Source organism: Pararge aegeria, chromosome 26, assembly GCF_905163445.1.
Source record: "Pararge aegeria chromosome 26, ilParAegt1.1, whole genome shotgun sequence".
Lineage (NCBI taxonomy): Eukaryota > Metazoa > Arthropoda > Insecta > Lepidoptera > Nymphalidae > Pararge > Pararge aegeria.
Window position 1 is genome coordinate 8,516,055 of NC_053205.1, and position 270,201 is coordinate 8,786,255.

Consider the following 270,201-nt stretch of genomic DNA (forward strand, 5'->3'; position numbering starts at 1 on the left):
TCAAGACAGACCTTTAAACACAGAAGATATTATCTTTAACAGTCTCTGGTTGGTTTGAAAACTGTGATGATATTCAAAATGTTTGTTTTTTTGCATTAATTCAAACAACATTTTGTTTTGGAAATAAATTAAGACAGGTTAATATAATAATTATTTTTTAATAAGAAAGTCAATTTAAGCAATATCAAAACACTAATATTAGTCAAGTAAGCAAAAACAAAATGTCAATAGCTGTCAAGTGGCGTGCAAATCGCAAAATCAAATCAAAATGGCCGATGGTTCGAGAAAGGTGTGTCGTGAAATATAATAAGCGATTATCGTCTGCATTGAACTTCTGTGAAAGTTTTACGTGTTTTATACTGGTTCGTAACATTGTTTTGTGATTAATTAAGGTGGATTTAGTATATTTGATGTTCAGCTGGCAGACTGCAGAGGGATGGGAATTTGTCGACAAAGGAATCTGGATGTTGTAATGGAGGTGACTCGTCGTTTGGCCTGTATCGCGAGGCCGCCGCCGCGTTCGCCCGGAGGCTGCATGTTCGCCTGGCGTGGGCTGGTACCGCGCGACCGTCCTGTCGCGATCACGTCGCGTCGCGTTTACGTGATGTTAAGTATATCGGTTGGCTTACAGCGGCGTTACTGGACATCGAGTCCTGCCGCGTGGCACCGCAGCCCGCGCCGCCCCGGGGCTTCGCCCCTCGCGAGTCGCCGCGCGCGTTCGGAGCCCTCGCTCCAAAGTACCGTTCGAAGTAAACGAGGTAAGCTTTTCAAAATTCAGTCAGGCTGCCGAAAATCAATATTCGACGCCATTTTGTGAAAGTAAAAATAGTTTATGCTTCATCTTTATTTAGGCGTCAGCTGAAATTGACTATTACAATTGAAATCCCATGATATTCACTTATTTATCCTTTGTGTGTCTGTTCACAACCATCTTTATCTTTGGCTGGACATTGTCTATTCACCCATGGCTTTGAAAAGTTAATTTGTGTGTTCATTATTATTTGGTAATTGGGATGTGTTTACATGTTCAAAGCTATCAAACTGAAATCATCAATCAATTTATTGATTTATTGATATTGGAGACAACTCTGTTGCACACAAATTTCTAAAGTGTATTTATTATAGTTTGTCAACAACATACAGACAGATATGAAAATAGGGTTTAGAACATCCTTTTCTGCAGGGAGCATTGTGAGAGCACTAATAAAGGACCTGTCAACTTAGATTAAAGTCAAAGTCAAAAATATCTTTATATTCAAGTAGGCCCATACGTGGCACTTTTGATGCTTACATTGCTTGCTTATTTGAGCACCAATGGATACTTATAAGACTAAACAGTAAATAGAGTACTCAGTTAGGACACTAAATTAGTGAAGTGTAGTTACAGTTCACTTAGTTAATGTTCTAACTGATGTTAGATAGTTAGAAACCCTAATAAATAGGTATACCATTGTAGTAATTGGGGCCCTATTTTGTACCCTATCTATCAGTACCTGTATATGGATTGGTGCAGTGGGCAGCGCCCCGAAAAACATTCATATTACTCACAAAAAAATTTTGAGTTGTTGTAATCAAACCAACAGCATTTGACTCAGAAAAAAGGGTATCCGCACCAATCAACTGTAAATCCTAGCCCTTGGGTTACAACTACGCAATAAGCCTTATAAACTTTTATATTATACTTCCATCTATGTATTTCCATTCTTTTTTATTTCCCCATCTTTAAAATAATAAACGAATAACAAACAATATTATGAATGTGTTTGTTTGCTTGATTAGACAAAATTTATGCCTTAACTAAGCAACCAATCAAAAAATTGGCATGGAGTTAGTATAAATAAATAAGTAAAATACTACGACAATACACAAATCGCCATCTAGCCCCAAAGTAAGCGTAGCTTGTGTTATGGGTACTAAGATGACTGATGAATATTTTTATGAATAATATACATAAATACTTAGAATATACATATAAACACCCAGACACTGAAAAACATTCATGCTCATCACACAAACATTTTCCAGTAGTGGGAATTGAACCCACAGCCTTGTACTCAGAAAGCAGGGTCGCTACAAACTGCGCCGATCGGCCGTCAAATGCCATTGATGTGTGTATTGTAGAGATATAAAATAAGAATAAAACACAAAGATAGAAGTAGAATTCAATGGTAGCCTTATTGTTTTTTAGCAAATCAAGGACTAGTATTAAATAAGACAGTACTATTTAAAAGACCTCTCAATTAAGTAGTTTCAGTCTTTTGTGGTGCTAATACTTTTGCACTGAATACCTTAGGAATATAGCTATACTAACTCTATTTACCTTACTATTATATCTTTAACTGATATTATTCAGAACTCTATTTTTACTATACTTACCTGGGTAATTTGTGTTACTGCTATATAAGTTAAAACTCCTTGCTTAACTTATCTGGGTAATTTATGTTACTCCTACTATTAAGAACTCTTTTTTTTTTTTATACCTTAACTGGGTTATTTCTTCTACTGCTGTATTTATTTCAAATCCTTGTTTACCTTAATTAACTAGATAAATTTGGAACTATTTGTGTATTTATAACTGTTTAATTTCTGGTTTAAGTGGAAAAAGGATGGGCACTACTGTCAGACCTGTCAATTTTACAAGTTTTAAAAGTTATCACTTTCGGGAGGGAAACTTTGACACCCAGCACCTTTTACTTTTCCAAGTTATATGCATTTAAAGCAATTAAAATATCACTTGCTTCATCGGTGAAGGAAAACATAGTGAGGAAACCTGCGCCCCTGAAAGTTCTCCATAATGTTCTCAAAGGTGTGTGAAGTCCACCAATCTGCTGAGTCAGCGTGGTGCATTACAGCCTCATAGTGGGAGGAGATCCGTAACCTGTAGTGGTCTGGTAATGGTTTGGCATGATGATGATGATGTTCAGATTTCCAACAGAATTAGCTGACTTATCATCTTAGTCCCAATGCTGCTGAATATAGCTATGATGCCAAAACAGCTGTTTTTTTTAGAAAAACTGCCATAAGTTGTTTTTCTGTTAGCTTAATGTTTTAATTCCTTATTTTCTGTATTCACTAGAAACTGAAAAGTTGATAGTTCATAAATACCTTTAAGACGCTTATATTTGAAACTTTTCTAGTCACAATAAATGTAATTGTGCTGCGTATATAAAAATAAATTAGACAGTTTTTAACAACTGATAGCATGATATATAGGAGTAGTTTGCAGTTTCAATAATATAACGCTTTGATTTCAGAATGTCGTCCCGTAGAAATGGGTCAGTGTCGCGAGCAGCTGAAACTGCCTCCAAGAACCGGTTGCATATGGATCGCAACCCACAACACTCCCGGATAAATGGTACCACAGAAAATTATCTTAACTAAGTGTTATGTAACTGTAGAATTATGTTGAAAAAGAGCAATCTGCTGAGTTTCTTGTTGGCTCTGACTTGATGTTTCAGAAGTGCTTGTAGACTGGGTCTTTTTGAAATAAATGAATTTTGAATCTTTGAATTTAAATGAAAACCGAGATATAACTTCACATGCTTCACTGCATTATTCACTGTTTCTGAGACTATATCTGTAAACCGAAGTGTTTACATATTAAATACAGAATGTTTTGAATTTGTTTGTATGGAAAAATAAATACCCTTTTTTTGATTATTTTTACACGATGATTCTTTATGAAAATATACTTAATTCAGTTACACATTCAGTTACACAAGAAACTAGTGAAGGATCATTATTTGTCTCTTTCAGCCGAACATTGCTGAAGCGAATCATTTTAAGTGTGTAATTTGAATTATTTATGTATTTCATACTAATTGGGGATGTTATATGTTATATATTTATATAGATATTTATGTTATATATTTTATTTGTATTTATATGTAATATATTTATATATATATATATATATATATATATATATTAGTTATATTTATATATATTTTATTTATATTTATAAATTTGTATAATTTTTAAATCTTATTTATTGCACCACCTACCTCTTTTCTATGTTTTTTCCTTTTACGCCATTGGTTGCCTGGATGAAATCGCTATGTAGCGATAAGGCCACCAAATTGTACTCTCTTGATATGTATTTATATCTTTGTAACTACTTTTCGTTTCTTTGGTGTACAATAGAAGTGTATTCATTCATTCATTCATTTATTACTGTCCAACTTTGTTCTCATTCAGCATGCTGTGTCTACTGAACCATGAAAGTTTTTCTTACCTGGTTGCAAGTTATGATGCAGTATAAGAGATGGTAGCGGGCTGGCATAATAGACATTGCCGTTAAAAGCCATACCCCTAATTGGTTTCTACACAGCATCGTACCCGAAAGCACTTGGTGTCATGTATTTGTCTCTCCTTAGCGCCTCAGACATAATGACCTTGGTTTAGTTAAAGTCTCCCAAAGCTGAATGCTTCATAGACAACTTGCACATGTTTAGGTATTACATGAATAATGTAAATTTAAATTTGGCTTAAGTTACATGATCCTCATATATAATTACCTTGATAGATCCATCCAACCCTGCTGGCCGCAGGAAGGAGATAGACAATGTTATGAAGAGAGCCCGCCAGGCTTCCCCCGGCAGCTGGGATAGGAAGCTGTTGGAGGTGGAAGAGAAGGATCCTAACAGGTAATTTTTATTTTTTAAATTCCAATTAAACTAGTTACGCTAGAGATGAAAGCATGCAAACATACATACAGCTATGTATATATGTTTGTATTGATGACTAGCATCCTGTAGTGTCTAATAAAAATGGTATAACTAAAATCTATAACCGAAGGACGTAATTTGGAAATTTGATATTTCCGTATACAGTATGGAATCCACAGTACTTGATTGTTTTTTATTTATTTTCAGATATTTTTATTTCTTAATCCAAAATAAACCTGTCCTCCCCAAAAAATTCTGTTGTTTTTCTATAATTGCTTTTTAATCATTATTTATTTCAATTTTATTTCATAAACATTTAGCAGTGCTATGCGAAATGACATAATTATTTCAATCGAAAGTAAATCTATGGGCATAGGTTTTTTTGTTGAATGTGAATTCCACATATCACATATTGTGCTAATTGCGTCCAGCTGGCTTGATTACTATTCACATCCTGAGTCCTGCGTTTTCCAGTGGGGAAGCTACTAATTCTCCGTTTTCTACTGATATGGTTTTTCTAGGGTGTCTACTTGTACTGCGTTTTCCAGTTGGCTGTTTACTAATGCTATGTTTTCCAGTTGGGTGTCTTTTAATGCTACGTTTTCCAGTGGGGTGTCTTTTAATGCTGCATTTTCCATTGTGGTGTCTACTAATGCTACGTTTTCCAGTTGGTTGTCTTCTAATGCTGCGTTTTCCAGTGGGATGTTTACTAATACTGCGTTTTCCATTGGTTTGTCTTCTAATGCTGCATTTTCCGTTGTGGTGTCTACTAATGCTACGTTTACCAGTGAGGTGTCTTCTAATGCTGCATTTTCCATTGTGGTGTCTACTAATGCTACGTTTTCCAGTTGGGTGTCTTCTAATGCTGCGTTTTCCAGTGGGGTGTCTTTTAATGCTGTATTTTCCATTGTGGTGTCTACTAATGCTACGTTTTCCAGTTGGGTGTCTTCTAATGCTGCGTTTTCTAGTGGGGTGTCTTCTAATGCTGCATTTTCCATTGTGGTGTCTACTAATGCTACGTTTTCCAGTTGGGTGTCTTCTAATGCTGCGTTTTCTAGTGGGGTATCTTCTAATGCTGCATTTTCCATTGTGGTGTCTACTAATGCTACGTTTTCCAGTTGGGTGTCTTCTAATGCTCTGTTTTCCAGTGGGGGGTGTCTTGTAATGCTCTATTTTTCATTGTGGTGTCTACTAATGCTACGTTTTCCAGTTGGGTGTCTTCTAATGCTGTGTTTTCCAGTGGGGTGTTTCCTAATACAGAGATTTTCAGTGTGGTATTGTCACTCCAGCACATTGGGATCCCAGCATTTTTAAATATAAATTAGAATAGCAGAACGTCGATTGGTCTGCCAATACTGCGCTTTTCAGAATGGGGTTTCCACTCCAGCAGCTTGGGACCTCAGTGTCCATGTTTCAAGCTTTATAGCCCATCTCAACTTGAACTTTAACTCAACTCTTTGAGACTCGGTAACTGTATTCTACAATGAAACTATTTAACCAGGAAATCGAAAGTTCTACCAACGTTTTGCTTTCCGGTGTAGGGTTGGAACTCCAGCACCTTGGCACCAAAAAATTCGTCCTCAGCCATTGCTAGTTTTAATTTTTACAGCTCATTGTGCAAAAGTCAAAAACAAAGTCAAAAATATCTTTATTTAAGTAGGCCCCATAGGTGGCACTTTTGATGCGTTCATTACACGAGAAGTACACGATAGTGAGATGATGGCGATAACCATATTCGTAAACTTAAAACTAAAGCTACGAGGATTCCCAACGCGTCCTGGTCTATGAAGAAGCCCACAACAAACTTAGCCGGGCTTTTTTTTGTTATCACCATCTCACATTGGCATTTAAAATTATTAGAAGAGCAACCTGGTTAGAGCTGTTCCTTTGTCTTGGATCCTATGGAGTGTTCCTTGCACAATGTACTTTTAGCTTCCACCACTTGACACTGCACAAAGTACAGAACCAAAGCACTGGAAACCCTATGTTCATCGTCAGGGCTACATGCCTAATTGTCCCTTTTTAGCTTTACAGCCAATTGAGCCAGTGTCTTTGAGTCAGTGGACCGTTATTTAATCTAGCACCTTGGGACCCCCAACTTCCTTCTTCCAAGCTATGCGCCCATTTACCAGTTGAGCTTTTTGAGCCATCTCAGTTTGGTTGTGGATCGCTTGCCGTTCCCACTGCCCGGCTAGTCTGGCAGTGCGTCTGGCAAGTTCAACTAGGTTGACCAGCAAGTCCCTGTCCGTTGTAGGTGGCGTCACACGGGCTATAAGCAGATGTACCTGGATGGCTCCGGGTCGGTATCCCCCCCCGCGCGACGTTCCCGCTCCCCGCAAAGGCGATCCAGGTACCATCTGAATATCCGTTATACTCACCAGCTCGGTAGACATCGGAAGGAGGTTTTTTTTTTAAATATAAATAGGTTCGCTCGCACGGACGCCTCTTTAGACTCTAGTTTAACGATTGACGACACAGTGGTCGGAGCTTTAAAAAACACCTCATAACTGTTCCAACGTCATGCAGTATTTTGTCATATCCACTGACGGCGTCTTTCTTGACGTCAGAACCTTGAAAAAACACTGCATAACTGTTCCAACGTTATGCCGCGCGCTTATTAATGAGGCCGTCGCCACTTATTAATACACGTGGCATAACGTCGCAATAGCTGTGCAGAGTTTTGTCACTTTCACTGACGGCGCCTTCTAACGTCAGAACACTGTATAACTTTTCCAACGTTACGCTGCCTTTATTAATAAAGCCATCACCACTTTATTAATAAACGTAGCATAACGTCGCAATCGCTGTTTAGTGTTTTGTCGCACTTTCACGAACGGCTACTTTCAAACCGCAGGGCTTCAAAAATAAACGTTATGCCGGGCCTTTATTAATAAGGTCCTTAACTCTTATTTATAAACGTGGCATAACGTCGCAACAGGTGTGCAGTGTTTTGCCACACTTCAACCGACGGCACCTTTCGAATGCAAAAGTGTGAAAAACACTGCATAGCTGTTCCGATGTAATGCCGGCTTTATTAATAAGGCCATCACCACTTTATCAATAAACGTGGCATAACGTCGCAACAGGTTTGCAGTGTTTTGGCACACTTCTACCGACGGTGCCTATCGAATGCAAGAGTGTGAAATAGCACTGCATAACTGTTCCGATGTTATGCCACATTTATAAGGCCTATAGTTTTAGTGAGGCCTATAAAAAATATGAAAACAGTAGTCATACTAAACTGTATGAGTTTTTTTTTTTTTGGTTGATGTTATAGTTGGGGTTGCCTGCAGTTTTATTTAATTCTTACAACAATTTGGTTTGGAACATAATTTGTTTTTTTTTTTTTAATATATGTGTATATGATGACAATACTCACATCGCCATCTAGCCCCAAAGTAAGCTTAGCTTGTGTTATGAGTAATAAGATGACTCATGAATATTTTTATAAATAACTAGCGTACCGAGCCCGCTTCGCCGGGCTAGATTTTCCTTTATTTAATTTAAATAATAAACTTACATCATTACATTTTTAAATTGAGTCTCATAATATATTTAATCATTTATTTCTCTCCGTATTCATTCTCTTCTCGAGCGGGTGAAGATCATTTTCTACACCCATGTACACCCAATAATAGAATATCATCATAGTGAATAAAAGCTGTATTTGACAGTTTGACAGTTCAAAAATAGGAGTGCTCCGATCGTCACAAAACTTTACAGGATTACTCGCCAGGTCAATCTGGAGATTCCCTGAAAGTTTCATTGAAATCGGTCCAGCCGTTTCGGAGCCTATACGGAACATACCCACACACTTTCTCTTTTATATATATGTAGATATACATAAACACTTAGAATATACATATAGACACCCAGACACTGAAAAAACATTCATGCTCACCACACAAATATTTTCCAGGTGTGGGAATCGAACCCACGGCCATGAGCTCAGAAAGCAGGGTCGCTGCAAACTGAGCTAATCGGCCTTCTAATATAATATAATCAAAGCTTAAGTTACGGAGGTGGGCGTGGCGGCTGGAACGCATTTCTAAACTTTCCCTGACGCCATCGTGGTTATTGATCCAATACAATCTGATCATAAATAAATGAATGTTTAATTTTTTTTTAAAGTTTGAATGCATTTGTTCATTGTTTTGATAACGTCCCACGACGCATTGGTAAAGCGCTGTGGTCTTATGGTATAAACTGGGATGTCCAGGGTTCGACCTCCCACATGTAAGACCACTGCAGTGCTATCTGTGTACAGTAGTAAACCTTAGCATAATGACAAGGTTGCTTGGAAGCATCCGGCTTAGCTTTCATCTCTCACAAGATAGAAAAATGTAAAATGTAAATTGTTGATATTGGAAAAGAGCAACTGCTGAGTTTCTTGCCGGCTTCTTCTCGGTAGAATCTGCCTTCCGAACCGGTGTTAGAGTCACTACACACAGACAGACTTGACGTTTCAAAAGTGCTTATATTAGGCCTACTATGATAAATGAATTTTAAAATTTTGAATTTTTTGTATCGCCTAAATCAAATGCCTAAACATTTAGGCGATGTCTATAGATAAAAAAGGTTTCACCAACTCTTAGGTTATAACTATTGGTGAATAAAGAAGTTGGTAGCAAGTGAAAACTGGCATTAGGGTCCCACTGTTGGGCACAGGCCTCAGAGGAGGGATGGTTATAGAGCATAGACCCACTATGTTGCTTGTGTGAGGGTTGGTGGGCTGGAACGATTATTTTTATTGTCAGTCTAGTCGAGAAGTTAAAAATGTTACAAAATAGATAGCTTTTTAGGCATCATTCCGGATCCATTGAGCTATCGCACATGATTTTAAGAGCAGTATCTGTATTTTGTACCATTTTCAACTTGTCGACTAGACTTGTAATTTCAAGCTGGTATTGGGTTTTTATTGTATAGTTGGTAGAGTCACTAAAAACAGACAGACTTGACGTTTCAAAAGTGCTTATATTAGGCCTACTTGAAATAAATGAATTATGAATTTGAATTTGAATTTGTTGTAGGAGTAAATAGATCAATTTCCAACAAATATGCTGTCATTCTATAATAAATAAATAAATATATATATTACGCCAATACACACATGGCCATCTAGCCCTAAAGTAAGCGTAGCTTGTGTTATGGGTACTAAGATGTCTGACCAGTATTTTTTTATGAATAATATACGTAAATACTTATAATATACAAATAAACACCCAGACACTGCAAAACATCCATCCATGTTCATTGCACAAACATTTTCTGCTGCCCTCTGCGTCAATCGGCTGTCAATAACAATAACACTGTTTTAAGGATAGTAAGCCCCATGGCATTTATGTATAGAAAATAATTAAATCTAAAAAAGTATTCCTCTTGTCCACAGGTCCCCGCTGGGTCCGAACCAGTCCAGGTCACTCAGACGTTCCCGGTCCCCACTCGGCCGCAGAACCCGGTCTCCCCTGATTAGGCGATCCCGAAGCCCTGTCGGACGGCGTTCCCCACGCAAGTCGCGTTCCCGAAGCCTGAGGCGGAGCCCTAGACGTAGCCCTCGTAGGAGCCCTATCAGGTAAGCTTGAAAGATCTGCTGCTGAGTGCTGCTACATTAAGATAAATTCTTTCAGCCTCATTAGTTTGAAGGCATTATTTCGCTTATCAATTTACGCGTTACTAGTTTGTACTGATATTTCCTCTCAGTGAAAATAAAACTTGCAAATAATTTTATAATTGTTAATAATATTTTACAAGGCACAAGTCTCATCTCAGAACGAGTATTTTTTGGCCGTAGTCACGATTGTGAGTCAAATATTTCTTCATTCAAATAGGCACATATATGGCACTTTTGATGCGTACATTACATGTAAAATATGTATAACATAGAAGCGAGTTGATGGCGACAACTGAATTCGTCAACTTAACGATCTAAATATAAGGAATAACAAGTTTTTATTAAACAAATAGCTTAAGCTACATATATATATATATATATATAATCCCTAAAGTTACCTGGAATAGTAGCTAATAATTTGATTTTTAAAAATGTTACTATTACTTGATACTAAATCATTGATTGTAAAAGGGAAATTTTAAGCAATTTATTAATAACTTAAATTAAAATTCCAATTAAAATATTTCTTTATTCAAATAGGCACATAGATAGCAAATTTGATGCGTTGATTATATACACAATGTGTACATAGTAGTGATGGCGTAACTTAAAACTAAAGCTACAAGAGTTCCAAACGCGGCCTGGTCTAAGAAGAAGCCCACAACAAACTTAGCTGGGTGTTCTTTTTGTTATCACCATTTCACATTGTGATTTGAAAATATTAAGGAAGCAACCTGGTTAGAGCAACTGTTCACACCCAAGCTTTTTCATCGTTTATGTAATCCTTTATACTATAACAGGAATTTTCTATAAGCTTACGCTTAATACAAACTTACTTTTTTTGAAACATCCCCAAGGTATTAACCGGTAATTTATTGTAAAATTGTATACAATTGCCTTTAAACGAGTTGCTTATTTTCTGTAGTGCACTACAAGTTTAAACATGCTGGATTTAATAGAACAAAACGTTTCTAATATTTGTACAGTAGTTTTTTTTTTACCTGTATTTTCTATTCCAGACGCGCCATAAGCCCCCGTCGCAGGCGCAGCGTGAGCCCGAGACCCCGGCGTACCCGCCCGCCTCCCCCGCCAAGGGGGGTGAGGCCCCCTAGCCCGCCGGATCCCAGGAAGGTAATAAAAAAAAATATATAAATAAATATACTATGACAATACATACATGGCTATCTAGCCCCAAAGTAAGCATAGCTTGTGTTAAGGGTTCTGAGATGACTGATGAATATTTTTATGAATTATATACATAAATACTTCTAATATACAGATAAATACCCAGATACTGAAAAACACTTAATTTCATCACCCACACATCTTCCAGCTGTGGGAATCGAACCCACGGCCTTGGGCTCAGAAAGCAGGGTCGCTGCCCACTGCGCCAGTCGGCCGTCAAATAAAGAATTAGTATATAAATAAATATAAATATACTAAGCCAGTACACAAATTTATTTCAAGTAGGCATAATATAAGCACTTTTGAAACGTCAGGTCTGTCTGTGTGTAGTGACTCCCATATACATAAGTCGTGATAGCCTAGTGGGTAGGACTTGACTTCGCTTTTGAGGGCCCGAGTTCGAACCCCAGCACGCACCTCTAACTTTTCTGAGTTATGTGCGTTTTAAGCAATTAAAATATCACTTGGGTTTAACGGTGCAAGAAAACGTTGTGCATGCCTGAGCGTTCTGAACTACGGGAGGAGACCCGTGCCCTTTAGCTGGCCGATAATGGGTTCATATAAAAATGCATCACCATTTTGATATCCACTAATTATCGGCATGATACATACATACATATATACACCCAGACACTGAAAAACATTAATCGTCATCAAACAAATATTTTTCAGTTGTGGGAATCGAACCCACTTCCTTGGACTCTAAAAGCCGGGTCGCTGCCCACTGCGCCAATATAGTCATAATATAGTGTGACAAAGTTGTTAAACTTTAAAAGTTCTAAACAAAAGTCCGCGGCAGCATATATCTATCTTTGAATGTTGACTTATACGCGGAAGAAGTCTCCAGTAGTACTAGTATATAAAACATCAGAAGTGGGATCACTTAATCATTGCTCTAACAAAGCTCATTTTGTTTACAGTCTTCACCATCTGGCTCATCGGCAAGCACCTGCTCAGATGAATCTTGCTCGGTGTGCTCAGCTAAGAACAAGAAGGGGCCACCCAAACCTGGCGCGAAAGTTCCACCACCGCCACCGTAAGTTGTTTATACTATTTACTTGCTTGTCCGTCTGTTTGTCTTTCTTCAAATTGTCCAGGGTTATACATAGGTAGTACGTTAGGGTTCATACATAGTTGTAGATCTTAAAAAAAATTAAAGTATTCAGTATCGCTAAGCCTTACATGAGGAGTTTTCTGCTGTCCACTGAGGAGTTCTGTCCTCTAGCTCTCACCTCAGCTTGGGCAAAATTAATCACATTATAACCTCTTTAGTACAAAAATAATTATTTAAATCGGTTATAATTTTTCGGAGTTATGGTGTAAAATCTTCAAACACTCATCCCCTTTACCAATGGAACAGAGCTTAATGTCGGGATAAAAAGTATCCTATATTACTTCTAACAATTCCAAGAAGATGTCTACAAAGTTTCAGGAGGATCGGTTAAGTAGTTTTTGCTCGAAAGCGTAACAAACAAACTTAATTGACATTTATAATATTAGTAGGGATTTCATTTGTCAAAGTGAAATATTCATTCTCTGTATTTACCTTTTTTCTTACAGAAGTCAGGCACCTTCGGCGCCTGCAGTGAAACGTCCCCCGCCCCCCAACACTGGTAGGGCTGTGGTACAACCCACCCGGGAACTGCTCAAAGCTAGAGAGAACAGCAAAAGGTCCAGAGAAGAAAAGGTACGTATTTTAGTTGTAGAGCAGATATGTCTGCGAACGATATCGTAGTTCAAAAAAAAATCAGAATTCAAGTAGGCCCAGTTTTTATAAGCACTTTTGAAACGCCAAGTCAGTCTTTGTAGTTTTGTCTGTTCAGTTTGTAGTGACGTGAGTGTGTAATGTGAAACATCTATAGACGGTGGGTAAACATAATTGTTGGCGTGGCCTGAGATCTGTTTGGTGTGGAGTATAAGGATTGAATAATTTATAAATTACACCATACAGACTATCCTGCTTTTCGCGGAGTATAGCAAATTAATCTTAATTTTCATCATGGAATTCCGAAAAGTAACGCCTGCTTCCATCCATCCAATATTCCATTTTTGTTTTAAAGATTGCAATAGTTAGGAAACACAGAACTCGGGCGGGCGTTCCCGATCCCAGCCGTATAAGAAAAGAAGACTCAACAATAAGACGATTCTAACAGGTGCATAATTCAACAGGTGCTGGAATGGCAACGTTCCCAGCTGGCGGTGCGGCCAACGGCCCCCATACCGCCTGCGAACATAAAACGCGAGGGCGAACGTCGCCGCGACCGCCCGCCGCGTCCGGAACGCGCCGAGCGTCCCGAACGCGGCGTTTCACCCGCCGCCATCGCCGCGGCCCTGGCCGACAGCGACAGCGACTCTGAAACAGATGCGAGCTCCGAACCACCACCGCAGAGGTAACTGACACTAAACTACTTTTAGGAAATTTATTATGGCAAAATAAGTATTGTAAGCGTTAAAGTTTTTGTTTTTCATTTTTGTTTCAATTTGAAAAAAAAATCTGTTTTTTTTTGTATTATAATTGCTTGGTAGGTACTTATTCCTAAGCAATTGTGGTTAATGTTATCGTATTATATGGGGCCATCCATAAAGTACGTCACGCGTTAATGGGGAGGGAGGGTATCACCGAAGTGTGACATCGTGTGACAAGGGGCATGGGGGGGTCAATACTTTTGTGACGTCACATGTTAAAATTTAAAATACTAAAACGCAAAGTTTGGATGTGAATTAAAAATTTAGATTTTATTAGATTATTATTTAATAAAAATAAGTAAAAAATGAAAATAGCTGTTTTCTCTCGATTATTTTTAAATACATACATAAATTTAAAAAATGTGTGACGTCACATCAGGAGGGGGGGGTTATAAAAATTTGACAACCTGTGAAAAGGACGGGGGGAGGGGTTCAAAAGTCCTAAAATTCGTGTGACGTACTTTATGGATGGCCCCTATGTAATACCCAGGTCGTGGAAACTTCATTGTTTTATGTGATACAAAAATACGGCATTACTTTTATGTGTAATAGTACTGTTTGTTTCCCTTGAAACGCTAAATAAAAATTAAATAAACTTTACACAGCTTCCCCAACTTCTAACGACATCCGGACGTGGGCTCGCACCACGATCTCGGTAGCTTGCGGACTAATCACCGTCCGTAACCACTTTCACTCCGATCGTCCCCTGAGCCGAGGTTCGGCCTCACATGAGGCGCCCTAAGGCCGATGATCCCTTCGCTTCTTCGAGCCCTGGGGTGTTCAAACTCTTCCTGGCAGAGCCCCATTCCGAGGCTCGCCAACAAGCCCGCGTTACGCTGTTAAAATCATTAGGGTTAATCAGCTACACAACCCGAAAAAATAAAAATAAAAAACCCGACAGCTACAGCGACTGAGCTACGAACCGAATAGTAAAAAGAGGGTGTGCTTAAGACTTCACGGCAAAAGTCAAAACAATAACAATTACTGTGTTCTTTAAAATCTTTAGGATTTACAATGTTTTTTCATTATACAATATTATCACGATAAACGCCTAACTACACACACTAGCCTAACAATGTAAACCAAATAATTATAATTACCTACCAATAATAACTATTAAATTAACAAAGACTTATAAGGTATGAATTGAATATACTTAACACAGCGACATAACAGCGAAATGCAGCCGACTGTGTCTTTCACTGGTACACTCGGCGGTCCCGAGTTCACCCGACGGGGCGATCGATTCATCTCCGAACGTGACGGTTCAACCTAACTTGCAACCTAAATAAATATAATAACAGGAAATACTGTCGACAGCCGGTTGGCGCTGTGGGCACCGACCCTGCTTTTCACGGCCTTAGATGCAGGCCTTGGATTCGATTCCCAATGCGTTATAAAAAATTAAAAAAATGCTTTTTTAACTTGTTTTTAAATTATTTTAAACAATTTATTTATTTATTGAATTAAAAAAAAAACTGCGATGTGCCGAAAGAAGATTTCAAATACTTTACAATTTTTTAATATAGCTTAGAACAAAACTAATAATATATTTATATAGATCTACCTGTTTTATGTACCTAATAAACAATGAGCATTCTAATCGCTATTACCAACTAGAATATATGTAATAAAAATGTTTGCACTTCACAGATTAACCCTGTCAGAGCGTTTCGGCAAGATGGCGCAGTGGTCGGCCGCGAGGTGCGCTCGTCTTGAGAACATGCGTATCACGCGACGGGAGAGTCAGCTACACGTGCACATTGAGCGGGACGACCCCGCGGACCCCCGGGAACCCGTCGTGCACTCCCCCAATGGAGACTACCCGTGAGTACAACGTGAATCAATGAATGAATGAATATACTTTCATTGCACACCACAAAAAGTACAAAAAAAAAAAAAAGGAAAGTATAACAAAACAACGTATACAGTTTGGCCGCGCGCCGAATACTAGACAATATGAACGCATCGCATGATCGATGTTTAATAGGACATTCAGTAGATAGAACACAGTTTGTTTGAACGCTCGGACGCGCGATCATTTTGGTCGGAAGCACGCATCATCGCACGAGCGATTACAATTGGACGGCGCCTTAGGAATGCTTATCAAAATATCTACCCATTATTGCATGGCATTTAATAATGATTTCACGCAACATATTTACATACAATGTTCCTTTCAATCTTCTTGACGGCCAATTGGCGCAGTTTGCAGCAACCCTGCTCTCTGAGTCCAGGGCCGTGGGTTCGATTCCCACAACTGAAAAATGTTTGTGTGATGAGCATGAATGTTTGTCAGTGTCTGGGTGTTTATATGTATATTCTATGTATTTATGTATATTATTCATAAAAAAAATATTCATCAGTCGTCTTAGTACCCAAAACACAAGCTACGCTTACTTTGGGGCTAGATGGCGGTGTGTGTATTGTCGTAGTATATTTATTTATTTAAAAAGAAAAAAAAAAAAATTATTATTACTATAAATAAAATTGTTGTAACAGTGGCCTGGATCCCGCTCCGGTGGGAAGCTACCCTGAAGAGCTGCTAGCCGTCGCACCCGGTGGATTACCGTCTTGGGACGACGTCCGCGTGCGATATGAATACTACAAGAAACGTGGATATTTGAGAGGTGAGTCCGTCTTTACATATTAATGCTAAACTCAACCTTTTCATCATTTTCTCGCCTTATCTCATAGAAATATGACGAGGGAAACAAAGATATAGAGATAGAAGTGCCCATAACAAACCTAGCCAGGGTTTCTATTTTCTTTGTAATTTCTGAACAATCTTTATATTCAAATGTCTTCTCTAATTCTTATCTCCCAAAATTAACTCTCTATTTACGCACCGAACCTAACAAGAATAAGATACAAATCAGATATTGTAATGTTAACATCTCCGTCATAACTCATGAATACAACCGATTGACCCTGCTCTCTGAGTCCAAGGCCGACGGTTCAATTCCCACAATGGGAAAATGTTTGTGTGAGGAACATGAATGTTTTTCAGTGTCTGGGTGTTTATATGTATATTATGAGTATTTATGTATATTATTCATAAAAAATATTCATCGGTCATCTTAGTACCCATAACACAAGCTACGCTTACTTTGGGGCTAGATGGCGATGTGTGCATTGTCTGAGTATATTTATTTATTTATTAAAAAAAAAACTAAATACCTACTAGGATTAAATAACAAAATTTAATCCTGTTATCTGTCGTTCCAGGCTTGACTCTCGGAGATTACGTGAAGTGGGAGGAGTGGTGGTACAAGTACCAGGAGTGGCTGAAAAGGGAGCGCGCCTACGAGCGATGGGCTGATGGTGACCAGGGCACGGTAATACTAATAATATGCAAAATATATGCCACGAAAATAGGAAATAATGATGATACTTTCTTTATATAGTTGTAGCAGAAGTTTTTGTCGACCTGCTGACACTTGCTCACACGAGGGTTGCAGTACTATAAGACAGGAGGAAGAGGTCAGGAAAATCTGGGAATTTATAATTTCCAAGTTCTTGTTTGGTCTGGTGGAAAACTTGCTGCCTTTGCTAGAATGCACCATGATAACATACCCCAATCTCCAATTGGAAAGAACATTTATATGTCCTTCTACAGTTTTACCCACTCTCGAGTACACGGGTAGAAGTTATATCCAAGTGTACTTATATTATCAAAGGGGGTTTAACTTCTCTTTGGCCCTGTTGCAGTGTTTACCAATAAATTTTATCCATTGACAGTGGATATAATCGGGTAGGGATAAAATTATTGTCTCCTGCCTATGATGCACATTGCAGTACAGCCAATTAACCTTACAGTTAATTTGCTGTTATCCGCGAAACTATACAAATCTGCACAGTGCCATGAATAATTATCATTCGATCTTTATACGATTTAAACGCCACGTAGTTTTTGGTCCTTCGAGCCGGATTGAAGCCACGCTTATGTTGCAGACACGCCGCGAGCGCCGTCGTCGAGGGGGCCGCCACAGACGAAGCTGAGGGCGCGCCGCCCCCGCGGCGGTCCTCTGCGTGGACCTCGCCGCGGGGGCCGCACATCGCTAAGGTGTGCGACCGACGGCGCCTCGCTTCAACCCGCTCACTGGTGAGTTCACAGCCACTGAACCACTAGTGGAAGCATTGACAGCCTTAATATCATAATATAAACCCATTACCAACATTACAGGGTTATGGCTAAAGTCCACCAAACTAACCCTGTGCAGATTGGTGGACTCTAAACACCTTCGAGAACTCTTAGGTATTTAATTTCCTCACAATGTTACTTTAACTACATTAATACTTATAACATACAGATAAACACCCAGTCAATCGAAAACTTGACTAAGGAAAAAAGGCTTGGGCAGTGACCCTGCATTCTGTGTGTTCGATTCCCACGAAAATGTTTGTGTAATTTACAATTTAAACAACTGTAGTATTATTATATTTGAAACAACAGAAAATCTATAGTGCACGTGTCACACATATTAAAATCAAATATTAAAATAGTTGAGGACCCTATAAAATAATTAATTGTCTTTTTTTCTTTTCCAGGCACAAATATGTCGGCAAATTCCACAAGTAAATCAATTATTCATCATCTTTGAAATTAATGTTATTGAAAGTGTTATTTGTAAAAAGAAAACAGTGAAATGTGTCAGTGCGTGTTTCAAAATGCCTGAATGTCGAGGTGTTCTAGACTTTTCTAAGTGAGTGCTTATTAATATTTGATCAAATTACTTATATAAATTGTATATTATAATGAATATAAAATATATTTGTGTCACCGTTGCTTATACAGCGAATAGACCTTAGTGTTGGTTATAATTGTAATTTAAAAAGAAATTGATGAGTTTAATTTTTGTTTAAATGCAAGTGCAATAATTTAGTAAAGTGTAGTTCCCTTAAGTCACAAAGCGATGCCCTCTTTACTTCTGTGTAACCAAACACAGAAAATCTGTTAGCACAAGAGCTCTCAGTACCACATGTATAATGAGTATACTCCTGTTTAAAGTATAAACCTGTTTGTATACTCATTGAGAGTAAGGGCGCGCAAGTAACACATTAGCGTGTTTGTACACTTGGTTACCAAAAGTAAAGATATAATGCATAAGTATAGTTCTCTTAATACAATGCCCTCTTTATTTGTGTGTAAACAAACACTAAAATATGTTAGTACCGTGTGTATAATGGAAAAATACTGTATAGCTTGTAGTTGTTTATACACATAAGAACGAACAACTTTTGTTCTAAGACTTTTTAACTCAATAGTTTATTAAATAAAAAATATTTAATACCCATTTTTTCACGACAGTTTAGACTTTACAGTAATAACATGATTTATAATTTTTTTGTATGAAATAAATTAATACTGAATTTTGAAAAGTCGTAGAACCTAAGTAGTTAGTTTTAATGATGCGAACTACAAAGGCGAGAGCTTTCTGCTATTTTTTATTTAAACCTGTATAGTAAATAAAATGCGTTTTTGGTCTTGTGGTGAACAGTTTCGACTGCATATCGAAATTTATAAAATATCACTTGCTTCAGCGGTGAAGGAAAGAATAGTAAGAAAACCTGTATGTTATGAAAATTAAGCTTAATTTGCTATACTCAACGAGCAGCATTAGAATCTGTATGGTGTAATTTATAATTTCTTCAATCCTTATACTCCACACCAAACAGATCTTCGGCCATGTACCCTCTACGCACGTTTCGCTCCGAAACCGGAGCATTTTCAGACTTAACTATGAATAATTGTTAAAATTGATTGAAGGAATTAATAATTACACCATACAGATTCTCCTGCTGTTTGTGAAGTGTAGCAAATTAAGCTTAATTTTCATAATATATTATAGATTTCCGCATAGTAACGACTGCTTCTATCCAAATAAACCTGTATGTACATTAATATCCAAGAGATAGACACAGCATACTAACTTTTTTTTAAGACAGCTCTATATTAAGGTTAGATAGTGTGATAAAATTAATAGTAATTAAGTTATATTATTCACTAATGGCGTACGTAGGTTAACATTTTAATGTGATTTATAATTGCATGGATATGGAGTTTTTTATATACTGTCCGCATCCGCAATGCATGATTACACTTTTATTGTACACCACATAAAAATTATACAGGAAAAATTATAAAAAACTAGTTTATACGATATACAATTAGGCGGCCTTATCGCTACATAGCGATCTCTTTCAGGCAATCAATGGCGTAAAACACTGCTCAAGACGAGAGGTAGGTTGCGCAAATAAATATATTTATAATTATAGCCATATATACATAGTCATGCTTCTTTCAATGCGAAAGGATATACAATAACTTGTAATATGGAAATGCAATATTGTCCAAAAGTTTTACAACATTAATTTACAAAAGTTGAAATTTTTTTATCATTATCATCTAACAACACTGTAAAAACGGTTTCACTGCATTCAATTATAAATTATATTATGATGTATAAATAAATAATAAATTGTAATAAACATAAAAAGTACATATATAAAATATAATAATCTGTAAATATAATAACTTATATGCAATCTCGATTTATGTGTTAGTAATTTATGTTAGATATATAGTTTTTATATGTACTTAGCTTATAGAAAAAACATATTTCATAGAGTATAGTTAACTTTTATTTACTCGTAAACACAATTGTATATGCTGTTACATATGGTATATTATTTTTGTGTGAAATCTAGCGTCAAATTTGTAATAATAATCTTATAAACCTTCTGTCAATAATGTACAAGATTTATGAAAAAAGGTGTCCAAAATTTTTCTGTTATTTTTCTTACATTAAAGATTCTTATATAAAGCCGTGATAGCCTATTGCTGAGTTCCAATCTCAGCATGCACCTTCTATCTTTTAAAGTTATGTGCGTTCAAAGCAATTACAATATCACTTTCTTTAACTGTGAAGGAAAACCTTGTTAAGAAACCTGCGTGCCTGAGAGTTCTCCGCATGCAGTCAAAGGCGTGTGAAGTCCACTAATCCGCTTTGGGCCAGCGTGTTGGGCCTATAACCCTTCTCATTTTTGAAGGAGACGTGTGCCCTGTAGTTATGGCCGGTTATGGGTTGATATGATGATGACGATGATTGCTTCTCACTTAGAATAAGATATTCCACTAAGACAGGCAATGATCATAAAACATACAGCCATATTCAGTTGTATCTATGTTTTTTTAATAGACAATCTTTGTTGTTTATGGTTAAAACGGAGGTTGATATGGTTTAATTAATGCTTTAGTATATTTTATAATAGGCATGATGATATTACGCAAAGAATGGCTAAAATATTTATCTTTTGATATAATATTCATGCATTATGGAAAACGTCTATTTATTTATATTTCAGGTGAGATTGGTATTTATTTTAAATTAAAACATAATTTTGTACTACTACTATTGTAACTTCGAAATATATGAAGTATTCTGTGATTTCAAACTATCAGTTGCTAAGTTATTTGTTATCAAAATCAATAATCCTTAGCAATGGAACAAGAACTTACTAAAGCCCTTAATTTACTTGAAAAAAAATATAGTTCTTTATTTAAACTTTTACCTAGGCTTGAAACAGGAATCCAGAGCCTTAAAAGACTGTGTGTTTCCAGCTAGATAAAATAAACACTACCCGTTCAATAAAGACAACAAACGTTGATATACGACGGAATAGGCTGTATGGTCGATAATCTTTGCCCGTCCTGAAGAATGAAGGGGACAAGTTAAATAACTACAATTGTCGTATGAAGTATCGCAATGAAAAAAAAAAAGTGAAAATATCTTGTGTGAGTATGGGGCGTTTTCCATTTCGTTCAATAAACGCTAGATAATAGTAATTACACATTTTTTTGTGTAACGTAATTTAGTTCAATAATAGTATTATAAATTAAATGACTAATCGTGTAGATGTCCTATTTAAAATAAAGTTATTTATAAATGTATTTTCTGTTGTTTCATTTTTTTAGTGACTGAACTTTTTTTTTTTTAGCTATAATTGACGGATCAAGCCAAATGGCTTTCTGTCAGGTGGGCACCTGATGACTGGATAACCATCGCCTTTAAAAAACAGAGTAACACTTCGCATCAGGAACACGTTCTGCAACGTGCGGATCAGTGCCCATCATGCTACATAACGGAACACACCATCGCTTAGCGGCAGAAATAAGCATCAAGCTGGGCCCCAAGTCTGCTATTACAATTGTGTGTCAGTGATCGATCAGTGACTTCATAATTGTCAATTTTGGCATATTTGGTAGTCTGCTAACACAATGGTGTCATTATGGTGTCATGATTTTCCGATGGAAGACCACTGACACTTCAATGAACATTTGCTAGTCTGCTGCACAATGACAATTCAATGATCGCACGAATTGGTAGTCTGCTAATATTTTGACAGTTCTATTGATCATTGTAAGACCATTGAGACGCAATTCTGCAGTCATTGCCTTTTAGCAATATTATTGTTGATTACAATTAAATTGTGAAGTGTGAGATCATAACATTCAAATTAAGGTGGAATATTTTTAAGTTGGCTAAGACTGTTGATGTTCATCAAGACCATTTGACTGAGCGTGAGCGTAGCTGTAGCCCGCAGCTTGCTGAAGAACAATGTAGACTACTTTTAGGATACTCCCGATGCGGAATTTATAAAAAAAGCAGTTGCTTGGGAAGCAGACTGTAATTAGTCAAGTGTGGGAGCTCTTCACTTAGGCATTCCCAAACCACGTCGGAATGATAAAAAATTGGTGGAGGCAAAGGAAAGAAAACAACTCTCATTTTCGTTGCTTTTTATTTAAGTATAGTACCTATATCTCAGACAACTAACGGAGGTGCTTAACACCAAATTTAATAAAAAGTGTTAAATTGCCCACCCATGCCCAGCGTGATAAGGATGCCATTAAGGCTAAGTCAAGAAATTATATTTTGCCAGTTATATGTTCAGTACTTTACCGAAAAGAATGCTTTTTCAGCTTCTATGAAAAAATTTACTTCAGATATCATAGATGGGACACATGTGGCAATAATAAGGCCAAATGTTCATTGAAATGCAATATTATAACACTAAGGTATTCCATTCCCTAACTGTTATAATAGTAAGTTTAATATTGAACTTATATTTTGTGATATGTTCACTTTATTTAATAGATCTGTGACTCAGATTTAAATATATTGTGCATGGATGCCAGCAACCCAGGCTCTGCTCTCAACTCCAATGTGTGGCAGCGTCACCCACTCAGCCAACACTTAACTGCATTAAATGATAATGGGGCATGAGGTTTCTTTTAGGTTTTACTTATTTTAGGTTTTTTGAACAAATTCCAATATAGATTTTTAATCGTCAAGGTTAATATTGGTTGGATTTTCAGGTGAAAGTTGAAAAGTTTTTCCTCTGTGGAAAACTGATGACCACAACTTAAATACTATAGAGGGGACACCACACTACTCTATGCATGAAACTTGTGACTGTATGCAATACAGTAGAGAGCTGTAAAAGTATATTGGAAGAATGTTTCAGGTAAAGTAAATAAAATGCTGTCTTTAGATAGCATGTTAGGGTCTCCTAGATTGAAAACTGTAGTAAATCATGTACATAGTTTGTTGGTCAAGTGTTTTATTTTCAAATATCTTTTTCAGGTGACTGTTTAGAGCAAGTATGCATTATAATCCAATCACTGCTGGCAAGATTGCAGATGCATGTTGTGTTTGGCACAATATAAAAGCCACAACACAATTAAAGCAATTCTTCTGCAAGAGGCATTTAACTTTTGTGTGTTATTAAAATTATTTTTATAAATCTATGAGGAGACAAATAATACAAGTTAATAAAGATAAGACACTGAACGATGATTTTTATTTACAGTAATTTAGTTTACAAATGAATACATGTAAAAAATGAAGACTCTTCAGCTGGCTTCCAATAAAAGCAGGAGGATATAATTTTTTCTTTTTATATTCATTCCAAGAATTATTTATTTTATCTGATGAAGTTCCTTATAGATAGAGGACAGAATTCTTCAACAGATAACATAACAGCAAATCACTTTGTTCATGATTAGAGCCGAGTTGGACAGCTCTATCACACAAGGACTTGGTTCACAGAGACTTCAACGAGTAAACCAGGGTCTGCTTGAAGGTTGGGCACTGCAGCAGGCTCTTGTCAAAAGACTGTGGACAAAGGCATATATTATGAGTATATGTGTTCCAAGGGTTAAACATAGTGTTTTGTCCTATTAATCTATTGTTTTTAATTATTCTACAACAATTTTTTACTCTGTTACAGGGATGCTGGTCACAATTTGTGCAATACCTTAAATGGGTCCACAAGTTAATAAAAGATAATTTTTTTAAAAGAAAATAGAATGGAATGAAAACCTCCTAGCTTTAGATTAAGTTAAAAAATGTAGTTAGCACCACCATGATAAGTACAAGTTCATAAGCACCTGTGATATGCGTACATGAATAAAGAATTTAAGAATTTTATTGATTTTTTGATTACTCCCCATATTTGTGTTTTTTTTAATTAAATTACCAGAGATACTGTTGAAAAAACACACCAATTTGATACCTACTTAGACTTCATATCATGCTTAAACAGTACAAGATTTCATTACTTACTTTCGCTCTTCTGTGGGAATTTATTTATAAAATTTGAGCGTAGTTACGCAACCCAATGCCGCTTCGCCCGGCAACGTCCGTTATTGGTACAGCCGCAGTGTCCAGGCTGATTTGTCTAACTCTCCAAAAGCAGCGACGAAGTTTGCTTTGTTGAGCATTTTGTTTGTTTTGATTATAATTTTTTTTTTTTTTTTTTTTTTTTTTTTTATGGCTTGCGTTTGTACCAATTGGGTACGATTTACTTCGCCAATGTCACGTGGTATGGAGGAGACACGCTTTAGAGAATGATCGGTGAAATATGAGGAAGACCAAATATTAATCTTGACGCATTTAAATAAGTAGCAGATTTTTTGCTTCTCCTTTATGAGTTAATTTCCAACAGAAAAACAGATAATCAGAATGTTAGTTTGTTAGAGATAGGAAGGTTCTTACATATATATTTACAACTTAATATTATTACACTTAACATATTTACATAGGAATCTACAGAATGGGCTAAACACAGACATTAACAGACACTCAACATTTAGAGGACGAGGAACTTGGACTGGGAGAACATCATAGAGGGGATGAAGGAGTTTAGGGCAAGAGAAGAGGATATGGGAGACAGTGCCTTCTTCCAAGCCACATTCACATATGGAGTGATCCCTTATTCTAATCTTATTCAGGTGAACAGGTGTGCAGGCATGGCCAAGGCGTAAACGGCATATTGTAGATGTAACCCACCTATCAGCATATTTACAAGAGAAGAACCATGGACGTCTAGGGATATCAGTTTGGACAGAAGCGTAATATTTACCTTTAACTGATTTGGAATCATTCCAAAGTGACTTCCAGGATCTGATTAGATATGTTTTTGCCAGTGCGCTGAGATCCTGAGAACTGTTTTTGAAATGCTCCAGGGAGCCCAAATGAACAGCTGATTTAGCACATAAGTCAGCAGTTTCATTACCCGTGATGCCAGAGTGCCCTGGTATCCAGACCAATAATAGAGCTAATCCATTTTGATGGCAGGAGTACAGAGCCTCCCTGATCCTTAGAGCAATAGGGAATCTAGACTTACTCCGGAATGGGTTTTCCTTAATGGAGTATAAACAGCTAAGAGAGTCTGTAAAAATAACAGTTTGTTTTATGTTATGGGATCGGACAAATAAGATTGCCTCCAGCAAGGCAACAGCCTCCCCTGTAAATACCGAAGACTCTGGAGGACACTTAAATTGCAGAGCAATTCTAAACCTTGGAACCCAGCAGGCTGCACCAACAAAGCTTTCCGGGGAAAACTTTGATGCATCAGTGTAAATAAGGAGGTGGTTTGGCCAATTTTGACAAACTATGTTATTAAACTTTACATTAGTATCAAGGGCTCCTTTAACTAGCCCAAGATCTGTGACCACGGCAGGATCAAAGACTAGGGCTTTATAGGATGTAGAGTATAAAGGGTTTATTTGTGAAGTCACTAATGGATGAGGGAGATTGATAAATTTCTGATAGCTATCTAATAGATATGAAGAAGGATTGCGTGGTCTAAGAACTTGTGACAATTGAGTTAATCTAAACCACAAAGGGTGGGAGGACAGTTGTAACATTTTGCTAACATAACGATCACAGAGATATTGCCTACGCAGATGCAAAGGAGGATCAACACATTCAACCTGCAGAGCATTAGTAGGGGAGGACTTCATTGCCCCCAGAATGATCCTGAGGGATCTGTATTGAGTTCGGTTGAGCATTTCAGAGGTAGTTTTATTTAGAGGGTCTAAAACATATGAGCAGTAATCAACATGGCTACGGACTAAGGCATTATATAAAAGCTTAAGGGAATAGGCATGGGCCCCCCACCAAACTCCAGCCACTGCCCGCAGAACATTTATACCTTTCTCACACTTCTTAATTACATATTCAGTATGCGGTAATCCGTTCAGTCTGCTATCCAGTATAATACCTAGGAATTTTGCTTTGTCTACTAGATTGATGGGTTGATCCTCATAGCAAAAGTTAAATGTAGGGTGAGATCTTTTTCTTGTAAACACAACTGCTTGGCATTTAGCCACGGATAGAGATAAGCCGTGGTCAGACAGCCATTGTCCTAGGTAATACAAAGCCGAGTTTAGACATTGAGATATTTCCTCTACTGAGACCGAGCTGTGGTAGAGGACAATATCATCAGCATACTGTAGAATGTTACAAAAATTATTTACAGACAATTCTAGGTCATGAGTGTATATGCTGTAAAGCAGAGGACTGAGTACTGAGCCTTGGGGAAGTCCTTTCCAGACTAGTCTGGGGGGAAGATAGGATGACTGTTGTTTAACCACAACTGACCTGCCACAGAGCAGGTTACATATGAAATGTGTTATCCTTGGCGGTACACTCAGCTGATGCAATTTTTGCCTGAGTAACGGAAGAAGTACATTGTCATATGCAGAGGCAATATCTAGGAAAATACCCACAAGGTACTCTCCCCTACCAAAGGCAGTTCGAATGTCTGTGGTGAGTATGCTGAGACTGTCTGCAGTGCTAAATCCTTTACGGAACCCAAACTGAGAAGGAGAAAGTACTCCCCTACTTTCCATTACCCACTCTAGTCGATTTTTGAGGAGTATCTCGCTAACTTTTGCCAAAGTGGATGAAAGTGCAATAGGTCTGTATGAGTTTGGTTCAGATGGATTTTTGCCAGGTTTGAGTAGTGGAATCACTAGTTGTGTTTTCCAGGAATTAGGAACTATTCCACTCTCGAAAAAGCTATTAATTAAGTTGAGAAAATATAGTTTTGATTTATCTTTTAGTTTTGCTAAAAAAGAATAAGGTACACCATCTTCCCCAGGAGCCGAGTCTTTAAGGCCAGTTAGAGCAATTTCAAGCTCTGAAAAAGAAAATGGGGCATCCATTTCATCTGCAGTGGACACAGGTGTATAAATGGGGAAATCGTCCATATGAGGGACATAAGGCGGAGCGAGCTTGTCTGTAAAAAAGTTAAGCCATTCAGACGGGTTATTGGAACTTGGGTCAGTGTGGTTAAGAGATCGGCGGAATCTCCTCATGTTTGTCCACACGACAGTGGAGGGAGATCTAGGGCCGAGTGATTCACAGAATTTGGTCCAACCGAACCTTTTCTTTTTAGACACTAACCTTTTTATTTTAGCATCCAAATGTTGATACTTCATAAAGTTATCATTTGTCATGCTATCTGTATATTCTTCTTCTGCAGCCTTTCTTTGGTTAAATAAATCAGTGCATTCCCCATCCCACCAAGGGGGGGAAGATAAGTGATTTTTGGCATAAGACTTTTTACAAGGAATATTAGAGTCGGCTGAAGAAATAAGATATTTAACAAATTGCTCATAACAAGTTAATAAATTGTCACAATGCTCAAGATCAGGTAAAGAGTCTATCATGTTATCAACAGATTGAGCGTAACGTGACCAGTCAGCTTTATGCAGTTTATACTTCAATAATGGACTAGGGTTGGAAGGTGGTAATGATCTAGTATTCAGGGATAGGATGATAGGGAAGTGATCACTGCCAAAAGTACTTGGTAGGACTTTCCAGGATAGCTGAGATGCAAGAGAGGGAGAAGAAAGGGATAGATCAATAGCAGATTTTGGGTTCTGATAGGGATAGACTCTACGGGTAGGAGTGCCATCATTGAGGATACAGAGGTTAGTATCCTCAAAGATGTCTATCAATAACGGAGCAAACCCATCACAGTAGTAACACCCCCAAGAAGTATGGTGAGCATTAAAGTCACCCATAATCACAACTGGGGTAGGAAGGGAGGATAGGATAGACCGGATTTCTGGAATCAAGGATGGATTAGGATGTGGAATATACAGTGAAAGAAAGGAAATATTTAGACTCCTCACAGCAACAACATTAAGTTGATCACTGTGAGCGGGGAGGGGAATAGAAGAAAAGGGAAGATTGTGTCGAATAAAAATGGCACTGCCTGCATAACCATCACTCCTGTCATCCCGCACACAGCAGAAGCCAGGAACCCGAAAGCGAGAACCAGGCCTCAGCCATGTTTCGCAGATAGCAACAATGATAGGGTTATGCAGGTTAATTAAAGATAAAAGATCTTGTTTCTTTGGTTGGATGCTTTTACTGTTCCATTGTAGTAAGGTTGTTGGGGCCATTATTTAGGATATTAAACAGTTGGGATAAGTTATGTGCAACGTTGGGCGGTAGTGGAATTTCGCTGCATGGAGCAACAATACTCAGAAGGAATTCAGAGAGAACCTCTAGCATTTTACTTTGGGATGGGGGAGAGTCAGGTAGGCTGCTGCCAAGGGCGCAGCCATTAGGTAGGGAGGAAGAGGGACTGTTGGTAAAGGATCGGTGGGCGTATTTGTCATAACCCTTCGCTAAGGGAGCTCGGGTACGAGCCGGGCGGATAATTTTTTCCCGGTATGACCTACGGGGTGAATTGAAAGAATTCGGTTGGGGAGAGTTTGAAGGGTGATGGGGAGGATTTGAAGGAAGGGGAAAGTAGATTGGAGTAGGGAACAATTCTCTTGCTATCTCCGCATATGATTTGTGAACTGGAGGAAACCGCAATGAGGTTTCCATATAAGATACACTGTCCTGGGACATGGCTAGTTTAATATTCTGCTGGCGAGTAAATTCCGGACATTCCTTATCTGAAGCAAAATGACTACCTGAGCAATATATACACGTGGCCTTTTCTTTGATGACATCACATGATTCTCCAGTGTGCGGCTGTGCACACCTGTAACACCTAGGTTTAGATCTGCACTGGGCTTTGATATGGCCGAAACGGCAGCAGTTCAGACACTGGATTGTTGGGTATTTGTATGGTTCTACTGGGAGAGAGGTGTAAAATGAGAAAATTTTAGATGGAAGCATCTGACCCCTAAAAGTGACTACCACCGACTGGGTGGGAAGCCATTCTATTGTTCCTTCATTTGACGATTTTCTGTTCAAACGGCGGGCTTTCAGAACTGCACCACAACCAGCAGGTAGTTCTAACGACTCCACAAACTCCTCCATAGACCAGTCTACAGGGACACCTCGCACTAGACCCATCCTTGTTATATTGTAGGTTGGGATTTTAGCCTGATATTTCGTAAGGGGCAGAATTGGGCTAATTATAAATGTGTTAGCAGCTTGAGCAGAAGAAAATTCGACGCTAATCTTGTTACGGCCAACGTTTTTAACACCATCACTTACAATATTGGTGAACTTGTTTTTATGCATAAATTGACCGAATTTAAGTGCTCTGATAGACGTACCCGCAGATGGATCTGAGATTTCCCTTGAGACATGGACTATGAAGGGGCCTTTGTCATCCTTATCGTAACTTTCGGGGCCTTCTGCAAAGGAAGGATGCGTAAAAACAGTTTGGATCGACGGAACCGATTGTGATGACTCTTTTACAGTTTTTTTCTTGAATGTTACGCTAGCGGACTTTTCAGTGTCCACTGGGCGTTTTCTTGATGTTTGGCTAGACGCGCGAGGTGCATTCTCATTCGTGAAGATTCGAGACCCGTCAGGGTCTGGAGGCTCCGGAGGAGTATCTAGCTCCATCCCTATTAATATAAACACTCACCACCACCAAAACGGTTGTTAAAAAAAAACCACAAAAATCGGCTACTTTTCACTAAAAACAACACCGAAAATCACTACACGTGTGTCGACCAAGGCCAACGCTGCAAAGTCCCCAGTTTTACAATTCAATTCATAATTAAAAATTAAAATCTAAAAAAACCACGTCCGCCAAATTCGAAGTTTCCCGCCCATTAAATCAATTACTATAATAATTGGACAATGGAAATAAGTCACAGTGACAGAAATCGGTCACCACAGACATTATAATTTATATATTTTCACTAGCACGAAATAACGTCAATGAAATTTAATGTCAATTCGACAGTTACAGATTAAATATAATTATTTTTGACAAAATTTGGCACACAAAATATTTGTTTTTTGTGTTCCTTCGATTGTTTTACTAAATGTGATACAAAGTTCGTCTTTAGAACACAAATCAATAACATTTAAAAATATTTCTTATCAAAAATTCGCTTAATTGGACATTATTAATTAATGGTAGTTTTTTAAATTTTACTTCTCAAACACATTTTGAGCAAATGGCAACACTGATTCCCTTTCTACCACAATGCAATTATCATCCAATTACAATCCAATTGTAAGACCATTGTGAATTTAGTAGACTACGAACTTTTGGCACAATGATAATTGGATTGCAATGGAATGTTGTCATAATGACAAATCTTGTAAAATAGCAGACTTGGGGCCCAGGTTTAAAGCATCGAACACAAGTTAGTGATAATACCAAAGACATACTGCCTTACTTTCACTCGGACCTAAGAGGACGTGCCCGGGCAACACTAATTTCCGCACTACTAAGAGAGTACTGAAAAAATCCTGTGCAATTTATTTACACGGCGGAAGTGTAACTTCTGAAAAGTTCCCTACGAAAGATTGAGGCGGATGTAGAGTATGAAAACTATTAGGATAAATGTAAGGTTTATTACTTAGTTTCCATGGTAACTAGAATAGGTAAAAAAAATGTATAATGTTTTCTATCTCACTCTGTCCTATCATTTATGTTTGTTTCTTTATCCAGATATTATTCGGTTTCCTTGGTTAGGTACTTAAATAGGAAAAAAACATAAAATAGTAGGTATGTATATTTCAGTCTCATTCTTGCCGGCTTCATCCTACGCATTTTTATATTTGTGTCTCTTACCTGTCGTTTTTTCCGTTGCATCCAGTTTGAAATGAAAAAATGCTTTATTGTCATAAAGAAAAACAAAACAGAAACAAAAGTACTTAAACATAACACAAAATAAATACAAATTTTGTTTTATTTTGCACAGACAAAAAGTGTACCTACCTGTTCTCCGAACTAATAGTTGAGACTGTGTCTCGGAAAACGCTCGATGACAGCTTAATAATAATAAATTAAAATCACTGTATGCCCAAGTAAATACCATTCTAAAGAAGTTTAACTTCAAAATTGAAAAACTAAGAGGAATACCTCGCGTTCTGTAGTCGATCATGTCTACCAATATACTCGTAGTTAAAGAGTGCGTATTGCTTACAATTGTTTTTAACCTACACAATTTTTAAATCTTAGAATATTATTATTCAGTACAACGGTCGGCCGACTGGCGCAGTGGGCAGCGGCCCTGCTTTCTGAGTCCACGGCCGTGGGTTTGATTCCCCCAACTAGAAAATGCTTATGTGATGAACATGAATGTTTTTCTGTGTTGTGTGTTTATCTGTACATTATAGTTACGATTATTATATTCAAAAAAATATTCATTAGCTGTCTTAGCACCCATTACACAAGCTACGCTTACTTTGGGGCTCGATGGCGATGTGTGTATAGTTTGTAATATATATTTATTTATTAAAAAAAAAAATGTTATCCTTACTAGTATTATACATGGGAAAATGTATATTTGTCTGTTCTTCCTTCACGCACATACCAGGAAACCAATCATCTTATTTTTTTTTTATCTTGGAAAGGACGGAGTAACGTAGTCTACTTTTATCCCAGCAAAAGAAACGGTTCCAACTAATATCGTGGCCCAAAAATTGGTCCTTACGTCTGGTGACCCAAGAGCTGGCGCTTATTTAGCCCAACGGCTAAGTCCAGCAATTCAAAGGGCCAATAGCGCCAGCATTTTGGGTACCATGCCCATAGTGAACAGTTAGACGGCTTATGTTTAATGTAAATATTAATTTTAGTTTGTAATTATTATTTCCTTAAAAAAATATATTTTTCGTTGGTACATTAATAAATGTTTCTAGTCTCGTTCCGACTGGATTTGTAAAAACCGTAATAGTTTCAAAATTAATATTGTAATTACGAGTTAACGTAGTACCTTCATTACCTATTTACTTTAGTAATTGCTTATTGTAAAGTCAACATCTGAAGATGCTGCGGCTTCAGAGCGAAACGTGCGTAGAGGATACACCGTACAGATTCTCCTGCTCTTCGCAGAGTATCCTACTTTATATAATGAATGTGAAAGTGTGGATGTTTGTTACTCAATCACGCAAAAACGGCTGAACGGATTTGGGTGAAATTTCGCCTTTGACATGGAAAAGAACATAGGCTAACTTCTATCCCGATTCCTTTAGAAGTTCCCGAGGGAAAATTGAAAATTGTTTAGCAGCTAAGCCGCGGGCAGACAGCTTTGAAATTTGGTATGCATGTCACCTATGCTATGGAAAAGGACATGTACTTTATATACCGATCTCTCAAATAGTTACCGTGGTAGGATTAAAAATTGTAAACGAAGCTTTAGAAACAATTCTTAAGTCGCGGGCAGAAGCTAGCAGCAAATAAAGTTTAATGTCTTTTTAAAGTTTTTTTTCCGGTATATAACCGAGGGACCGGTATCCGATACGTAAATAACCATGGATGGAAACTAAAAGATAATACAATTTCTCTTACACCTTTTTTATTTTTGGAAATTGACTTATATTACATATGTATTTTATAAAATAAAAATTGGACTATATAAAAATTACAGAATGTATGATTAAAAACACTTATCATTTCTTAAACCTATTTCTCGTCAAAGCCAGGTCGTTTCACCCTTCTAGTACGAGAAACTGGAGTGTTTTCTTCAAGCACTTTGCCTGGACTGGTAACCCTTTTAATAGTCCTTTTATCATTAAGCCCTTTTACAGTTCCAGTCTCAACTTTGGACCTGGTTCTTCTCCCTAAGTCTTTCTCAACCTTCACACCTTCTTTACCAAGTTTCAAATCCGCTTTACCAGATCTTAAATCTTCTTTAACATGTCTCAAATCTTTGGAATTAATGAATTCTTCTGCAGCAGGTCGTAAATCTTCTTTAGCAGACCTTGAATCTTTTGTTGTTTTAAAAACTTCTCTGGCCAGTCTCAAATCTTTAGCAGGTCTGGAGTTCTCATTAACTGTTCTACAATTTTCCTTGATTTTGACTTTGCTCGATTCCTCTTTACCTTTGGGTGTTAGGAATTCAGTTTCCAAATTTTTCGCAACTATAGTACGCTTTTTTGTATACGTTCTTATCGTGGACATCGGTGTGAAAAATTCTGCAGGCGTAGTTGGGCACGGCGTGAAGAATTCCAAATTTGACGCATTTTGCGGTGTACTTATAGTTGTAGATATATCAGTATCTGTATTATCTGCTTGTGTAAATATTATTTTGGGTTTCGCCCGGCTTGGTCTCGGTGTGAAATTCTCTAGCATCGGCTTGGATGTCACCGGTTCCGGAACTTTGAACTTCGACTGTTTAGTTTTCGGTTTCTTTATCTCGGTATCATTTTCTTCAATTTTATCTTCCTTTTCGCCGATTTCATCAAAGTCCAAATTGACTTTGAGCAATTTGAACTTTTCTGGTAGTTCTTCAGTTTTGACAACTTTGATCGTGTTACATATCTTCGGCATTACTTTACTTTCCGGCGTTTTCAACTTGTCCGGACTCAATTTGAGCTCTTCCATATCAATTTCGAGACCAGTTTCTTTGACAATCCTAGTTTTCCTCAAATTAGCTGACGCTACCATCAAATTTGACACTTCATTTCTTAAATGTCTATCAACGTTTTTGAATTCAGCCAAAATCTCATGTATAGATACGACATGATCATCGGATTTTGCAAATTCGTTACGCGCCAACTCATAAAGTGATTGCTCAATTAGAAACTCCAATTGGATCGTTCTAAATTCATTTTCAACCATTCCCCTTGCAATGTCTACGGCAAGATTATTAAATTTCAGAATTTTGTAACCATTGAAGATATTTTTCAGTTTCTCTTCGGCGAGAACAAAAGTTTTGCGGGCACCTTCGAAATAGTTTTCGGCTATTTCCGTTTCCTTCGCTCGGAAATACGTGGACGCTTCCAAGTAGCCAACTTGGCATGCTAATATCGAGCATGCTGGCAACACGCATGCGTGGCATGAGCACGTTTTCGCATGTTGGAGGAAATCTGGTATTTGGAATGCTGGTACCGAGCAGAAACCAGACGATAAGGAAGGACTGCACTGAGTTTTCTTGAACATGCAGTCTAACATAATTTCTACACCGTCCTGCGCTGGAGTGAAATGCTCCAGTTTTTTTACTGTGGTCTCGGTTTGAAGGTCATTCGATTCGGACGGCTCGTTGGATTTCAGTATCGACTTCAGACGTAAAGATATTTTACCCTGTAACAGAAATAAATATAAACGGGCGAATCACTGGTATCTATACTAATATTATAAAGAAGTAAAGTTTGTGAGTTTTTGTGACACTGTCGAATCTCTGGATCTACTGAACCGATTTTGAAAATTCTTTCACTCGTTCTTCTTGCGTACTATGTTTGTTACTCAATCACGCAAAAACGGCTGCACGAATTTGGATGAAATTTGGCATGCGTGTAGCCTTTGACATGTTAACCTCTTCCGTATGATAATAATGACTCCCCCTCCATAGCCCCTACCAGTCTTTACAGAAGAAGGGGTATACCCCCTCGTGCCCCCCTCCTTCCCCTATTGTTACTAACATTTTAACCTGTTCTACAAACGATTAAGGATACCCCTTCGAACTCCCCTTCTCCCCCTACATTTACCAACACTTATTAACCCGTTCTATAGATCATGTAGGATTTCACTTTCAGATCCCTTTCTCCCCCTATTGACCAACACTTTTTAAACAGTTTTACATATAATTAAGCATACCCCCTTGAGCCCCCTTCTCCTCCTATACAAACAATTAACAGAATTACGGAATAATAATAAAGGACGCATTCCATATGGAATCAATATAAAGAATATTAAATCTAAAGAAGCATAATTATTTTTCCATACAAACGAATTCAAAACATTGAAATTGTTTACTTCTGGCAACCCTATTGAAGATAAAAGACCAACACGCGCATAGTACCTAAGCTACGCGACGGGTACCTAATAAAGCGACAGGAGACAAGATTTTTGGTTTCGCGTATTCTTTTGGTCGTATTCTGGTTTCTTTTAGTAAAAACTATGGCAGTGGTTTGCTCAAAAAACTATTAACGTTTCGGTTTCACAGATAAGTCTCAAAGACAGTACATAATGTACCTCTAAAGCCTGTGAAGTATTATTTCGGTTTTCATTTACACGTTGTATTTAAATTGATACCAAAACTTATTAGGCCGTTTCACGGTCATTTTTAGAGTGCTCCTCCCCCCCCCCTCCTCCACTCCCCCTACATTTTATTGCTCTACTAACCTGTGCGTCCACGTCGTGGGTGTTGATGATGTCGGCGTGCACCCGGGCGCGGGTGGTGGCGGACGCGGGTGGCAGGGTGGCGGCGGCCGCACAGTTCGCGCGCCGCCACAGCGCCAGTCGCCTCGCGGCGCGTGCGCACGCGCAGCCGTGCGTCGATATACCGTTCTTTATGTACAGCGAGGTGGTGCGGCGATGGGTCCAGTGTGCGGCTAGGAAAAATCAAATATATATATATAATATATATATATAGACAATACACACAGCGCCATCTAGACCTAAAGTAAGCGTAGCTTGTGTTATGGTTACTGAGATAGCTGATGAATATATTTATTAATAATGAATGAATGTATATACTTTTATTGCACACAACAAAAAGTACATAAAAAAAGAAAATTATAGCAAAACAACGTATACAATTTGGTGCTATATTCTAAGTATTTATGTATATTAATACTTAGAATATACATATAAACACACCCGGACTCTGAAAAATATTATGTCCATACAAACATATTCCAGTTGTGTGTGTGTGTGTGTGTGTTTCCAAATCATATCAAAAATACTTTATTGCACACAAAAAAAAACAGTAAAATAAAAAACGTGTGTGTACTTATGTACACTCGTTAGAAGTTATACTTCTTTGGCGTAACAAGATAAAAATCTTTTCAACATTTTTATCTTTCGTCCTATTCTAAGTTTGTAGGGCAAAACATATGGCTGTATGCAAAATTTATACTTTAATAGTAAGGAAGAATAATAGTCATTAGATTAAATAATCACTGCTTAGAAACTAGGTATTCAATAATATTGTTAATTAATGAAAGATCCATAATGCCATCCTTAACATTGTGGGTATTGAAGTAAATAAGTGAATACGTGGCCTCCCATCCTATATTTTTTTGCACACGCATCTATTCTTTAATGTCACGGATTATGAGTATGTATGAGAACCTCTCTGGCGCAGTGGTTAGGGCTGTGGTTTTAAGTGGGAGGTCCCGGGTTCGAATCCCGGCAGGACAATTTGGTAATTTATCATCATCAGCATCATTTTATCAAACCACGGCCTTAACCCCTCCTCCCACAAAGAGGAGGGGTTAAGGCCGTGGTCCACCACGCTGGCCCAGTGCGGATCGGTGGACTCCACACACTTCGAGAACATTATGTAGAACTCTCAGGCGTGCAGGTTTCCTCACGATGGTTTCCTTCACCGTTGGAGCAAGTGATATCTGAAATACTTAAAACGCACATAACTTAGAAAAGTTGGAGGTGAGTGGCGGGATTCGAACTCGGCACCCCGAAGGTGAAGTCGAGCTCCTACCCAAAAAAAACTAACCAGTGTTCCGCGCAGCTAGGAAGTGTCTGTGTACTCCGTTGACAGCGCTGAGCATGCTCAGGCCTGAGCCGGGGCAGAGCATCGCCTGAGCCTCGAGCAGGCGACCCAGGGACAGTTCCACTTGAAGCAGAAAAAAAAAAGTTAAGTTAAGTTAAAAATTGTTCACACATCCTTGACTAGAACCAACGTTTAACGACCTTGCTGGCGCAGCGGTAAGCGCTGTGAATTTAAGTAGCAGGTTCCGGGTTCGATTCCCGGCAAGATCAATTTGATAAATTTCTGAATTTTCTATGGTCTAGTGGGAGGCTCCGGCCGTGGCTAGCTACCATCCTACCAACAAAGACGTGCCGCTAAGCGATTTAGTGTTCCGGTGCGATGTCATACTCCCTAACAGGTTAGCCCGATACCATCTTGGACTGTCATAGCATCATCAATCTTGCCACCAGGTAAGATTTCAGTGAAGGGCTAACTTGTAATGGAATAAAAAAAAAACGTTGCTTGCCCAGTGAAATCGCCGACCATGTAATATATTAAAAATGGATTCACTAACACCTTTGCCCGTTTTCACTAGAAAAAAAAAATATTCCTAGAGAAAAAAACCTTTTCACGAACTTTAGATTGTGTCTAACAACGTTAGGCACCATCTAAATTTGCGACACCGAATTTATAAAAAAAAATATAGAAAAAAAAAAAAAAATAGCAGGTGAGATTGAACGGCTATCTAAAAAAATAAAAGTGGATATACTCACAATTGACGTCACATTGTTTCTCGTAATGGGAAAGCAGTTTGTGCTGCACTGTTTCTATTAACTTTCCCGCAATATAAAAACATTCACTCTTTATGTAGTATATCTGAAAACATTATTATTTTTCTATACAGTTTAAATACACAAAGAGCACATAGCCCTGTTTTTTTTTTTATATAGTTTTAATAGTAGACTAAGAAAATAACCCAAATGGTAAGTGAAAAATTGTCTATAAAAAAATCAACACTTCGCATAGCATGCAGCGAGGCAATCTACAGACTTAAACGTTAGTCACTAGACCTATGTGGTGTTTACTAGACTAATTAGGCACTGGTGACTGTCTTGTTGGACATTTGTCCAACAAGACAGTCACCAGTCCAACGAGGCAAACACAAGACCAACGAGGCAATCACTGGAGATATAAGTTGGTTAGTAGGTCCTACAAGGCAGTTATTTGACAAACAAGACAGTCACCAGTCAAACAAGGCAATCACAAGACCAACGCAACGCTCGATAGAGATATGAGGTAGTTAGTAGTTCCACGAGGCAGTTGCTTGACCAACGAGGCAATCACCAGTCCAACGAGGCAATCATCGGTCCAACGAGGCAATAACCAGTCTAACGAGGCAATCACCAGTCCAACTAGGCAATCACCAGTCTACCGAGGCCATCACCAGTCCGACGAGGTAATCACCAGCCAACGAGGCAATCACCAGTCCGACGAGATAATCACCAGTCTAACGAGGCCATCACCAGTCCGAAGATATAATAACCAGCCAACAAGGCAATCACCAGTCCGACGAGGCAATCACCAATCCAACGAGGCAATCACCAGTCCGACGAGGTAATCACCAGTCCAACGAGGCAGTCACCAGTCTGACGAGGTAATCACCAGCCAACGAGGCAATCACCAGTCCGACGAGGTAATCACCAGTCTAACGAGGCAATCACCAGTCCAACGAGGCAATCACCAGTCCAACGAGGCAATCGCCAGTCCAACGAGGCAGTTATATGACCAACGAGGCAATCTCCAGTCCAACGAGGCAGTTATTTGATCAACGCGGCATTAATCAGTCCAACGAGGCAATCACTAAAGCTATCGGGTAGTTATGAATCAGTAATTTGACATTCATTAGTTGACAATACAAGATAAACTCACCGCAACATCACAGAGTAAGCAAAGCGACGCCTCAACATTCTTCTCGCTTGTCATAAGCTCGTTCGCGAACCTCATTGCGCGCGTTATAATGGCATCGACTTGCTTGTTTTTTACACTGTGGTAGATCAATGTGCTCGCGTGGAGTATATAGGATTCTCTGAAAAAAAAAAAAAAATACTTTGATTCCTATCGGTAAAGAGGGGAAGCTGTGATAGCCCAATGGTAGTGCTTCGGTTTTCCTTGATACAGAGTTCGAGTTCGGCACGCATCGCACTCTTTCGGAGTTATGCGCGTTTTAATTGCTTTAACAGAAACCTGCATAATGTTCTCAAATTCAAGAATGTTATATTGACCTTACGTGAGATATTTAAGGGGGGGACGGGGGTCGAGTCAAATCTCAACTAATGTTACGTTGGAGGGGGGGATCTCGGCAAATATCACGCGATTTTTTTTCCTGATTAAAAAAAAAAAAAATATTTAACCTCTTTCGGTCCATTGGTCTTTTTACAATAACAAACCAACGCGTTATCGTAAAACCCAAATTTTGAAAAATCTCACGTGAGATTGGGGGATGGGGGAGAGGCTTGAATAAAATCTCACGACATCTCACCAGGGGGGAGGGGGGTGACAGAAAATTTAAAAATACACCTCACGTAATACGTACGTTCGTAGTATGGACCCTTATTACAGGCACTTATGAAGCGTTGAAACATTTAACATGTTACACTAATGTTAGTGATGGTGATAACTGCATTCGTTGACTTAAAACTAAAGCTACGAGGGTTCCAAACGCGCCCTGCTCTAAGAAGAGCCCGCAACAAACTTAGCCAAGTTTTTTTTTGTTATCACCATCGTGGTGCCAACGTGGTGGACTACGGCCTTAACCCCTTCTCATTGTGGGAGGAGATCCTGTAATGGGTTGATTGTGATGGTGATGAAGAAACAAAAAATCTTTTCTCTTTATAATATTAAGTACAAGTCGCCGCAAGTAAGTCTAGCGCTGAATGAAACGTGGAGGGGATAGCTGCGCATGAGTACTGTCGCGCGGGAAATACAATCATTACTTTAAATAATAAATAGTATTTAGCCATTAATTAATAAAGTAATGAATGAATGAATGAATGAATACACTTTTATTGTACACCAAAGAAAAAAAAAGTAGTTACAAAGATATAAATACATATCAAGAGAGTACAATTTGGTGGCCTTATCGCTACATAGCGATTTCTTCCAGGCAACCAATGGGAAAAAACATAGAAAAAAGGTAGGTGGTGCAATAAATAAGATTTAAAAACTACCTTTGATAATGATTATTATCAAATGAAAATAATATTATTTAATTGTAATTTGTGTGTTTGTGTGCAGTGTAAATGCATATTTGAGCGTGAGTATATGTGTTTGTAATTAATATAGTAGAGTTTCAAGTTCCAAAGATTTCTTGTTATCTAGGCTTTAATTTTTAACAAGTTTATAAAATAGATTTCAAGTTTATAATAGAAAAATGAAAACAATTATGAAAACAACAACATAAATTAACAGTAATAATAATACAATTCAGAACGCGACTGTACACTGGAGGTGCGCGGGGTGTCGTATCGGTACGGGAGACGAATACGACTGTAGAGCCAATAACTCCCTCTCTCCCTCTTACTACACATGATACCTTATTTTCGACTTGTGCGCAATAACGGTCACCGCTTTCGTGCCGCTACTTATAACGATGTAGATTCACTGGTATCGCCGTACTCCAGTAGCTAAGTACTCACTTATCCCCGGCGTGCTCGGCGAAACAGCATCCCACGTAAGCCAGTTGCAGAGCAAATGCGAACATGTGCAAGTGTAACAGCTGTTGCACAGACACACAGGCAATCTGTGTTATGCGCTGCAGAGTTGCGTTGGACAGGGCCCCTGAAACAAAACGCAAGATTTAATGAATTTAAATAGATTCTCGGATTCGATTCGCGGCTGGGGCATTCGGTAATGAATGAATGAATGAATGAATACACTTTTATTGTACACCAAAGAAACAAAAAGTAGTTACAAAGATAAAAAAACATATCAAGAGAGTACAATTTGGTGGCCTTATCGCTACATAGCGATTTCTTCCAGGCAACCAATGGCGTAAAAGGAAAAAACATAGAAAAGAGGTAGGTGGTGCAATAAATAAGATTTAAAAATTATACAAATATATAAATATAAATAAAAAAAATATATATATAAATATATTACATATAAATACAAATAAAATATATAACATATAACATCCCCAATTAGTATTAAATACATAAATAATTCAAATTACACACTTAAAATGATTCGCTTCAGCGACGTTCGGCTGAAAGAGACAAATGTTCAATCCTTAGATTGGACACACCATAGGGCCCGATAGGCAGACCCTAGTTCTTGATGCAGGTTTGAGTTAATAAAAAACGTGACCTCAGCGAAGGTTTTATTTGAAGAAGTGAATGATTTTTTTTTTTTTTTTTTTTTTTTTTTTTTTATGGCTTGCGTTTGTACCAATTGGGTACGATTTACTTCGCCAATGTCACGTGGGAAGTGAATGATATTGCATATTTTTGTGTGACAAGTTACATTGACAGATGACGCAAAGTTCACTGACATTGACATCAATTATATGCGTACTTGACGTTACACTATGGTTGTAAAGCGCGCCGACATGATTCCCCCTTCTGAAACACCGAAGGTGTTTAAGATGAAGTTTCCGAAAGAAGAGGGCAAATCCGAGTCAAAGCTCTTCTGACGACTCCTCTAGTGGTTTTTATTTCCGCCACTCTTGAAATGCCATCAGGGCCAGGAAATAATCCTACCACTCTGCCCATACGCCAGTGAAGTGGAGCGAGGTTGTCGTCTTGTAGAATGACGAGGTCTCCGACGTGTAGTTTGTCCTTATTAGTGCGCCATTTTGTGCGCTGCTGGAGCTCGCTAATATATTCCCTTTGCCACCGACGCCAAAACTGCTGCCTTATGCTCTCGATTCTCGCGTAGCGGTCAAGACTGCTGGTGCTGGTGCTGTCTTCGATCTGCGGCGACGGCAAACTTGTCAGCGGCCGGCCGATCAAGAAGTGCCCTGGGGATAGAGGGAGCATATCGTTAGGAGAGGAAGACATGGGATACAAGGGACGACTATTTAAGATAGCCTCCACTTGCGCAATGAGTGTACTCAGTTCTTCAAATGTTAATTTGTTATTTCCTATGTATCTCTTTATATGGTGCTTGGCAGATTTTATACCTGCTTCCCATAAGCCTGCGAAGTGAGGGGCGTACGCCGGTAAAAAAGAAAATTTAATTTGGTTGTCAGCTGCGAAGTCAGATATGACGGGATTTGTTTTCAAAAATTCTGTAATTTCCCTAGCTGCGGCAACCAGGTTTCGACCATTGTCACTGAAAATCTGAGCTGGTTTCCCGCGTCTGGATATCATGCGACGCATGGTTAAAATTAGTGCATCCTTGGAAAGGTCAGTTACGGCTTCTAAGTGGACGCATTTGTAACGGAAGCAAATAAACATACACAAATAGCATTTAATCGTTTTTGCACCTCGACCCTTTCTAGTCAGCATCTGAAACGGACCCGCGAAGTCGATACCGACAGTATGAAATGGAAAGGCAGGCATCACCCGCTGTGATGGTAAATTTCCCATCATGGGGTTCAAAGTTCGACCTTGATGTCGCCTGCATAGTACGCATTCGCGGACCGTGCGTCTTGCCAGGCATCTTCCCCCCAGTGGCCAGACTGTTTCTCTGACCGAATAAAGTAATGCCTGAGGTCCGGCATGCAATAGGCGCAAGTGCTCGCGGCGAAATAATAATTTGGTAAAGTGATGTTTCCCGTCTAATACAATCGGGTGTCTCTTTTCGTAGCTGTATGCAGATGAATCGAGCCGTCCACCTACACGCATGACTTTATTTTCGTCGAGAAATGGCGAAAGTGATAAGAGCTTGCTCTTTGTATTTATTGTTGATTTATTTGCCAGGCAAGTATATTCTCTTTGAAAGGAACACAGCTGACTAAATATAACAAGCCTTGTGAATGATTCATCTAATTCTATAGTAGTTAAATTACCAGTACGCCTTGAATTCGGATGTGTGCAGTTGTGTATGAATCTTAATACGTACGAAAAGCAACGACTTAATTTTGTAAAATTTGAATGATTTTCAAATATAATTAAATTCGGTTCAATAATGCTTGAGTGCACTTTTAATTCCGGTAGCTCTTGTACTATATTCGAATTTAAAGTAGGCCAATTATGTTGCTCCTGGAGTAGGAACTCAGGACCGTTGCTCCAAAGCGTGGAGTCTCGTAGACGATTGGCGTCTATGCCCCTAGATATAAGATCTGCCGGGTTTAAATTTGTAGGTACGTAACGCCAAGATGAACTCTGTGTGTTTTCACATATTTCTGCAACTCTGTTCGCGACAAACATTTTTAGTTTGGTCGGACTGGTTTTAATCCAGCCGAGTACAACGCTTGAATCGCACCAGTGTACGCAATTGGCTATACGTGCACGTATAGACGTAAGGCAGGACGCGCAGAGCTTAGCGGCGAGGAGCGCCGCCGATAATTCGAGGCGGGGAATCGTCATCGGCTTGCCGCTAGGCGCTACCCTCGACTTAGCGCACAATAATTGAACGCTCGACCTACCGTACGCGTCGATCGTTTTTACATAGATACATGTCCCGTATCCAAACATAGATGCGTCGCTGAACGAATGAAGTTCGATTTTAACATTATCTTTGCTGATTACATATCGCGGAATTTGCATTGAATATAATATGTCTGTATTTTCTTGTATGCGCTTCCACTCTTTAAGAATGTCAGTGGGTACGGGTTGATCCCATTCTACCTTGAGAATCCATAATTTTTGTATCAATATTTTGGCCTGAATAGTTGCGGGTAAAAGTAACCCTAATGGATCGAAAACCTTGAATGTACTGGAAATGATTTGCCGCTTAGTAATGATGTTAGTTTTATCGGATGGAACTTGACATGAAAAATGTAACATGTCAGTTTTAGGATTCCATCCTAACCCCAAAGCGCTAGTAGAATTGCTTAGACAAAGATTGTCTTCTAAGTTTAAATTTGTACTTTGAAAAATGCTAGGTAAGTTTGATCGGAATTTGCGTAAATTGAAGCACCCCGCTTGAAGAGTGGCTTGCACCGATTCTAAAATATGAACTATTTCCGCTTCTGTATCTGCGCCAGTTAAAAGATCATCGTAGTAGAAATCCCGTTGGATAATTGTTTTAATGATTTCATCCGGGCACTCTTCACCTAGCTGATACAGACATCTAGTACTTAAAAAACTAGCACTGGCGAACCCATATGTGACTGTATTTAGTCGTAGTGCACGTAATGGTTGGGATTCATCATCTCTCCACAAGATTAACTGAAGATTTCGATCGTGCTCATTAATTAAGATTTGCCTAAACATCTTTTCGATATCGCCAGTAAGAACGTATTTGTAAAATCGAAATCTTAATATGATTGCAAAAAGAGTATCTTGAATATTCGGCCCAATAAGCTGCAAACTATTGATGCTAATTCCGCTACTAGAGGGCGCTGTTCCATCAAAAACTACACGCAAACTGGTAGATTCACTAATTTTGAAAATAGGGTGATGACACAGGAAGTAGTCTGATCGTGGTGTGAAGCTAGAAAGTTCTGAGCAATGACCTAGGTCTATATATTCATTTATAAAGGCAGCGTAGGCCTGTTTTAAATGGGGTTGTTTGCGAAACCGCCTTTCAAGATTCAAGAATCTTTTCTTTGCCTGACTGAATGAGTCTCCTAAAACTGAGGGTGAATCCTTCAGAGGTAGCCTGACACAAAATCTACCTGACTCGAGGCGAGTGGTATGAGTCTGAAAATGCTGCTCACATGCCCTCTCGCTGTCACTCAATAGAGACCGCTTGGGCATCTCTTCTATTTCCCAAAATTTTGATATTTATTTATCATCTAATGAATTACTTGATACGAAATTGCAATGTGTATGTTTGATTTTATTATTTAATGAAATTGGACCTGAAATAACCCAACCGAATTTTGAATTATAAATGAATGGGCTATTTTTGCCTAAAGATTGAATATTGTTCCCTATGACCTCCCAAAATAGGTCAGCGCCGATAATAGCATCGACTGGTCCAGAGATATAAAAATTGGGATCAGCTAGCTGGATATGATTTGGTATATCTATTTGTTTACGATCTATGTAAGCCTTTGGTATGTTGCCGGTCAACTCGGGCATAATAAAACACGATAAATTTGTATTGTAGTCACTGTGTAATGAACTGACTTGAACAAAACATCTTTCAGTGACGTAATTATTTGTGTTATTACCTATACCTATAATATTGATATCTGTAGGTATCGCCTCTAAATTTAACCTCTCCTTAACTCGTTGTGTCAAGAAGCTGGACTGGCTTCCGCTGTCGAGAAGTGTTCGGATAATCTCAGATTTTGAGTTCTTAGGATTCGTAACCCGTATGCTAACTGTGGATAGTATAACGTGAGAAATTGGCTGTCTAGAAATATTCACGCTTATTTCCTCGACGGCGGTCTGAGCTGCGACTGTGTCGCTCGAACCCTGTGCAGGTGTAGCAGGTTCTTGATTTGTAGGCCTGTGAAGAATCGTGGCATGGAGTTTCCCGCACTCCCTGCAGGTTCCACCTAAGCAGTCCCGGGTTTTATGGGTTGATCGGAGACAGTTCATGCAAAGTTGAAGTCTTTGCGCTTCAGCTATCCTAAGTTCAGGGGATTTGGCCAAAAAGGAAGGGCAAGTGTAAATAAAATGATTACCCTTACAAACTATACAGCGAGTGCGATACCTATTAGTGTTGTTATTAGAGCTCGGTTGCGTAACATAGGAAAACACCTTGTTTTGCTTAGAATTCCTAGTGTAATTATTATTGCTACTGGGGCCAGATACTCCATGAGATGAAGTGATACGCTTGTTTTGAATTTTATGTTGATTAAATGATTCCAACACATCAGCGCGATCCTTTAAAAATTTATGAAATTGTTCTAAGGTAGGTATGTCATTTAAGGTGTTGCGATGCTCCTCCCATTTCATACTGGTTTGATTATCTAATTTTGAGCTAGCCATGTAAATAATTAACGTGTCCCACTGATCGGTGGGTTGCCCTAAATTGGACAATGCGCGTAAATTTTTGCTAACACCATCAATTAAAGAACGTAATGCTTGTTCTGATTCGCGAGTCAGTGGTTCGATGTTGAATAAGGCGTTGAGGTGGCTATTAATTAATTGCCTTTTGTTGTCATATCGCTCGCATAATAAACTCCAGGCCTTGTTATAATTTAAGGCGCAAACTTCAAGGTTGCTTACGACACGCGCGGCATCTCCCTCTAAATAAGAAACTAAATAATGAAACTTGTATATTGGTAATATGTTTGAATTTTCATTAATAAGAGAGGAAAACATTTCTTTGAATTGCATCCAACGGGATGCCGAACCATCAAAACGAGGAACCTGGATTAAAGGGAGTTTAAAACCTAATCCCTGAGAATTTCCGCCGCACCCTTGATGCGTGGAGCTGCTGTGAGCATCTTCAAAGTTAAAGTTTTTCGAGAACCGAGTTAGTATGTCTTGTGCGAGTGACATGGCAGAATCTATTTCATTCTCGAGCTCTTCCCGAATATCGAGTTCGTCTTCTAGCTCGTCAGCGTTTAACGTCTCGATCTGACCTTGCAACTCACTGAATTCGCTAGATAAACATTCGAATTTGTTTATTTTTATCTTTAATTCACCTATCTGTAAAGAGTCTAAACTGGATGATTTGCTGAATTTTGAGATGTAGTTTTTAAACTTAGTCACGCGCCCCTTCACGCTTCTACGTTTTATAATCAATTCTTTGAGGTTAGACATCTTAAATTGCAGGAATTACCAAAAACTAAAAATGTGACGGTGGTTGAGTAATTTTAAAACAAAGAATCGCGATAACAATTTTGCTTACGCCCGTGCAATGCAACGAACTAATGAGTCAACGATGCGCTCGCGTTGCATCGGCGAATCGGTCTCCAGTCACAAATTTACTGTCCTAAATTGCGCGCGTGTACTAATTATGTTGTATGAGCTATAAAATTATGGTAACGTAAGAGTGTGATTAATGTATAAATGTAATGAGTGATATGCAAATTTAAATGAGTGATGTGAAACATGCGTAGTGGAGTACTATAAAAATAGTGTATGATCCTTGGATGATTATGGATATAGATGGATGAATGAAATGGATGGATGATTGGATGAAGGTGAAAGTGATTGTGTTGTATGGGTGTGATGTACGGGCACTTATCTTGAATCGTCCGACACGTGGATGGCTGCCGCGATCTTGTATTGGCCGGGCGACGATAAGCGCTGTGTCTCTTCTTCGCTGATGGCACTCTCTCTTCTGTTGAAGAGTCCTGTCACGGTCGCCAAAATATGTTCAATCCTTAGATTGGACACACCATAGGGCCCGATAGGCAGACCCTAGTTCTTGATGCAGGTTTGAGTTAATAAAAAACGTGACCTCAGCGAAGGTTTTATTTGAAGAAGTGAATGATATTGCATATTTTTGTGTGACAAGTTACATTGACGCAAAGTTCACTGACATTGACATCAATTATATGCGTACTTGACGTTACACTATGGTTGTAAAGCGCGCCGACAATGATCCTTCACTAGTTTCTTGAAGGTCCCAATCGATTGTGCCTCACGGATATCTAACGGCAAGGCGTTCCATAATTTAATAGCCTGAACCGTAAATGATCCGTTGAAGACGGAGGATTTGTGACCAGGCACCTTCAAGATTAACTTCCTCGTAGAACGAAGTTTATCTGGGAGTCCTACAAATTGAAACCTCTCTTTCAGGTAAAGAGGAGTAGAAGGATGAAATAAAACACAGTACAGAATAGAAACAATGTGCAAATTCCGGCGAAGTCTGATAGGTAACCACTTGAGACGAGACCGAAATTGAGAAATATGATCATATTTGCGCAACCCAAATATGAAACGAATGCGGGAATTTATTATTTCTGAATTTTCTCCGGTCCGGTCTGGTCTGAGGTTTCGGTCGTGGCTGGCTACCACCCAACCAACAAAGATGTGCCGCTAAGCGATTTAGTGTTCCGGTGCGATGTCGCTAACAGGTTAGACCGCTACCATCTTAGACTGCATCATCACTTACAGGTGAGATTGCAGTCAAGGGCTAAATTGTAGTGGGATAAAAAAAATACTATGATTGACGCAATCGGCGGTATGAGAGTCGAGAGATAGAGAAAGTAGATTAGTGGAAGAACGCTCGGATCGTGATTGCCAGTCTCAGGTTCAAATTCGGTCGGTACCGAAATTTTCATATGCATTTAAAAACTCATAGTACTAGGAAAATCATCAAATTCAAAATTCATTTATTTCAAGTAGGCCTAATATAAGCACTTTCGAAACGTCAAGTGTGTCTGTTTGTAGTGACTCTACCACCGGTTCGGAATGCAGATTTATATTCTCATTGTGGGACCCGTGTTCTGTAGCGGCCCGGTAATGGATTTATATGATGACAGTGGCGTGCACTTCACATATGCACAAAAGCACTGCCTACCTTTTTTTTTTTGGCGTGGTGGAAAAGCTTTATTGCTACCTCCGACCCTGGGGCAGGACGGAGGTTATGTGGGGCTCCCCCCTCTAAAGGGGGGGAATACCCAAAGTAAAAACGGCATTTCCTTCTTGTTGGCTTTGTTAGACGCCCGGGGAACCCGTTGTATACCTCCCGGACGTATACAACGGGTTACCAACAAGCACTGCCTACCCTTTTTTTTTTTTTGCGTGGTGGAAAAGCTTTATTGCTACCTCCGACCCTGGGGCAGGACGAAGGTTATGTGGGACTCCCCCCTCTAAAGGGGGGGGAGGGGGAATACCCGAAGTAAAAACCACCACGGCGTGTCCCTCTTGTTGGCTTTGTCCGACGCCCGGGGAACCCGTTGCATACCTCCCAAGGATACACAAATGGAAGGATTTTTTCCATTTTATGGCATCTACCTTCTTTATGGTCCATACCCTGGTCAAAAACCCTGCGCACGCCACTGTATGATGATATGATGGTGATGAAATCCAAAAAAAAAAAAAAAACCCACCGGTTTCGAATCCCCGCACCACGTCGCTGTACAACTGAACCGCTTGTAGCGCTGAGCCTATGGCTTCGTATTCCTGCTGCATCGTCCGAACTGTTCGATCCTGGTCGGGATCTGTGGTCTGTACAAAAAATACACACAATATATAAGTTAATCTCCCTTAATATTCTCCCTTACCAAGAATATCCGACATTTATAACGATTACGTAAAAAAAACAAAAAGAGATAAGACTTATTTCATAATAAATACACTGACTTTAGGCGTAAAATTATTGACACTTTTAATTGTTCTATCTGACATTTCAAGATAAAAATAAACTAAATACTTGACTTCTTATGTTATCAAATATTCAAAATTTAATAAGCTTAAACCTGGACATTGATGTTATTTTTTTTTTTTTTAATTTTATTTGAATTTTAATTTTAATTCTATTTATATTTTTAACATTATAACCTTATTAATTAGTAAAATATTTTTAGACATGTATTTTGTAATGCAGTTATATATAAAATGTAATTAATTTTGAAATTATTCGTAAACGTTGTGAAAACCTGTAATAAGCTGAACATTCACTTAGCTCGCAACGTAAAAACTTGGACAAGAAGAAATGTATTAGCGGTTGGTTTTCCTAAATAAATAAATAATCCTACTATCCTACCAATATATTATATACTAGATGTTTCCCGCGACATCGCCTGCGTTTGATTTTGTTTTATGATGTTGAGGCATTAAATTTAGTTGTAGATCTAAAAAAATTAAAGTATTCAGTATCGCTAAGCCTTAAACGAGGGGTTAGTTGCTGTCCGCTGAGGATTTCTGTCCTCTATCTCCAACCACAGTTTGGGCAAAATTAAACACATATTATAACCTCTATAGTACAAAAATAATTATTTAAATCGGTTATAATTTACAGCTAAATAAATAAAATTTATTAATTAAATAAAAAAACTCTGTTATGAAGAACCCTTTTCAAGGTCAATGCCTCCTTCAGAGACAGCCTGTTTTTTGCTTTCAGCATCCAATATGGTTTATATATATATAAGTGAAATATACTTACATGCTCCGTGACCTTCCAGCCGCAATTCTGACTCGCTTCGGCCATATCATACTCGGATTTCAACAGCAATATTGTGGCATATATTATTTTTTCCTGGAGTGACATTTCCTATAAAATTTACATACAACAAAGTATAAGTTAGTGGTAATCGGTGATAGCGCATTCGGTAGGAGTACGACTTCGCCTTCGGGGGGCCGAGTTCGAGTCCCAGCTCCCAGCACCTATAACTTTTCTAAGTTATGTGCGTTTTAAAGTAATTAAAATATCACTTGCTACAAAGGTGATGGAAAACCTCGTGAGGAAACCTGCACGCCTGCAGTGGCGTGGAAAATTGCATAAAACGGCACAAATTCTCCTCCTATTCGAGTTATATATATCAATGTTAGGGTATGCAGTGCTTTTATGCATGTATGGAGTGCGAGCCACTGCATTCCTGAGAGTTCTACATAATGTTCTCAAAGGTGTGTTGAGTCCACCAATCCTCACTGGGCCAGCGTGGTGGACTGCGGCCTTAACCCCTTCTCATTGTGGGGGGGAGACCCGTGATCTGTAGTGGGTCGGTAATGAATCGATGTCGACGAAGTATAAGTTAAAGTTTAATAGTCAAAATGAAAGATGCGTTAAACAAAAAATGTAAATAAATAAATTGAAAATTAAAAAAAAAATGTTCATTTCGAGCAGTTACAATGACACTTAAAAATAACAAAACTAGAACAATACACACATCGCCATCTAAGCCCCAAAGTAAGCGTAGCTTGTGTTATGGGTACTAAGAAGACTGATGAACATATTTATGAATAACTAGCGTAGCCAGCCCGCTTTGCCGGGCTAGATTTTCCTTTATTTTATTTAAACTATAAACTTACATTAATTTAAGTCTCTTAATATATTAAATCATTTATTTCTCTCCGTATTCATTCTCTTCTATTCTCTTCTCGAGCGGGTGAAGATCATTATCTACACCCATGTACACCCAACAATAGAATATCATCATAGTAAATAAAAGCTGTATTTCACAGTTTGACAGTTCAATAGGAGTGCTCCGATCATCACCATACTTTACAGGATTACTCGCCAGGTCAATCCGGAGATTCCCTGAAAGTTTCATTGAAATCGGTCCAGCCGTTTCGGAGCCTATACGGAACATACCCACACACTTTCTCTTTTATATATATATAGATATACAGACATTGAAAAAACTTTCATGTTTACCACACAAATATTTTCCATTTGTGGGAATCGAACCCACGGCCTCGGACACAGAAAGCAGGGTCGCTGCGCCAACCAGCTGTCAAAATTAAAAAATATACACAAATAGTAATAACGCGGGAATAGAAGGGGTGGCGACAACTGTATTCGGATCTGCCGTCACAGCACAAACCAATAGTGTACATATGAAATATGGAGGGTAGAGGTAAGGAGAGTCATCTGTGTATATGAAAAAGTGTCGTCAAAATGTATTAAATTAGGATGGCGCCACATTTGCATCAGGGTAACTCTTAAAAGAAGCGCCAAATATAAATATTGTTAGAGTAGGCTTGAAAAATAAACAAGGTAGTATTGAGATAGAAGGAAGGAAGGTTATATTTACCACAATATTTTGTACAACGTAAGTTGTTGAAATTCTCAATAATTAACTACTCTAGTCGATAATGACATTTAATTTTTTAACTCGGCATACTTCAATTCATCTACGATTGCTACATTCATACCATACCCTGTGCATCCACCAGCGCCATTGTGGAGGATTTTTGAACTGTTATTTAGCGCAACAACTGGACACTTTTTCAACTTTTCTCCCATATAAGATGACTCTCCTTACCTCTACCCTCCATAATATGAAAAAAAAAAAACTCACAAGGGCATTCTGGAAATTTTTGACGAGTTCCAGGACAACTGCTTTGTATCGATCGTCATGTATGTTCCTCACGACGTTAGGTGTCTCCAGAACCACTCCGTATAACGTCCATAGTACAGTATTTTTGTCTTCGGCTACAGATAATAGAAAAAGGTTATTTTTTTTTTAATATATGTACAAATTACTCAAATCACACCTAGACCGTAGGATCTAGGGCGCTTGCCTAGAAGATGCCTATACACTCTTGATTTTAAGGTACCCATATTAAATAAAATATAAATAAATAAATAAATATACTACGACAATACACACATCGCCATCTAGCCCCAAAGTAAGCGTAGCTTGTGTTATGGGTACTGAGATAGCTGATGAATATTTTTTTATGAATATAATATACATAAATACTTATAATATACAGATAAACACCCAGACACTGAAAAACATTCGTGTTCATCACACAAACATTCTCCAGTTGTGGGAATCGAACCCACGGCCTTGGACTCAGAAAGCAGGGTCGCTGCCCACTGCGCCACTGGGCCGTCTAATATTATAGGTATCGAGGAAGACAGAGAGGGCATTCCAGGCAAAAGTAAAATCAAGTGACTGTGACTCCTGTCACTTGTAAGTACTATGCGCGTGTCGGTCTTTTATCTTAAATAGGGTTGTCATAAATAAAAACTTTTGTTTTGAATTACTTTGTATGGAAAAATAAATATGCTTCTTCTGATTTAATATTTTTACAGGGCGATTTCCTTGTGAAATATATTTATGCATCCTTCAACAGTATTTCGTAATTCGGTTACACGTTGTATTCGGGTACATATTTTACATGTAAATACATTTAAAAAATGTGTAAAAACGCATCTAGTACAGCGAGGTTACTATACATTTGATGAATTCCTCAATGACAAGGTAGAATGGAAGCAGCCAGCCTCGCTCTCATCTCCCGCAAGATAGCAAAATGATTGTAAATGTTGATGTTGGAAAAGAGCAACTACTGAGTTTCTTGCCGGCTCTTCTCGGTAGAATCTGCTTTCCGAACCGGTGGTAGAGTCACACAAACATGCATACTTGACGTTTCAAAAGTGCTTATAAAGTAGGCCTACTTGAAATAAATGAATTTGAATGGTAGTGCCATCTACGTGCCTATATAAAGAAATATTTCACTTTGACTGATAGTCAACTCCGTTTCGGTTTTATAAATGGGAAGCCCCAGGTTCAATCTTCGGCAACAGTTTAGGGTGTCTACCATCTTAGACTGGATTATCATAACTTGTAGTGGAATAAATAAACAAATAATAAGGTTTAAAATACAATAAACTACCAATTGACATCTTGGAGATGTCTCTTAAAAAGTTCAAAGTTTGTATTAAACGTAAGCTTATAGAAAAGTCCTATTATAGTATAAAGGACTACGTAAACGATAAAAAAGCTTGGGTGTAAATTATTGCTCTGACCAGGTTGCTCTTCTAATAATTTAAAATGGCATTGTGAGATGGTGATAACAAAAAAAAAAAAAACACCCGACTAAGTTTGTTGTGGGCTTCTTCTTAGACCGGGACGCGTTTGGAACCCTCGTAGCTTTAGTTTTAAGTTTACGAATGTGGTTATCGCCATCATCTCACTACCGTGTAATTCTTATGTACGCATCAAAAGTGCCACCTGTGGGCCTACTTGAATATGGATATTTTTGACTTTGACTTTGAATGCATATAAAGTTTTTCGGAACTTTCACATCAGTCTTATAGCGACTGTAGCGTCATCTAGTAGGAAACTTTGCAGTTTCGATCTACTTTTTCAAAGGTCCATATTACAATGAGACACGTTTGAAACAAGAGATGACACATTGCTTTTTTATATTTTTAATTAGTGTTTTGGAGGAATTATGAATTTTATAAAAATAAAATTACGAGATAGTCGCAGGTTCTAATCCTGGCGGTTCCGAAATTTTAAAATGCATATTAAATTTATAAAATTGATAATTCTTCTAAGTGTACGTAAAAACACTAATAAAAAATAAAAAAAATAAAAGGTTTAGTGCGAATAACGATATCACAGAAATTTGAATCTCTTACCTGCTACCCAACGAGGTTTATTCATCGTTAAGTCGACCAGGCTGCTCCATACACCAGCAATGGGAACTGTTGACGCCCATAACTTAATATACATGGAGTATTCGTGTTTTAACAGTGCACTGAAATATAAAGTATTTGAATGAAAATTCAAATTCAAATTCAAATTCATTTATCAAGTAGGGTACTTTATAAGCACTTTTGAAACGTCAAGTATGTATGTTTGTAGTGACTCTACCACCGGTTCGGAAAGCAGATTCTACCGAGAAGAGCCGGCAAGTAACTCAGTAGTTGCTCTTTCCCAACATCAACATTTACATTCATTTTTCTATCTTGCAGGAGATGAGAGCGAGACTGGCTGCTTCCAATCTACCTTGTCATTGAGGAATTCATCGAATGTATAGTAACCTCGCTGTACTAGAGAAAACGTGTACTAGAAAAAGAAACACTTAGCGTTACTTTGCGGAATCCCATGATATATTATAAAAATAAAGCTTAATTTGCTATACTCCGCGGAAAGCAGGAGAATCTGTATGGTGTGATTTATAAAATTACTTCAAACCTTATACTCCACACCGAACAGATCTTCGGCAATGTACCCTCTACGCACGTTTCGCTCAAACACATCCACAGGTAATGTTGACTTTACAATGAATAATTGTTAATAATTTATGTTTTAACAGGTTGCTCTTGTAATCATTTTAAATGAAAATGTGATATGGTGATAACAAAAAAAAAAGACACTTCTTAGTCCAGGACGCGTTTGGAACCCTCGTAGGTTTCGAGGAACGAATATGGTTACCACCATCATCTCACAACTGTGTACACATTTCTATCCATGTATATTTCTATGGGCCTACTTGAATAAAGATATTTTTGACTTTTGACTTTTGAATTTGACTGTCAGGCTTTGCACCTAGTGGGAGGTCTACCAACACCATGCTTTTTTTTTTGCTCACAATTTTATAAAAATACATGTACAAGTATATATGAAAGACATCAAAGGAAATGAAAAGCTATATCAACTTACCTGAATTTATGATTCTTCAAAAACAGCTTTAAATTCCCATACGTATTGTCGCTGTACAGCACATCACAAGCTTCTAAAATCGACATTGATTGTAATTCGTTAATTTCATCTGACACATCCTCCGTTACACTTTTCAGTGCCTTTGCTTTTACATCAATCACGAGACTCATATATTTCTCTGATTTCAATCCTTCTGGCAACGAAAATACCAGACTAAGATATGCATTTAGTAACGAGTCCTTATAGAGTTTAGCGTCCAACTCACATATACTTTTATTGTATAAAGCACGACTCACATTCTTTAGTTCTGCATCATTTTTTAAATGTTTCAATTCATATTTAAGGTAAATCTCGAACAGTTTGATAGAGTATTCATAGTATTTGTATTTGTTTAAAAGCACAGCTATATTGTGAACATCAATTTGTAGTTTTCTGAAACAACGCTCCTGGTTTGGACACCTCAATGTATTCAATTCTTCAAGTATCAAATACTGTTGTTCAACTATAGTGAAGTACACCAGTAAATTATTTTTTAACTCAATACCTTTATTTGTTGATACAGTTATTAAATGTTTAACGGTAAACGATAAACGAAGCGCATCATGTAAACCAGTTTTCACTGTGCAGTTATCACATTTAGTTAGCTGTTTAGTATTCTTTAACTTCTCTATTAAAAACTTTACTAGTTTAAGACAATTCTCCTGTATTGGTTCGTTAAGATAATCAGATCTGTCTATTTTATCAACAATATTCACATTATGTTCTATATAAAGTCGTAAAAGTTGACCTATAAATGGATATGTGGCATATATTATGGTTTTATAACCCAGTTTCTCTGTCATTTCACATGAAGTTTGTGCGTTCTTTAATAGATTATCTATTAGTATAGGATTGGTTCTATCATTAAAGATACAGCAGAAGGAGTTCAAGAAGATAGTTTGAAAACAGTGGAACATATCAGGTATATGACCCAGTAGAGAAACACACACTCTTGTCATTGAATCTAAAACTGAATTATGAAAGTTGATTTTTAAAGAATTTTCCGTGATCGTGATCAGGCATTCGTTAAGTTTGACATATAAATCAAATGCATCTTTCTCAGAAAGATTTTTGCATCCTTTCAAATCATTCTTTGATATACAGTCGAATATCTTTCCAAGTAATTCGTTTATTTCCTTGGGTGATTCGCTGTAAATATAACATAATTTTTTCACGACAAATGTTAACATATTAGTACAGAAATGTACAGTGTCATATATTTTAATGGTTTTTGTTATATCCTCTGCAAGTTTTGGCAGTAGCTTTAGTATTGGAAGTTTTGTAGGCTTCAGTTTTCCTATATATGTTATTCTATCTATAATGATATGTCCGTATGTCTTGTAATACTCTTGTAGCAGTGAAGCATCATCGTATTCAAATGCCATGAATGATAGTTTTAAGACTAATTCTGGTGGTGTTGAAGAGTTCTGGAAGAAAAATACAAGTTGTTTACTTTCTTAAATTGACACAATTTTTGCACCCTGATTTCTCTACGTTACTATGCCGATTTCAGTGTTAGTTATTTAATTTGGCAGAAGACATTTTTACCATGTTAAATTATGCCAGTGAAATCCCATTTGTATCCTGTCTACATCCTTCAAGGATTTAAGTAAGTTCTTGCATGCAAAATTATATCAAGATTGGCTTAGCTGTTAAGTCATGTACATTACCATATGTCATACCTGGACATTGTGACATGGTAGAACTATTTTAACTTATTTTTTAAAATCTTACTTTGTATTGTTTTTGTTATAATCCTACTACTATTATAAATGTGAAAGTGTGGATAATAATCAATCACGCAAAAACGGGCAAACGGATTCTAATGAAATTTGGGATCATGGCATCCTTTGATGTGGAAAAGAACTTTGCTACCTTTTATCCCTATTCCTTAAGTAGTTACCGAGGGCAAATTGAAAATGGGCAAATTGTTTACAAGCTAAGTACAAGCAGACAGCTTTGAAATTTGGCATTTCAGCTATGCTATCGAAAAGGCACTTTTACTTTCTATACCAATCTCTCAAATAGTTCCCATGGTAAGATTAAAAATTGTTAACAAGCGAAGATTTAGACCCAATTCTGAAATCCACGCAGAGGTGCAGCAGAAGCTAGTAAATAAATTCAATTATCGCTGATGACATAAAAGAATAAAGGAGATATTTATATTGCTTACCATCGTTATAGCGTGCTTATGTAAACGGAAGACGCAGCCAAGAGTTTTAACTTGCTCAGGCTTGTCTAGACTACGAGTTTGTCTCACACACTCTATACTCAGAGCTAGCAGCTCCTTTGTGCTGATTTTATGAGTCCATGAAGGGACAGTGTCTAAGTTTCTAAAACAAGACAAAACAATTTATTAATTATATGCTGTTTTGCAAAGTTTCACTTGTGTTTGCTCAACATCTCATCAAAATAAATATACTACGACAATACACCCATCGCCATCTAGCCCCAAAGTAAGCGTAGCTTGTGTTATGGTATATGGTATAATGTTATATGGATAGCTGTTGAATATTTTTATGAATATAATACATAAATACCTCTAATATACATATAAACACCCAGACACTGAAAAACATTCATGCTCATCACACAAACATTTTCCAGTTGTGGGAATCAAACCCACTCATTAAACATTAACGTTAATCCTTCCCCTACATTCTCATCATCATCTCAACCGAACTACTGCTGGGGATAGAATGTGTATGGAGTTCCAGAATCCACTGTACTGCATACCCTAACATTGATATATAACTCTAATAGGAGGAGAATTTGTGCCATTTTATGCAATTTTCGTGGTGTATGCATACCCTGGTAAGAAACCCAATGCACGCCACTGCTGATAGCCCAGTGGGTAGGATTTAGATGTCAGTTTTGGGGGGCAGAGTTTTATTCCCAGCGTGCACTTATATCTTTTCCAAGTTCTGTGCGTTTTATCAAATTAAAATATCACTTGTGTGAAAATATATTTGCTTCAAAACATTGTGAGTTGTGTTGGAAACCCGCATGTCTGATTTCTCCATAGCGTTCTCACATGTGTGTGGAGTCCACCAATCCGCACTGAGCCAATGTGGTGGCCTACAGTCTGAACCGAAAATTACTATAAAAATTCAGCCACATACAGGCTGCTGGTGCTTTCTAGTACGTAGTTCTAAGTCCTAATTTTGTTTTGTTTACAGTCAAATAAGAATCAATTAATGTAATGCATTCCTGTGGACAAAACACCCGAAATTACCTGATAAGTATACACAGCACGTTCAAAGAGAACAAGCCTTTGTCCTTAGCGCTTAAACTCTCGATAATTTCCTTGTAGCGGTCAATACAATTGGTCAAGTCGAACCAGTCTTTCTCCGAGCCATTGGCTTTCAATTTCGCGATAAACTCGTTCGTCTCCATCGTTTTTGAACAGGGACTATATTAACTTCGGCTCGAACAGAGCAGGTGCTATTGTTATTTTTCCTAAAAATAAAATGAAGTTTCTAAAATATTTTGAAACATTGAACGACCGTTACAAGGTGTCAATAATACATAAATAATACTCAATGTTGACAGTAACAGACAACAAATTAAATTCACAGACTAAAGAGAAAACTTGGTGTTAGGTGTATTATCAAAGCAGAAAACTGCTGCCAATATCAATGAGTGTATAAAAACTACGCGCTTGCACACTTACTAGGTCCGGGTTTTATAACAATTTGAGTTAGCACAGACAAAAGCCATAAACAAGAATTGAATTAAAACAATTTTCAAAAACAAAACGCATCACCATAGACAAATTAAATATCTATGAAGTATGAACTCTATGGATCTGCCATATTGATTTTTTGTTTCAGAAAATATGTCAAAAATGCCGCTCAAATTACAGTCGCACTAAAAATGCATTAAAATCGAAGTTATCGACAGAAACTCGAGAATTAAACGTAGACTAAGCGGAACTTAGTACCATCGACATAAAGGTGTGTTCCTTTTATTATTGTTTTTATATGCAACTACAAATACAGTGAATTATGATTGGTTACTGGATAGTCATTATTTTGTCCTTTAATATAAATAAGCATACATTATCTGCAAATTACACAGTTTTCAGCGTTTATGATACACCAGAATGTCTTTAGACAGGACAGGTTTTACATATTGTGCGTCATTTTAAATATTATATCAAAAATGAGAACCGCTGCGTAGATTTTAACCAAATTTGACACTAGCTCCTGAAGGATATTACTGTTTAAAACTTTGTTATCCTGTTAAGCCGTGCAGCTTACAAGGAAAGCCTTGACAAAATTTAGCTAATCTGGTATTCTGGATACATATTATATTATATATTATTTAGCCCATGTAAATCCTGCGGGATTTGGAAATTGCATAAACAATTGCACATCCAATCAAAGAACACAGCAGCTTATCCATTTTTTGTTTTTTTTTGTACCATTTTTATATGAGGAGGTTGGCAGGTTCTGTAAAAACAATGAGCCCTAGCAAAACACCCCAACCGTCTTGCCAGCTCACTATTAGTAGCTCCATGTATGAAACTCCTAAATCGAGCTGACATACTCAACAATTGGATGGTTGAGCAATGGCTCCCAATGGCTGTAACAGCCAATAACTCATCCAGCACATCTGATTATAGTCTTGCGACTGATTGCAGATGATAATAAAAAAAAAAGAATATCTCCGTATATTCCTATTGTGCCTACAATGTATGAACTAACTACTAAAGGAGCAGATGATATATAATTGGAAAAAAAGTCTGGTATGAGTTTAAAAAAAAACTATGTATGCATTATACTATGTATGTCTTCCATCGAAGTTTCTTTTTACAAAGACCTAGGAGTTCATCAGTTGGAAGTTTTAGTGCTCCAAATCCATCCTCTACTATAGACATACAATATGATCACCACCATGGTGTTCATGATTCATATATTACTCAACTATCAGATGACAATACAGAAAGTAATAAACACCCTTCTTGGCAAAGAGTGCCCAGTCTCAGATATCCAAAAAGAAAGAAAACATCGACCTCACCACCTCTAGAGGGTATTGATACTGCAAACAGATTTAGCCAGCTACCTGTAGACCAACCAGAACTTGAAAGTAAAACTAAGGAAAGAAAGACTCCAAAGCCACCACCAATAATACTATATGGCATAGAAGATGTCAATAAACTCACAGAATTATTAGAAACTGTTGCTGGAAAGTCTGCTTTTACATACAGAATTGTCAATAGAAACCAACTAAGGATAAACTGCAGCGTTACAGAGGTGTACAAAAAAATAATGTCCTTGGTTAGGGAGAATGGATTGATAGGACATACATTCAATAGAAAAGATGCGAGATGTTATCGAATAGTTATTAAAAATCTACACCACACAACTCCTCATGATGCCATAAAGGAATCAATAGAGAACACAGGCAACACTATTGCTGGCGAAATTATCAACGCTCGATATGGTCCAGAAAAAATACCAACCTCAACATTCTTTGTTAATCTCAACCCTGGACCTAACAACAAAATGGCCAAAGACATTAAATTTATTTATCACCAATCTGTTATTATCGAAGACCCCAAGAAAAGGACGACTGTGATACAGTGCCAAAGATGTCAACAATATGGACACTCAAAAAATTATTGCTTAAGACCATATAGATGTGTAAAGTGTGCACAAGGTCATAAAACGTCAGAATGTCCAAAAACTAACCGTAACACCCCAGCTACATGTGCCCTTTGCCTTGGTGCACATCCTGCAAACTATAAGGGGTGTCAAGTATATACAGAAATACTACAAAGGAAAAATAAAGTACAGTCTTACAAAATAACAAAATTTCAAGAAGATTCAGACCCTACCAAAGCAAACCATGAACAAAACAGGCCAGAAAATAAATCAGACAGGAGAACTTATGCAGAAACCTTAAAATCGCCCAAACCACATGTGAGCAGGGATAATGAGAAACCTATCAACTACTCAACACTAGAACAATTAATCTTAAAACAATCTGAAAAATTCGACTTAATCCTACAACAAATGAGCACATTGATGAGTCTCATTACCTCACTTGTAAGTAAAGTATCGCTTTTAGCTCCTTAAAAATTGCAACATGGAACATCAATGGACTAGCCCCAAATAAATACGAAGTGGAAACTCTACTTCAACTTCACAAACTCGACATACTGCTTGTATCTGAGACCCATTTCACTTCTCGTAGTAAAGTAAAAATTCAATACTATGACACGTATAACACTGATCATCCTGATGGTTCTGCACATGGTGGCACTGCAATTTTTATAAAATCTTCAATAAAACATTACGAACTCCCAAATTTCAAAACTGAACATTTTCAAGCTACCACTGTTTCAGTAGAGGACAAACATGGGAACTTCGCAATATCCGCTGTTTACTGCCCACCCAAACACAAAATAACCAGGGAGTTATTCTCGCAGTATCTTGTGAGCTTAGGCAATCGCTTTATAGTGGGTGGAGACTGGAATGCAAAACATGTCCACTGGGGATCTAGATTGGCGACCACTAGAGGTAGAGAACTAAAAAAAAACTATAGACTCTCTACACCTTGAAACCTTGTCCCCTTCTGAACCAACATATTGGCCAACAGACAACAATAGGCAACCAGATGTGTTGGATTTCTTCATAACCAAAGGCTTAGCACGATTTTTCTTTGGCGTAGAGACGTGTTTGGATGGTTCATCTGACCACGTTCCTGTCGTCCTTACTGCTAGTACTACGGTCCTCAATTATGAAAAACCCCTAATACTCCACAATTATCGAACAGACTGGGATGCTTTTCGAGAGATACTTGAGGATACATTGCAACTTCAAGTGACCTTGAAGTCAGAAGTAGATATTGAAAATGCAACTAAGGAAATCACTATGAGAATCCAAGAAGCTTGTTGGAAGTCCACTCCTGAAATAGTACGGTTACAACCTCGTCAAAAAACTGTTCCATGGCAGATAAAATCAAAAATTCAAGAGAAAAGACGCCTCCGTAGAATATGGCATGATACTCGACATCCCGATGATAAAACTGCATTTAATAGATCTATACGAGAATTAAAAGATATGATAATTGAAGCAAATGATGCAACAAATCAAACTCGTATTGAATCACTTTCTCCTAACAAAGCCTCAAATTATTCTCTATGGAAAGAATTTAAAAACATAAGCCGACCTGTTATTGCCAAACCACCTTTAAAAGCGCATCCTTGGGCGAGAAGCCCACAAGAGAAGGCCGATTTATTTGCAAATCATCTAGCAAATATATTCATGCCAAACGCTGCATCACCAAATGTGGATGAATCTAACATAGATGAGATATTGCGCCGGGACTTTCAACTAGATCTACCGCTTGAATGTGTCACACCCAAAGAGATTCGAAGAACGGTTTGTACTCTGAAAGATAAAAAAGCCCCCGGATTTGATCTAATAGACAAAAAAGTACTTATGGAACTCCCTAGAAAGGGCATTATGTTTCTCACTATACTTTTTAATAGTATTATTAGGATAGGATATTTCCCGCTATTGTGGAAGGTTTCACAGATAATAATGATCTGCAAACCTGGTAAACCTAATCATGATATTGTGTCTTACAGACCCATAAGTCTGCTGCCGTTACTGTCTAAGTTGTTTGAGATGATCTTATTGAAAAGGCTACTTGGCGCAATAGCTGAGAGGAAGATTCTACCAGATCATCAATTTGGCTTTAGGCGGGAACATGCGACTGTCGAACAAGTTCATCGTGTATGCCAAGTTATTAGAAAGTCCCTTGAACAGAAAGAATATTGTTCCTCCGCTTTCCTGGACATACAGCAGGCCTTTGATAAAGTTTGGCACAAAGGATTGCTATGTAAAATTAAAATGTTGCTACCACACTCTTTTTATACATTACTAAAATCTTATCTTACGTGTAGAATCTTTCAAGTTAGGGAAGGCGAATGTATGTCTGGATTCTATGATATCAATGCTGGAGTGCCTCAGGGTTCTGTATTGGGCCCAGTTCTCTACACATTATTTACTGTAGATTTACCTCAAAGTCCTGGAGTAACAGTGGCAACTTTTGCTGATGACACTGCAATACTTGCGTCTCACACAAATCCCGTTAAAGCATCTGAAATCCTACAAAAAAGCCTTCTAGAGACCCAGATGTGGATGGAGAAATGGAGAATAACAGCTAGCCCAGCAAAATCTCTGCACATAACTTTTACTCTGAGAACAGGTGATTGCCCTCCAGTTAAACTTGGTAACAACGAATTACCCCACACTCGGTGTGTAAGATACCTGGGTATGCACTTGGATCGTAAACTCACGTGGAAAAAACATATCCAAGCTAAGCGCGACGAATTAAACCTTAAATATAGAGGACTCTATTGGCTGCTTGCTAGAAACTCTAAGCTGTCTACAGACAACAAACTCCTGATATACAAAACAGTACTCAAACCCATATGGACATACGGATTACAGCTCTGGGGCTCCGCCTGCGATTCCAACATCAAAATAATCCAAAGAGCTGAAGACTCTATTCTCAAACAAATAACGAACTCCCCTTGGTTTATCAAGAACAATGAGATCCACGAGCATCTGAGGATCAGGAACGTAAAAGAAGAACTGCAACAGTGTAGTAACAACTACCAAATACGACTTAGGCACCATCCCAACCAGCTGGCAGTTCAACTCACCGTACCAGATTGTCTCAGCCGGCTAAAAAGAAAAAAAATTCTAGACCTAAATAAATGCTAAACCAGTCTTTCCTCAATATGACAATTTCCAATGGGAAATTATCATAAAATAATTAAAAATATCTATGAACACATCTGCTCATAGTCAAGGACTGATTGCAGGATAACAATAGGAAAAAAAAAAAAAAAAAAATGTATGCATTATACGAGCTATGCCTACAAGTTTTTTAACTTGTACTGGAGATTGTCTCCATTTTATATCATCTGCACACTTAGTTTATACCCTGTATTCACGCTACGCAGAAGTAAGTTTGCCAGTAGTACTTCCCTGGATAAGCTCTGTCATCTTGTAGTGAGGCCCGCTTCAGCGGATGCACTTCGACCCTCCAGGATCTTCAGCGGATGCACTTCGACCCTCCAGGATCTTTTGTGCTCAAGCTCTGTCATAAAACTACTACCATTTTTGTAGTAAGAGTTCTAATATTTTTGACGTGACAACGTCATATAATTCGATGGAGCCGGCTGCACGCACGAAAAAACATGACGTATGCGGCGTTACCTCTCTCTAAGGCGTTCCATTCAAGGCTTGAAGTGCAAGCGAGAGCGCGGAACGAGCGACAAAGAGGCACAGTCGGCCTCCGCGTTCGACATCTGTCTCTCTCGTACTTGAGTGAGCGATGCGTCCGCGTGGACAGCTTCTATACAATAATACATTTACATGTTTACGGCAAAGATGAAGTGCAGTGAAAAGTGAATGTGGTGTCAATTGTTTATAGCAACGATAATATCTATCAAACAAATAAAATTGAAATTTTCTTTTGAAAAATGCAACCATTCCATCAGTATTTTCTTACGACGTTGTCACGTTCAACTATCGTCAGTAAGCCGACTTTACAGACAACCAATTTTTTTTTATTGATTTCAGGTCATCATCATGAAATCATCAACAAAATATTATGTTCTCCTAATCGCGACTGTGGCAGTATATTTCACTGTCTCAAAATTAATTTTTGATAAAGTCAATGAAACATCAGACATAGTTGTTGATGAGTTGTTCCACATTCCCCAAGGAATATCATTCTGCGATGGCAACTTTAGTTACTGGGACCCAAAGATAACGACTTTACCTGGACTTCATATTACATCAGCGTTATTACTTGGTTATTACTTCCCTTGCAATACTTATTACTTACGTTTCGTTAACTTGATCGGATCATGTTTCAATCTGATTTTCTTTGCCTCAATATTAAAATTTATATACGGCGGTTACAATGAAAGTCAATTTAAAATTATCTTACAAGCATTGAGTCTAACTTTACTTCCACCTTTGTATTTTTTCTCCCATGTTTATTACACGGATACATTGTCTTTATTATTTTTATTAGTGTTTTCACGATTCTGTTTTGCGAATAGAGGTAAATGGTTAATATTGCTGTTTGGAGAGCTAAGTGTTGCTATGAGGCAAACAAATATTGTGTGGGTTGCAATGGTATTCGGCCATAAATTGTTGGATATTCTTATTCGAAGCTCACGGGTATATGGGAATCGTTACTTGTCAAAAACATTGTTAAGTACAAGATCCTTAATTGCGAACGATATAGATTCGTCTAAACTTAAAAGGTACTATTCTATAGCAGATGTCATTGCAGCCATAAAATTTCACTTGTCAACATATTTCAGAACAGCGTTTAAGTTCATACCATTATCAGATATATACGTAATCATACAACTGAAGAGTGTGCTACTAACGTTTGTTTTATTTTTGTATATTAATGGTTCAATTGTTATAGGTGACAAGAAAGCTCATATAGCAACGATTCATTTACCACAGTTACTGTATTTCTTATTATTCTATGGTGTATTTGGGTTACCGTATGTCCTTGCAAGGTTTGTATCAACGGTAAAACTGATTTTAAAAAACAAATTAAATGTTTTATTGCTCTGTATCATATTTGCTGTAATAGTTCACTTTAATACAATAGTTCACCCATATTTGCTTGCAGATAACCGTCATTACACATTTTATTTGTGGAATCGTTGGTTTAGGAAGTATGATTTCGCTATATATGCCACAATACCAGCATATGTCTTCCTACTGTTCAGTTTATATGATAATTTGAAAGACCAAAATTGTATATCTTTTCTTTTGCCGTACTGCGTTTGTATATTTTTCGCTTTGGCTTTACAGCAATTGGTTGAAATAAGATATTTTCTTGTGCCATATGTTATTTTAAGATTGAGGTTCGTAAGGCCAACATTTAATGTTGTTTTGATGGAATTCCTATGGTATGTAGCTATTAATGTAGTAACCTTCTATATCTTCTTCACTAAAGAAATTAGATGGATCGATTTTGATGATGTTCAGAGAATAATATGGTAACAAAATATTTACATGATCTTAATAGAGTAGGTGTGTTTAAAAGAAACATTATTTTCGTAGCAATTAATATAATAGATAACTTTCGATATTCTATTTTTCAAAAGTATGATGTGCTTCAACAAAGTAACTTCAAGGAATAAAATGGTAATATTTTTCGTGATTTTAGTAAGTAGAGTTTGAAAGAAAACTATTTTTATATTAAATTGCTTCAAAATGATATGTAGCAGTAAGTAGCAATAAATAAAATAATCTCTATATATAATTCAAAATACAATTTTGTAGGAATGCAAAATATTTGAAAGAAACCTATTTTTGTATTCAAATGCTTCCGAAAACTATCTATTTTATTAAAAAATATTAAAATAAAACTGAAATGACAATTGTAAAACTCATAATATTATTTTTACATATGAATAACTGCAGTTAGCACTAGCACTAGGTTTTACCTTGTCAATTTAGTGCATTTCACAGATTTATGTAAAACCAAAATTAGCAAAATAATTAAACATCCAGTCTAATAGATACATCTATACTTCTTTTTCCATTAAAAGTAATTTATGAAAGAATTGTATAGCGTTTCTCATTAAACACATAGTTTTTGTTAATTTTGTCTTAAACCAGGTTAGGTTTGCTTACTATACTAATAAATTTTGTGATAATAGTGTAGATTTGTGCAGTCGTTACAAAGCATTTAAAAGATATATTTGATGCATTTATAAATTAAGCTCTTAAAATATTATGTAATTATTTATAAGAAATTTATTTAGTACAGATTATGTTGTACATAAATCAAGACGTTGATGTCATTTTAGTTTGACTTGTCAATTTAGTTTGAAAACGAAACTGAATTGACAGGTCAAACAATTTTTTTGGAAAGATTAGTTACATATAACTTACTGACCCTGCTTTCTGAGTCCAAGGCCGTGGGTTCGATTCCCACAACTGGAGAGTGTTTGTGTGATGAACATGAATGTTTTTCAGTGTCTGGGTGTTTATCTGTCTATTATAAGTATTTATGTGTATTATATTCATAAAAAAATATTCATCAGCTATCTCAGTACCCATAACACAAGCTACGCTTACTTTAGGGCTAGATGGCAATGTGTGTATTGTCGTACTATATATATTTACTAACCTATTTTTTAGTTATTTACCGTTGTGTTGTATTCTATGGAGTTTCTTATCTGCAAAAAACTTCATCAAATACACTCACCATAAACCATACGATTTTTAAAAAGGGCCATCAAAATGTGTCACTTTTACACCAAGTTCTTAAATGATAACTTATCTTGCATAGTTATTAATAGTTATGTTAATTTTTCCATTTCAAATTTAAAGTGTCGTTACGATTTATGTACATATTATAATTATTATGTAAAGAATTTATTGTTTTTTTTTTTGCATTATATAAAATTATTTTGTTTAAATATGTAAGACTTTTATGATTTTCTTTTAATAATTGATTTGTCAAATTGTTGTTATTTTATGTACCTATGATTTAATTTATTTGTATTATTATTAAATGCAATTGTTTGTAATGAAGATATCGTTTTTGTTTAATTTGGTATATAAAGAATTCGTGATTATCTCGTTTTTGAACGTGGCTATTAGACGTAGAAAATTAAAAATAAAGTTTGTACATATCACAATTCAATAACGTATTTATTATCTGTTGAAATTTTAATAAAATATGTTAGTTTTTGATAATTGAATACCTTTTTTCATCACCCTAATAATTAGTTACCTTATTGACAGTTGGTAGGCGTATATATTTATATAATGAAAATAAAACTGCGTATTATTAAAAATAGTTTTTTTAATATTTATTAGTATACATTGAGGTTTGTAATTAAAAAACAATATTTAGAAAGTCGATAAAAAATATTACATAACGCTCAGTCTCCAGTTATTTAGAAATCAATATAGAGAGAAAAAAAAAATGTTGGACGCAAACAAAGAATGAATAACTTACAGAACCCTCATTCGGCCATTATTGCATGCAGTTCATTGTGTCCAAAAACAATGAAAACGCCCCGCGCATGTCTTACTTCACACCACTTAAGGTACTATGGACTTTTCTCCATTTTATGGTAAACTTTTAGAACATTTTTACTATTATAAATATTAGTAATAAAAGTAGTAAATTAATTACTTTCAACGGCTGAATGGAATGAAGAAACACTACTAAAGTGGAGTGGTTCTTCATCAGTGGCGCATAGTGTAGATGTCATAAATTGGGAAAAATCTACTCCAATAAGAATTATATAAAAAAATTGGCCATGGAGTGCTTTTGTGCATGTATGAAGTGCACGCCACTGTTCTTCAATATTACAAACAACAAGAATTAAAGATGAATAGATAAGAGAGGAGGCAAAAGGTTTCTTTTGTCCCATTAACGGAAAATGGCGACAAGAAAAATTATTTTTGTTTTATTAAGTAATTTAGTCGTTTCTGCCTCGATTCGAACGACCCGTAGATCCGGGGCTGGTCAAAAGAACGCGACGAGAGCGTCCAATATAACCAATTATTTCGTTTTACTACTAGAATTGGTTTTCACATAAGACATGTAAAAACAAATGCAGTGCAGTTAGGTACTTCTAGACTTGTAAATTTTGTGTTACCTATTTAGAGATTCGTATTCAACAGAATTAAAACCAGTGTGTAATTTAAGAAAACGATTCAATTTTTCCTTGATGTTAAAAAGTTACAAGCGAATATTCGACAGTTATTTTTTTTCTCAACTAAGTATTATATATATATACTTAAAGCAAAAAAAAAAACATTTATCACACACTGATTTAAACTATTTTTCGTACCTACGTTAGGTAAAGTGATAATAATTAAATAAAACTTAATATTTTTCATAAAGTTTATTTTTAAAATACAAAAATTATATTTCAACTAGAATAGATACGATTCTAAATGTAACATCTTATATTTATTATGACTAATAAAATATTTGATAAGATAACAATTGTAATGATTTAATTTGAATTTGGATAAAAAAAAAGTTAATAATATCAATATATAACAAAGTTTTAGTGAAAAAAGTTAAGTATCAATACAAAAGAAATGTTTTAGAAAACCAAACAGTTTTTTAAAAAAAATCGAAAAATATTTTTTTCTTTATTTTTTCTCGTATGGAAAAGGCAAAGGTATATCACCGTTAGCATGCCTTCATTAAAAAAAGAAATTAAATATAAACTAAGCGTAATAAAAATATAAAAAAGACTACAAACACAACCATAGTTAAGAAATAAAATAAACATCTAAACTTTTTTTTTACATTTTTTATTTTGTATTTAAAATCTATACTAATATTCTAGAAAGAGTGCCTGTTTGTTTGTTTGTTACCTATGTTCGACTCAACCGTTGAACCGATCCTGATGGAATTTGGCGCCAATGTAGCTCGCATCCTGGAGATGGGCAAAGTATCTACATATATATTATATATACTATGTTATATATATGTATATCCCGGAAAAGCTGCTGATAATAGTTACCCGTGTCGTGAGAATGGGATGATCTCAAAGTATGCCCTTTCAAATAGAAAAAGGATTTTCAAACTCTGTCAAAAACTCACGGAGAAATTAGTGAACAAACACAATTAAATATATAAAATAACGTATGTATCTAATGATATATGATGTATTATGAAAACGTATTCCTATAACGTATATTCGAAGTGAGATTGGTATTTATTTTCAATAAATAAAAATGCAGAATCCAGCTGTCCGCCATGACAGGTAAAACGCTGAATTGAAAAATATGACGTCACGTCTATATAAACATAATTTTGTACCGCTCAAACTTCGAAAATCTCTGCTCATATCAAGTATTTTGTGAATTCAAACTATCAGTTTCTAAGTTTATGTAACAATATAAGAATCAATAATCTTTAGGTAAAGAACAAGAACTTACTAAAGCTCCAATTTGCCTATGACGTCACGAGTACGGCCATGACACCTGGCGACCGTTTTCGCGGGAAATATTTTATTTTTCATATAATTAGCAATTATATCAATAAACCCTTTAATTTCTGAAAATATGAGACATTCTTTGGCTATAAGTATACTTCCGAACATAAAAAAGTAATTTTTAAATCATGCCTGTTACAACCAGTCAAATATAAGGAAGTCCGGCTTTTGTTGAAGGCGTTAAAAAAAGCCAAGTAAGAATAAAACCAGCAGTACAAAATTCATATTAATATTAAACGATAAAAAATACAAAAAAAAACATAAGATTTCTTTAAGATTATCTAATAACTATTTATAATAGTATACCTATGACTATGTATTAATGGTAACTAAATTATCACAATATAGTGGAATGCAACACAGTTACAATTTTTCTTGTGTGCGAACAGTTTTATTTTAACACGAAAATTTAATATAATTTAAAATTTCTCTCATTCAATAACGCACAATATTTTCGAATCATACAAATCCTTTATTAACAACCATTAAATGCAAAATGGCCACCACATACGGCTTTCAAGGCAACAGCATTCGTTAGATTTAAAACAAAAAAAAACGATAACATTTTGAGAACTGTGCCGCACATACACGCAGTAACCTTTTAAATAACCAACATTAAAGTACAAAATGGCGGCTACAACCGGCCTTCAAGGCGACATCCTTCCTTACATACAAAATGTTTGCCATTTTGTCGCACACATACTTATTAAACTGTTCAATTAAGTACAAAATGGCAGCCACATTCTTCCTTCGAAGAGTAATCGCTTGATACATACAAAAGTATGGAGAGTATACAAAAGATACATTTTGCCGCACACGTACGCAGTAAACTGATTCATTAAAAATAACATGGCGGCCACTGCCAGCCTTCATAACGTCATCGCTTGTTAGGTTGTTGTACACAAAAGATCGGCCATTTTGTCGAAACTGTAAAAAGACCACCATTAAATGAAAAATGGCGGCCACATCCGGCCTTCGGAGCGTCATCGTTTGTTACATACAAAAGTTCGGCCATTTTGTATTAATGGTGGTATTTTAACAGTTTAATCGCACAAATACGCAGTAAACTGTTAAAAGACCACCATTAATACAAAATGGCGGCCAAATCCGGCCTTCGAAGCGTCATCGCTTGTCACATTTTGTTGCAAACATACGCAGTAGCTGTCAAGTAATTAATACCAATGCAGTACAAAATAGCGAACTCATTTAGCGTTACATAAGTCTAAGTCGCCGAATTTCCATGCAGACAATTCCAATCCTATTTAAAAAAAATTACACACGTAAAAAAATACCTATAGCAAATTAAAGTCCATATTCTAAGCCTAATTTTAATAACTTGATCACATCCGCAGAAAAAAATGGTAACGCAAATTTCAATAACATTAAATTGATAATATTCTAATCGCAATTTTTATAACCGTCAATTTAAAACTAAATCACACCCTCAAAAAATTCAACTTTTTATCGCTAATTGAAATAACATTAAATTTTCGCATTTTTATAACATTGGATTCCTATAAAATCACATCTAGAAAAACAACATCTCAAATTAAAAAAAACATATTACCAATTTCTAAAACCGTCGATCATCACACCCTCAAACAAAAAATGTAACGCAAATAAAAATAATAAGAATTCTTTCCAATATTTAAAAATGTACACATCCCCGGAATAATAAACATATGGCAAATCAAAATAAGATGTTAATAAATATTAAACCTCTGATTTTATAAAAAAATACGAGAAAAAAAAGTATACTTAATTAAAATAAATTTGACTCCATATTCTATTGTCTATAAACGTCGATTTGAAGAAAATCACATCGCCAAAAAAAAATAGCTCATTTTAATAACATTAAATCCGTATTCCAATTTTAAAATACGTCGATTTTTAAAAATTACATCTCCAATTAGTGAATATAGTTTTGCTAATTAAAATAACATTGAATCGATATTATATTATTTATAAGTGTCGATTAAAAAAAATCACATGTTTAACAAAAAATGGTGTCGACAATTAAAATAACATTAAATCCACTTGTCGTCTTTCTTGACGCCATTGAGCAATGGCGTCGATTCCTCCTTCACATCTTTCACCGGGCTTATGTCAGGTTTCCCGTTGAAGTACTTGGCGAGGTTCGCCCGGGACACTATATACGGTATCCCGGACAGGTCCGACGTCAGGGCGTTGTAGTACTGCCGGTAGCAGAACAGGGACACTGACATACCCAAGATGGATCCCACTAGAACATCTGAGGAAGATTTACAAGTTCGGTTAGCAAAACTGCTTTTGACTGTATACGTTTTATGGAGGGTAGAGGTAAGGAGAGTCATCTTATATGGGAGAAAAGTTGAAAAAGTGTCCAGTTGTTGCGCTAAATAACAGTTCAAAAATCCTCCACAATGGCGCTGGTGGATGCACAGGGTATGGTATGAATGTAGCAATCGTAGATGAATTGAAGTATGCCGAGTTAAAAAATTTAATGTCATTATCGACTAAAGTAGTTAATTATTGAGAATTTCAACAACTTACGTTGTACAAAATATTGTGGTAAATATAACCTTACTTCCTTGTATCTCCATACTTCCTTGTTTATTTTTCAAGCCTACTCTAACAATATTTATATTTGGCGCTTCTTTTAAGAGTTGCAATGCAAATGTGGCGCCATCCTAATTTAATACATTTTGACGACACTTTTTCATATACACAGATGACTCTCCTTACCTCTACCCTCCATAATACGTTTATTTAAAAAAAAGAAAGTCAAGACGTTCAAACTGGCCAATGTTACGCATTATCTGTGGTCTGGTGTGAAATTCAAAAGATCAAAGAGGAAGGTTACATAAAAAAGGCAGGAAAAAAGGTATAACAGAGGAGTACTGACTGAAGTGTCAAGAGGATTCAACAAGAAACAATAATGTAAATTGAAAGTTCAAATGTTTTTTTTCATTGATTATAGTTATTAAATAAATGCTTTAAGGTAATATGAATAAGGGATTTCTTCGGATTAATCCGTACAATACAAGCGCGTCTGTATGTTTGTTACGTTGGTTCAACCGCTGCGCCTTATTACTGCTCTACTAAAATATCTTCAAATGACAATGTGAGATGGTGATAACAAAAATAATTAACGTCTCCACCTGCTAAAGCGCGAGAACATGGAATAGGAGAAGTTTACCCCCGTTTATGTTTACACACATTATTTGGATATTATTTCCACTTGTGCGCCAGCGCTTTGAGAGTTGACAAAGCTCTGAAAGTACATTTTTATTCTTTCCCCAGGGAGATAATTATCTCCTGCCCATGAGTCACATACCTTGCCAGTGGTGATGGTAGTCGCAGGTACGTGATAACGCGATACACGCAGCAACGACCAGCGGCGCCAGCGTTGTCAGCACCCTGGCACCGGAACCGCGTCTCCTGGATACCGTGCCCAACCGCCCGCATATCCACGCGGAGGCGATGCCCAGCGAACAAAACGATACTGTAAGGCAATAGTATACACACACACTCACATATTTGCATGCTTGCATGATTGATTTTGAAAAATTCTAAACATTAAACAAAAAAAAAAAGTATACAATTAATAAATTGGTTGTCACGTTATCAGTATATGTGTAAACTTTATATCGGAAAGAGCGAGACCTCACAGGTTATTTCCAACCTTAAATGGAGGTCTTTTGTTTTGAAATGCAGGTCTAAAAAATCAACCTACGCGTTTTTTTAAGCAAAATCTGGCGCATTGGCTGTGTACAAAATGTTTCTATACAACATCCGAGTATCTGACTTCGAATTAAAAATGATATTATTTTGACATTATTATGATAACATTGATATTACCTGTATAATTTAATAAATAACTTTTCAATGCTTGCTCAACAAGATTATGCAGACATGTGTAATGATTGTTCTTGTTTTGCATTTTACATTTCGCATGCTTAATAGTAGAATATGGAGGAATGTTATATTATAATAAGACCCTATGTAAGCTCATATTCAGCGAATAAATTTCATTTCATTGCATTTCAATGAAATTTAGATAACAAATTTTTCATTAAAAAAAAAATAGTATATATATATATTTTTATTTTTTAATAAATGAATAAATATACTACGAAAGTACAGACATCGCCATCTAGCCACAAAGTAAGCGTAGCTTGTGTTATGTGTACTTAAATGACAGATGAATATTTTCATGAATAATATACATAAATACTTATAAAGTACAGATAAACACCACTGACACTGAAAAACATTCACGGAAATATTTTCCAGCCGTGGGAATCGAACCCACGGCCTCTGACTCAGAAAGCAGGGTCGCTGCCCACTGCGCCAGTCGGCCGTCGTATTGGAGCAGCGTTTATTTATTTTATTCATTCACTTGTATCAAAGTTTGTATTAAACGTAAGCTTATAGAAAAGTCCCATTATAGTATAAAAGGACTACGTCATCGATAAAAAAACTTGGGTGTAAATTATTGCTCTAACCAGGTTGTTCTTCTAATAATTCAAAATGACATTGTGAGATGGTGATAACAAAAAAAAAACACCCGGCTAAGATTGTTGTGGGCTTCTTCTTAGACCAGGACGCGTTTGGAACCCTCGTAGCTTTAGTTTTAAGTTTACAAATGTGGTTATCGCCATCATCTCACTACCGTGTAATTCTTATGTACGCATCAAAAGTGCCACCTATGGGCCTACTTGAATAAAGATATTTTTGACTTTGACTTTGACTTTGACTTAAAAAAAAAAAGGGTTTGTGGGCTGGAGTGAAAATAGACTTACTGCTGCTATGCCCGCTCGGAAAGGACTTCCTTCCCTCTATGATATCAGCAGGATCCCCAGTGCACTGCAATTCGGGTGTCTCAATACCATCTGGGAAGCATCGGTAGAAGAAATCCGGCCTCGGTCTACCTACGATGAAAATGACTCATTAGAATATATTAAAAACACAAAGAATAGCCAAGTTCGTTGGCTGACTCTTTTGTATCTCGCATAATATATATTTATTTTCAAATTTCATGTTTATTCTTTAAAATAATTGTTTTATAAATATAACTTAAAATAAACTATTTAAAACTAAATAAAATCTAAAACGTCCTCGAAACCACCGCAGCGAGGCACAGTTCCTAAGATGCTGGCAGCATTGCCCCTTTGGATGGCCAAACTAATTCGTTGGCCAAGGTAACTGCCCGTTCTAGGATCACCGGTAGACTCGATAACCCTTTTCGATAATTCTTTGAAAAGGGCTCTTGCCTCCGGACCCCACGGTCCCAAAGTCTCTACTCCAAAAGGCACAAAAATGAAGCTGCTATCCAGGTTTTCATATTTACGCCTCTTGGCTTGCTCGGCACTGGTAGCAGTCGCACCTATCATTGACGAGGTGGTCTGGATGTGTGATGCAGCTAGGGTATCAACACAAGTTGCATCCCACAGAAGTGACCTTATATTTATTTATTTTGGTACTTAGTGCTATTGAAAATTAAAATTTACACGCTTACTCACTTCCTATCATTCTACAATGTAGCAGTGCGTTTTTCCCACAGTTGGTTTTTTTATTCTTCTAATTAACTCCTAAGGTAATCGTTGCGGATAGGCACCGAGGACAAATCTCTGCGGTTTTTTCCGTGCTTTTATACTAACAATTTTAATGTAATTGTTTTATTTGATAAAAAAAAAAAAACTATTTCTTTGCTACCACGAAATTTCCTTATAGCTTGATGTTAAACGGGATACCAACGCTTATTAGCTTGGCAAAATAGACTTTATAAACAAAAAGTGGACATAAACAGTCGACTTACAAGAAATGGTCATAAATTAGTTTCATCTGCATATCGTCTGCGATAGGTAATTTATATATATTAATATGATTCCTAAGGTGATTTTGGACCTGCCAATGCTTAAGTTTAAACAATATATTAAAACACATTTAGGCCATCGTTACTACACGATTGATGAATTTCTTAATGACAAGGTTGCTTGGAAACATCCGGCTCCGCTTTCATCTCTCACAGAACAGAAAAATGCTAAGGAAGAAGGCAGGAGAGCCTTAGCCTAATTGGAGAAAGCGCTCAGGCCGCGATTGCCAGAGTCGCAGGTTCAAATCCTGTCGGTTCCGAAATTTTTTATATGCATTTTAAATTTATAAAATTGATAATTCCTCCAAGTGTAGGTAAAAACACTAATAAAAATCATAAAAATTATAAAAAATACTGTGAGATGGTGATAACAAAAAAACCTTGCTATGTTTGTTGTGGGCTCTTCTTAGACAAGGACGCGTTTGGAACCCTCCTAGCTTTCGTTTTAAGTTAACGAATGCAGTTATCACCATCACTAACATAATGGTGTAACGTTTAAATGTATTACCTAACCTACCTTAGGTTAATATTCATTTTTATCCTATAACTTAACACACTAGTAGGTTACAGACAATTATGACGGCCGACTGGCGCAGTGGGCAGCGACCCTGCTTTCTGAGTCCATGGCCGTGGGTTCGATTCCCACAACTGGAACATGTTTGTGTGATGAACATGAACGTTTTTCAGTGTCTGGGTGTTCATCTGTATATTATAAGTATTTATGTACATCTATATATATATATAAAAGAGAAAGTGTGTGGGCATGTTCCGTATAGGCACCGAAACGGCTGGACCGATTTCAATGAAAATTTCAGGGAATCTCCGGATTGATTCTATTGTTGTGTGTACATGGGTGTAGATAATGATCTTCACCCGCTCGAGAAGAGAATAGAAGAGAATGAATACGGAGAGAAATAAATGATTTAATATATTATGAGACTTAAATTAAAAATTTAATGATGTAAGTTTATTGTTTAAATAAAATAAAGCAAAATCTAGCCCGGCGAAGCGGGCGGGGTACGCTAGTTATTCATAAAAATATTCATCAGTCATCTTGGTACACATAACACAAGCTACGCTTACTTTGGTACTACTACTAGATACCGATGTGTGTATTGTCGTAGTATATTTATTTATTTTAATTTACTTACCCACTATTAATTTGGCTGAGTCTGTCAATACTCCAGTAATGCCCAAGGACAGAGACCACGCCAGTAGGAACTGCAAAAGAAACATTATGTCTAGAACTACCTGTCTATTATAATCACTGGTATTATATATCTATGTAATTAGTTGAGAGACATCTATTTAATTAAGTATCAATAACACTTATAAAATTGTGCATGTAATGTAAGTCAGTCGCAATGTTATTCAGATAGAAAGATACGACCTACGTGGCACATTGGTGAGCCCTGTGATTATATAAGAGGTTTTGGGCCCTATCCGTGGCGGAGACTCATAAGAAGGTCTATATAATATATATAATACCCGAACGCCTTGATGACGACAGCGCCATCGAACGGGGGCGCCGGGCGCTGTCGGTCCGAGGCAATATGCTGGCTCGCAGATTTGCACGGTGTACCACGCAAGTAAAGCTTGCATTATTTAGAGCTTACTGCCAATCATTTTACACGTGCAGTCTGTGGACACACTGTACGCAGCGAACATACAGCGCCCTGCGAGTTCAGTACAACCATGTGCTGAGGGCGGTGTTGAAGAAGCCACGACGCTGCAGCGCGTCAGAGATGTTTGCGGATGCGCGGGTAGATGATTTCTACGCGAACATCCGCAAGCGTGCTGCTTCAATGATGAGCAGGCTCGTGAACAGCACCAACACCCTCCTCAGTACACTGGCATTCAGGCTGGACAGCTCTCTCGGGGGAAGCTGGGATGGTGTGCACACGCGCTATAGGGGTGTTAGTAGACTATAAGGAATTTTGTGTATAGAATAAGGTTGTTTTTTAGTTGTTAAGTACTAACATAGGTTTAAGTACATTGTTTTACTAACACGATATGGACAAATGTCCGAAATAAAGATTATTCGCTTGAGAAGAGTAGTCTTCTCAAGCGGTCTTCTACGGTCACATTGTCGTACTGGCGGTAGTAGAACAGGGACACTGATATACCCAAAGCCCGAACCCAGAGCCCTATGATTTTATTACAGGAGGCCTTGGGTTCTATCCGTGGCCGAGACTGGACAGACTGTGAACTTTTCCACAAACAATGATATGGGACATCTGCAATTGTTACTATACAAAGAAAACTGTGTCCCAATATATTAACAGCTCTCCCCGGGCTCTCTGAGCCCGGTTAAAGTCTAGTGATATGGGGACTTAGATACATTGTTGCAGTCGTTGCACACAGCCCGGGCTATAAAGTCAAAGCAATGTATAAGTCAGCAAAAAGGTTGGCTGTCTTCTCAAGCAATTCATTTTGTATGGCTATTACTTTGTAGAATAAACTTCCGGACTGTCAAAAAAATCTACCACTAGTAAAATTCAAGCGAGCAATTTTTGAAACTCTCAACGAAAAAAAACTATTATACTATAAAAGAATACCTTAGTGAGAGTAATATAGTTGCTTAGTTAACTTTTGTAACTGTACAACAACATTTGTAATTGTAATTTATATTTTATTTTTAAAAAACATTTGCACACTGTCTGTGACAGTCGATTGGGAAGGGTCTGTTTAATGAAATGTGTACTTCTGTACACCCACAATTTGGCAAATAATCGAATATTATTATTATTATTATATTAAAGTCAAAGTCAAAAATATCCTTATTCAAGTAGGCCCATAGAGAGATGATAGCGATGAACATATTCGTAAACGTAAAACTAAAGCTACGAGGGTTCCAAACGCGTCCTGGTCTAAGAAGAAGCCAATAACGAACTTAGCCAGGTTTTTTTTTGTTATTACCATCTCATATTGACATTCAATTCTTTCTAATATGACATGCAAAACTTAATTTAAACACATTCATTTATAAATTAACTATAAAAACATCAAAATAAACAAAATCAAAATAATCAAAATATGTCGGCTGAATATAATAAAAATATATGGAATAATAAATTTATAACCATGGAATGTGTCATTTAAAATTATTAGACGAGCAACCTATAAGATTGACCAGAAAAGTCGTCACGCGACATGGGTGCGACAGGTGGGCCATATGCTAAATCCGTTAACTATAATTATTAAAAAAAAAAAAAAAAGCTGCTTGCCTCCAATGCATCATTGCAGTCGTTACACACAGCCCAGGCTATCAGAGTAAGCACACAGGGCACGGACACCACTATCGACCAGAGCATGCTCCCGGGGACGTAGGACTCGTGGCGAGGGAACTTGCAGTCGTTCTCCAGCTCCGATGGCTGGATCACCCGGATGAAGGGGCTCATAGATTCCATATAGCTGAAAAGGTCAAAATTTTATTGATTTTGGTCATATCCATCACTCATGTGCACTAACTGTCCTCCTTACCTTAAATGGTCCCTACAAGTGATAAGGCGGTCTTTACACCGAAATTAGTTTGGTTTTCACGCATAATAATAGTACATAATGCAACAAGTATGGTCAATTGCCTTATATTGATGCAACATTACAAGCAAGTGTGGTGAAATGATTTATTTATTTATTTAAGAGCGCTTACAACATGCATGATACACGTTTTTTAAACATAGCACACACACAAACACATGGACTGATATGCACGTCAATGAAGTGCACATAGCATTGACAAAGCGTCATATAAACTTAATTTGCAAAAAAATAAAAAAAAATTAACACAAAATTTAACTCACCGATAAGTGTTTGGTGAGTTTTTTTCTAAAAGCTAAAAGTGAAATGAATTTTATGATTGGTTATGTTTTAAAACTATACAACGGGTTATCATTCGACATCATCATCTCATGGGGTACATTACCGGCCCATTAAAGGACACAGGTTTCCTCCGCAAGAGATATGTCAATTGCTTCGAATGCACATAACTGAGAAAAGTTAGAGGTGAATGCTGGGTTTCTAACTTTTTTTTCTAATCTTTTTTTAAGAGATTATTCGCTGGGCGAATATGCCTGTCTTTAATGTTACATGAATATCACTTACAACACACAGCATTTATCGTGCAGTAAAGCATTATAAGATGCGGAAAACCTATGAGAAGTTTGCCAACATTTATTACTACACATATCATCATTATATTTGGATATTATTTCCACTTCCATATTTTTCCAGGTTTAAAAGTAACCTCTGCTCAAAACTTCAGGTTTAAAGCAAGCTATGTGAAAAGAATTATCAAAATTGGTGCAGATGTTGAGGCAAAACATAAACAGATACACTGGTGCATTTCAAATATAAGTAGGTATAGTTGAAGTATTAGCATAAATGTATAACTTTTTGAATAAAACGTTAAGTGTGCTTATCTATATATATAAAAGGTGACTGATTGACTGACTAACCACTTGACGGATTGGGCTGAAATTTTGCACACAGATAGTTATTACAATGTAGGAATACGCTTAGAAAGGAGTTTTGAAAATTCGAACCCTAAGATAAGATACTAAGAGGGTTAAATGGTTGATAAATTTGTAAAAAATCCTTCATATATCAATTAGTTTTTGAAGTTAGAAGAATTCCATGAAACTTTGATTTTAGGTTTTGATTAAAAATAAAGAAATACGTGTTTCACGTATTTTAAAATTCAACTCAGAGGCATCAAATAGGGGATGAAAATGCATATGAAAGTTTCCGATTTTTCACGTAATTTAAGTTCATATTTTTCTAATAGCCGAAAGACAAAAATTGAACTTAACGTGAGCGTAGCCGCGGGCAAAAGCTACTTTATAATATATGCACTTAAGTTTAATTATGTACCTTCTATTTATCAGTCGTTAATGGTAATAAAAACCCATTCACAGATAGTGATAAGAAAAAATTTACCCACTCGTTATAACCAAAAATTTAATAGATAAGTGAACTCATTAATTACATAAATACGAAATATAAATATGTTAATAACTATCCTCGTTATTACGAAAAAGCTACAAGCCGTTTCATTCAAAAATTGCGAAATTATTGCTTAAGTTTACGTAAAATATTTTTTGAACATATGGTGAACAATTACCAGAAAACGGAGAGCAACATTATCCTAATGAGGATTTCGATGAACAAGTTAAAACTGGCAGAACGTATGAGAGGCATTTTTAACACTTTAGTAATTTAGTTTATTGAGAAATAAATGTTTTTGTTTTCATTAACTTCAAAACATTGTACGAATCGACAGGGCACATTTTTTGACAGTTTATAATGGTGTTGCAAGTATACAATGTAAAATTTCCCATTCGGTAGGTCAACATTGTTAAAATGAAAAAATGGTATCAGCGCAATGTGTTGCAAGTTTGTAATGTGAAATGCTTCCCAATTGTTCAAAATCTTCAAAAATGTTTCCCATGTTGCCGCATGTTCCCGCTATGAACAATGTAATAAAATTACACCGCAATTTGCAAACAGAAAATACACTTTTATATTATTTTTTAATAAACCACGCAATATAGTATTGTTTATAGGTGGTAGTCAGACATAATTTTAAAGTTAATTAATAAACCAATTGAGATTAAATAACCCGTCAGATTCATTTGAAAACTCGATAATTAAAATCCATAATTTTCGGGAATTCCTTCTTAACTAGCAATTTTGAATCGTGAACGGCAATGTACTGTTGGCAATTCTTGACATGACTTAGCGAAGCGTTTCGTTCTTGCTAACGTGTTTTGAATATTGTACCAAAGAGTAAATAAAGCTTCTTTTTAATATATGTGCACAGATATTTAACAAATTAAATCAATATAGAAGCATTTTCAGTGTTTTGTTTTATTTTATTAAACACATAATTATTATATAATATATTTGCACTCAATTTAATTTCCTCTTATTTAAGTTATAGAATCCAGAGGGTATGCATAAAATATGTAAAGTCTAAGGTCGTCTATCTTAATGGGTGTCCCACAAGTGTAAATTTTGGGTCCCTTTTTATTTTCGGTGTATATAAATCGTCTACCACACCATGTCAAAAGCACTTGTGACATTATATTGTTTGCAGATGATGTATCTCTGTTTGACAGTTGACACTACGAAAAGCATAAATCAAAAGAAGAAGATGTATCTCTGATTTTTAAGATTGTCAGAAATAAAGATAATTTAGACGATGTAAACCGTGCTTTGTCACGTGTGCCATACTGATTTACTGTTAATAACTTACTTTTAAATTTAAAAAAAAAAACATGTATGTGTTCAGAATTTATTTTTCCTAACATAAAAACAATTGATGAAAACATAACAAATGGGGAAACACCAGGAGTGACCTTAGATTGTAGCCTTCAGTGGGAACCCATATAGAAAACCTAGCAAGTAAACTCAGCTCAGCTGCCGAAGCAATTGTTGAAATAGATGGGCTTGGTAATTTTGCATAATTTCACAGTATAATGTCCTATGGAATATTTTTGAGGGGAAAAGCTGCAGATATTGAAAGTAACATAGTCTTGTTATACCACGACTGTTTATATCCACTTTTTGTTTATAAAGACCAATATGTTGTCTTACAAATACTATATTATTATAAATATATTGTGGAGCTACAGTAAGTTTACCTATTTCTTTAAACTTCTCACGGAGGGATTCGCGTGATTTAAGTTTATATATTGATCGTACAGCTCTTTTTTGCAATATTAAAATAAAAACACAATTATCTAACAAATAGTTTATTACTAACTTAACATACTTTAGTGCATTTGTTTTATAGTTTTTAACATTTCATTACTAACAAAACTAAATTTCCAAAAAAAAAACAAGTAATCACAGAAAAAGGCCGCGTGTAAACTGGTAGTTTTCAATTTTTGAATGGTTCAGACGATAGTATTAAATACTAAAGTGATGAGTAAGAAACATGAGATGTAGGTAAAATTGTGATTATAGTTAATTTTTGCCCTTTCTCATAATACTCTCATGCTTTTCAAGAATAAAAAGATAATTGTATTTAAAAAAAAAGATAAATGAATGAATGAATACACTTTTATTGTACACCAAACAAGCAAGAGAGTACAATTTGGTGGCCTTATCGCTACATAGCGATTGTGTTGTGGCGTAAGATTGTATGTATAATGTAAGTATCTTTTTTTATTAAACACAGTTTTGTTTTATTTTTATTTCTGAACCAACAAAAATTTATTTTTTTCTGCGGAAGTAATAATTACAAACTTAATTTTTTAAATATTTTTTCTAAAAAATTATGAACACATTACTTTATATTTTATACCCATATATCACATCTACCATATTAAACACGACCTACTTTTACGTAATGTATTTATGAGATAAATAAAAGAAATACTTTTTTGTGTCAAAGTATAATAAAATACTTATTGAAAAAAAAAAAAAAATAGGTCATATTGTAAAAAAATGCTTAAACAACATCCCAATAAGGTCGTGAGACTTAAAACTATCTCATTTCACACTTAAAACAAAATAAACTTAAATAAAGGATCACCAATCCCCTTTACACCTTATATTCTAGAATTAAGTACTTGATCGTAAAAAAAAAATGCCTTAAATTATAAATATATTTTATCTGCCAAGAATACAATTCAGTGATAAGGTAGTTTTAAGCCAGTATAATTTTGAGTGTTAAAACTGAGAATGAAAAAAAATTACTCAGCGCAAAGCGAATAATCCAATGCCATCATTTAATAATGATTGGATAATATTGTTATCAAGTATCATATAATTTGAATGTTATATGCTTAATTTAACCGGTTTTTTTACACAATAACGTCTGCAATCTTAACTTTTGGTATGCGATAATGCAGTCTAAGATGGTAGCGGACAAACCTGTCTTTGCACGACGTTGTTAAGGGACGGTTAATCGCTGGGCTCCAAGTCTATTTTGGTGAGTTGGTAATTTGTTTAATCTTAAAATAAATTGTTAATGTTGAATCCTTCTACCCCATTCTAAACAAGACCCCTTACTTTTTAAAGTTCAAAGTTTGTATTAAACGTAAGCGTATAGAAAAGTCCTATTATAGTATTAAGGACTACGTCAACGATAAAAATGCTTGGGTGTAAATTATTGCTTTAACCAGGTTGCTTCTTTAATAGTTGTAAATGACAATGTGAGATGGTGATAACAAAAAAAATAAGAACGGCTAAGTTTGTTGTGGGCTTCTTCTTAGACCGTTTGGAACCCTCGTAGCTTTAGTTTTAAGTTTACGAATTTAGTTATCGCCATCAACTCACTCCTATGTCATATTTGACATGTAATGTACGCATCAAAAGTGCCATCTATGTGCCAATTCGAATAAAGCAATATTTGACTTTGACTTTAAGACCACAGCACAATGCGCCAAGAAGGTCGCAAAAATCTTACAATTTATTTCCTGATAAAATGTTGTTAATAAAAATAAAGAAACCATAGCTAAATAAAACTTAACATTAGATCGCCTTCAAAGGTATTTTACGAAAAATAAACTACAAAATGCCGTGCGAAGTTATGAGTTCCTTTTAAAGTATAAAAAAAAATACTACATAAAAATCCATAACCTTTATTACTATGGGTGTTCATACAATTACTTTGTAAAAGTCTGTAAATAAAATATTATTTAGTTATTGATCAAATATGCCTTCATATTTGACTTAATATAACGCGACTTTATAAGCCGCGGAATAAAAGAATGGGACCTCGTTCTATCCCATTTGTTCAATACAATATTGAATACTGTGCAAATGAGACAGCATGACATCGATGACATTTATAAACCCTTTCTTTAATGGCGCGGCTGATACAGTTTTACACTTGAAAACAAACGCGATAGTTAGTCTTAAAACAAAACGCGACAATCGCAAAAGTAAGAAAAACGCAGAATAAAAGACTTAAGTATAGTCATATATTTCTGTGTTACGATATTGTTAATAGTATGTTATACTTATCATAGATATATATAGTTAAAACAAAATCGAAAATGCATTCCTTTCTATGTAATCGTTAAACGGAATGAATTTTTATTACTTATGTTAGGTTTTGTTTTGCGTAATATTAAAAGCAATGCAGCTTTGTTAGAGCTAGATTTGGGCTAGATTTTGCTTTATGTTATTTAAACAATAAACTTACATCATAAAATTTTTAATTTAAGTCTCATAATATGTTAAATCATTTATTTCTCTCCGTATTCATTCTCTTCTATTCTCTTCTCGAGCGGGTGAAGATCATTATCTACACCCATGTACACCCAACAATAGAATATCATCATAGTAAATAAAAGCTATATTTGACAGTTTGACAGTTCAAAAATAGGAGTGCTCCGATCGTCAACAAACTTTACGGGATTACTCGCCAGGTCAACCCGGAGATTCCCTGAAAGTTTCATTGAAATCGGTCTAGCCGTTTCGGAGCCTACACGGAGCATACCCACACACTTTCTCTTTTATATATATAGATAGATGAAAAGTGGGTAGTTGAGAAACAAAAGGGAGAAAGTGGGTCCGAGTCAGCGCGGGCATCAAGAACGGGTGTGTCGTGTTGACGGAAAAGAAAATATATTAAAAGATTAAATGGTGGATGCAAACAACGCAGTTTTATTGATCCAAAGGTTCTCCTTACACTTACATATATGAATATTAGCTTTATATTGTAAATATCGTAAAAGTTTCATATAAAATATAGCTATAAGTTTTGCAAATGCGCTAAGCTATATAGATATGCTTTTACCTAATATTAAGTAAGGAAGGATACAAAGTTGCCTTGTTATTCATTAAGCTACAATCAAAATCTTACACTACCCCATAACACAATCTTAACTGTAACGCATTAAAAAAAGTTTTGTTTATCGTAAAAGAACGGAATTATATGAACACGAGAAAGAAACAGCGATAGTTATTTTAAAATGGTCGATTTAGAAACCACCTTACATAGTTTTATTTACTTCCCAACGATTCCGTTGTAATTTTCGGTCTGTAACTACAAAATTAACACAAAAAATTGAATAACTCTAGCGAAATTCTTGTAACAGGTATTCAATCAATAATATCGATATCTACAGGTGGAAATATCTTTAAAAAATATCGATGATTTTTATACAACCAGATTAGTACTTACGGTAACGGAGTGTTTGTATTCTCTTTGAGTGCGGTGTGAACACTGACCTGTATTATTGTTATTTGTAACTTCCAGTATAAAATTGCTTACTTTGTACAGTAATTATTGGTATAATACACAATCAAGAGTCGCAAATTCCGTAATACAGAATTTTATTTTACTAACGTTCTGCCGGAAGCACTAACTGTACAATTGTGGACAAATTTGTGCTTTAACAGAGATAACATAAATTCCATTTTACTCTGGCGTAACAGAGTATAAAAAGTCGCAACCGACTTACGATCAGAAGCGATACTGACGGCATTAGTGGAGCACCAAAGTTAAATAAATTTATTTTAATTTTAAACCACAAAAAAATCACTGAGAAAGATATGTCTAAACGAGTTTTATACATTTCAACAAACGCGTTAATATGAGTAAACGACATCAATAAATTTAACACTAAACAAAAGCCAAAAAGAGATAAAATTTAAACAAAAAAAGTGAACAAACATTGCCACTATTGTGTACGAGAGAGTAAAGGACATTCCATGTTTTTTTTACCGTACGCAAATGACGCCACAATTTGTTATATAATATAATCTCTTTTGTTGGACATTTTTTTGTATGATTTCGTACCAAAAGTGCGGTATAAAACAAGCCTGACACCAGTTATAATATAAAGGTATATAATATACCTAAACTTATAAATAACCTTAGTGACATATGATCGAATCGTAAACTGACACTTGACACATGAAAAAAATGTTTTTTCATCTGTCAATTGTCAGTTTACGACTAAACGTTACGATCCGTCGAGGCGGTGTCGCGTAGTGTCGTAACTAAGATGACGCCTCACGTCTTTAGTCATCACATACGAGTTCGTGAAACGTTTTTTTAAATCACTGGGGATCCGATTAAGGCATTGGGTACTAGTTTATTTACCTAAAGGTAGTATCCCATGGTATGTGTTCGGGCGTTTTTGTAGTACTCGAAGTATTCGGCGGGCGAATTCGCATGTTTTTTGACTACCCTGTCAAGCTGCATCTGATCACCCCAGTCCGCCTGAAAAACAGTAAGTTTAAAAAAAAAAAATCATAATTCAAAATTCATTTATTTCAAGTAGGCCTAATTAAAAAGCACTAATAAAACGGCAAGTCTGTTTGTAGTGACTCTACCACCGGTTCGGGAGGCAGATTCCACTGAGAAGTGCCGGCAAGAAACTCAGCAGATTGCTCTTTTCCAACATCATTTTAAAGTTTAACAATCTTTAGAATTTTTCTGTTTTGTGAGAGATGGGAGCGTAGTGGCCTGCTTCCGAGCAGCCTTGTCGTTTAAATTAAGTTTAAATATAGTTAGTACAATAAAGTAAGGCCACTATTTGGCGTCCTTGTATCACGTGCTTGGGTTAATTAGGTATATGTTGCCCTTTAATTTTTATAATTTTTATTAGTGTTTTTAACTACACATGGAGAATTTTATTAATTTAAAATGCATATAAAAATTTTCGGAACCGACAGGATCTGAACCTGCGACTCTCTGGCAATCGCGGCCTGAGCGCTTTTTCCAATTAAGCTACGGCTACCGTCGATGCCGAAATTAGTATATGCCTTTCACATCAGTCTTATAGCGACTGTAGCGTCATCTAGGAGGAAACGTTGCAGTTTCAATCTACTTTTTCAAAGGTCCATATTACAATGAGACACGTTTGAAACAAGAGATGACACATTGCTTTTTTATAATTTTTCTATCATTTATTACTTTTCTTTTTTTTTAAAATTATTAACAATGCTTAAGAATAAATTAAAAAACACTATTAAAAATTTATAAAAAAAAAACTTCCACCCTCCGCTTGCGGGGCTTTTGAATGCCTTAGCAACCGGTGGTCAGGGCTCCAGAGTGAGAAACCTCCTCACAATACGCGCCGTTTCAAGGACTACTGTCTGTATCCGACCCTTGATCCAACAACCAAGCGAAAGCTTCTTGAGATGTTGGTCGAAGCTTTTCGCGAGAAGACCATTGACTGAAACGACGATCGGAACAACAACGGTCGACTCAACACTATAATTAATTATATTAACTTTTATAATTGTTATTAGTGTTTTGACCTACACTTGGAGGAATTATCAATTTTATAAATTTAAAGTGCATGTACATCGACATCGACACATCGACGGTAGGAGAGCCGTAGCTTAATTGGATGAAGCGCTCGGGCCGCGATTGCCAGAGAGTCGCAGGTTCAAATCCTGTCGGTTCCGAAAATTTTTATGTGCATTTTATGTTTATGAAAATGTTGCCCTTAAACTTTAGTAATTAACTTCAATTTAACTTCAGTTATTTAAGAACGGTTGTTTGACATTTTTATTGTAATGTTTTCATCTGTTTTTGTAACCATTGTAGTTTGTCCTAATAATAATTACAAAGTAACATTAATATTTACAAAGAATACTTATAAGCCGTCTAACTGTTCATTTGTGGGCATGGTATCCAAAAGCTGGCGCTATGCGCTATGGCGCGGCCCCCTTGAATTGCTAGACTTAGCCGTTGGGCTAAATAAGCGCCAGCTCTTGGGTCACCAGACGTCAAGACCCATTTTATGGGCAGTGGCGTGTACAGGGTATGCATAAACCAGGTACATGGCATAAAATGGAAAAATTCCCCTCCAATACGAGTTATATAAAATAATTTGGGTATGCAGTGCTTTTGTGCATGTATGAAGTGAATGCCACTGTTTATGGGACCCGATGTTAATACAAATATTATATCCCTTGTCAGGGCAGTGGCGTGCATAGGGTCTTCGGCCAGGGTATGCATAAACCAGATATATAGCGTAAAATAAAAATATTCCCCTCCAATACGAGCCATATAAAATAATTTGGGTATGCAGTGCTTTTGTGCACGTATGAAGTGCACGCCACTGTGTCAGGGTATATAATATTTTAGTCATCTTGTCAACCCATTACCGGCCCACTACACAGCACGGACCTCCTCTCACAACCAGAAGGGGTGAAGGCCGTAGTCCACCACGTTGGCCCAGTGCGGATTGGTGGAATCCACACACCCTTGAGAACATTATGTAGATCTCTCAGGCATGCAGGTTTCCCCACGATGATTTCCTTCACCGTTGAAGAAAGTGATATTTTAATTACTTAAAACGCACATAATTTAGAAAAGTAAGAGCTGCGCGCTGGGATTCGAACTTGGCGATCTCCTACAAAATGCGCAAAAAACACTATTAAATATTTGAATAATTTTTATCTTTAATATTTTAGTAATATATAATAACTAGCTGTTGGCCGCGACTTCGTCTGCGACTGATTTTGTTTTTGATGTGGCATTAAATTTATTTGTAGTTCTAAAAAAAATTAAAGTATTCGGTATCGCTAAGCCTTAAATGTGGGGATTGCTGCTGTCCGCTGAGGAGTTCTGTCCTCTATGTCTAAACACAGTGTGGGTAAAATTAAACACATAGTATAACCTCTGTAGTATAAAAATAATTATTTAAATCGGTTATAATATGTCGGAGTTATAGTGTAAAATCGTCAAACACTTCCATCCCCTCTCCCAAACGATAAGAGCTTAATGTCGGGATAAAAAGTATCCTATATCACTTCTAACACTTCCAAGAATATGTGTACAAAGTTTCATGGGGATCGGTTTAGTAGTTTTTGCGTGAAAGCGTAACAAACAAACGTACGTATTGACATTCATAATATTGGTAGGGATAGGGATTAGAAATTATCAGATACTTACAAAATTAGGGAATATCGTCCTCTTTTCGTCAAATTTCCTCTCATTGACGCATCTTAGCAGGTACAGTCGTTCCACCCACGGCCATATCATGTAGTCCAGCATCCCGGGGCGATCCCCGCCGAAGTAGTATGTTCCTAAATCAAAGTCAAATATTTCTTTATAAAAATAGGCTCATAGATTGAACTTTGATGCGTGAATAACATTAAAAAATATGTAAATAAATAAATAAATAAATAAATATATTACGATAATACACACAACGCCATCTAGCCGTAAAGTAAGCGTAGCTTGTGTTATGGTTACTAAGATGACTGTTGAATATTTTTATAAATAATATACATAAATGCTTAGAATACACATATAAACACCCAGACACTGAAAAACATTCATGCTCATCACACGAACATTTTCCAGTTGTGGGAATCGAACCCACGGCCTTGGACTCAGAAAGCAGGATCGCTGCAAACTGCGCCAATCGGCCGTCATATGTGAATATGAAATGTTGTTAACATTCGTAAACTTAGAACTAATGCTATGAGCCCACAACAAACTTAGCTAACTTTTTTTTTGTTATCACCATCTCACATTGTCATTTAAAATTATTAGAAGAGCTGGTTAGAGCAATAATTCACACCGGAGCTTTTTTATCGTTTACGTAGTCCTTTATACTATAATAGGACTTTTCTATAAGCTTACGTTTAATACAAACTTTGAACTTTTTAAGAGACATCTCCGCACATAATTTTTGACACTTGCCAACGGAGAGGTGACCTTTAACCGACACACAAAGGTTGTGATGAGTGTACAACTGCAGCTGTCAATTTATGCGTTTCTTATGACAACAAGGAGTTGGTAACTTGTGAGAAAAAACACTGGATACTGATTACTGGAGTTAGTGAACAGGCGGAACTGAATACTGTTGTAGTTTACCTCTCACAGCCAGTTCCCTTTCGAAAATGTCTAAAGTCTGAATAATTTGCTCGCTGCCGAACGCGAAGTTTGTGTCGAAGCACTCTAGACTTCCTTTTATTAACTGAAAGGAAAGAAAACTGTGTGTTAAAAAGTAGATCATTAATTATGTGAGCTCTAAACGCAGAGCAGTATCACGACACAATCAAAATAGGGGGAAGGTTGGTCGATTAAAGTCAGGAGTAGCGGAAATTAAGCTGAATTTTCATGAGAGATCATGGATTTCCGCAAAGTAACGCCAGCTTCTATCCAATATTTACGTATTTTTATCTCACTACTGACTTCAATTGGTAACGGATAATATTTTGTAAAAAATAACTTCTTTCCAGCTACATTCATGGTCTCTCTTCGTCATTGTACTGCTCTGTAATAGAATGGCTACGATCTTAACAGTTTTTCAGTTCCTGAGCACACATCAACTTGATATATACTCGTATATATATTTACCTAATTGACTCCTTAATTATGAAAATTAAGCTTAATTTCCTATAGCCCGCGAAAAGCAGGAGAATCTGTATGGTGTAATTTATAATTTCTTCAATTCTTATACTCCACATCACGCATGTACCCTCTACGCACGTTACGCTCCGAAACCGGAGCATTCTCTGGAGATGTTGACTTTACAATGAATAATTGTTGTCATTAAGTCAATTCATACGAGTATGTTTCGGTGTGAAGTATAAGGATTGAAGAAATTATAAATTACACACTAAAGATTCTCCTGCTTTTCGCGGAGTAAAGCAAATTAAGCTTAATTTTCATTATATATCATGGATTTCCGCAAAGCAACGCCTGCTTCTATCGAATACTGATTGACTCCGTCTATCAACAGACGGTATTGTGCCTTGTCGTACGGTTACCAGGAATGCAGGGGACACGCGGAGTAATTCTCATTAGATATTCGCATATAACCAAGATACAGTTACAGTTAGTTAGTTTAAATAGCTTACTACTGGTCGCTGTACGCCTAGCTGTTCTGTGGTGTAATGGTAACTGAGAAACCAGCTAATCAGTTTATGAGAATACTAGCCGAGGTATACCTATATAAAACTGGTGATCAGGCAACATTTGAACCTCTCTATCAGCACGCAGTCTTGGGCTTGACGAATGGGCACCAGGATTGCAAGGACCTGACAAGTACTTGTCGTCCAGATTTGCAAATCACCAAAACTCCAACTACAGCTCGGAGATAAACGATTTTGCAGTTCTTGATCATACTAAGCGAAGAATATCCTGTTGCAATTTAAAGTTCATACTAACTGAAGAATAGACTGTATTAACAGACAACTGATTCGTCTTACCTCGTTGAACCTCTCCATCAACAGGCGCTCCTTCACCTTGATTTAGAGGTACCATGAGTGCAGCGGGCTCGCGGAGTACTTCTCATCCAGGTCGTAATCGTATATCACCAAGCTATGGATACAGCTAGGAGATACATTATTGTGCAGTTCCCGAGCACACTAACCACAGAATATCCTGTAGAAAACTGGTAAACTGACAACGTTTAGGTCTTACCTCGTTGAACCTCTCTATCAGCAGGCGATCCTGCGCCTTGACGTAGGGGTCTCTCGAGTGCAGCGGATTCGCGGCGTACTTCTCATCCAGATAGTCGCAGATGACCACGCTCTCGAACAGATACTTATCGCCGTGCTCTGTAGGTATTTCTAGGACGGGAATTTTCACTGCAAGACCAAGAAAAACGGGAATTATAGTAACTCTTTGCAGTCTCCGAGCTACCGATGAACGTTAGGGCACTAAGGTAGCAAGGCGGACATACGACATTCAGCGAGTCTCTGGGAGCAGCTGGAAGTAAGCGGCCCAGGAAGTAACTCTTTGCAGTCTCCGAGCTACCGATGAACGCTGGGGCACTAAGGTAGCAAGGTGGACAGACGACATTCAGCGAGTCTCTGGGAGCAGCTGGAAGTAAACGGCCCAGAAAGTAACTCTTTGAAGTCTCCGAGCTACCGATGAACGTTGGGGCACTAAGGTAGCAAGGTGGACAGACGACATTCAGCGAGTCTCTGGGAGCAGCTGGAAGTAAGCGGCCCAGGAAGTAACTCTTTGCAGTCTCCGAGCTACCGATGAACGCTGGGGCGCTACGGTAGCAAGGCGGACATACGACATTCAGCGAGTCTCTGGAAGCAGCCGGAAGTAAGCGGCCCAGGAAGTAACTCTTTGCAGTCTCCGAGCTACCGATGAACGCTGGGGCACTAAGGTAGCAAGGTGGACAGACGACATTCAGCGAGTCTCTGGGAGCAGCTGGAAGTAAACGGCCCAGGAAGTAACTCTTTGCAGTGTCCGGCTACCGATGAACGTTGAGGCGCTAAGGTAGCAAGGTGGACGGACGAAATTCAGTGAGTCTCTGGGAGTAGCTGGAAGTAAGTGGCCCAGGAAGAACTCTTTGCATTCTCCGAGCTACCGATGAACGTTGGGGCGCTAAGGTAGCAAGGTGGACAGACGACATTCAGTGAGTCTCTGGGAGTAGCTGGAAGTAAGTGGCCCAGGAAGAACTCTTTGCAGTCTCCGAGCTGCCGATGAACGTTGGGGCGCTAAGGTAGCAAGGTGGATAGAGGGCATCGAGCGAGTCTCTTGGAGCCGCTGGAAATAAGCGGCCCAGGAGTCCCAGGACTATGGATTTTGGAACGCCCTACACAAGACCTATGTCCAGAAGTGGACGTCAATCTGTTGAAGTGATAATGATGATTTGCTGTCCAACAATGTGTTCAAGGTCAATATGAAATTGTACTAGCGATTTTGGAGTAAGATAGCACTATTACTTTGAATTTTCATTAGTGCTTATTGGGACAGAGCTCCTCCGGGGAAGTGATACCGTCATGCTTATTTCCGCCTATAAACGTTATTGCTGCAGTCTGAAGGGCGTGATTGCCGATGTAATTACTGGCTCACGAGACTCCGGTTGATGGATACTAGACGGCATGTTGTAGTTGCTCTGTTAATAGTCGATGGTTCATCAATTACTACAGAAAGTAAACCGCAGTTTCACGTGTATGTGAGTGCGTATGAACGTGTATGAATTATTGTTTTAATATTACCTAGGACCAAAACCTTTTGTTGTTGTCATAGCAATATGTGATCCCATTAAACCTTAAATACAGAATACTGTACTTGTTTAGCGGTTGTACTTGTTTAGCGGCTAGCATAAGAGGCATTGATGGACGGACGTAAACACACAACCTTAGCCACAACTAGGTTTTCTAGGACTTACTAGTTGTGGCTAAGGTTTGTATCGTAGTTTTCTCAAACTTGAACGCATTGTGTGAAATAAGTACAATTACTTTTCAAAATCAATAAGGAATAATAAAAAAACAATATTTTTTGCCCGCGTTAGTGTGTTCACTTGTTTTTTTTTTTTTATATATAAACTTTTCTAGTCGCAAACCGGTTCGAAATTTAAATAAAGTCTTTGATAAGTCACCTCCTCGGTTGCTCTATTTAGGAGCAAAAGATCGTTCCATTTTTAAATTACACGACAGAGAGTTTACTATATTCATTTCACCGCTGAATCACGGCTGCTGATCACATCCATTTCGCCAGAACAGCAATTTCGATTAATCTCGAAGAAGATTGTAAAAATAATGCTCAAGCTCAAATTACCAAGCATGTTTTTGAAGAAAAGTTATTTTTACTTACGCCTTGGGTTCTTGGCTTTGAACCACGTGGGTAGGTTTAACGGATCCAGGCGGTACACCTCGTATTTGGCCTTCTTCGCTTCCAGGATCAGCAGGACTCTGTGCCCGTAGGGGTTCATATCCACATGATACAGGCGGAGTTTGTCTGTCAGAGCTGGCGGAGGGGTAGGCCCTGGAACCAATAAATTTTCATTAAGTTAATGATTTTGAACTGGTGGAGGTGTCTTTTACAAAGTTCAAATTTTTTCAAACATTGAATATTCCTATTACGGTGCAGGATAAAATCGGTCAGGTAAACTGTTGTTTATCTTTTTTTTACTGTATTTCTGAACGAGAGAGTTGTATTATGTTAGCCTAGTTTCCTGCTCACGTAAGTTTTAAAAGAATGGGCAATGATGACCAAAAATTCACCAACGCGTAACGTAATGCGACCTCAATTAAAACAATTCTTGAGATTTCGTTTACCTTTAAGAAACGAGTGTTAGATCGGTATTTGTCTGAATCGGCCTGGCATTGATAGGAATAATGAATTATTCCAGAGATATGAATAAAAAGTGCGGTCTGTTCCCCTGCGCCCGATGATTTTACAACAAATTTTACCGAATGAAATCTTTGAGATGTCTCTCAATAAGTTCAAAGTACCTAGCTAAGCCTCGTAGCTTTAGGTTTAAGTTTGCAAACATAGTTATCACCATCACAATTAAGTAAACATATATGTTTGAACGCTTCATAAGTGCCTGTGATAGGACTACATGTTTTCTTTTTTTTTTTTTTTGATGACTGGTAGATGACAACGTTCAGAAAAGGCACGATGATTAATTTTATAAAACTGCCCTATCCGAAGTGTGTACAAAATTTCTCTTATTTTTGAAGAAATTAAAGGGTTTGTTGGTTGGTAAGGGTTTGGATAAATTGCAAATTATATTAAAAGAATTTTTTTCCCGCGAAAACGCTCGTCAAGTGTCATGGCCGCACTCGTGACGTCTTAGGCAAATTAGAGCATTGTTAAGTCTTTGTTCCATAGCTTAAGATTATTGATTTTGGTATTGATAACTAAAAAAGTTAGCAACTTATAAGTGATACTTGATATACGCTGAGATTTTCGAAGTTTAAGTGGTACAAAATTATGTTTATATAGAAGTGACGTCATAATTTTGAATTCAGCGTTTCACATGTCATGGCGGATTGCTAGGTTTCGCAGTTTTAAATATCGAAAATAAAAACAATCTCACTTCGAATATAAATAAAAAAAAAAATTTATTATACATCCCTACTAATATTATAAATGTCAATGTAAGTTTGTTTGTTACGGTTTCACGTAAAAACTATTTAACCGATCCTCATGAAACTTTTTACACCTATTCTTGGAAGTGTTAGAAGTAATATAGGATACTTTTTATCCCGGATTTAAAGCTCGGTTCCTTTGGGAGAGTGGATGAGTGTTTGACGATTTTACACCATAACTCCGACAAATTATAACCGATTTAAATAATTAATTTGCTACTATAGAGGTTAAAATATGTGTTTAATTTTGCACAAACTGTGATTGGAGATAAAGTACAGAACTCCTCAGCGGACAGCAGCAAAACCCTCATTTAAGGCTTAGAGATTATTATGTCCAACTAAATTTAATGCCACATCAAAAAACAAAATCAAACGCAGACGAAGTCGCGGGCAGCAGCTAGTGAATTATATATCATTACTCTTACTTTTTCGGAAGGACACTTGCCGATAACCACCTGAGGGGTTGCTACGTCGTCACCGGGGGAGTGGGGCGAGCGCGAGAACTCGCCATGAGAAGAGCCATTGCTCGACGACATCGAGGGGGGAGAGTGGGAGACGTCGACCCGAGGGTGCCTCCTGCGAGGACTCGGACCTCGGCTCGGTTCGACGTTAATCTGAGTGTTGGTGGACTTTTGGACTAATCATTGTTTAGTCCGAACGCCACCGTGACCGTGGTAAAGGTACATGTCCGGATGACGTCAGGAATCGGGGACCTCGTCTTAAATTATATATCATTAGATAAATACAAATTTTTAGCGATTCTTTGGTACTTTCACCATGACTATCGTAGGAGAGCGCATGAACGTCAACCTAGTTCCCCGCCTAATAAATGAATTACCCACTGATGTACGAGACGATATTAATCCTCGAAATATAAAGAGAAAACTGAAATCTTACTTTTTAAGTCACATAAAATAAAAGCTTATAAATAATACTGTTAAGTCTAAAATCAGTGTCGGTACACGGAGTGTCGGACGCCCCTCGACTAGATGGAGCGACGACCTCCGAAAAGCGGCAACATCGACTGGATGAGGAAAGCCGAAAATAGGAAAAGTTGGCTGATGATGATGAATTCTAAAATTACTATATAATAGATATAAAAATGATCTATGATCTATAAATAAATAAATAAATATACTACGACAATCGCCATCTAGCCCCAAAGTAAGCGTAGCTTGTGTTATGGGTACTAAGGTGACTGAGGAATATTTTTATGAATAACATACATAAATACTTATAATATACATATAAACACCCAGACACTGGAATACACTTATGTTCATCACACAAACATTTTCCAGTTGTGGGAATCGAACCCACGGCCTTGGACTCAGAAAGAAGGGTCGCTGCCCACTGCGCCAGTCGGCCGCCAATCAATCTATGATCATTTTTATACACAACATGTTAAACTAGCAACAATGTTCTGTATTTAACGTACCCAGTGGCGTGCACTTCATAAAATAAAAGCACAAAAGAACTACATACCCCAAAATTTATATATATCTCGTAGAGCGGGAGGATTTTTGCCATTTTATTTAATTTTCCTGCTGTATGCATACCCACTGAGCGTACCAAGACTTTTTAGCAAATATAACTTAACGTTAACGTTATTATATAACTTAATATAATAATTATCTTGTATAAGCAAACATATACACGAGTACAGTTACCTACGCGACGCAAACTCACACACGCACAATATTACACTCAATCATCGAAACAACAATTGAGGGAGAGCACTGTATCCTGTAATACAGGTTTTTACCTAAATCAGGGACAGTAGATTTTAAATGGCACCATTACATACATTTATTACATACACACCAATATAAGTTGTGAGGCACGCATTTGTTTGTATTAATATTATAATAACTACTTTACATTTTAAAAACTGTATGTACCTACATTCTTGTGAATAAAAAAAATTGGTTGCCTGTAAAGTCGGTATACGGGCGAAAGTTTTACGTGACAACGACTTTGAGTGGTAAAATAATTTTAATGTGAATATTCATTCGTATAGTAGGAAGAAGGATGAAATAATAGTAACAATTTAAAACATTTATTTATACAAAGAATTATATTTAAAACATTAATTTATACAAAGAATCTCGCACTGAATTTCATATTAACTAAATTTTATTTTTACCTTTACACATACATACGTATTTATATACATACAATAACTTGCAATACATTTGCGTACAATGAAACAGCGTTTACTACAAAGGGACGCGTGCCTTTCACTTTTTATGTCTGTCTCTCTCGCTCTTAGGCGGGCGCGTGCCTCTCACTCGCTCTCATTGTGAGCGCATAACGTGAGCGGAGCGTAACGCAGTTTCTTGAAGTGTCACCCGGCAAACCAATTTATAAGACGTTGTCACGTCAAAATTATTATTATTATTATTATTATTATTATTAAAATATTACAAACCTGGGTGGTTTTCTGCTGTAAGTATTTTTTATGTAAATAAATAAATAAATAATAATAATAATCAAATCATCCGCCCAACAGGTACGTACACCTATGAGCGCAGCTTGCTCGTGAATCGTGATAAGTGTTTACGTTTGGGAGCGTTACATAAGCGGCGCAATGCGGGTCAAGGAGAATGCGCGGGCGCAGCTAATAGGCCTACATGCACTGCATACGAACTATAAACATAATATATACTAGCTGTTACATACAAATGTATCCCCTATTTCCTTTCTGGATAATGCATCTAGACTAAATATTTCCCGGTGTTGCTTAGATGCCTAGATCACTAGATGAACTGTTAACATAGTAGGTATATAATCTATGTTAGTATACAGCAGCTGCTCCATACAAACAAATTGACTTATCTCCTCCTTTTGTAACGCCAATATTTTTTTTTCCTTAAACAGGGTTTATTTTTTTTTTTTAAATTTTTAAAAAACAAATCACAGAATTAGATACTATTATGGACGGCCGAATGGCGCAGTGGGCAGCGACCCTGCTTTCTGAGTCCAAGGCCGTGGGTTCGATTCCCACAACTGGAAAATGTTTGTGTGATGAAGATGAATGTTTTCCAGTGTCTGGGTGTTTATGTCTGTATTATAAGTATTTATGTATATTATTCATCAGTTACCTTAGTACCCATAACACAAGCTACGCTTACTTTGGGGACTAGATGGCGATGTGTGTATTGTCGTAGTATATTTATTATATTTATTTATTAAAGAGTAATATTGAAACATCAAAACAACTCCAGTTTAGTTGTCTCTCGAACAGACAGTTAGCCGCTTCATATGTAAAAACCACTATACTACTTAATAATGAGGAATTGGATCTGGTAGATACGGCAGTTTTTCTAGGAGCATTCAAATTCAAATTCAAAATTTATTTATTTCAAGTAGGCCTACTTTTTAACCTCTTTTGAAACGTCAAGTATTTATAATTGTAGTGACTCTACCACCGGTTTGGAAAGCAGATTCTACCGAGAAGTGCCGGGAAGATACTCAGTAGTTGCTCTTTTCAATCATGAAAGTAGATACGGCAGTTTTTCTAGGAGCATTCAAATTCAAATTCAAAATTTATTTATTTCAAGTAGGCCTACTTTTTAACCTCTTTTGAAACGTCAAGTATGTATGCTTGTAGTGACTCTACCACCGGTTTGGAAAGCAGATTCTACCGAGAAGTGCCGGCAAGATACTCACTAGTTGCCCTTTTCAATCATCAAAGTCAAAGTCAAAGTCAAAAATATCTTTATTCAAGTAGGCCCATAGGTGGCACTTTTGATGCGTACATAAGAATTACACGGTAGTAAGATGATGGCGATAACCACATTCGTAAACTTAAAACTAAAGCTACGAGGGTTCCAAACGTGTCCTGGTCTAAGAAGAAGCCCACAACAAACTTCAACGTTTACAAACATTTTTCTATCTTGCGGAAGATGAGAGCGAGGCTGGCTGCTTCCAAAATTCATCAAATGTATATAACCTGGCTGTGTTAGATTTACACATTTTTTAAATGTATCTATGTATTGGTAGGTCAAGAATTACCTTAGGGCGTTAGATGCTAAACTTCAATGGGGCCCTCATGTAAATAATTTATCGAATAGGCTTAGTTCTGCCGCCTGAAGAAGATACGCCACATGACGGACATAGAAACTGCTAGGCTAGTCTATTATAGTTACTTTCACAGCATTATGTCAGATGGAATTTTACTATGGGGTAATGCTGCTGATATTGTCACTTTTTTGTATTGCAGAAGAGGGCTGTTCGTGCGATATATAAAATGGGTCCGAGAGAGTAATTGAGAGATAAATTTAAAGATAATGACAGTTTTTAGCCAATACATATTTGAAAATTTAATGTATGTTCACAAAAATATATCTAAATTTAAGAGAAAATGTGACTGCAATAATTTTAACATTAGAAGCAACAAAAAACTTGCAGTGCAATATACTAGACTACATAAAATAAGTACTTCATTTAAGGGAGATTGTATACAATTTTACAATAAACTACCAGTTGATATTTTGGAGATGTCTTTTAAAAAGTTCAAAGTTTGTATTAAACGTAAATTTATAGTAAAGTCCTATTATAGTATTAAGGACTACGTCAAAGATAAAAATGCTTGGGTGTAAATTATTGCTCTAACCAAGCTTGTTCTTTAATAGTTTGAAATGACAATGTGACGTAAATCAACCGGCTAAGTTTGTTGTGAGCTTCTTCTTAGAATTTCTTCGCGTTCAGAACCTTCGTAGCTTTAGTTTTAAGTTGAGTTGTTATCGCCATCAAATCACTTCTTTGTCATATTTTACATGTTATGTAGGCATCAAAAGTGCCATCTATGTGCCTATTTGAATAAGAAATATTTGACTTTGACAGTAATTATATTACATCTAATGTTCTAAACGTTTACCATAAAATGGGAAAAAGTTCGTGTGCTAGCCACATTCAGCGGGTGTGAAGAAGGAAGTGCGCGGGGCATTTTCACAGTTTTTGTACACAATTCACCGCATACAATAAATACTGAATGAGGATTCTGTACGTTCTTAATTCTGTGACTAAAATGGCCAAAACTCAACTTTTTTACCGTCATTTTCAGAGGTTTCAAAGGCAAATAAGAAAACATTATGACATGAAGAAAAGTAAGAGCAGCCTAGACGCAAACATTTTTTTAAATTTCCATGGCAAAAATTTAAAAAAAATGCTTCAGTTTTGTAGTAGGTATGTGAAAACAGGGGAATGCGAAAAGTAGTACTTTTCAAATTTTCTGTCTTCTATATGAGTAGGTATACTGTGGTGAATGTACGATAAGAATTAGAAATAATATTATCATTGGTACACCTGCTTACGTACCTAGCTATCTGTTTTACAAGAGGAAACAATTAAAGGAGATAAGTTTAGCAAAAATAAGGAGAAGTCTAATCAAATGCAACAGCTAACTTCAGAAAATTATAATTCCATTCAATTTTAAACGAAAACGAAACGAGTTCTGAGTTGTAAGAGTTCGAAGACCTCCGTTGTGGGGGCGGGAGATCCTGGGTACAAAGTCAATAGTCAAAGTATAAAATATCGTTTGAGACCCGGAAGGAGCGATTTTGGCGCGTATTTATAATTTATGAAATTTCTCTAGTCTGGTTTCATTTCAGCTGAGATTGCAGTCAAGGGCTAATTATAGTGGAATACGAAAAAATAAAGATAATGACAATTCAAAAAAAAATAAAATTTTAAATAGTTAAAATATTACTAGGTATCAAAAAATTACTAGGTACAAAGAGGTATCAGATTATAAGTCACAAAATATACTTTTTTTTTCGTTTTCTACTTTCTCCGAGAGCATTTTATCGTAATCGATTGGCAAATGCAGTAACGAAACGTTGCGTGACGTCATCGAGAACAGCTGTTTTGTATTTGTATTTGTTCAAAGGAAATCTATCGATAAAACAGTAATATTGTTGCTTCATTATTATAACGATCGTCGCTCAATCGCAAACTTAATAGAATAGCATGAAATTAAGTATCAATAATTTAAACGTATTTTTAAATATTGGCATGTTAGGTTGGGAATGTATAGAAGTTTTTCCGGTTTTATAATTTAAAAAAAAGTAAGTGATAGAATTTCGAAATTGGTGTTCCAATTACGACCGTATTTTTAATAGTGATGTGAAATAGATTATACATACCGGCAACTTTGTAGTCGTAATAGGACATAATTACACTTTTATTTTAACTCCCAACTGCACGAATTCACAGAGAAAACTACACTATTTTCGCGTAGCGTACTTTCGCGTGCGGTATCCAATCCAATGTGGAAATAGGTACGTCACATTTAAAATAAGCTGCGATATGACATCATCTCGAGTCTCGACCCGATTATCAATAACCCTGACATGTTGCGTATACAAAAACATGGAATACAAGAATAGACTGCTGGAGAGATTTTCAATTTGGCCGGATTGCATCATAAGGTCGTGGATCGCGGGACTATGTAAACTTTAGTTGTATTATTTATTGATTTACCTACATTAGGTGAATTTTATTAATTTCGTAACTGAAGTTTAATGCATGAGTCATCGTTTAGTTAAGTAGGTATTATACCTATCGTTGACTGTGGAATTATACATTTTAACAGAATATTAGTAGAGTTAGTTATATATTCATGGATGACGGAATAGATTTTTTTTTATTTTCACGAAGTTGAATGAACTATAGGTAATTCTTTTAATCTTTTTTTTTGTTTCATAACGACCGGACATCTAAAAAAAGACATTTGATTTTTTTTGTATGGGTATATTTACTATTATAAGTATAGATTTTCTTTGGTTTAATGGTTGGAAAGTTCAACTACGGGTCACGTGGTCTGAGGGTCCCCGGCGCCACAGAACAATCTGGTGTTAGGTTTGTGTATTAAGAAAATATAGGTAGCCTGGATATTCGGGTATTACAGGGTGCAAAAATTTTCAGTAGTCATGCCTGTGTCTGAGAGAGTGCGTTAAGCCCTAATACCTAAGTGGAAAATGCCGGGCTAGATCCAATCTCTGAAATCAGATCTAGCAAAAAAATATAGGACCTTGACCTCATCTGTATTCGGATTTCATGATCTGGATTCCATCTGAATAAAATTTGATTGAAATAAGTTAGACAGCGCATTGAGAATAGCTGGACCGACACAGACTTAACAAAACTTTTGTCATCTCAAAACAGCTAGAATCCAGACTAAGCTAGAAAATTCACCTTAGTACAACATTGGCTACCTCGCAATCGAAGAGTCAATTTTGAGTACACTTACGTAAACTTTGAAATTAAAATGGCCCTAATTTTGAGTCGCAAATCCTGTACTCGAGCTGAAGAAGTTCCTTGCTCGAAAACGACTTCGATTGCGAGCGAGCAAATCTTTTCTGTTGCCATATTGGCTGGCTACAGAAAACTAAGAACAATGAATACCTATCATTGTTTTTAGCTTTTTTTCGTCAGTTTAAGGTTCAAAATTAAAAAATTTGGCTTCTTTATTTTTTTACATTTAAGTCACTTTTCAGGGAAATACGTATAAAAAATATCCAGACCACCTATTATGGTTCTATAAACGGTAATTGCTTTCTAAATAATTTATCTTTATGAAAGTGTAATTTATAGAAGCTGAAGTCTACAATCAATTACACATAAAATACTACCTCTACCCTCCATAATAAAATACATATAGAGTACATTGGTATAATAATGAAATATCTGTGGTTTTATTTGTTTTATTGGCTATTGCTCTGTGGTGATTGCTTGTATAATGTATTCGGTTTGGCTTGGCGGAAAAAAACTTTTCAATCTTCGTAACTTAACCTAAGTTGTTAAAGTCACAGATCACAATAACTAACGGGTTAAAGAAGTCTAGAACTATACGCTAGGCTAACACAGCTATGGAGGACATGGAATCGGTTACCAGTTATGATTCCATAAAAAATAATCCAAAATCGTTACATTTACTTATGAATCAATTTGTGCACATAGAACTGATTCAAAAACGTTCGATAAACGGTTATATACATGCTATTGATCCAGAAGGATACAGGTAAACACCCTCGACTTGTTCAAACTAGTTTTCTTACTGAACCAGAGTAGACTAGGGACCCTGAGTTACCCTAAAAGAACCTATGAAAAAAATCATTGTCATTCTAAGCTTATGAATCTTCCATAGTATCCAGTCCTTATCTCTTTTAAGAGACAGTGAGCTTGCACCTCTCCAACTCCAATGAGGGTAGGATAAACCAGTTTTCTTGGCTTTAACACTTAATCACAAGTTTTCCAGGTTGGGGCAAATTTCTTGGCAGTTATGTTCTGTGCTGTCATCATATCAACCCATTACCGGCCCACTACAGGGCACGGATCTCCTGCAATGAGAAGGGTTTAGGCTGTAGTCCACCATACTGGCCCAGTGCAGATTGGTAGACTCCACACACCTTTGAGAACATTATGGAGATCTCTCAGGCATGCAGGTTACTTCACGATGTTTTCCTTCACTGTTGAAGCAAGTGATATTTCCATTGCTTTAAGCTCACATTATTTAGAAATGTTAGAGGTGCATGCTGGGATTCAAACTCAGCCCCCAAAAGTGAAGCCAAAGTCCTCACCACTGAGCTATCAACACTGTGTCCATCAACGCTAGGCATAAGAGTGAAATTGGTGCCACTAATGATGTCCCAGTAGTTGTGTATGTTGTACAGTTTTTTACAATGTCCAATCTCTGAAAGGTTAGCACGCTATCAACTTAGATTGCATCATAACTAACTAATAGGTCAGTCTAAATCAGTAAGCATCTTCAAAAGTCATTTAAAAAAATATTATTTATCTACTGAGTCATAAACTTATATATTTGCTCTGTATGTATTTGTATAAACTATTTATGTATTATTGTTATATAAAGTTGATGTAGTTTATGTTGACATATTTTAAAAAAATTGCACTATTCCGTTTCCATAATCATTTCCTTCTTTCATTAAGGGTTGTCTGGAGGAGATCGCTTAAAGCGATAAGACCGCCTTTGCACATTTTTATTTTTCTTGTATTTATGTTTTCAATAATCTATATTATCTATATATATATTATCTATGTTTTCAATAATATATATTATCTTTATCCCTTAATTGTGTGCAATAAAGTAGTATAAAAATCTATCTATCATCAACAGCCTTCAATGCTCACTGCTGGCTGTCCACTAAAGGCAACGTAAATATATAAATTTACTATGCTAAGGGGGAGGTTGTGTAAATGTATTCCGACAACTATTCTTTGACATAAAACTTAATCAAGATTTCTTATATTACAGCATAATTCTCTTGGAGCCCAGAGGAGATAATTATCAAACAATCTTAATACCAGGTCACTCTATACTCAATCTTTCGGTTGTAGATTCAAAACCAATTATTAAACCTGAAGAGAAGGCTATACATAAATCTACTACTGATTTGGTAGAAAGAAGAAGGAAATTAATGTCATGGTTTAAGAAAAATCAACTGTCAGTTACAGAAAAAGATGACGAAATAGTGTTAGGTAGTGTTATAATTCTCCCGCCGTATGACATCACTAGTATATACTCTACAAATTTAATTGTAACTAAGCATGTAAGGGATATTGTGGAAAAAATGCCTGACAATTTTGTAGAGGATTAATAATGTTGTAAATCAAAAGTTGTCCTGAATTCACAGGTCTGAAAGAAGTGGCTGTGTTTGTATTATCATTGCTTTAAACAGTGATATCTTAAGATAAGTTTTTTTTATGCCTTGTCGTCCTATAAATAAGGATTATAATCCTGTAACAAAACATTAACATTACTATAAAAATACAGCTTTAAGTCATGGTAGTAGGCCTCATTAATTTTTATGATGCTCACACATAGCATATTAATATTAATAAAGTTATTATTTCATTCGGTGATCTGAAAATATGATGTAAATAAAGAATATAGTACTTTTAAAATGCCTTTTAAACACACTAGTTTTAAGAATGATTTAATATTTTCTTCAACATCTGAGGATGTTCCGGTTTCGGAACAAAACGTGAGTAGCGGGTACATTGCCGAAGAACTGTTTGGTGTGGAGTATTTAAGATTGACGAAATTTTAAATGACACCATAGAGATTTTCCTGCTAATTGAGCTTAATTTTCATAATATATCATGGAATTCCGCAAAGTAACGCCTGCTTCTATCCAATACTTTTAAATTTACTTCTACTCGTTTATGTATAAGATTGAGGGTAGAGGTAAGGAGAGTCATCTTATATGGGAGAAAAGTTGAAAAAGTGTCCAGTTGTTGCGCTAAATAACAGTTCAAAAATCCTCCACAATGGCGCTGGTGGATGCACAGGGTATGGTATGAATGTAGCAATCGTAGATGAATTGAAGTATGCCGAGTTAAAAAATTTAATGTCATTATCGACTAAAGTAGTTAATTATTGAGAATTTCAACAACTTACGTTGTACAAAATATTGTAAATATAACCTTACTTCCTTGTATCTCCATACTTCCTTGTTTATTTTTCAAGCCTACTCTAACAATATTTATATTTGGCGCTTCTTTTAAGAGTTACCCTGATGCAAATGTGGCGCCATCCTAATTTAATACATTTTGACGACACTTTTTCATATACACAGATGACTCTCCTTACCTCTACCCTCCATATGTATAAGGTATAAATGATACTACTTAGAATCTCAGCCTTAAATTGATCATGGCTTATAATTTACCAAATATGAGGATTAAAAAGATAAAAAATATGCAATCCACCTATTAACTGAAAAAGTAAACTTCAAGCAGTGTACGTAGTGTAATGCTTATATCCTCATTACAATCATCGTAATAAACTTCAAACTATTTCAGAAATAGGATTTAAATGCCTAGTACCCAAAACCGTGACGCGTAATGAAAAAAACTAGTGTCACTTTTGACTTTGACACATAAAAGAATCGAATTTTTCTTCCGCAAGGATGTAAACAATGCACAGTAGTTATTAACTTATTTCTAACAATTTAAACATTTGTTTACATTAAAATATATGTTAAACAGAATTCCCAACTGTTCAATTACTTTATTCCAGCTAAATATGGAGGATATGTGACGATTTTTTTATAATTATCGAGTTTTAAAGTTGTCAAACAAGTTTGGTGAGTGCAGGCGATTAATTATGAATTGGTAATCGTGTTTTTTCTTATGTTCAATGACTGTTATTATGCCGAACGTATTCCAATATATATTCGTCGGAAATTGTATGCCTAATATTCTCTTCTATAGTCTTCTAGTGATAAGGATTCATTTAACACTAATATCAGATGGGCCTATCTAAGTTCAAAGTACTATGAAACTACAAAACACATTTGTACCGAGGCTACAAGGTTACTAAACCTCGAAAATACATAAAATTAACTTTTTAGGGTTAACTTCTTATCTACAGTTTTTTTTTTAAATTTTTTAAAATTATTTTTAGAAAAATGTTTGTGTGATGAACATGAATGTTTTTCAGTGTCTGGGTGTTGATCTTTATATTATAAATATATTATTCATCAGAAAGGTAAAAAGAAAGAAAGAAAAATCGTCTTTATTGTCACACATTTGTGTATAATGTTACATTTGTATCATAAATTGTTAATAAAAAAAAATGTGTGACAAAGGAGCTGGCTCAGTATAACTGCATACTTAAGCGCGCAGCACTGCCTTTTCAGCCAGCCCCATTATCTTCGTAGTCACTGAATCCTCGCGACTAAACAATAACAAAATAATCATAAAAAAGGACAATAACATAGAATATAATATATAAACAAACAAAAGATATTTTTACATTAACACAAGCTTATTTACCCCTGTAGAACATCGTGAAATACAAAATCATCAGTCATCTTAGTGCCCATAACACAAGCTACACTTACTTTGGGGCTAGATGTGTGTATTGTTGTGGTAAAAAAAAATCTAATTGATCTTATCATTGTTTCTTGTATACAGTTGCTTGAGTGACCGTGTCTTTTTTTTTAGTAAGAGCTATGGAACCTGCCGTTGCCCTCGCATCACAGCCTGTAGAGGAGATAGTTATAAAGTGTGAGGTGATCGAGATTTCAGATGAGGAACCTGGCTTGGAGGAGCCAAAAAAGTGAGTTACATATATTATTCATATATTCCCCCACAGCTTTAACAACTCTCCGAGCATTGGCGCACAGGTGGAAATAATATCCAAATAATATATGTGTAATAAACGGGGCTAAAAAAAAAATATTTGTTTATTGTTCAAAAAAACATAGGTACAATTTACATTACATCTGCACAATAGGTATAACTGATATTAATGTTATTTCCTTACGATGTTTTCCTTCACCGCAAGTGAAGCGCACATAACATAGAGAAGTTAGAAGTGTGTGCTGGGATTCGAACTTGTCCCCCGGAAAAGTCAAAGTCCTTCCCACTGGGATATCACTGCTTCTCTACGTTTTTCCCACAGGAAAAGTATTTTTTTTATTCCGCTACAAGTTAGCCCTTCACTGCAATCTCACCCTGGCTAGCCTGTTTTATAGTTGTCATTACCCTAATCTTTTTCTACGCGACATCGCACCGGAACACTAAATCGCTTAATTATTTATTATTAACTAGCGTACTCAGCCCGCTTCGCCGGGCTAGATTTTGCTTTATTTTATAAGTTAAGCAAGCAGATAGTTAGGGTACATTGCTCATGATCTGTTTGGTGTGGAGTATACGGATTGAAGGAATTATAAATTACACCATACAGATTCTCCTGCTGTTCGCGGAGTATAGCAAATTAAGCTTAATTTTCATAATAGAGTGAACGTTGTTATTACTACAGAAAGCGTCGCAAACGTGTCACACCGAAATCTCCGCAGGCCTGCGAGGAGTGCGGGAAAACCTTCCAAACGGGCTACGAATTAAAAAAACATAAACGCACGCACACCGGAGAGCGTCCGTACATGTGTACAACGTGCGGCAAGACCTACACACAGCTGGGACATTTGAGTATACATAGTTTATCGCATAAGGGTACGTAGAATAAAATAGAATAGAAAAACTTTATTGCAACACAACACAATAGGCAAAACACTAGGAAAACAGCAACAGAACTTAGTGCTATGATAGATATGTATATGCTAGAATATATATAAATTTTTAATAGTGCTGTTTTTATGTATATAATTTATCATTTAAAAAAAGAAATGAAAATTAATAAATAAATAAATAAATATACAACGACAATACACACATCGCCATCTAGCCCCAAAGTAAGCGTAGCTTGTGTTATGGGTACTAAGATAACTGATGAATAATTTTTATGAATAATATACATAAATACTTATAATATATAGATAAACACCCAGACACTGAAAAACATTCATGTTCATCACACAAATATTGTCCAGTTGTGGGAATCGAACCCACGGCCTTGGACTCAGAAAGCAGGGTCGCTGCCCACAATCTAACGAACTAACGAACGAATTACAAACTATATTAATAAAAACTATTTATTATACCAAAAAATAATTCCATCTCGTCTTAACGACTCATTACCGGCCCACTAAAGGGCAGCGGTCTCCCCCCACAATGAGAAGGGGTTAAGGCCGTAGTCCACCACTCTGACCCAGTGCGGATTGGTGGACTTAACACTTTTGAGAACATTATGGAGAACGATGTTTTCCTTCACCGTTGAAGCAAGTGACATTTTAATTGCTAAAAACGCACATAACTTTGAAAAGTTAGAGGTGTGTGCTAAGATTAGAACTCGCCACCACCTAAAAGTTTTTATTATTATTAATGTTTTTACCTACACTTGGAGGAAATACATATAAAAACTTTCGGAAATGACAGAATTTGAACCTGCGACTCTGGCATTCGCGGCCTGAGCGCTTTAACAATTAAGCTACGGCTCTTTTACCGTCGATGCCGAAATTAGTATATGCCTTTTACATCAGTATTATAGCGACTGTAGCGTCATCTAGTAGGAAACGTTGCAGTTTCGATCTACTATTTCAAAGGTCCATATTACAATGAGACACGTTTGAAACAAGAGATGACACATTGATTTTTTTATTTTTTTATTAGTGTTTTTACCTACACTTGGACTGATTCGATCTACCTTTTTAAAGGTTATAATGAAACACTTTTGAAACAAGATGACACATGCTTTCTTTATAATTTTACTAGATGTGCCCTGCGGCTCGCCCGCGTAATTTTGGGAGGCAGCGTACTGCTACATAGTCTACACCTATAGTCATACAATATGAGATTTTGCGATTTTTTCACAAAAAATATTTTTCTTACGTATTTTTTTTTTTCCAATAAAAAGTATACTATATTATTTCTAATACCTCCAAGAATATGTATAAAAAGTTTCATGAAGATCGGTTCAGTAGTTTTTGCGTGAAAGCGTAACAAACAAACTTACGAACCGGTGGTAGAATCACTACAAACAGACAGACTTGACGTTTCAAAAGTGCTTATATTAGGCCTACTTGAAATATGTAAATGAATTTTGAATTTTGAATTTTACGTTCACATTTATAATATTAGTAAGGATAAGGATTATTTTTATTAGTGTTTTTACCTACACTTGGAGGAATTATCAATTTAATAAATTTAAAATACATATTAAAAGTCAGGTTCATATCCTGTCGGTTCCAAAAAAATTATAAAAAATTATATTTAGTTCTTTAGAATTTAATAAGTTTTACAAAGTACAAAGTTGACATGATGAATTGACGTTTGACAGCCGATCACAACACATAGATTCACACTAAGATTGACATTACACCATAGATTCTATATTTTTAAATCACTTCCTATTTGGTCTGACCACAGACATTAGACACATGAACTAAATTAATAATGCTATTTATTATTTAGTTCTTTAGAATTTAATAAGTTTTACAAAGTACAAAGTTCGTTATTACAGTGCAATTTTTGATTTTTGACATGATGAATTGACGTTTGACAGCCGATCACAACACATTTTCAATTCAATTCTTGTTTATGGCTTTTGTCTGTGCCAACTGGGCACAAGGTACTTCGCCAGTGTCTTGTAGATGAAGAAGGCACGAAGGAGATTGATCGGTGAAACTAATGAAAAGTTAATTTTGAATTTGTACCAAGAAATAGTTGTTATTAGCTAGTTAGCTCTTTAACCTAAGGCAGCACAGACAACACATGCATATATATCTAACACGGATATTTTTTGTACATTATACTTTAATTTTATTACTTACTATATATTTACATAAAAATCTACAATAAGGACTGAAAACAAACATTAAAAAACATTTAACACTCAAAGGACGGGGGACTTTGGGAGGAAGAACGTCATAGAGGGGATAGGTAAGTTTGGGACAGTTAAAAATAATATGAGTTATAGTGCCCTCATCCAAGCCACACTCACAGATGGAGTTGACCCTTATCCGGAGTTTGGCCAGATGTACAGGTGTGCTAGCATGACCAAGACGCAATCGGGAAATTGTGGATGAAGTCCAGCGATTTGTACTCCGAGAGTGACAAAACCAGGGTTGTCTTGGTATGTTTTGTTGGATGGTAGCGTAAAACTTACCCTTAACCAATTTGGAATCATTCCAAAAAATTTTCCAGGCTGTTTCCATATATGTTTTGGCAAGAGTACATAAGTCCTGCGATGAATTTTTAAAATGATCTAGAGAACCTGACTCAACAGCTGTTTTGGCACATGAGTCAGCAGTCTCGTTTCCTGGAATACCTGAGTGGCTTGGAATCCAAACCAGTAAGATGAATAGTCCTTTTTGATTGCAAGAGAGCAGAGCCTTCCGGATTTTTAAGATAATGGGAAATCGTGATTTGCTGCGAAAGGGGTTTTCTTTAATAGACATTAAACAGCTTAAAGAGTCAGTCAGAATAACCGTCTGTTGTACGTTATGGGACAGTGCAAACAGGATTGCTTCCAAAAGAGCAATGGCCTCTCCGGTAAACACAGAAGACTCGGGAGGGCATTTAAATTATCACAACACATAGATTCACACTAAGATTGACATTACACCACAGATTCTATATTTTTCCTATTTGGTCTGACCACAGACATTAGACACATGAACAAAATTAATAATGCTATTATCATTGCAGGTATAAAAAACTTCAACTGCAACGAATGCGGCGCCTCGTTCTACAGGAAGGCGGACCTGGACCGCCATGAGAAAATCCACACCGGAGAGAAGCCTTACCAATGCGAGATCTGCTCGAAGAGTTTCACCCAAAAGAACAATTTGGTGATGCACTTCAAAATGCACCTAGGCGACAAGCCGCATCAGTGCGAGGTCTGCCTCAAGAGATTCCTTACGAGGAGCAAGATGATGCTCCACTCCAAGAAGCACGAGAAGGAGAGAAAAAAGAAAGAGATTCTGGGACACATTTAGTTGAGTGACGGTGACTTTACAGTGTTAGTGTTAAAATAAATGTTCACAAGTGTTGAAATGTTTTTTTACTATACGGTATGGCAAGTTGATGTGTAATCCAAAATTCAAATTCATAAAATTCCTAATTAATGTAGGCCTAACACAGACAGTTATGAAGCATTCCTAGTCTCAGTCACAAAGATGACACATAGGTGGCACTTTTGATGTGTTGAAAACAAAATGTGTACATAGCAGTGAGTAGTGATGGCGATAATCTAAAACTAAAGCTACGAGGGTCCCAAACGCGACCTGATCTAAGAAGAGCCCACAAAAAAATTAAGCTGGTAATTTTTCACATACACAATACAAATATTTTACTATGAACTTAGACTCTGAGAGCAATTCATACTCATTGTCAGACCTAGTTTTAAAGCATTTTTGAAATTTCTTGTCTGTTAGTTTGCAGGCTTTGCCACTGGTTCGGAAAGCAGAGTCAGCCGGCAAGAAACTCAGCAGTTGCTCTTTTTTTATAACAATGTTACAAAGAAAAAGTTTTTGATATTTTTTACGTTATTATTTTATAGTAGTAAGAATAAAAATGGATATGATGAGTAACTTGACGTTTTGATAGTGCTTATAAAGTAGGCCTAATTGAATTAAATGAATTTTGAATTTTTTTGTATTTTTAAAAACTGCCCTTCGTTGTTCGAAAGTACTTCTACTATGTCCAGAAAGTACATTATTTTTGCATAAATTAAAGTTTTTGTTGATATAAATTTCATGTTATTTCCCGCGAAAACGCTCGCCGGGTGTCATGGCCGCCCTCGTGACGTCATAGGCAAATTAGTCCTTGTTCCATAGCTGAAGATTACTAATTTTGGTATTGATAACAAAATCACAAAATATTACGCAGAGATATTCGAAGTTCAAGCGGTACAAAATTATGTTTACGTAGACGTGACGTCATAATTTTGCATTCGGCGCTTCACCTGTCATGGCGGATCAGGTGTATGGACAGTTTTATTTTTTGAAAATAAATACCAATCTCACTTCGCAAATAAATAAAAATACGTTTTTCATGAATCATTAAATAATCACACATTAAATAAATACAATATTACATGAAATAAATACATCATTAAATAAATACAATATTATTCATGCTTAATAAAATATCACTTGCTTCAACGGTGAAGGAAAGCATCGTAAGGAACCTGCATGCCTGAGATGTCTACATAATTTTCTCAAAGGTGTGTGGAGTCCACCAATCCGCAACGGGTTAGCGTGGTGGATTACCGCCTTAACCCCTTGTCATTGTGGGGGGAGACCCGTGCCCTGTAGTGGGCCGGTAATAGGTTGATATGTGATGGTGATAATGACTAAAAATGACTTTATAGAAAAACCTAATAGTACATTCATTGGCCCGACCCGGGTATGGAACCCAGCATCTTGTGATCTGCAGCCGAACATGTTCACCAAAAGACCAACAAGATACTTTAAAACTAACTAAAATAATATAGTTTACAAAATAAGACAAGTTATAAATTAATCGTTCAAGAAAACTAAGAAACACGCGTGTTGTAAAAAACCAAACTTATCAAATCTCTACCTTTTAGTTTTAGTTCATTTATAAAAGCGTGATTTTTAGGTTTTCTCTAACTATTATTTTAATTGGAGCAAAATTAATAACCCATTCAATATCAAATTTGTTAATTGTAGAGAAATCGGCTAAAGATAATGGTTGGAAATTAATTAATTTCGACTATAGATGAAAATTATATAAATGATAAAAAATCTTATTTTGCAAATTGAAAAATGGAATAGGTTATCTTATTAAATTAGTGCATTGTCATCGGTCCTCGATATAACTACAAAGTTTGAACGAAATCAGATCTGTCTGTATGATCTGGTCTGTTACAAACAAACATGTAGGTGAAGCGTGTAAAAACAAAAACATTTATTTGTCTGCAACCTTTTGGGCACCTTTTAATTTAAGGCGAATTACTGTTAACGTTTTTATTATGTTTTTTTTTGTCTATTGCAGTAAGTCAATGAAATATGGGTCGATTAAAAAAAAGGAAAATATCAATAGTTTTATTTTATTTCCATCAATCAACAGTATAACGAAAAAAAGTCTATAAATGAAAACGAATGGATTAAGGTGACTTATAAAAACAAAATTAAAAATAGGTTCATAGGAAATAAGGGCAAGGGAATAACGGACTCAAAAGGAATTTTTAAGGCAGCATATATGAAAATACCTTGTTACATATACAATGTAGACAAAGGCGCCTCAGCCCTCAACAGAGGATATTTCGAAATATACCTTTGAAAAGACTAATGTAAGTGTTCAATTATCTGAGATAAGAATGAAAAAGGCAAAACGATATGAAGCTTATAAATTTGATATCCCTAATAGTAAGTTATCAGTGTTTATGGATGAAAATATGTGGCCAAAAGGAATAGCGTTTAGGCGATACATCTTTTTTAAGCACAAAGGCAACCACGCTCCGCAGACGGCTGAGACCGTGGCAACGGTGTGTGACTTTAACTTAATGGAAAAAAAATAATAAGAAAATCCCTTTATGGAGCACTGGTTTGGTACACACTCACACACCAAGTGCTCAAGGGGGTACTTAACTTGGGAGATGCCTAATTTTTTATTATTTATAGGTTTGACCGATTTTAGTTTAGAATATAGTAAATAAGATAATTGTTAATGTTGTAGCTATGGATTTATATTATTATTATTATAACTAAAGGCCTCTCCCAACATGATGTTTTGCCCTGATCAGAACGCTGGGCAGTGTTGGATCGCAGTAGATGCTAGTAGCACAGAGTACACTGCTGTCCGCTCTCAGTTGTATTCCTATAGTCGCCTCGTACGACACTCGCGGGAGGCTAGGTGGTCTCAACAGCTATGTGATCGAGGAGCTTAAAGCATTAATCGTTGCGTCAGTGGGGCTTATGCTGGATGCTAGATTTGCAGGAGGAAAGGCTTTTGCCTGAGATGGTCCTTCGCCAGGCTTTGGCATCGGACAACAGAAGGGTCATCAGCTGCCCGAACGACCGGTGCTCCGAAGAGAGCACAACATAACCAAACATACGTCGTAACATTCCAACATACGTCGGAAACAGTCAGAGCCGCAGGATCCTCGGCTTCACCTAGATAACCTGAAGTTGTTTCAGACCCTGGCCGCCCCATTGTGAGGGACACTTCTCAATACTGGTTCTCAGTCGTTAAAAGGATAATGAAGGGGAAAAAGACTAAGTTGATGCAACCCTGCGAGGGCCGCTCCTGTGACGGCAAACAAACCTAAGTCACGTCCTTCGTTTTATCCTCCCAAGACTTCCGCGGTAGCCATCACTCTCGAACCAGAAGCTTGCAGCTTCTGGTTCGAGGTAATCTACGTGGAGGGCAGAGCAAAAAGTCAATTCTTCAAAAGTAAAGTCTTGCAGGAGTTCAGCATTGGTGAGGGTATAAAAATTCGCCTGGCAGCCACTGGTGCTAGACTACTCTGGCGGATCAACTTGCGGACAAGCTTCGGGCAGCTCTTGCGGGCATAGCATGTCGTCCCTCCAGGACGGTCTCTCAGAATGACGGATTTGGACGACACTGTGACGCCGGGAAATGTGGCTGCTACACCTATAGCGGTTTGAGTGTTTTTAAAGTAACTTGAGCTTTTGATATTGAAAACCACCATCACAAGTGAAGTAAAACTGATGATGAAGACCACGGTTGGCCACCGGCACTACACAGTAATATAAGAAACTGTGTAAATTAGTTAAAATAAATAGCTTAATTATTCCCTAAATTATAACAATATTGTATTTACTTGAATTTCAATACAGGATATTGTTCCAAATACGTGTTCTATTTTTAAATATGATAGATATATTTTAATGGCTCTGTGAAAGTTATATTTAATTGATAAACTTAATAATATGATTAGTCAATATTATTTACACAATAACAACAAACTTTGATGATTTGTAATGAAATAGTAAGATTATTGACAGCTGCCAATAATCTTACTCATTCAACGATATTAAAAGGCGGAGCTCGAATGTAAGGCGATCATTTTGTGTTTCAAATTTGGAAGTGGAATAAACGTCTATTGCAAGCGTCGTTATTATCTTCTTCTACCGTTATTTTCTAATAGTAATAAGCATTACACAGGTTGCGTTTCGATTATTGTATATAGTAGGTAAGCAAGATATTCAAAAAAAAAATGTAACCGGCCAAGTTTGTTGTGGGCTCTTCTTAGACCAGGGCGCGTTTAGAACCCTCGCAGCTTTAGGTTTTTTTTTTAAATATATATACTACGACAATACACACATCGCCACCCAGCCCCAAAGTAAGCGTAGCTTGTGTTATGGGTACTAAGATGACTGATGAATATTTTTATGAATTATATATACCTACATAAATACTTAGAAAATACATATAAACACCCAGACAATGAAAAACACTTATTGCTCATCACACAAACATTTTCCAGTGGGAATCGAACCCACGGCCTTTGACTCAGAAAGCAGGGTCGCTGCCCACTGCGCCAGTCGGCCGTCAAAGTTGGCGAACGAAGTTATCACCACCCCCTTACAATTATGTAAACATATAAGTATGTATGAACGCTTCATAAGTGCCTGTGATAGGCCTACATAAATAAAGAAGTTTTGAATTTGAATTTAATAAAGGAGCTGATGGTAAAGTGCCGGGAGAACTCCTCAAGCATTAAGCTCGGTTTCGGAAAAAGCAATATTTTGTGTATTATATACTTATGATCAGTTGGCATTCGGCTTTTATAACTTAAACATGATTGCAGATTTTTTGGACAAAAAAGAACCCGGATTTTTAAGTCGGTGCCAAGTATAATATAGAAACTACTGGTACTTTCCTTGCTTCTATATAAAAAGGAATACGACGTTTATGATCTATACTTACATAGTAATATATTTTACTTGGCACTTAGAACATCTGACTTTTAGGATCCATTTTAACTGATCCGACGGTACTGGACTTTCGTTCTTTAGTGTATACTCTACTTTCTACGAGGATGGACGTAAATGGCGCATACACCACACCCCGGTGCCACAGCAAGCTTCGCGCGGTTTCGATCCAATAAAACGGATCAGTATTTCTGTTACTTAATCCGGAATTCTGTCATGTGTGTGAACTGGCTCATATAACTACATACGCTAGTAACATATACGTTTGAACGGACCTGTAAAACGGACGTTCTATGTGAACGCGTAACATAATTTAACTTACAAATGTAGAAAATCGAGCCAAGTCCAGCCAAGAATTAGGAATTGGCACAGCTACAAAAAATTATAAATATAAAGAATGTGTTAAAACACATTTATTACAGCGAGGTTATTATACTATTGATGAGTTTCTTAATGACAAGGTTGCTTGGAAGCATCCGGCTCCGCTTTCATCTCTCACAAGATAGAAAAATGAATGTTAAAATATAAAATGTAAATTTTTGATGTTGGAAAAGAGCAACTGCTGAGTTTCTTGCCGGCTTCTTCTCGGTAGAATCTGCCTTCCGAACCGGTGGTAGAGTCACTACACACGGACAGACTTGACGTTTCAAAAGTGCTTGTATTAGGCCTACTTGAAATAAATGAATTTTGAATTTATACGTAAACCAATTTACGCAAAACAGAATTACACTACGCAATAAAACATTAAATTCATTCAGTTTTTATTTTTAACACATTTCAAAAACACATAATCGCATTTCCAATATGGCATTTTAATATTAATACACTTATAATGTTTATTCAAGAAAATGGGTGCAGGATTCTTGATTTCATGTCTATCCAGCCTCTTAAAGACACAAAGTCAAGTTTACAAGATTACGAGTAGGTTGGAGAGAAAGTGTAATTTTCCGAAGAACTTCTTGTGTAGGTAAAACCTTGTGATGAAAAAAAACCGTGTAAAGGGACATCTCTTCTCCAGTGGCGAGGGACATCTCTTCTCCAGTGGCGTGCACAGGGTTCGTGACCAGGGTATGCATAAAGCAGGTACATGGCACAAAATGGAAAAAAATCCTCTCCAATACGAGTTATATAAACTAATTTGGGTATGCAGTGCTTTTGTGCATGTATGAAGTGCACGCCACTGCTCTTCTCTCCATGATAAGTATAAAACTATATAAGATAAAGTCAATAAAGTCGTAAAACAAGCAACAAATTTTGATGCAGTTTCCTTCGTTGTTAAGATATTTTTTCACAGATTGTCTTTATATATACGCTTAATAATTTTTGTAAAAAGAAAAAAACAACTAAGTCGCTTAAAATTAAATATGAACTGCAGTTCTTCTTCCAATTTGTACCTACCCGTGCGAAGTCGGGGTAGATTCTTGTTCATAATAAGATAATAAAAATGTTGGTACGATTTATACAATATCGATTGAAATAAATTATTAATTATAAATTACAAAAACAAAACACACTACGGCGGCTACGAAAATTCGATTCGCGCGTTTTAATAGCTCGGCTCTCATCTCCCGCAAGATAGAAAAATGATTGTAAATGTTGATGTCAGAGAAGAGCAACTACTGAGTTTCTTGCCGGTTCTGCTCGGTAGAATCTGCTTTCCGAACCGGTGGGCGAGTCACTACAAACAGACATACTTGACGTTTCAAAAGTTCTTATAAAGTAGGCCTACTTAAACTAAATGAATTTTGAATTTTTCAATTAACTCTATTCCAAAAATCTAGTCGATATTTTTAGCTTAGCTAGGGCGTAAGATCAAACAGACAAACACTGGATTCTTTTATCTATGGATTTACCGGATTTTAAAGTCCTCTGAAAAAAATTCAAGAAAACGAACCCTGAACTCTTAAACCTATCCACATTTTTCTTTTAGTTTTATGTTTTACATTCCTTTTTAAACTTATACGTAAGTCTATATACAGATTATATATAATATTGCAGCCTTTCATAATACATTATTTACGCGTCATACATTGCTTGCAGCCGGTTTTCGAGCGTATCTTCAAAGGGATAATACCTATAATCGCTTGGCATCACGTTGCCCCAAAAGTCGGAAATATCTTCACCGCCGAAAACCGGAACTTTAGACTTTGGCGGGCCTTCGGGTTTGAACTCGTGGAGATTTTGTGACAACTGTTAAAGAAGACAATCATAAAAATCACGGTTTGAAAATAGAACACCTAAATAAATATAATTTGGACATCTCACGTGCCGCTTACCAATTTAGCATTCCGGTTTAAGGATACTGTGTAAAATATTGTTAAGAATTTTCGCTTTATTTTAATTATTATTGTTATACTTTAAAATAAATCAGTTTGCAGATGATACATCTCTCATTTTTAAGACTGATAGAAACAAAGATAATTTTGACGACGTAAACCGTGCTTTGTCACATGTGTCAGACTGGTTTACTGTTAATAACTTACTTTTAGAGCATACAATCTGGAGGGTTTGTTGGAAACACGTGTTAGTGAGGTTGTTTATTAAATTCAACTGAGTTTTCTATACAATAGCTGGTGTCTGGGAGTGAGTACTTTGTTTTTGTGTTGGTGATAGGTGGTGAAGGGCTAATGGAGGTTCAACCCCCACCTAAACCCCCTGATCCGGGGGGAAATATGAATATTTCGGCAGAGCAGGTCGAGAGCCCACATTTTATACCTATGGACTCTGAATCTACCCACCGTGGCACTAAGCGAACTATTCCTTTAAATGACACTTATAAAACGGGTTCTCTCCCTAAAAAAACTATTACAGATCCTGGCTCAACAGCTCCCTCTATGCAATCTGTTTACCTGCATCCCTCTCTCTCTGATTGTCCAAAAAAATACTTTAATGATGATAAAGGCCCATATATAGTATACGTCTCGCGTGAAGTCGCTGACCCTTCAGCCGGCGCTTCTATGAGAGCAATTAAATTTGGTCAGTTTCTACACAAGAACAAAATCACGTCAGTACTCAATGATGGTGTGAAAAGTGTTGGAAGAAATAAAATATCAGTGGAGTTCTCATCTGGGCAGGCGGCCAATGAATTTATAGATAACCCTATACTTGATACTTCTAACTTTACAGCTTTTATCCCCACATTTAATATTACCCGTATGGGATTAGTAAGAGGAGTTCCCACTGATTGGCACCTGGATGAGTTTATTGACTCTCTAGAGCTCCCCGCAGGTTGTGGGGAGATTCTTAAAGCTCGTCGTCTTAATCGTAAGGTAACAACCGATAGCGTGGTGACCTGGATTCCAACACAGTCTGTCGTTCTGACTTTTAGAGGGCAAACCCTCCCACCCAAGATTTTTTCTTATCACACTTCTCTCCCTATCCATACTTACAGACTCCCTACTATCCAATGTTTAAATTGCTGTCGATTTGGGCACATCAAGGACCAATGTAGATCGAAACCGCGTTGTTTCAAATGCTCCCAACCCCACTCAGGTGAATCTTGTGAGATAGAAACTGAAAACTCGACTTGCCTTCTGTGCTCTGGCAAACATATGGCCACAAACAAAAGCTGCCCAGAACACTCCCGGCAGCAATCAATAAAAATGTTAATGTCAGAGGAAAACTTATCGTATCAGGATGCCTCTGCTAGATTCCCTCCAGTGCGACGCTCTTATGCTGACATGACAAAAGAGTTATTCACTAAACCCACTTACTCCCCAGTCTTTTCTATTCCCAATTCTAATAGGGTACACTATCCCCAAACGCCAAGAAATTCTTACAGGCAAACAATTTTCCGTACTCCTCGTCCCAGGCTTCAACCAACAAAGGGCTACGATCGTCAAGCACACCATGACATCATCCGGAACTGCCCCACATCTTTTCCCAATGGTAGTGCTTTAAATATTGAGCACGACTACGCTTTGCCACCCGATGATAGAAGTATACCTTCCCTCACCAATTCATTAAAGAACATTCTTGAAAATATAAATCAACATCCCCTACCGCCCAACGTTGCACAAATTATTATCAAAATCGCATCTCTTCTCAACAATGGCGTCCATGGAGATAATTCAATGGAATAGTCAAAGTATACGCCGCAAAAAACATGAGCTTTTTCATATTATCAATGAACATAAACCCGCTGTACTTGCAATCTCTGAGACATGGCTCTTGCCGGATTCTCGCTTCAGAGTTCCAGGTTATGCTTGCCTTAGGGATGACAGAGATGATGGATATGCAGGTAGTGCACTCTTTCTTAAGCGCTCTCTTGCATATACCTGTCTTACCTTACCGGCTCACTCACGTCAGTTTAACGCTGTGGCTGTGAGAGCACTTGAAGTATCTTTTCTATCAATTTATATCCCTCACCCTAATCATTCTATTATTTCTGAACTTAAATCAGTTATTTCTTCTCTTCCGCCTCCAATACTCGTGATGGGGGATTTCAACTCCCATCACACAATCTGGGGTTCCCACTTCTCAGATAACTTTTCGACTCTCTTGTTAGATATTCTGGATGAATTAAGTTTGTGTATACTCAATGACGGTTCTCCAACAAGGAGAGTATACCCTCACCAAAATCCTAAGTCTGCCGTCGATCTAACTCTCTGTTCTCCCTCTTTAGCATCTCTTACTTCCTGGAGAACTCTCCCAAGTTGCCATGGAAGTGATCATTTCCCAGTAACAATATCTATAGCCCAAAAAACTATTCCTCTGTTCAACCCCAATCCGCTCCTCAAACACAAACTTAACAGAGCGAACTGGTCTTCATTCGCAGCATCGGTTGATATTAAAATTGATAGTTTAACAGAATCTGTAGACGAAGAGAATATAGTGTTAAACTCAAATAATAATTCCCATAAGGAAACCCGGTAAAGACCCGTTAGATCCTAATTCGTATCGCCCCATCGCTCTTTCCTCCTCTTTGACTAAAATTATGGAGCATTTGATAAAAAACCGTCTTGAATGGATTTTGGAAAGCAAAGGGTTGCTTGCCAAATCCCAGTTTGGTTTTCGCAAGGGCCTTGGCACAACCGACAGCCTTGGTATCCTCTCTACAGATATTCAATTAGCCCTATCTAAGCGAGAGTACCTTGTGGGTGTATTCCTGGATATTTCAGCAGCTTATGATAACGTTCTTCTCCCGATACTCAGGCAAAAATTGCAACAGCTGAGCATCCCGCCGAGACTGACACAGATCATATTTAATCTGCTTTCATCCAGAACTATTCTGGTACGAACACATTCCCTAAATCTTTCCCCTAGAGTTGTTTGGAAAGGCTTACCTCAGGGTTCGGTTCTGAGCCCACTTCTCTACAATATCTATACCGTCGATCTCGAACTGTCAGTGGAGAGTTTTTGCAAAGTCTTGCAATATGCTGATGACATTGCTATTTACGCCAACGGCTCATCCGTGGATGAAATTTCTCCTCGCTTGAATTCGGCTTTGCATTATCTAAGTCAGTGGTTGTCAGATCATGGGCTTTCATTATCTATCGATAAGTGCAAGACCGTCATTTTTACTAGAAAAAGACAAATTCCAGTTCCAAATATCTTCTTTGATGATCATCGCATTGCACTTGCTCACAAAACCAAATTTCTCGGAGTAATTTTTGACTCTAGACTCAATGGCGTAGCTCACTCTGAACATATTATCCGTAAGTGTGAAAGCTCCCTAAACATCCTTAGAGCTCTATCAGGAGTCTGGTGGGGTGGTCATCCTTATACGCTAAAGCTCTTATATAATGCTATAGTCCGCAGCCATATGGACTACGGGCTGTTTATATTAGGTCCCTTAAATAAATCTGCCACAGAAAAACTCAACAAATTACAATTTAAATGCCTGAGGATTATCCTCGGTGCAATGAAATCTTCTCCCACCAATGTACTACAGGTTGAATGTGTTGACCCACCTATTCTTATACGTACGCAATATCTCAGTGATCGTTTTATTTGCAGGACTTTGCAACTCTCCTCCCATCCTCTCCTTGATTGCCTACAAAAACTGTCTTCTGTCCTAAGATCCGATCAAAATCTCCCCTGTCTTCTAATGAGTTACCGTAAGTTCACTCGTTTACCACATCCATTCCACTCTTCTCCTAAGCTTCCATTATACTCAACCCCCTTCCCAGGGCTGACCTACGTTCCACAGATTGAAAGTTTAGGATTAAGTAAAGATACGGTCGAAGCTGATGCTAAGTTTAACGAAATTTTCCAAAATAATTGGTCTGATTGTTTGGCGATATTCACAGATGCTTCAAAATTGTCTATTAACGGTTTTGTTGGTATAGCATGCTGGATCCCAAAGTATAAAATATGTCTACAATACAAGTGCCCCCCAGAAACATCGGTATTCACTGGAGAATCTATTGCTATTTTGGAAGCCATCCTTTTTATAGAGTCCCACAATATACAAAACTCCATTATATTGACTGACTCCTTAAGTTGCCTTCAAGCACTCAAAGGAAATCCTTTCCGTAGTAGAGCACTTGTTTCTTCAGTCTTCAAAATCCGGGAAACCTTATTCCTTTGCCATAAAAAAGGACTCTCTATCAAATTGGCTTGGATCCCCGGTCACACTGGAATTAAAGGAAATGAAAGAGCGGACGCTTTCGCAAAACTTGCTATTGAGTCAGGCTCCCTAACCCAATTTAAGAACCACACCCAAGATCTTTGCGCTCTTGCTAAAATTTATCTTTCAGCCTCTTGGAAATCAAGTTGGAACCTATCAAATTCGGTCAAAGGTAAATACTACGCTACGTTGCAACCGGAAATCCCCCGTCGACCCTGGTTTTTCTATCACCGAAATATGGTTCGGTGGGTTGCCTCAACTATAACTCGTCTGCGGATCGGACACGCTTGCACTCCAGTACACTTAGCTAAATTAAGAATTAGAGATCACTCAATGTGTGAATGCGGTCTGGATGAAGGTTCAACCTCTCATATACTCTTCTCTTGCCCTAAACTCCTACATACACTTTATGATGTTCTTCCCCCCAAGATCCCTCGTCCTATAAGTGTACAATGTCTATTAATCCTTGTGTTTAGTCCGCATGTTAAATTCTTATGCAGATACATTAAACGTAACAACATTAAACTGTAAATACACTAATCTATTACATTCAGTACATTTTATGCATAACAACACATATATTTTTTGTCTATAATTTAAAAAAAAAGAAAAAAAAAAAATATATATATATATATAAATATCTATAGTATATTGTAATGTTAGATATTAACAGTTACTAAAACGCTACCCTGCTATTGTTTTGCGAACTAAAATAGTCTCAAGACATTTTCACCATCCTCCTTTGTGTTTTCTTCAAGCTACCCACCCGTCATTGGCGAAGTAAACTGTGCCGTTCCGGCATGACAAAAAGCCATTAACTCAAAGAAGAAAAAGAAGAAGAAGAAGAACTTACTTTTAAATGCAAAAAAAACTAAGTGTTTGGAATTTGTTTTGCCTAACGTAAAAAAAATTGATAAAAACATCATAATAAATGGAGAAACACTTGAAATAGAAAACTCCACTGTTTTTCTAGGAGTGACCTTAGATTGTAAGCTACAGTGGGGTACCCATATAGAAAGCCTAGCGAGTAAACTCAGCTCGGCTGCATATGCAATCAGGAAAATTAGACAGCTTACCGATGTTGAAACAGCTAGGCTTGTTTATTTCGCATACTTTCACAGTATTATGTCCTATGGGATCTTGCTGTGGGGAAAAGCTGCAGATATTGAAAGTATATTTATACTACAGAAAAGAGCCGTACGATCAATATATAAACTTGGATCACGCGAATCGCTTCGTGAAAAATTTAAACAAATAGGTATTCTTACAGTAGCTTCGCAATACATTTATAGTAATATAGTCTTTGTGAGGCAAAATATTACTCTTTATAAATCAAAAGCTGAAATTAACAATCGACTTACCAGAAACGGTCATAAATTAGTGATATCTGCATATCGTCTGCGAAAGGTGCAGAACTCCTTTGTGGGGTTGAGTATACGCTTTTACAACATGATTCCTAAGGAAATTCTTGACCTACCAATGCATACATTTAAAAAATGTGTAAAAACGCATCTAGTACAGCGAGGTTACTATACATTTGATGAATTCCTCAATGACAAGGTAGAATGGAAGCAGCCAGCCTCGCTCTCATCTCCCGCAAGATAGCAAAATGATTGTAAATGTTGATGTTGGAAAAGAGCAACTACTGAGTTTCTTGCCGGCTCTTCTCGGTAGAATCTGCTTTCCGAACCGGTGGTAGAGTCACACAAACATGCATACTTGACGTTTCAAAAGTGCTTATAAAGTAGGCCTACTTGAAATAAATGAATTTGAATTTGAATTTGAATTATACATAAATACTTGTAAAATACAGATAAACACCCAGACACTGAAAAACATTCATGTTCACACAAACATTTTCCAGTTGTGGGAATTCAACCCACGCCCTTGGACTCATAAAGCAGGGTCGCTGCCCACTGCGCCACTCGGCCGTCAATTATTATATTACCTCTATCAGCAGGCACACAGGGTTTTTGACAAAATCCCCTCCAATACGAGTTATATAAACTAATTTGGGTATGCAGTGCTTTTATGCATGTATGAAGTGCACGCCACTGTCTATCAGGATACCATCTTGGATTGCATCATCATTTCCCATGACAAATTGCAGTCTACGGCTAATTTTTAGTAGAAAAAAAAATTTCATCCTCATAATATTCGCCTGTATAATGTGCGAAAGAGATAACGCTACATCGGCTGCCTTATATTAAGCTTTATAGCTTATATATATATATATATATAAAAGAGAAAGTGTGTGGGTATGTTCCGTATAGGCTCCGAAACGGCTAGACCGATTTCAATGAAACTTTCAGGGTATCTCCGGATTGACCTGGCGAGTAATCCCGTAAAGTTGGTTGACGATCGGAGCACTCCTATTTTTGAACTCTCAAACTGTCAAATACAGCTTTTATTTACTATGATGATATTCTATTGTTGAGTGTACATGGGTGTAAAATCTTCACCCGCTCGTGAAGAGAAAAGAAGAGAATAAAAAAGGGAGAGAAATAAATGATTCAATATTTACTAATGATTTTTTTAATGAGTTAAGTTTATTGTTTAAATAAAATAAAGCAAAATCTAGCCCGGCGAAGCGGGCTGGGTACGCTAGTAGCTTATATATATTTTTTTAAAGTTGCGTCCTTACGGTCCATAAGTCAGCTCCACACCATGGCAGTACGTACCTGTGAGAGGTTGGGACTTGTTTTAATCCGTGCAAGTCGGACATGTCCTGCTATCGAAGGGATCTTTGCCTACTCAAGCGAAAAAAAATAAAAAGTACGTACGTGCCAAAGAGTACTGCGTCGCTTATTTTCAGTAGGGACCTAACTACAATAGTGAGGTTCCTACTGAACCTGTTCTTTTTTTTCATCAATAGTGATGAGATAAATGAAGGTTACCTTCATGGAGTCAGGGCCTCGTTTCCTGCGCAAGTAGTTGAAGCAGCAGGAGCGGAAGTGACGGGTTCCGCACGCCGCGGCACACTCGCTTCCGCACGAGTCGCACGACAGGCTGGCCGCCCAGAGGGTGCTGCCTGCGCGAACAAATAAACCAGACGAGTTGGAATAGAACTTTTTGTGATGGATAAAAATAGGCAAATGAGGTTTAACACTTACGCCTCTGTTTCTTAGCACCTAGGTTGTTGGACACAGGAAGGAGGCTATAAGTCTAAAAGACTATTATTATTTATTAATCTACTCAAACTCCATGTATGTAGGACTGCGGTGTATCTTTTCTTTTTCGGACGGACACTTGCCGATAACCACCTGAGGGGCTGCTACGGCGTAACCGGGGGAGTGGGGAGAGTGCGAGAGTTCGCCATGAGAAGAGCCCTAGGGCTCGATCACATCGGGGCCGAAGGGCCGTATTTATATCAAAATACCCACCAACTCAATGTCATGAACATTGGTTGTTGATGAAATATAATTTTAATTGTTTCTTGGAAGAAAAAAAATTAACGTTTTTGTAAAAATCCTAATCAATTTATTAAATACTAGCTGCTGCTGCGACTTCGCCTGCGTTTGATTTTGTTTTTTTGACGTGGCATTCAATTTAGTTGTAGTTCTAAAAAAATTTGGTCAAAATTAAACACATATAATAACCTCTATATTACAACAATAATTATTTAAATCGGTTATAATTTGTCGGAGTTATGGTGTAAAATCGTCAAACACTTTCATCCCCTCTCCCAAAGGAACAAATCTTAATGTCGGGATAAAAAGTATCCTATATTACTTCTAACACTTCCAAAAATATGTGTACAAAGTTTCATGAGAATCGGTTCAGAAGTTTTTGCGTGAAAGCGTAACAAACAAACTTACATTGACATTTATAATATTATATGTTAAGTATAAGTAAGTAGGGATAGGGATAGGGATATGAATTTTTGGTTATCAAAAGTTAAATTATTTACCCACTTTATAAAATTACTGTAACATTATTCTGTGACATTTTATTCGTGCCTTTTTGACATTGTTTGTTACTTGATAAATGACGTGATTTCAAGCTAGTTAACATAGCAAAAACGCGTTTGTTTGATTGGAACCAACATTTAATTTTATATTTAGTTTATTTATTTTTGTTATTAATGCATCAAATTAGGCTGAATAGGTTTGCATATAACCTGAGATTACATCTAAGTTATATATTGGCGCAAAGTAAAAAAAATGTATAATGCAAAAAAAATGGTTCCTTGGGACATAGCAACGTTGGTAGTAACAATTATATAGCTTTCTTTGCTAAGAAACTGCGAATACTCCAAGTGCTAAGTATGCAAAAATACTGAGCACTAAATCCCGCCGGTCAGTCTCCAAAAGTCTGTGCAAAATTTGACAAAGATCGGTTTCAACCTAGGTTGCAACGGTTAAAATTAGCATATATATCAAATAAACAAACAAACAGACACTGTTCACATTTAATATTTTCTTATGAATAAACTAAATACTTTTTTACTTACCGATAAGCATTAGAGAAACTATGGCGGTAATTTTCAACATATTGCAAATACGGTGCAGTAACAAAACGCAAGACAAGATGGCCGCTCCACAGCCGATGTTAAAGTGAGTGGTATTCGGAAGAACGCGCTTTTATATAAAACTGAAGTTTGCTTTCCGTGGGAGGCGAACGCGTTTAAAATATTTATTTAGCGGGTGTAACTTTACCCCTTTTAGCTTTCTTGAAGGAAAAGAGTGTAGCATAATAAACTAGTAGTCCACTTGACTGGAAATTTGAAATTGAATCTTTCCCAGTAATGGTACATTTACTGCGCAAATAGAGAACATTTTTTAAGCAATTTTTCTTTAAAAAGTAGTAGGTTACGATTGGGATGTTTTTTTTTGTATGTTCCCGAACATACAAAATAATCTCCTACTTTTTGAAGAAAAATTCTCTACTTCTGTAACACTACTTTTTAAAAACCATTCCATAACACGGATTCGCAAAATTCTTTTTTCATTAATTCTTAAAGATAAAGAGTAGAGCATAATAAACAAGTAGTCCATTTGACTAGAAATTTAATATAATATCTTTTCCTGTTTTTTTGAAATGTATATTCGGGTCTAACACCGTTATTTGTAAGCAATCTTCGCAAAATTCTTTTTTTGCTATAAAGGGGCCAATTCCGATACGACGCAATTCAAAGAGATTCAGCGGTTATAGACCAGTGGGTAGGAGCTCGACTTGACATTCGGGGGGCCCGAGTTCGAATCCCAGCCTCCGCCTTTTCTAAGTTACGTGCGTTTAAGTAATTAAAATATCACACTTCAACGGCGAAGGAAAACTTCGTGAGGAAACCTGAATGCCTGAGAGTTCTACATAATGTTCTCAAAGGTGTGTGGAGTCCACAAATCCGCACTGGGCCTTAATAGGGCTCCTCCCCCTTTCCTCCCCCTTCTCATTGTGCCATTTTGGATTGACGTGTGATTTAATACCTGTGTCCGCCATTTAATTTTTATTCTAATTGTTGGTAAACGTAGCGTTGACGCGTAGCTGGGCACCGTAGCAAGACGGCGTAGCGGGGATGCGTAGAACAATCCAATCTAGATTTCAAAATAGTGAGTGATGGACTGAGTACTCGTTTATTACTCGGTACTCGACATACTCGGTAATTTTTGATCACTCGTACTCGGTCGAACAACTCTAGCAGAGTTATTCAGAAAGGTACGAATCAAAGAGAATGGTACTGAATAGTATTCCTACTTACAAAACGTACTAACTATTGTGCCGCGATTTATAAAAGCTTGCGTCACTTAGGACTTTAGCCATTGAAATAATATGGTGTATTGAAATTATCGGAAGTATCGGAAAGGTAGCTGAAATATATCTGTAATAGATTATATCCGTATCTATTAGTAAATCTGTTTAGTTGTATAATCGCTGTAACTTAAGATGGCTTTGCTTAGATAGATTGTTTGATTAAAGATGAAAGTTTGTCAGGTAATTTACATACCAAATATAAGCTTAATTTTCTATTATCCGCGTTAACCCGAAAAATCTGTAGGTACCGTGTGATGTCAATAATATAATTAAAAAAAAAACAATACAAATTTCAATGAATAATTGTTGTAAAAGATGCACCGGTGTCTACTACTACAGGTATATGGTTGTAAAATATTAGGTACGAGCTCATTACTGTGGCATTTATCGTAAAACTGTTCAGGAATTTATTAAAGGTTGCCACCCACTGACCTTGAGTTATCTCCGATCCTCGGTACATCCCTGCGCCAAGAGGATACCGATGAAACAAACGATAGCCCGCGCCTCAGGGTTGTTGCGACATAGCCAAATGCCAAAATAAGGTTAAAGGTAATAAATGTGGGGCCAAAGATTCCCGAACCGTGGATATACAACCATAGTAAAGTATAGCTTCTTGTTATTTTATATTTAGGCTGCATAATTTAGCAGATTATTAGTTTTTTCATTTATACAACTTTCATTTTAAAGTTTGAGAGTAAATGCTTTATTTAACTTAACTTGCATAGATGACACTTGCGACCAGTATACGAGAGGTACTAAACTTGCATAAACGACACTTGCAACCTGTATACGAGAGGTACTAAACTTGCATAAACGACACTTGCAACCTGTATACGAGAGGTACTAAACTTGCATGAACGACACTTGCGACCAGTATACGAGACGCACTTAACTTGCATAAACGACACTTGCATCCTATTTACGAGACGCACTTAACTTGCATAAACGACACTTGCGACCTGTATACGAGACGAAATTAACTTGCATAATCGACACTTGCGACCAGTATACGAGAGGTACTAAACTTGCATAAACGACACTTGCAACCTGTATACGAGAGGTACTAAACTTGCATAAACGACACTTGCAACCTGTATACGAGAGGTACTAAACTTGCATGAACGACACTTGCGACCAGTATACGAGACGCACTTAACTTGCATAAACGACACTTGCATCCTGTTTACGAGACGCACTTAACTTGCATAAACGACACTTGCGACCTGTATACGAGACGAAATTAACTTGCATAAACGACACTTGCGACCAGTATACGAGAGGTACTAAACTTGCATGAACGACACTTGCGACCAGTATACGAGAGGTACTAAACTTGCATAAACGACACTTGCATCCTGTTTACGAGACGCACTTAACTTGCATAAACGACACTTGCGACCTGTATACGAGACGAAATTAACTTGCATAAACGACACTTGCGACCAGTATACGAGAGGTACTAAACTGGCATAACGACACTTGCTTCCCATATTTGAGAGGTACTAAACTTGCATAAACAACACTTGCAACTTGTATACGAGAGGTACTAAACTTGCATAAACGACACTTGCATCCTGTATACGAGACGCACTTAACTTGCATAAACGACACTTGCATCCTGTATACGAGACGAACTTAACTTGCATAAACGACACTTGCAACCTGTATACGAGAGGTACTAAACTGGCATAACGACACTTGCTTCCCATATTTGAGAGGTACTAAACTTGCATAAACAACACTTGCAACTTGTATACGAGACGTACTAAACTTGCATAAACGACACTTGCGACCAGTATACGAGACACTAAACTTGCATAAACGACACTTGCGACCTGTATACGAGACGCACTTAACTTGCATAAACGACACTTGCGACCAGTATATGAGACGTACTAAACTTGCATAAACGACACTTGCATCCTGTATACGAGAGGCACTAAACTTGGATAAACGACACTTGCTTCCTATATTCGAGACGTACTAAACTTGCTTCAACGACAATTGCGACCAGTACACAAAACGTACTTAACTTGCATAAACGACACTTACTTCCCATATACGAGACGCACTTGACTTGCATAAACGACACTTGCAACCTGTATACGAGAGGTACTAAACTTGCATAAACGACACTTGCTTCCTATATTCGAGACGTACTAAACTTGCATATACGACACTTGCGACCAGTACACAAAACGTACTTAACTTGCATAAGCGACACTTGCTTCCCATATTTGAGGGGTACTAAACTTGCATAAACAACACTTGCGACTTTTATACGAGACGCACTTAACTTGCATAAACGACACTTGCGACCTGTATACGAGACGCACTTAACTTGACATTGCGTATACAGGATACGAGACGAACTTAACTTGCATAAACGACACTTGCAACCTGTATACGAGAGGTACTAAACTGGCATAACGACACTTGCTTCCCATATTTGAGAGGTACTAAACTTGCATAAACAACACTTGCAACTTGTATACGAGACGTACTAAACTTGCATAAACGACACTTGCGACCAGTATACGAGACACTAAACTTGCATAAACGACACTTGCGACCTGTATACGAGACGCACTTAACTTGCATAAACGACACTTGCGACCAGTATATGAGACGTACTAAACTTGCATAAACGACACTTGCATCCTGTATACGAGAGGCACTAAACTTGGATAAACGACACTTGCTTCCTATATTCGAGACGTACTAAACTTGCTTCAACGACAATTGCGACCAGTACACAAAACGTACTTAACTTGCATAAACGACACTTACTTCCCATATACGAGACGCACTTGACTTGCATAAACGACACTTGCAACCTGTATACGAGAGGTACTAAACTTGCATAAACGACACTTGCTTCCTATATTCGAGACGTACTAAACTTGCATATACGACACTTGCGACCAGTACACAAAACGTACTTAACTTGCATAAGCGACACTTGTTTCCCATATTTGAGAAGTACTAAACTTGCATAAACAACACTTGCGACTTTTATACGAGACGTACTAAACTTGCATAAATCACACTTGCGACTTGTATACGAGACGTACTAAACTTGCATACACGACTCTTGCGACCAGTATACGAGACGTACTAAACTTGCATAAACGACACTTGCATCCTGTATACGAGACGCACTTAACTTGCATAAACGACACTTGCGACCTGTATACGAGACGCACTTAACTTGCATAAACGACACTTGCGACCAGTATATGAGACGTACTAAACTTGCATAAACGACACTTGCATCCTGTATACGAGACGAACTTAACTTGCATAAACGACACTTGCAACCTGTATACGAGAGGTACTAAACTGGCATAACGACACTTGCTTCCCATATTTGAGAGGTACTAAACTTGCATAAACAACACTTGCAACTTGTATACGAGACGTACTAAACTTGCATAAACGACACTTGCGACCAGTATACGAGACACTAAACTTGCATGAACGACACTTGCGACCAGTATACGAGAGGTACTAAACTTGCATAAACCACACTTGCATCCTGTTTACGAGACGCACTTAACTTGCATAAACGACACTTGCGACCTGTATACGAGACGCACTTAACTTGCATAAACGACACTTGCTTCCCATATTTGAGAGGTACTAAACTTGCATAAACAACACTTGTGACTTGTATACGAGACGTACTAAACTTGCATAAACGACACTTGCGACCAGTATACGAGACACTAAACTTGCATAAACGACACTTGCGACCTGTATACGAGACGCACTTAACTTGCATAAACGACACTTGCGACCAGTATATGAGACGTACTAAACTTGCATAAACGACACTTGCATCCTGTATACGAGACGAACTTAACTTGCATAAACGACACTTGCAACCTGTATACGAGAGGTACTAAACTGGCATAACGACACTTGCTTCCCATATTTGAGAGGTACTAAACTTGCATAAACAACACTTGCAACTTGTATACGAGACGTACTAAACTTGCATAAACGACACTTGCGACCAGTATACGAGACACTAAACTTGCATGAACGACACTTGCGACCAGTATACGAGAGGTACTAAACTTGCATAAACCACACTTGCATACTGTTTACGAGACGTACTAAACTTGCATAAACGACACTTGCGACCTGTATACGAGACGCACTTAACTTGCATAAACGACACTTGCTTCCCATATTTGAGAGGTACTAAACTTGCATAAACAACACTTGTGACTTGTATACGAGACGTACTAAACTTGCATAAACGACACTTGCGACCAGTATACGAGACACTTAACTTGCACAAACGACACTTGCAACCTGTATACGAGAGGTACTAAACTTCCATAAACGACACTTGCTTCCCATATTCGAGAGGTACTAAACTTGCATATACAACACTTGCGACTTGTATTAAAAATTAAGTGATAAAAAATATCACTAATAAGGTGAAGGAAAACATCATGAGGAAACCTGCATGCCTGAAAGTTCTACATAATGTTCTCAAAGGTGTGTGGAGTCCACCAATCCGCACTGAGCCAGCGTGGTGGACTACGGCCTTAACCCCTTCTCATTGTGGGAGGAGTCCCGTGCCTTGAAGTGGGCCGCTAATGGGTCGAAATGATGATGAATAAATAATAAATAAATAAATAAAAGAGTTTTTTTATGCTTAACAGTAAAACCGATCCAAAATGTTATATAGATTGCATTTTGGATACAGACAAAGACGCCGCAAGTGCTAGTTTTCAATACACAAGCCATCAAAGGTTGCTGGTAATTTCAAAGTTTTAATATATCCAATAAAAATGCTAAAATGTTTATCAAAGATGGCCGTGTACTGACTTTGCAAAAACCCCTTGCATAGAGTAATTTCTGATACAGAGGGTCCAAATTGATTCGCGCTATAATCCCTATCCCTACTAATATTATAAATGTCAATGTTTGTTACGTTTTTACGCAAAAACTACTTAACCGATCCTAATGAAACTTTGTACACATAGTCTTGGAAGTGTTAGAAGTAATATAGGATACTTTTTATTCCGACATTTCATTCGGTTCCTTTGGGAGAGGGGATGAGTGTTTGACGATTTTACACCATAACTCCGACAAATTATAACCGATTTAAATAATTATTTTTTACTATATGTGTTTAATTTTGCCCAAACTGTGGTTGGAGATAGAGGACAGAACTCCTCAGTGGGCGAAAGCAAACCCCTCATTTAAGCCTTAGAGATACTGAATACTTCAATTTTTTTAGATCTACAACTAAATTTAATGCCTCGTCAAAAAACGAAATCAAACGCAGACGATGAGTGGGTTAATATGTAATCCACAACAATGTCCACATAATATTCAAAAAGTCAAAGTAAAAAATACCTTATTCAAGTAGGCCCATAGGTGGCACTTTTGATGCGTACATAAGAATTACACGGTAGTTAGATGATGGCGATAACTACATTCGTAAACTTAAAACTAAAGCTACGAGGGTTCCAAACGCGTCCTGGTCTAAGAAGAAGCCCACAACAAACTTAGCCGGGTGTTTTTTTGTTATCACCATCTCACAATGTCATTTTAAATTATTAGAAGAGCAACCTGGTTAGAGCAATAATTTACACCGAAGCTTTTTTATCGATTACGTAGTCCTTTATACTATAATAGGACTTTTCTATAAGCTTACGTTTAATACAAACTTTGAACTTTTTCAGAGACATCTCCAAGATGTCAACTGGTAGTTTATTGTAGAATTGTATGCAATTTTTTTGTATGCAATTGTATTGTAAGCAGTAGGGCGATACGATGTAGAACTAACTTTGCCATGCACAGGTATATGCATGACTAGATATATATACGGTATATATATCTAGTAAAAGTAGTGTAGTGTAGTATATATATCAGTCGACTTACAAGAAATGGTCATAAATTAGTGACATCTGCATATCGTCTGCGAAAGGTGCAGGAGTCATTTGTGGGATTGAGTATACGCTTTTATAATATGATTCCTAAGGTAATTTTGGACCTACCAATGCATAAGTTTAAAGAATGTGTTAAAACACATTTATTACAGCGAGGTTATTATACAATTGATGAGTTTCTTAATGACAAGGTTGCTTGGAAGCATCCGGCTCCGCTTTCATCTCTCACAAGATAGAAAAATGAATGTTAAAATATAAAATGTAAATTTTTGAAGTTGGAAAAGAGCAACTGCTGAGTTTCTTGCCGGCTTCTTCTCGGTAGAATCTGCCTTCCGAACCGGTGGTAGAGTCACTACACACGGACAGACTTGACGTTTCAAAAGTGCTTGTATTAGGCCTACTTGAAATAAATGAATTTTGAATTTTGAATTTTTTGACAAAATAATAATAATATCATTTATATCATATATAATTATAATAACAAAATTTATATCAGGACCCTTATGACTGTTACGTAGGCATACCCACGGAATACCCATCTTGTAGTGAGGCTCGCTTCACCGGATGCACTTCGACCCTCCAGGATCTTGTGTGCTCACGGAATACCCATAGTACGACTGCTAACCAAGAAACCGCCGTATCGCATCATGTTCAAGTTACGTCGGTGCAGCGAATTCCGGAGTCTAGCTTTGAATCGTGATGCGATACCTTTTTTACCACGATACCTATGGCAATTAATTGTTAGACCTAGGCTGGGGAGCTCGTGCCACAAATCGGTCTAGCATAGTTAATAAGTTTAGTTTTTATATTACAATAATAAATAACTCTTAGACTAATAAATTTATATTAGTCTTAACACCTTTTTATTCTGCACCCCGCTGCGACCTTAACTATAAGTTGACAAAAAATTAAACAAAAATACTGTAAACATAAACAAATAAAGATTACGATATGAATCAAATTATCCGGGTCACTCAACATTCACCTTTAAGTACTGTCTCCGTTTCGAGCGCCTCTAAACCCCTCGCTACACTCAGGATTCCTTTTTTTTTTTTTTTTTTTTTGTCGCTGGGAAATGCGTTTAGGCATCCCTCCTGGAGGCTGCGCAGCCATAACTGTGCAGCCTCCAGCAGGGTATGTGGGACTCGCTGGCCGATGATGTATCAGCCAGAATACCCACTAAAACCCAGCGGAGCCGCCCGCGCCCAAGTTGGAGCGTCAAAGGATCGCGGTCGCATGCAACTTTGACGCCCCGGCGCACTCGTCGGAGGCACGCAATGGTGTCTACGGAGGTGGCATTAGGTGCGCATATCTGCGCCTCCTGCCACCTGTTCTCCTTCTTCGGAGGGGAAGAGCATCAGCCGCCTGCTCTCTCTCCCTCTCCGAGGCCTCCTTCAAGCCCATTACGGCTTCGCAGAAGGAGGCGACAGTAGACCATCCCTCCTCGCTGCCGAGCATCAGATTGATAACACTTGGCAGCGAGAGGTCACCGTCCAGGAGTGACACCATTGCGTGTCTTTGCGGGGCCCATGACGCGCATACTGCCAAGGTGTGGAGCGCCGTGTCTTCAGGCGCGTCACACTCATGGCAGATCGGCGAGGCCTCCCTCCTCGCGATCCCGTGCAGGTATTTACCGAAGCAGCCGTGTCCGGTAAGCACCTGCACGAGGCGATACGTCAGCGCGCCATGGCGCCGCTTCAGCCACCGCTCTAGGTGGGGCCGGATGCCCTCCACCGTCCAGATGCCCGCCACCGGGGACTCGAGGTCTTCTCTCCATCTCTGGACCAGGACCTCCCTTCCGAGGGTACGGAGTCTCCCAATCTCCTCGGGTCCTGGTCTTTCCCCTCGAGTCCTCACACTTGACCGGTAGCGGTGCACCTGTGCAAGCACCTCAGCCTGCAGGTCCCACGGCGGATCGCCAGCAAGAAGTGTGGATGCCGTCCAAGACACCGTACGGTAGCCCCGGATCGCACGCACCGCGATTACGCGTTGGGGTCTCCGCAGGAGTGTGATATTCTGCGGAGACAATGCGTGCACCCATATTGGAGCCCCGTACAGCGCCATACTCCTGACGATACCCGCATACAGGCGCCTGCAGGCTGAGTCCGGCCCCCCGATGTTGGGCAAAAGCCTCCCCAGAGCGGCTGCCGCTCCGACGAGTCTGGGCGCAAGCAGCTCGAAGTGCCCTTTAAAACTCCACCGTCCGTCCAGGGTGAGGCCCAGGTACTTCATCTGGGCCTTTATTTCCACCTGAACACCCTGGACGGTGATTTGGGCACCTCGTGGTGGACCTCTGCGAGGGCCATGAAAGAGGAGGGCCTCGGTCTTAGGGACCGAAACCCTCAGACCCAAGGCCTGGACCCTCCTTGCCACTAGGGACGCGCTGACCGTGGCCAGGCGGGACGCCTCCGCAAAGGTGCTCCCGCGTGCCGTGACTAGGGTGTCATCCGCATAACATAACACCCTTGTCCCCGGCAGCATGGGGGCCCGCAGGAGCCAATCGAAGCCGATGTTCCACAACACCGGCCCGAGAACCGATCCCTGCGGGACCCCATTGAGCACCTTCCGCCGCTCTCGTTGCCCGCCACTCCCCGTCCAGGATATCCACCTATCCTGGAGGTATGACTCCAACAGCCTCCTGAGATACGGAGGCACTTCATGGTACCGAAGTGCCTCTAGAAGAGTCTCAAAGGGGAGGCTGTTGAAGGCATTCGTGACGTCCAAGGAGACGGCGAGAATGACGTCCCCCCCGGCAACTGCCTCATCCGTCAGGGCCTTCAACGACTCTAGGGCGTCAATGGTCGAGCGACCCGCCCTAAAGCCGTACTGCTCCGCCGATAGCCCTGGACCGACAGTTTCCAGATGCCCAACTAGTCGGTCTGCAAGGATCTTCTCAAAGACCTTCCCGACCTCGTTGAGCAAGACTATCGGTCTGTACGCCGACGGAGCGTCCAACGGTCGCCCTGCTTTGCGGATAAGGCACAGCAGTCCCTCCTTCCAAGACTTGGGGAACTGTCCAGCCAGTATACACTGGTTGAACAGCTCCCGGAGTCTTGCCTCAAAGTACTCCCTGGTCGTGAATATGACCCGACCCGGGATACCGTCCGGTCCAGGTGCCGTCTTCTTGGACCGGAGGCGGCCAAGGGCTACGTCCATCTCCTCCCCGGTGATCAGCGGAACAGAACCGCTATCAGCCAGGGGGGTGGAGCCCCTTCCGGCCTGGGGTACCGGGGAGGACATCGATGGAGGGACATGTCCCTGGGAGTCCGGGAAGAGTCCCTCGACGACGCTCCGCAAGAGCTCCGGCTGGAGGGTCTGGGTTACTGGGGGTCCCTGGTTACGGAGCTTCCTTCTCGCCGCGCGATAAGGGCGTCCCCAGGGGTCCCTACTCAGACCCTCCAGCAGTTCCTCCCGGGCACGCTCCTTGGCGCAGCTTATGGCCAGCTGAAGGGCCCTCTTGGCCTGGCCGTAAGCCTCCCGCAGTTGCTCATCCAGAACTACGTCCAGTCCGTTCCGCCTACGGCACCGGACATAGTCCCTGCGGGCTCGGTGACTGGCGGTACGTAGGACCGCGATCTCGTCCGACCACCAGTACACCCGTTTACGGCGGCGCCATCCACGCGCCCTCAGCATTGCAGAGTCGCAGACCTCAGTGAGGTCCGCGCGCAGCTGTTCCGCCCGTTCTCCCACGCCGGTGTCCCTCTCATCTCCGGAAGAGGCCCACCTTATAATAATGGAGGCCTCTTTGACCAGCTCCCGGTCCATTTGGGTGAGGCACCAGCGTGGGAGGCGATTTGGACCCTGGGGAGGTGCCATCGCAACCACCGAGGATGTAGAGACCTCAAATCGGACATAGTTGTGGTCCGATAGAGTCTCCACCCCGTCCTCTACCCTCCAGTTGGCGACTCTGTCGGCAACCGAGGGGGAGGCAAACGACAGGTCCACGATGGAACCACCCTGCGCGCGGACGCAGGTGTGGACTGTCCCCCTGTTGAGTAGGGAGAGCCCGAGGTGCACAGCCCACACCAGCACAGCCCTGCCTCTGCCGTCCGAGATGGGACTCCCCCACGCCTGGCTCTTGGCATTGAAGTCTCCAAGAACCAGGGTACGCCCTCCGTTGTGCCGGCGGACGGCTTCGCTGACAGAGTCGAGGAAATCCTCAAATTCTGCCAGCGTGCGGTTAGGGGAGAAGTACAGGCCGACAATGGTGTACTGTCCCCATCCCGCAACCACAAACCCGGGACCCTTCTCGAGAGGTGAGAGGGGAGGGCCCGCGCCGCCCGCCGAAACAACGACTACCGAGTCACACATGTCCCCAACCCAGCGTTCCTGGGTGGGGACATAATATGGCTCGCAAGCCACAACTATGTCGATAGACCACTCTGCGGCGGACTGCAGTAGGAGGTCCTGAGCCCCCGCAGAGTGGTTTAAGTTCGCCTGGAGTACACTGATATGCCGTCTATTCATTTGACGGCATATCAGTGTCTTCGGTCTGCGCTGGGCCACTTCGGTCGCTCTGAGAGGGGACAACTCGGGCTTTCCCTTGAGGGGGGTGGCAGCTCTTCCCCCCCATGATGTGCCCTGACGGCTGAGATGCGTCCGCGCAGACGGCGCAGCGCAGGGGCCTCTCGCATCCTACGTGCCTGTGGCCCTCCTCTCCACACCGGTAGCACATCTTGCTCCGGTCGGTTTTGGAGGGGCACAAAGACGCCGTGTGTCCCATACCCATGCACCTGAAGCAGCGCAGAGGGCGGTGCTCCAGTGCCTGGACTCCTGCTGAGCTCCAGCCCACCAGCAGGCGTCCGGCATCACAAACCTTTTTGGCCGCGTCCACTGGGCAGTAAACAGTGGACCAGCCAGTTCCCAAGGGGCCCGTCTGCACCTGAGTTGCCTTAACCGCGGTGAGCGAGCAGCCCCCTGCCCGAGCCACCGCCTCCGCAACCTTTACTGCCGTGGCAGAATCGTCCAGCCCGGTAACACGGAGTGTCACCGTTTTCGTAGGGCGGACGACCTCCGCCACTCCCTCCAATGCTATTCGGAGACGTTCCGCGAGCACCTCAGCCTGGTCCTGAGTTTGTTCTTTAGGCAACTCCAGTAGCCTGCCCCCGGTGGCAGAGCGGCGAATCCGCATCCCCGCGCCAATGCCAAGCTCCTCCAGATTTACCCTGCTCTCCGCCTGCTCCAAGACCTGAGCGTAGGTCACGCCTTTCCTGGCCGCCTCTGGAGCCAGGGTAATTACTACGGCTGCAGTCTTGGGCGGGGCCAGGTTGGGCTTTGGCTTGGGCTTAGCGGCCGCCGCGGAAGGGTTCTTCGGTGTTGCCGTCGGGAGATTGCTGGTGGGAGTCTTTTTGGCCCTGTTTTTACGGGTCACCACCTCCGACCAGGTTTCTTCCTGCGGCGCTGCTCGGCTGGGGCCCGCCGTCGCCGGGGGTGCCCCAGGTGACGCTGAGGCCGGGCTCGCTCCGAGGCCGCCCGAGGGGCCCCGACCTGCCTGTGGAGCTCCAGCCGTACGGGGAGGAGCCGGGCCCCTTCTGTCTGAGGACAACGGTGGGCGGACGACCCTTTCAGGAAGAAGGCGCTCCTCAATCCCTGCAAAACGGGCGTCCAACATCCTCCCAACTGCGGCCACTATGGAGGCTTTTAACTCCTCCAGGACATCCGCCTGCAGGGCCGAAGCAGGTGGCGCACCCGTTGCCGCTTTCTTCGCCGAAGCTCCCTCAGCTGCCATCTTCGAGGCCTCCCTCGCTGCCTCCTTGGCCATCGCGGTCTTCATTTCAGTGAAGTCCCGCCGATACGCCTTCTGCTCCGCCCTGATTATCTCCAATTCAGAGCGGAGGCGGTTGTTATCCGCCTGCAGACGGCGGGTTTCCTCGGCCTCGTTCCGCGTGGTGAGGGCTTCTACTATGGCCTGGAGTTCCGAGGCCGCCTCCTTGAACTTCTTCACGTACGTCCCTTTCAGATGGCTGGACTTGGTAGCCAACTGTATGATGGACGCCGTGCTCCTTCCCGCCCAAGCCCGCAGCTCTTGTGTGCCGAGCTTGGTGGGGTCCTCTCGGCAAGACTCCTCACTCGCCATCCCCTCCTCTGGGTCTAAGACCGTAGTATGGGCCGCCCGCCCCACCACGCGGTCCCGGAGGAACCGACTCAATCCGCTCTCCCTCGTCTCCTCCTCTGCCGCCCTAAGCTCAGCCGTCGCGCTCCCTAACCCATAGTTCCCCCTAGGAATCGGGGTCGTACTCCTTGAGACAGATGAGTTGCGAGAGCTGGGCGAGGCCGAATCCTCACGGCGCGAGTACCTCGCCACAATAGGGGTACGGGCAGAAGCTCCTCCCCTCACTGCGACCGCCCTGCGACGCGGGCGCGTTTCAGGACCAGGGGCACCATCCATTCCGGATGAGCCCAAGTCATCCGTCATCTCCAATGGTCCACCCGTCTGGAAAGCCAGGCGGGCCGACGATCAGGGACCGCACACTAAAGTGCCAGCCGACAACCTCTGTTAACACTTAAAAATAGGTAACAATAACAAAGAAAAACAACGCAAAGAAAGGAAAAAACAACGAGAAACGAAAAACAAACAATTAGCAAGTGGCCCTTAAAAGGGCCCTTAAACGATCCCCCCCAAGGGGTGGAACCCAGCACGGCACCGGCAACGAACCAGAGCCGTTTGGATTCACGACCGTTTAAAAACAAGCAATAACAACCATAAATAACAATAACATCAACAATAACAACAATAACAACAACGAAATAACAACAACCACTACTACTACTACTAGCCCTGAGAAGGTCTTTTGGAAAAAACAACGAAAACAACAACAAATCACCAAATCAAACCTCCGAAATCCAAAAGTTCCAAAATTTGACCACAGGATTCGAAACCAGTGCCGTGCCGTCACCGTACTCATAGATCTGGCGTTCACACCAATGTTCCAACGGTATACAACCTCAAAAAGCCAATAGCCGTGGTAGGTCACACTCAGGATTCCTAATGCAACACTGGCTAAATAAATAAATATACTAAGACAATACACATCGCCATCTAAGCCCAAAGTAAGCGTAGCTTGTATTATAGGTACTAAGATGACTGATGAATATTTTCATGAATACGATACATAAATACTTATAATATACAGATAAATACAGAAAAAAAAAAAAAAAAAACCAAGACACAGAAAAACATTGATGTTCATCACACAAACATTTTCCAGTTGTGGGAATCGAACCCACGGCCATGGACTCAGAAAGCAGCGTCGCTACCCACTGCGCCAATCGGCCGTTGGCTAAGCTTGGGAGTTACTCTAAAATCCCTTGTTACACTTGGGATCTATCCAGGCGCCCGTAACATAAGACGTCGCATTACACCCGTGTTAAATAAAAACAAATACAAACCAAATTAAAACTGCCATTAAATAAAAAATTTAAAAAAAAAAACGATTAAAATCCTTATTAATATATACATATGTGAAAGTGTATTATTGTGCTGAATAAATTGAAATTGAAAGGACGGAGAGTAACATACTTTGGTCCTGGAAATTATTTTAAATTCCTAAGGATTTACAGGAACATTCGTATTTTCACACAAAATATCACCCTTCCTTCACGTCCTAACCAAGCAACCAAAACATTTATTTACTGCGGGTAAAACCGCGGGGCGCTGCTATTGAATAATTATTTATTTATTATGCACCCAGAAAAAAAACCTAGAAACTAATTGCAGCGCTACCTACCAGGTGGACCTGTTTTATTTCCAAACTATGTTATTCGCGGCCGTACGTGTTATTCTATACCCGTCGCAACTTCTAAGCGATAGGTTTAATTTGAATATTTTAAAACTGAATTTGCAGGTATATAATCAAACTTAATATATTTCATATTACTTTATTTCTTTCGCATTATACGCATGCATTCGTTCGTTGTCCCATATGCCTCGCGACTGGCTGTTATCTGTGAAGAGTTATGTCCTTTATCTCCGATAATATTTATCAGATCTTCATTAAAATTAGACAGAACATGCTTGATAGTATACACTTTCAAATAAAAAAAGAATTATAAAAATTGGTCCAAATTTAACGGAGCTATGAAGTAAAATTGATAGAAAATTTCATCCCATTTCCCGGAGGAAACTTATTGTTTATCGGAATAAAAATTATCCTATATGTTGACCCGGTACATCAGCTACCACTATACCAAATTTTATTTAAATCAGTTCAGTAGTTTTCACGTGATGCCCGGACAGACAGACAGACAAAAATTAAATAAAAATCTGTTTTGGACTATATATTAAATGTACAGAAATCTTCCAGTTACAGTTTTATTTTAAGTATATATTTAGAAGCGGTGATAGCGCATTAGGTAGGTGCTTGACTTCATTTTCGGAAGGCGGTGTTCGAATCCACACCTCTAACTTTTCTAATTTATATGCGTTATAAGCAATTTTTTTATTTTTTTTAATATACTACGACAATACACACGCCGCCATCTAGTCCCAAAGTAAGCGTAGCTTGTTTTTTTATGGGTACTAAGATAACTGATGAATATTTTTATGAATAATATACATAAATACTTATAATATACATATAAACACCCAGACACTGAAAAACATTCATGTTCATCACACAAACATTTTTCCAGTTGTGGGAATCGAACCCACGGCCTTGGACTCAGAAAGCAGGGTCGCTACCCACTGCGCCAATCGGACGTCTAAATATCAATAATTAAAATATCACTCGCTTCAACGGTGAAGGGAAAACCTCGTGAGGAAACCTGCATGTCTGAGAGTTCTCCATCACGTTCTCAAAGGCATGTGGAGTCCACCAATCCGCACTGGGCCAGCGTGGTGGACTACGGCCTTAACCCCTTCTCATTGTGGGGGGAGACCCGTGCTTTGTAGTGGGCCGGTATTGGGTCCATGGTGATGAAATTATTAACATGATAATGTAAGGAAAGGTTATTTATTAAAGTAATCTTTTATTGTTTAAAAATATATATTTTATTTTTACTTACAATTCTTAAATATGTACATCAGAATAAAAAAGTTTGGGTGTAAATTTTATTTTTTACTAGCTGTTGCCCGCGACTTCGTCTGCGTTTGATTTTGTTTTTTGATGTGGTATTCAATTCAGTTGTAGTTCTACAAAATATTAAGTATTCAGTATAGCTAAGCCTTAAATGAGGGGTTTGCTGCTGTCCGCTGAGGAGTTCTGTCCTCTATCTCCAACCACATTCATCAGATCTACACAAAGTTTTGGCAAAATTAAACACATATTATAACCTCTATAGTACAAAAATAATTATTTAAATCGGTTATAATTTGTCGGAGTTATGGTGTATGATCGTCAAACACTTTCATTCCCTATTCCTATATTACTTCTAACACCTCCAAGAATATGTGTACAAAGTTTCATGAGGATCGGTTTAGTAGTTTTTGCGTGAAAGCGTAACAAACAAACTTACATTGACATTTATAATATTAGTAGGGATAGGGATTATAAATAAATACTATACTACGACAATACACACATCGCCATCTAGCTTCTGTTTGGGACAGCTGATGAATGTTTTAATGAATATAAAACACATAAATACTTATAATATACAGATATCCGGACACGGAAAAATATGCTTATCACACAAACATCTTCCAGTCGTGGCGATCGCACCCACGGCCTTGGGCTCAAAAAGCTTGCTTATACCCCTTTACTATTACTAAATAGTAATAATAAATCTTTATTTGGAACAGTTACAATGGCACTTAAAATACTAGCAAGGGTGGCACTGCAATAGTAAAAACTGTGCTGCATGTACCACCGCCCACCTCCGAGTTATAGTACAGTAATTATACAAATGTTCCACTAGATTTAGTGTGTGTGTGTGTGTGTGTGTGTGTGTGTGTGTGCGTTTATATTATAGATACTCGTACGTACTACAGGATGGCTAGGGATGTCATATATTTGATAGAATGAACTCTTCCGTTTGATCATAGCTCATTTGCAGTAGCCATGTAGTAATTTTCGTTTTAGATAGGTATTTAGTCATAGGAGTTACTTAAAGTGTTATAACGACTGCTCGATTAAGGGGTATAAGTCATTCAGCATTTGGATGTCCTGTTTCGCCCGCTCCCACTCTTCGGACCACACGGTCTGGACGATCCAGTCCAGGTAGTGGGACACCCGGGTGTACACACCCAGCGCCCCCTCCCCGCAGCGGGGACCGAACGACACCACCCCCTCCACGGCGTGAGAGCACGGAATGTTCTGTAGGTACGCCATCAGCGGCCCCCCACTGTCACCCTGAGGAAATAAGATTCATGAGGACATAAGATTTGGATATTGGATAGTAGGAGTTTGCGCTGCTTTGCGAAATTACATGATATATTATGAAAATTTAGCTTAACTTTCTTCAATACGTAAAAAGCAGGAGAATCTGTACGGATGACTTAACTTATTCATTGTTAAGTCAAAATCTCGTGGAGGTCTGTTCGGTGTGGAGTAAAAGGATTGGAGAAATTATAAATTACACCATACAGATTCTCTTGCTTTTCGCGGAGTATAGCAAATTAAGCTCAATTTTCATAATATGGAAATAATAATAATAATTATTATTATTATTATAAGTTTATTTCAATTAACAGTTACACAGTGAATTAAAAATAATACAAAATAAGACGAACATTAGCTAATGTGTATCATGAAACCCAAATTCGATAGTGCAAGACTGAGTCACTCCCCACTATTGCTCAATATTTCAAAAAACTCTCGAAAATCTACTTTGAGAAGTCTATCCGACATCCCAACCCTCTCGTAGTTGCGGCTTCTTTTTACTCACCCAACCTTAGCGCCACTATCAAGAGGAGGCCTAAACATATCCTTCACGACCCTGACGATCCGATTACTACTGACAATGCTCCCTATCAGAACACAGAATCAACCTATGCACAGCGTCTTCGCCGGCGAAGACGAGGTCCCCGACTTCTAACGTCAACCGGAAGTGGGCTCACCACGTTCTCGGAAGCGTGCGGATTAATCACCGTCCGTAACCCTTTCACTCCAATCGTCGCCTGAGCCGAGGTTCGGCCTCACATGAGGCGTCCTCAGGCCGACGATCCCTTCGCTTCTTCGAGCCCTAGGGTTCAAACTCTTCCTGGCAGAGCCCCATTCCGAGGCTCGCCAACAAGCCCGCGTTACGCTGTTAAAATCATTAGGGTTAATCAGCTACACACAGCTAATCCGAAAAAAAAAAAAGCAGTTATTATCGCCAATCTCTGGAGCGAGAACCATACACTTAAATCTAATGAGATGAATAAAAATAGAAACCTAAAAACCTTTTGAATTAAATTCAATTGAAAGCATTGATAAACTCAATTTTTTTTTCTACATTTACATAAATACATCCATAAGTTTTTTGTACTTAAAAAATTAAATATGAGTGTGAGCGTGCGCGTGTGTGTATGTGTATGTGTATGTGAGTGTGGGTGAGGGTGAGGGTGAGGGTGTGATTGTATGTATTATTGAATAAGGTTTTCAGTCTCATCTCACATAAGATTCTTGAGCATAAAAAAACGAGTACACACAAATCAAAGTCAAAGTGAAATATTTCTTTATTCAAATAGACACCTTGATGATTACATGTTAAATATGACATAGAAGTTATTCGATGGCGATAACCATATTCGTAAACTTAATACCAAAGCTAGGAGGGTTCAAAACGCGCCCTGGTCTAAGTAGCAGCCCGCAATAAATTTTGTAGTTTTTTTGTTATCACCATCTCACATTGTCCTTTAAAACTATATAAGAAGCAACCTGGATAGAGCAATAATTTACATCCGAGCTCTTTTATCGCTGACGTTTTCATAAGATTCGTGAGGGCATACAATTCTTTGAGGATATATAAGAATCTGAGTCCAAGGCCGTGGGTTCGATTCCCACAACTGGACAATATTTGTGTGATGAACATGAATGTTTTTCAGTGTCTGGGTGTTTATCTATATATTATAAGTATTTATGTATATTATTCATAAAAATTATTCATCAGTTATCTTAGTACCCATAACACAAGCTACGCTTACTTTGGGACTAGATGGCGATGTGTGTATTGTCGTAGTATATTTATTTATCTATTTTGAGTTATGTGCCATTAGAATATCACTTGCTTCTACGGCTAAGGGAAATAACGTGAGGAAACCTGCATGCCTGAGAGTTCACTATTAAGTTCTCAAAGGCGTGTGGAGTTCACCAATCCGCACTGAGTCAGAGTGGTGGACTGCGTCCTAGACCATCAGCCATTCTCATTCAGTGAGGAGACCCATGTCCTTGAGATGGGCAGGTAAAGGGTTTGTGTTGATGAGAATACTCTAGTAATAAAATGCTGTTAAGGCTCATTATCTCGCTCAGTAAAGACGACTATTATTATTTATTTTTCTACTCAAACTCATATTTAAGTATTTATGGTATATTAAGATATGTTATTAAGGCCCAAACAAAACAGTATACTTAATACTTAAAATTAGTACAAAGAAAATAACACATACACCAATTAAGTAGCCGCTAATAAATCTAACGAATACATTAAAATTGACAGCAAAGTTATAACTTAATTATGAAACTTTAGAATATGGGCTCGAGAGAAAAAAAAAAAATATTGACAGATAATATTAATAAGGGAAGACCCTTATTAACAATATCCATCAAAGTGGATATGTGAAAACATAAGTAGTACTTTTACGTAGAACAATTAGAAGTTAGAATTTAGAATAAAGATGTTTTTTTAACAGAGCAAGAGTAAGATTAAATAAATCTAAATCCGAGAAATTATTATTATAGTTTTGTGTAGCTCTATAAATATAACTGTATATTTATTTTTTATATTTATCAATAGTATTTTTTTATTTGTGTAGTCTGGTTTATGTATTAGTATGTAGGTATTCGTATGTATGTACTAAACAGTGTACCCCACCTATTTGTTTTCTTTTTAGTTTTCCTAATCCTAAGGTTGCCTGGCAGAGATCGCTACTTAGCGATAAGGCCGCCTTTTGTATCCTGCTTCATTCTTCATGTGTTTCTTCTTTTTTTGTCTCGTGTTTCTGAGTGGTGTACAAATAAAGAGTATAAAAAAAAAATACTCACGTGGCAAGTATCTGGGATCCCAGAATTCCTGATCTGTCCCATGGCACAGATCATAATAGAGGGGTCATAGTGCGCGGTGTCACACGCCTGAATTCTTACGTCGGTCTAAAAAAAAAGACGAAGAAGAAACACTTTATTGCACGTATAACATACAGGAAAAGAAACAGTAAGGAGTATACAGTACACAATGTAAACATGCAAAGGCGGCCTTATTGCTGCAAGCAATCTCTTACAGGCAACCTTTGTAGATAGGACTTACAGCAAGAGAACGGGATAGTGCCAAGAGTGTTGATAGATATACATAAATACCAAAAGTGTGTGCGTGTAACCTCTACACGCGATTGATGTAAAACTTCTATTATTATTTATTGATGAAAGAGTAAAATCTTCCTGGGACTCCGCCATTTCATTTATATTCACTATTTCATGTTATATTCTATTTAAAATTCATTAATATCGCTTTCACATTTTATAAATATTTTCATTTGTTAAATAGAATAATTGAAAGTAGAAAATTGAAGGTTAGATCAGCACATGTCAATATAACCTTGTCATTGAATATTATAGAATGTCGCAATCGTCAGAAAATATATTGACAATTTATTTATTACAAAACTAATCAATAAACAAATATATTTAGAGATTTTCAAAAAACTCTGCAATTTAAAATATTTTATTTAAAACTGTTGAATTTTTATTCACTTTGCTATTCACAATTGGTCCGTTTGAAAATATTAGAATTGATTATGACAATTGATTATGACATTTGCCACTAGCTGGCGTATAAGTCAAGAAGCGTGAAGTATATAACATATACTTACCACCACTTAACACCAAATTATTATTTTTTAATAGCGGAAACTACATAGACGTCTGACATAAGCGTTACTTCCGTCAGAAAAAAGTCTGAGTTACTCCCTTGTTTTACTTCAAGAAACAATTTAAATCAAATGTCTCCTTCACTGTGGATCTTCTTTATATTGTCCGCTCATCTCAGTCTTCTTCGTTTACTTCATTACTGAAGGTCGTGTCCGGATTCAAGTTACTTCGTAGCGATTTTTACTACAGCCTTCCATCCTATTCTATCCTCGGCCTTTTTGATAGCTTCTGTGATAAGGAGGCCTGTGAGCGACTTTACCTGGCCAGACCAGCGACGAGGTGTTCGGCCACGTGGCCTTTTACCCTCCACCTTACCTACAAGTATTAACTTCACCATTTTACTGGGCAAGCGTCTTGCAATGTGACCAAAGTAGCTAAGAATATTCTTATAGCACAATGTGGACAGCCTGGTGTTAAAACGTAGCTGCTCGAGGATCGATATATTAGTTCTCTTAGCGGTCCATGGTATACGTAGCATCCTTCTCCAACACCACCACTATTTTTTTCTTTGGGAAGTTCCAACTGTCCATGCCTTAGAACCATAGAGGAAGATTGAACCACAGAGCTCGTCCAGGCGAGTTCTACCGGCATGCTTATTTCTGCCGCTGAGCAGCATTGTTGCGATGCTGTGTTCCGGTGTGAAGGGCGTGGTTGCCGGTGTGATTACAGGCGCAAGTTCTCAAGTGCGAACAAGCATGGAGTACTATAGTCACCTGTGGGGCGGCTGTGCCAAGTACCAGCTTGGAGCTTTAGATTCGGTGGATCGTCGCGCCAGGAGAATTATAGGCGACAAATCGTTAACTACATTATCTCCAGCACCGACGCAATGTTGCCTGCTTATCGGTTTTGACGTGACAACGTCTTATAATTCGATGGAGCCGGCTGCACGCACGAAAAAACACGACGCATGCGGCGTTACCTCGCTCTGAGGCGTTCCATTCAAGGCTTGAAGTGCAAGCGAGAGCGCGGAACGAGCGACAAAGAGGCAGAGTCGGCCTCCGCGTTCGACATCTGTCTCTCTCCTACTTGAGTGAGCGATGCGTGTGCGTTGACAGCTTCTATACAATAATACATTTACATGTTTTCGGCGATTCCGACTCGCGCATCCGTCCCGTACGGATGTCTGTCTCGCAACCGATTGCTCGAGGTGAAAGTGTCAGTGGAAATCAGTGTCCGTTTCTGCGTTGTGGTAGTGCAGTGTACTTCTAGGGTCTAGGATTCCTGTAAGTACACGTGTTATTATTAGCGTAGTTTAACACCCTCGTCACCTAAAGGCGAGGCCCCATAGGGCCACACCCTTTTTTTAGGCACACACCTCCCTGCATGGCAGGGAGGTCAACCGCTACCCCGGGGGCCGCCATGGCCCTCGCCGACTCCGACCTTAATCTGGAGGCCCTCTTAAAGGACCTCCAGGAGAATAACGCGGGTTACCTAAACCGCTTTAGGACTGTTAGGCCTAGAGTGTTCACGGACAGCCCGCAATCCCCGGCTCCCGCAGAGCCGATAACCGAAGACCCGGTCGCTATCCCTGCGATAGCGATCGAAGAATCTACCTCCCCGGCATCATCCGAGACCGACGACGGCTTCACCGTCGTCGGTGCTAAAAAGCGGAAGCTTAAGGCTTCCAAATCCAAGGCGAACCCGCCAAAGAAAGTGGTAACGGACCGCCCAACTAAGACCCAGTCCCAAGCGCCCCGCGCAGCGCCTCGCGCAGCGTCCCAGGCTTCCCCTGCGGACGAAGACGAGCCCGAAGACTCCCCTATGGAGGAGCAACCCCAACCCAGGGATAGAATCCCACCTCTCTTCATCCGCGACAAGCTCGCATGGATGAAAATCATCCCGCTTCTTGAAGCGAACGGCATCGGCTTCACCGGTGCCCGATCCACCGCTATAGGCATTAGAGTACAGTGCCTATCCTCCGACGACCACCGTCGGCTAACTTCAATGCTCAGAGAGCATAATATAGGTTTTCATACCTACGCCCTAAGAGACGAACGCATTCTCCGCGTCGTCATTAAAGGATTACCGAAGGAGATTAGCTCCGAGGTAATAAAAGCCGACCTTTTGTCGCAAAATCTACCTGTCCTGGAGGTACATAGGATGTACAATACCAGGACGAAATATGTCTACGAGATGGTTCTCGTTTTATTAGAACTTTCCCCCGAAGGTAAAGAGATTTACAATCTCGAAAAAGTGTGCCACCTTTCAGGACTCACTATCGAGAAGCCCCATAACAGAGGCAAGGTCGGCCAGTGCCACCGATGCCAACTGTACGGCCATTCCGCAAGGAATTGTTTCGCCCGCCCTAGGTGCGTCAAGTGCCTGGGCGATCACGGCACCGCCGATTGCTCCCGACGGGACCCGACCGTCGACGAACCACCGAGCTGTGTACTCTGCTACACCCAAGGGCACCCCGCGAATTATCGCGGATGCCCTAAGGCGCCGCAGTTTACACGGCGCAGGGGTCCGCCGCCGGCTCGGAGACCCGCAGCACAGCCCGCCCAACGCTTCGTCCCAGCGCCGGTACCCGCTACCAGCGCATGGGCCAAGCCCCTTAACGGAGCGCCTAGCGCCTCCGCCCCCGCCCCCGCACCGGTGCCGGTAGCCCCTCAGGCCACCGCACCGGCAGCGGCCCACCCGGCCTCAGCGCCCTCGCCCATGCACCTATCTCCGGATATGGACCCCCTGGACTTCATCCAGTACCTCGTGTCTGCGGTTGACATGAACGAGGTAAAAGTATTCTTTGCAAAGGCAAAGGTCTCCCTCAACCAGGCTATGCGTGAGCACTCTAGCCTCCTAACAACCATCGGGACTATCCAAAAAGCAATCCGTTAATGGGTAGTACATATAAAGGTAGGGTAAAACCACACTCCCTGGCAGTCAGCTTCTTTAATGCAAACGGCATTATCGATCAAATGCATCAAATCCGTGAATTTATATGTGCACAACAAATCGATATCTTCCTAGTGCAAGAGACCTTCTTAAAACCTAGTAGAAGCGATCCCAAAGTTGGAAATTATAACTTAATTAGAAATGATCGGACCACCAACCGGTTGGGTGGTACCGCGATCTATTACAGAAGGGCTCTTCACTGCACTCCTCTCGATCCTCCACAGCTTACCAACATGGAAGCCTCCGTATGTCAGGTGGGTATGACCGGCCATCCGTCGATCATACTAGCATCCGTTTATCTCTCACCGAACAAAACCTTTTTAGAGAGTGACTTACTCGCTCTCCTCTCCTTAGGTGACTCTGTCATTTTGGCTGGCGACTTCAACGCTAAGCACACCGACTGGTCCCGCTCCACTAACGCGCACGGACGACAACTTAACATACTTGTCAGACGACCCGACCTCAACTTTATCGTAGTTGCCCCAGACTCGCCGACTCGCTTCCCGATGTCGGATAGTTCGATCGACCGACCGGACATACTCGACATAGCGCTCCTCAAGAATATCACCCTTCAGGTGAACTCTGTGGAAGTGCTATCCGAGCTATATTCGGATCACAGACCTGTCAAACTACAGCTAGGCCCCGTAGGCCCCGCGATCCTCCCGACCCGTAAAGTCATCGACTTCAAGAAGCTCTCCGGGCTACTCGAAGCGAAGGACTCTGTGCACCTCTCTAAAATTCCTGACGTCGTAGAGACATTAGAGCAAGCCCAGGCAGCCTCACTGCACCTGACCAACCACGTTTGTGACGCTACGAGCGAATGCTCCCGCGAGATGCCGTGCGGATTTTACCGCATGGTACTCACGGAGGACGCGCGAGAGCTAATCACAAACAAGAATAGGGCCCATAGGGAGCATGACAAATATCCGACACGACAGAATCGGTTAGAACTCTGGAGAGCCCAGAGGAAGGTAGTGTCTATCATTACCGCACTCCGACACGGACAATGGGACAGGTTCTTGGGGGAGCTCTCGCCATCGCGTAGTGCGTTCTACAAACTGGCGAAGGCTCTCAAAATGACCCGCGCTCCCGCCCTCCCACCGTTAGCACGCCCCGACCTTCCGCCCGCATTTGAAGATATCGATAAGGCTGAATGCATGGCTGACTGCCTCGAATCCCAATGCTCTCCGAGCACCGTATCCATTGATAGGCCCCACGTCTTGCGAGTCGAAAGCGAACTCGCAACAATCCTCTCGACCCCTCCCGATGGTGAACCTCTCGCCCCGACGACCTGCGATGAAGTTCATACTATTATCAAGGGTTTCCACTCTAAGAAAGCCCCAGGCCCCGACGGCATTACCAATAAAACCCTAAAGTTACTCCCAGGACAAATTATCAACCTACTTGTGGTAATTTTTAATGTATTCTTGGCAAACTGCTACTTCCCCAACCAGTGGAAGGAAGCAACAGTCATAGGTATCCACAAGTCGGGCAAACCCCGCGACCTTCCCTCCAGTTATCGCCCTATAAGCCTCCTCAACACCTTAGCAAAGGTGTATGAGAGGGTAATATTACATAGACTGAAGGCAGTCGTAGAGGAGAAAAACCTCCTTAACGACGAGCAATTCGGCATTCGAGCCAAGCACTCTTGCGTCCACCAAGCGCACCGCCTCACGGAGCACATACTGGCAGGATTCAATCGATACAGACACATGAGCCCCACTGGGGCCGTGTTCTTAGACATTGCCAAGGCCTTCGACAGGGTCTGGCACGCCGGCTTGTTGTACAAGCTGCACCATCTGGGCGTGCCAGCTAGTCTCGTTCGTTTGCTGCGAGCGTATCTCACCGATCGCACATTTCGCTATCGTCTAGACGGTACGCTCTCTTCCCCTAGACCCATACGAGCGGGAGTCCCTCAGGGCTCCGCGCTCTCCCCACTTCTATACGCGCTCTTCACGAGCGACATTCCCCGCGACCTACCGGCGACGGTCAAACTGGCCCAATTCGCCGACGATACCGCTCTCTTTGCGACCGATCCCAAAAAGAGCAACATTGCAAGTCGACTCCAAAAGGCGCTCCACCTGCTGGGCAAGTGGTTCCGCCTCTGGAGGATCGAGGTTAACCCCGAGAAGAGCGCAGCGGTGCTCTTCACGGGCAAACCGAGAGGCCGCTTCACGGTAAACCCCGCAGAGGTCACCCTCTACGGGCGTCCCATACCCTGGCAAGACAAGGCCAAATACCTGGGAGTAACGTTCGATCATAGAATGAGCTTCACCGCACACATTCGCAAGGCCCGCAACAAGGCTGCGTATGTGATGGGTCGTCTCTATCCGATGATTTGCCGCAAAAGCAAATTATCCCTCCGTCACAAGGTAACCTTGTATAAAACGTGCATACGTCCCATTATGACATACGCCAGCGTCGTATTCGCCCATCGCCCTCACAGCTCCTACAGGAGCTTTCAAGTCCTGCAGAACAAATTTATGCGTATGACCACGGACAGTCCGTGGTACATGCGCAACGTAGATCTCCACCGAGACCTCGATCTTCCCACCATAGCCCAGTACATGAAAACATTATCAAAGACCTACTTTGAAAATGCAGTCCGACACCCCAACCCCCTAGTGGTCGAGGCGTCCACTTATACCCCCGTCCCCGACGTCGAACCAAAGCGGCGACGTCCGAAGCATGTCCTTGACGACCCTGACGACAAAATAACTACCGACAACGTGTCCCAACAACACACACACACGCAACATTCACAGCGTCTTCGCCGGCGAAGACGAGGGCCCCGATTTCTGACGTCATCCGGACGTGGATCCTTACCACGGTCACGGGGGCGTTCGGACTAAACAATGATTAGTCCAAAAGTCCACCAACAGTCAGATTAACGTCGAACCGAGCCGAGGTCCGAGTCCTCGCAGGAGGCACCCTCGGGTCGACGTCTCCCATACTCCCCCCGATGTCGTCGAGCCCTGGGGCTCTTCTCATGGCGAGCTTTCGCGCTCGCCCCACTCCCCCGGTGACGCCGTAGCAACCCCTTAGGAGGTTATCGGCAAGTGTCCTTCCGAAAAAGCAAAAAGCACATGTTTTCGGCAAGGATGAAGTGCAGTGAAAAGTGAATGTGGTGTCAATTGTTTATAGCAACGATAATATCTATCAAACAAATAAAATTAATATTTTCTTTTGAAAACTGCAACTGACTTCTTACGACGTCGTCACGTTCAACTATCGTCAGTAAGCCGACTTTACAGACAACCAATTTTTTTATGACAGAGCTAGACCGGGAAAGTACCGCCATGCTTATTTCTGCCGCTGAGCAGCATTGTTGCGATGCTGTGTTCCGGTGTGAAGGGCGTGAATGCCGGTGTGATTACAGCTTCATGAGACTTAACACCAACGCCTCAAGTTGATGGACACAGGACCGCATGTTGCAGGTTGTGTTTCTTATATGCCATGCGAAGTAAAGCTCTGATGATAGGGTATGGTTTTCCACTCTTCAAATATTCATTGAACACTAAATTCTTTATTGCACACAATTAAGGGGTAAAGATAATATATATTGAAATAATAAATACAAAAAAAAAATTGCGCAAAGGTCGCTTTAAGCGATCTCCTCCAGACAGCCCATAATGAAAGAAGGAAATGATTATGGAAACGGGATAGTGCAATTTTTTAAAAATATGTCAACAAACTACTTCAACGATAAATTCAAAATTTCTTTATTCATCAGGCCTATCACAGGCACTTATGAAGCGTTCACACATATATGTTTACATAATTGTAAGGGGATAACTTCGTTCGCCAACTTACACCTAAAGCTACGAGGGTTCCAAACGAGCCCTAGTCGAAGAAGAGCCCACAACAAACTTAGCCGGGTATTTTTTTTTTGTTATATCCATCTGACAGTAAATATATTTAGCTACGAAGCTAGAGCAAAACACACCCAAGCTTTTTTTATCGTTTAAGTAATCCTTAATATTATAATAGGATTTTTCTGTAAGCTTACGTTTTATATAAACTTTGAACTTATTGAGAGACATCTCAAAGATTTCATTTGGTCATTTGTTATAAAATAATATACAATCGCCCTTGAATGCATTTGCAATTTTGTGTAGCCTAGTAAACTGCACAACGAATTTATTTTGCATCTAATATTTATATTGTTACAGTCCATTTTCTTTTTAAATTTTGTTATATTTTTATGGACATAAATTAAATTTTCATATATGTACTGACTATGCACCGTCATTATCTTAACTTCTTTAAATTTATCCCTTATATATAACAATAATACATAAATAGCTAATAGGTAGGTGCGGCTGCTTCCAGTGTCGAGCAGGCCAAGAGGCGTAAATATGAAAACCTGGATAGCAGCTTCATTTTTGTGCCTTTTGGAGTAGAGACTTTGGGACCGTGGGGTCCGGAGGCAAGAGCCCTTTTCAAAGAATTATCGAAAAGGGTTATCGAGTCTACCGGTGATCCTAGAGCGGGCAGTTACCTTGGCCAACGAATTAGTTTGGCCATCCAAAGGGGCAATGCTGCCAGCATCTTAGGAACTGTGCCTCGCTGCGGTGGTTTTAGATTTTATTTAGTTTTTAAATAGTTTATTTTAGGTTATAGTTATGTATTAATAAAAATAATAAACAAGTATAATAGCTAATACAAATACAAATAAATACATACAATATAAATATATACAAATACAAACAGAGCAAATATATAAGTTTATGACTCCGCAGATAAATAATATTCTTTTAAACGACTTTTGAAGATGCTTAATGATTTAGACTGTCTAATGTCTTGGCAATCCATCCCAGTGTATAACCAGCTTGACTGTAAAAGAATTTTACAAAAGAAAGACATCGATAAGCTGTCTAATTTTCCTGATCCCATTACTCACTGTAAGCAACACTTCTGAAGATTCGGAGTTCTCCTTGACCTCGCCCCAGCCCGCAATGTCCCGGATGCTGTCGTGTGTGTGGTAGCTGGACACCGGTAGGCAGATGGGACGGATGTGCACTGACAACTGAACTCTGAAAGGCACCGAGGTATTCCATTATCACCGCGCTATCCAGCATTTTGTTTCACCTATTTTTTATATTTCGCCTTATTCTACTTTTGTAGAAAAAGCGACATTAACAATAGAAAAAAGGTATTTAATACATTGAAAGTTTTTACGCATTATCTAGTTAAATAAATTTTATTTAAGTATCACAACAATATAATATATTTATATATATATTATAGTTATATTTATATATATATATATATATATATATATATTATTTATATTTATATATTTGTATAATTTTTAAATCTTATTTATTGCACCACCTACCTCTTTTCTACGTTTTTTCCTTTTACGCCATTGGTTGCCTGGAAGAAATCGCTATGTAGCGATAAGGCCACCAAATTGTACTCTCTTGATTGTATTTATATCTTTGTAACTACTTTTTGTTTCTTTGGTGTCCAATAAAAAGTGTATTCATTCATTCATTCATTCATTCATTCATTCACAAATATAAAGCTTGCAGCTCTTTATTCTTTACCTTCCAACGAAAAAAATATTTTTCTAGGGATATCCAGTTTTCCCTAGAAAAATATAATTTTCGTATTATAAATACATATAGTGAGTACAGTTCTCACACTTCAGGGTGTCGGTTTATTGTGACGCCAACCCTTTTCATTTTTCCCCAACGCGCCAAAAGAAGTATAACTTCAATAACCTCGTGGCTTTAGATTTAAGTTGGCGAACGAAGTTATCACCATCCCCTTACAATTATGTAAACAAATATGTAGGAACGCTTCATAAGGGCCTGTGATAGGTCTACATGAATAAAGAAATTTTGAATTGAATTTTGAATTTGAATAATAATTATAAAATGATTAAGAAGTTTGTGGAATACCACGTTTGTGATTTGATAATTTTTTAAAACGTTTTAGTTGAAATCATCATTTTCTAACGTATTTTTTTGATCATTCATCGATAAAGAATGTTGTGAAAACGACAAATAATACTCTTTCATGGAGAAATAAGGAAATTCCAATTCGAAGCTTGGATTAATTTTAACTACTTTCAATCTTAAGCGAAACAAACTCTTCATGCTTTCCGTAATTTAACCTCCTTAGTACTGACCTCGTGTGCAATTTGAGGAGTGCGATGTCGTGCTTCTGTGCCGAGTAGTCGTAAAGTGGGTGCTTGAAAGTGTGAACTATGGTATACAGCACCCCATCCCTCACGTCTGTCTTGTTCAGTCCACCCAGCTTTGCGTACCGCAGGGGCCGTCTGGAAGCAGACAAACCACTTTTTAAACAACCCCGTCGCAACACGACGGGTTGTTGTGAGTTTGACGCGTCTGTGGATGTGTCTGTCTGTGGCATCGTATTTTGATTTTGGATATTGGATATAAGCAGACGTTACTTTGCGGAAATCCATGATATATTATGGAAATTAAGCTTAATTTGCTATACTCCGCGAAAAGCAGGAGAATCTGTATGGTGCAATTTATAATTTCTTCATTACAAACAGATCTTCGGCAATGTACCCTCTACGCCGTTTTGCCCCGAAACCAGAGCATCCTCCGGAGATGTTGACTTTACATTGCTAAATAGCTTAATTTTCATAATAGATTTTGATTTTAGTTTTTTTGGTTGAAAGGTGAATTAGTCGGGAGTCTTTTAGTTATGTTTGTTGAAAATCGGTCCAAAATGTCCGCCGCCACATAATGTTTGTTTACTATTTATCACAACTCTCTCAGTATGGGTAATAAATCAAAGGGCTCGACTAGTAAAATACAATACGCTATGAAAAAAGTTAAATCAAGTTGAGCGATTTTTGACGGCACTTATGGTTTCTCGTCACCGATGACCTCGACATGCTCGTAACGTATCACGCCAGACCAGCGTGGCGCATTATAGCGGCCTGTGTACATGTGCACGCAGAGTATCGACTCTATAATGGAGAATGTTCTGAATAGTTGTTTGCGTTGATACCTCCTTCCCTGTTCTCTGACCGCACCTCACGCCGTAGAAATAAATTCCACCCTCATCATCTGGATGCCTGGTATTCTTCTACTGTTCGAAATACCAGACTGTACTACCGCGCACTTGCAAATTATGGAACAATCTCCCATCTGATGTGTTTCCTCAAAAATACAATCTAGGGTTATTCAAGGGGCGGATAAACAAATTCCTTAAAAGCCGGCAACGCATCGGTGGCTCCTCTGGTGCTGCAGATGTTTATGGGTGGCGGTGACCCACTTGCTTGTTTGCCCGCTATTAAAAAACAGTACAACTGTAGCCTATAACAGTCTACTGCTACTGGACTATAGACCTCCAAGGAGGATTTGCTTATAATCATCACGCTGGGCAAAAGGATTGGTGAGCACAGTAGATGGTATTCACAGCATAAAATACTGTACAATAAATTACCCACGGAAGTGAAAAATGCTAAAAAATCTACTATCTAGCTGCATCACACATCCAGGCCACCTCGTCAATGGCAGGTGCGGCTGCTACCAGTGCCGAGCAGGCCAAGAGGCGTAAATATGAAAACCTGGATAGCAGCTTCATTTTTGTGCCTTTTGGAGTAGAGACTTTGGGACCGTGGGGTCCGGAGGCAAGAGCCCTTTTCAAAGAATTATCGAAAAGGGTTATCGAGTCTACCGGTGATCCTAGAGCGGGCAGTTACCTTGGCCAACGAATCAGTTTGGCCATCCAAAGGGGCAATGCTGTCAGTATCTTAGGAACTGTGCCTCGCTGCGGGGGGGGGGGGGGGGGTTGACAACGACGGTGTTGTTTCCTGGTCACCAACAACTGTTTTGGCTGTAAAATCTTGAGATTGTGATTCTGTACTGTGTGATTGTCTACAACTGATTTAAATGTTTGCTATACCTGCACGGTAAGAATGGGCTGGAGACAATTATCTCCCCAGGGAAAGGTAAAAAATGTATCTACTCCCACCACAGCTTTATTAACTCTCAAACTCTCAGAGCATTGGCGCACAAGTGGAAATAATATCTGGATAATGATAAACGGGCGTTACTTCTCCTACTCCATGTTTCCGTGGTTCAGGAGGTGGACACATTAATTATATTCCTTGTCAGGGGATATAATCGGGGGATATTATTTTTGTCTCCTGAATGTGCTAGCCCTGCTGGACATCGTCGCTTACCCCTCCGTGTCTATGAGCACGTGCGCAGCTGTCAGGATGTACCGGTCACTGATGAGGGAACCCCCGCCTACCCAGCGGACATCATGGACAGAGCCCATCTCGATTGCTTCCGCCAATCCAAGAACAGCCTGTAACAGTGAACCCCCAACGGGGTGCTATAATTATCATGTGTCTGTGTGTGTGTGGCTGTGTGAGTGTGTGTATATAAGAAGCCGCTCTTATTTCTCGAACGGATGAACCGATTTTGATTTTGTTTTTTATTTGAAAGGTGTTCTATGTTTGATGAAAATCGGTGCAAAATGGCGGATCACATATTTTTTTACAACTCCCTCGATAGGTATTAGTATGAAAATAAACGGGCTTGACTAATAGAATTCTGTACACAATGTAAAAATATCCAATCCAAGATGGCCGTCACAAAAACATGGCGTACTACATTTTTTGGTGGCAACATGGGAATAAAATGTACACTATATTGAAAGTCGTGGTTTGTGTTAATTTTCAATTCATTTATTATTCACAGTAAAAATAAATATATACGGCACTACACAAATCGCCAAAGTAAACGTAGCTTGCGTTATGGGTGCTAAGATGACTGATGAATATTTTTATGAATTATATACATAAATACTTATAATATACAAATATAAACACCCAGGCCCTGAAAAACTTTCCTGTTCATCACACAAACATTTTTCAGTTGTGGGATTCAAACCCACGGCCTTGGGCTCAGAAAGCAGGGTCCCTGCCTATTATATATATATATACATATATATATATATATTATTGCGTTTGTGTGTTTGTGTATTTGACTTTTGCATGTTACTTCGATCCTAAGACTTCCAGCAGTTTTTTCAGTTGCGATGACTTTTTATTTAGACTTTAGAGGTTATATATTTATATCTTTATTGATTTTATTGTTAACTCTAGAGCTAATGAAGTAGTACTGCCTCCCATCAAGTCTAGTTTGTGCCTCTCTGTTTGAAAGATTATATCCCCTCTTCTCTTATGTTGGTTTTAACATTAGTAGTAAAATACTCTCACCATGAATGGAAACTCGTTTTCTTTCGCCGGTTCGCCGCCCGAGATTCTGTACTTCTCTTTGGGAATGAAACACACATTCTCCCTTTTGAGCCGGTCTTTATCCCCAGTTTCCGCTACACATACTTGGACGAATCTCTGGTTGTCCATACATTCTGTAAAGATACATCGTCATCATCCGCAGCAAGATGCAGCGCAATTATGGATATTACTTGTTCAATCTATCACAAATAGCGAGCTTTTAGGGTTATGCTAGAACGCTTAAACCCAATATCGGTTTCGACGCGACATCTTAATGAAAAGCTAACTCGCTTGGCGGCACGTCTAAGTAGGTAACTAGCCGCGGCCGATGCCTCTGTACGGTCTGATATCAAGATATAAACAAAATACTTATATTTAATAATAGTTAACCTAGATACTTTACATGCATATAAAACTTAACACCTTATTCTAATTTACTAATAACAATTTGCACATACAAACATTCACACAAACATACATATCAACATTCACAAACTTACATTTACGATCGTACCTACCGGTGGAATTCAACTATAGTTCATACCGATCTCGCAGTTGAACCGCACAAACTGCCGACTGGTTTTATGACGTCGTCGTTCGCTTGTAGGTAGTCCGTACACGCACCGCCTGCCGGCAGTTCGCTATTGGATTCGTGCATCAGTCGTGTCGCTCAATGTACAACGAATGTTAAGGTATTTCTCATCGGCTCTAAACAATATTGTAAATATCGTAGTAAAGTGATTCCGAACTACAAGTGTGTTTAACATTTAAAGCAAACCTAAATAAACATCATCGGAAGATCATAACTCGCCAACTCATTGCCCCCCTAAACTTCAAACTAGATAAGACAAAAATGCAGCAATTTTACGTTACTCCTACGAACCCGGGACCTTCTACTTAAACGACCACAGCGCGCTTGATGTATTTCATCATCAGCATCACCATATCAACCGATAGACGTCCACTGCTGGACCTAGTCTTTTGTAGGGAGTTCCAAATTCCACGGTTCTGTGCCGCTTGGATCCAGCGGCTACCTGCGACGCGCTTAATGTCGTCTGTCCACCTCGTTGGGGGTCGACCAACGCGGCGCTTACCAGTGCGGGGCTGCCATTCCAGCACCTTGGGACCCCAACGTCCATCCTTTCTCCGAACTATGTGTCCGGCCGATTGCTACTTTAGCTTAGCGACTTGTTGAGCTATGTCGGTAACTCTGGTTCTTCTACGAATCTCCACATTTCTGATTCGATCGCGTAGAGATACTCCGAGCATAGCTCTCTCCATTGCCCGCTGAGTGACTCTGAGCCTTGTTATGAGGCCCATAGTTAACGACCATTTTCGTCATCAGAACCATATTTCAGAACCATAGGTCATTACTGGCTTTCGTCTTCAGGCACTGAGGGATTTTAAATAAATATGTCACTGAGGGGAATCCCTATTATTATGGGTATTTATTTAAATATATATATATATATATATAGATAACATTTGACCCAGCACTCAGGGCTACTGGAGACAGGCTAGTGAAGTTAAAAAGCAATTCAAAAAAGGAATTGTATGGTTTTAATGGAACCATGGTACAAGTGAAACTTTTTTCACATTATAACAAATAATTGTTAAGTCAACATCTCACTACTACTTAACAATTATTCATTGTAAAGTCAACATCTCCTGAGGATGCTCCGGTTTCGGAGCGAAAAGTGCGTAGAGGGTACATTGCCGAGGATCTGTTTGGTGTGGAGTTTACGTATTGAAGTAATTATAAATTACACCATACAGATTCTCCTGCTGTTCGCGGAGTATAGCAAATTAAGCTTTATTTTCATTATTTTATACTTGAAAATTTACGATTATTTACTAACTTTGCCAAGCAATCTCTTCCGCAATGCTCAGATTGGGTGGCTGGTCTGGTATGTCCAGCGCTGGGCAGCCTTTCTCCTCCGGCAGTGGCCTGTCGGGCTTGTTTGGGCAGCATACTTGCAGGATCCCGTCGTAGTAGCAGGTCTACGAACATTAGAGTCTATGTTTTATTTCAACGCAACGTGCCGACCCGTGTCTATCAACAATTTTAATAAATTCACCGTTAACACGAAGAATATGTGTTATAGTGACATGATAACATTGAGTAGTAATTCACGAAAAGTTTAATAACGAAATCGGTGCTTTTTGGATAAACTTAAACACAATAATAGATTAAAAAAGTAACAGGAGACAATTTATTGTAATTTTGCATATGACGTTGGGGCTGTTTCTGATTTCTTTCAGTAAAAACAATGGCAGTGGTTTACTATATTTGTTGTTGTGTGTGTGTATGTGAGTGTGTGCGTGTGTGTGTGTGTGTGTGAGTGTGTTTACCTGAAATGCGTTTAAGTAATTACTCTGCTTTAACATACTGTGTGTATCATAATTACATTTAGTAGTAAATCACAACCAATAAAATAATAAAATCATTGATTTCTAGATAAGCTTCTTCACTTTACTTGTGTGTGTGTGTAGGTATTAGCCTTTATATCTAACAATATAATTAAGTCAATAGGTTTCAGTAAGTTCTCTGTTTCAACATAGTGTGCGTGTGTGAATGCTTGTGCGTGTATGTTTGTGTGTGCGTGTGAGTGTGTGTGTGTATTTGCCTTTATACGAATCCAACAACATAATTCAGTGAATTTCTATCCTATTCTACTTCTTTGAAGTGGATGGAGCGTCAGCCCGAGTGTGACCACTTGCAACTGCTCACCGTCAAGCGAATGCGTGACCTGGCTGCCCGAAAACGGTTGAAGACTGCAAAACAGCTTACATTGACGGAGATGTTTAAAAAACAATGATTTTTATTTCTAAACTTGTACATAAGTACATTTTATTTATATTTAAAACATGTGAAAATTTCATGTTTCTTTCATTTAATTCAATAAAAAAATAGTGCAATATCAAAACGTAGCTTTTATTCTCTCCAATGGCAATTTTTTTTTAAAAAATCCGATTATCCGAATATTTGATTATCCGAATGGATCCCGGTCCCCATTAATTCGGATAATTGGAGTTCTACTGTATGTTTCAAGTTTCATCATAGTTCAAAGGTCTTCTACTGTGAAAACTTTTGAAAAACTGACCTGGTTCAACCTTACCACTTAATGCATATGTTCCTTACCGCATCATTAGACAGTTTGATGCCATGCTGGCTCGGTTCGTACAGTTTGCCAAATGGGCCCGTTCTGTGCCCCATATCTATTGTGGGGCAGCATACAACTCTCAGGTCACCCTTCCACCAGCACATCTGAAAGCAAGGTTTTGTTCAATCACCCAATCAGTTTTTGAAGTTATACTTCTTTTGGCGCGTGCGTGACTATTTATTATATTTTCAAAAATACGACGACCATATGAGGAGGGTTGTTGACAACTGTATTTTGATCTGAACTCATAAAATTGTTAATATAAGAACTTTTATACTGTCGCATTATTTGCATGATGCTTAAATTTTGCACGCCATTTATGGCAATACAGTGTAACCTAAAACTTTTTTTAAATATGTAACAGCTTTAAAACGTGTATTTTGCAAATAAAGATGTTCCAAAGCACTATGAATGATGAATATAATATAAATGAGTATACAAACTATGGTCGGCTGATATGTTTACTATAAAAGTGCTGTTATTACCTAATTCCTAACACAACGCACACCGTCACAAAAAACCGACACTGAAGCTAGCTATAAGATTTGACAGTGTACACTTTCAATTGTCTAAGTCTGCGAGCAAAAATCTCAAATAATAATGTTGAGTGAAACTTGGTCATCCGATAATGATTTTATTAGTATTCCAAATTTAACTACGTTTATTATGTCAATTTCTTTAATCATGTAGAAATATTTTATTGTGATATTTATATAAACTTTATTTAACTTAATAATGCGTTATAATAAAACTTTAATGTACTAAATACTCTTTTCCTATTGTTAGTGTTATTTTTTCTTCAAACGCGCGCGAAAGATAAATATTTTGAAAGGACTCTCTTGTTACGTCAAAGAAGTATAGCTTCTAACGCGTGTACATAAGTACACAGACATATTTTTTTGTTGGAAACCTGTATTAGTCGGCAATCGGTACAGACTGGCAATTTAAATTGTGTACTGTCAAACCTTATAGCTAACTTCATGGTGTTGGTTTTTTGAGACCGTGTGCGCGCGCATCGTAAAAATTTAGTCTCATGTTTTTTTTCTAACGCGTAGAAGAAGTATAACTTCAAAAAACAAAATCTAAACCTGTTCATCAGTTCGGAAGATCTGATGCCATAGACATTCCCACACAACACAGACCCGTCAAATAGATAAAACCCCCCTTGCTACCGATTGGGGGTTAAGAATTAGAAAAATAGACAATAGTTAAAAACCAATACACAGGCATCGCTAAACGCCCTACGAGTTCAGAATAATGATGGTTTCAGAATGCTGTTGGGCTTACACCGTTATTGTAGGGCATCAGAAATGTTCGCGAGGGCTCATACTGATGGCTTTTTTGGCATCAGAAGAAAACGGATAGCATCCTTGATGAAAAGAACGTGGTTAAGCAGTAGCGGCATTCTGAAAGCACTAATAAATCGATACGACTCTCCAATTTACAAGTTGTATATTATACTCCGCGTAGGGCTGCCTGGACGCAGAAATTTTAATTTGTAACTTTTTTTAATATTGCATATTAATATTTAATGTAAGTTTTTTTTTTTTTGAATTAGTTTAGTTTTTAATTATTCTTTTTATGTTATAGTGTAGTGCGTAGTGATGGGTCATAGATACCAAATAAATAAATTGTTACCGGCGGTTTCTTCTCATCTTCGTAAAGTACTTTCCAAGCATAGGCACAGTTGTACAGCGACTGACATGTCCCCGGAACATGAGTTGCAGGCTTTGTGTCTTTTATGGTTATTGTGCACGGATCACCTGAAATCATATTTAACATCATCATCCGTGTTAAGCTTAATTTTCTATACTCCGCAGGAGAATCTGTGTGGTGTAATTTATAATTTCTTCAATCGTAATACTCCACACCAAACAGATCTTCGGCAATGTACCTTCTACGCACGTTTCGCTCCGAAACCGAAGCATCCTCAGGAGATAGGTAGATAGATAGATAAATTCTTTATTGCACACAATTAAGGGATAAAGATAATATAAATTAAAAACATAAATATAAGAAGAATAAAAATGCGCAAAGGCGGTCTTATCGCTCTAAGCGATCTCCTCCAGACAACCCTTAATGAAAGAAGAAAATGAGTATGGAAACGGGATAGTGCAGTTTAAAAATATGCTATTACATAAACCAAATCTACTATATATAACTAATACATAACCAGCTTAATTATAAGATGATTTAATGATCTTAATTATTTATTGTAAAGTCAACATCTCTATAAGGATATAATTTTTGTCTGCTGAGGACTTTTTTTTCACTTTCGTTTAACGGGCGTTAGAATGCGAAGCAAAACTTTAAAAAGTAAACGAACGTATATATTCACTGTGACGTGGTATGTTATTATTGAATGCGCTTATCTTGGGAAATACCGGTAGTCAGTTTTGGTAGAATTTTTTTGTTTATCTATTGTTATGAAAGATCGTAGCATTAAAAGTCAAAAACTGACTCTTTAAGCACGATAAGGAAATATAATGGATATAATAGAAATCTTATATCTTTAAACGAGCAATTCTTGTATATATATATAATTGTAATCTCGGAATAAGCTCCAACGATTTTCATGAAACTTAGTATACAGGGGGTTTCGGGGGCGATAAATAGATCAGGCTAGGATTCATTTATATTGGACATACAACTATTTTTTTAAGTCGACTCATTCGTGCATATTATATAATATACTAGCTGTTGCCCGCGACTTCGTCTGCGTTTGATTTTGTTTTTAAAGTATTCAGTATCACTAAGGCTTTAAATAACATGTGACTGTCAATTAATTATAGACAAATAATTTGCAATAAAATAAAATTGCGTCTACAATTAAAGATTTAAGCTATCCTATCTGTTAAGTTGGACCAGACTGCTCACGGTGTGTCAATTTTATTTAAAATCGGTTAAGTAGTTTAGGAGTCCATCGCGGACAAACATCGTGACAGGAGATTTATATATATACAGATAAACGACAAAATATGCGTGAAACACAAAATGGTAACATCTATCCCTATCCCTACTAATATTATAAATGTCAATGTAAGTTTGTTTGTTACGCTTTCACGCAAAAACTACTTAACCCATCCTCATGAAACTTTGTACACATATTTTGGTAGTGTTAGAAGTAATATAGGATACTTTTTGTCCCGACATTAAGCTCGGTTCCTTTGGGAGAGGGGATGAAAGTGTTTGGCGATTTATTTACATAGTTCCGACAAATTATAACCGATTTAAATAATTAATTTTGTACCATAGAGGTTATAATATGTGTTTAATTTTGCACAAACTTTGTGTGGATCTGATAAATGTGGTTGGAGAGAGAGGACAGAACTCCTCAGCGGACAGCAGCAAACCCCTCGTTTAAGGCTACTGCGATACTGAATACTTTAAATCTTTTTAGAACTACATATAACTAAATTGAATGCCACATCAAAAATCAATCGCATACGAAGTCGCGGGCAACAGCTAGTATTATATAAGACTTTGTATTTGAATTTACGCACTAGGCTATCACCACTTCCTATTTCCTTAAAAAAAATTTTTTTTTTTCTATTTTTTTAAGGGACTTTTATAGGTTACCTATATGTCAGCCCCATCGTTACACACAATATGAATCCTAAATAAACATAAATCTTAAACTACAACAATTTGAGAGAATCAATAAAGTTTCAGTGCCGAAGTGCTCAACGGTTCGCTTATAATAGAGTTAAAAATGCCAATGTTCATAAAATTAATATTCAGTTCGTAGGTTATTGTTTCTCGCAAGCTGTGATTCCGAACACACGCCATTAGTAGGTGCAAAACCTCATCTACCTCACCTCATAAATCACAATTGGGAGAATCAACTTTCCTCATTAGATGTACAAATTCTTACAATTATTAATTACATAAGTTATAAACATACCTTCTGCTCGACCCAAACAAAAAGGCAAGCACATTAAACACAAGAAAAAACAAGAAAAAGATATCATTTTCAAAAACGAATCGAACACTTAAGTTTTTAATAAGTATCTTTTTGTATTTAACTCTATTATGTAGTTAATATGACAACAGTTGCAGAAATAAAACACAACCTCTCCGTCATAATACGTGGTGACTTATGAACTTGCGATTATATTATCGCGTTTATTAAGTACTATTAGCTGACGCTCGGGCTTTTCCCCCGCGTTTATTACGGTTTGCCACAAATCCCGTGGGAATGGTTAGGTTGGAGACAAAAATTATATCCCCCGATTATATCCTCTGACAAGGGATATGACACGTGACATCCCGCTAAAGCACGGGAAAACGTAATAGGCGAAGTTTACCCCAGTTTAATATTACATATATATTGGATACTACTAGCTGTTGCCCGCGACTTCGTCTGCGTTTGTTTTTCGAAAGACATGTCGAATTCGATTTAGGTAGGTGTAATTCTACGCACTTTATGTATTTAGGATAGCTAAGCCTTAAACGACGGGTTGGCTGCCGTCCGCTGAGGAGTTGTGTCCTCTATCTCCAATCACATTCATCAGATCTACACGAAAAATGGGCAAAATTAAACAGACATTATAACCTCTAAAGTACTAAAGTAATTATTTAAATCGGTTATGATTTGACGGCGTTATGGTGTAAAATCTTCAAACACCTTCTACCCCTCTCTCAAAAGAACTGAGCTTAATTTCGGGATAAAAAACATCTTGTATGAATTCTAATAACTTCAGAAATATGTGTACAAAGTTTTATGATGATCGGTATAGTATTTTTTGCGTGAAAGCTTAACAAACAAACTTACATTCACATTTATAATATTAGTAGGATTATTTCCACTTGTGCGCCAGTGCTCTGACAGTTTTTAAAGCTGTGGGAGACGATAAACTTTTATCCTTTCCCCGGGGGTATAATTGTCCATGCTACGGCTAGCATAGGTACGGATAGCAGGATAAAAAAATAGCTTATGTTAGTCTCCTCTTTGGGACTACCTGGACAAGGCTGTCGAGATAAATGAGAGAGGATTCCTATGCCACAAAATGAGTACGTTCACAAAAGCACTGCCTACCCTAAAATTGATATATAACTTGTATAGCAGGAAGAGTTTTATTTATGGAAATTAAACTTAATTCGATATACTCCGCGTAAAGCAGGAGAATCTGTATGTTGTAATTTATAATTACTTCCAGCCTTATACTCCACACTTTCACCTTATACCCAGTACACTGGGTACTGATAAGGGATGATGCGATATAAAACAGTAACCCGTGTGAACGGCAAATCGCTTGGCGAACTAGCCACATCCGAAACACACCAGACAGAAATTAAGATTAAGGATTAAGGTACATTAAAACATTTCACATTAATAATAATCATAATCATTTATTTGCAGAAAACATGTCAAATTATAGATGTTACAAAAAATTATACAGACTAATGTTTAGCCCGTTTAAAGGCATGCAATAATATTCATCTTAACCTTAAAATAATTAATAATATTCAGAATTAGATTATTTATTTATTTCAAACAAACACATAAAAAGTAAGCCAAAGAATACAGATAAAGTCTGTGATATCCACACTAGGATTACCTGTTTTTTTTTTTTTTTTTGTCGTGGTGGAAAAGCTTTATGGCTACCTCTGTCCTTTTGGGCAGGACAGAGGTTATGTGGGACTCGTTTACCCGAACTAAAAACCACCACGGCATGTCCCTCTCGTTGGATTTATTGGACGTACGGGGAACCCGTTGTACTCTTCCCAGACGAAAAATTTCCCGTACCGGGAATCGAACCCGAGCCTCCTGGGTGAAAGCCAGGTATCCTAGCCACTAGACCATACGGGATGGCAGGATTACCTGTGTCGTGGAAATCACAATTAATTTCATTAAGGCTATATAATTACAATTAATATTTAATTAGTTATGTTTTAATTTATTTAGCTTAGTTTATTTTTTTTATGAACTGTAGCAAAATATGACATTTTTTCATATGATAACAAATTCATCATTAAATAAATTAATAATAAAAATTCAACACAAATCATAAACAAATATATAAAATGCATTTTTAATGTTATTTATTCGATATTAATATGACAGTAAAATTTTATGTTTTTAATTAAAAATATTTCAAATCAACTGGAATGAGACGGCAGTCTTCTTTTCTCTAGACTGAAGAGAAACAGATTGAATAAGTTGATTTAAGATAACCTTTAAAATGTGGTATATTTTGTTTCAATAAATAAATAATAGATTGAGAGTAGCCGAAGCCCTCATTGCGCCACCCAATGCTTTGCTACCTGCAGCCAAAGTGGTTCTGGAGATTGTGGAATCGGAGTTCCCAAATTTTTATATGACCAAAGATCTTAAATCTTCTAGAACGAAACCCTACTGACTAGTGTTACTTAGTGTTGTAATCGGCATCACATACTGATGGGGTTTTATACTTTTTCTACGTCTGTTTCTCTATTCCCGCATTGTCACAAAATAAACAATGTAATCTCGAAAAAAAAAAAAAAAAAAAACAGAGCTACTAGGGTAAATTCATCAATGGATGAAAGAAAAAGAAAACCAATAAGAAAAATAAAAAGTTACCTTAACCCACAAATGTCTCAAAACAGATTGCCGAGTTACAGCTATAAAACAAAGGAGAAAAAAAAAGAAAATAGTAAAAAAATATTAGATGTATTGATCCCAAGCAGCCCATGACTTATTTCTAAACAGGCCATTTATAAGTTTGTACTCAGCTATTATTGTAACAAATCGTACGTACGAATTTAACGTACGTCTACCGTTGCGGTTTTCCCGTTATTATATTTTATTCGTGTTAGTAGATTATGCATCAAGTATTGTTATAATGCATTTTACAGTCGAGGCGGTACTAGGCGCGTAAGCAAGAAGCGAACGCGCTAAGTAAGCCGAGGGTGTAATAAGTAGAGTACCATACGTGTTTTGAAAAAAAAGGATATACTTTTAAAAACGTTCTGAGAAAATAACTGATCCTTTTTTGCTGTTTTTCCACTGTATGAGAGTTTCGTTGGCCGCTCTCTTGATTTCGGCTTGGTTTGGTTGGATTTACTCGCGATTCGAGTGTCAAAATCTCATATTGCTGTAATTTCCAATTTAAACTCTACATTTTAATTAATTAATAATATACCAAAAAGCGAAAATATTAACAAAATGTTAATTACGGAAAATGGCGCGACGGTTTTGCTTCGCGCGCCAAAGTAAACATATAAGCCAACATCGTTGGTGCATACAGCCTATATTAATAATATAACATTTTAATAATTATTGTGGATAATAGGAATATTAAACGTTCATTTAGAAGTAAGTAGGTAAAAATATTTGTTCATTAAAGGAAATGCTTACTATTTTTAGCGGCATAAAACCTCTTTGTAAGTTAAAACAAAATCTGGATTACCCGGCTAAATTAAAAGGCTAAAATAAAAAAATCTTCATACACATAACTTGCAGTGTGGTACAACTAAAGTAAATCGGGCCATCATAAATAAAGGACAAGTACGGTAATTTTCAAATAAAACACGCGTGTCTTGGATAATGAGCCTTATATCGATGGAATAAGGTTCTCTTTACGCGCAAGTGTGATGAAAAAGTTATTTAAACTGTAGAATGCTCAGATCAATGAATAATAAAGTAGAATGTCATATATTATATCAACCATAGTTGAAGAATCTATATATTAATACGTGAAGCTGAAACTTTGTAGAGAAGTATGAAATTGTGTGCAGAATACTAATATTTATGAAGTTATACTTCTTTAGCGGCGTTAGGAAAACATCATGGGAGTGAAATTATGCGATGTAACGAGATTCGCGCGCACATGGTTGCACGATTTTAACAGGAAGATGCGAAACTGAGTGAGAGGGGAATACATCGTCCGCCAGCTCACTTTTTATGATGCGTCACAAAGAACCGACACCCTGAAGTTAGCTATAGTCAACATTTAAGTTTTTGAAAAAAAGGTTTGACAGTGTACACTTTCAATTGTCAAAGTCGACGGGCTCATACAGAGTGATTAAAATGATTCAAAAAGTATAGTGCTATAGTTATATAATGTTTACCTTTTGACAATCACCTTTGTGGATCTTCCTAGTATACGTGACATTGGCGAAGTACTACGTGCCGATTTGGCACACCTAAAAGACAAAAAAGCAAAAGAAGAAGAAGAAGTAAATGATTCAATTGTACAAAGTTCTCAAATTTTAATGTTCAGCTGAACTTAGTGGTCCTTTAATGAGATAACTAGATAATGCGTTATAATATCACTTTCGATGTATTAAATACCTTTTATCTATTCTTAGTGTCTTTTTCTCTAATAACGTAGAATAATGCGTAAGATAGAATTTTTGAAAATATTTTTATCTTATTACGCTAAAGAAGTAAAACTTCTAACACGTGTACATGCACACGTGTACACACACGTTTTTATTTCAAATTATGCATAATAAATACATTAAATCATTGATTCAATATGTTACTATCTGAATTCAATAAATATTAATTAAATAGTTCAAACAACTTAAAAAAACACGCTTGGTATAAAAAACTAAACTAATTTCTTTCTTTTAGTTTATTCATAATAGCGATTTTTTTTAGTTTTTCTTGATCTATTATTTTTATTAGAGCAAAATTAATCGGTAACCCATCCACCATTAAAGAGATGAAATATTTTTTTTTTAATCAGTGTGCCCGTCTCTCGAAATGCAAGTTCTAATTATTATTTAAAACAGGCCATTAAAAAGTAATAGCTAACGACCTCTACCATCTAGTAGCTTAATGTTTTCTGTGGAATTTGTTAGGTACGCGAACGCCATAGGTTTTTTACATTTGGGTCTAGATGGCGTTGTAGTAATTAGTAAAAAATCTTATTTTTTATTGTGAAAATTGGAATAATCTTTTCAGATTAGTGTATTGTCATCGGTCCTCGATATGTCTACAAAGTTTGAAAGAAATCTGACCGTTTAAAGTGGGTCAAAATCGCGCCCAAAGAAGTCGGTTACAAACAAACATACAAGTGAAGCTAATATAAAGCGTGTAAAAAAAGTATTTGACGCACACACGCATGTATACTCTTTTTAATATTTTTTTAATGTCATCAGTGTCATTGCCAGTGCTCCGGCAAAATCTGTGATTGTAGAACCATGACGAATTTTGACTACCTCTTGTTATAAATAAATAAACAAATAAATATACTACGACAATACATACATCGCCATCATTCCCCAAAGTAAGCGTAGCTTGTGTTATAGGTACTTAGATGACTGATGAATATTTATGAATAATATTCACAAACAAATATAATATACAGATAAACACCCAGACACTGAAAAACATTAATGTTGAACACACAAACATTTTTCAGTTGTGGGAATCGAACCCACGATCTTGGACTCAGAAAGCAGGGTCGCTGCCCACTGCGCCAGTCGGCCGTCTAAAATATATAGTTCTATTAAATTAAAAAAACAACATCAAATAAAAACATTTATTTTATTTCATAGTGCATTAAACTAAAACAGACATTTAAATTACATACTTATTCATCGATATTTTACTAGGCATTTATACAGATTACGTAATAGAAAGCTATATAAAAATATTACATCACAGATTATGCGTCGTACGTTTGCAGTCCATTTTCGATCGTATCTTCAACGTAGCTAGGTGTATTTGGCACACCCCAAAAGTCTAGATCTTCTAACAGGAAACCTGGTACTCTCTGTTGTATTTCTCGGTCTGGCCCAGAGCCTTGAAGATGATGTGCTGAGAACTGAAAAAGATAAGTAATGTATGTTCATTAAATTGTTTATTGCATATTCATCGACACATTTGTTTTGCATTATTTAACCACAGAATAAAGAACATACAGAATCCGTGTACACGACTAATATTGAAGCATGAAAATGGTCGCGATTCAGAATTATTATAGTAATACGCATATATAGAATAAAAAAACATTCGGGGAAGTCTTTGGAGACTTGAAAAATGCTAAATCTGTGTACATATACACACAGTAAACATATAACTCATGGGAAGCGTGCGGTAACGATGATGGTCACGCTTTTTGTTGACCCAAACCGTTCTTAACGTAACTAAGCAAGTGTTCATTTGAAAAATAAATGACAAAATAACAATGAAAAAGAAAAAAAAGGTGAAAAAATACTTTATACTAGCGGACCCCAGCGCTCTCTGTCGGGCTGATTTGTGAATCTAAACCATCTGGGGTGCCACCCAGACGCATACCAAAAATTCAGTCAAATCGGTCCAGCCGTTTTGGAAGAGTTCAGTGACATATACACGCACACAAGAAATATATATAAGACTAGCGGACCCCAGCGCCATCTATCGGGCTGATTTGTGAATCTAAACCATCCAGGATGCCATCCAAACGCATACTAAATAATTCATTTAATCGGTCCAGCCGTTTAGGAGGAGTTCAGTGACATACACACGCACACAAGAAATATATATATAAAGATGTGGTAAGAAGTATATACTAAAAGTAGGAGTTACATGTAGAGTCAAGGATGGGACAAAGATGCTACATAATAAATTTTAGCTGTATCACGGATAGAGGAAATAAATACACGTCTGCAGATAACATTTTTTTATAGTTACAATTCACAGACCAAGGAGATGTCCCACCTGAAAGTAATGCAAAAACCATCGCATATAAACGTGATTACCTTAACAGCTTCGGGCCCCCGCTTCCTCCTCAGATAGTTGAAGCAGCACGTCCTGAAGCGGCGAGTCCCGCAAGCGGTCACGCACTCGGTCCCGCAAGATTGACATGACATACTCGAAGCGAATGTGACACTCGCTGGAATCAAATGATTATTGAGAGTTTATTATTTAAATTAAAAATTTGAAAACCCCTGACACAAATATTTCTCATTCCTCATTCTCTTTCAAAATATATAGCGTTCCTTATTCTACTAGTCAAGAACTCAAATGGGCATTAAATGAAAGCGTCATTTGATACCAATATTGAGGGAGTTGAGATAAAAAAATGTATTCGCCATTTTGTGATGGCAGCCATTTTGGATTTGAAATTTGTCATATAGTATTCCACTAGTCAACCCCTTTAATATCTATATTTTAGGAGCTGTGGAAATATATGAAATCCGCGCAGCACATACACACACACACAATTTAAAAAAATCATTTCACTATAGGCATTTTTGAAACGGAAAGTCTGACAGTCTGTTTGTAGTGACTCTACCACCAGTTACGAAGCCAGACTCTACAGAGAAGAAACCGGCAAGGAACTCTGCGTAAAAGTTTCACCACCCTGTCGTTCTTGCGTCACAGGGCTAGCATGGGCAGGAGATAAAATATATATCCCCCGATTTTATCCCCTGACAGGGAATATAATTGACGTGTCCGCCTGCTAAAGCGCGGGAATATGTAATAGGAGAAGTTTACCCCCGTTTATTACAGCACATATATTATTTCGATTTGTGCGACAGTTCTCTGATAATAAAGCTGTGGCAGAAGATAGTTTTTTATCCTTTCCCAGGGTATATAATTGTCTCCTGCCGATGCTAGTAGTTCAGGGGTTTAATATAAGCAGTGAGCTATCACTGCTTATATTAAACCCCTGGGAAAGGATAAAAAAACTATCTTCTGCCACAGCTTTATTATCAGAGAACTGTCGCACAAATCTAGTATTCATGCTTGAAGATTTCCGAGCTATGAAACGCATTCGCTTACTATGGGTCTCATAAGAAGGCTTCGAATCACTTAGCAGGCGATGGAGAGAGTGATCAAATCAGGAATGAGGAGATCCGTGGAAGAATCCACCTCTTAGTCGTTCACTCTTGGCAGAATGGTCGCGCTTGACGATGATATATTTTCTTCAGCTACAGTAGCCCCCGCGATGCGCCTTCACTAAAAACGGTGTTCAGCGTTTCTGGGATATCGGACTCAGGAGGTTATGTCTGTCCAACGTGCGGGTGATCGACCGCGTGACCGTTTGGCTTCCACTTTCCCCTGGACAGCGAGTCGTTCCATGGAGTGTTTATTCCTAGCAATATGTCCAAAGAACTCGAAGATTCGTATCTGCACAGTCGATGATAATCTCTCTTTGACTTTTAGTTCCTCCAGGGTCGACACATTGGTCCGAAAAGCAAAAAAAGGAAGGGATGGAAAGCTGTCCAAGGGATCCGTAACAGTCACCGCCAGCACCACATTTCGAGTGCATCGATTTTGCGACAGTCTTTAAAACAGACTGTCCATGTTTCTGCGCCATTCAGAAATATTGGGAAGACCAAACTTCTCATTAGGCGGTCTAAGTAATATTGCGGTTGCACTACAGTTTTGTTTCAGTGGAAGAATCAGAGTTACCGAAATAGCTCAACAAGTCGTGAAGCTGAAGTGGCAATGCACAGGGCACATAGCTCGGAGAACTGATGGACGTTTGGGTCCCATGGTGCTGGAATAGCGACCCAGTCTTGGTAAACGCAGCGTTGGTACATCAACGAGTCGCAGGGAACCGCTGGACCCAAGCAGCACAAGACCGTGGTATTCCGAACTCCCAACAAAAGGCATTTGTCCAGCAGTGGACGTCCATTGCCAAGCATGATGACGATGATGATGATGCGAGCGTTTAAAACTTACCAATGATAACTAAAGTGAAGAAAATGGTTATTTTCAACATAGTAAACAGGGCGACTAGAACGTAGCTGAAAAAACAAGATGGCGGACTGGAAGCTGTCACGTAGTCGAAGATCGTATGACATCTCCCATTTTAACATCCCCTTTTATATCAAACCAAAGTGCCTGTGTGTGTGTCGACAGCGTAAAATGTTTGTTTTGTCACTTCACCCCTTTGCAGCTTTCACACAAATAAAATAGTATTTACTTATCCACATTTTATGTAGACTTGATAAAAAAGTCCACAGAATTAGTAACATACAAAAACCGGGTGCACGACTAATATAAAAACCTCAAAAACCACTCTACACCAATCAATTCTCGACAAATAACTTTTTATATCGTGCGTGCAATATTTTTAACAGCAAATAGCGTGAGACGGACATTTTTACGTCAAAATTGGCACTTTTGGGAGGATAATTATGGCAAAATATGTATTAAAGTTTTTGTTTTTTTTTATTCTTTTGTATAATTTTCGCTTGTTACTTAATTCCTAAGCAATTGTGGTTAATGTTATCGTATATGTATCACTAAGTTGTGGAAACTGCATTGGTTTATGTGATATAAAAATACGACATTACTTTATGTGTAATAGTACTGTTTGTTTCCCTTGTAAAGCTAATAAATAAAAAAATTAAAAAAAGGTGGTAAGTCTTAAGTCTTAAGACTTCAATCCATTTATCACTTGACAGTGATTAATTTACCTCTAATGTTCTAAACGTTTACCATAAAATGGGGATAGTGGGAAAAGTTTGCTAGCTAGCATCATTCCGCGGGTGTGAAGTTAGATGTGCGCGGGACGTTTTCGCTGTTATTGGACACAATAATGGCTGAATGAGGGTTCTGTATGTTCTTAACTCTGTGTAAAAGGTTTTATTTTGCTCGACATTTTTTCGATCCACATTCACTGCAATGGCATTTTGTAGGGATTTCCATAAGACCTGATGGGTTCTAAGTGGGCTTATAATTGGGAGGTCCCGGGTTTGATCCCCGACAAAGGCAGTTAGGGGATTTATAACTCCCATAAAAAATAGGAATTATAAATTCCCTATCCTGGTCTAGTCTAGTGGGCGGCTTCGGCAGTGGCTAGTTGCCATCCTAACCACAAAGACGTGCTGCCAAGTGACTTAACGTTCCGGTACGATGCGGCGCGGTATAAACCGATTAGGAGTCTTTTTCTTCTTCTCATACGCGGCTTTTCTCCGTACTTATTTTGCCAGAAACTTCCATGGTACGTAGTACCACTCGTCACTACAGCCAGCCCAGCTCACTCCAGAAACTTAAAAGCCAGCTTAGGTCGCCAAGTGTCCGATTAGGGGTAAAGGTTTAACGATAAATAGGAATAAATAAATAAATACACTGCGACTTTGCCATCTAGCCCCAAAGTAAGCGTAGCTTGTGTTATGGGCACTAAGACGACTGATGAATATTTTTATGAATAATACACATAAATACTTATAATATACAGATAAATACCCAGACACTGAAAAACATTTATGTTCATCACACAAACATTTTCCAGTTGTGGGAATCGAGCCCACGGCTCTGAAAGTAGGGTCGCTGCCCACTGCGCCAGTCGACCGTCAATGAATAAAGAAAATTTGAATTTTTTAAATTTGAAATTAAAGCATACTTGAAATAAATGAATTTTGAATTTATTGAATTTATAGGGAAAAATCGGCAATGAGGTAACCGGGATGCCTGAAAGTTCTCCAATACTTTCTCATGAGTGCGTGAAGTCTAAACCCTTCTCAATGTAAAGGAAACTAGTATTGGATCGATGATGATGACGTACGGGAAATAAACCCTTTTTGTTAACATCATCCTTAAGTTTTTTTTTTTTTTTTTTTTTTTAATTTATTGTTCAAAATAAACGTAACAAATATTTTCAAACATAATTATCCATCCCCTTAGAAACTATGCGTAAGTATTAGAATCCTTCGTTTTTTTTATAATTTTTTTTTGATGGACCAAGATAGCCCACCTGATGATAGCAACATCATCCAGGTCATGCATGGAACATATCCTGTAGCCCTGTGTCTATCAACCTGCTTAAAAAAAAGTTTATCGCTTACCTATCGGTGAGCCCTCCCTTAAGATAGATATATATTTTTTATATATTACGACAATACACAGATCGCCACCTAGCCCCAAAGTAAGCGTAGCTTGTGTTATGGGTACCAAGTGCGACTGATGAATATTTTTATGAATAACATACATCAATGACAAGGTTGCTTGGAAGCAGCCAGCCTCGCTCTCATCTCCCGCAAGATAGAAAAATGAAAGTTAAAATGTAAATTGTTGATGTTGGAAAAAAGCAACTGCTGAGTTCTTCTCGGAAAAGTGCTTATATTAGGCCTACTTGAAATAAATGAATTTTGAAATGGGAGACCTATTATATATATATATCTTAAAGCCTATTTTTCAGTTAGTCTGAAGGAAGCATTAATAAGACACGGAGGTCCCGGTTATTTACGTTCTAATAGTTATTTTCTTTGTTTAACTCCTTTTTGATTTCATTTTATTAGTAGCAACTATAAATCTTTTTTTAAAAAGACCTCAGCTACGCATCCTATAACAGCTCGTTAACAATTTTTAATCCTACCACGGGAACTATTTCACAGATCTTCCATAGCAAAGTTGACATGCATACCAAATTTCTAAGCGGGCTGCCTGCGGCTTAGCTCATGAACAATTTTAATTTTCCCTTGGGAACTACTTAAGGAATCGGGATAAAAGGTAGCCTATGTTATTTTCCATGTCGGAGGACATGCAAGCAAAATTTCATCCTAATCAATTCAGTTGTTTTTGCGTGACTGAGTAACATACTTTTACATTTATAATATTAGTGGGATATATAATATATATATAGTAGGATGGTGTTCTCATAGTATTTTTATGGTGTACAATCAAGTGTATTTTAATATAATTTAATGATTTTAATCCTCTCAAATTAATAAGCATTTACGATGTCAAACTTGGCCTCGGCTCGGTGAAGGTCAAAACTTAGCAACCGTGAATATTAACTTACTCGAGTGGACATGTTCTCTGAGTGCACACTTCTTGACGGTCTATTCCATAAAAATTATAGCGCCAACAAACAAATATAACTATTAAATTCAAACGCATACATAACTTCAATTATTTCATAAGAATAATTCCAAAAAATTCATCATTTTCTGATCAATAAATTTAATGAGATTAATAATTGTGTGGAAATTCTAAAAGTTTTCATAAAAAAAATTATAATTTATTTTATTGAATTGCATTTCTTTTTTTTAATTGAATATTAATGTGTAGAGTGTGATTTGTGTTGAAGAATGGATTTGAGATGTGTTTTTGTGTTGTTTTCTCTAGTATGCTGCGCGAGCTGCCTGGAAAGAGGTACGCAATAACTGGTTATACTTGTCGGATATGTTATATGTTTTCCTTAAACGCATACGGTGTCATTGATGCTAAGATAATAATATTATTACATGTACATCTCTATAGTAGTACAGAAATCCTTTGTGGGGATGGGTATATTATAACATGATACCAAAGGTAATGTTAGATCTACATTTACCTAAGTTTAAACAATTTATATTAAAACACATTTAACCAATCGTGATTACTACACGATAGATGAATTCTTTAACGACAAGGCTGCTTAGAAGCAGGCCACTCCGCTCTCATCTAACACAAAACAGAAAAAATTTAAAGATTCTTAAACTATAAAATGATGTTGGAAAAGAGCCGTTTTTCCATTCGTGGAATCTGCTTTCCGAACCGGTGGTAGAGTCACTACAAACAGACTGACTTAACATTTCAAAAGTGCTTATAAACTACGCCTACTTGAAATAAATGAATTTTGAGTTGAACTTGTATATGTATCTTGTATATATATCTGGTAAAAAACCTATTATAATATTAACGATAAGTATGATAAAAAAACTTGGGTATGAATTGCTCTAGCTTCTTAACTCAACATTAACTCGACTGTGAGATGGTGATAACAAAAAAAACCTAGCTAAGTTTGTTGTGGGCTCTTCTTAGACCAGGGCGCGTTTGGAACCCTCCTAGCTTTCGTTTTAAGTTAACGAATGCAGTCATCACCATCACTAACATTACTGCAACATGTTAAATGATGAACGTTTCATAAGTGCCTGTGATAAGGTGATGAATAAAACATTTTTGAATTATCAATTTATACTCGTATCTTAATAAATAAAAGAGAAACCCACTCACTCACTGACTAATCCTAACCTTCTAGGACTTTAGCTAAGGATTTTAGCTAAGAAACGGTTTTGAGTGTTTATCGTAAAGCAGAATGAGGGATACAAAGATTCTTTGTAACTTCCATTTAAAGTACCGTATAGTTATCTAACGTATAATCTATTGAAGTGATCTTAAGGAAATCGATATATGTCGGTAGCTAAAAGTGTGTATCAATGCATTCAATTGAATTGAATTTAATTTAATTCAATTTAATTATCGAAAAGGGTTACAGAGTCTACCGGTGATCCTAGAGCGGGCAGTTACCTTGGCCAACGAATTAGTTTGGCCATCCAAAGTGGCAATGCTGCCAGCATCTTAGGAACTGTGCCTCGCTGCGGTGGTTTCGGAAGACGTTTTAGATTTTATTAGGTTTTAAACAGTTTATTTTAGGTTATATGTATAAAAAAATTATATATTATAAACAATATTTGTGTGAGTTTATATATAAAAAAAAAAATCAAAAAGGTTTTAGGTTTTTAATATTATATTATTTATTTTAAACACATGCAAGTAGTAGTACAAGGTAGGTTTTTGGTTTTTGTTTTTATTCATCTCACGAGATTTAATTTAAATGTATGGTTCACGCTCCAGCACGGCTAGCATGGGCAGGGTACAATTATATCCCCGGGGAAAGTATAAAAATTTATCTTCTCCCACAGCTTTTATCAACTCTCAGAGCACTGGCGCACAAGTGGAAATAATATCCAAATAATATATCTAAAATAATAAACAGGGGTAAACTTCTCTTATTCCGTATTTCCGTGATTTAGCAGGGTAACACGTTAATTATATCCTCAGTCCGGGGATATAATCGGGGGATATAATTTTTGTCTCCGAGGCGATGACAACTGCGACTCAGTCAGACTTGCATTATAGCAGTATTATCGAATTTGGGTTTCATTATACACATTACCTTATTTTGCCTTATTTTGTACTATTTTTAATTTACTGTATAACTGTTAAATGAAATAAACTTATTATAATTAAAAAATATATCTAAAACCCAAAAAAAAGTTCTAAAATCTTATACTTACAATAAAACTGTAACCGTACCCGTCTGTACCGTCTGTACCGGGGGATGCTTTATAATCGATACTGTGTCCAAAAGAGATTTTTATTTAAATTTTGTCTGTCTGACTGTCTGTCCGGGCATCACGTGAAAACTGAACGGATTTAAATAAAATTTGGCATAGTGGTAGCTGATATTTCGGGTCAATATATAGCCTACTTTTTATCCCGATAAACAGTAAGCTTCTCCCGGGAAATGAGATGAAATTTTTCATCAATTTACTTCATAGCTCCGTTAAATTTGAACCGATTTAATTAATTATTTTTTTATTTTAAAGTGTATTCTATAAAACATGTTGTGTCTAATTTTAATGAAGATCTGATAAATATTGTCGGACATAACTCTTCACAAATAACAGCAAGTAGCAAGGCATATGGGACAACGATCGAATACATTCGTACCATACTACTTAATATTATAAATGCGAAAGTTTGTTTAGGTGGATGTGTGGATATATGTACTAATGACAACTTACTAACTCAGTATACCACGTAAAATAATAGTTGGTATATAGCTAGCCACGAGTTTCTTGTTTGACTCATTCATACGCGGACGAAGTTGCGAGGGTCCGCGAGTACAAATATATAAGTGTCTTTGTGTAGTATGTATGCCAAAACAGTCGTGGACAATCTGGCCTGAAAAGAGCATTTGTACCCCGTAGGTCAGAAGCTGGGTACGCCCATGCCCGCGTAGTTACAAAAATCTCTCTAAAGTATGGAGGGTAGAGGTAAGGAGGATCATCTGTGTATATGAAAAAGTGTCGTCAAAATGTATTAAATTAGGATGGCGCCACATTTGCATCAAGGTAACTCTTAAAAGAAGCGCCAAATATAAATATTGTTAGAGTAGGCTTGAAAAATAAACAAGGAAGTAAGGTTATATTTACCACAATATTTTGTACAACGTAAGTTGTTGAAATTCTCAATAATTAACTACTTTAGTCGATAATGACATTAAATTTTTTAACTCGGCATACTTCAATTCATCTACGATTGCTACATTCATACCATACCCTGTGCATCCACCAGCGCCATTGTGGAGGATTTTTGAACTGTTATTTAGCGCATACAACTGGACACTTTTTCAACTTTTCTCCCATATAAGATGACTCTCCTTACCTCTACCCTCCATACTCTAAAGATAGACCACAGACGTCGAATCGGTTATGGTAACTGAACTTGTTACAGGGAATCCGTGCCAGTTCAACCAAACAGCTGGTGTGTGCAAGTCCATCGACGAATGCCCGTTCGCGATGACACTTCTCTACGTTGACGAGAAAAAACCTCCAGTAAGTACCACCACTTTCACGATCTCTCGGATTCTGTTCTTTGGTTACCTGGAAAGAGGTGGAATTAATATCATCTAATAATCAAATTTCATGGAAAAGAAAAAATAAACCATTTTTAACTGATATACATGATAAGTGTTCACAAATACACCGAAGTGTTCATTTAAAGGCAGCTGTTAAAGTATATATCAGTAGTATTCGACGGCCGATTGGCGCAGTGAGCAGCGACCCTGCTTTCTGAGTCCTAGGCCGTGTGTTCGTTTCCCACAACTGGAAAATATTTGTGTGATGAGCATGAATGTTTTTCAGTGTCTGGGTATTTATATGTATATTCTAAGTATTTATATTCTAAGTATATATGTATGTTATTCATAAAATTATTCATCAGTTATCTTAGTACCCATAACACAAGCTACGCTTAGTTTGGGGCTAGATGGCGGTGTGTATATTGTCGTAATATATTTATTTATTTATTAATAAAGACAAAAAAAAAATTACGGACGGTGCTAAAAAGGAGAAGCTACGCTTACTTTGGGATTAAAAGGCGGTGTGTGTATTGTCGTAGTCTATTTATTTATGTATTATTTATCTATTTGTACTCCACACCAAAATGATCTTCGGCAGTGTACGCACGTTTCGCTCCGACACCGGAGCATCCTCAGGATATAATATATTTAAGAGGGTACATTGCCGAAAATCTGTTTTGTGTGGAGTACAACGATTGAAGGAATTATAAATTACACCATACAGATTCTCCTGCTTTTCGCGGAGTATAGCAAATTAAGCTTCATTTTTTATGAGAAAATATATTGTTTTTTATTTTCCCAGATGTGCAAATGGGAGGGAGACCTGAGGATAGTTTGCTGCCCCACCACGGAAGTTTTCCAACGAACGGGTCTCTTCAAGGATCTCTTCTCTTACACCGACCTTGGCATCAAACAGTCTAAGGATATGGTAATTATTCTATACTAGCTTTGCCTCTTGTAGTATACATTTTTTTACCTGGAGGTGATAAGATTTTAGGGCTTTGGCACCCTACCGACAAAGACGCTAAGCGATTTAGCGTTCCGGTGCGATGTCCCGTAGAAACCGATTTGTGATATGACTACCATACTTCCTAACAGGTTAGCTAACTGCCATATTATACTGCATCATCACTAACCACCAGGCGAGATTGCAGTCAAGAAGCCTGTTGTGGAAAACAAAAGAAAAAACGTTGTAAGATATGAATATGGGGTTTCTTTTACTTTTTAGTAGAAGTCGATTTTTTTGTCTCTGACATGTGTTAGCCCTCCTGGCTGATACCTACGCTACGCCATAAACATGTTGTGACGTCACTACAAGATTCATTGATATAAAATTGCTTAAATAGTACTACAGTGCAACCTTAATATAACGTACCTCAATATAACGACTTCCTCGATTTAACAAATTCTTCGTAATCCCCTTGCATTGTCCATAAGAGTCAATATAAAATAAACCTTTACATTGCGAACATTCTTTGCGTACAACCTCTTTATATCGAATTTCCAACTACCAAGAAAAAGTATTCATACCTCTAATTAACGAATTTTGCCAACCCAAAACCTGTATATAAAGTTTCCACCAATAATATATCTCTTAATCTTAAAATGTGATTCATGTCTCGACATGTTTCGACACGCTTTTGTTTGTACAGTAATCATTGTTGTTTTGATGGAAAGTAATGTAAACACCTCTGCTCGTCACTATTGTTAAAGATTTAAGTTAAAATGGCTCAGAATTATTCTTTTTATTAATTTTTATTCTTTTACCTCTTTGTAACGAATTTTAGACCAATCTAACCTCAACATAACAAACCTCAGTTCAACGAATTACTTGATATTACGAATATTTTCTTGTTCCCCTCCGATTTGTTATATCGAGGTTGCACTGTATTTTGCTTTATATAATTTATAATAATACTTATCTTAATATTTAATGTTTTTCCAAATAGAATAATAACATTATATTGTGTGAAAATATCGTAAAATATTATTATTCGTTCGTTTTGTTGTCAACATTGTAAACGGTACCTGAGCCGTATAAAAGTACAAGCATTACCTTCTCAACCATTCATTCTGTATTAAGTTATTGTAGGGGGAAACTCTGCTCGATTATATTTCAATGTAATAAGTGAAAACTAGTATTATTCAAAGTCCTATCCCAACGCTGATGAAGTCTTATTTTGAAAAACTCTTTTGTCACAGACGTGTCGCTACAGCGGCACCCAACCTCTGCTCTGTTGTCCGAAACTTATAGAACGGGAAACACCGCCAGAGCCGAGCTCCTGTCCTAAGCTTAGCAGACCCCGCCTGAAGGTGGATGTACAGCATTTCGCTTGGAATAGTAAGTGTTCAAAATCTCTGTAAGCTTCATATTATACTAGCATCTGCCCGCGACTTCGTCCGCGTGGACTTCAGAATTGGGTCTAAAGCTTCGCGCGTTAACAACTTTTAATCCTACCACGGAATCTATTTGAGAGATCGGTATAGAAAGTGCATGCCTTTTTCCATAGCATAGGTGTCATGAATGAACTTCAAAGCTGTCTGCCCGTGGCTCGTAAATAATTTCAGTATTTCCTCGGGAACTCAAATTCAAATTCAAATTCAAAATTTCTTTATTCATGTAGGCCTATCACAGGCACTTATGAAGCGTTCATACATATTTGTTTTCATAATTGTAACGGGATGGTGATAACTTCGTTCGCCAACTTAAATCTAAAGCTACGAGGGTTCCAAACGCGCCCTGGTCTAAGAAGAGCCCACAACAAACTTAGCCGGGTAAATTTATTTTTTTGTTATCACCATCTTCCAGTAAATTTAAATTAAGCTATGAAGCTAGAGCAATTCACACCCAAGCTTTTTTATCGTTTAAATAATCCTTAATGTTATAATAGGATTTTTCTGTAAGCTTACGTTTTATATAAACTTTGAACTTATTGAGAGACAACTCAAATATTGACTACTTAAGTAATCCGGATAAAAGGTAGCCTATGTTCTTTCCCATGTCAAAGACTACATGTCATAGTGGCATAGTGTTTTTAGCTAAACAAGAAGAGATGTCCCTTTCCCCGGATTTGAACCTAGGGTACTGGCAATCGCGGCCATGCTTTACCACCAAGCTGCGACGCTCATTCCACCAAAGCCGAAATGAATACAAGATGTAAATGAAAACCGAAATAATATTTCACAGGCTTTAGAGGTGCATTATTTACTGTTTTTGAGACTTATCTGTGAAACTGACAAGCTAATCGTTTTTGAGTAAACCACTGCCATAGTTTTTACTGAAATAAATCAGCTACAGCCCTAATTGTAAAATTAAAATTAAGTAACCACTGTTACTTATATAATCCATACTAGTATTATAATAAATAATAGTAATAATAAATATACTACGACAATACACACATCGCCACCTAGCCCCAAAGTAAGCGTAGCTTGTGTTATGGGTACTAAGATGACTGATGAATATTTTTATAAATAATATACATAAAATACTTATCACACAACAAACATTTTCCAGTCGTGGGAATCGAAACCACGGCCTTTGACTCAGAAAGCAGGGTCGCTGCAAACTGCGCCAATGGGCCGTCAAATGAGAAAGTGCGTTTGTTTGTGTTTTTTTTTATTTTTTTATTCCTCTACTTGTTAGCCCTTGATTGCATTTTCAACTGGTGGTAAGTGATGATGCAGTCTAAGATGGTAGCGGGCTAACCTGTTAGGGAGGATGGTAGTCATACCTCTAATCAGTTTCAACGAGACATCGCACCGGAACACTAAATCGCTTAGCGGGACGTCTTTGTCGGTAGGGTAATAACTAGCCACGGCCAAAGACAACCAGATGAAAAATCTAATTCTAAAAGTTCGCGTCGCTGATATTAAGACAACACATACTATATAAACGAAAAGTGGACATAAACAGTCGACTTACAAGAAATGGTCATAAATTAGTGTCATCTGCATATCGTGTGCGAAAGGTACAGAAGTCATTTGTGGGATTGAGTATACGCTTTTATAATATGATTCCTAATTCGATTTTGGACCTACCAATGCATAAGTTTAAAGAATATGTTAAAACACATTTATTACAGCGAAGTTACTATACATTTGATGAATTTCTTAATGACAAGGTTGCTTGGAAGCATTCGGCTCCGCTTTCATCTCTCACAAGATAGAAAAATGAATGTTAAAATGTAAAATGTGTCGTAATGTTGGAAAAGAGCAACTGCTGAGTTTCTTGCCGGCTTCTTCTCGGTAGAATCTGCCTTCCGAACCGGCGGTAGAGTCACTACAAACAGACAGACTTGACGTTTCAAAAGTGCTTATATTAGGCCTACTTGAAATAAATTAATTTTGAATTTTGATTTTGAATTATTTCAGAATGTCTTGACTACCAGAGGTATTTCTATAAATGCGTGTCGAAGGCATCCAATCCAAATGAACATATACGTGTGGATACCTGTGGCAGCAGCACTTTGAGGGTGTCCGGAGGATCGGAGGCCAACCCAAAGGAATTCCCGCACATGGTAAGCCTTCATTAAGTAAACCTCTGTTTTTAAATTAATGTCCAAGTCAAATATTACCTTATTCAAATAGATGGCACTTTTGATGCGTTGATTACATATAAAATGTGTACAAAGCAGTGAGTGATGGCGATAACTACATTCTTAAACTCAAAACTAAAGCTACGGGGGTTCCAAACGCGCCCTGGTCTAAGAAGAAGCCCGCAACAAAGTTAGCCGGGTGTTCTTTTTGTTATTACCATCTCACGCTGTCCTTGAAAATATTTAAGAAGCAACCTGGTTACAGCAATTGTTCACACCCAAGCTTTTTTATCGTTGTATAAGCTATAAGTGAGATTTTATTCACCCCAGCTCCCATTCCCCAATCTCAGGTGTTTTTTTTTTAAATGTGGGTTTCTTACGTAAACGCGTTGGATTTTTATTGTAAAAAGACCAATGGACCTAAATAGTATAATTTTTTTTCAAGCAGAAAAAAAAAGCGTGATATTTGTCGAGACCCCCTGTGTCTAAAGTGAGATTAGATGAGATTTGACTCGAACCCCTCCCCCCTTTAAACATCTCACGTTTTATGAACGCCATCATCTCACTACCGTGTACTGCTCATTTTTTTTTATTTATTTTTTATTTTTTTTTATATTAACGATAGGCCAGCGTTTGACGACAATCATGCCCGTTAGAAAGCAATGATGAGGTCTAGGTTGGAGCACGCTTGCCTAGAAAAAGTGAATAGTCACTCTAGCCTGGAAGGTACTTAAATTATACGTGGCAGGAAACACAGTTACCGGGAGGGCGTTCCACATCTTAGCGGCACGTATCAGAAACGTGGATAAAAAACGTTTCGTGCGTGTTGATGGGATATCAACCACATAAGGGTGCCACCGCTCTCGGTGTCTCGCTGTTCTGTGGTAGAACGGGGAAGGGGGAACAAGATTGTTAAGTTCCTGAGCACACTCACCGAAGTATATCCGGTAAAAAACCGATAAACAGGCAACATTGCGTCGGTGCTGGAGACTATGTAGTTTCGCCTGCGTTAACGAATTGTCGCCTATAATTCTCCTGGCGCGACGATCCACCGAATCCAAAGCTTCAAGTTGGTACTTGGCAGAGTCATGTAATGTAGGCATCGAAAGTGCCACCTATGGGCCTACTTGAATAAAGATATTTTTGACTTTGACTTTGACTTTAAAGCTTATTAATTAACAGGCCGCACTTGGTTGCCGGAACGCAGTCCCAAATACGGAGGACGTGGTTTGGATCGGAGGAGGTTCTCTTATCAGCGAGAAATATATACTGACTGCGGGTCACGTGCTGATGTCTCCTACACAGTAAGTACGCTTCGCCTCTTGGTGCAGGGGTAAGCACTGTGGGAGGTTCCGGATTCGATCTCCGGCAGTCGCAATTTGATAATTTAGGTAGAATTTTGAAATTTTCTTTTGAAGCCTATTACTTTTTACGGTATAATTAGAAAATTTACAGAGATACAAATACAACAGCACAATAAGGTAGAACGTACAATTTGGCGGCCTTATCGCTAAATAGCGATCTCTTCCAGGCAACCAAAAGCATACAAGAAAATGCTATAAGAAATTAGTAGGTGGTACAACAAACATTAGTGAAATATTAGGATATTAAACTAAATAAAAGAACCCTCAAAAATACGTAGAATACGAAATAAACAAAATATAATACAGTGATCATTCCCATCAATGCCCGGCCGATACAGACAAGTAGTGCTCCTTCACTTGTTTCTTAAAGATGCCGATCGTTTGCGCCTCACGAAGCTCTAACGGCAGGGCGTTCCAAAGTGTAATGGCCTGAACCGTAAAGTATTTGTGAAAAAAAGAGAGACTTATGACCAGGCACCTTCAGGATAAAACTCCTCGTAGAGCGAGCATCCTCGTAGATTGCTCTTTTGCAACATCATTTCATAGTATAACATAAACTAAATATATATATATATATACACATATAAATATATTTAGTTTTTTTTCTGTTTTGTGAGAGATAAGAGCGGAGTGGTCTGCTTTCAAGCAGCCTTGTCGTTAACATAGTACCTATAAAACAAGCTACGTTTACTTTGGGGCTAGATGGCGATGTTTGTATTGTCATAGTATATTTATATTTATATTAAGGATTGGATAGAAGTATTGGATAGAAGCAGGCGTTACTTTGCGGAAATCCATGATATATTATCAAAATTAAGCTTAATTTGCTATACTCCGCGAAAAGCAGGAGAATCTGTGTGGTGTAATTTATAATTTCTTCAATCCTTATACTCCACACCAAACAGATCTTCGGCAATATACCCTCTACGCACGTTTCGCTCCGAAACCGGAGCATCATCAGGAGATGTTGACTTTACGATGAATAATTGTTAAGTCAATTTTGATAATTTATATTAAGGCTTTCATTTCAGTGGACCGATTAGGTTCGCGTTGCTGGGAACTGTAAACAGGACCGACCACCTCTCTGGAGTTCTTTATAACATCGTGAGAAGGATCCCGTACCCCACCTACCAGGCTAGCTCTTTGAACTACGATATCGCATTGGTTGAATTGGAGAGACGGTGAGTTATTGAGTCATACAGTAAACGGTCGACGGCCGATTGGCGTAGTAGCGACCCAGCTTTCCGAGTCCGAGGCCGTGGGTTCGATTCCCACAACTGTAAAATGCTTGTGTGATAAGCAGTAATGTTTTTCAGTGTCTGGGTGTTTTATGTATATTCTAAGTATTTATGTATATTTTTCATAAAATTATTCATCAGTCATCCTAGTACCCATAACACAAGCTACGCTTACTTTGGGACTAGATGGCAATGTATATTGTCGTATATTGTAGTATATATATTTATTTAAAAACTAAACATAAGTCAAATTCAAAGTCAAAAATATCTTTATTGAATAATGCTCATAGGTGGCACTTTTGATGCGCACATTAAATGAGTATTACACGGTGGATGATGGCGATAACTATATTCGTAAACTCAAAACTAAGGCTACGAGGGCTCCAAACGCGTCCTGGTCTAAGAAGAAGCCCACAACAAACTTAGGCGGATGTTTTTTTTTCGAAGTTTATGATGAAGTTCTATAACTATGTGTGTACCTCTAAGTTTTCAGTGTTAAGGTCACGAGGATTTACCTATTTCAGGGTGTTTTTCTCTGAATTTATCCGCCCAGCGTGCCTGCCAGTTCCGGGGAGGGAAATAGAATACGACCTGATCATAGCTGGCTGGGGTGAGACGGGCTCCCGTGCACGAACTGATGTATTATTAACTGTAAGTCTTTAGAACTGAATAGTAGTTTTTTTTTATTTCACTACAAGTTAGTCTAAGTCAGTGACGGTACTACCATACAAGCCGAACAGCCGGGCTTGCGTTAAAATAAATATCTCTTTTAAATTTTTCTCGACTATTTCGAAATGAAATTAACAAAATAATTAAAACTTGATAGCAATGAGGATATAAATACATTGTTTTAACTTTTGCTTAATAATGCATATACTCTTTGTCTTCTTTACTGCAAGCACTACGTTACTCTGGCAGGTAGACTCTGTGGTAGCAACCAGCCGAACGGCGCGGCGCCGCGCCGAACTATCACTAACGCGCTCTTCGCGCGTCTTCGTACGCGATCAGAGGCCCCGCTTTGTCTCGCTCACACTCATTTGCTTATATGAGGCTTTTATTTTACTGCTCTCTCTCATAGAAATTTCAATGTATTTAGCAGAGACAATCTAGATTATTTAATAATTTAGTATGGAGATCAAATGCCAGATTGCGAGTTTAAGTTAGTGAAGATGACCTGCGAGCGAATTAAAACAACTTCACGCGTGTGTCAACTAGTTTTAACGCAAATATTATTTGCGTTAAAACTAGTTGACACTTGGCAGATTCATTATTATTGATTAGTAACTAGTTAGGAGTTTATTATTGTTTTTTTTACTGGTTTGTTTTCTTACAAATTATATTAAATATTGTTAAATATGAAAAAAATAATTGGCGAACAACAGGTAAATTTTTTTAATTTAAAAATTGTTTGTTGGCGTTGCATATTTTTTTCTAATGAAAAGAATGGTTGGAACGCGGCTGGTTACGACATAAATTACCAGGCATCATAAGAATTAAAGAGAGCAGAACTTAAAGAAACACTTTGGATTACTATGATTACTTTTTAATTTTGGCAAACATTGCATAGAAACTTGTTTATCATAATTCGCGTGCTGACCTTAATCGTAGCGTTTTTGAAAGATTTGTTGATATTGTTTGTCATTTAGCACAACAAGGATGGTGACTTAGAGATCATGACGAGTTAAATTTGTCCTTTAGGTAACTGGGCTTGCTCAAATTCAAAACCCTAGGCACGCCACTGGTCTAAGTCACCTGCAAGATGATGCAGTCTAAGATGGTAGCGGGCTTACCTGTTAAGGAGTATCTTTTTTTTTTTTATTTGCATAAAACATGTGAAATTATAGATGTTACAAAAATTATACAGAACAATGTTTAGCCTATTTAAAGGCATGCAAATCTTAACTTAAAAATAAGTGGCTTTGGCCGTGGCTAGTTACCAACCTACCGACAAAGACGCCCGCTAAGTGATTTAGTGTTCCGGTGCGATGTCGCGTAGAAACCAATTAGCGGTATGACTACCATACTCCCTAACAGGTTAGCCCGCTACCATCTTACACTGCATCATCTCTTACCACCAGGTGAGATTGCAGTCAAGTCAAAGTTAACTTGGAATTTAAAAAAAAGACTCGCATTTATAGTATGGTGGGAAGGGTTCGAGGAATAAGTTGACGTTTGTATTGGATAGAAGCAGGCGTTACCAAAGTAACGCCTGCTTCTATCCATTACCGCAAACGGTAATCCATAATATATTATGAAAATTAAGCTTATTAACCAAACAGACCGATACTGACTTTACAATGAATAATTTTTAAGTTAACAATTATTCATTGTAAAGTCAACATCTCCTGAGGATGCTCCGGTTTCCGAGCGAAACGTGGGTAGACAGACAGACAGATCGAGGATCTGTTTGGTGTAGAGTATACGGATTGAAGTAATTATAAATTACACCATACAGATTCTTCTGCTTTTCGGGGACTATAGCAAATTAAGCTTAATTTTCATAATATTGACGTTCGTAGAAATTCGCACACTTGGCACTTAAGGCTATAAGTACTACATGCGCATGAGCTTAACACGAAGTAATTAACAAGACATCATAGACAAACATAGTGCACCTCATACATTCACAAAAGCACTGCCTACCCAAAAACCTGCGCATGCCATTGAAAATACATATTACTACATCTCTTTCACATCTATCAGCGCCATCTTGTATCGAAAAGTATCACAGTTTTTTTTAAATACCATCACCGTCACCATTATCCGATGTCATGTGGAAAGTCTCACACTTGGCGCTCAGGGAATAGTCCACCACGCCGGCCAAGTGCGGAATGGTGGTCTAAGAAACACACTAAGTTTGTTAACGTTTCAGGCAGAATTGTTGGAAAATAAGACAATGTGCAGTGGAAAGTTTGAAGGGAAAAACTTCGTGTGGATGGACAAAGCCATGATCTGTGCGGTTGGCAAGAAAGCTCATAATAAAAAGCACCACGCCGACTCTTGTAAGGTAAAGCTTTTTTTTTTGTTAAAGCTAAGGAGCTTGGTATTTCTAATATAAGTATATTTATTATTTTTGCATTAAAACATGGGTTATATTTGTTGGATAGAAGCAGGCGTTACTTTGCGGAATTCGTATGGTGTAATTTATAATTTCTTCAATCCTTATACTCCACACCAAACAGATCTTCCGCAGTGTCACATGAACATGTCATTGTAAAGTCAAGATCACCTGAGGATGCTCCGGTTTCGGAGCGAAACGTACGTAGAGGTGATAGCGCATTGGGTAGGAGCTCGACTTCACTTTCGGGGGGGGGCGAGTTCGAATCCCAGTACGCACCTCTAACTTTTCTGAGTTATGTGCGTTTTAAGTAATTAAAATATCGCTTGCTTGAATGGTGAAGAAAAACATCGCGAGGAAACCTGCACGCCTGAGAGCTCTACATAATGTTCTCAATTGTGTGTAGAGTCCACCAATACGCACTGGGCTGGCGTGGTGGACTACGGCCTTAACCCCTTCTAATAGTGGGGGGACACCTGTGCTCTGTAGTACAGCAAATTAAGATTAATGTACGGGAGCTATGGTGATACGCTCGACCGTAACAATAGGAAGATCTTCCTTCGAGCGGGTGATCGTGCTCGGGGACCGAGGTCCGAACATTCGATTCGATTTTCGGATGGACACTTGCCGCTAACCACCTGAGGGGTTGCTACGGCGTCAGCGGGGGAGTGGGGAGAGCGCGCAAGCTCGCCACGAGAAGAGCCCCAGGGCTCGACGACATCGGGGGGAGCGGTCCGAACATTCATTTTTAGAAGTTGTATACTTGATTCCTCGTGAACACTTGCAGGATTTTTGTAGCGCCATCTAGTTCTGTAATGTGGAGTCCGCTACAATTAATTTTCATAATATGTTATATATTATAATACGGAATAGCCCCAGCGCTGGACAGACCTATAACAGGGCGTCCACTACCTCGAGAGCTCCTCCAATCACCCCCGCCAGCGCGACAACGCGGAGGCACAAATGGTTACATCGATGACTCAAGGCCCATCGGAATTAATAACATCCCCGCGCGCGCCGACGACGACTACGCTGACAGTGACGCCGACATTTCACGGACAAGACAAACCAACAGACCCAAAGTCAATGATGGCGGGCCCTAGCCCCTAGACAGGGGCTAAAACAACAATTACCAGGGCAGCTTAGCTGCCCTGCGAATATGACCCGGGTAAGGAGGCGTTGCCTCGAGGCCCGTACCCCCGACCGGCCTATTGGCCGCTTGGAGATGACCCACACGCATAATATGTTATTAGGTTACATTATTTATTATTATTATATCAACGCATTACTGGCCAACTACAGGGTATGAGTCTCCTCCCAGAAAGAGAAGGGATTAAACTTAAGAGTTTGGAACATCGTCGCAAGGTTGCCTGCCTTTCGATAGGATATATTTCGGAGAGTGTGCGCAAGAACTATTCGATCTAGTTCCCCCCTCGCCTTTTTACCATCGAACCGCGAGGCACCGTAAGGATCTGCATCCCTACGCGGTCGATATACCGCGGACGCGTCCGAAGCCCTTCGCATCTTCTGGAATGCTGTTCCAGCTTCCATTTTCCCCAGTTCTTACAACATGAGTACCTTCAAATCAAGCGTGAATAGGCATCTTCTAGCGCGCTCCACCTTAGGCTGCATCACTGCTTACCATCAGGTGTGATTGCAGTCAAGCGCTCGTCTATAAACATATAAAAAAAAGGATCATCAGGGCCGAGTTTATATCCCAGCACACACCTCTAGCTTTTCTCGTTACATGCGTTTTAAGCTACACCAGAATATCTCTTGCTTTTTCTATTTTTTCTTTAGTTTTCCTAATCACTAAGGTTGCCTGGCAGAGATCGTTAGCGATGAGGCCGCCTTTTGTATCCTGCTTCATACTTCATTTGTTAGTTTTTTTTTTGGTCTCGTTTTTCTGAGTGGTGTACAAAGAAAGAGTATAAATAAATAAATAAGTTACGTGCGTTTAAAGCTACTAGACAGTAGACACCAGAATATCACTCGCTTCAACGGTGAAGGGAAATATCGTGAGGAAACCGGCATGGCTGAGAGTTCTTCATAATGTTCTCAAAGGTGCGTGGAGTCCAACAAACCTTTCTAGGCCATTGTGGTGGATTACCGCCTTAACCCCTTCTCATTGTGGGATGTGATGATGTGATAAATTATATTTGATTTACAACCAATGTTTATGATTTGAGTTGGTGGGTATTTCGATATAAATTCGGGAGCATTTACTATACACTTCAGTCTTGTTGGGACTCTAACGATGCTTAGATACCTCACGGCGTCTTAGTCAGTTCATTTTATCAGTTGTTTCTGTTTTCTTTTCTTTAAGCGTCTCGAATTATTTTTGAAGTTATACTTCTTTTGGCGCGTTAGGGAAAAATGATGAGAGCAAATTTTTATGATGCGCACCGTCAGAAAAAACCGACACCCTGAAGTTAGCTATAGACATTTTAGAGTTTCAAAAAAAGGTTTGACAGTTTCAATTGTCAAAGCCTGCGGGCTCATTCCGGTGATTTATTTGCTCCAATTGTACAAAAATCTCAAATTTTAATGAGTGAAACTGAGTCCGAGTAATGAGATAATTGGATAATCCGTTTATAATCAAACTTTCGAAGTATTAAACACCTTTTTTCCGTTGTCGTATTTTCTACAAGTACATAGAATAAGGCGAAAGATACAATATTTGTAAACATTTTTATCTTGTTACGCCAAAGAAGTATAACTTCTTACGTAAGTAAACACACTTTTTTTTTAAATTTCAGGGCGACAGCGGAGGGCCTTTAATGGCTCTGATGAGTAAAATAAAATGCAGCTATTCAATCGAAGGTATCGTGTCCAGGGGGCCGAGTAATTGCGGTCAGGGTCATCCCGGTATATACACCCGGGTGACACATTACCTACCCTGGATCTTGGAAAACGTCTGGCCGGACACAAAACAACAAGATCCTGCTGATATATTCTTCTGAATTGGGAAATAGTTTTTCTGAACTTTTCCAACTTAGATATAAAACTGAATTTACGGAAATATATCTTTTTTATGAATTTGGTTATTCGTGTGCTTGTTTACTCTTTGGTTATACACCACAAAAAGTTACAAATAAAAACAGTACCATAAAGAAGAAGAACACAAAAAGCGCCTCAAAGGCGTCGAAGGGCGTTTGAAGCCAGATGATCGCATACAGTGGCGCGTATAGAGGGTATGCAAGAAAATCTCCAGTACGAGCTATAAATACTTAAGGGTAGTTTTTAGTCATTCGTATTGGGGATTTTCTTCATTTTATATCATCTGCATAGCCTGTGCGTCCCTCTTTGCACGCCACTGATCACATAGGTTGTCTGACTGAATTGTCAAAATCCCTATAAAAGCTTTGCCTGAGCGAACACTGCTTGCCTGCTAGAGCCTGCTAGAAAACCTTTAGGATTAGGGAAAGTTTAGATTGTGTATGATTATTACAAACGTACAGAAATACCCAAAGGGCCTCCTCTCACAATGGAGTTTGGCCGTAGTCCACCAACCTGGCCAAGTGTAGTGGACGAATATAATAGGATATTTTTAAAGTATGTTTCTGTGTTTTCTAAATTTAAAATGCATATAAAAATTTTCGGAACCGACAGGAGTTGAACCTGTGACTCTCTGGCAATCGCGGCCTGAGCGCTTTAACCAACTAAGCTACGGTTCTCCAACCGTCGATGCCAAAATTAGTATATGCTTTTAACCAGTCATTTTTTTATCAGTCTTATAGCGACAGTAGTTATAAAATTCTGTTTCTGTGTTTGGAAAAATATGGAAAATATTTTTTCTGAATTTGGAAATTATCAGAACTCGATTATCTGGATTGGGAAATAATAAACAAATACATTTGAAGTCCTCTTTTAATATCTTCCCATGAATTGCACATCGATATATCTTACTGACTAAAATAGCTCCCGAACTAAGGGAGTGTAATATAACTTAAAATCTATCTAAAACTCACTAACATATATTACGTATTCATTTTACAAGGTGAATGGGTCTTTTCTGGTTCTACGTACGTACTTCCATTATAAGTTACACTAATAACTAACACGTAAATAGAGTTTTGTGACGTCAAAATTGATACCACTTCAATTTTAATGTCATAAATCACAGTTAGAAGTGATGTCATTTTAAGTAAAGTCTCCAGAAATGCAGGCTAATAATGTCGTTTGCATAATATATTCAACGAATTTAATATTCGTATTTAGAAATAAAAAAAATAATTTTAAAAAGTACTACTTAATTGCAGCTTGAAAATACAGGTAGCTAAATATCGAGAAAAGTATTTTTAATCTATATATATCTAAAAAAATAAAATAAGATTCGACACTCGAAATAACATTGAGCTGCTTTTTAGATAATATTATTTAATTTATCTTTATAATTTTCTTCTGCTTTCCGAAATCATTTTTTTTTAAAACAATAAAAGTACTAAAAAACTAACTTACTATTAAAATATGTATATTTATATACATTTTCAAAAACATAAATATGTCACCTCCTAGGTAATCATTTTTCATTAAATATATATATTTTGTATGTTAAAATAATAGCGTATAATTTCCATAATTTTTAATAATCTTTTAACTTATTTCATCAAATATAACCAATATTTGATTTGATTTCTCATATTTAAATAGACCGCTTGCTTTGGTTTTGCAACGACGAAAAATAATCAAGCTAAACTTAAATATTTTAAATGTTTGTTTGTTTATTATATGTTTATTCGGGTTACCTATTTTCTACGAGTGTAGCGTTCTTACATGCTGAATTTTATAATCAGTTAATTAATACTAAGCGTCTTGATCAGTTTTATTCATTTCTATAATGAATATTTTCTTTAGATTTATATAATTCCGTTACGTTATTAACGCTACGCGGTTCGATCAGTTGCATCTATTTCTATAATAAATATTATTTTAATATTTTCTCAAAGTGTAGTTTTAATTAATAATGAATACAAACTATTTATTAACGCTACTATGTTCGATCGGTTTCATTCAATTCTATAATAAATATTATTTTGATATTTTCTCAAAGTGTAGTTTTAATTCATAATGAATACAAACTGTTTATTAACGCTACTATGTTCGATCGGTTTCATTCAATTCTATAATAAATATTATTTTGATATTTTCTCAAAGTGTACGCTTAATAAATAATGGATATACACAGTTTATTAACGCTATGCGGTTCGATTAATTTAATTCATTTCTATAATAAATATATGATATTTTTCCTTCAAGTTTAGGTTTATAAAATGAATATACACAGGTAAGTTATTAAGGATACGCGATTCGATCAGTTTCCCCGATACATTTACTTTTGGTACACTTCCTTTTGTTTTCGCCTGGCGATCTCAGCGCTCGCCTCTTGGATTGCCTCCCACAGCTTCGCTTCAGAGAGGATCTGGCGGGAGAGTTCTTCGATTGCATTGTCTGACTCCATGAGCGGAGCGAAGGCATCTTCATCAACGTACTGAGGAATAAAATTGTCTATGGTGTAAATCTAGTTTGTTACTTTTGAAGTAGAACTTCTTTAGGCGCGACTAGGGAGTAACTCAGATTTTTTTGACGTCTGAATAGTTTCCGCTATTTAAAAATAATAATTTGGATCGGTCGTAAGTATATGACATATACTCCACGCTTCTTGACTTATACCGCATTCGTTAACTTAAAACGAAAGCTAGGAGGGTTCCAAACGCGCCCTGGTCTAAGAAGAGCCCACAAAAAACTTAGTCAGGTTTTTTTGTTATCACCATCTCACAGTCTAGTTAATGTTGAGCTAGGAAGTTAGAGCAATTCGTACCCAAGATTTATTATCATACATGTTATCCTTAATATTATAATAGGATTTCTCTATACCTTACGTTTTATATAAACTTTGAACTTATTGAGAGACATCTCAAGGATTTCATCTGGTAACTTGTTATAAAAAGATATACTATTACCCTTAAATGAATTACTAATTTTATACAGCGTAGTAAACTGCACTACAAGTTTATTTTTACTTCTAATATTAATACTGTTAAAGTCCAGTTTCTCTTTAAAATTTGTTATATTTTTATGTAGGTACTTCCACAGTTGGGTAAGAGTGCTTGCATATACGGCAGCATTTAGCAGATTGCTGATTATCTGGCCGATTGGAATTCTAAACGTTTGTACAAGCGATTTTTTGTATAACTTTTGCGTTTACCGTATGAAATTATTTACGACAAGGTCAATAGTCGGGTACCGAGTGTCTGACGTGGATTGTCTTAGTAAGAAAAGTCGTAGTTTCACGTTTTTATAACATCAAAGAAATTCAACACATCACATCTTGATAAGTTTCACTCGAAAAATTAAGCTCAGCAGGGCGAGAGATAAAAATTATATCCCCCGATTATGTCCCCTGACAGAGGATATAATTAACCCACCTGCTAAATCACTGGAACATGGAATAGGAGAAGTTCACCCCCGTTTATTAAAACAGATTTGGATATTGGATAGAAGCAGGCGTTACTTTGCGGAAATCCATGCTATATTATCAAAATTAAGCTTAATTTGCTATACTCCGCGAAAAGCAGGAGAATCTGTGTGGTGTAATTTATAATTTCTTCAATCCTTATACTCCACACCAAACAGATCTTCTCCTAAGGATGCTCCGGTTTCGGAGCGAAACGTGCGTAGAGGGTATATTGCCGAAGATCTGTTTGGTGTGGAGTATAAGGATTGAAGAAATTATAAATTACACCACACAGATTCTCCTGCTTTTGATAATAATACAGATTTATTATTTGTATATCATTTCCACTTTCACGCCAGTGCTCTGAGAGTTGATAAAGCTGTGAGAAGATAAATTTATATGCTTTCCCCGGAGAAATAATTGTCTCCTGCCCATGCTAGCTGTGCAGGCAGAGATGAGTGGCTTTAAATATGCGGGGCCCACTGTCGCGCGGAGCTCGTAGCAATGGCTACTCTTGCTACGTGATTTAGCCGGCACTGATTGATCATCAATGTGTCATTCAAAGCCACAGAAGACAGTCCTAAAGAGCATTTTTCTCTGTATAGCAAAGTTGGGGAGTTACATTAAATGCAATAATTGCTGAATGAGGGTTCTGTATGTTCTCAGTTCTATGCCTGTAATAGGGTTTTAATAAAAGCAGTATATTTTGAATTTGGATTTGATGTAAACAACGCCCACCTGTCTTTGGCGTACCAGTTCTGGCATCTGCCGATTCGGCGATGATCGCTTCCGACCGCATCCTGAAACATAAGTGGTACTAAGTCACTTAAAAAAGTTAGATCTGAAAGCGGCATCTCGTCAATTGTTTTTTTTTAATTAATTAATGATCGCTATTTAGCGATAAGGCCGCCAAATTGTTCGTTCTACCTTATTGTGCTGTTGTATTTGTATCTCTGTAAATTCTCTCTGTGATTTACAATAAAAGTGTATTCATTCATTCATTCATTAATACATTCATACATTCATACTTTCATTCATTCATTCATTCGACTGGCCACAGCCGACTGGCGCAGTGGGCAGCGACCCTGCTTTCTGAGCCCCAGGCCGTGGGTTCGATTCTCACAACTGGAAAATCTTTGTGTGATGAACATGATTGTTTTTCAGTGTCTGGGTGTTTATCTGTATATTCTAAGTTTTTATGTATATTATTTATATAAAATATTCATCAGTCATCTTAGTACCAATAACAGAAGCGACGCTTACTTTGGGGCTAGATGGCGATGTGTGTATTGTCGTAGTGTATTTATTTATTCATTACACCGAGAGGAGACCTGAGCCCATTTTCCTTGCATGCCCTACGAAGTGTTGGCGACTCCAAAAGTTCATTTTATAGACGACTGTTTTCAATTAAAAAAAATATAGATAACTAGATGTGCCCTGCGGCTTCGCCCGCATAATTTTTGGAGGCAGCGTACTTCTACAAAGTCTACACCTAATTCCGTCTACCCGCAATTTTTTTTTTTAGTGAAAAGTATACTATATTATTTCTAATACTCTCTAAGAATGTTTATAAAAAGTTTCATGATGATCGGTTTAGTAGATTTCGCGTGAAAGCGTAACAAACAAACTTACATTCTCATTTATAATATTAGTAGGGATTATAGGGATTAAAAAACAATAAAACATACAGAAACCGTGAAACCGACTAATATTGAAGCATCAAAAGTCAGAACCACTCCAATTCAGTATAGTTTCTCGAACAAACAGTTAGTCAGTTGATAACATTTAGCAGTTGACAGTAATTATTTTACCTCTAACGTTCTAAACATTCACAGTAAAATGGGAAAATGGGAAAATGGGAATAAGTTTGTGAGCTAGCAACATTCCGCCGTTGTAAAATGAGACGTACGCGTTTTCACTGTTTTTGGAGTGCATTGTGCACTGCATACAATAATGGCTGACTGAGGATTCTGTATGTTCTTAGTTCTATGTATAAAACTTATTGGATATGTATATTTTTTTTTTATATACTTAACAATTATTCATTGTAAAGTTAACATCTCCTGAGGATGCTCCGGTTTCGGAGCGAAATGTGCGTAGAGGGTACATTGCCGAGGATCTGTTTGGTGTGGAGTATACGGATTGAAGTAATTATAAATTACACCATACAGATTCTCCTGCTGTACTCCGCGAGTATAGAAAATTAAGCTTAATTTTAATAATATATGGAAGCCTTGGAAGGTCATTGTAGAAGTAGCTGAATTTGAAAGAGTTTCTCGAAAAGCCTTACCTGTGAAAGCATTGCAAAATGGTCTTTTCTTTGGAGTCATTATAACATCGTCGCTCAGCCTTTGATCATAACCTCGTAACTGGAAATAAAACTAAATAAGACTCCAGGCTCTCGACAACGTATGCAAAGCCCGACTAGGAAAAGGAGATGTTTCAAATCTGGCTAAGTCCTCTACGGTACCTTAAAAAATTGAGAAAAAATCTGTTGTTCTCGGGAAAAATAAAAATATTGAGTTAAAAGAAATACTTTAGGAGAACAAAAATATTTTTTATTCATTAGTATTATGGATTTTCAATATCGCGTATCTGGCGTCGTATGGTTTGACGTAAACTTCAATTCAATTCAATTCTTGGATTCCTGATTCGCGTGATACATTCACGTTTTAAACGAAACACGTTTTAAAGCTTTTTTCAACTCTAACGAGATAAATACATCATTAGAGAAGAGAGTGTTCTGTGTAATAATTAAAAGTAATAAATAAAAATAAGCAGGTTTTGTACAAACTACACCCACTTCTTCAATAGTATGGAGGGTAGAGGTAAGGAGAGTCATCTTATATGGGAAAAAAGTTGAAAAAGTGTCCAGTGTATGCGCTTAATAACAGTTCAAAAATCCTCTACAATGGCGCTAGTGGATGCACAATGTATGGTATGAATGTAGCAATCGTAGATGAATTGAAGTATGCCGAGTTAAAAAATTTAATGTCATTATCGACTAAAGTAGTTAATTATTGAGAATTTCAACAACTTACGTTGTACAAAATATTGTGGTAAATATAACCTTACTTCCTTGTATCTCCATACTTCCTTGTTTATTTTTCAAGCCTACTCTAACAATATTTATATTTGGCGCTTTTTTTAAGAGTTACCCTGATGCAAATGTGGCGCCATCCTAATTTAATACATTTTAACGACACTTTTTCATATACACAGATGACTCTCCTTACCTCTACCCTCCATATTCAATAGTTTACATTTCTGTCAAAGTCAAATCGGAATGGAAGACATTTTACCGCCATGATGAATTTTTGTTAAGTGTTGCAATTCTAAGCTGAAATACTTGTTTTGCACTATTAAACAAAGCCATTTTACAGGAAATATATAGTTAAAAACGGTTCAGTGTTTTCTGGACTATATCCAAGTATACCGTACAAAGACCTATACTGTGATTAAACATCTCGTTGAAATCCTTATCCGGGATGCCACTTTTGCATGGCATAACATTCGTTAGAGTCATTGTATAGAAAAAATAATTCCATTATTATCCGCAATTAAATGATTAAATTAAAAAAAAACTAACCGAAGCAGAGTAACAAAAGTCCACAGTTAAAACAGCGAAGAGTAGCAGCAACGAAACACGGCGTGCGGCTGACATGGCGGGAACTTTGACAGGCGAAAGTAAGATGGCGGACCTGAAATTTAACGTTTAAAAACTTAAAATAAAGGTTATACTTAATTTATTACCAGATATTGTATAAATATATTCATTATCACCCTTTTAATTTTACTATCGGCATTATATTAAAGCGGCAACGCTGTATATACATATACTAGCCGTTTCCCACCCGCTTCGCTAGGCGAATTGAAAAAGGAAATAAATTACATTTTATTTTTTATTTTTATTTATTTTTTTCATATTTTTATTATTTTTATTTTTGTATGAACATAAATAGGCCCCGCGGATAGAACTGTAAGCATCGATATTGTTTAGACTTACTCAAATTCCAAATTCCATCGATTTAGCCTGTATTTTTCATCCAGGTGATTTTTCTCACTAATATTCATTGTAACTTTCAATGTGCAATCATTATAACATTTCCGTGCCTTTCTTCCAAAAATTAATAATAATTGACATGAAGAAAAAAATTTGAAATGAGCATTGAAAGTTTAAGTTAAAGTCATTGCAAGTCTCATATGTGAAGTTGAAATCTGTCTAGGTTCAAGTGCGCCGAATTTTCTGTTAACTAAAATTTTCTCCGTGACATCAATTTTTTATAGAAAATTAATTGTGCATGTTTTTTATGAATTCTATTGGAATAAGTAACTAAATTTCTTTTCCACATCTCATGTGCTTGGAAAATGCATTCATTTTAATCTGTTACATTTCCGCGATCCCGCAATAAAAGGATTCTTCGGTTATGTAGTCTGCAAAAGTAAAATGAATGTAAAATTCGTAGTCCGTTGATTGGATAGCTACATGTAAAGTTAAGTTTTTGAAACCTCTTAATGACTTTTTCTCCGCTGCCAAAAAGACGATTGTTGTAAGGAAATACACGAATATCCCTACATACACGAAGATCCCCACCAAATTTGGAGTCTGTAGAAGTTACAGGTTAGAAATAAAAATTTTAGATTTTAACACCCACCCCCGCAATTCCTGTCGGAAGTAGACTTTATTGAAATCCATTTTGAGATGTTCTTTATGTGAATAATAAAAGATTCCTACCATATTTAGAATTTTTAGAAGCTATATTTCGAAATTGAAATTTTTTATTGTTAACACCCACCCCCGCGAACCTTATTGGAGGTGATTCATTGTAAAATCCGCTCGAAGATAATTTTTAAATTACATATAGAACACTCTCACTAAATTTGGAGTCTATAGGAGCTATCGCTTGGAAATTGAAAATTTTCATTGTTAACGCTCCGCAATCTTCTTTGGGGTGGGATATCGTAAAATTTGTTCATAGATCATTTTTTACATCATTTATAGAAAATTCCTACAAAATTTGGAGCTTGTAGGAGCTTTAGCTGGAAAATTAAAAATATTAATTGTTAATACCCACCCCCGCAACCCCCTGTGGGCTGAGCTATCTTAAAATTCGTTCATAGCCTATTTCTACACCTCTTACAGAAGATTCCTACCAAATTTGAAGTCTATAGAAGCTATAGTTTAAAAACGGGAATTGTTCATTGTTAACGCCCCCGCAATCCCCTTTGGGGAATGAATTTCTTAAAATCTATTCATAGCTGACCTCTACATAGCAAAAGTAATATTCCTACCAAGGTTCACGTTTCTAAGTCTTATGGTTCCCGAGATTTCGTGGTGAGTGACTATATAGATGGGAATTCTTCGATTATCATCGAAATTTTTAACTTTTTAACGGGCTTTTTTAAAATTTTCTTACATACAAAACTTTCTCCTGACAATTCTGAAGATAAAAAAAGCCCAATTGGTCCAGCCGTTCTCCACTACCGTGAGAAGATTCTTAGCTGAATGTAAAAAACCATAATCCGTTTAATACACTCTGTTGAAATCCATGAAAACAAAAGAATCAAGAGAAAATGCTTATCTTTTATTTTTATTAGCGGGATAAATGTTCATAAAAGTAAAACAGCAATAAAAAAATGAAGGAATGTTGGAATTCAAAAAATAGATAGCCATAAACCATCTAGGAAAAATTTCGCATCGAATGGTAGTAGTTTCATGTCGATACGATCAGTGGTTTAGGCGTGATTGAGCCTCAAACGAAGACCATTTTCATTATATATATATAAGAAGATAAGATATATATTTATGCATCGGTATTATACATTTATTATTTGATTAGAAGCGGTGATAGCGCATTGGGTATTGGGTGCGGGGGGAGGGGGGGGGGGAGTTCGAATCCTTGCAAGCACCTATAACTTTCCTAAGTTACCTAATGAACCTTTGAGCAAGTAATGGAGAACAGGTTTCCTCGCGATGTTTTCCTTCACAGTTAAAGCAACCTATATTTAAATTAAAGGTAATTTGAAACGCACATAACTCCGCAAATTTAGTGGTGCAAGTTTAGTCGAACTCTTCAAACTGAGGCACATCTTGTCACTCTACGTCTATGTAATATCCACTTCATGACGTAGCGATAGAGGGATTTTGTTACAATGGTACCATACTACCCTCATATTTTTGTATACTTTTAACGGATAGCTGCATGTGAATTAATTATTTTGGCATATTTAATTAAGTCTTTTCTTTTGTGTAGCACGCTCTGACTTGCAATGTCAGCAAACCTAATAATGTAATAGCTTAAGTTTTCATGTAAGCGAATACTGTTCATATGAAAACAATACATTTCTTAAACGGCAACTCGGTGGTCCCGAAAGAAAAGCCGAAGCCTTAATCACTAGACTATTAACACTTCAAAAATATACAGCGCCAAAAACACTTTAACCTACCAAAAGGGTTTATTTACATAAACTCTATATTTGTGCACAGTAAGGAAAATAAAGGAAGGTTAAAGCAAAAGGCGGCCTTATCGCTTAGAAGCGATGTCTACAAGACAACTGTAGGATTAGGACAACATAACTTGTGGCGCAGTGGGCATCGACTATGCTTTCTGAGTTCAAGGCCGTGGGTTCGATTCCCACAACTGGAAAGTGGTTGTGTGATGGACATAAGTGTTTTCAGTGTCTGGGTGTTTATCTGTATTATAAGTATTTATGTATATTATTCATAAAAAACATTCATCAGTCATCTTAGTACCCATAACACAAGCTACGCTTACTTTGGGGCTAGATGGCGATGTGTGTATTGTCGTAGTACATTTATTTTATTTATTTATAGTTATCAAAAGTTTAAATATTAACCCACTATAAAATTACTGTAACATAAGTTAATTTATGCCTAATTTATATTATTAATTCCTTTATTTCTTTCAAGTTATAGCGATTTACGGTATAAAAGCAAAAATGGATATCCTACCACGCAAAGTACTTGTATCAATTAGTGACAAAGACAAACTGAATTGGCATCAAAATTTGTAGTCCAAATATTATTTGTACTGAGCCCTTCTGAAGCAGGGACTCTTAACTTGCCCACTAACTAAGTCGACTTGTTGATTCTTGCTCGATAGTTTTTACAATTAAACCCCGAGTTTTGCAATCGTTGTTTATGTTGAGACGTCCTCATTATTATTTTAAAAGGTTATATATACTTGGAAAGTTAAGTTCGCAGTAATTAGAGGCTATGGCAACGTGTATTTTTAATTATTTTTTTCACTACAAGTTAGCCGTTTACTGCAATATCAGCTACTGTACTGTTTGAGGATACAGGTTAAGATGGGCTATGGCAGTTCAAACTTCAAAATTCGTTTATTTCAAGTAGGCCTAATATAAGCACTTTTGAAACGTCAAGTCTGTCTGTATGTAGTGACTCTACCACTGGTTCGGAAGGCAGATTCTACTGAGAAGAAGCCGGCAAGAAACTCAGCAGTTGCTCTTTTCCAATATCAACAATTTACATTTTACATTTTAAAATTCATTTTTCTGTTGCAGTTAAATGAAACCTATACCCGAAGCGCGTCTTTGTCGGTAGGGTGATAACTAGCTCTGACCGAAGCATCCCACCAGACCAGACCAGACAGGAAAAAATTATAAATTCCCTAACTGCCTGCGCCGGGATCAAACCCGTGACCTCTCACTTAAATCCACAATGCTCACCGCTGGAGGGTCGTCAAAAATCCAAATCCAAATTTCCAAATTTCATTTATTCAGAATATTGGTAAGGGTACAGAATTGACACAATAAACATGGTGCCACGATAACTGTTGCAGTAGTATAAACTGTGTTGCAACAATTAACGCCCACCTCCAACAATAAATGTATAGCACCAATAAGACAAAAGTAGAACACAGTAAATGCCAATAAAAAAAAAAAAAAAAAAAAAATGGTGTATATTTTGGCAAGCATAGCTAGGCAAAAATCTATGTATGCAAAAAGTTTTGCTTACTCTATATTTACGAGTACGTGATTCTATATCAACACATACGTCATGGGATGTAATATAAAACATTGTACTATACAACGTGTAACCGAATTGCGAAATAATGTTGCAGGATGCATAACTATATTTCATAAGGTATCACCCTGTAAAAAATTAAATTAAAAGAAGCATATTTTTTTCCATACAATCGAATTCAAATGACTATAAGTGTTTACTTGTGACAAGTGACAACCCTATTGAAGATAAAACACCGACACGCGCATAGTACCTACGCTACGCGACGCGTACCTAATAAAGTGTCACATGATTTTAATTTTGGCTGTATCTGATTACTTTCAGTAAAAACTATCGCAGTGGTTTACTGAAAAACTATTAGGTTTTCAGTTTCACAGATAAGTCCCAGAGACAGTACCTTAAAGACCTATATACCTGTGAAGTATTATTTAGGTTTTCATTCACACGTTGTTGTAAGGCTAACTTAAATCTCTGTTATTATATCTTAAATAAATAAATATACTACGACAATACACACATCGCCATCTAGCCCCGAAGTAAGCGTACCTGGTGTTATGGGTACTAAGATGACTGATCAATATTTTTTAAGAATAATATACATAAATACTTATAGTATACTTCAAACCCCCCAGACACTAAAAAAAACAGGTTTATCACACAAACGCATGTGGAATCGAACGCACGGCCTTGGACTCAGAAAGCAGGGTCGCTGCCCACTGCGCCAATCGGCCGTCGATATTATTATATTGTGAAACCTTCATGGCTGAGAGTACTCCAAAATGTTCTCGAAGGCCTGTGAAGTCTACCAATGTACAAGTGGCCAGAGTTGTGGACTGCAGTGCAGTCGAATAAAAAAAAAGTATCTTTCTGGCGGTAGCAGAAGGTTAAATGAAACTACGCAATTCATACAATTTCATCAAACGAGCAAGCCTCTCCCAAAATTATATTGCCATAACATATTGTATCTTTATGACAGTTATGCTGTTTGGAAGTATTCTATGATGGTTATATGATGCTGACGCCGAATCATATTGTTTTTATTATAACTTCTTGGTATTATTACGTATAGGCGTGTATGCAAACGGACATTATGACTATAAACCATCCGTGGCAGTTCTTTATAAAGTCCTCAAAGAAGTGTGAAGTCAAGCGGCAACGTCTAAACCGTTCTTATTCTAGGCGAAGACCCGAGTGCTGTAGTGGATCAGTAATGGTTTGATATTAATGATTTGCTAATAAGAAAGATATAGAGCTTTTGCCCGCCATTCTACTTAAATATGGGTGGGCGGGCTTTGTGGTAATAGTTTATACGCCAACATACGTGTAAACATAAAATTGACAATAAAATATAATGACTCTGCGCCCATGGTCTTCGGACACGAAAAGTTTTATTAACATCGTGTCCCGTAAAATTGGTCTTGACGTCTAGTGACCCAAGAACTCGCGCTTATTTAGCCCAACGGTCAAGTCTAGCAATTCTGGGGCAATAGTGCGAGCATTTTGGGTACCATGCCCCACAGTTCACGCAGTAACGTAGCAAGATCAGTCTGTTAAATAGCTTAATTCATATTTATATTATTATTTTTAATAATCTATAGTTATAAATTATTTAAGTTTTCAATTTTTTTTTTTAATTTTGACCGGAGATTACAACGATATTGCTTTATACACCTATAATAGATTATTGTAATGGTACTAGACAGAATTTGTAATTCTAACACTGTAGTTAACACAATGTAGTTACAATTAATTGCAGGTGTGTCTTATGAATAAATCAAATAAAATAAGATACCGATGTAAATTTTTTCACAGTGATAGTTAAAAATAGGTTAAATGAAGTCGTTGAGAAAAAAGCTGAATGAGTGCCAATCAGAAAAATGCTTAGGTATTAGATGCAGGGAGAAAACTTGAAGTGTTCGTAAGTGTGTGACGTCACAAAATGGCACCTTCCTATAACTCTCGATTCCGTTTGAAGTGCAAGACTCAATTGGCTCTCTGTACCGATTACCATTTTTGAATTTTCATTCATTTCATTTTCCTGCCGCAGTGGTAATCGCAGCGGTCTTACACTTGCACTTAGCAAGGTCCCGGGTTTGAATCCCAACATGGGGAAATTGGTAATTTACAACCTTTCCTCGCATTTATTGGATGGACCGTCCAACCCGTCGTCGTTTATCGAAAGATAAATGACTTAGACCCAGCACGCGGCTCCAGGCGGGATGGTGGGCTTCCCTCCCATAAATAGAATGAATACTTCAACCTTTTTTTTTTAAACACGACAATACACAAATCGCCATCTAGCCCCAAAGTAGGCATAGCTTGTGTTATGGGTACTAAGTGAAACAGTGTGGGTGACAGTGACAGTCAAGCTGTACTAAAAACCTTAACCAAACACACAACAACATCAAAACTCATACTGGACTGTCACAAGGCCCTACAAGCCCTATCAAGATCCAACAGAGTAACCCTAAAATGGATACGAGGTCACTACGGAAACAGAGGAAACGACGCAGCCGACGAATTAGCGCGTCAGGCAGCATCACTAAGGGTAGCTGGACCGGAACCCATCATACCCATACCCTTCACTGAATACAAAACATGGCTCCACAACCAGACGCAAACATCACACTCGGTGCTATGGTCTAAAACAAAAGAGTGCAAACACACGAAGGAGGCCATACCAGTTCTCAACCCACGACTAACAACAAAATTACTGCAACTGAATCGACCTAAACTAAGGACAGTTGTAGGTATGATAACAGGGCACTGCCCACTAAACAAACACCTTTCCATTTTAGGTATAACTGACAGCCCTCTCTGCAGAGCATGCATGGAGGCGGAGGAAACACCGATACACGTAATGCTCCAATGCAACGGAGTAGCAGAACAACGCGCAGCACACCTTGGCTCCTCAGCAACACTCCATGAAGCACTCGGCGACCTGGGCGGCCTGCTAAGCTTCTGGAGTGAGCTCGGCTGGCTGGAGTGGTCCGGCGGGGAGCCGCATCAGTGGCCATACGTACAACGGACGGTCCCAGAACAACCAAGTGCGGAAAAGGCCCAGGAACAGAAGAAGAAGAAGAAGAAGATGGGTACTAAGATAGCTGATGGATATCTTTATACACGTTAATACTTATAATATACTGATAAACACCCAGACACTGGAAAACATTAATGTTCATCACACAAATATTTTCCAGTTGTGGGAATCGAACCCACGGCCTTGGACTCAGAAAGCAAGGTCGCTGCCCACTGCGCCACTCGGCCGTCATGCATACCTTTAAGCATGTCATAAAAATATGACATTTGTACACGCCCGAGGCACTTGGCACATTATTCTAAAACAATGTTTCATACGCAATTAAGGGCCTACCTTAATGAGTTAGGTTTTGACGGCCGAGTGGCGCAGTGGGCAGCGACCCTGCTTTCTGAGTCCAAGTCCGTGGGTTCGATTCCCACAACTGGAAAATGTTTGTGTGATGAACATGAATGCTTTTCAGTGTTTGGGTGTATATCTGTATATTATTAGTATTTATGTGTATTATATTCATAAAAAATATTCAGCAGCTATCTTAGTACCCATAACACAAGCTACGCTTAGTTTGGGGCTAGATGGCGATGTGTGTATTGTCGTAGTATATTTATTTATTATTTATATTTATTTATCTATTTTTGAACCGTTTTATAAAAACTATGTTGTTCGTGTTATTTTAGCATTTTTACCAATAAATAGACGATAGATGTAGATAAAGACGAATAAATAGCAATTTGAGTTTATAAGAAGTAAAGCTTCTTATGACAAGATGGTCCAAAGAACTTCTACACCATGTTTATTTCTGACACCAGGCAGCATTGTTGTGTTCCGGTCTGGACAGCTTGGTTGCCCTTGTAGTTGCCGTCTGTTTTATCCGTCAATTACTATAAATTTAAACTTAAAATTTCTTTATTCATGTAGGCCTATCACGGGCACTTATGAAGCGTTCATACATATTTGTTTACATAAGTGTAAGTGGATGGTGATAACTTCGTACGCCAACTTAAACTTAAAGCTACGAGGGTCCCAAACGCGCCCGGTTCTAAGAAGAGTCCACAACAAACTTAGCCGGGTAATTTTATTTTGTTATCACCATCTCACAGTTTATTTATATTAAGTTATGAAGCTAGAGAAATTCACAACCAAGCTTTTTTATCGTTCCAGTAATCCTTAATATTATAATAGGATTGTTCTATTATAATATTAAGGATTACTTATATGTTGCCGGCGGCTTCGTCCGCATTTTTTTGCTTAGTCATAAATCTCTCGTGAACTTTCAGGAATAAAAAGCAGCCTATTTGTTTCATGGTAAAATCCATCACCATTTTGAAACTTAAATTCAGTAATTTTTGCAGTAATATTAATAATAATATTCTTTATAGTAGCAAAAATACATCCATCCTTACAACCTTTCGTATCTGGAATATTAGTAGCGTTTAAAAATAAAAAAGGCTGGCCCTTAATAGCACAAACAAAGATAAATTATAAAGCTATGTCAGAATGTCCCATACATTCAGCTCAGCACAAAACTTAAAAGTTAAAACTGTTTGAACCCTAATCAACTTGTCAGAACTGTTTTGTTTACTCCATCCACAAACTTACGCATTTATAATATTAGTAGGTTGATATACATGCATTCGTTCGTTGTACCATATGCCTTGCGACTTGCTTATATTTATGAAGAGTTATGTCCTATATCTCGGACAGTATTTATCAGGTCCTTATTAAAATAAGACTATACATGCTTTTATAGTACATGCTTTAAAATACATGCTTTAAAATTAAAAAAAAATAATTATTAAAATCGGTTAAAATTTAACGGAGCTGTGAAGTAAAATTGATAAAAATTTCTATCCCATTTCCCGGAGGAAACTTATTGTTTATCGGGATAAAAAGTATCCTATATGTTGACCTGGAATATCAGCTACCACTATATCAAATTTTATTTAAATCCGTTCAGTAGTTTTCACGTGATGCCAGGACAGACAGACAGACAAACAAAACATAAATAAAAATCTGTTTTGGACTCAGTATCGATTATAAAGCATCCCCCGATCAAAATTTTCAAAATATATTAAATGTACAGAAATCTTTAAGTTACAGTTTTATTATAAGTATAGATTTTATTTTTGGAGGCTTTGGAAGGAGGCTTTGGCCGTGGCTGGTTACCACCCTACCGACAAAGACGTGCCGCTAAGCGATTTAATGTTTCGGTGCGAGATATGACTACCATACTACACAGGTTAGCCCGCTACCATCTTAGACTGCATCATCTCGTACCACCAGGTGAGATTGCAGACAAGGGCTAACTTGTAGTGGAATAATAAAAAAAATATATATATAGTAATACAATCCTACAGTTAGTTATACCTAACGATGCATTTTCAGGCCGTTTTAGATACTTGTATTAGAAGATACCTACGTTTTCTTACTAATGAATCGCATTTAAATTGATATAACCTTAAGACATAATAAGTCGAATTGAAATTCTAAAAAGATGACAATGGTTGGAGATTAAAAAATGATTAGAGATGTCAAAGCGAGAAACTGTAATTAGGGATGGGTTTAAAGCATATTCTTTATGTAAATTATATTATGGTTTTAGTAATTAAATTGTACTTTGAATAATAATGAACTGGTTTGCACGATTCGAATAATGACACTGTGAATATATAAAGTGTACAACATAATGTACGTTATTTCTATCATTTATTATTTTTCTTTTTTTTTTAAATTATTAACAATGCTTAAGAATAAATTAAAAAACACTATTAAAAATTTATAAAAAAAAAACTTCCACTCTCCGCTTGCGGGGCTTTTGAATGCCCAAGCAACCGGTGGTCAGGGCTCCAGAGTGAGAAACCTCCTCACAATACGCGCCGTTTCAAGGACTACTGCCTTCTGTATCCGACCCTTGATCCGACAACCAAGCGAAAGCTTCTTGAGATGTTGGTCGAAGCTTTTCGCAAGAAGACCATTGACTGAAACGACTATCGGAACAACAACGGTCGACTCAACATTCCACATGGCGGTAATCTCGTGAGCAAGGTCCAAGTATTTATGTACGTTTATTAATACATTTCTTAATTAAAGAAAACAATGTGACCGCAATAATTTGAGCATTCGAAGTAAGAATAACCTTACAGTGCAATATACTAGGTTACATAAAATTCATTATTCGTTTAAAGGAAATTGCATACAATTCTACAATAAACTACCCATTGACATCGTACGTACTACTACGTAATCGATAAAAAAGCTTAGGTGTGAATTATTTCTCTAACCAGGTTGCTCTTCTAGTAATTTTAAATGATAATATGAGATGGTGATAACAAAATAAAAACACGCGGCTAAGTTTGTTGTGGGCTTCTGCTTAGACCAGGACGCGTTTGGAACCCTCGTAGCTTTAGTTTTATGTTTACGAATATCGCCATCATCTCACTACCGTGTATTTCTCATGTAATGTACGCATCAAAAGTGCCACCTATACTTGTATAAACATATTTTTGACTTTGACTTTGACATTTTTGTTAAATACTGGCGATTTTGGATTAATGATATACTTTTAATGCACTCCACAAAAAGTCAATAAAAAAGAAAAGTATAACAAAACAACGTACACAATTTTGCGGCCCTATAATCGCGTCATAGCGATTTCTTCCAGGCAACCAATAGCGAAGAAAACAAATACTGAAGAATAGTTAGGTGGTGCATATAAACATGGGACATCAGGGTCGCGAACGGTCTGACGGAGACTAGTAGTCACGTCATCTACTTACGACCCTGGGAAGACAATAAGAGACAAGGTGTTGCCTTACCTCAAAGTGACGTACCTACAGGAAATCGGAAATCATAAATCTTACCGGGACGAGCTATAAGCGTTGTGCAAGGGAGGCACCCGTGCGTTCCGAGGAGATCCCGGAGCCTCCCATTACGTACTGAGGCTGGCAACAGAGTGGGTTTTAGTGGGTAGAAATCCCACATAACACAAATTCTCCCACAGAGAATTGGGTATCTTTTAAGAAGATTTCCTAGCAAGAAAACCGAAATAATACTTAACAGGCTTCAGAGGTACATTATGTACTGTCTCTGAGACTTATCTGTGAAACTGAATACCCAATAATTTATGAGTAAACCACTGCCATAGTTTTTACTGTAAGAAATCAGATACAGCCCTAACATCACATGCAAAATTACTACGTAATATTATAGGGAATATATAATATTATACTATGTAGTATATTGCTTAAATATGTATATACTTATATATATTATGTATAATATGTATGTAGTATTAGAATTTATGAGTAAGTAGTTTATTAAAATTATTTTGTATATATCACACACACACACACATCAACCGATAGACGTCCACTGCTGGACATAGGTCTTTTGTAGGGAGTTCCAAGTTCCACGATTCTGAACCGCTTGGTTCCAGCGGCTACCTGCGACGCGCTTAATGTCGTCTGTCCACCTCGTTGGGGGTCGACCAACGCTGCGCTTACCGGTACGGGGCTGCCATTCCAGCACCTTGGGACCCCAACGTCCATCCTTTCTCCAAACTATGTGCCCGGCCCATTGCCACTTAAGCTTCGCGACTCGTTGAGCTATGTCGGTAACTTTGGTTCTTCTACGAATCTCCACATTTCTGATTCGATCGCGTAGAGATACTCCGAGCATAGCTCTCTCCATCGCCCGCTGAGTGACTCTAAGCCTTCTTATGAGGCCCATAGTTAACGACCATGTTTCAGAGCCATAGGTCATCACTGGCAACACGCACTGTTCAAAGACTTTCGTCTTCTTCTTTATTTTGTATATATATAAATATATATTTTTTTATACTTAAATTGCTGCACCAACCCATTCCTTCGTTTTTTTTTCCTAACGTCAAAGGTTATCGCTTTAGTGATAAGACCGCCTTTGCACGCTCTATTTTATTTTTATTATTTTAAGTTTCTTCTGTATTTGTGTTTGAGTTATATAAAATGTGTGTTTGCAATAAAGACTTAAAACAAACAAACAAAATTACAATCATGTTACTCCTGTCAATTTATAAGGTACTATGCGCGTGTCTGTATTTTATGTTCAATAGGGTTGTCATAATTAAACATTTTGAATTAGTTTGTATGGAAAAATTAATATGATTCTTTTGATTTAATATTTTCACAGGGTGATTCCTTATCTAGCTACCCGTCCCTATACGAGTCTCCCTGCTGTCTGAGGGGGGGTCAAGCTCTCCTGATCACCTCCTCCTTAGCTTAGTAGCCCTGGCAATCAGTTGGGGTTGTTGGTAGACGTCTGGGAAGTGTACAACGGGTTCCCCGGACGTCCAATAAATCCAACGAGAGGGACATGCCGTGGTGGTTTTTAGTTCGGGTAAACGAGTCCCACATAACCTCTGTCCTGCCCAAAAGGACAGAGGTAGCCATAAAGCTTTTCCACCACGACAAGAAAAATAAAAAAAAAGGGTGATTCCTTATGAAATATACTTATGCACCCTTCAATATTATTTCGTTATTCTGTTACACGTTGTATATACCCGGTGAAAAATATCTTTAGTAAATATATGTTTAATATATATTGTACTTGTAACTAAATACAAATAATAAATATGTAACTACCAAAATAAATAACATATATACCCATTTTTAACCTTTGTCATTGTTTGATTATAAATTTATCTAAAAATTAATATAATAAATCAAATTAAAGTATAAATTTAGCTTTAAGTCCCCGACACCAGTCTCTCTCGGCTTAGGCCGGAGGCCACCTAGCTGGCCAAGTGTGGATTGGTGGACTTCACACTCATTATCTGATATCTGATGAAGGCACCAGCAACCAAATCTTATGTTTTAAGAAGTATTGTTTCTTTATAAATCATAAACGCAATGTTTTTTTTTTTTATATACTTAATCTAGAACTCTGCGTACAAACTATTTTTGGCCTAAATAAAGTTTATTATTATTATTATTATGGAGAACTCACAGGCATGCAGGTTGCATAACGATGTTTTCGTTCACCGTTAAAGCAAGCGATTTTTAATTGCTTAAAACACACATAACTTCGAAAAGTTAGAGGTGCGTACCGGGGTGTCGATCTTTGTTAACCGACAAGTCCTAACCACTGATCCATCACGGTTAGGGCCTGGAATGCACTCTCATCTTCAGTCTTCCCCGATACCTATAATTTGGTTACCTTCAAATCAAGAGTGAATAGGCATCTTCTAGGCAAGCGCGCTTCATCTTAGGCTACATCATCACTTACAATCAGGTGTGATTGCAGTCAAGCACTTGTCTATATACTTAAAAAAAAAAGGAAAAAAAAAATATTTTTGGCGTCTCTATAAACTTTGTAAGTTTAACATACCCACGTGTTTAGACAGTTTTCTTAAACCACGTTATTCAAATAAATTAATCTGAAGCTTGGTATTTGATATACACTTCAAAAAGAATACTTATTAAAAGTTCAAATGGAAAATGGATATAATTAAAAATCTTTTTGCAACTTTCTGATGCCTGCATTCTTAAAAGACTTGTGGCTGTGTTTTCAACGAAGGTAAACTCATGTGACTATATCTTATATACTAATATATAAAGTTGAAGTGTTTGTTTGTTCACTTGAACGCGATGATCGCAGGAACTACTGGTCCGATTTTAAAAATTCTTTCATTGTTGGATAGCCCATTTATTGAGGCTATACAACACTGAAATACTAATACAATAGCAATTTAGGAACTGTTTGGTTATATCTTATGAAGAAGATCGTTGGGATTTTCGCTTCATTTTTGAAGTAAAACTTCTTTAGACGCGACTAGGGAGTAACTCAGACTTTTTTCTGACGGAAGTAACGCTTACGGCAGAGTTTTGTGTAGTTTTCGTTATTTAAAAATTATAATATGGTTTGTCGTACGTATGTGACATATACTCCACGCTTCTTGACTTATACGCCATCTAGTGGCAAATATAATAATCAATTAAGATTATTCATTTCCAATATTTTCAAACGGATCAATTGTAAATAGCAAAGTGAATATAAATACTACATTAAAAAAAAAAAATTATATCGCAAAGTTTTTTTTTTTTTTTTTTTCTATACTTGTTTATTTAATACTTCTGCAATAAATAAATTATTAATAAATTTTCTGACGATAGCGACATTCTATAATATTCAATGACAAGGTTATGTTGACATGTGCTGATCTAACCTTCAATTTTCTACTCTCAATTTTACTATTTAACAAATGAAAATATTAATAAAATGTAAATAAATATACTGGTAAAAACATAAACATCTAAAACGGAAACTGTAAGCTATATTATAACTTACCGGGATTCGAACTCGGAATGCACTTGTGAAGATCGAGACACGTGTATGAGAAGTTGTTACAAAGCAGCCAGAGAACAGGTTTGGATCACGGGTGAAAATTGTTGCTAGAAACAAAGTTCCCATTAAAAATCCCTTAGTATAAGTAACATTAATACGAACAGAATTAAAAAAAAAAAATTAATATACAACGACAATACACATATTGCTACCTAGCCCCAAAGTAAGCGTAGCTTGTGTTGTGGGAACTAAGATGACTGGAGAATATTTTTATGAATAATATACACAAATACTTAAAATATACAGATAAACACCAAGGCACTGATAAACATTAATATTCATCACACAAACATTTTCCAGTTGTGGGAATCAACAATTTTGTTTTTCAATAAAAGGTTTGACACTGTACACTTTGAATTGACAAAGTCTTGGCCTCATTCCGGTGATCTACCTAATTGATTCAATTCTACAAACAAAAATCTCAGATTTTAATGATGAAAATTGGTTTTCCGATAATGTGTTATAATAAATCTTTCAATGTATTAAATACCTTTTTCTATTGTTAGTGTAGTTTTTTCTACAAACGCAGAATAAGGCGAAAGATAAAATTTATTAAAACATTTTTATCCTGTTACGCCAAAGAAGTATAACGTCTATCGCGTGACGGTACATAAGTACACACACCTTTTTTTTATTATTATTATTATTTATTTAAATATTATTTGTTTATAATGAAATTAATCATTGTTCAACAAAGAAATTAATAAAAAAAACATTTACTTTATAAATTAGTTTAAACGATTCTTTATTTAGATTGACGTTCGATTTTTAATGCCTAATAATGCCTTATCACAAATTAATTTGCCGTTAGTACTCTGATAAGTTTACAAGGATTCGGGGTGCGAAGAAACTTTAAAATTCGTTATATTTTGTTTCAATAAATAAAGAAATAATTAACAAAATAAAATAAGATTTATTTTTTATGTTTTAATAGAATAAGAACATATGGGATAACTCGTTGTTGAGTAGAACAAATATTTAACATTTCACTGCACTGCTTAGAATACAGCGCCTTACACACTTTTAAAATTTATTCACAATACACAAATTGCTATTCTTTTTTTTCAGGCGTTATTCTTTCGCTACATTGCAATGTAATATAGCAATATGATTAAAACAACTGCATTATTGTAATATTGTTTTCCAATAAAAGAGGTGAAATAAAAGAGGTGAATTTTCACTCCATACTTTAAAACCTCCTCGGTCTTTAAAGCAAAAAGGGAGAATAATTTTTAAAACCCAAAGTAACACTTTGTGAAGAAACATCCCGTTACAAATTAACTAGAAAAAATATAATGAAAATTTTCTTATGGAAAGTGGAACACTTACCTCGGCTGGGAGTCAAACACGGAATGCACTGGTGGTGGTCGGGACTCCCTTATATATAGAGGTTACGGAGCAGCCGAACAATAAGCCAGGGGCATGCGTGGAGAGGATTATCGCTTCAAAGTTTTAATAATATACGCCCACACTCAACTGCTTCTTTGCTTAAGGATAAGTAAATAGATTTAGTTATAATTTTATTAAATGTTGTAATGAAGTAGATTTATGGCCTTACAAATAACCGTAGCATTACGTTGGAATAGATTGGAATGGTAGAGTTATCAACTTGACGTTTCATTAAAGTGTGTACAGTGGCTATAAAGGAGGCCCACTTCAAATAAATGAATTTGAATTTTGAGATTCAAGATTGATAGACATTTGAAATAAATGTCACATTGATTGGATAGTAATTATTAAATCCGCAAACCTATATTTTTGCAGTGTTGGCGTGATGTGGTGGGTATAAGATATTACTGGGAGGCTTGTGCCGAGTTGTATATTAATGCTGTGAATCTAATCATACGGACAAATGTAAACAAATGCACACGTTCTCTTAAACCTTAAATGGATATATATTCGCCTTTCTACGCACAAACGTTTTTTTAGGTAATTTTTGTTTATCAAGTTTGTTTTTGTAGATGTACAGCTTGGGAGCGCGCGGGAAAGCACTACTGCGATCCTTATTATTATTACGGTTATTAATATACTTGCTTATAAATTGCTACGGTAAATAATTACTATAAAAATATGCATTATTAAGTTTTAATATATCTTATGAGGAACGCCTCAGGTTAGTAGACACAGGGCGGAGGGTTGCAGGACGAGTTATTTGCGTACGCTGTGAAATTAAATAAAAATGAAATGTTTTTCTGCTAAATGCGACGATTTTCCACTTATCAGGTGGACAATCTGCTCGGTCCGTCAATTGTTTGACCAAAGATGCATTATAAGGTTGCATTTGTAGACAATATGAAGAGAACTATTCATATTAAAAATATTTAGAGTTTTGCGACCACTCCACCTCACCTCTGTTCCTAAGCCCACGCCCCGCTGTTCGAAGTACCCAGTTCTCTGGCGGGCCTATACTACGCCTACGTATATGTATGTTCGTTTTATACCTTATTAACTGCAATAACCCATAAACAATAATAGTTCCCAAAAATATTCCAAGGAAAATCGCCATATCATTAAACACTAGCCTTATCCCGCCATTTCGCTTATATAAAAGGCTTCCCTGACTGACTAAATGACTAGTTCACCACGCTGGCCCAGTGCGGATTGGTGGACTTGACACGCCTTTGAGAACATTATCTACGACTTGGAGAACTCTGGGGCATAGCAAGTGATATTTTAATTACTTTATTCTATTAACTCTTAACTCGATAGAAAAGACTTAGACCAGGGCGCGGTTGGAGCCCTCGTAGCTTTAGTTTTAAGCTGGCCAACGAAGATATCACCATCCCCTTACAATTATGTAACATATATGTTAAAACGCTTCATAAGTGCCTTTGATAGGCCTACATATATAAAGAAATTATGAATTTCTTTAAATGATTGAGATGAAAAGACGAAAAGACTTTCCATCAATCATCAAGATAAAAATATTTACACAAACAATAAAATAATCCCACTCATTTATTATTAATCTGTAATTACACACTCGTACCGAATTCTTCAAAGTTTAAAAAGTATATATTTGTGGGATTTCTTCATCGTATTACTTTTGTATTATATTTCCTTTTTTTTAAATTATAAAATATGGAATTACGTTTCTGTTTTGATGACGTAGTTTGATGACATGTGTTTCTTCTCCGAAAGGGTCCGGAATTGCTTGGACAGACTCCCCCGGGGCCGGGGCTCACCCTGCCCCAGATCCGCGGCTGGTGAGATTTGGACGAAAACGTCAATCCTCCTCCGTCCTCAACATCTCCTGAGGATGCTCCGGTTTCGGAACGAAACGTGTGTAGAGGGTACATTGCCGAAAATCTGTATGGTGTGGAGTAGGTATAAGGATTAAAAAATTATAAATGACACCATACAGATTCTCCTGCTTTTAGCGGAGTTTAGCAAATTAAGCTTAACTAAAATGCAACAAGTACTATGTTCAGATCATACACTCAATTCTGTTTTTTTTTTAAATCTTTGTAAGCTCAGAGCTCTGTCATTTATAAAACGATTTGAAAAATAATTGTCTGTGGTCTCACCAGGTCGAGATCTGTTGTCCTGGAGTAGCACATAGTAAAGGTATGCGGTCTCTAAAGCAAATTATCTATAACTGGACTCTAGTAACCACTTATCAACGATTATTTATTTGTTATTGCGAGTAATAACTATTTTGTTACTTTTTCTCCTGACATAGGTCCCTGGGGAACGATACAGATCACTTTCGCCATCTCTACTGTAGTTAAAACTTATCAATCAAATCCACTATTTTGGTATGTTATTATGTATCTTGAATGTACCAATAAGTATACTTGATTTTTCTAAGATGCAACGATGTTGAAAAAGAGCAATCTGCTGAGTTTCTTGTTGGCTCTTCTCAGAAGAATCTGCCTTCGGAACCGGTGGTAGAGTCACTTACACGACATACTTGACGTTTCAAAAGTGCTTATATTATCTTTATATATATATATAAAAGAGAAAGTGTGTGGGTATGTTCCGGCTGGACCGATTTCAATGAAACTTTCAGGGAATCTCCGGATTGACCTGGCGAGTAATCCTGTAAAGTTTGGTGACAATCGGAGCACTCCTATTTTTGAACTGTCAAATACAGCTTTTATTTACTATGATGATATTCTATTGTTGGGTGTACATGGGTGTAGATAATGATTTTCACCCGCTCGAGAAGAGAATGAATACGGAGAGAAAAAAAATATTTAATATATTGTGAGACTTAAATTAAAAATTTAATGATTTAAGTTTATTGTTTAAATAAAATGAAGCAAAATCTAGCCCGGCGAAGCGGGCTGGGTACGCTAGTTATTCATAAATATGTTCATCAGTCTTCTTAGTACCCATAACACAAGCTACGCTTACTACGGGGCTAGATGGCGATGTGTATTGTCGTAGTATATTTATTTATATATTTAATCATAGCAACCCATTAACAGCCCACTATAGGTCACGGATGAACTTAATAAAATGAGAATTAGTTGAGGCCGTTGTTCACTGCGCTGACCCAGAGCGGATTGTTCGACTCGGGACTCCACACACCTTTATTTTTATTATGGAGAACTCTAAGGCTTGCAGGTTTGCTCACGTACGTAACTTTTAAAAAGTTAGTGGTGTGCTGGGATTCAAAATTTTCAAAATTCATTTATTTCACGTTTCCCAGTTTATAAGCACTTTTGAAACGTCAAGTCAGTCTGTTTGTAGTGACTTTACCACCGGTTCGGTAGGCAGATTCTACCGAGAAGAGCAGGCAAGAAACTCAGCAGATTGCTCTTCTGATGACAAGGGTTAAGGCTGTAGTCCAACACGCTGACCCAGTGCGGATTGGTGGACTCTACATACCTTTGACAACATTATGTAGAACTCTCAGGCATGCAGGATTCCTCACGATGTGTTACTTCACCGTTGTAGCAAGTGATGTTTTTATTAATTAAAACGCACATAACTCAGAAAAGTTAGAGGTGCGTGCTGGGATTCAAACTCTGTCCCCGAAAGTCAAAAGTCAAAAGTCAAAAATTTATCCAAGTAGGCCCATAGGTAGCACTTTTGATGCGTACATAAGAAATACACGGTAGTAAGGATGATGGCGATAACCACATTCTTAAACTTAAAACTAAAGCTACGAGGGTTCCAAACGCGTCCTGGTCTAAGAAGAAGCCCACAGCAAACTTAGCCAGGTGTTTTTTTTGTTATCACCATCTCACAATGTCATTTAAAATTATTAGAAGAGCAACCTGGTTAGAGCAGTGATTCACACCCTAGCTTTTTTATCGATTACGTAGTCCTTTATACTATAATAGGACTTTTCTATAAGCTTACGTTTAATACAAACTTTGAACTTTTAAGTGAAGTCGAAGTCCTACCCACTGGGGTTTTATATATTTAAAAAAACACTAGGTTAATAAAGCCTATTTTCTCGCCAATTACTACAAATACTTAATATAAACACTATATATACTTGAAATAATTGAATTTTGATTTTGAAGTTATACTACTGAAACGATTTTCATAATCTTCACCAATGAGCGAAATCATCTCAAATCTAAAGGTAACCGTGCTTGCGGAACGGTAGTAGAGTCACTACAAACATCATCTAGTTATGTAATGTGGAGACCGCCACAACATTATTTAATTAAGTACAATTTTTATTTTATATTAAGTATATTATGTACTTAAGTGCATTATATACTTAAGTACATTATATACTAAAGTACTTTATATACTTAAGTGCATTATATACTTAGATACATTATATACTTAAGTACATTATTTACTTCTTAGTTAATCTATTCTTAGTTTTAGTTAAGGGTACGTGCAGAATCTTTTTATGCCTAGGTAATCGCGAGGGTACAAATAAATCTAACTTAGTAAGTAATTCCGGACTATCTATTGACCCTCTAACAATGTTAAGTAGGAGACAAACGTCGGCAATGTTTCTACGTGTATGAAGGGGTACAAGGTGTAAATCCGAACATGATATTTCGTAGGAAGTTTTAGGAAGGTGAAATTTGTGCTTAAGGAATCTAATAAATTTCTTTTGAATACTTTCTAATTTATTGATATAAATGTGATACGCAGGATTCCATATTTGGCAAGCATACTCTAGTTGACTACGGACCAGTGAACAGTAGAGGATTTTGATGGTTTTCATTTATTTTTAATTTGATATACTTAAGTGCATTATATACTTAAGTACATTATTTACTTAAGTACATTATATACTTTAGTACATTATTTACTTAAGTACATTATATACTTAAGTACATTATATACTTTAAGTACATTATATACTTAAGTGCATTATATACTTAAGTACATTATAATAAAGTACATTATATACTTTAGTACATTATTTACTTAAGTACATTATAATTAAGTACATTATATACTGAAGTACATTATATACTTAGATATATTATATACTAAAGTACATTATATACTTAAGTGCATTATATACTTAAGTGCTTAATATACTTAAGTGCATTATATACTTAAGTACTTTATTTACTTAAGTATGTTATATACTTAAGTACATTATATACTTAAGTACAAAATATACTTAAGTGCATTAAATACTCAAGTACATTATATACTTAAGAACATTATATACTTAAGTACATTATTTATTTAAGTATATTATAAACTTATGTGCATTATATACTTAGATACATTATATACTAAAGTACATTATATACTTAAGTGCATTATATACTTAAGTACATTATTTACTTAAGTACTTTATAATTAAGTCCTTATATACTTAGATATATTATACTCTAAAGTACATTATATACTTAAGTGCATTATATACTTAAGTACATTATTTTTTTAAGTATGTTATATACTTAAGTAAATTACATACTTAAGTACATAATATACTTAAGTGCATTAAATATTTAAGTACATTATATACTTAAGTACATAATATACTTAAGACCATTATATACTTAAGTACATTATATACTTAAGTACATTATTTACTTGAGTTCTTTATATACTTAAGTACATAATATACTTAAGTACATTATTTACTTGAGTACATTATATACTTAAGTACATTATATACTAAAGTACATAATTTACTTAAGTATATTATATACTTTAGTACATTATTTACTTAAGTACATTGTATACTTAAGTACATTATATACTTAGATACATTATATACTTAAGTACATTATATACTTAAGTACATAAAATACTTAAGTGCATTAAATACTTAAGTACATTATATACTTAAGTACATAATATACTTAAGAACATTATATACTTAAGAACATTATATACTTAAGTACATTATTTATTTAAGTATATTATAAACTTATGTGCATTATATACTTAAGTGCATTATATACTTAAGTGCATTATATACTTAAGTGCATTATATACTTAAGTGCATTATATACTTTAGTACATTATTTACTTAAGTACATTATATACTTAAGTACATTATATACTTAAGTACATTATATACTTAAGTACATTAATTACTTACATTATATATTTAAGTACATTATATACTTAAGTAAATTATATACTTAAGTACATTATTTACTTGAGTACATTATATACTTAAGTACGTAATATACTTTATTACAGTATATACTTAAGTACATTATATACTTAAGTACATTATATACTTAAGTAAATTATATACTTAAGTACATTATTTACTTGAGTACATTATATACTTAAGTACATTATATACTTAGATACATTATATACTAAGTAAATTATATACTTAAGTACATTATTAACTTAAGTACATTATATACTTAAGTGCATTATTTACTTAAGTACATTATATACTTAAGTGCATTATTTACTTAAGTACATTATTTACGGAAGTATATTATATACTTTAGTACATTATTTACTTAAGTACATTATATACTTAAGTGCATTATTTACTTAAGTACATTATATACTTAAGTACATTATATACTTAGATACATTATATACTAAAGTACATTATATACTTAAGTACATTATTTACTTAAGTTTATTATATACTTTAGTACATTATTTACTTAAGTACATTATATACTGAGTACATTATTTACTTGAGTACATTTTATACTTTAGTACATTATTTACTTAAGTACATTATAATTAAGTACATTATATACTTAGATATATTATATACTAAAGTACATTATATACTTAAGTGCATTATATACTTAAGTACATTATTTACTTAAGTATATTATATACTTAAGTACATTATATACTTAAGTACATAATAAACTTAAGTGCAATAAATACTTAAGTACATTATATACTTAAGTACATAATATACTTAAGAACATAATATACTTAAGTACATTATTTATTTAAGTATATTATAAACTTATGTGCATTATATACTTAGATACATTTTATACTAAAGTACATTATATACTTAAGTGCATTATATACTTAAGTACATTATTTACTTAAGTACATTATAATTAAGTACATTATATACTTTAGTACATTATTTACTTAAGTACATTATATACTTAAGTACATTATATACTTAAGTACATTATATACTTTAAGTACATTATATACTTAAGTGCATTATATACTTAAGTGCATTATATACTTAAGTGCATTATATACTTAAGTACATTATTTACTTAAGTACATTATATACTTAAGTGCATTATTTACTTAAGTACATTATTTACTTAAGTACATTATATACTTAAGTGCATTATTTACTTAAGTACATTATATACTTAAGTACATTATATACTTAGATACATTATATACTAAAGTACATTATATACTTAAGTACATTATTTACTTAAGTACATTATATACTGAGTACATTATTTACTTGAGTACATTTTATACTTTAGTACATTATTTACTTAAGTACATTATAATTAAGTACATTATATACTTAGATATATTATATACTAAAGTACATTATATACTTAAGTGCATTATATACTTAAGTACATTATTTACTTAAGTATATTATATACTTAAGTACATTATATACTTAAGTACATAATAAACTTAAGTGCAATAAATACTTAAGTACATAATATACTTAAGAACATAATATACTTAAGTACATTATTTATTTAAGTATATTATAAACTTATGTGCATTATATACTTAGATACATTTTATACTAAAGTACATTATATACTTAAGTGCATTATATACTTAAGTACATTATTTACTTAAGTACATTATAATTAAGTACATTATATACTTAAGTACATTATTTACTTAAGTACATTATATACTTAAGTACATTATATACTTAAGTACATTATATCCTTTAAGTACATTATATACTTAAGTGCATTATGTACTTAAGTGCATTATATACTTAAGTGCATTATATACTTAAGTACATTATTTACTTTAGTACATTATATACTTAAGTACATTATATACTTTAGTACATTATTTACTTAAGTACATTATTTACTTAAGTACATTATATACTTAAGTACATTATTTACTTAAGTACATTATATACTTAAGTACATTATATACTTAAGTACATTATATACTTAATTGCATTATATACTTAAGTACATTATATACTTAGATACATTATATACTAAAGTACATTATATACCTAAGTACATTATATACTTAAGTATATTATATACTTTAGTACATTATTTACTTAAGTACATTATATACTTAAGTACATTATTTACTTGAGTACATTATATACTTAAGTACATAATATACTTTAGTACATAATATACTTAAGTACATTATTTACTTAAGTAGATTATATACTTTAGTACATTATTTACTTGAGTACATTATATACTTGAGTACATTATATACTTAAGTACATTATATACTTAAGTACATTATTTACTTGAGAACATTATATACTTAAGTACATAATATACTTAAGTACATTATAATTAAGTTCATTATTTACTTTAGTACATTGTTTACTTAAGTACATTATATACTTAAGTGCATTATATACTTAAGTGCATTATATACTTAAGTGCATTATATACTTAAGTACATAATATACTTTAGTACATAATACACTTAAGTACATTATATACTTAAGTACATTATATACTTCAGTACATTATTTACTTAAGTATATTATATACTTTAGTACATTATTTACTTAAGTTTATTATATACTTAAGTACATAATATACTTAAGAACATAATATACTTAAGTACATTATTTATTTAAGTATATTATAAACTTATGTGCATTATATACTTAGATACATTATATACTAAAGTACATTATATACTTAAGTGCATTATATACTTAAGTACATTATTTACTTAAGTACATTATAATTAAGTACATTATATACTTTAGTACATTATTTACTTAAGTACATAATATACTTAAGTACATTATATACTTAAGTACATTATATACTTTGAGTACATTATATACTTAAGTGCATTATATACTTAATTGCATTATATACTTAAGTACATTATTTACTTGAGTACATTATATACTTAAGTACGTAATATACTTTTTTACAGTATATACTTAAGTACATTATATACTTTAGTACATTATATACTTAAGTACATTATTTACTTATGTGCATTATTTACTTAAGTACATTATATACTTAAGTACATTATATACTTAGATACATTATATACTAAGTACATTATATACTTAAGTACATTATTTACTTAAGTACCTTATATACTTAAGTGCATTATTTACTTAAGTACATTATATACTTAAGTGCATTATTTGCTTAAGTACATTATTTACTTAAGTATATTATATACTTTAGTACATTATTTACTTAAGTGCATTATATACTTAAGTGCATTATATACTTAAGTACATTATTTACTTAAGTACATTATATACTTAAGTACATTATATACTTTAGTACATTATTTACTTAAGTACATTATATACTTAATTGCATTATATACTTAAGTACATTATATACTTAGATACATTATATACTTAATTGCATTATATACTTAAGTACATTATATACTTAGATACATTATATACTAAAGTACATTATATACCTAAGTACATTATATACTTAAGTATATTATATACTTTTTATATACTTTGGGGGGTAAGGGGAGAACGGTGACTAACATCTTTACCGGCCCAATTGTCAACCTCACCTGCACGCGTCAGTGGTACGAATGAATAGCTGATGGCGATGCGCAGCATCGTGGTGCCCCCTGCTGGATAACGGACGAGGCTCTGGCGACCGAACAACGGCGGTATAACTGTAAGCCCAGCTGGGAAACCAGATGGAAGAGGCTTCAGAGGCCTTGGGTTTCAAATACACCCTAAAAGACTGGTGCAGAAGGCAATGGGAAACCACTGCACTATTTTCCCAAGAAAATCACCAATGAATACAACAATAGCGAGTAAAGTTTTGTCATGCGATCCGGCTAACGCCCGGCGCCACTATACCGGGAATGGTGGTGTGAAATGTGCTACCGGCCTTGCCATCGCGAGGGACCAGGCGACACCGCAAGGAATCAATAATTCTGGTACGTTTGTAGCTACAGCATCTACTGCAAAACATGGGTACTCTATTGGAACGTGGAATGTCCGCGGTCTAATCCAAGATGGAAAACTCAGTGTTGTAGAAGCAGAGATGCAAAGAAAGCAAATTAACATTCTGGGTTTAAGTGAGACCCATTGGAGAGGCTCAGGGCATTTTACATCTGAATTGGGTAACACAATATATTTTTCTGGACCGCAGCATGAAAGTAACAGAGGGGTTGCATTCATTATATCAGCACAACTCAATAAATGTGTACTTGGATATAAACCTATTAGCGAAAGAATACTCACTGTAAAATTGAATGCTAGACCTTGTAAACTTAATATAATCCAAGTCTATGCCCCTACGGCCCAATGCACGGATGAAAAAATTGAAGAATTCTATGGTATTTTATCTGAGACCATTAAAGAAATACCCAAACGAGAAGTTACTATGGTTATTGGAGACCTCAATGCAAAAGTTGGCAAAACGGCTAATGATCATCATTTAAGGCGCCATGTTGGCCTATTTGGTATTGGAGAACGCAATGAACGAGGAGAAAGACTATTACAGTTTTGCGGGGAAGAAAACCTAACGCTCATGAATACCTGTTTTCAACACCACCACAGGCGTCTTTACACCTGGATATCTCCTGGCGATCGTTTTAGAAACCAGATCGATTATATTATGATCCAATCGCGTTGGAGGTCTTCTGTACTTAATGCCAAAACATATCCAGGAGCAGATTGCGGAAGCGACCACCAGCTTCTCATGTGTACTTATAAACTTAGGGTAAAGAAAATTCTAAAACAGAAGCTTAAGCAGAATTTAAAAAATGTACACATAAGAAATTTCAAAGATGGATTAGAGAAAGATCTTTCTGCAATGTCACTAATAAATACGGAAAGCTCGCAATTATGGCCGACTTTGAGAGATGTGATCATTGCGCAGGCGTCAAAAAATAGAGTCACAACTACGGCAGCAACCATGAAAAAGCACTTCTCGTTGGAAACAACTAAAATAATAATGGAACGACGCAAATTGAAAGAAAAAGGCCTGGTGACGGTACAAGACCAAGAGCGTTATTCAGATATGAGCCGGGAGGTGCAAAGACAATGCCGCAAAGACACAAATGATCATATTAACAACATCTGCTGTGATCTTGAAAGACATGCGGTGAAAAACGAGACTCGTGACCTTTTTCAAAAACTGCGTGAACTAACAAAATCTAAGATCGTAAAAACATGGGCCATAGAAGATATAGACGGACACCTACTTAGCGATATAGACACAGTATTGGGCCGTTGGAGAGAATATTGCTCCGTACTTTATAATGTACAGAGTTCTGACCTCCCCTTTAAGTGGAACTCCATTGTAGATCAAGAACCCAATATTCTTATCGCCGAAGTTGAACAGGCAATAAAGGCATTAAAAACCAACAAGTCACCTGGTGCTGACAATATTCCAGCAGAACTTTTAAAAGCTATGGGTCCTATTGGAGTCCAAACCTTAACACACATATGTGACACCATTTGGAGAACTGGGGTTTGGCCTGAAGATTGGACCGATTCTGTCTTTGTTCCATTACACAAAAAAGGATCCAAAAATAAATGCTCTAACTACAGAACAATTTCGTTGATATCTCATGCAAGCAAAATTATGTTGTACATTTTACATAATCGCCTAAAAAATTTCTTAGATAGGCAAATCCCAGAAGAACAGGCTGGGTTCGTGAAAGGCAAAGGTACAAGAGAGCAGATACTGAATATAAGACAAATCATTGAAAAGAGTCGTGAGTTTACCTGTCCTGTATTACTGTGTTTTATTGACTATACTAAAGCATTTGACTGTGTGCGATGGGAAAAGCTCTGGTCAATACTACTAGAAATGGGAGTACCTCAACACCTGGTCAGTCTAATTGCCAATCTTTATAACAATAATCATTTCTATGTGAGACTTGATGGCAGTTTATCTAAAGTGTTTAAGACCAAGAAAGGCGTGCGCCAAGGTTGCATATTATCACCCATGCTGTTCAACATTTACGGGGAGCATATTATGAGAAAATGCATGGAAAACTGGGATAAAGGGTTTCAAATTGGAGGGAAAAGAGTGGCAAACTTAAGGTATGCTGACGATACTGTACTTCTCGCAACTTCCTATGAAGATATGAGTATATTGCTCAAAAAATTGGAATCTGAAAGCGAAGATCTAGGACTTTCTATAAATCGAAGCAAAACCAAGCTCATGGTGGTAGATCTTAATTACATAATATAATTAAGTACATTATAATTAAAATCATTATTTACTTTAGTACATTGTTTACTTAAGTACATTATATACTTAAGTGCATTATATACTTAAGTGCTTTATATACTTAAGTGCATTATATACTTAAGTACATTATTTACTTAAGTATATTATATACTTAGATACATTATATACTAAAGAACATTATTACCTTAAATACATTATATACTTAAGTACATTATATACTTAAGTACATTATATACTTTAGTACATTGTATACTTAAGTACATTATTTACTTATGTGCATTATTTACTTAAGTACATTATATACTTAAGTACATTATATACTAAGATACATTATATACTAAGTACATTATATACTTAAGTACATTATTTACTAAAGTACATTATATACTTAAGTGCATTATTTACTTAAGTACATTATATACTTAAGTGCATTATTTACTTAAGTACATTATTTACTTAAGTATATTATATACTTTAGTACATTATTTACTTAAGTACATTATATACTTAAGTGCATTATTTACTTAAGTACATTATATACTTAAGTACATTATATACTTAGATACATTATATACTAAAGTACATTATATACTTAAGTACATTATTTACTTAAGTATATTATATACTTTAGTACATTATTTACTTAAGTACATTATATACTGAGTACATTATTTACTTGAGTACATTTTATACTTTAGTACATTATTTACTTAAGTACATTATATACTTAAGTACATTATATACTTAGATATATTATATACTAAAGTACATTATATACTTAAGTGCATTATATACTTAAGTACATTATTTACTTAAGTACATTATATACTTAAGTACATTATATACTTTAGTACATTATTTACTTAAGTACATTATATACTTAATTGCATTATATACTTAAGTACATTATAAACTTAGATACATTATATACTAAAGTACATTATATACCTAAGTACATTATATACTTAAGTATATTATATACTTTAGTACATTATTTACTTAAGTACATTATATACTTAAGTACATTATATACTTAAGTACATTATATACTTTAAGTACATTATATACTTAATTGCATTATATACTTAAGTACATTATATACTAAGATACATTATATACTAAAGTACATTATATACCTAAGTACATTATATACTTAAGTATATTATATACTTTAGTACATTATTTACTTAAGTACATTATATACTTAAGTACATTATTTACTTGAGTACATTATATACTTAAGTACATAATATACTTAAGTACATTATAATTAAGTTCATTATTTACTTTAGTACATTGTTTACTTAAGTACATTATATACTTAAGTATATTATATACTTTAGTACATTATTTACTTGAGTACATTATAAACTTAAGTACATTATATACTTAAGTACATAATATACTTAAGAACATAATATACTTAAGTACATTATTTATTTAAGTATATTATAAACTTATGTGCATTATATACTTAGATACATTTTATACTAAAGTACATTATATACTTAAGTGCATTATATACTTAAGTACATTATAATTAAGTACATTATATACTTTAGTACATTATTTACTTAAGTACATTATATACTTAAGTACATTATATACTTTAAGTACATTATATACTTAAGTGCATTATATACTTAAGTGCATTATATACTTAAGTGCATTATATACTTAAGTACATTATTTACTTAAGTACATTATATACTTAAGTACATTATATACTTTAGTACATTATTTACTTAAGTACATTATATACTTAATTGCATTATATACTTAAGTACATTATAAACTTAGATACATTATATACTAAAGTACATTATATACCTAAGTACATTATATACTTAAGTATATTATATACTTTAGTACATTATTTACTTAAGTACATTATATACTTAAGTACATTATATACTTAAGTACATTATATACTTTAAGTACATTATATACTTAATTGCATTATATACTTAAGTACATTATATACTAAGATACATTATATACTAAAGTACATTATATACCTAAGTACATTATATACTTAAGTATATTATATACTTTAGTACATTATTAACTTAAGTACATTATATACTTAAGTACATTATTTACTTGAGTACATTATATACTTAAGTACATAATATACCTAAGTACATTATCATTAAGTTCATTATTTACTTTAGTACATTGTTTACTTAAGTACATTATATACTTAAGTACATTATATACTTAGATACATTATATACTAAGTACATTATATACTTAAGTACATTATTTACTAAAGTACATTATATACTTAAGTGCATTATTTACTTAAGTACATTATATACTTAAGTGCATTATTTACTTAAGTACATTATTTACTTAAGTATATTATATACTTTAGTACATTATTTACTTAAGTACATTATATACTTAAGTGCATTATTTACTTAAGTACATTATATACTTAAGTACATTATATACTTAGATACATTATATACTAAAGTACATTATATACTTAAGTACATTATTTACTTAAGTATATTATATACTTTAGTACATTATTTACTTGAGTACATTATATACTTAAGTACATAATATACCTAAGTACATTATAATTAAGTTCATTATTTACTTTAGTACATTATTTACTTAAGTACATTATATACTTAAGTACATTATATACTTAGATACATTATATACTAAGTACATTATATACTAAAGTACATTATATACTTAAGTACATTATTTACTTAAGTATATTATATACTTTAGTACATTATTTACTTGAGTACATTATATACTTAAGTACATAATATACCTAAGTACATTATAATTAAGTTCATTATTTACTTTAGTACATTATTTACTTAAGTACATTATATACTTAAGTACATTATATACTTAGATACATTATATACTAAGATACATTATATACTAAAGTACATTATATACCTAAGTACATTATATACTTAAGTATATTATATACTTTAGTACATTATTTACTTAAGTACATTATATACTTAAGTACATTATTTACTTGAGTACATTATATACTTAAGTACATAATATACCTAAGTACATTATAATTAAGTTCATTATTTACTTTAGTACATTATTTACTTAAGTACATTATATACTTAAGTACATTATATACTTAGATACATTATATACTAAGTACATTATATACTTAAGTACATTATTTACTAAAGTACATTATATACTTAAGTGCATTATTTACTTAAGTACATTATATACTTAAGTGCATTATTTACTTAAGTACATTATTTACTTAAGTATATTATATACTTTAGTACATTATTTACTTAAGTACATTATATACTTAAGTGCATTATTTACTTAAGTACATTATATACTTAAGTACATTATATACTTAGATACATTATATACTAAAGTACATTATATACTTAAGTACATTATTTACTTAAGTATATTATATACTTTAGTACATTATTTACTTGTACATTATATACCTAAGTACATTATATACTTAAGTATATTATATACTTAAGTACATTATTTACTTAAGTACATTATATAATTAAGTACATTATTTACTTGAGTACATTATATACTTAAGTACATAATATACTTTAGTACATAATATACTTAATTACATTATATACTTAAGTATATTATATACTTCAGTACATTATTTACTTAAGTAGATTATATACTTTAGTACATTATTTACTTAAGTACATTATATACTTAAGTACATTATATACTTAAGTACATTATTTACTTGAGAACATTATATACTTAAGTACATAATATACTTAAGTACATTATAATTAAGTTCATTATTTACTTTAGTACATTGTTTACTTAAGCACATTATATACTTAGATACATTATATACTAAAGAACATTATTTCCTTAAATACATTATATACTTAAGTAAATTATATACTTAAGTACATTATTTACTTAAGTACATTATATACTTAAGTACATTATATACTTTAGTATTTACTATTATATACTTAAGTACATTATATACTTAAGTACATTATATACTTAAGTACATTATATACTTTAAGTACATTATATACTTAAGTGCATTATATACTTAAGTGCATTATATACTTAAGTGCATTATATACTTAAGTACATTATTTACTTAAGTACATTATATACTTAAGTACATTATATACTTAGATACATTATATACTAAAGTACATTATATACTTAAGTACATTATTTACTAAAGTACATTATATACTTAAGTACATTATTTACTTAAGTATATTATATACTTAAGTACATTATTTACTTAAGTACATTTTATACTTTAGTACATTATTTACTTAAGTACATTATAATTAAGAACATTATATACTTAAGTACATTATATACTTAGATATATTATATACTAAAGTACATTTTATACTAAAGTACATTATATACTTAAGTGCATTATATACTTTAGTACATTATTTACTTAAGTACATTATATACTTAAGTACATTATATACTTAAGTACATTATATACCTTAAGTACATTATATACTTAAGTGCATTATATACTTAAGTGCATTATATACTTAAGTGCATTATATACTTAAGTACATTATTTACTTAAGTACATTATATACTTAAGTACATTATATACTTTAGTATTTACTATTATATACTTAAGTACATTATATACTTAAGTACATTATATACTTAAGTACATTATATACTTTAAGTACATTATATACTTAAGTGCATTATATACTTAAGTGCATTATATACTTAAGTGCATTATATACTTAAGTACATTATTTACTTAAGTACATTATATACTTAAGTACATAATAAACTTAAGTGCAATAAATACTTAAGTACATTATATACTTAAGTACATAATATACTTAAGTACATTATTTATTTAAGTATATTATAAACTTATGTGCATTATATACTTAGGTACATTTTATACTAAAGTACATTATATACTTAAGTGCATTATATACTTAAGTACATTATTTACTTAAGTACATTATAATTAAGTACATTATATACTTTAGTACATTATTTACTTAAGTACATTATATACTTAAGTACATTATATACTTAAGTACATTATATACTTTAAGTACATTATATACTTAAGTGCATTATATACTTAAGTGCATTATATACTTAAGTGCATTATATACTTAAGTACATTATATACTTAAGTACATTATATACTTTAGTACATTATTTACTTAAGTACATTATATACTTAAGTACATTATATACTTAAGTACATTATATACTTAAGTACATTATATACTTAAGTACATTATATACTTTAAGTACATTATATACTTAAGTGCATTATATACTTAAGTGCATTATATACTTAAGTACATTATATACTTAAGTACATTATATACTTTAGTACATTATTTACTTAAGTACATTATATACTTAAGTACATTATATACTTAAGTACATTATATACTTTAAGTACATTATATACTTAATCTCATTATATACTTAAGTTCATTATATACTTAGATACATTATATACTAAAGTACATTATATACCTAAGTACATTATATACTTAAGTATATTATATACTTTAGTACATTATTTACTTAAGTACATTATATACTTAAGTACATTATATACTTTAAGTACATTATATACTTGAGTACATTATATACTTAAGTACATTATATACTTTAAGTACATTATATACTTAAGTACATTATATACTTAAGTACATTATATACTTTAAGTACATTATATACTTAATTGCATTATATACTTAAGTACATTATATACTTAAGTACATTATATACTTTAGTACATTATTTACTTAAGTACATTATATACTTAAGTACATTATATACTTAAGTACATTATATACTTTAAGTACATTATATACTTAATTGCATTATATACTTAAGTACATTATATACTTAAATATATTATATACTTTAGTACATTATTTACTTAAGTACATTATATACTTAAGTACATTATATACTTTAAGTACATTATATACTTGAGTACATTATATACTTAAGTACATAATATACTTTAGTACATAATATACTTAAGTACATTATATACTTAAGTACATTATATACTTAATTGCATTATATACTTAAGTACATTATATACTTAAGTACATTATATACTTTAGTACATTATTTACTTAAGTACATTATATACTTAAGTACATTATATACTTAAGTACATTATATACTTTAAGTACATTATATACTTAAGTACATTATATACTTAAGTACATTATATACTTTAAGTACATTATATACTTAATTGCATTATATACTTAAGTACATTATATACTTAAGTATATTATATACTTTAGTACATTATTTACTTAAGTACATTATATACTTAAGTACATTATATACTTTAAGTACATTATATACTTGAGTACATTATATACTTAAGTACATAATATACTTTAGTACATAATATACTTTAGTACAAAATATACTTAAGTACATTATATACTTAAGTACATTATTTACTTAAGTAGATTATATACTTAAGTACATTATATACTTAAGTGCATTATATACTTAAGTGCATTATATACTTAAGTACATTATATACTTAAGTACATTATATACTTTAGTACATTATTTACTTAAGTACATTATATACTTAAGTACATTATATACTTAAGTACATTATATACTTTAAGTACATTATATACTTAATCTCATTATATACTTAAGTTCATTATATACTTAGATACATTATATACTAAAGTACATTATATACCTAAGTACATTATATACTTAAGTATATTATATACTTTAGTACATTATTTACTTAAGTACATTATATACTTAAGTACATTATATACTTTAAGTACATTATATACTTGAGTACATTATATACTTAAGTACATTATATACTTTAAGTACATTATATACTTAAGTACATTATATACTTAAGTACATTATATACTTTAAGTACATTATATACTTAATTGCATTATATACTTAAGTACATTATATACTTAAGTACATTATATACTTTAGTACATTATTTACTTAAGTACATTATATACTTAAGTACATTATATACTTAAGTACATTATATACTTTAAGTACATTATATACTTAATTGCATTATATACTTAAGTACATTATATACTTAAATATATTATATACTTTAGTACATTATTTACTTAAGTACATTATATACTTAAGTACATTATATACTTTAAGTACATTATATACTTGAGTACATTATATACTTAAGTACATAATATACTTTAGTACATAATATACTTAAGTACATTATATACTTAAGTACATTATATACTTAATTGCATTATATACTTAAGTACATTATATACTTAAGTACATTATATACTTTAGTACATTATTTACTTAAGTACATTATATACTTAAGTACATTATATACTTAAGTACATTATATACTTTAAGTACATTATATACTTAAGTACATTATATACTTAAGTACATTATATACTTTAAGTACATTATATACTTAATTGCATTATATACTTAAGTACATTATATACTTAAGTATATTATATACTTTAGTACATTATTTACTTAAGTACATTATATACTTAAGTACATTATATACTTTAAGTACATTATATACTTGAGTACATTATATACTTAAGTACATAATATACTTTAGTACATAATATACTTTAGTACATAATATACTTAAGTACATTATATACTTAAGTACATTATTTACTTAAGTAGATTATATACTTTAGTACATTATTTACTTAAGTACATTATATACTTAAGTACATTATATACTTAAGTACATTATTTACTTGAGAACATTATATACTTAAGTACATAATATACTTAAGTACATTATAATTAAGTTCATTATTTACTTTAGTACATTGTTTACTTAAGCACATTATATACTTAGATACATTATATACTTAAGTGCATTATATACTTAAGTGCTTTATATACTTAAGTGCATTATATACTTAAGTACATTATATACTTTAAGTACATTATATACTTAATTGCATTATATACTTAAGAAAATTATATACTTAAGTACATTATATACTTTAGTACATTATTTACTTAAGTACATTATATACTTAAGTACATTATATACTTAAGTACATTATATACTTTAAGTACATTATATACTTAAGTACATTATATACTTAAGTACATTATATACTTTAAGTACATTATATACTTAATTGCATTATATACTTAAGTACATTATATACTTAAGTATATTATATACTTTAGTACATTATTTACTTAAGTACATTATATACTTAAGTACATTATATACTTTAAGTACATTATATACTTGAGTACATTATATACTTAAGTACATTATATACTTTAGTACATAATATACTTAAGTACATTATATACTTAAGTACATTATATACTTCAGTACATTATTTACTTAAGTAGATTATATACTTTAGTACATTATTTACTTAAGTACATTATATACTTAAGTACATTATATACTTAAGTACATTATTTACTTGAGAACATTATATACTTAAGTACATAATATACTTAAGTACATTATAATTAAGTTCATTATTTACTTTAGTACATTGTTTACTTAAGCACATTATATACTTAGATACATTATACTTTAGTACATTATTTACTTAAGTACATTATATACTTAAGTACATTATATACTTAAGTACATTATATACTTTAAGTACATTATATACTTAAGTACATTATATACTTAAGTACATTATATACTTTAAGTACATTATATACTTAATTGCATTATATACTTAAGTACATTATATACTTAAGTATATTATATACTTTAGTACATTATTTACTTAAGTACATTATATACTTAAGTACATTATATACTTTAAGTACATTATATACTTGAGTACATTATATACTTAAGTACATAATATACTTTAGTACATAATATACTTTAGTACATAATATACTTAAGTACATTATATACTTAAGTACATTATTTACTTAAGTAGATTATATACTTTAGTACATTATTTACTTAAGTACATTATATACTTAAGTACATTATATACTTAAGTACATTATTTACTTGAGAACATTATATACTTAAGTACATAATATACTTAAGTACATTATAATTAAGTTCATTATTTACTTTAGTACATTGTTTACTTAAGCACATTATATACTTAGATACATTATATACTTAAGTGCATTATATACTTAAGTGCTTTATATACTTAAGTGCATTATATACTTAAGTACATTATATACTTTAAGTACATTATATACTTAATTGCATTATATACTTAAGAAAATTATATACTTAAGTACATTATATACTTTAGTACATTATTTACTTAAGTACATTATATACTTAAGTACATTATATACTTAAGTACATTATATACTTTAAGTACATTATATACTTAAGTACATTATATACTTAAGTACATTATATACTTTAAGTACATTATATACTTAATTGCATTATATACTTAAGTACATTATATACTTAAGTATATTATATACTTTAGTACATTATTTACTTAAGTACATTATATACTTAAGTACATTATATACTTTAAGTACATTATATACTTGAGTACATTATATACTTAAGTACATTATATACTTTAGTACATAATATACTTAAGTACATTATATACTTAAGTACATTATATACTTCAGTACATTATTTACTTAAGTAGATTATATACTTTAGTACATTATTTACTTAAGTACATTATATACTTAAGTACATTATATACTTAAGTACATTATTTACTTGAGAACATTATATACTTAAGTACATAATATACTTAAGTACATTATAATTAAGTTCATTATTTACTTTAGTACATTGTTTACTTAAGCACATTATATACTTAGATACATTATATACTTAAGTGCATTATATACTTAAGTGCTTTATATACTTAAGTGCATTATATACTTAATTGCATTATATACTTAAGTACATTATATACTTAGATACATTATATACTAAAGTACATTATATACCTAAGTACATTATATACTTAAGTATATTATATACTTAAGTGCATTATTTACTTAAGTACATTATATACTTAAGTACATTATATACTTAAGTACATTATATACTTTAAGTACATTATATACTTAATTGCATTATATACTTAAGTACATTATATACTTAGATACATTATATACTAAAGTACATTATATACCTAAGTACATTATATACTTAAGTATATTATATACTTTAGTACATTATTTACTTAAGTACATTATATACTTAAGTACATTATTTACTTGAGTACATTATATACTTAAGTACATAATATACTTTAGTACATAATATACTTAATTACATTATATACTTAAGTACATTATATACTTCAGTACATTATTTACTTAAGTAGATTATATACTTTAGTACATTATTTACTTAAGTACATTATATACTTAAGTACATTATATACTTAAGTACATTATAATTAAGTTCATTATTTACTTTAGTACATTGTTTACTTAAGCACATTATATACTTAGATACATTATATACTTAAGTAAATTATATACTTAAGTAAATTATATACTTAAGTACATTATTTACTTGAGTACATTATATACTTAAGTACGTAATATACTTTATTACAGTATATACTTAAGTACATTATATACTTTAGTACATTATATACTTAAGTACATTATTTACTTAAGTATATTATATACTTAAGGACATAATATAATTAAGTACATTATATACTTAAGTACATTATTTACTTAAGTACATTATATACTTAAGTGCATTATATACTTAAGTACATTATATACTTAAGTGCATTATATACTTAAGTACATTATTTACTTAAATATATTATATACTTAAGTACATTATTTACTTAAGTACATTATATCCTTAAGTAAATTATATACTTTAGTACATTATATACTTAAGTACATGATATACTTTAGTACATTATATACTTAGGTACATTATTTACTTATTTACTTACTTTTTATCTACTTAAGACTAATTATTTATTTATGTAATGTACCTACATTATAGACTTATTTATTTACTTACGTACATTATCAAGTTACATTCATTACATACTTAAGTGATTGCAATTGTGATTGACATTGTGATTGTGATGATAGTGATAGTGATAGTGCTAATTTCGTAAAATCCGTTCTTAGTTGACCTTTTCGCGGTGAAAGGAATATTTCTACCAAATTTCAAGTCTCTACGCCTTATGGTTCCAGATATATCGTATTGAGTCAATATATAGGTGGAAATTTTTTATATACGCTTTTATAATATGATTCCTAAGGTGATTTTGGACCTACCAATGCATAAGTTTAAAGAATGTGTTAAAACCCATTTATTACATCGAGGTTATTATACAATTGATGAATTTCTTAATGACAAGGTTGCTTGGGAGCATTCGGCTCCGCTTTCATCTCTCACAAGATAGAAAAATGAATTTTGAAATGTAAAATGTAAATTGTTAATGTTGGAAAAGAGCAATCTGCTGAGTTTCTTGCCGGCTTTTCTCAGTGGAATATGCCTTCCGAACCGGTGGTAGAGTCACTGCAAACAGACTTGACGTTTCAAAAGTGCTTACATTAGGCTTACTTGAAATTAATGAATTTTGAATTTGAATTTGAATTTTTGAATTTGAATATATAAGATGTATATATACATCCCTAGCAATATTATAAATGTGAATGTAAGTTTGTTTGTTACGCTTTCACGCAAAAACTACTGAACCGATCTTCATGAAACTTTTTATACATATCCTTGGAGGTATTAGAATTAATATAGTATACTTTTCATTGAAAAAAAAAAATACGTAAGAAAAAAAATGTTTGTGAATAAATCTAAAAATCTCATGTATGACTATAGGTGTAGACTATGTATCAGTACGCTGCCTCCCAAAATTACGCGGGTGGAGCCGCAGGGCACATCTAGTCTTATATTTATATATATATATACCCGTATATTGCTTGGCTTGTTTTATAGGTATTAGGATGACTGTTGAATATTTTATATAAATATATATAATGTACATATAAGCACCCAGACACTGAAAAACAAACAAGTTCATCACACAAACAATTACCAGGTGGGATTTGAAGAACCCACGGTCTTGGACTCAGAAAGCCGGGTCGCTGCCCACTGCGCCAATCGACCGTCAATCTGACTGTAAAAAAAGACAGGCTGTTTGAAGACTGAAGTGTTTTGTGATGAAATCCATCCATCTCACCAAAGTATGTGACTTTTTCATTTATTATTGTGATCGACAATTTTTCGCATAATTTCGTGCATATCGAATATCCGGGGCCCGTTATTCTAATGCATTTAACACAAATATGGCGTCACAATCCCGGCCTCATCAATTTATCGGCTTACATTGTATGTATGTTTTTTTTAAATAAATTTTAACAAATAGCAACTGCTGAGTTTCTTGCTGCCTTCGTCTCGGTAGCATCTGCCTTCCGAACCGGTGGTAGAGTCACTACAAACAAACAAACTTCACGTAAATCATAGTGATAGTCATAGTGCTAATTTCGTAAAATCCGTTCTTAGTTGACCTCTACGCGGTGAAAGGAATATTTCTACCAAATTTCAAGTCTAATAGTCTATTCATTTTATATATTCTGTTATAAATGTTGCTCGGTTTTTACTCGGTCCTAAGATAAATATAGCCATTGAATAGATATAGATAGCAGGCGTTCCCTTGCAGGAATTCCTTGATATATTATGAAAACTAAGCTTAATTTGCTTACTCCGCGAAGCAGGAAAATCTGTTTGGTTCAATTTATAATTTCTTCAATCCTTATACTCCACACCAAACAGATCTTCGGCAATGTGTGTGACACCGGAGCATACGCTTACTTTGGGGCTTGATGGCGATGTGTGTATTGTCGTAGTATATTTATTTATATATTATTTATTTGAAGGTTTTATACAAATCCAAGGTAAGCGTAGCTTGTGTTATGGGCACTAGGATGACTGATGAATAATTTTATGAATAAAATACATAAATACTTATAAAATACAGATAAATACCCAGACACTGAAAAACATTCATGTTCATCACAGAAACATTTTCTTTTCCAGTTGTGGGGATCGAACCCACGGCCTAAGTCTCAGAAAGCAGGGTCGCTGCCCACTGCGCGCCTAGTTACCCTCCGTCCTTAAATACCAAAAATGAAGTCGATTGTTTCTTAGTTAGAGCACGAAGAAAGGACAAACAAACAATTTTTTCATTTATAATATTACTAGTTGTTCGCCGAGTTGTTTTTCTAAGTTAAGATAGATAAATGTAAACGGAGAAGAGCGGGGACCCTGAGACACAGGTTTTACTTTAAAACTTACTTCAGGATTCCCAACACTATTGTAAAATGACTAATATTGTAACAATAAATTTCATTTTCATTTCATTTCACCGCGACTTCGTTCGCGTTTGTTTTTGCTTTTAAAGCATCCCGTACTAACAGTTCAATTGGGAGATGTGTGGCATTCAAAAGAGGTAGTACCATAGGTTACAAAGCTCTTATTTTAAAGTCGGATGTAGGTTTTAAAAATAACTTTTTCAATGAAATTAATTTCTAAAAATAACTCAAAATTCAAAATTCATTTATTTCAAGTAGGCCTAATATAAGCACTTTTGAAACGTCAAGTTTGTTTGTTTGTAGTCACTCTACCACCGGTTCGGAAGGCAGATGCTATCGAGACGAAGGCGGCAAAGACACAGCAGTTGCTATTTGTTAAAATTTATTTAGGAGAGATTCGTGTGATCTATGTTTGTATATCGATCTGACAGATCGTTTTGGTATTTAAATACGAGTAAATTATCTATATCAGCTGCTTTGCCCCATAGCAAGATCCCGTAAGACATAATACTATGAAAGTACGCAAAATAGACAAGCCTAGCAGTTTCAATGTCTGTAAACTGTCTATTTTTTTTTTAGGTGCAGTCCTTACCATTTTGCACGCCTCATAAGCGAAGCGTTGAGGTGGGTATTACTGTCAGTTTACGCACACCGAGTGATTCTCCGACTTAAAATGTCACTTTTTTATTCTTTATTGCTTTTATAAGTGAATATAAATAGACAAATGTTGAGAAAAACACTATTTTTAACACTCATGATATTTTTAAATCTATTTTTATTATTTAAACTATTTAAGAAAGTGTTTAAAAAAAGTTCTATCTTGGACGTCCGTGTGTCTGTATGTGCGGATCCCGTATCTTAACGAATGAAATACTCCACTTATCGAGTTGTTTTTTTTTTATAGGCTTCAGTATTTTGAGGAATAGAAGCCTATTACTTTTCACGATACAATTAGATGTAGTTTAATTATTATTTACAAATAATCTCAATTTTATTGTAATGAATAGGATTATGAGGCGTGCACTTTTGGATTTTCCAACTATTTAAACTTGCGATAACTTCTAAATGTCCAAAAAATACACTGGATGATAAAACTATTTATGCGATACTAATGTAATCCACTTTTGTTTCTACCGTCGTTCTATAAAAGTTAACTATGATAGTAAGATAATTATATTTCTAAGCTGTCTTTTGTAGTTGATAATGAGTGCTAGTTTTTATGTATCATCAATTGTTTTCTCCGCGAACAAGTAATAATATTTTATGAATTTAAAATGCATATAAAAATTTTCGGAACCGACAGGATTTGAACCTGCGACTCTTGGGCAATCGCGGCCTGGGCGCTTTCACCAGCTAAGCTACGGCTCTCCAGCCGCCGATGCCGAAATTAGTATATGCCTTTCACATCAGTCTTATAGCGACTGTAGGTTCAAATCCTGTCGGTTCTGAAATTTTTTTATAAATAAATAAATAAAATAAAAATAAAATAAAATAAAAATAAAAAGCCTTTTATTTCTTGCATTCCACAGTAGGTACAATTTAATTTACAGTGTGCATGTAGAATAGATTAGAAATACATAAATTAAAATTAATGTGATTATGATTATAGCAAATAATTAGAATCTAATAATAATATTATATTCAAATCCATTTCATTTTTGTAGTTTCATTTAAAAATGTATAAGTAAATTCATTAGTTGTTGATTTAATTTTTAAGTTAGTGTTATAATTTGCATAACATCTTCAGTTATTAATTTAATGCTTTTTAGCAAGAACCCTCTCCATGAAAGGTAAATGCCTCCTCCAGAGAAGACCAATACTCGCTATTCTCTGCCGCTCGTAACCCATGAGTACGAGTACCTGCTACTTTTATGATATCGTCTACCCAGCGTGCATTTGGTCTTCCTCTCTTTCTCTGTCCTAGTGGGCCTGTCCATTGTGTGGTCTTTCTTGTCCATCTTTTATCGCTTAGCCTCGCTACGTGAACCAGCCCATCGCCATTTGAACTTTTGTGAGTAATTGAGAGCGTCAATGGCTTGAGTTTTCTGTCTTATATGAGTGTGGCGGATCTTTTGGATTTTCCTTATTTTAATAATGCTCCATACTCCTTTGGCTGGATATAATTTTGTTTTTTACTTTTCTGGTAAATTTCCAAGTTTGGCAGGCGTATGTTAATGAGGGCAGTAGGCAGCAGGTCATTTTACTTTTGAGTATTTCTTTGAAACTCCAGAACTTTTTCCTTGTGATGTTGACTCTTCTCTCTACTTCTTGTTCGTTATATTCTTGGCTAAATGAAATTTGCTTTACATATGTTAGGGGTGATTTTTCCAGGTATATTGGTCTGAAAGACCAATATACGTGGAATGGACGTGTGGACGTGGAACCAACGTATGGTTCGTCATGACATTTTTTTTTAGGTTGATTTCCAAGCCCACTTTACGACTTTCTTGGTATATATAGATCGTTTATCATTTCTTGTAGTTGGTTTGTATTTTCTGAGAGCAGGACTATGTCGTCAGCAAATCTCAAATGACTCAAGTAACGCCTTTTTATATTTATGCCAACTTTTTGCCAATAATGGCCTGTAGCACCAAAGTCAAAGTCAAAGTCAAAGTCAAATATTTCATTATTCAAATAGGCACATTGATGGCACTTTTGATGCATACATAAGAATTACACGGTAGTGAGATGATGGCGATAACCACATTCGTAAACTTAAAACTAAAGCTACGAGGGTTCCAAACGCGTCCCGGTCTAAGAAGAAGCCCACAACAAACTTAGCCGGGTGTTTTTTTTTTTGTTATCACCATCTCACAATGTCATTTTAAATTATTAGAAGAGCAACCTGGTTAGAGCAATAATTTACACCCAAGCTTTTTTATCGTTTACGTAGTCCTTTATACTATAATAGGACTTTTCTATAAGCTTACGTTTAATACAAACCGCACCGCTATGAAGATAGTTGGAGAGAGTGGGTCTCCCTGCCGTACACCTCTGCCCATTTGTATGGGTGGTCCTGTAGTCTCTAGATTCACTCTACTAGTACTGTTATCATAGATACGGTTTTTATGTAGTCTAGTGGTACTTCTTGAGAGATAAATTTTTTTATATGCATTTTAAATTTATAAAATTGATAATTCCTCCAAGGTAAAACACCAATAAAAATTATAAAAGTAATAATATATTCATAAAAAAATTAAAATAATTTTATTTCAGGTCGGGGACCCATAAACAAAATTGAGATATTAAAATAAAATGAATATAAAAGACACTCAGATTTAAAAAAATAATAAAATAAAAAAAGCAATAATTAATTAAGTACAAAAATTTAAATTACAATAACTTAAATTATTTACTTTTAATGTTTAAAAAATGCGTTGTCAGGGGATGCCTGACCGATGATGTTTTTTTTTTTTTTTTTAAATAATAAATATACCACGACAATACACACATAGGCCATCTAGCCCCAAAGTAAGCGTAGCTTGTGTCATGGGTACTAAGATGACTGATGAATATTTTTATGAGTAATATACATAAAGAATTAGAATATACATATAAACACCCAGACACTGAAAAATATTCACGCTCATCACACAAACATTTTCCAGTAGTGGGAATCGAACCCACGGCCTTGGACTCAGAAAGCAGGGTCGCTGCAAACTGCGCCAATCGGCCGTCTTAAAAAGCATATTATTCGAATTATGAACGGTTTCCCGGAAACTAGCAATTCTTTTACGAAGCGTAGGAGTCGGGGACTCCTGCATCGGCAAACATGTCCGACGTGCTACAATACCTCGCGTTTTTTAACAAAATTCGGAATTTTAATAAATACATACGCAAAAGTTTGCTAATTTGGTCACCACAATTTTCATTTATATCCATCTCCAATGTTTTTGAAAATAAATTATAGCCTTCGTTACATCTTGATAGTCAAGCTTCTCTTTTGGCGAAGAAATAATTAAAATCGGTCAAATACTTTCGGAGCCTATTATAAAAAAAATATTAGTTCAATAGAATGTTAGTCAAAGTCAAAGTCAAATTTGTCTCTATTCAAATAGGCACATAGATGGCACTTTTATGCGTACATTACATGTAAAATGTGACATAGGAGTGAGTTGATGGCGATAAATAAATTCGTCAACTTAAAACTAAGCTACGAGGGTCCCAAACGCGCCCTGGTCTAAGAAGAAGCCCACAACAAACTTAGCCGGTTTTTATTTACTTTTTCGTTATCACCATCTCACATTGTCATTTAAAAACTATTTAAGAAGCAACCTGGTTAGAGGAATAATTTACACCCAAGCATTTTTATCGTAGACGTAGTCCTTAATACTATAATAGGACTTTTCTATAAACTTACGTTTAATACAAACTTTGAACTTTTTCAGAGACATCTCCAAGATATCAACTGGTAATTTATTGTAAAATTGTATACAATTTCCTTTAAATGAATTACTTATTTTATGTAGTCTAGTATTGCTAATGCTCAAATTATTGCAGTCACATTTTCATTTAGGATATATTTTTGTGAACATACATTAAATTTTCAAATATGTATTGGCTAAAAACTGTTATTATCTTAACATCTTTAAATTTATCTCTCAATGATTCTCTCGGACCCATTTTATAGATCGCACGAACAGCCCTCTTCTGCAGCACGAAAATAGTGCCAATATCAGCAGCATTACCCCATAGTAAAATTCCATATGACATAAAGCTGCGAAAGTAGCTACTCGTAAAAAAGACTAGCCTAGCACTTTCTATGTCCGTTATGTGGCGTATCTTCTTCACTGCATAGGCGGCAGAACTAAGCCTGTTCGATAAATTATTAACATGAGGGCCCCATTGAAGTTTGGCATCTAACGTTATTCCTAGAAAAACTGCCATATCCACCACATTCAATTCCTCATTATTAAGTAGTAAAGTGGTTTTTACATGTTTTACATTTGGTAATTGAATTTTATGCATTTGGTTTTTTTTCCATTTAGAACCAAATTATTGGCTTCAAACCACTGTACTACTTTGGCGAGTTTGGATATAGATTAAAGATTTATTAAGCTAGGACTTTCAAAGCGCTGCGGTAGACATTGTTTACTTTCAACTTTCAACTAAGTATTCTCATAAAAATACTATAAAAAAGACGTGGAGAACGCATTCACTGAACTTGAATCTCAACAAACAAGATCGTTAAAGTTAAACTTGCTGTTGACATTAAACCCTTATCTCTGCAACGTAGGTGCAACTAATTTTGCTTCGATTCGAGATTCGAGACGCACTCCCTGGCGCAGTGATCAGGGCTGCGGTCTAATAAATTTAGGTCTCGTGCTCGATTCCCGGGAGAAGAAATTAAGAAATTCGTATATTTTTGACAGCCGATTGGCGCGGAGGGCAGCGACTCTGCTTTCTGAGTGCCGTGGGCTCGATTCCCACAACTGGAAAATGTTTGTGTGATGAACATGAATGTTTTTCAGTGTCTGGGCGTTCATCTGTATATTATAAGTATTTAATGTATATTATTCATCAAAAAATTCATCAGTCATCTTAGCTCAGGGCTAGATGGCTATGTGTGTATTGTCATAGTTTATTTATTTATTATTTTATTTATTTAAATTATCTATGTAATTGTATCTGTATATTTGACAACACTCTTGGCACTATCCCGTTCTCTTGCTGTAAGTCCTATCTACAAAGGTTGCCTGTAAGAGATTGCTTGCAGCAATAAGGCCGCCTTTGCATGTCTACATTGTTTACGATATTTTCTTGTCTTTCTTCTTCCGCTCCTTCTTAAAATATTGCTGTCAAATATTATAGGCAGTGACCGCAGGTTGGCGCAGTGGGCAGCGACCCTGCTTTCTGAGTCCAAGGCCGTGGGTTCGATTCCCACAACTAGAAAATGTTTGTGTTATGAACATGAATGTTTTTCAGTGTCTGAGTGTTTATATATTGTTCCGTTATACTAGCTACGCTTACTTTGGGGCTAGGTGCCGATGTGTGTATTGTCGTAGTATATTTATTAATTTATTTACCAAGGTACTTTTATCCTACACCTTAATACCTACTAGAGTTGCTGAACACAGCATAGCACAAAAACTTGGCGGTCCTTATGAAGTCTGGTCAAAATAGCCCGAAAAATAGGCATACTAATCCACGTTAAAAAAGTTAGTATATATTCTCCGAACTAATGATTGTTAGGGAAAAAGTATTTAAACAATTTTTGACGGCCGATTGACGCGGTGGGCAGCGACCCTGCTTTCTGAATCCAAGGCCGTGGGTTCGATTCTCACAACTGGAAAATGTTTGTGTGATGAACATGCATGTTTTTCAGTGTATTTTATGTATGTTTTTCATATAAATATTCATCTGACATTTTAGTATCCATAACACAAGCTACGCTTACTTTGGGGCTAGATAGCGATTGTAATAGTATATTTAAGTATTTATTTATTAATTTTTATAATAACTTTATGATCTACAATAATTATTGTCTGAGCTAGTTTTATAATAAAACTAAACATTGACAAAAAAAACACAACAATCCGATTTTTGTGTTTTACTTGAATACATTTTTATGCACACGTGGAATCTATGGGAACTTTTTACAAGTTCATTATATTATAACGCTTATATAAATTTTCAGTTCCTCGGAAATTTGTGAAAGGGCAAATATTATCTTAGTTTTTAAAATCAACTTTATTGTTAGTATAGAAAATATTTCTTATAATTCGCGGTCAGTGAAGTCGACAGTTGCGAATAGATTTTTTACTAAAGTTAACTACTTTTTAAACCGCAAGCCTCCGTCACGCAGCTTTTTTCTACCTAACTGGCGCAGTGGTGAGCATAAGGGAATAATGGGAGGTCCCGGTGTCGTCACTCGGCATTGGCGCTTAGAAAATTTCAATTTATGAATTGTAAAAAACTTATTAAAAATACTTCCGTAATTTTTTCTAACCCCAAATTCAAAGGTACAACTTAAAAAATGTCTCTCACCCCCTATCATATTCAACATCTTGATTAAGGTATAGGGTAGAATCAAAGTAAGGCGCTCGGACATCATCCCAAGAGTCATTAAAGGACTTGAATCCACGGCCGCAAAATAAACGGAGAGCCGCAATGTCAGATTACGCAAAAATAAAGAAACTAGACGAGAAATCACTACAGAAGCTCAAAGAAGGTACCGGACCAGCAGATGAGTGGCTTTGCCCCATTCTTAGCCCTCCAGAAGTCAAAAAAGGGTTTGCGGCTTCCGTCAAGATGGTTTTCAGATCAAGGAGTAGGGGAAAAAGGGTAACGGGTGGCCAGTTGGTGGGCTCAAAATATCGGTGAGATGTCATTGGCTGTCAACAAGAATGAAGCAGGTGAGTTACTCGTATTATCATAGAGTACACTAATGTCCCACTGAGGTCTTGTAGACCCGCCATTCTGCTTTAATGCTGTTTTGCGGGTTTTTTTTTAACGATTATTATTATAATACTGGCTTCTGCCCGTGTGGTCTTCAGAATTGGTTCTAAAACTTCTTTCGTGCTTATAGAATTTTCACTTCAGAAATGACAAAACATTAAAGAAGCAATCTTTTTTTTTTCAATGATAATAATTACATACGGACTTTGATTGGGCAAGAAAAACGTATATTTAATTTGAATAGTAATACTATATCAATGTATACGAGAAAGTGATAACTTATATTTAGACGGCCGATTGGCGCAGTGGGCAGCGACCCTGCATCCTGAGTCCAAGGCCGTGGGTTCGATTCCCACAACTGGACAATATTTGTGTGATGAACATGAATGTTTTTCGGTGACTGGGTGTTAATCTATATACTATAAGTATTTATGTATATTATTCATATAAATTATTCATCAGTTATCTTAGTACCCATAACACAAGCTACGCTTACTTTGTTACAAATATCTACGCAACGGATGAAAGTCAAAGTCAAAAGTCAACCTTGCAAAGTGAAAAATAGAACCCTGCCCGTCGGATTGCTTTCCAAGTTAACTTAAAGTTAAAGTCAAAAGTTAATAATTAAAGTCATAGTAAAAAATCACATCTAGAGTCAAAGTTTTTTTTTTATTCAAACGGCCTATAGATTTTGAGTTTGTTTTGCGAACTGGTTACAAATATCTAAGCCATTTGTGAACGAACAATCATCAAGTGTCATCAAGGCTGGATAATCACGTTTGCGACGCATATTTTTTAAATACGAATGGAAAAAAATTAGATCAATTTTTGTATTGTACTCTACCCATTTCCAATAATTCTTAAAGTCCATATAATAACATCACACCTTTCTCTCAATAATTTAAATTTAATTTCATCTAGTGGATTACGATATTTGTTGTACAATCCCTATCCCTTTCCTTACAAATATTATAAATGTCAATGTAAGTTTGTTTGTTACGCTTTCACGCAAAAACTACTTAACCCATCCTCATGAAACTTTGTACACATATTCTTGGAAATGTTAGAAGTAATATAGGATACTTTTTATCCCGACATTAAGCTCGGTTTCTTTGGGAGAGGGGATGAAAGTGTTTGACGATTTTACACCATACTCCGACAATTTATAACCGATTTAAATAATTATTTTTGTACTATAGAGGTTATAATATGTGTTTAATTTTGCCCAAACTTTGTGTAGATCTGAATGTGTTTGATTATTGCAGAGGACAGAACTCCTCAGCGGACATCAGCAAACCCCTCATTTAAGGTTTAGCGATACTGAATACTTACATTTTTTTTAGAATTACAACTAAATTGAATGCATCAAATCAAAAAAACAAAATCAAACGCACACGAAGTCGCGGCCAACAGCTAGTAAGCTATATTTGTTTTTCTCAGCTAATCTTTCAATTTAGTTTTTTGAATACCATACTGGAAATTGTTTAATTTTTTCTTTGGAATACCTTTTTCCAAATTCATTTCGTTTACATTCTCACAAAATTCAAAATTCAAAATTCAAAGTTCATTTATTTCAAGTAGGCCTAATATAAGCACTTTTGAAACGTCAAGTCTGTCTGTTTGTAGTGATTCTACCACCAGTTAAGACATAGTTAAGACGTCTCCCAGTTCATTAAAGCAAGATTTTTGTTAATAATTTCATAGTCAGCGTTTTTAAACTGCTATTTTATTACTGTATCAGACGAACTTTCGTCTGATACAGTAATAAAATATATATCTATACTCGTAGATAGATAACCGTATACTTCGTTTTATCTTTTACGTGTTTGTTCGCAAATAAGGTTAATTAAATTTAAACACACGGTTAAATGTACGGTTAAAATAAACCACGCAATTCCTTAATCACATTGTATTTAGTATTTACAAAGTCACTGTAGAATCGTGCTCGGGAATAATGGCCGACCTCTCAGATTCAGTGGTTTGTAGTGTTAAAACATGTGATAACTGTGCTGCTTCTGAGAACGTAAACTAGCGCTCCCCGCGACTTCTCGTCCTCTGTGTATGAGTCAAGTGTCAACCCTTAAAAGATAGGCACCGAGGACAAACCTCTGTGATTTTTTCCGTGCTTTTATACTAACCATTTTAATGTAATTGTTATATTTAATAAATACATATATATATACCAGGTTGCTTCTTAAATATTGTCTAATGACAATGTGAGATGGTGATAACAACTTTTTGCCCACAACACCCGGCTAAGTTTGTTGTGGGCTTCTTCTTAGACCAGGGCGCGATTGGAACCCTCGTAGCTTTAGTTTTAAGTTTACGATTGTAGTTATCGCCATCACTACTCACTGCTATGTACACATTTTGTATATAATAACGCATCAAAAGTGCCATCTATGTGCCTATTTGAATAAAGAAATATTTGACTTTGACTTTGACTATATATACTTTTTCTTGCTAAAAAGCTATTTTCTACTAGTTTTATCATCATATCAAACCATTGCACGGATGAAAATGATAAATAAATATACTACGACAATACACACATCGCCATCTAGCCCTAAAGTAAGCGTAGCTTGTGTTATGGGTACTAAGATGACTGATGAATATTTTTATGAATAATATACATAAATACTTATAATATACAGATAAACACCACACTGAAAAACATTCGTGTTCATCACACAAACATTTTCCGGCTGTGGGAATCGAAGGCCGTTCGACTCAGAAAGCTGGGTCGCTGCCCACTTCGCCAATCGACCGTCAATCGAATTAAGCATGGCATACTTCGCCGGACGAGCTCCGTCACAAAAAGCTTTAGTAGAACTAATATATGTCTATGAATTCAGACACATTATGGCTGTGTGAGGCCAGCCTTAGACCATCATTAGGGGCATATCGTTTTCTAAATTGAGTTAACTATAAGAACACATATAAGCGGCCGGCTAAATAGTTTTTCTTAATGCATTTATGTTGTACTCACACAGGTTATTAGTTTGAAAGGCTTCGACCATTCCGCCAGACGTTAACGATCCACTTGCTATTCGTTTTAGGCTATGTTCTTTAACCGACATAAATAACTGTAAATATATATACTACGACAATACACACATCGCCATCTAGCCCCACAGTAAGCGTAGCTTGTGTTATGGGTACTAAGATAGCTGATCATGCCTTTACGGACCACGCGATCCACGCGACTTCGTCCGCAAATGTGTCGACTTAAAAAAATAGTCTTATGTCCAATATGATTTCGAGATTCCAATATAAATGAATCCTAGCTAGAAATTTCATGAAAATCGTTGGAGCCGTTTCCGAGATACCAATTATATACATAAAAGAATTGTTCGTTTAAAGATATAACATTTAACAAATCGTGGTTACTACCCGATTGATGAATTCCTTAACGACAAGGCTGCTTGGAAGCAGGCCACTCCGCTCACAAAACAGAAAAAATCTAAAGATTGTTAAACTACGAAATGATGTTGGAAAATAGCAATCTGCTGTTTCTTGCCGGCTTTTCTCAGTGGAATCTGCCTTCCGAACCGGTGGTAGAGTCACTACAAACAGTCTGACTAGACGTTTCAAAAGTGCTTATAAACTGGGCCTACTTGAAATAAATGAATTTTGAATTTGTTTTTTTTTTTTTGAATTTAATACACATAAATACTTATAATATATAGATAAACACCCAGACACTGAAAAACATTCATGTTCATCACACAAACATTTTTTCCACTTGTGGGAATGGAACCCACGGCCTTGGACGCAGAAAGCAGGGTCATTGCCAATCGGCTGTTTAAATTTTTTTGTTTGTGCGTTGAACATGAATATTTCTCAGTGTTTGGGTGTTCATCTGTATATTATAAGTATTTATGTATATAATTCATAAAAATATTCATCAGTCATCTTAGTACCCATAACACAAGCTACGCTTACTTTGGGGCTAGATGGCGATGTGTGTATTGTCGTAGTATATTTGTTATTTACGGTGCAAGATAATATATCATGATACTGACTTTTAAAATAAATCGACGTGAACTAGCTTTTGACGACGTAAACAACTATCTCGCTAAAGTGGTACTGTGGTTTGAAGCTAATAATTTGGTTCTTAACGGAAAAAAAACCAAGTGTATAAAATTCACTTTACCTAATGTTAAACACGTGAAAACCACTGTACTACTTAATAATGAGGAACTGAAACTGGAGGATACGACAGTTTTTCTAGGAATAACGTTAGATTCTAAACTTAAATGGGGCCCTCATGTAAATAATTTATCGAACAGGCTTAGTTCTGCTGCCCATGCGGTAAAGAAGATACGCTATATGACCGACGTAGAAACTGCTAGACTGGTATATTTTAGTTACTTTCACAGCATTATGTCATATGGAATTTTACTTTGGGGTAATGCTGCTGATATTAGCACTATTTTCGTGCTGCAGAAGAGGGCTGTTCGTTCTATCTACAAAATGGGTCCGAGAGAGTCATTGAGAGATAAATTTAAAGATTTTAAAATAATGACAGTGTATAGTCAGTACATAGTTGAAAATTTTATGTACGTTAATAAAAACTAATTTCTAAATTTAAGAAAAAATGTGACTGCAATAATTTAAACATTAGAAGTAAGAATAAACTTACAGTGCAATATACTAGGTTACATAAAATTCATAATTCGTTTAAAGGAAATTGCATACAATTCTACAATAAACTACCAATTGACATCTTGGAGATGTCTCTTAAAAAGTTCAAAGTTTGTATTAAACGTAAGCTTATAGAAAAGTCCTATTATAGTATAAAGGACTACGTAAACGATAAAAAAGCTTGGGTGTAAATTATTGCACTTAACCAGGTTGCTCTTCTAATAATTTAAAATGACATTGTGAGATGGTGATAACAAAAAAAAAAAACACCCGGTTAAGTTTGTTGTGGGCTTCTTCTTAGACCGGGACGCGTTTGGAACCCTCGTAGCTTTAGTTGTAAGTTTACGAATATGGTTATCGCCGTCATCTCACTACCGTGTACTTCTCATGTACGCATCAAAAGTGCCACCTGTGGGCCTACTTGAATAAAGATATTTTTGACTTTGACTTTGACTTTATAATACAGGTATTTTCTCCAAAAGCGTGTAAAAACACTTTAATACTGATTATAAGACAACAAAAATCTTCATCAGCTATCTTAGTACCCATAACACAATAGTATATACTACGGCATAAACCCGTCTCACTCTGAGATGAGACCCGTGACCTGTATTTGGCCGGAAATGGGTAGATGATGTTGATAATATCAACCCATTGCAGACCCTCCCAGAATGATTAGGGTTCTAGCCCGTATTCCACAAAGCTGACCAAGAGGAAATTTGTATACCTCGCAAGCCTTTGACAACATCGTGAAGAACCCTAAGAGAATTGGTAGGTATTCATTTCAATTACTTTCAGTAATTAAAAAATATTGTTAAAATCCATTACACTTTTCTTAAAATGGCGGCGTAAACATCGCTATTGCAAGAAAAGTGTTACCACAGCTGGTAAATCGCAAATCAGGTAGTGAGTAGACTATAAACATAGATTAGGCATAAACAATAGAATTAAAAGAAACTATTCGGACTATAATTACAATGAGTATATAAACACTTCATTTACTTTCAGTAAATAAAAAAATATTGTTAAAATCCATTGCACTTTTCTTAAAATGGCGGCGTAAACATCGCTATTGCAAGAAAAGTGTTACCACAGCTGGTAAATCGCAAATCAGGTAGTGAGTAGATTATAAACATAGATTAGGCATAAACAATAGAATTAAAAGAAACTATTCGGACTATAATTCCAATGAGTATATAAACACTTCCACACTTACTGATAAACGTATTAATTTAATACGTAAATATAATAAACGTTGCTTATCTTTTGTTTTATTCTTTCGAATTTATAGCAACTAATAAAAGAAAAATAAAAATAAATAAATAAATATACTACGACAATACACACATCGTAATATATAGCCCCAAAGTAAGCTTAGCTTGTGTTATGGGTACTAAGATAGCTGTTGAATATTTTAAAGAATATAATACACATAAGTACTTAAGTAAACGCTTAGCACGCGATAAACACCCAGACACTGAAAAACAATCATGTTTATCACACAACCTTTTTTCAGTTGTGGGAATCGAACCCACGGCCTTTGACTCAGAAAGCAGGGTCGCTGCCCACTGCACCAGTCGGCCGTCAAAAATATTTGTATAGATATATATAAAAAGATAAATATATCTTAACACCAGCTATACAATGTTTAATAGTGTTTAATGCATTAATTGAGGCTGATATTCGTACTCTTTAATTCAAAAATAAGATTTCAGTAGTAGTAGTATAGATTTATGTGGCAGATCTCGTCCGGGGACCTTGCTTATTTCTGCCGCTAAGCAGCATAAACAGTAGAATTAAAAGAAACCATTCGGACTATAATTCCAATGAGTATATAAACACTTCCACACTAATAAACGCATTAATTCAATACGTAAGTATAATAAACGTTGTTAATCTTTTGTTTTCTTATTTTGAATTTCTAACAACTCATAAAAGAAAAAGTTACAATGTTTAATAGTGTTTAATGCATTAATTGAGGATGGTATTCGTACTCTTTAATTCATCAACAAATTATAAAAGTAACGCTAACAATAAAAAATAAAGATATAAACATAAGATTACAGTAGTAGTAGAGACTTATGTGACAGAGCTCGTCCGGAGAAGAAATACCACCATGCTTTCTGCCGCTAATGAGCATTCTTGCAATTCTTTGTTCCGATCCAAAAGGCTTAGGTGCCGATGTACAGACACGTATGTATGTGTACGTATGTAGTAGGTATATGTACACACTTGACATCAAACGGACAGACGAACTTAATACCTACACTTTAAATTGATGGCCTCAGTAAGACGTGATCCTTGCATGCAATGCGAAGTGCTGTTTATGATCGACGGTATCCACTGACAGGTGAACTATCTGCTTGGTCCGTGTTGCTTTTTTTTTTGCTTTTTCGGAAGGACACTTGCCGATAACCTCCTAAGGGGTTGCTACGGCGTCACCGGGGGAGTGGGGCGAGCGCGAAAGCTCGCCATGAGAAGAGCCCCAGGGCTCGACGACATCGGGGGGAGTATGGGAGACGTCGACCCGAGGGTGCCTCCTGCGAGGACTCGGACCTCGGCTCGGTTCGACGTTAATCTGACTGTTGGTGGACTTTTGGACTAATCATTGTTTAGTCCGAACGCCCCCGTGACCGTGGTAAGGATCCACGTCCGGATGACGTCAGAAATCGGGGCCCTCGTCTTCGCCGGCGAAGACGCTGTGAATGTTGCGTGTGTGTGTGTTGTTGGGACACGTTGTCGGTAGTTATTTTGTCGTCAGGGTCGTCAAGGACATGCTTCGGACGTCGCCGCTTTGGTTCGACGTCGGGGACGGGGGTATAAGTGGACGCCTCGACCACTAGGGGGTTGGGGTGTCGGACTGCATTTTCAAAGTAGGTCTTTGATAATGTTTTCATGTACTGGGCTATGGTGGGAAGATCGAGGTCTCGGTGGAGATCTACGTTGCGCATGTACCACGGACTGTCCGTGGTCATACGCATAAATTTGTTCTGCAGGACTTGAAAGCTCCTGTAAGAGCTGTGAGGGCGATGGGCGAATACGACGCTGGCGTATGTCATAATGGGACGTATGCACGTTTTATACAAGGTTACCTTGTGACGGAGGGATAATTTGCTTTTGCGGCAAATCATCGGATAGAGACGACCCATCACATACGCAGCCTTGTTGCGGGCCTTGCGAATGTGTGCGGTGAAGCTCATTCTATGATCGAACGTTACTCCCAGGTATTTGGCCTTGTCTTGCCAGGGTATGGGACGCCCGTAGAGGGTGACCTCTGCGGGGTTTACCGTGAAGCGGCCTCTCGGTTTGCCCGTGAAGAGCACCGCTGCGCTCTTCTCGGGGTTAACCTCGATCCTCCAGAGGCGAAACCACTTGCCCAGCAGGTGGAGCGCCTTTTGGATTCGACTTGCAATGTTGCTCTTTTTGGGGTCGGTCGCAAAGAGAGCGGTATCGTCGGCGAATTGGGCCAGTTTGACCGTCGCCGGTAGGTCGCGGGGAATGTCGCTCGTGAAGAGCGCGTATAGAAGTGGGGAGAGCGCGGAGCCCTGAGGGACTCCCGCTCGTATGGGTCTAGGGGAAGAGAGCGTACCGTCTAGACGATAGCGAAATGTGCGATCGGTGAGATACGCTCGCAGCAAACGAACGAGACTAGCTGGCACGCCCAGATGGTGCAGCTTGTACAACAAGCCGGCGTGCCAGACCCTGTCGAAGGCCTTGTCAATGTCTAAGAACACGGCCCCAGTGGGGCTCATGTGTCTGTATCGATTGAATCCTGCCAGTATGTGCTCCGTGAGGCGGTGCGCTTGGTGGACGCAAGAGTGCTTGGCTCGAAAGCCGAATTGCTCGTCGTTAAGGAGGTTTTTCTCCTCTACGACTGCCTTCAGTCTGTGTAATATTACCCTCTCATACACCTTTGCTAAGGTGTTGAGGAGGCTTATAGGGCGATAACTGGAGGGAAGGTCGCGGGGTTTGCCCGACTTGTGGATACCTATGACTGTTGCTTCCTTCCACTGGTTGGGGAAGTAGCAGTTTGCCAAGAATACATTAAAAATTACCACAAGTAGGTTGATAATTTGTCCTGGGAGTAACTTTAGGGTTTTATTGGTAATGCCGTCGGGGCCTGGGGCTTTCTTAGAGTGGAAACCCTTGATAATAGTATGAACTTCATCGCAGGTCGTCGGGGCGAGAGGTTCACCATCGGGAGGGGTCGAGAGGATTGTTGCGAGTTCGCTTTCGACTCGCAAGACGTGGGGCCTATCAATGGATACGGTGCTCGGAGAGCATTGGGATTCGAGGCAGTCAGCCATGCATTCAGCCTTATCGATATCTTCAAAGGCGGGCGGAAGGTCGGGGCGTGCTAACGGTGGGAGGGCGGGAGCGCGGGTCATTTTGAGAGCCTTCGCCAGTTTGTAGAACGCACTACGCGATGGCGAGAGCTCCCCCAAGAACCTGTCCCATTGTCCGTGTCGGAGTGCGGTAATGATAGACACTACCTTCCTCTGGGCTCTCCAGAGTTCTAACCGATTCTGTCGTGTCGGATATTTGTCATGCTCCCTATGGGCCCTATTCTTGTTTGTGATTAGCTCTCGCGCGTCCTCCGTGAGTACCATGCGGTAAAATCCGCACGGCATCTCGCGGGAGCATTCGCTCGTAGCGTCACAAACGTGGTTGGTCAGGTGCAGTGAGGCTGCCTGGGCTTGCTCTAATGTCTCTACGACGTCAGGAATTTTAGAGAGGTGCACAGAGTCCTTCGCTTCGAGTAGCCCGGAGAGCTTCTTGAAGTCGATGACTTTACGGGTCGGGAGGATCGCGGGGCCTACGGGGCCTAGCTGTAGTTTGACAGGTCTGTGATCCGAATATAGCTCGGATAGCACTTCCACAGAGTTCACCTGAAGGGTGATATTCTTGAGGAGCGCTATGTCGAGTATGTCCGGTCGGTCGATCGAACTATCCGACATCGGGAAGCGAGTCGGCGAGTCTGGGGCAACTACGATAAAGTTGAGGTCGGGTCGTCTGACAAGTATGTTAAGTTGTCGTCCGTGCGCGTTAGTGGAGCGGGACCAGTCGGTGTGCTTAGCGTTGAAGTCGCCAGCCAAAATGACAGAGTCACCTAAGGAGAGGAGAGCGAGTAAGTCACTCTCTAAAAAGGTTTTGTTCGGTGAGAGATAAACGGATGCTAGTATGATCGACGGATGGCCGGTCATACCCACCTGACATACGGAGGCTTCCATGTTGGTAAGCTGTGGAGGATCGAGAGGAGTGCAGTGAAGAGCCCTTCTGTAATAGATCGCGGTACCACCCAACCGGTTGGTGGTCCGATCATTTCTAATTAAGTTATAATTTCCAACTTTGGGATCGCTTCTACTAGGTTTTAAGAAGGTCTCTTGCACTAGGAAGATATCGATTTGTTGTGCACATATAAATTCACGGATTTGATGCATTTGATCGATAATGCCGTTTGCATTAAAGAAGCTGACTGCCAGGGAGTGTGGTTTTACCCTACCTTTATATGTACTACCCATTAACGGATTGCTTTTTGGATAGTCCCGATGGTTGTTAGGAGGCTAGAGTGCTCACGCATAGCCTGGTTGAGGGAGACCTTTGCCTTTGCAAAGAATACTTTTACCTCGTTCATGTCAACCGCAGACACGAGGTACTGGATGAAGTCCAGGGGGTCCATATCCGGAGATAGGTGCATGGGCGAGGGCGCTGAGGCCGGGTGGGCCGCTGCCGGTGCGGTGGCCTGAGGGGCTACCGGCACCGGTGCGGGGGCGGGGGCGGAGGCGCTAGGCGCTCCGTTAAGGGGCTTGGCCCATGCGCTGGTAGCGGGTACCGGCGCTGGGACGAAGCGTTGGGCGGGCTGTGCTGCGGGTCTCCGAGCCGGCGGCGGACCCCTGCGCCGTGTAAACTGCGGCGCCTTTGGGCATCCGCGATAATTCGCGGGGTGCCCTTGGGTGTAGCAGAGTACACAGCTCGGTGGTTCGTCGACGGTCGGGTCCCGTCGGGAGCAATCGGCGGTGCCGTGGTCGCCCAGGCACTTGACGCACCTAGGGCGGGCGAAACAATTCCTTGCGGAATGGCCGTACAGTTGGCATCGGTGGCACTGGCCGACCTTGCCTCTGTTATGGGGCTTCTCGATAGTGAGTCCTGAAAGGTGGCACACTTTTTCGAGATTGTAAATCTCTTTACCTTCGGGGGAAAGTTCTAATAAAACGAGAACCATCTCGTAGACATATTTCGTCCTGGTATTGTACATCCTATGTACCTCCAGGACAGGTAGATTTTGCGACAAAAGGTCGGCTTTTATTACCTCGGAGCTAATCTCCTTCGGTAATCCTTTAATGACGACGCGGAGAATGCGTTCGTCTCTTAGGGCGTAGGTATGAAAACCTATATTATGCTCTCTGAGCATTGAAGTTAGCCGACGGTGGTCGTCGGAGGATAGGCACTGTACTCTAATGCCTATAGCGGTGGATCGGGCACCGGTGAAGCCGATGCCGTTCGCTTCAAGAAGCGGGATGATTTTCATCCATGCGAGCTTGTCGCGGATGAAGAGAGGTGGGATTCTATCCCTGGGTTGGGGTTGCTCCTCCATAGGGGAGTCTTCGGGCTCGTCTTCGTCCGCAGGGGAAGCCTGGGACGCTGCGCGAGGCGCTGCGCGGGGCGCTTGGGACTGGGTCTTAGTTGGGCGGTCCGTTACCACTTTCTTTGGCGGGTTCGCCTTGGATTTGGAAGCTTTAAGCTTCCGCTTTTTAGCACCGACGACGGTGAAGCCGTCGTCGGTCTCGGATGATGCCGGGGAGGTAGATTCTTCGATCGCTATCGCAGGGATAGCGACCGGGTCGTCGGTAATCGGCTCTGCGGGAGCCGGGGATTGCGGGCTGTCCGTGAACACTCTAGGCCTAACAGTCCTAAAGCGGTTTAGGTAACCCGCGTTATTCTCCTGGAGGTCCTTTAAGAGGGCCTCCAGATTAAGGTCGGAGTCGGCGAGGGCCATGGCGGCCCCCGGGGTAGCGGTTGACCTCCCTGCCATGCAGGGAGGTGTGTGCCTAAAAAAAGGGTGTGGCCCTATGGGGCCTCGCCTTTAGGTGACGAGGGTGTTAAACTACGCTAATAATAACACGTGTACTTACAGGAATCCTAGACCCTAGAACTACACTGCACTACCACAACGCAGAAACGGACACTGATTTCCACTGACACTTTCACCTCGAGCAATCGGTTGCGAGACAGACATCCGTACGGGACGGATGCGCGAGTCGGAATGTTGGTCCGTGCTTTTTTTTTGCTTTTTCGGAAGGACACTTGCCGATAACCTCCTAAGGGGTTGCTACGGCGTCACCGGGGGAGTGGGGCGAGCGCGAAAGCTCGCCATGAGAAGAGCCCCAGGGCTCGACGACATCGGGGGGAGTATGGGAGACGTCGACCCGAGGGTGCCTCCTGCGAGGACTCGGACCTCGGCTCGGTTCGACGTTAATCTGACTGTTGGTGGACTTTTGGACTAATCATTGTTTAGTCCGAACGCCCCCGTGACCGTGGTAAGGATCCACGTCCGGATGACGTCAGAAATCGGGGCCCTCGTCTTCGCCGGCGAAGACGCTGTGAATGTTGCGTGTGTGTGTGTTGTTGGGACACGTTGTCGGTAGTTATTTTGTCGTCAGGGTCGTCAAGGACATGCTTCGGACGTCGCCGCTTTGGTTCGACGTCGGGGACGGGGGTATAAGTGGACGCCTCGACCACTAGGGGGTTGGGGTGTCGGACTGCATTTTCAAAGTAGGTCTTTGATAATGTTTTCATGTACTGGGCTATGGTGGGAAGATCGAGGTCTCGGTGGAGATCTACGTTGCGCATGTACCACGGACTGTCCGTGGTCATACGCATAAATTTGTTCTGCAGGACTTGAAAGCTCCTGTAGGAGCTGTGAGGGCGATGGGCGAATACGACGCTGGCGTATGTCATAATGGGACGTATGCACGTTTTATACAAGGTTACCTTGTGACGGAGGGATAATTTGCTTTTGCGGCAAATCATCGGATAGAGACGACCCATCACATACGCAGCCTTGTTGCGGGCCTTGCGAATGTGTGCGGTGAAGCTCATTCTATGATCGAACGTTACTCCCAGGTATTTGGCCTTGTCTTGCCAGGGTATGGGACGCCCGTAGAGGGTGACCTCTGCGGGGTTTACCGTGAAGCGGCCTCTCGGTTTGCCCGTGAAGAGCACCGCTGCGCTCTTCTCGGGGTTAACCTCGATCCTCCAGAGGCGGAACCACTTGCCCAGCAGGTGGAGCGCCTTTTGGAGTCGACTTGCAATGTTGCTCTTTTTGGGATCGGTCGCAAAGAGAGCGGTATCGTCGGCGAATTGGGCCAGTTTGACCGTCGCCGGTAGGTCGCGGGGAATGTCGCTCGTGAAGAGCGCGTATAGAAGTGGGGAGAGCGCGGAGCCCTGAGGGACTCCCGCTCGTATGGGTCTAGGGGAAGAGAGCGTACCGTCTAGACGATAGCGAAATGTGCGATCGGTGAGATACGCTCGCAGCAAACGAACGAGACTAGCTGGCACGCCCAGATGGTGCAGCTTGTACAACAAGCCGGCGTGCCAGACCCTGTCGAAGGCCTTGGCAATGTCTAAGAACACGGCCCCAGTGGGGCTCATGTGTCTGTATCGATTGAATCCTGCCAGTATGTGCTCCGTGAGGCGGTGCGCTTGGTGGACGCAAGAGTGCTTGGCTCGAAAGCCGAATTGCTCGTCGTTAAGGAGGTTTTTCTCCTCTACGACTGCCTTCAGTCTGTGTAATATTACCCTCTCATACACCTTTGCTAAGGTGTTGAGGAGGCTTATAGGGCGATAACTGGAGGGAAGGTCGCGGGGTTTGCCCGACTTGTGGATACCTATGACTGTTGCTTCCTTCCACTGGTTGGGGAAGTAGCAGTTTGCCAAGAATACATTAAAAATTACCACAAGTAGGTTGATAATTTGTCCTGGGAGTAACTTTAGGGTTTTATTGGTAATGCCGTCGGGGCCTGGGGCTTTCTTAGAGTGGAAACCCTTGATAATAGTATGAACTTCATCGCAGGTCGTCGGGGCGAGAGGTTCACCATCGGGAGGGGTCGAGAGGATTGTTGCGAGTTCGCTTTCGACTCGCAAGACGTGGGGCCTATCAATGGATACGGTGCTCGGAGAGCATTGGGATTCGAGGCAGTCAGCCATGCATTCAGCCTTATCGATATCTTCAAAGGCGGGCGGAAGGTCGGGCCGTGCTAACGGGGGGAGGGCGGGAGCGCGGGTCATTTTGAGAGCCTTCGCCAGTTTGTAGAACGCACTACGCGATGGCGAGAGCTCCCCCAAGAACCTGTCCCATTGTCCGTGTCGGAGTGCGGTAATGATAGACACTACCTTCCTCTGGGCTCTCCAGAGTTCTAACCGATTCTGTCGTGTCGGATATTTGTCATGCTCCCTATGGGCCCTATTCTTGTTTGTGATTAGCTCTCGCGCGTCCTCCGTGAGTACCATGCGGTAAAATCCGCACGGCATCTCGCGGGAGCATTCGCTCGTAGCGTCACAAACGTGGTTGGTCAGGTGCAGTGAGGCTGCCTGGGCTTGCTCTAATGTCTCTACGACGTCAGGAATTTTAGAGAGGTGCACAGAGTCCTTCGCTTCGAGTAGCCCGGAGAGCTTCTTGAAGTCGATGACTTTACGGGTCGGGAGGATCGCGGGGCCTACGGGGCCTAGCTGTAGTTTGACAGGTCTGTGATCCGAATATAGCTCGGATAGCACTTCCACAGAGTTCACCTGAAGGGTGATATTCTTGAGGAGCGCTATGTCGAGTATGTCCGGTCGGTCGATCGAACTATCCGACATCGGGAAGCGAGTCGGCGAGTCTGGGGCAACTACGATAAAGTTGAGGTCGGGTCGTCTGACAAGTATGTTAAGTTGTCGTCCGTGCGCGTTAGTGGAGCGGGACCAGTCGGTGTGCTTAGCGTTGAAGTCGCCAGCCAAAATGACAGAGTCACCTAAGGAGAGGAGAGCGAGTAAGTCACTCTCTAAAAAGGTTTTGTTCGGTGAGAGATAAACGGATGCTAGTATGATCGACGGATGGCCGGTCATACCCACCTGACATACGGAGGCTTCCATGTTGGTAAGCTGTGGAGGATCGAGAGGAGTGCAGTGAAGAGCCCTTCTGTAATAGATCGCGGTACCACCCAACCGGTTGGTGGTCCGATCATTTCTAATTAAGTTATAATTTCCAACTTTGGGATCGCTTCTACTAGGTTTTAAGAAGGTCTCTTGCACTAGGAAGATATCGATTTGTTGTGCACATATAAATTCACGGATTTGATGCATTTGATCGATAATGCCGTTTGCATTAAAGAAGCTGACTGCCAGGGAGTGTGGTTTTACCCTACCTTTATATGTACTACCCATTAACGGATTGCTTTTTGGATAGTCCCGATGGTTGTTAGGAGGCTAGAGTGCTCACGCATAGCCTGGTTGAGGGAGACCTTTGCCTTTGCAAAGAATACTTTTACCTCGTTCATGTCAACCGCAGACACGAGGTACTGGATGAAGTCCAGGGGGTCCATATCCGGAGATAGGTGCATGGGCGAGGGCGCTGAGGCCGGGTGGGCCGCTGCCGGTGCGGTGGCCTGAGGGGCTACCGGCACCGGTGCGGGGGCGGGGGCGGAGGCGCTAGGCGCTCCGTTAAGGGGCTTGGCCCATGCGCTGGTAGCGGGTACCGGCGCTGGGACGAAGCGTTGGGCGGGCTGTGCTGCGGGTCTCCGAGCCGGCGGCGGACCCCTGCGCCGTGTAAACTGCGGCGCCTTTGGGCATCCGCGATAATTCGCGGGGTGCCCTTGGGTGTAGCAGAGTACACAGCTCGGTGGTTCGTCGACGGTCGGGTCCCGTCGGGAGCAATCGGCGGTGCCGTGGTCGCCCAGGCACTTGACGCACCTAGGGCGGGCGAAACAATTCCTTGCGGAATGGCCGTACAGTTGGCATCGGTGGCACTGGCCGACCTTGCCTCTGTTATGGGGCTTCTCGATAGTGAGTCCTGAAAGGTGGCACACTTTTTCGAGATTGTAAATCTCTTTACCTTCGGGGGAAAGTTCTAATAAAACGAGAACCATCTCGTAGACATATTTCGTCCTGGTATTGTACATCCTATGTACCTCCAGGACAGGTAGATTTTGCGACAAAAGGTCGGCTTTTATTACCTCGGAGCTAATCTCCTTCGGTAATCCTTTAATGACGACGCGGAGAATGCGTTCGTCTCTTAGGGCGTAGGTATGAAAACCTATATTATGCTCTCTGAGCATTGAAGTTAGCCGACGGTGGTCGTCGGAGGATAGGCACTGTACTCTAATGCCTATAGCGGTGGATCGGGCACCGGTGAAGCCGATGCCGTTCGCTTCAAGAAGCGGGATGATTTTCATCCATGCGAGCTTGTCGCGGATGAAGAGAGGTGGGATTCTATCCCTGGGTTGGGGTTGCTCCTCCATAGGGGAGTCTTCGGGCTCGTCTTCGTCCGCAGGGGAAGCCTGGGACGCTGCGCGAGGCGCTGCGCGGGGCGCTTGGGACTGGGTCTTAATCGGGCGGTCCGTTACCACTTTCTTTGGCGGGTTCGCCTTGGATTTGGAAGCCTTAAGCTTCCGCTTTTTAGCACCGACGACGGTGAAGCCGTCGTCGGTCTCGGATGATGCCGGGGAGGTAGATTCTTCGATCGCTATCGCAGGGATAGCGACCGGGTCGTCGGTAATCGGCTCTGCGGGAGCCGGGGATTGCGGGCTGTCCGTGAACACTCTAGGCCTAACAGTCCTAAAGCGGTTTAGGTAACCCGCGTTATTCTCCTGGAGGTCCTTTAAGAGGGCCTCCAGATTAAGGTCGGAGTCGGCGAGGGCCATGGCGGCCCCCGGGGTAGCGGTTGACCTCCCTGCCATGCAGGGAGGTGTGTGCCTAAAAAAAGGGTGTGGCCCTATGGGGCC

General features: G+C 37.1%; 12 protein-coding genes, 1 long non-coding RNA gene and 1 other non-coding gene across 17 annotated transcripts; 6 read left to right on the forward strand and 8 right to left on the reverse strand.

Annotated features, from left to right (window-relative positions):
- The first annotated feature begins 257 nt into the window (after window positions 1-257).
- LOC120635305 (serine/arginine repetitive matrix protein 1) lies at window positions 258-19,560 on the forward strand. Of its 3 annotated transcripts, XM_039906275.1 has the most exons (15): window positions 259-362; window positions 632-758; window positions 3,255-3,355; window positions 4,526-4,646; window positions 6,922-7,017; window positions 10,057-10,239; window positions 11,298-11,409; window positions 12,384-12,499; window positions 13,024-13,150; window positions 13,633-13,853; window positions 15,583-15,756; window positions 16,432-16,559; window positions 17,158-17,267; window positions 17,884-18,034; window positions 18,481-19,560. In XM_039906275.1, exons 3-14 carry the CDS (start codon window positions 3,256-3,258, stop codon window positions 17,929-17,931), a joined length of 1,536 nt encoding a protein of 511 aa, XP_039762209.1. In that variant the 5' UTR covers window positions 259-362; window positions 632-758; window position 3,255; the 3' UTR covers window positions 17,932-18,034; window positions 18,481-19,560. The 3 variants fall into 3 exon arrangements, with proteins under 3 accessions (XP_039762210.1, XP_039762209.1, XP_039762211.1); XM_039906276.1 differs by lacking the exon at window positions 632-758 and having other exon boundaries at window positions 258-362; XM_039906277.1 differs by lacking the exon at window positions 6,922-7,017.
- A 4,463-nt stretch (window positions 19,561-24,023) lies between these two features.
- On the forward strand, window positions 24,024-24,422 carry LOC120635446. The gene is made up of 2 exons (XR_005659282.1): window positions 24,024-24,132; window positions 24,223-24,422. It is a non-coding gene; the product is annotated as an uncharacterized LOC120635446 (long non-coding RNA).
- An 8,586-nt stretch (window positions 24,423-33,008) lies between these two features.
- LOC120635121 lies at window positions 33,009-58,714 on the reverse strand. The gene is made up of 13 exons (XM_039906046.1): window positions 58,453-58,714; window positions 57,391-57,550; window positions 55,179-56,644; window positions 54,152-54,270; window positions 52,077-52,210; window positions 50,219-50,326; window positions 49,164-49,281; window positions 40,789-40,930; window positions 39,023-39,179; window positions 37,867-37,969; window positions 37,118-37,237; window positions 35,785-35,993; window positions 33,009-34,743 (listed from the first exon to the last, which is right to left on the reverse strand). Exons 1-13 carry the CDS (start codon window positions 58,611-58,613, stop codon window positions 33,124-33,126), a joined length of 4,617 nt encoding a protein of 1,538 aa, XP_039761980.1. The 5' UTR covers window positions 58,614-58,714; the 3' UTR covers window positions 33,009-33,123.
- Window positions 58,715-59,050: 336 nt separating this feature from the next.
- On the forward strand, window positions 59,051-67,250 carry LOC120635122 (putative Dol-P-Glc:Glc(2)Man(9)GlcNAc(2)-PP-Dol alpha-1,2-glucosyltransferase). The gene is made up of 2 exons (XM_039906047.1): window positions 59,051-59,173; window positions 64,826-67,250. The coding sequence occupies exon 2, from the start codon at window positions 64,835-64,837 to the stop codon at window positions 66,278-66,280; it is 1,446 nt and encodes a 481-aa protein (XP_039761981.1). The 5' UTR covers window positions 59,051-59,173; window positions 64,826-64,834; the 3' UTR covers window positions 66,281-67,250.
- Window positions 67,251-71,991: 4,741 nt separating this feature from the next.
- Window positions 71,992-81,392, reverse strand: LOC120635123 (phospholipid phosphatase 5). Its single transcript, XM_039906048.1, has 6 exons — window positions 81,237-81,392; window positions 79,342-79,528; window positions 77,266-77,335; window positions 75,042-75,170; window positions 73,574-73,741; window positions 71,992-72,508 (listed from the first exon to the last, which is right to left on the reverse strand). Exons 1-6 carry the CDS (start codon window positions 81,311-81,313, stop codon window positions 72,285-72,287), a joined length of 855 nt encoding a protein of 284 aa, XP_039761982.1. The 5' UTR covers window positions 81,314-81,392; the 3' UTR covers window positions 71,992-72,284.
- A 2,694-nt stretch (window positions 81,393-84,086) lies between these two features.
- On the reverse strand, window positions 84,087-102,238 carry LOC120635280 (pyrimidodiazepine synthase-like). Of its 2 annotated transcripts, none has more exons than XM_039906245.1 (7): window positions 102,040-102,238; window positions 94,608-94,778; window positions 92,472-92,638; window positions 90,918-91,020; window positions 89,988-90,121; window positions 87,180-87,299; window positions 84,087-84,115 (listed from the first exon to the last, which is right to left on the reverse strand). In XM_039906245.1, the coding sequence occupies exons 1-6, from the start codon at window positions 102,065-102,067 to the stop codon at window positions 87,180-87,182; spliced, it is 723 nt and encodes a 240-aa protein (XP_039762179.1). In that variant the 5' UTR covers window positions 102,068-102,238; the 3' UTR covers window positions 84,087-84,115. The 2 variants fall into 2 exon arrangements, with proteins under 2 accessions (XP_039762179.1, XP_039762180.1); XM_039906246.1 differs by lacking the exon at window positions 84,087-84,115 and adding an exon at window positions 85,552-86,302.
- Window positions 102,239-103,620: 1,382 nt separating this feature from the next.
- Window positions 103,621-105,820, forward strand: LOC120635247 (gem-associated protein 6-like). The gene is made up of 2 exons (XM_039906208.1): window positions 103,621-103,916; window positions 105,171-105,820. Exons 1-2 carry the CDS (start codon window positions 103,765-103,767, stop codon window positions 105,511-105,513), a joined length of 495 nt encoding a protein of 164 aa, XP_039762142.1. The 5' UTR covers window positions 103,621-103,764; the 3' UTR covers window positions 105,514-105,820.
- A 997-nt stretch (window positions 105,821-106,817) lies between these two features.
- On the forward strand, window positions 106,818-112,313 carry LOC120635208 (gastrula zinc finger protein XlCGF49.1-like). Its single transcript, XM_039906148.1, has 4 exons — window positions 106,818-107,004; window positions 107,867-107,981; window positions 108,687-108,877; window positions 111,971-112,313. Exons 2-4 carry the CDS (start codon window positions 107,875-107,877, stop codon window positions 112,258-112,260), a joined length of 588 nt encoding a protein of 195 aa, XP_039762082.1. The 5' UTR covers window positions 106,818-107,004; window positions 107,867-107,874; the 3' UTR covers window positions 112,261-112,313.
- A 6,764-nt stretch (window positions 112,314-119,077) lies between these two features.
- On the reverse strand, window positions 119,078-128,253 carry LOC120635209. Its single transcript, XM_039906149.1, has 3 exons — window positions 128,214-128,253; window positions 126,658-126,791; window positions 119,078-119,379 (listed from the first exon to the last, which is right to left on the reverse strand). The coding sequence occupies exons 1-3, from the start codon at window positions 128,251-128,253 to the stop codon at window positions 119,206-119,208; spliced, it is 348 nt and encodes a 115-aa protein (XP_039762083.1). The 3' UTR covers window positions 119,078-119,205.
- An 11,632-nt stretch (window positions 128,254-139,885) lies between these two features.
- Window positions 139,886-141,841, reverse strand: LOC120635173 (microtubule-associated protein 4-like). Its single transcript, XM_039906107.1, has one exon. It carries the CDS (start codon window positions 141,839-141,841, stop codon window positions 139,886-139,888), a length of 1,956 nt encoding a protein of 651 aa, XP_039762041.1.
- Window positions 141,842-144,570: 2,729 nt separating this feature from the next.
- On the reverse strand, window positions 144,571-168,804 carry LOC120635206 (phenoloxidase-activating factor 3-like). The gene is made up of 11 exons (XM_039906145.1): window positions 168,625-168,804; window positions 166,359-166,483; window positions 164,699-164,824; window positions 163,416-163,557; window positions 161,539-161,690; window positions 160,495-160,622; window positions 158,458-158,607; window positions 157,222-157,354; window positions 148,548-148,652; window positions 145,487-145,715; window positions 144,571-144,600 (listed from the first exon to the last, which is right to left on the reverse strand). Exons 1-11 carry the CDS (start codon window positions 168,689-168,691, stop codon window positions 144,584-144,586), a joined length of 1,374 nt encoding a protein of 457 aa, XP_039762079.1. The 5' UTR covers window positions 168,692-168,804; the 3' UTR covers window positions 144,571-144,583.
- A 1,656-nt stretch (window positions 168,805-170,460) lies between these two features.
- Window positions 170,461-170,532, reverse strand: Trnae-uuc. The gene has a single exon. It is a non-coding gene; the product is annotated as a tRNA-Glu (tRNA).
- A 10,077-nt stretch (window positions 170,533-180,609) lies between these two features.
- Window positions 180,610-197,377, forward strand: LOC120635207 (venom protease-like). The gene is made up of 10 exons (XM_039906147.1): window positions 180,610-180,747; window positions 183,877-183,977; window positions 184,806-184,931; window positions 186,206-186,344; window positions 188,378-188,523; window positions 189,724-189,845; window positions 190,937-191,086; window positions 191,668-191,794; window positions 194,016-194,150; window positions 196,961-197,377. Exons 1-10 carry the CDS (start codon window positions 180,684-180,686, stop codon window positions 197,162-197,164), a joined length of 1,314 nt encoding a protein of 437 aa, XP_039762081.1. The 5' UTR covers window positions 180,610-180,683; the 3' UTR covers window positions 197,165-197,377.
- A 2,008-nt stretch (window positions 197,378-199,385) lies between these two features.
- LOC120635327 (cardioactive peptide) lies at window positions 199,386-204,351 on the reverse strand. The gene is made up of 4 exons (XM_039906304.1): window positions 204,248-204,351; window positions 202,949-203,027; window positions 201,397-201,458; window positions 199,386-199,692 (listed from the first exon to the last, which is right to left on the reverse strand). Exons 1-4 carry the CDS (start codon window positions 204,320-204,322, stop codon window positions 199,534-199,536), a joined length of 375 nt encoding a protein of 124 aa, XP_039762238.1. The 5' UTR covers window positions 204,323-204,351; the 3' UTR covers window positions 199,386-199,533.
- Window positions 204,352-270,201: the final 65,850 nt, after the last annotated feature.

Coding starts and splice junctions, on each gene's coding strand:
- LOC120635305 (XM_039906276.1), top strand. CDS start 3,256: ATGTCGTCCCGTAGAAATGGGTCAGTGTCGCGAGCAGCTGAAACTGCC. Junction 13,151..13,632: donor AAAGGTCCAGAGAAGAAAAG/GTACGTATTTTA, acceptor ATAATTCAACAG/GTGCTGGAATGGCAACGTTC. Junction 15,757..16,431: donor TCCCCCAATGGAGACTACCC/GTGAGTACAACG, acceptor TTGTTGTAACAG/TGGCCTGGATCCCGCTCCGG.
- LOC120635121 (XM_039906046.1), bottom strand. CDS start 58,613: ATGGAGACGAACGAGTTTATCGCGAAATTGAAAGCCAATGGCTCGGAG. Junction 57,551..58,452: donor GTGCTGTGTATACTTATCAG/GTAATTTCGGGT, acceptor GTCTTGTTTTAG/AAACTTAGACACTGTCCCTT. Junction 35,994..37,117: donor CCTAGCTGCGCGGAACACTG/GTTAGTTTTTTT, acceptor GATTTTTCCTAG/CCGCACACTGGACCCATCGC.
- LOC120635122 (XM_039906047.1), top strand. CDS start 64,835: ATGAAATCATCAACAAAATATTATGTTCTCCTAATCGCGACTGTGGCA.
- LOC120635123 (XM_039906048.1), bottom strand. CDS start 81,313: ATGCCTCTCATACGTTCTGCCAGTTTTAACTTGTTCATCGAAATCCTC. Junction 77,336..79,341: donor ACTGCAATGATGCATTGGAG/GCAAGCAGCTTT, acceptor TTTCTTTTGCAG/TTCCTACTGGCGTGGTCTCT. Junction 73,742..75,041: donor TCCGAGCGGGCATAGCAGCA/GTAAGTCTATTT, acceptor ATTGCCTTACAG/TATCGTTTTGTTCGCTGGGC.
- LOC120635280 (XM_039906245.1), bottom strand. CDS start 102,067: ATGTCCTATTACGACTACAAAGTTGCCG. Junction 94,779..102,039: donor TTACGACTACAAAGTTGCCG/GTATGTATAATC, acceptor TATTGGTTCCAG/GGCCTACCCCTCCGCCAGCT. Junction 90,122..90,917: donor AAGGGAACTGGCTGTGAGAG/GTAAACTACAAC, acceptor ACTTTGATTTAG/GAACATACTACTTCGGCGGG.
- LOC120635247 (XM_039906208.1), top strand. CDS start 103,765: ATGGAGGACATGGAATCGGTTACCAGTTATGATTCCATAAAAAATAAT. Junction 103,917..105,170: donor ATTGATCCAGAAGGATACAG/GTAAACACCCTC, acceptor CTTATATTACAG/CATAATTCTCTTGGAGCCCA.
- LOC120635208 (XM_039906148.1), top strand. CDS start 107,875: ATGGAACCTGCCGTTGCCCTCGCATCACAGCCTGTAGAGGAGATAGTT. Junction 107,982..108,686: donor GGCTTGGAGGAGCCAAAAAA/GTGAGTTACATA, acceptor TTATTACTACAG/AAAGCGTCGCAAACGTGTCA. Junction 108,878..111,970: donor ACATAGTTTATCGCATAAGG/GTACGTAGAATA, acceptor TTATCATTGCAG/GTATAAAAAACTTCAACTGC.
- LOC120635209 (XM_039906149.1), bottom strand. CDS start 128,253: ATGTTGAAAATTACCGCCATAGTTTCTCTAATGCTTATCG. Junction 126,792..128,213: donor AGTTTCTCTAATGCTTATCG/GTAAGTAAAAAA, acceptor TTGTTCGCGCAG/GCAGCACCCTCTGGGCGGCC. Junction 119,380..126,657: donor GAGGCCCTGACTCCATGAAG/GTAACCTTCATT, acceptor CTTCTTTAACAG/TTGTCACAAAATCTCCACGA.
- LOC120635173 (XM_039906107.1), bottom strand. CDS start 141,841: ATGACGGATGACTTGGGCTCATCCGGAATGGATGGTGCCCCTGGTCCT.
- LOC120635206 (XM_039906145.1), bottom strand. CDS start 168,691: ATGATATCTTTTTCTTGTTTTTTCTTGTGTTTAATGTGCTTGCCTTTT. Junction 164,825..166,358: donor AAGATGAGAAGAAACCGCCG/GTAACAATTTAT, acceptor CCTTGCTTTCAG/ATGTGCTGGTGGAAGGGTGA. Junction 157,355..158,457: donor CTCCTCAAATTGCACACGAG/GTCAGTACTAAG, acceptor GGTGCCTTTCAG/AGTTCAGTTGTCAGTGCACA.
- LOC120635207 (XM_039906147.1), top strand. CDS start 180,684: ATGGATTTGAGATGTGTTTTTGTGTTGTTTTCTCTAGTATGCTGCGCG. Junction 186,345..188,377: donor ACAGCATTTCGCTTGGAATA/GTAAGTGTTCAA, acceptor GAATTATTTCAG/AATGTCTTGACTACCAGAGG. Junction 188,524..189,723: donor CAAAGGAATTCCCGCACATG/GTAAGCCTTCAT, acceptor ATTAATTAACAG/GCCGCACTTGGTTGCCGGAA.
- LOC120635327 (XM_039906304.1), bottom strand. CDS start 204,322: ATGTCAGCCGCACGCCGTGTTTCGTTGCTGCTACTCTTCGCTGTTTTA. Junction 203,028..204,247: donor ACTTTTGTTACTCTGCTTCG/GTTAGTTTTTTT, acceptor TTTTATTTCCAG/TTACGAGGTTATGATCAAAG. Junction 199,693..201,396: donor AACTGGTACGCCAAAGACAG/GTGGGCGTTGTT, acceptor TTTATTCCTCAG/TACGTTGATGAAGATGCCTT.